General features: G+C 46.6%; 7 protein-coding genes across 9 annotated transcripts; 3 read left to right on the top strand and 4 right to left on the bottom strand.

Annotated features, from left to right (window-relative positions):
* Positions 1 to 1,437: 1,437 nt before the first annotated feature.
* On the bottom strand, positions 1,438 to 2,381 carry LOC142061125 (metallothionein-2). The gene is made up of 3 exons (XM_075101748.1): positions 2,250 to 2,381; positions 2,108 to 2,173; positions 1,438 to 1,670 (listed from the first exon to the last, which is right to left on the bottom strand). Exons 1-3 carry the CDS (start codon positions 2,278 to 2,280, stop codon positions 1,576 to 1,578), a joined length of 192 nt encoding a protein of 63 aa, XP_074957849.1. The 5' UTR covers positions 2,281 to 2,381; the 3' UTR covers positions 1,438 to 1,575.
* Positions 2,382 to 6,675: 4,294 nt separating this feature from the next.
* LOC142060747 (metallothionein-1) lies at positions 6,676 to 8,085 on the bottom strand. The gene is made up of 3 exons (XM_075100986.1): positions 7,948 to 8,085; positions 7,499 to 7,564; positions 6,676 to 6,924 (listed from the first exon to the last, which is right to left on the bottom strand). Exons 1-3 carry the CDS (start codon positions 7,976 to 7,978, stop codon positions 6,830 to 6,832), a joined length of 192 nt encoding a protein of 63 aa, XP_074957087.1. The 5' UTR covers positions 7,979 to 8,085; the 3' UTR covers positions 6,676 to 6,829.
* An 8,549-nt stretch (positions 8,086 to 16,634) lies between these two features.
* BBS2 (Bardet-Biedl syndrome 2) lies at positions 16,635 to 35,130 on the top strand. Its single transcript, XM_075101740.1, has 17 exons — positions 16,635 to 16,844; positions 18,154 to 18,381; positions 18,770 to 18,895; positions 19,170 to 19,232; positions 21,097 to 21,174; positions 23,445 to 23,549; positions 24,529 to 24,615; positions 25,900 to 26,035; positions 27,996 to 28,135; positions 28,923 to 29,067; positions 29,643 to 29,814; positions 30,855 to 30,984; positions 31,800 to 31,931; positions 32,442 to 32,579; positions 33,062 to 33,174; positions 33,902 to 34,050; positions 34,689 to 35,130. The coding sequence occupies exons 1-17, from the start codon at positions 16,728 to 16,730 to the stop codon at positions 34,793 to 34,795; spliced, it is 2,166 nt and encodes a 721-aa protein (XP_074957841.1). The 5' UTR covers positions 16,635 to 16,727; the 3' UTR covers positions 34,796 to 35,130.
* Positions 35,131 to 39,549: 4,419 nt separating this feature from the next.
* OGFOD1 (2-oxoglutarate and iron dependent oxygenase domain containing 1) lies at positions 39,550 to 50,808 on the bottom strand. Of its 2 annotated transcripts, XM_075101743.1 has the most exons (14): positions 50,596 to 50,808; positions 50,369 to 50,514; positions 49,378 to 49,424; positions 48,771 to 48,871; positions 47,792 to 47,908; positions 47,218 to 47,309; positions 44,906 to 45,034; positions 44,455 to 44,568; positions 43,661 to 43,740; positions 43,260 to 43,555; positions 41,812 to 41,934; positions 40,949 to 41,007; positions 40,257 to 40,425; positions 39,550 to 39,773 (listed from the first exon to the last, which is right to left on the bottom strand). In XM_075101743.1, exons 1-13 carry the CDS (start codon positions 50,753 to 50,755, stop codon positions 40,264 to 40,266), a joined length of 1,626 nt encoding a protein of 541 aa, XP_074957844.1. In that variant the 5' UTR covers positions 50,756 to 50,808; the 3' UTR covers positions 39,550 to 39,773; positions 40,257 to 40,263. The 2 variants fall into 2 exon arrangements, with proteins under 2 accessions (XP_074957844.1, XP_074957843.1); XM_075101742.1 differs by having other exon boundaries at positions 39,550 to 40,425; positions 50,596 to 50,807.
* Positions 50,809 to 50,907: 99 nt separating this feature from the next.
* Positions 50,908 to 59,113, top strand: NUDT21 (nudix hydrolase 21). Its single transcript, XM_075101745.1, has 7 exons — positions 50,908 to 51,133; positions 53,998 to 54,198; positions 55,430 to 55,493; positions 56,184 to 56,273; positions 56,952 to 57,027; positions 57,386 to 57,500; positions 58,816 to 59,113. The coding sequence occupies exons 1-7, from the start codon at positions 51,018 to 51,020 to the stop codon at positions 58,835 to 58,837; spliced, it is 684 nt and encodes a 227-aa protein (XP_074957846.1). The 5' UTR covers positions 50,908 to 51,017; the 3' UTR covers positions 58,838 to 59,113.
* Positions 59,114 to 60,631: 1,518 nt separating this feature from the next.
* On the top strand, positions 60,632 to 97,939 carry AMFR (autocrine motility factor receptor). Its single transcript, XM_075101741.1, has 14 exons — positions 60,632 to 60,967; positions 62,524 to 62,616; positions 64,561 to 64,725; positions 66,537 to 66,689; positions 76,717 to 76,757; positions 77,542 to 77,674; positions 78,227 to 78,360; positions 80,578 to 80,688; positions 84,736 to 84,926; positions 86,601 to 86,704; positions 88,674 to 88,808; positions 89,852 to 89,935; positions 94,652 to 94,836; positions 96,347 to 97,939. The coding sequence occupies exons 1-14, from the start codon at positions 60,746 to 60,748 to the stop codon at positions 96,495 to 96,497; spliced, it is 1,902 nt and encodes a 633-aa protein (XP_074957842.1). The 5' UTR covers positions 60,632 to 60,745; the 3' UTR covers positions 96,498 to 97,939.
* A 2,803-nt stretch (positions 97,940 to 100,742) lies between these two features.
* Positions 100,743 to 247,111, bottom strand: GNAO1 (G protein subunit alpha o1). Of its 2 annotated transcripts, none has more exons than XM_075101739.1 (8): positions 246,405 to 247,111; positions 246,267 to 246,309; positions 196,124 to 196,265; positions 151,096 to 151,256; positions 127,635 to 127,763; positions 126,819 to 126,948; positions 104,175 to 104,328; positions 100,743 to 102,311 (listed from the first exon to the last, which is right to left on the bottom strand). In XM_075101739.1, the coding sequence occupies exons 1-8, from the start codon at positions 246,520 to 246,522 to the stop codon at positions 102,124 to 102,126; spliced, it is 1,065 nt and encodes a 354-aa protein (XP_074957840.1). In that variant the 5' UTR covers positions 246,523 to 247,111; the 3' UTR covers positions 100,743 to 102,123. The 2 variants fall into 2 exon arrangements, with proteins under 2 accessions (XP_074957840.1, XP_074957839.1); XM_075101738.1 differs by lacking the exons at positions 100,743 to 102,311; positions 104,175 to 104,328 and adding exons at positions 113,809 to 114,687; positions 118,651 to 118,804.
* Between the last annotated feature and the right edge of the window lie 297 nt (positions 247,112 to 247,408).

Genomic DNA, 247,408 nt, shown 5'->3' with positions numbered 1-247,408 from the left:
CTAAGCCTGTGTGGTAACAGGCAGTGTTGAGAGACTGCTTAGGCAAAAGAGATGTGCCAAACCCATAAGGCAATGCATTTAAAAGGCAAATGGATGCTGAGCTGCGTATTGCTTTTCTCACCAGCGAGGCTGGGTGCTGAGCAGGCTGGGCACCCGCTGTAGAACCACGTGCTGAAGCTGGGCAAACCTTTGCTAACAGCTCCCCCGGGCTCCTGGAGCATCCTGGGAAGGGCCTGGGCATTAGGGACTGTCATTGCCAAACTCCCACCCTGCAGACATCCCCTTGTGCTACCCAGCCTGGCAGAAAGGACCACATGGATATCCAAGGTCCTCCATTTTAGGGTTGCCCCAGCATGTTGCTTTTTAAATTCGTCCTGTCCCTGGTGCCTAGCCACCAAGGGCTGCAGGTGACATCCCTGCTGGGTCAAACTGTGCCCCTGGCCAGAGAGGCAGGGATGGGGTGACAGCAGCAGGGCTGGGAACCTGCTTCCACAGCGGGTCACACCTCAGGGACACATACAGGCAGGCAAGGGCAGCCACCCCAGCCAGCGGCAGAGGCTCCTGTGTATAAAGAGTGACTCTTCCACTTGACAGAGACTTTTGGAAGCAAAACATGGTCCACACACATTCCCATCATTCCCCACCCCCCAATCTGCAGCCACCCACCATCAGAGCAGCCAAGTGCTGCATTTAACCCACACAGGGCTTATGCATGGCTTTGGTTGTCTGCCCTCCTGGACCTGGAAGTCATTGCAGCTCGAAGCACTGTGCTCCCAAAAAAGTGGGCTGGAATAAATAGCGCTCAGAGGTCATGCCCAGGGCAAGAGCAGGCAGGAGGTATTTGGCATGGGGAGGCTGCAGGGAAAGCATCCCTTTGGAGATGGATCTGCCTCTGCAAATGGATTAGGGTTTGTAAAGCATAGATTCTTGGGGGAGGTTTAGTCCCTGCCATGAGACAGCCATGACCCCACTGGGGGTTCAGCCTGGTGCCTTTCATCAGCAGCTCAGGGTGGCCAAACTACCAACCCATACCACCCTCCCACCCACCACGCTCCTTCCCACAAGCTTTCACCCACAGGAAATCCCAGCATGTGGGAGCCTCAGGATGGTGCAGAGACACTGGTCACAGATCCAGAAGGCAGGAGGGGGCTGGAGCCCAACCCACCACCACCTGCCCCATAGCAGGTCACCCTTGTCCTCAGCAGGAGACCAACACCTTCAAGATGCCCAGAGCCACCTCACACACAGCAGAAGGTCCATCCCCTGCCCCAGGAAGCCGCTTTTCTCCCCCGCGGGGGTGCAAAGCCCACTCAGGGAAGGCCACGGGGGTGTTAGTGAGCAGCCCCACCACCACCCCACAGCAATAATTCCCACACAGCAGTCATGAGCAGTGACAGGTCTCAGCCTCCAGCCCAGCCCAACAACGGCACTCATACCTCCAGCCAAACTCCTTTATTTCCATCCAGTTTCACCACTGGTACAGAAAATACAAAACATGAAAAAATAGGCTTTTTTTGTGCCCCCCACCCCCAATCCCCAAAGCATGCCAGCTATTTACAGGCAGAGGCAAGTGGCTCAGTGGCAGCAGCTGCACTTGCTGCTGGCCGGCTCCTTGCACACACAGCCCTTGGCGCAGTTGCTGCAGCTTGCGGGGCAACAGGAACAGCAGCCTGGGGGGGGACACACAAGAGTTAGTGGGTGGGAAGGGATGGGGGGGTGTGTGTGTCCTATGGGGTAGGGGCACCCTGTGGAGCACGGGACATCCCCCATCCACGGGCAGGGCTGTGATCCCAATAGGGCAGTGGCTAGGGGTATCCATGGGAGTCCCAAAGGGAGAGCAGGGAGCATCTCCAGGGGCCAGGGGAAGAGGGAGGTAGCATGTAAGTGCTACAGGGTGCATGCAGGGGTCCCACAGGGCAAGGACGCCCCTACAGGGGGAGCAAAGGGCTCTCCATAAGGAGTCCTACAGGGCAAGGGAAGGGGGGTATCTCTATGGGACGCGAGTCAGGAGATACCCATGGAGACCCTGCAAGGCAAGGAGGGGGTTCCTCTTGAGAAAGACAGTCCTCCTCCTCCTCCCCCGCCGGGGGCAGTGCCCCCCACTCACTCTTGCGGCAGCTCCGGCAGCGGCAGTTCTTGCACTTGCAGGACCCGGCACAGGAGCAGGAGTCACCTGGGGCGGGAGAGCAGCCGTCAGCCGGGACGGGACGGGACCGGACCGGCCGGGCACAGCGGGACGGGACACTTACCAGCGGCACACGTGCAGTCCTGGGGATCCATAGCTCGTCTCGGCGCGGCTTAGCTAGACCAACCTCGGCTACTCCCGGCTCGCAGCACTCCCAAGCAGCGCCGGCCGCCCGCTATTTATGGGTTGGAGGCGCGGGCGGTGCTCGGCGCTGCGCACGGCGGGGCGGGACCGTGGGGCCGTGCTCAGCGTGGGGCCGTGCTCAGCGTGGGGCCGTGCTCAGCGTGGGGCCGTGTTCACCCGGCGGCTGTGCTAACCCCGGGGCGGTGGGGCCGTGCTCACCTTGGGTCATGGCCTTGCCCGCCCCGCTCTCGGCACTCAGCCCGCTTTGGGGAGGCCGGGGGGCTCCCACCCGCACGCATTTCTGCCCCTCCCCCCCCGGCAGGATGCTGCATCCTTGGGGGGAGGCTGGAAGATGCCAAGGAGGGGTGACAGTGCTGGCATGGCATTGCCCCCATCTCCCGTGCGTTTGGGGCAGCCCTGCCATGCTTCCTGGCCCTTCCCAGCCCCACGTGCTCAGAACCGGGCTGCTGTTGTGCCCCCCCACATTTGAGGAGGCCATGGGATGCACGGGGATGTCCCTGGGGATGGGACAGTCTCAGCATCCAGCAGGAGAGGAGGGTGGCCCCAGGACAGCCACCATGGGGCTAGGGTGCCTGGCTGGCCCCCCAGGAGGGGGTGAGCATGGGGGTGTAGCACTGGGATGCAGTGCAGGAGCATGGCACAGCCAGCCAGGGAGTACTAGGAATCACAGCTTTGCGGCACCACCGGTGCCCATGGGTTTTCACCCCTGTCAGGGTGTTCACTTGCTGACTGGCTCCCACCACCCTGCTTGTGCCCGCAGCCAGCTTGGCACCCAGCACAGAAAACAGCGGCTGGGGCCAGGGACAGGCTGTCCCTGTGCCTACACCCAGTGCTCTTGGTGGTAGTGTTGTTTTTGTTGCAAATGGGGCAAGTCTGAGCTTGGAGCTGGTGCTGTGGATAGGGTCAGTCCCCACGGTGTCCAGGCCAGCTGGCACTGGGATAAGGAGCAAGTTAGTGGCCCCAGGAGGTTGTGCCAGGGAATTCTCGTGCTGTTTGCAAGAAAACACTGTGGTTTTTTTTTCCTGGCAGTGTTTTGCAAGCAGCAGCAAGGGAGTGTAAATATGAGGCTAAGCCAGCAGGCACTGCACTCGGCACTGGCTGAGCGGGAAAGGAGGAGAAATGAAATCAGTGCACGTGTGGTCTTACTGCACACAAACATGGGTTGGGAAATCCTTTCCCGGACAGCCCACCAGCATGGTGCTGCTTGTTGGTGCTGCACCCCGGTCATGCTTCCCCTCTCCCATCAGGGATGGACTGTTTAAAGAAAGGAGAGCCCCCCCGAAATGGGGATGGGCACCCCGACATGGGGCTGTACCAGAAAGTGGGGGGTGAGCATGCAGCAAGGCTGTGGAGGAGGCAGGATAATTCCCAGAATTCTGGAATCCTGCACGTCACTCACGGAGGAGCTGTCCTGGATCCCAGGGCATGTGCCTCAGACCCCCGTCACTGCGAGCGGGAAGGGGCAGCACAGCGCCTCCACTGGACTATGAATGGAGCTGGGAGGGGAACAGAGCCCGGAAAATGCCCTGTTTCCCAATCGGGGCATTTCCATTGAATAATGAAGTCACCCTGCAGTGAAACAGGCAAGGATGACTCATGTCTTCCCTGAGCCACAGGTTTGCCAAAATGGCAGGCATGTGCTGGATGCTAGTGGGGAGAGGGGACCTCACGGGGCTTCCTGTGTCATTGCTGGTACTCCAGTTTTCCAGGGCTGGTAGGGAGCTGTTAATCACAAGTCTGTGCCTGTGTAAGAGGAGTGACTGGTCCAATTCTGATTTTACAGCAGCTGTAAAACAAGCAGAGGAACCACAGCTGCCCAGCACAGGTCTCGGGGCTTGGAGCTGAGCTGCCAGGATCCCCATCTGTGCCCCGCTTCCCATGCAGGCAGGGGACAGCGTCTGATAGCTGCTCTCCATCACAGTGCTGTGGGGCACAGGGACAGGCAAGGGGCAGAGCCACAGAGCAGGGCCGATGGAAACACCCTCCCAGAGTCGGCAAGGGATCCAGTGGGATTCCCCACAACATCATTCTCTCTGGAGAGAAATGGATTTGGCAGATGGACTGTTCAGTGGATGAGGAAATGGCTGGATGGTCACATCCAGAGAGTAGTGGTCAACACCTCAATGTCCAGATGGAGACCAGTGATGAGTGGTGTCCCTCAAGTGTCCATAATAGGATCAGTACTGTTCCTTATGCTCATCAACCACTCAGATGGTGGGATCGAGGGCACTGTTGGCAAGTTTGCAGATGACACCAAGCTGAAGGGTATGGCTGACACTCCCAAGAGATGAGATGCTGTCCAGAGGGACCTGGACAAGCTGGAGAAGTGGGCCTGTGTGAACCTCATGGAGTTCAACAGGGCCAAGTGCAGGGTCCTGCACCTGGGTTGGGGCAAGCCCCAGTATCAATACAGGCTGGGTGATGAATGGACTGAGAGAGGAGGACTTGGCAGAGGAAAAGCTGGACATGAGCTGGCGATGTCCACTTGCAGCCCAGAAAGCTGACCGTATCCTGGGCTGCATCACCAGAAGCATGGCTAACAGGTCAAGGGAGGTGATTCTGCCCCTCTGCTCTGCTCTGGTAAGACCCCACCTGCCATACTGCTCTGGAGCCTGCAGTACAGGACAGACATGGACCTGTTGGAGTGGGTCCAGAGGAGGGCACAAAAATGATCAGACGGCTGGAGCACCTCTCCTATGAGGACAGGCTGAGAGTTGGGGTTGTTCAGCCTGGAGAAGATAAGACTGCAGGGAGACCTTATTGCAGCCTTTCAATACTTAAAGGGGGCTTATAAGAAAGATGGGGACACTTTTTATCAGGGCCTGTTGTGATAGGACAAAGGGTAATGGTTTTAAACTGAAAGAGGGGAGATTCAGACTAGATGAACAGAAGAAATTTGTTACGATGAGGGTGGTGAAACACTGGCACAGGCTTCCCAGATAGGTGGTGGATGCCAGGAAACATTCAAGGTCAGGCTGGACGGGGCTCTGAGCAACCTGATCTAGTTGAAGATGTCCCTGCTCATTGCGGGGGGGTTACACTGGATGTCCCTTTGAAGTCCCTTCTGATCCAAACCATTCTATGATTCCATGAAACCCATGAGGGACAGTGAGGCTGGAAGGATGCTCTCAGCCCCACTGATTAAGCCACATGTTTGGGGATAAATCCCATTAGCAATCCCATTAGATTGTTGTGGGCTCACCAATGATGTTTTGTATGGTTGGCACTTAAATCTCTCCAGATAGGAAGGAATAAATAAACACCTGCTATTTGCAGAATGGAGTTCAGTTTGACACTCCAGAGCTGATGCTGCACCCTGCCTGCAGCATGCCTGCCCTGCCCTACATTCAGCTTGTGTAGGGACGTGCTTCGCGCCTATTGGAAGCAGTGGGGTGACGGTGACATGTCAGGGAACACCCTGGGGAAAGAGCTCTCCTGGAGCAAAGGGGCCTTGGCCAGCAAGCAGCTGGTGGGCAGGGGTGGCCTTGGCTGTGCCGAAACCCTGGCTGAGCCCTGGCAGCAGTGACTGGATGGGTCAGGAAGGGTTTTGCACCTAAAAAGAGGCCACCAAATGCAGCATTTGGGGAGTGCGGGGACAGGCAGGACCCCTTGTGTGTCCTGGGAAACAGCGCAGTTCCACGTAGCTGCGCTTGTGCGGGGTAAGCATCATACCCCAGCATGGGCATGGCATCCCGTCACATCCCACTGTGGGCATTTGATCCTGGCATGGGCATCATGACTCATCCTGGGCATTGCAACCCATCACATCCTGTTGCAGGCATTGTACTCCATTGCAGACATCTCATTCCATTGTGGGCATTGCAACCCATCACCGGTATCACAACCCATCGCAGGTGTCCAGGTCACCTGGGGCTCCCCACAGAAGCACACTGCCAGGGTGGCAGAGGTGGCAGGGGGATAAGCAGGCTGGTTCTTCCAGCCAGCTCAACTAAACTGCCAGGAGGAAAACTAAACCTGTTTCCCAGCCACCCCACCTGCTGTGGAAACATCACCCCTGGAAATGGGCAGGGCTGCAGCAGTTATTATGCTGTCAGTGAAGGCTTGTAATAACAAGCTGCTCATTGGCCCCGAGGATTTCTGGTGGAGGGGAGAGCATGGGATTTGCCCTTGGCTAACAACAGGGCAGGGAAAAAAAACACCCTATAAGTTACCTTGTGCAGAGGAAGTGTTAAAACAAAGAGTCAGAGCAGTTGGTAGGGAGAGCAGAGCCAAGATTTGAAGAAAGGAGCAAAAATAAGATGCAGGCTTTTTGCCATTACCCCACAAATGCACCGCCCTCCCACTCCCCAGGGAAACCGCCCCATCCAACAGAAGTGCCAGGTTCCTTATAGACCTTTATATATACACATAACTTTATTTAGGTAGCTTATTACACATCACAAATGACAAACACTAAAGATATCTGAACATATATAAAAACCCCAACATACACAATAAGGTTATTCTTCTTCAGCCCCCCAGATGTGCAGCCAGGGGTCCCTATTTGCAGCAGCTGCACTTGGCAGAGGGGGGCCCCTTGCAGACGCAGCCCTGTGCACACTTGGCACATCCCGCCGGGCAGCAGGAGCAGCAGCCTGCAGTGGGTGAGAAAAATAAGTTGGGGACATTCCCAGGGGGTCTCAGGGTGGGGTTGGGGGGGCCTCACGGGGGATGACAGGTTTGGAGACCTCCCACCGACCCCTGTGTCCTCCCCTTTTAGCAGGATCCCCATCCCCAGCGGCATCTCCTGGGGTGTTTTTGCATCCAGGGCCAGCACTGGGGAGGCAGCAGGAGGGTGTGGGACCCTCGGGGCTCACTGGGGCCCTCCCAGCCCCTCTTTGTGCAAAACCTCCCACACACAGCTCTGCCTGGGGGTGACAGCATCAGGAGCAGCCAGAAGAAATCCCAGTGCCTGTTTCCACCCGGGGCATCCCCTTGCACTGAGCCTGAGGTGCCAGTGAGGGGTACACTGAGTTTTGGGTCATACTGGGTGCCTTGTACTGCCTGGTATGGTTGGGGGTGGAATTCACCCTGTGCTCCTTCAGGGGCAAAAGAATACAGAGGTATGGCAATGCTGAGCCTGATTTGATTCAGTGTGTCCAGGGATGCATAGTGAAAACCCCCACAAGTGTTTCTGCCACCCCATGCGGCTTGGGATCCCCCCCTTACCTTTTTTGCATGATGTGCATTTGCAATTTTTGCATTTGCAGTTGTCCCCACAGGTGCAGGTGCCACCTAAAACACAGAGAAAAGGGAAAAAAGGGTTGAAAGGAGCTGGTGGGAGGGGATCCCCACATCCCTGGGGATCAGCAGGGATGCTCCGGGATGAGGGCTGCAGGGAGAGCATTGCCGCCCCTTGGAGCATCCACCCTCCGGCAGCCTCAGTCGGGGCTGACGCCTTGGCCTCGCTCAGCAGGGAGGTCACGGTGTTCCCGTCTGTTTTCCGGTAAGATGCTCCGGGTTACACCACAACACTAAGAAAGGATTTCAGCAGTTGGCCTGGCCAGGATGAGAGCATCGGGGATGGCAGAGGAGGCTGGTGGGCAGGAGTGTCGGCGGTCCTGCTGGGATGCTCCGGCAGCCCCCCGGGGCACAGGTGGAGGGAAGCTCTGGCTTACCCGTGGCACAAGGGCAGTCCTGGGTGTCCATGTCTGCTTGGGCTGGGTGCCGGCTGTCAGACGCGTCAGGTGATGGAAAGAGCAGCTTTGGCAGGCCTAGCAGCTGCCTTCTATTTATCCTTGGCCAGGCGGGATCGAGTGCAAAACCTCCGCCCCTCGCAGCCTGCGCACGGCTCAGCCCAGCACCTGCCCCGGGGGCTGCTGATTCACTCCTTGTGTGGCCAGGCAGGACGTGGGGCTCCCACGTCCACCCTCCCCGGAGTGCTGGAGGCGGCGGGGGGGGCTGCCTGGGTGGCCACTGCTCTCCACTGAGATGTTGGGGGGTGTAGACAATGGCCAGCTCTCATCACACAGATGGCACCTGCCTTGGTAGTGCTGCTCCTCTCCCAGGGGTTGGGGGCTGATGGGGTGCACCCAGGGAGGCCCCCTACAGCCCAGCCCTTTCACAAAATCAAGCTGCTGAGCCCCAGGATGTCTCAGCAGGGTGCATTGATCTCGGGGCTGCCACTGCTGCCAGGAGCAGTCAGCCCACTCTTCCCAGAGCCAGCACAATGGGGTAATGGGGAGCTGGCACAGTGGGGTGATGGGGATGCAGTCCATGCCCCAGACCCCGTACAGCAGCTCCGACAGCCTTCCTGTGAGCAGAAGCAGCAACAAGCTGGACTGGCCCGGCCGGAGCCTGCTATGCCCTCCCAGCGCCCCAGGATGGCAGCACCCATGTCCCCTCGGTGCCCTACATGGCACCTTAGGGGACCTGTCTCCTTCCCGGCTGGGGTGCTCCGTCCCACTCATTTGAATTAATTTCCACATGCCATCATCCGGGTGTGCAGGGGAGGAGGGTGGTGGGCAAGCTGCCACCACCCTGGTCAACTCTTCCAGCGAGTTTTACCGACCCACTCGAAAGAGCAGTGAGGGCTTGGGATTTGGGATGGAAAGTGAAAAAAAATGATGCTTTCTGAGATTTTGGGTGTGGGGAGGGACTGCCCCACAGACAGGAGTCATTGCCAGGCATGGAGCATCCTTCCTCCTCACCCCTGGGGTTTTTGTGCGCTCCCCAGTATTGGTGGTACCCTATCCCATCTGCCCCACACTCTGAAACTCCTTTGCTTCAGGGTTTTATCCTGGCTGGCCTTTTGCCACACTGCCTGGCTGAGGCAGTTTGTTGGAGGCAATGCTAATCCAGCTGAAACAGCGGGCCAGGGAGTATTTTTACCACCCAGCTGTCTGGGCATGTTGGGAGCTTGTTGGGTGACCTGGTGGGAAGCAGTGCCAGCGCCCTGACTCGGCGTCTCCTCCAGCCTAGCCAGGCCAGGGTGGGAAATCAGTACATAAAAGTCTGAGGAAGGCAGAGCCAACGGGGCCCTTCCTCAACCCCGCTGCCCCGGCAGTGGCTTGTCAGTGCCCCAGCAATGCCAGCCCTGGGGCTATGTGAGCGTCATGCTGCTGCTGATGCACCAGGGCATGATGGTGGGGATGGTGCCAGGGATCAGGCACGTGCCAATGGCATCAGTCACTCCCATGGGAGCAGGGAAACACAAACGTGCTAGGGAAGACACGTGCAAGTGGCCACCCACTGGCCCCAGCTACGGCCCCCTGCACTGTGGGTGTCATGGCAGAGGGGAGACATTTCCTTGGGGTCCCGCATATGCTCCGCTCCTGAAATAACCAGCCGAGCACTCCCATGGTGAAGGAACATGCCCAGGGAAATGCTTCCGGCCGTGTTGTGATGGATGCATGGGGAACAGCAATGTCACTGCCACATCCGCTGTGTCCTCCCGCACCGCCTGGCATCCTTGGCCACCCAGTCAAAGCCATGGTGTTGTCAGATTGTCCCTGTCCCTGGCTGGTGGTGGCCCAGTGATGCAGGGACAGGTGGCCCCTCCAAAGTGGTCCCTCTCCTCCAGCCCAGGGGATGGAAGGTGAAGCCTATACTAGGGGAACAGAACAACATCGGCTGCACTGTGCAATCCCTGTCACGCAAGGATGGGGCAGAGGAAGAGCTCTCCAGCACCTGTTCTCAGCTTGGACCCCAGCCCTTTTTCCCTTCTTCCCTTCCTTTCTTTTCATGAAGCAAAAAAACATCTTCCAGGTGATGCAGGGCTTGGGGTCAGGGCTCTGGGTGGTCTTGTATTGCTCCTGGTCTGTTCCATAAGTAATTTGGTGTAGGGCTGGATCCGTGGTTTGGACATGCATCAGCCAGGACAAGTCCAGGAGCAGCCTGCAATTGGGTTGATGAGCTGCAGAGCCGGGGAGACCTTCCTGCTGCTTAAATACCCCCTGTTACAAGACCACACAAGCCCCAGATTGCCTTCTGGTCCCTGCCCTCTATTTGCTGGGAGAGCCTGGGGGTTCCCCATTATTTAAATAAGCCTGATACCACTCCTCAGGGCCAAGCAAAACAGGCTGGATCCCTGCATGGCAATTATTTGCCAGCCCTTGATATGGCAGAGCTATAACCCTTGGTGGCCGCATCCCCTGCATGGGATTCCTGGCTCTCTCCCCAAGCACATCCATGGCAATCACCCCCAGACTGCCGGGCAAATTAGCACAGGTGAGTCAGTGGGATGCTCTGGCACTCCAGGCAGCACCGGAGATGACACTTGCCAGTGTGAGGATGATGGCTGAGCTGGGGTAATGGCTCTTCAGGGCATGTCAGGGATGGGGCTCCCTGGGAAGGGAGTGAAGGAGGCTGACAACCTCCAGGAAGATGTGGTGGAGGCACCTGGCCCTGCGATAGGCACCTGCAACACCCAGGGTGCCTAGAGCTGATTGCCAAAAGCCACGGGCTGGTGCCAGGGCTGGTGCCAGCGGCTGGCAGTGACTCAGTGCTGGTGCCAGGCAGGTGAGGAGGAAGGGGCAGCAGACAGGTCCCGAGGAGGTGTCCTGGCGCAGGTCTGCCCTGACTCGCTGCTGAAGGACATGCAGCTCCAGTCACTCACAGTCATGCAGCAGCACGTGATGAACCTGCTTCCGTCTGCAGTTGCCCATGATTTTCTGCAGCCACCCCAGCGCATTACCTTCATGGGACCCTGCAGATAAACAAAGGCTCCCCTCTCCCCTCTCCAAGCGCATGTGTCTCCCCAAAGTACTTGCTCCTGGGCTTGTTGCCCCATCACAAACAGTGCTGGGTTCAGTGACCTGTCCTTTGCCCAGATACAATGTCCCACACAGCCATGGGGCTCCACTGGCAAAGCACCACAGCTCAGATCTGTACAGACCATGGGCAGGGATGCCAGGGAGCTACAAAACCAGTATGGGCACAGGACAGACACCCTGAGGGACAGTCCCTGGGGATACACTGCCCTTCACCGTTTCCTGGTGCTTGCTGGGCAGGGAGCTGATGCTGCAGGGCACCCCATCTATGCGGGGCATCCCATCTGTGCGGGGCACCCGGGGTGCCCCTGATACCCCTGATGCTGCAGTCCGTTTGCCTCAGGCCCTGGGCAGGAGAGCATGGATGGCTGGAACTGAGCTGCCAGGGGTGCAAGGAGCTGTAACCGACCTGGGACCAGCCTTTCAAACTGAAATAGAGAAAATAAGGGGGCTTATGCATCTCCCCTGGCACCCAGCGAACACACAGTGCGCTCACAACGCTGAAAGCCAGCAGGAAGCCATGGGAGCGATCGCTGCTTAGAAAGCAGGCTCGGCTTTTATTTGACAGGTATCTCAGGTTATTATTTGCTGATGATAAACAAGTGTTTAAAACATGGGAAATAGGTGCTGACGTTGTTTTGTTTTGTCAGTGCTTGCCAGCCCTTTGGCAGAGGAGGAAGAGGATGAATCACCCCTTGCCTGCCCCGGGAAGCCGTTCCCAACCACTCCCCATGTTCATGGGCAAAGCCTTGGAAAGCATTTGGGAGTGAAACTGGACCAGTGGGGTGACCTCATGCTGTGGAGGCTTCTTTTTCCACACCCCCACACCGCCCCCCCCCCCCCCCCGAAAACAGTGAGCAGAGACTTGTTCTGGTCTCAGTGGCAGACATGAGCTAAGCCCATTGTCTGCTTTCTCTCCTCTCTCCTTCCCTGGGAGCTGCTTATTTTCCTGCCAAATCCCTGCCTGCACCTTGATTGCAGCTTTGGGAAAATATATCCCAGCTGGTGCTCCTCTAGATGCTCAGCTATTGGCAAAGACATGGTGTGTCTCCATTTACCCGGGTAAATGCCCTCCTTGGTGGGCTTTGCTGGCTCATGATCATGTCTGTAGCAATGGAAACACACCTTCGGCGAGGCTCCGTTTGCAGCAGGAAGGGGATAAGCAGATTTTCATTAAGCAGGAATTGCACTGCATGCAATAATGCAACAGTTTCACAACCCTGCAGCATGCTTTGATGTGGGCTGTTTGGGAGCCACCTTGCAACCCAGCCAACTGTGCTAGGGCTGGGTCTCCCAAGTCCAGGTTTCTGAGCCCAGCTCAGCTGCCGGCTCATCCTATGGCTCTGGGCAAGGGCTTGAAATTTATTCCATATTTCTTATCTGGAAATGAGCTATCAATATTACCTTCCTCTTGGAAAAAACAGTGTGGAGAGGGAGGTGATTTGCTAATTATTTATTCTTAGGGGGAAGGAAAAAGAAGAAATATTGAACCAATGCCATGCAGTTGGGTCCAGGAGAGTGAGCCTGACCCTGCAAACTCCCCACTGGTTTTGGGGTGTGCATCCTGAGGGACCCTGACACAAGGTGGGAGCTCCCATCTGGTGGTACAGGGTTTTGGGGCCAGGCAATGTGTGTTCAGGCATGTCTGGAAGATGAAAGGGCTGATTCCTCTTTTGATCATGAAATTCTCATAAATGTTAATGGGAATTACTTCGAGGTCTATCGAGGGCAGAATTGCAGCCCCCAAGGGGAGGAAGGGGGTGACGACTGACCAAGCTTTGGCTGGGAAATAAAAAGGCTCAGATTTAGCTTGTCCCCTACCTGTGACAGTGGAGTACTGGTGGGTCAGGAGCTGCCCCACATCCCTGCAGAGCTCCCAGGAAAAGGGGGCCCCAGGTGTCTCCCACCTTGCCCAGTACTGCTGACACCTGCACAGAGAGGCTTTAACCATCACCTTAAATCTAGGCATCAGTTTAAGTCACAAATCTAATGCTTTCCCAGTGTATGATTTGGATTTTCTCCCCTCCCCCCTCCCATCTTCCTTTCCCTTTTGTGTCTTTCAGGTTCCCACATACTTCAAACTCACCTGCTCCAACTACTCACCACCTCCCCTGGCTGAAACGTGACCTGAAGTTTCCAAGTATCGTTACCTTGGGCATATTTAATTATTTTATTCCCCTTTAGTTGCTAATTAGAAGCCAAGAGTAGAGGGGATGAGTAATCCCCTGGATGTCGAGTAGACACTTGCCTGAGCTTGCAAAGAAAACACCAACTTCTTGGTATGAAGGTGTGAAAGAAAAGGATGTGATATTTTCCTTAATGTCTTCATAGCCCTGCTCCTGAGATCCAGAGGTCGTGGTTGTCTATCCCAGGTATGATTCATGCAACTGCTGCAGTGGATCCTGCCTACCCCGAGAGCAGTGGTAGCTGCTCTCAGGGGAGGCAGGATCTGACCCAGTGGCTCTTCCCATCCCCATCTGAAGGCATCTCCCATCCCATCCCAGGGATGTGCATGGGATAGGGGGAGAAACGCTGCTCTGGTTCAGGCAGCAAAGCTGGCATGGGGAAGGAGAAAAGTCCCTGCAGACAGCAAAGCCAGTTTGCTGCTTCTCAGACAGGCTCAGTCTTCATTTTAAGAAGTATTTAGGCGTGCAGATGCAATTGCTCATCCCTCCCTGCTCCCTCCAGCCATATTATCCCCTCCTTGAGGGCTGGGGATGGTTATTTTTACCAATGTTTTCCTAAGTTCAGTATCTAAGTGCTCCTCAGGGTTTAGCATCTCACCAGGGGAGACCAAGCAGGAGGATGCCCTGCCAGGCAGTTAAGGGGATTGTGAATTTTTTGTTAGATTTGAAGTCTTCATCAAGAAACAGCTCCTGGGTGGCTGACGATCCTTGTACCTGTTGTGCTGTAAGCGCCAGCTTCTCTGTGCAACCTGCCTAGAAAGCCGGCAACTGGGGCCAAGCTGTTTTGATTATATTGTAGTATATATAGGTAATATTATACTAAATTATGTTCATAGAATCATAAAATATCTCAAATTGGAAAGGACCCATAAGGATCATCAAGTGCAACTCCAACACCTTATATTATTATAAGATATGATATATATATATATTTTTATATTCCCCCAGGAGCTAGAAAAGAGCAAACACTGGTCATAGGCCACGGCCTTGCAGAGTAGCTCCAGGGACATGCAGGAAGGAGGATGGCGATGACCTCTTGCTGGATATCGAGACCCCTGATCCCGTGACACAGCCAAGTCACCGCTAGAGTACAGCTGCACCAACTCCAGCTGCACAGCAGCCCCAGCTGTGTAGCAGAGATACCCTGGGGCTCAGCAAAGCTTATATGGGATTTTCCCCCCTATAGAAGTGGTGAGAGGGGAGGAGCCCTGTCCCAAGTGCAGCTGGGTGGCTGCAACGTGAACAGGGCAGCCACCAAAATCAGGACTAGGTGCTGTAGGTGTAATATAGATGACAGGCCCTTCAAACGATGGGAAATGTGTAGTAAGAGTCAGGATTTTAATTTAAGAGTTTCAGAGCCAGCAAATTCAAACTGGCAGCTGTAACAGGCAGTGTAATTTAACTGTGTTGCAGACACACCAAACCCAATACCATAATTAAAGATGCAAAATAATATTTACAGCCCAGAACATACATATTTAGTGAGAAGTTGGAATTTTCATCTATTTACAATTTTACCAGCCTATAAAGGGCTCTGAGTGTAGTTTTCCCCCCCCTTTTACTCAGTTAGGTTTGAAGAGTGTGGCAGAGCAATGCTCTGCACTGCTGGGAGGGGAGGTGGGGATTTTCCCTGGGAGGGCAGCAGCATTCGCTGGGCTTGAGCAACACCCTGTTGCCTGTCTGAGTTCACACAGGTGCTTCTCCTTTGTGATCCAGTATCCAAACCAGTACCCAGGAGGGGATACCCACTGCAAGGCTGGCACTGAGACCCACGCTCACCCAAAATGGATCCACAAAGGGGAAAAAACACCCTCTTCTTTAATATGCTGCATGTGATTGCTGCCTCGTTATTCGCAAGTATAATGGAACATTGATAGAGCTGCCAGAAAAGCTTGGTAAAAACAACTACAAAAAGAGAAAAAGGTGGTTGTCACATTTGGAGTCGCATGATCTCCGCTTGAGCACTGCTTTTGAGAGCCCTCCTTTGCATGCAGGGCAGGGACATTGCTGCCGGCTAGGGCTTGGCTGATGCACAAGTAAATGCCAACTGGGACGTGCCTGCCAGCTTTCCTAGAAATAAATGGATCTTTGCCTCAATCTGGTGGCCTCTGCAGGGAAGGGCTGTTCTCCCAGTGCATCCTTTTCCAAACCTGCATCTTGCTGGGTTGGGGGTGATAATGTGCCAGTGGATGGCAGGTGGTGGATTCAGGCGCTGGCTGGGAAGTGTGGTGTATTTACAGCACCCATGAAGGTTATCATGTCAAAATTATTTCTTAAACCCAAAATAATTTAAGAATTTCTAAAGTAATGATCTTGAGCCAGGGTTTCCCTATGCAGCCTGTGGACGGGCAGGTTGCTGTGGGGAGAGGGAACCCTGGAGACCTGCAAGGGTCTGGGTATGAAATCCACGCTGGGATGGGGACCAGCATAGGTGTCTGTGCAGTGGCTTAGCGGGGATTTGCCCTCTGTCCCCCCACGTTTCCAACCTTCTCCCAGCACCCTGATGGCCAGATTCTGTACAAACTGGTGCATAAGCCCGTCAAACAGCAGCACAAACACTTTGTGGTTGCTCTTTCCCAGGCACACAGAGTGTTTCAACACTGGGTTTGGCTTTATTGGTTCGCTGCTTCTTGGTTCCAGATTGTCTCAGTTTACAACTGAGCACTGGGCTGCTGGTGGGGGCATGAGTGAGCGTGGCAGCTGGAAGGGCAGCAAGGGGTGAGGCAGAGGTTCTGGGGACAGAGGGGACACCCCTTGGCGCCAATTGGGTGCTGACCCCCTGGGGAAGCTGGGACTGGGACGGTGGTGCAGGTGTTGGGGGCTGCTGCTGCTGCCCGGGGGCAATGGTCTCTGCCCTCCTGCCCCCAGCTCCCCTCAGTGCCCTCCTGTACCTCCCACTCCCACTCTGCACCCCCAGCTGCCCTCCAGTACCTCCAGTTGCCCCCTCAGCTACCCTGACCTCTGCAACTGTTCCCATCTTCCCCCAATCCTATGCCCGAGCTGCTCCCCAGCTCCCCCAACTGCCCCTCCACACCTGCAACCGTCCTCCCAGATCCCCATCTGACACTCCTGTTGCCCCTCACTCCCCCAGTTGCCCCGCAGATCCCATGACCTCTCCACCTGCCCCCCCAGTCCTACACCTCCAACTGCTCCCGAGCTTCCACTACTCCTCTTACTCCCCCACGCTCCTCCAGCTGCCCCACTGACCTCTGCAGCTGCCCCCCCAGCCCCACACCACAGCTCCCCCGAGCCCCCCCGTCCCTCAGCCCAGCTCCCCCTAGGCGCCCCAGCTGCCCCCAGCCCAGCTCCCCCTAGGCGCCCTCCTGCCGCCACAGCCCTCCCAGCCGCCCCCCCCAACGCCCGCCCGCAGCCGCCCCGCGTGCCGCAGCAGGCCCCGCCCCGCCGCCCCGCCCCGTTAAGGAGCGGGCGGTGGCTGGGCCTGGGCGAACCCGCGTCTGGCGGAGGGGTCTGATCTGGCCCTTCTCCCTCCCCGCCGCCATCATGCTGGTGCCCGTGTTCACGCTGAAGCTCAATCACAAGCTCCTGCCCCGCATGGTGGCGCTGGGCCGGTACGACGGGACGCACCCCTGTCTGGCGGCGGCCACGCAGGCGGGAAAGGTAACGGGGCGGCGGGGCGCGGCCCGCCATCCCGCCCGCCTCCTCCCCTCCCTCCCCGGGCCGGGCCGGGGCTCCGTGCGCCTGCAGAGCTGAGGGGAAACCCCTCTGCGGGGCGGTGGTGAGCGCTCTCCGCCGGCAGGCCCCGCTCCCCGCGGCCGCACCTCCGGGGCTGTGCCTCTGCCGAGCGGCCTGGCAAAACACCGTGCGAAGGCCGCCAGCCTCCTGCCGAGCCTCGAGCGAGGCCCCGCCCGCTCCCCGAGCTGCGGCGGGGGCGCTGGAGCTGCCCGCAGCCCGGGAGACGCCGCCCTCGAGGCTGTGCGTTGTGGCCACAAGGAGTTTGCCAAAATTAATAGCCGGAAACCCGAGGCGCCAAGGAAACTTCCCCATTTTCTGGCAGACAATGGGATTTTTTCAAACCGTGGGTCTCGTGGCACCGGTCTGGGTTCCGGCGGCGAGCCCCGGCGCTGCTAGGGACTGAGCTCGGTGCTGATGAAGGACACGGCGCTGAGGGTTCGATAAGGGATGCAAAGGCCGGCTCGCGGGAGCAAAAAGTACCGTGCATGCTCTGTTTGACTTTGAAACACGAAAAAAGTGGATTAAATACAACTGAACTAATAAACAAAGGATAGGTTGAAGCCTAAACCCACTGAGGCATTTAGGTTGCTGTAAATACAACCGTAGTTTATCCATAATGTTTCCCAGCGTTATTAATTCTATTTTGGAACCTTTTGGACCAGCATAGAACAAGGGCTGGATCGAGAGGCAGGCTGTACAGCCATAGAGCAAAGGCTATTAAGTATAATATCTTGGAATCCCCTGGCTCTTCTTGTAACAACTACAGTGACTGAATATCGGTCACTGAGAATAAAAACCTGCTTATCACAAGCTCCTTTTTAAATTAGCCATGTTCACCTACAGATGGAGGTTACAGATAGGTACCGGGTAAATTCTGCACAATGTTTGGGGTTTTTTGGTAATGCTGTAATTGGTTTAATTTGTTGTTGCTCCCTTTGTTTTGCCTTTTTTTCCTCCTTGCTCTGAAGACTTGTCATTTTCAGAAACAGCCAAAACAACAGTGACACAACTCCGCTGGCCAGTGCAGGGCTTTTCCTGCCATTTCCCTTTTTTGCTATAGTTTAACACTAAAGAATAACTGTCAGAAATGGTATTGTCAGCAAAACCCTCACTCTTTTGTCCGCTCTTTGGCTGAGTGAGTGCCCTTCCCCATTGCAGTTACTATCTAAACAGTAGCCTTTAATGTTTGTATACAAAGTGTTTTGGGATAATACTTATATCTTTGTTTCTACAGGTCTTTATTCATAACCCTCATGCCCGAGGGCAGAGAACAAGCACAAACCGAATGGTGCAAAGTAACCAAGATTCAGACATTTCTCTTCTCAACATTAACCAAGGGATCACTTGTCTAGCTTCGGGAGTGCTGAACCCTCAGCTCGGTTATGATTGTCTCCTGGTTGGAACACAGACTAATTTATTGGCTTACGATGTACATAACAACTCAGATTTGTTTTACAGAGAGGCAAGTTAATTTAACTGTCTGCCTTTTTTAGTATCTTTGTTGTTTTCTTTTTCTTTCCAGTCGGAAGATGACAGTTTTTATGTTACTTTGTTGATTTATAAGGCTTCCGTTCTTTGCATTAGTTATTACTGTGTTGAGGACATTTTGCCTTTAGAATATCTGGCATGTTTCAAAAGAAAAATACAAATGTATGTCTGTGTATGCACACGCAAGAGCAAATTTTCATAGTATGTCATGCATTGCCTAGCAAGACAAAATTTAAAAATATTAATATGCATTCAGAGCTCAGCTAAACTGATGGTGATAGTGTTGGAAGCTCTCTTTTTGATTTGTGTACTCTGATGTCTCATTGTCTGCTGTTTCTTTTTCCTTTAATATTTCTCCGTAGGTTTCAGATGGAGCCAATGCAATAGTTCTTGGAAAGCTGGGTGATATTTCATCTCCACTTGCTATTGTTGGTGGAAACTGTGCCCTGCAAGGCTTTGATTATGAAGGAAATGACCTTTTTTGGACAGTAAGGCTACGTATAATGCTTTCGATGTTGTTAGAAGATTCTTTCAACAGCACTAATTCAGCTTGGGGTTTTTTTATGTGATAAATATTAATTTGGTTGTTTGTTATCCTTAATTTATCTCAGACCTTAAACTGTGTTTTGCCTGTGTATTCGGTGCGCTCAGATGTTGCTTGAATGTTGACTATGACAATTGTTCTGTTGCAGTTGAGATCATAAAAATAGTTTAGCTTCTGACAGCTGTCATCAGTAGTGAGGAGTGTCCTTCTTGTTTTAGGTTACTGGAGACAACGTTCGTTCACTAGCACTGTGTGACTTTGATGGCGATGGCAAAACTGAGGTTTGTAACAATTTACATGTGAATTCAGCAGTTTTCGTGGTCTTGTAGTGAAATTATAGCAAAAACCCAAGTGTTATCGAATATGACTGACTTATATTGCCAGTTAAAGTAATCTCTGTGTGGAAGTTGTGCCTTTTGGGCTCCAGTCCGGCAGAGACACGCACAAGTGCTTGGTCCACGTACAAGGGAGCAGCACTTGGAGCATGTAAAACTAGGCGTATCTGGGGTCTTTACAGCATTACTGCCTTGCTTTGGTGAATCAGCTGCCAGCTGTAATGGCAAACTTCTCTCATGTTTTTTTAACTACACCAGGAGGAATACAATGAAATGCCTGTGGTATCAGTTGCAAGGCATCTATTTCAGTGGTATTTTTTCAGATACGGTTATAAAAACTTTTTTAAAATTTCAGATAAACAACTTGCAAGCGTCTTACATGTAAAAGCGAGCTCTTAAAAAGCTTTGCTGTAAAGAGCTTCACTTACAATTGGCAAAATCATGAGATCTTTCTTCACATCTAGTCCTCCTGTTTCTTTGTAGTGGCATGGGGAAATGAAATATTTTTTGCTTTTCTGATTTAATGGGAAGGTGACTTCTAACAAGCATCTTGCTGATAAAATGTGAGACAACCAATAGGAAACAGCTGCTAATCTGGTCATGCAAGGGATGGATGAAGTCAGGAGTTTGTATGACATTCTCTGTTGTAAATATTCTTCCATCCTGAACGAATTGAAAGATTGTGCTTATAAATATGAATCTTTAAGAAAATTAATGGCTATGTCAGATGCAACTAAATATGATATTAAATCACCATGCTAAAAATACTTAACTTTTGTCACCTGTCTTTCAATTTTAACCACAGTTACTTAAGCTTTTCTGTTGAGTTCCCGAAATATCCTCGCTTGTAATGTTTACTTGGACTGTGTAATGTTTATAGTGACATGTAAAGGGCCTCTGTACCTTTTAGGTGTTCTTTATAAATACTGAACCAATACAGACCCTTTGCTTGATTGGTATCTTCAGGAAGTAAAAAAAAATTCCAATAAATTTCTGCACAGCTTTTCTTAGGGTGTGGGGTTTTCCTTTGTGTGTGCTGAGAGGTGGTTATAGAAAGCAGAGACAGTGTATAAAGACTCAGAAACCAGGAAACTGATCTATGGCACTAATTGTAAATGACCTGCACTTGTGCTTCTGAGTGGCTTTTTGTTGTTTTGCTATTTTTTTTCTGCTTGAGAAAAGTTCATTCTCAGCAGTTGGTGTAATGTGATGCTACTTTGAGCTAAGCAGAGTTGGATGCGTTATCCAGCTAACTTACCCTGCCAGTTAGCCCAGCATGCATTTGCTGAGGTTTTTTTTTTTTTTTTAAATGAGGATGTTCAGTGCTAAGCAATGATTCCCCCCTCCCAGCTGCTTGCTCACAAGCTAGTAATTGGGAGTTGCTGTTTCTCTGAACCCATGTAATACAAGTCAGAACTGAGCTGCAGGCCGCCTGCTCCAACACAGGCAACGTAGTATTTTTGTGTACAGTGGCAGTTATGAATTACAGCACTGAATCTTTTACAGTAAAGAGCGTGGCCCTGATGTTCCAAAGTTTCATTTCCCATTCCTACCCCAGATATTCCACTATGCTTTTGTAGAGTCTAGATCTACAGGACAATGTAGATTTTGACAAAAAGGTATAACTAATACTTGATTAATGGAGACTTCTGAAAACTTGTCTTGACTGAGGGAACCTTTTGTTCCACTGGCAACTATTCATACAGCTGTTAAAACCTCTTCGTTGCTGGACTTGGAATATTTATTTGCCCTCTGGGTCCTGGAGTATGTCCTTTTTTACTTTTAAGGTCGACTTTATTTTTTTTTCTAGCTTCTTGTTGGCTCTGAAGATTTTGACATCCGGGTGTTTAAAGAAGATGAGATTGTGGCAGAAATGTCAGAGACAGAGGTAGATTACTTCCAGCTATTGTTTAGTATAATTGCTGATGGAGCTTAAAGTATTGTGTACTGTAAATCTGCTCTGGTTACTCTGGTTCAAATTTCTTCTGTAGTTAAATCGTTACTTAACTGTTTGGCACAGTGTCTATTCTGCTAGAACTGCAAAAGTTAGGGTTTAATAATGTCTTTCATTATGCAAGGCGTTTTTATGGTTTGTTTACTTACAAACCTTTCACCAGGTGGCGAAAAGTAACTATTGCTTGACTGAAAGTCCTGGCCCTGTCCAAACGTGATTAAGGTTACTGGATTGTGATTGAAGCTCTTAGTGCTTTCCGAGCAAAACAATGACTTCTGCAGTTTTCGCCAAATGTGTTGACGCAATTGTGGTGAAGTAACTTGCCCCTGTGTGTATCCAGCCAGTGTGTGGCATTGTAGAAGGGGGTTGCCCAGGCAAAACAGGAGTCTTATATTGCAGTTGGAGTTACACACTGGCTGTATAAACAGAGCTGCACCTTTGCAGTGCCTGAAGTAAAATATGGGGCAGATAGGTTTTCAGAAGGGTAAGTAAAAGGTGTGGGAGTTGCTTTCTAGCTTAAGAACTGAGAGATACCCACTGTTAAGTTTTGGTTGCTTAGGAAAGAGAAAAATATCCTTACGATTGACTTTAGGGGTTTTCTTAGCTTTCTCATGACCCTTCTGGGCCCAGGGTAGAGTAAGGACACGTGACAGACCTTTGTCCTTGAAGGTCTGAGGTCTCCTGCTGCCCAAGTTGGAACTAAAAGGCTTAGTTAGCTATTAAACCACTTCAGAAGAGCTATAAAAGACAAATTCGGGCAGTGTTCTAGGAAAGGAAACTGTTGCTATCAATGGAATTAGAACTGGGCCTGTAATATGTTCTGCTGTCTGTACAGTGACCAGTCTAGAGTCATGTTTTGATTTCTAGTTAAAGGGTACTTAAAGGTCCATTGCTTTCTTGTATGATTTATTTCCAGATCCACAGTAGAATTGTTTTAAATTCACACTTGCAGAGTCTTTAGAGGCCTGTTACAATCCTACTGTTCTAATTTAAAATGGCACAGTGGCACCTAAACCTTTCCTTTTAGGTAGGTAAATTCAGGGAATAATGGCTTTATACTTTGTGCTTGTTTTGGAAGAATTGAATAGTTTTGCGTTTCCTGTGTTTAATCACTTAACTGTGGTGAAACTGAAACTGTAGACTCTTGTGATTCCTGAATTTATAAATTGACAGTTGGGTATTAAAGGGCGTATTGCTACTTCTGGGATTTTGACTGTTGCTGGGTCTTCTGTCCTTACTGGGTGCTCACAATTTAGTATTGTTGTTTAGTTTTGTGTTATCCAAGTATAATTTGGTATTGTTACTTGAGAAAGGCTTTGGAGAGGATCTGTGAGATGGGAGGGTAAAGGGATTGGAAACTATGTTTTATGGTAAAAAAAATCAAGGAGCAGCTTGCTGAGTTTAAGAAGTTAGGGATTTAATCTGAAGAAGTTTCTGGTGCTACATTGTACAGAAGACCAGACAGATGATTGCTGCTATTCCTCCTGACATTAACACACAGCCTTACTGTGTGGAAAAACCTGCATTTCTAAGCACTGAAAGTCTTAGCTCAAAGAAGAATTGTAATGTAATGGGTTTTAGAAGGAGTGAGAAGCAGGCTGAGTTATGACTCTTGGGTCTTTCCCTGGTGCAGTTACTTACTCAGGTGATACCTAGCCTGGTGTTCTAATTGTGTTCCAGAAAAAGTCCAACTGTGGGAGCTATTCATTTTTATCTCACTAATCTTGGGCAAAAATTTTCTACCAAAAATATCTCTAGTGCTTTCCAAACCCATGTAATGTTGAGCTCCTTAGCATCCGCAGCTCCTGAAGCTTTAAGGAATGTTATGCATTTGGAGTAGGTTCTCAGTGATAATGTGTTAGCACCGATGACCGCAGGAATCCTGTGAGCAGTTGTGTTGCTGCTTGTGGTAGGAAATATTTGGTCAAAGTACACAGTTTGAGGGCAGTTCTGCAATCTCTGCTGAAGTGTATCTTAGCGCTGGCAATGCAGTGCTTGTGAGGAAATCCTACAAGGCCTTCAGTGATTTCAAACTGATTTTTAAAAACAGTTACTTCAGTATTTAATGTTTCCTACAATAGACTTACCATTTAAGTAGCGTACGGTTTATATGACAGAGAGATTGTATAGTCTGTTCTCTGTTACCTGAAGATATGGAAGTTTTCACTCCTGTATCCTCTTTCTTCCTCCTTCCTCACCACAAGACTATTACTGCGCTTAGCCCCATGTACGGCAGTCGGTTTGGCTATGCTCTTGCTAATGGGACGGTCGGGGTTTATGACAAGACAGCCCGCTACTGGAGGATTAAGGTTAGTCCAATGTTAGAATATCAGTCATCACTGAAAGACTGAAGACTGCAAGGAGATTTGGTACCTAATCTCAGGTCGTTCTGATGTTATCCTGACTCCTTAGATGAATTTGAAATTTTCTGCTGAGCATAGCACTTAATGTTCCTTACATAGAAACTTAATAACACTTAATTTTTCTTTAAAAAGCTACCTATTTTTATAGGTATGTGTGAAATAAATACCATATCAGTTCCTTCAGTGCTTTTGGGACTGTTGGTTATGGCTTAAACAATATGATACAACAGTACAACTAGGGATGCTTCAGCTTCGCAGGGTCACTTAAGTGACAGATGCCACAGAGAAATACAAGTTCACTGTTAGAAAATGTCTCTGGCTGTATTGTTGAACCAATAAACTGTTTTTCAGAGACTGATTTAATCTTGTATTGCCTATGTTTGAAGCCAATTTTTTGCATTGAGCAGTTTGCTGCTGCAGCAAATAATATTGGTAAGGTCCTTTCCTGATGCTCATTTTAATATTCTTAATATAACATGGATTAGAACAGGCTATTTAATAGTAATAAGGGAAAAGACTGCTTGGGAGGCAGCAGGAAGAGGCCAATGGCTTTCCACAATGGTCTCAGTTTATGACAACATTGAAGCCCTGATGATTTTTTATTTTTTTTTTCCCCTCCCCTGGAGAATTTGGCTTTTTACACTTTGTTTCTGAGAGTTCTAATCATCTGCTTGGATGAAAATGTATTTAAAGGAAAGATTGGGCCCTTTGAGAGCACTGGACTAGATTTGTAATGCAAGGGCTAATATGTCAGAGATGTGCGTGACCTCACAGATGCTGAAGCTGAAACATCCTGTTAGGAGACAGTTTTCTATTCCTTTCTGTAATCTCTGTAGACTCATACTTCAGTGTCTTACATGTGTCAAGCAAGTGCAATGTCGAAAACGTACCCAAGCTTAATTTGTTCTTTGTTTTCTGTCCTCAGTCTAAAAACCATGCAATGAGCATACATGCATTTGACTTGAACTCTGATGGTGTGTGTGAGTTGATCACTGGCTGGTCCAATGGTAAGGTGAGTTTATACAGGGGGAAAATGAGGAGCTGTAAATCTGGAAGCTGTGTTTGAAGAAGGCTGTTAAATTGGCCGAAGGAGGATAGCAAAAAAAATTAAAAAGGTTATTGAAAACCAAGTGCTGAAAAACTATTGCAGTAAACCTAGTTTGGCTGGTGAATCCTGTGCCAAGTGCAAGATCAGAAAAAAGCTGCTTCCTCTGCTTAGCTCAGTCAATTGCTAAGGAGGGGTAAGTTGTTTCCATGGTAGCAGAGATCATATGCCACATCCTAGAGCTCTTGAGCGTCTCTTTTCAGCTGTGTCTTGAGCACATGCTAATAATCCTCTGCGATGTTTCCTGAATGTTCTCAGACTACAGGGAAGACAAGGCGGTTATGTAACAGGAGAGCAGCGTCGGTCTTGACTATGGCAGGATTAATCAAGCATTACATAATTTTATGTAAAGGCATTCCATACAGCTCATTCCTAGTCTCTTAAGCCTGTTGCTTGGTATTCCTCTTTGCCAGAAACGACTGTTACAGCTTCCAAATCTCTCCTGGACACAGCCTGCCAGCTTTTTTTTGTAAAGCTGTACTTTTTTCTTCACACCTCTCATTACTTGTATTAGCTTGGGGGAATTTAATTAACTTCATATCAAGCTGACAGTCTAGAGCCTAGGTATGTTGTAACCTATGTTGGATTAGGTGTGTAACACTGTTAGAGAAGCTCTCCTTACTCTACTCCTTTTCCTGTTCTTTTTCACTGGCAGTCTCTACCCTGCTTGTTGGTCTGAGACAGTCCCTGGCTCCTGGAAAGGGTAATGCTGGGTCCCGTGCTTTGGAAAAGAGACACTGCACGGAACTGAGCCCCCCGCCGCTCTTCTCCAATGAAAGATAATTAAAGGTTGTGGTATTTGCGTGTAAAAATAATATGCAGGACAAGGGCTGCAGCGAATAGGAGAGATTGTAAATACTGCATTAAGGTTATTTCTGGTTTAGTCCCATCATTGCTGCATTCGTGTATGCATAACCTTCCAGTGCAGACTTGCAGCTCCCTTCTTGCCTTCCTCTTGTTCATAACTTAGGGAAGTATCTCTGAAGAGTAGTTCCTTCTAAGTCTGTCTAGAGGTCATTTCTTGATTGTATTTTTTTCATGTGTGCTGTTCCGATCAGTAGAGCTGCAAGTTCACCTGCAGTTCCGCAAGTGGAGCTGGCTTTCAGTTAACAGCTCAGAGTACGGCGTGGCATATATTTTGGAGTTAGCTTTTCTGTTCATGCTGTGTCTTGGAACTTTTTGTTGTTCCAGGTTGATGCACGCAGTGACCGAACTGGGGAGGTCATCTTTAAGGACAACTTTGCTTCCTCAATTGCAGGAGTGGTAGAGGGGGATTACAGGATGGATGGGAGCACCCAGTTAATCTGCTGTTCAGTTGACGGTGAAGGTAAGAGCATTGTTCAGGATATTAATCTAATACACAATAATATTGGTCACATCAGATCATCTCAGATTAGCTAAATGTTTCGGTTCCATAGGTGTTTTTGTGTCCTTTATGTGAAGTTATGGGAATTTTGAGTCACCCTATCTGCAAACAGGATTTTGAATATTGCCTTCTCTGTAATAATCAGTGTGTGTTTCATTATGATCTAAGAAGCCATCAAAATTCATTTGCCTAATGGAAGAAGTCCCATCCTAGTAATGCAAAGATAACTACATTCAGTAGAGACTATGATTCTTCAGGCAACATTATAGTTATGTAGATATAGAGATATATATATGTATTTTCATTATAGATGAATGTATAGGAAACCTTTTTTCCTATGTGTGATAACTTTGGTTGCTTTATACTGGGTAAGAGGGGTTTAGAGAGCTAAGAGTGTGTGCATGTTTTCATTTTCTTCTAAAAATGAATAGTTTTTATATTGAAAATGTTAAATGTTAACAGCCCTTTGTTTCCTGGAGAATGCTATCTGGAGACTGGAGAACTGGTGGGTTTATCCCACCAGGCATTCAAGAAGTCATACCTGGTTACTGTGAGTGGAGGCAAATATGATCACAGATTATTTGAATAAGCTCAGGATGAATTTACAGGGATGGCTCCAGGAGAGGCACTGGTGTGATTATCCGACTGCTTGGCGTCAGTGGCCTGAGACAAGCAGGTCTGGCACAACCCATTTGGAACAAAAGCCTGTCCTTGTTAAATAACAGTGTTTTGCTGTCTGTCTTAATCACAGGCTGTGGGGATGTTCTGTGCTTGGGCTTCAGCATATAAACCTTTTTCCCAAGCTTAGAGAGGGGATGTTGTACACAGTTCTGAAGATACCTTTTCCTAGCCAAATTGTCTAGGTTAATGTCACTGAACGTGATTGTGCTCTTCTGTTGGGTACATCATAAACAAACCTTGGCACAATGGGGATCCCTTTAGGCTGAAGCCTTTAGGCATTATTAAATAGTAATTGTCCATATAACTCCAACAACAGGGCTATGTGCTCTCATAGTTCTTGTTATTAGAGTTCTGTTTAGGGCTGGCATCCTTTCACATGAGGTGTTATTCTGTGTTTCACTGTATTTTCTGTCTTGCTCTCATTTAAAATGAATGATTCACTCAGAAATAACAAAGCAGGTCCTGTCATCGGAGGACAGTGTGCATGCTAAATGCTTTTTAAGTTCCTTGCAACTTTTTACTGGGTTTACATAGTCAGGCAGCATATTCTTCTCAGGTATCAGATTTTTGTCCCTGACTTCTGTTGTCAGCTGCAACCAGAGCACACAGCCCTAGAGCGAAATGGAAGTTTATAGCAAGCACCTTTGTCTCATCTGTTCAGCTCTTATGTCACCACAGGCAGTTGGAGATATTTCCATAACTCTGTGCTCTACTGGGCTACTGGGAAACAGATCTTACCTCTTGTAGTGAAGTATCCCTTGATTTGGGGAAAAACTAATGTGGGTAAATCTTGTTTACTGGCTGATTGACAGTGATTTCCAGTCACCTCCAGACAGTAACAACTCCTCTGACCAGCTCTAGAAATCCAGGTACACGTTTTATTAATTTTGCATAATTGCAAGCTTGCCTAAGCACCTGAAAGAATGATTGCAGTGGGAATTCTTTCGCAAAAGGACTGGGTGCTGCACTTGTCTAGTCAGGTGTAGACAGCTTGAAGACAGGTTGGAAAATCACCTTTTTTTTTCTTAAATATGCAGTTCTTGTGCCCTGATCACCAGGAAAGTCAAAGCCTCTGTGGGTGTAAATCACTACTTAGGTTTTCAGCTGAATGGTACCAGCTGAAGACCGGAATCAGTGTCTGGTGCTGAGGTGGTACAAGGGGGTCTTGATACAGAAACTAAAGTTTTGGGGAAGCTGTGAAAGGCTTTGCTGAAATTGGCTGTGTTTTGCTTCTGTACAGTCCGAGGCTATCTGCCAGGTGGTGAGGAGATAAAAGGAAGCCTAATGGATACAAGTGCTGAGCAGGATCTGATCCGAGAACTTAGTCAAAAGAAACAAAATCTGCTGCTGGAATTAAGAAATTATGAGGAAAATGCAAAGGTACTACTTAAACAACACATAGGGCCAAAGCACACCTTTCTATTGCTATAAATCTGGAGCACTCTGGGAAGCAGTCGTGGGGCAGTCCAGACAAGTCAGAGGTGTAACCTGTCAGGATGCAGCAAGGTTGTCTACTGGGATGCCTGCTTCTGCATCTGCCTTGCTCCTTGTGCAAGTTCAGAACTTGCTTTTTGCATTTTAATAAGTAACCTTTTCCTTGCTCCTTCGTTTTGTCAGAGCAGTTGTGTTTGGAGCTGGATTCTGTTCAGCCCTGTGCTTTGGCTTATGACTGCAAATTGTAATTTTCAATGCATGAGCCAACTTGGGGGTCAGAGAGGATTGTTTGAAAGGATCAGGTGAATGGGAGCACTGCCAGGGTATAAGAAGCACCCTTGTGGCTTGATAGCGAATGTGTAGAAATAGAGCTTTGAAAAAAGCATCTGAGGAGAGAGTAGACTCGTGTTTGAACAGTAAATGATCACCATAGCAAAAGCATGGAATTATATAAGGCTGTGCTTAAAATTGAATATATGTTAAGCGCCTTTCTGAATAAAGGCTTTACAGAGCTGAGCTCCATTGACAATAAAGCACTTGAACAAATTGTTGCAGTGGTGTCCACAGCTCCATGCCTAGTCCAGCTGCTGTTCATAGCAATATGAAGTGTCTGGGAATTGCTGTAATACAACCTTCTCCTGCAAGAAGAATTAACTGACTTGTGTATGTTTTCTAGGTTGCTTGAATGAAAATCTTGAAATTCTGATACTGAAGTGTATGTGTTTTGCAACAGGCTGAACTGAACACACACCTGAAGGAAGCTGATGGACAGAGAGGTGTGATTCCAGCAAATACCCAACTCCAGACAGCCCTCTCAGTTAATCTGGGCTCTGACAGCCAGTCTGCCCATGTGGAGCTGTGCATTTCCACCACGAATGGTCAGTGGTAACGTGCAACCACTGACATTCATTTCATGTAAATTCATGCAAATGTTTAGGTATATTTAGCTGATGATTTGCCTGTCTCCCCTTTATTGTCTGTAATTTCCCCTTTGTGGTTGCATTCCTTTCATAGAGTTTTGAATCAAGCTGCGTTCCTTTGAGTCTCAGGGGAGAGGAGTTTGATGGAATTTGTTTCTCGTTATGTGTTATTTTCCAAGGCAATTAACATTTAACTGGATGAAATGAGTCTTGGTGATCCCTACAACAGTCCTTGCGTTGACTCTAAACATTAACCGACAGCAGTATGAGTGAGGGTGTTGCATGAATGCATCTGGACCTCAGCTGGCTTTATATGCAAAACTGGAACTCCCCCAAGATAGCAAACTCACCTAGCACCAGGCATGCTGGGGATGCAGTCAGGTCCGCATGTGGTAGTGCTGGTCATCTGGGGTATTTTAGCAATTCAGCGAGGGGTGTAAAGAATTGACTGTGCTTAATTCTGAAAACAGTGGTGGTTTGTTGCCAGAGGACAGCTGTTAATTTAGAAACTGCTTTTTCTTCCTGTTGCTAAGACACAATCATCCGTGCTGTGCTGATCTTTGCTGAAGGCATATTTGAAGGAGAGAGCCACGTGGTACACCCCAGTCCCCAGAACCTCTCTGGTTGTGTTCGGGTTCCCCTTGCTCCACCCAAAGATGTCCCTGTGGATTTGCACATCAAGGCCTTTGTGGGTTATAGGAATAGGTGAGTTTTGTGTTGTAATCTTTGCTGGTCTCCAGAGCTAACAGTGTGACCAGGAAACAGCAATGATGTGGCTTCATGCTTGTCCCATGGGAAGCACACCGTTAATTCCCTGGTGCTCCGCTTTTCTGTGTTACTGGAAGGAGAGCTGGAATGCTTTCTTAAAAAACACACCTGTGATGCTGAGCACTTCTCCAGATAAAGTCTAACTGGTCTGGATTTGCTGGGACCTACTGTGCTCAGGCTCTGCCTTGAGGGGAACCATGAGCATTTCCTGTCCAGGAGATGCCTTGTTGTGGGGCTCTGGGGGGAGCTGGGAGATGCAGAGGCTGTATCCAGGCTGCCTGCTCTAAGTGGCTGCCTCTCCAGGCCCTGAATGGTGGCTGCTCTGGACGAAGGAGTTGAGCTGGCCTGGAGGCACAGTGGTGTCTTTCAAGCAGTGAAGTAACCCTGAACCCATTTGTCTTCAGGGCAAGTAGAAAGTAGCACATGCCTGATGGCAAGAAAACACTTTTCCAGTTTCCCATAAAAATAAAATGTCTTTTCAGGTACACCTGACAACAATTTTTTCCCTGTTCACGTGCACCAGAACTGGCGGTGCCCCAGGAAGCAGCCCCCTTTCCCTGAAGAGGGAGGCAGATTTTGAGAGCTAGCTAACCACTGCAGAAAGAACATATGGGATTGAATTCCCTTCTTGTTTTCTCTATTTGCCTTTATTATTGCTTTTAATAAGACTTCACTGAACCTGTAAAGAAGATACTTAATCACATAGTGAGATCTTAAATGTGTTAGCCTAGAGAATATATTTCATTGGAAGGATTAAGGAAAATGTAAGAAGTAGGGAGGAATCATTCAACCTCATGATGGGACGAGCCTGGAAAGTCCAGTTCCAGTGTTTTTTCTGGGAAATGGTAAGCAGCTGATTACATAGCTGGAAGCTGCTGATGTTGTTAACCAGGTGAAAAATGACCAGGAACAGTTGCAATAGGTGAATCCCTGATATGTTAGTAACTGTCTCTGTTTTCCCTTTGGATTTCTTCTAGCACACAGTTCCATGTATTTGAGTTGACAAGACAGCTTCCCCGCTTTTCCATGTACGCCCTGAGCAGCCCAGACTCGGCCACGGAGCCACTGAGCTTTGTTAACTGTACAACGAATGAGAGGCCGCAAAGGGTGAGTTTCTTTTCTCCTTCCTATTTCCCAGTCCTTTGTACAGATACTGCAGGTGGAGAGTTTGCAATTAGCTTGAGATTTCTGAGAGCAGAGGAAAAATTATGCAGTGAATGGCACTGCTGGCCTTTGGAGTCTGTGTTACAACTTGCTGCTTTTTTTCCCTTCATTAAAAGATGTCTCAAGTGAGGCATTCCTTGCTTCAGGAATTCTTGCAGCTGCAGGAACTAATGGCCTGAGAACATGAGGCATTTCAGATATTACAGGTGAATTTTGTAAATGAGCAGAGAACGGGAAAAAGGCAGTACGGTGTCCAGATAAAGGCTCAGTTTCACACCAGATGAGCAGCAGTGCTGTAGCTTTGCTTCTAAAAGATCAGGATTGTGGGGTGGAAGTAATTAGAGCTGGTCATTTTCCCTCATAACTATAGGGCTCTGCCATATTTACATGACCTTTCCTGCATTAAATGGCCCAGGCCAAAAACAAGATGAAACTTTCCTTTAAATTTTTGCAGTAGAACCCAGCCTTGCTTCCCAGCTTTCTCCAGTCTCCGTGCCTGGGCTTTTGTTTTTACCTTGGGCTGTGGTCTCTGGTTGTTGGATTTGATTATCTTACAAATATTCAGCTTTGGGGCAGGGAGTCAACTGGCTCCATCCTAACAAGTTCGTGATGTAGGTTTAGGGGATGAAATTTAGTAAACAGAATTTCCAAGGTGCTCTGAACAGAGCCCTGGTGCACATCACATGCAGGGACATCTTGTTATTCTCCAGGCCTTCTACACAGGTGATAGCTGATACTCTTCACTTTATTTTTGCAAGGTTGTTATGTGGCTGAATCAGAGCTTCTTGCTACCAGAGGATGCAGAGTTTCAGACCGCTCCCTTTCAGGTTTGCTTCACTTCCCTTCGTAACGCAGGACAGCTCTGCATCAAAATCAAGCCCGGCGGTGAGGTGAGTGCCTTCATGGACAAGGGGAACGCCCGTTTAATTATACTGCAGTGAAACTTAAGGGTGGTGCCAGCATGAGGAACTGAAAATGAAGAAGTGAACAGGCAGAGGAAGTACTCGTGTTAGGGATGTTTTTGGAAACTTTTGGGTTTGTTTACTGTTAGTGGGTAAAATTCCATGGCCAGTTAATTAAGAAAACTGCTTATCCTACAGATCTGTAGGAAGGTATTTGCTCCCACACAGAGTGGTTTCAGGGAGCCATAATTTGAGGCACAAAGGCTGCCTGTAACTTTTGCACAGGTGCCTTCTTGCCTCAGGCCTGAATGAAAGCCCCTTTGAAATCAGTGTCTCCTTATCTACTTAAAGCCATAGAGCTTGCTCATTCAACAATTTTGCCTCTTGATAGAATGAACTGCTGTGAGCCTGGGTAAGTGTTGGAGAGGCAGTCCTGTTGGGCAATTCTGGGAGATGTTTTGGCATGGAAGGGCACTGGAGTGCTTTCTTGTCTGACAGATTTCTATCAACACGGATGATATTGATCTGGCCGGTGACATTATCCAGTCAATGACCTCATTTCTGGCCATCGAGGATTTGCAGGTAGAAGCAGATTTCCCCGCATACTTTGAGGAGCTGCGGAAAGTGTTGGTCAAGGTGAGGAGGCATCAGGCATTTCTAAATTATCAGCTAAGCAGTCACTGGGGGCGTTTGTACGACAGGATCTTCATACTGCTCTGTCTTCCTCGTGGAAATCAGCCTGTGGTAGTTTGCTGTATGTTCTTTGCAAAGACAATGGGACACCTTCAACTTTCTGTTTATTCTTTGTTCTGTGGAACAGGCCTTTGGTGTCCCTAGCAGTTGATTGTTCAGAATAATGTAAATATGTTGCCTGGCAGATTGAGCTGTGGATTTGGGTCAGGGAATAAGGTCTGTATCGTGGCCTGCTCACCCCTGTCTGGGTGACAGGGTACCACTCTGGCAGCCAGGAAATGAGGGGAGGAGAATGGTCCCAGGGATGCTGGTAGGTTAAGTTGGGGTGCTATTTCCTGTTACACTGGGCCAAGGTTTAGCTTAAACAATTACCTGTATGCCCAGAATGCTGGGGGCCCTTTCTCATGACTGTTTGCCTTGGCCAGGTGGACGAACACCACACAGTGAATCAGAGGCTCACTGCCGACATGGCTGAACACTCCAACCTCATCCGCAGCATGCTGGTTCAGGCAGAAGATGCACGACTCCTGGGAGACATGTGAGCAATTGCTGCTTAGCTTGTGTGTTTTGGGTTTAGAATGGCCAGTCTTTGCTTTTCAGGCAGAAGAGAGCACAAAAGACCATCTTTGTGATATAGGGGTTGCCTAGTTACAACTCTTGATGTAGAATTGGTACCTTTGCTGGTTCCGCCATAAGCTCTCCTTGAGCCTTGTCCTGTTCTTTAGGTGGAAAACCAGTCTGGGGAAGGTGAAAGGGCAAGGGTAGGAGCTTAGTGTAGAGCCAGTGGTGTGAATCAGCCTTGAGATGGTGAGATGCATGAGTTAGAAAAGGTACATTAAGGGACGAAGGCATTAAAAGCTGTCTGTGGTATGTGTGAACTTTTGAGAACACCAAGAAAGAAATTTTAGGTGTTGGTCTTTTCACTCTGATTTGCCGTGTTCTGCTAATGTCCTGTCTTCACTGTCAAGAGCAGCAATAAAAGAGGTCTGAGCTACTGCAGAGAGCAGTGTTACTTTTCACTGGGGAAACTGGCGCCTCCTCTTCAGGTTGCTGGATAAAGCAATTGCAGAAATAGACCATTTTTTTCTTTCTCAGTACAATAATGAGTATAACCAACATGTCTAGACAGGTCTGTTGTCTTGTAGCTGGTAGACAGGCAAGTAACTGCCATCACAACCACGTATCGCTACACTTTTATATTGACAAACGAGGAATGACTTTCTTCTCTCCAGAGATGCAAATAATAGGACTGATTGTTCCCCTAGGAAAACCATGAAGACACGGTACGTCGAGCTGTATGATCTTAACAGAGATTTAATAAATCAGTACAAAATTCGTTGCAACAATCACATGGAGCTGTTGAATAATCTGAAAGCTGTGAATCAGGCAATCCAGAGGGCTGGGCAGTTACGTGGTAAGTATGTGTGTTTGGAGGGAATGGGGAGTCTTGGACCCCCAGTGAGGCAGATACATGGCCTCCAAGACACATCTTGGGTTAGTGAAGTGACTTCAGGCTTTTTGGCCTGAAACTAAATTAGTAGAAGTAATCTTTCAGTCATGGTCATTACCTGTGCTAAGTCAGCTCTGACTGTCCAGTGTAATCTGGAATCACAAGTTCAGAAAGAACAGTTCAAAGCCATTTCCATCTTTCTGGATTGTATGGAAATGGCTAGTTTTGTTGAACACAATTTTAAAAACATTTTATAAGTAGTGTTTCAGTTCTTAACTTATAATTCTGCTTTAAAAAAATAAATTTAAGCAGGGCTGTTTATATTATTAATTAATTACTAAGGTATTTTTTTGTCAGTTTATAGCATTCCCCTTTCAACAAGTCCTTTAAGCTCCCCTATAATAGAGGAACAGACGATTCTTCTTTCAAGAAAGGATTTTATTTATGTGTTAGAGAAGAGGTGGCATTTCACTGTGTGTTTAAAAAAATATTTGAAAGAAGCCCGTGGATCCTGAGGCTGGATCAAATAAGTATTTTTACCAGTTTCTTACTCAATAACTGAAGTGTTTTTTCTTTCCATTCTTTTTTTTTTCTCTTTACAGTTGGCAAACCTAAAACACAAGTGATCACTGCTTGTCGGGATGCAATAAGAAGCAACAACTTTAACATGCTGTTCAGGATAATGCGTGTGGGAACAGCATCTTCTTAAAATGACTGGAGAAGCAGCAGTTGCACAGCGGCAGTGTTTCTATGCAGCAGGCAGATACGGACCAGTAATGACAAGCAGTTAATTCAGTCCCCATCTCCACTGTAGGGTGAAGTAGTTGCAAAGGTAGCATTTTAGTTAAGCCATCAGGTGGGAAATGTGTTATGCAGGCCAAAGCTTTGTGAAGAAAGCATCAGTTTTAAGTGCAGATGTGCTATTTATGCAAGATAGGCATGACCTTGGAACAGTTATTTTTCTTATGGTAAATTATTTATGTATTTTAATATATTTTGTAGTTAAGGCATCGGCCTTTTCCATTAAAATGTAGACTGGTTTGACTGCTTTTGTGCTGATCTGGCTGGGGAGATGCATACAGTTAAATTTACTCATTGGTAAAAAAAAACCCCAAACAAACATTGACAGACTTCTTTGATTTTGCTGTGTAGTCTCTGTGCACACTAAGCACTTAAACTTTCCGTGGTGGAGAATCCCAGGTTTCATTGCAGGGGTGCTGCTTTCTAGGTAAACTGCAATTCAGAATATGAGAAGCACCAAAGGGAGAACATTTCCTTGCTGTCTTTTAAGCCAGAATATCTTTGAAAACTGTCTAGTTCCACAGTCCACGCAGGTTGGAAGTGGTCTGTTTCATATCTGACACTCTCCCCACACCTGGATTGCAGGAAGTTTTAATTCCAGCTACTGGTTCTGTGCTGCTGCTGGAAAAAAACCTGCAGATACTGAGGTGGGTAAGGGTGCATTTCAGGAACAACAAAAACAAATTACACACCCAAGCTGGTGCTTACTTATGAACAGCTGGCAGTACTTAATGTGATCAAAGGAAGAAGGTATTGAAAAACCTCTTGGCTTCCGGCTCAAACCTGTTTATTAATTGTGGGATCTCTTAGAATTGGATTAAAATATCACAGAAAGGCTGTATATGAGATCTAAAGATATTTTAGAACCTTTGCCAAAGCAAATTTCTTGTAGAAGCTAAAAATATCCTGCACAGGATGGAGCTTAGGCCTCAGTGCTCCTAGCTCCCACGACATTCATTGCATCTACCACTGTATGGATCGGTATGTGCAACGTGGGTGGGGAGGAGGCAGTCCACCTCTGTGAGGTCAAGTCATTGAGTAGCACCTCAGGGCTGCCAGGAGTATTCATGTCTCTTACTTGCTACTACTGAATTAAAGCCAGCAGCCTGCCACTAGTTACAGAGCAACTGGTGAGCACGCAACCCGCTGAATGGGGAACATAATTCTTGTGATGTGTTTTAATCCCCAAAATGGACCCTTGCTGCTGCTTCGGTCCCTTCAGTACGGAGACCTGCACTGCCAAAAGCACAGATCTCTTGTCACTTCAAATCTGCAGCAGGAACTGATTTGAATCCTTTTAAGAACCTTGTTGTTAGTCAAATCCAGCTCCTTGGTAAAGGGTGGTGAGCCACCCATGCTGGTTTAAGCAAGTGAGCTTTAAGACTTGATTATGGAACAGTCTCCTGGCATAAATGCTGGGCTTTCTGCCACCTGCTGTACCTGTTCCCACTGTTTCAACCTTTTGTTCTTTATGTTCAAAATCCTAATGTTTGCTTACTTTTACGTAGTCCGTTCGGTGATAATAGAGTGGCTCTGATCAGAAAGTAGCTTCCCCATCAGCCTGCTTTTCAGGGCTACACAACAGGTACTTCCAGTTCCAGCTCTGTTTTGTTCTTGGCAGTGAGGTCAGGCCTTCGGTCACAGTCCAGGCCTCTGATAAAGCCGATTTCCTCTGTCTAAATTTCTGACAATAAATTTGTCATTCTCCCACAAAAACAACTGCTATCTTTGCCAAATGTAAAAAACATGTCCCTTAAGCTGAAGTGATACCAGGTTTGCAGTTGCCTGTTGAAATAAAGCAGGCCTTGGCTGGGGTGCAGCAGTGAGCTGATGTAGGCTGAACCTGTAGCAGGAGATCAGTGGTGAACAGTCCCCACTGGTATGGTTCAGCCCAGCACTAACACCTGGTGATCCCTTTCTCAGGTACAGGAAGGGAACTGGTCACAGCAGGTTAAGCTGCTGGTCCATTACAGAACAACCTCTGAATCCACACTAGTAGAGCTGCATGTCGCTAAAAATTCATGGGCGAGGATGCTTAGAGGGTTCCACACCTCAGTATGTGCACTGGGGATCAGGTCTATATGACTGTCCTGCCCTGCCTGGGCACTTCATTGCCTGCCTGAATTAAGTTTGGCCTGGAGCCTTCTTCATGTGGCCCCTTAGCTGCCTGGGAAATGTGCTGCAGAAGTGCCATGCTGGATCAGTGCTGCTGAAGGGGGGTTTGTGTGAGAGTGATTTTCAATGTCCTGATTCAAGTTCCAGTTTGGATTTTGGAAAACTAAAAGAATTGGAACTGACAGTTGACAACAGGTTATCTGATTTTGTCCCCTGTTCCTCCAAGGCCTTTGCATTGCTGTCATCTCAATTAAAACTAATTCACTGAACACCTCATGTCAGAACTTCTTTGCTGCATATTTCTGAATGCTGAAACCATTCCTTTAGTCTGGTCTACAGCTAAACTGTTTTATCTTGCTCCATATTCCTGTTTTCAGCTACCTGGCAAACTTAAAACCACCAAATCCCCAAAAATGTATTGTGAAGCACTGGTAACTTCAGTAACTGAAGGCTGCTGGTATGCCACATCATATGGCAGGCTTTGGAGGTGCAGGTAGCTGGTGGGAAGTGCGCGTGATACCGCTGAGCTGATTGATGTCTGCATGAGGCCATCTTGCCTGGTACGAGGTTTCTGTTCTCTATTGCTCAACCTCTGTAACTCTTCACTGATTGTTCTTGATCTTATTTTTCCATGTTGTCCTGCTTACTTCCTTTGTGGATGTGTATATATTTCATACTCCTTTCCATAATGATCAGGGTACTTTGCAAGCAGCTACACCTAATTGTAAATACAGACTTGTGTCCATCAAGAGCACCTGCAGAGAGGGCTCCCGTTATCAGCGCAGTCTAAATGAAGACCCCTCTCCCCAAGTAGCTCATGTCACTTGAAATTTCAGCAAGTGGAGTCTTTTCCCTGTACCTGCAGCACCAGCCTTGTGCGGGGCTGCCTTTGGCTTTTGGGACCAAACAGGAGGGTGGGAGAGCAGAGGCGTGTTGATTTTTAAATCTTTGAATGGTAAATGCAAATTTGGCTTCTTAAATTACTTCATCTCATTTACCGGAGGCAGAAGGGTGGTTCCTTGTGTGATCAGGTAGATGGGGGTTTGCTCAAGTAGGCGCTGGTGCGCCCTCTAGTGTATTATTTGTTATTAAAAAGCAGCAAGCTTCAGAGAACCCAGCTTTTTCCCAGTCTTCTTGGAGGCTGTTCCATGATTTACCAGGCACACTCCTAGGCTCACAATACAGTGGAATAAGTAACCTCATTTCATTAATTAATTTACTCCCAACTTTATCTAGCCGACTATGCTGTCAATAGCTGTGGGATCTGTCACTCTTGTTTGAAACTACCCGAATAAGTTTGCTCTTTTTTCTCCCCTTGAAACCTCCCTTACTTGTCTCTTTCTACTGGAGCAGCTCAGAATAAGAACGATTTTCTCCTCTAGAAGAGCTTCTGCCCTGACAGGCAGCAGAGTGCTTCAGAAAGCAATGATTCATAGAGTCCTGTCCTCGCTTCAGGATGTGTTTCTAGTTTCATCCCCTTGTCTTTGTAAGTAGCATAAAATGGTAGCAAAGAAAGATTAAAACTTAGCAAGAAAGCCTTTGCAGTGCATAGAGAAGCTAGCTTAAGGAGACAAGTCAGAATATGAACATAATGGTGTAGTTCTCACAATAGCAGCTTGGTGCAGCCACCTTCCAGCTGTCCTTCCTGCCCAACAGTGCAGGAGGGAAGAGCTAGAACTGAGCTCATAGTCCTCCATAGGACTGAGGCTATCCACCCCTGCACATCACTCTGAATGGCCTTGTCCCCTTGCTCTGGCATTGGTGGGGGCTGAGACATCTTTCACTCCAGAATCAACAGCAGCAGCTTCATACTTCAGTGGTTCCTTTCTTGAACGTTGTATGTTGGGATCACAGCCGAAGATTTGTTCCTGCTTTACCTTCATGAAGGCATGCCCAAAGGACGTCCTGCTCCACGAAGGGTGCGGAGTACACGTCTGCCAACACAGCCTTGCTTTGAGCATACTGCTCCTCTGCTGCCAGCCTGTGGTCTTACACTGCCAATGTGGTCTTCAGCCACAGGCTGGAACTGGAGCACAGCAGCAGGTTCTAACCCAAAGTTAACCTCTCCTAAATGAGAGAGGCTGGAGGAATGAGATGTGCACGCTTTACCCAGCTCACTGCAGGGCCATGGCCTGCACTGCCTGGCTTGGATGAACTGATGGTACACCTGTGTACCTTCACTGCCAAAAAATGTTTCGGGCAAGCACATGCAGGCCAGAGCTGTGCTTGTAGTGAATGTGGGGCAGGCAAGCAGGAAAGTGTACAAGGGGGAGGTGTTCCACCAAGACCCCCACCTTTCTTGTACCATTTACCACAGGAGCTGGGTAGCTGCTACCTGGGAAGATCTACAGTGAAAGAAGCCACATTGGAGCCTTGTAGACCCCAGGACAAAACCAATGTGACATAAGGCCCCACTGTTGGTGAACCTCCTGCTGCCTGTGGGTGACAAGCCAGCCCACCTCCCTGTTCTGAGTCTGGAGCCAGAGCCCTTCCATGGCTGATGCATAGACCCGTCCCCCTACCCACACCAGCAGAGAGGGACAAAGGAACAGGTCTCTCATCTATTTAGCTTGCAAGTCCGTTGGAGAAAGGGCTGCATCTGGGTCTGTCTGTGCAGCATTTAGCATAATGAAGTCCTGCTCCTTGTTGCAGTGCCAGGTCCTTCTCAGTGCCAGCAACTTTATAGCCTTGCTGTCTTCCTTCCCAGCTCCGTGGAGTTGTGCAGCTGGAAAAACCTCCTGTTTCCCATGGCAGCTCCTTTATTTCTGCCTCTGCAAACAGTGAACACAGTTAAGCCCCAGTAAAGGTCTTGGGCATTTTGTAACAAAACTTGCCCAACCGGACTTTGATGCATTTTGCTGACCTTTTTTTTTTTTTTAAAAAAAAGTCATCAGCCTGGGGCAACAGATGATTGTAGTTTTCACCCTGACAGGTCAGAGAGCCATTCCACCGTGTTATTTCCATGGGAGAACAGCTGGCAGGCTGACAGTTTGGTGACACTAACCCCCTCTATGTAGCATTAAGAGCAGTTGAGAGTGTACTACAAAGGACTTGGGAGGAAACTGAATTTCCATTTGTCTAGTTAATAAAAAAGTAACCTGGACCCCACTTGGCAGGGTACAGCTCACACACAGTGTGATCAAGTCAGCAGCAGCAAAGTTTGTCTGGACTTAGACAGGCCCCAGCTGAACACCAGGGGGTAAAAACCTGCTCCCCACCCACCACCACCATTTTCTGCATGATGATGGTCATACCACACTGTCACTCGTAATAGACAAAGGAAAAATCCCAAAATCCTGTTCTGTTTGGATGCTTTTTCAGGCGTGCCAAGTTACGGTGATTGATGTATTTCACAAACTTCATAGTTTCTTTGTCTCTATAAACTAAGGCCAAGCAGTTGTCCTCTGGATTCACTGTCAGCAGCTAGAAGACATGAAAATAAGGGAGGAAATTAGTTTAACAAAAATGGCTTTGATGTCATTCCTAGGAAGAAACAAAACAGTTTCAAAGGCTAGTCAGAACAAACGTCTGTTAGAAAATAAATTATGTCGCTATTTTCAGTTTAATACCCCTTAACCTGAAGCATTTATTAGACAGCAAGGTTCATTTGAAGGGATTCTGGACTTATTAGTATGCCTGTTCAGTACCCTCTCTAGCACTATACTGAATGTGACCCTAGTAAACAGCACTTCCCTGGGAAAGCACCCTCCAGGTGCGGGTGGTATTATGCACTGTCAGGGCCTGAGCCTTCAGCTTTAGGGTGGACACCAGCCTCTTGAAGCTGAAGCCAGAGCTAGACCCGTGAGCCATATGTAGCTCAGGCAGGAAGGCTCCAGTGCAATAGCGAGCACCCTCAGGATTATGTTAGCATTATGACAAAGTGTAATTACATCTCTCCACCCTAAACGATTTTATCTAATTTGCAGCTAGCAACAGAGGTTCTTACCTCTTCATCTTCACCTTTAGCAATGTAGGAAGTAAAGCCACCATATTCTGGATCCCAGTCTTAAAATAGAAAAGAAAGATTCTTAGAAAGTTCAACACTGGCCAGGCTCTATATGGCCTTCCTGGAGATGCCATTTTTCCACCCCACGCTGCACACCAGTTTACCTCCTGCTGACCTTTTTTTTTTTCAAATCAGAAACAACTTGAAGCAAATGTACTTTGCTACCAGATTTCCCTCTTACCACAGATGGGCCATTCAAGGTTGCTCCTCACATGTAGAGCCTTACCAGATACGCAAAATGTTTTCAGTATAATTACCAGCATGTGCCAGATGGTTTCAGGCCTGCATTCTGGGCTCAGCTGGTCCAAAATGTTTAGGTTTTTGTTTTCACCGCTGTCTAAGGAGCAATCAACCTAAAATGCCTAAACATGCCTAAAGTAACTTTTGAAAACCCTGGGCTTTATGAATTGGAGGCGCAGTGATAATTTTGACGAGAAAAGGAGAGAAATGTAACACTTTTAGCGGGTGTTTTGGCCACTTGACCCTCCACCACGCCCAGAGGCACTGCTTAGTGAGAGGGAGGGTCCGGGAGACGCAGCCTTTCCTTCTGCCCAAGCGCCACCTCCTGGCCCCAGCAGGAGAGGTCAAAGCTGATCCTCAGGAAACATTCCCAAATCTTTGGGTAAGGACTACTGAAACCAGGGCTTACGCAGAAGCGAGGGCTAGGAAAAAGTCTACAGAGCCCTTCTGTGTAGGAAAAAGCAGGGAAATTTTGGCTATTGTAGCACTGCTGAAGATTTAGGAGTCCTTCCTTTATGCAAAACTTGTAAGGGGAGTCCGATACCTCTCTTTTGTCCACTTACCCTCACAGCCACAGAAGAAGAGCAGGTCAAGAGCAAATTCTGTTGCTTGAGTGTCATGGACTAGAGTGTAGTGCCCGTGGCTCCACCGCCTCAGCTCCCCGGCACACACAGGGGTACCCGAGCCTAGAACAGGGCACAAACAAGCCAGGGAAAACAATGAAGCTGTACAATACCTGATGCCTGCGAAGCTCGAGGCATGTAGGGGACAAGCCCCTGCACTGCCATGCTGCTGTGGAGCTGTCTTTGCCATCCCCAGCGAAGTGTAAACGAAAGAAAAAGTAAAACCACAGATCTCACATAAACGTCTTTCCTAGTGGTGGCTCTAAGTTACATCCTTTGACCAATGTGGAGGAGAGCAGCCAAGACTTGCTCTTTGGCCAAGCTGCGATGTGTTTTGGTTCAACCAGTTCCTCCTTTCGTTTTGTTTTGTGTTTTTTTTTTTTCTCCCAAGATTTACAGTAGCGCTCCAAACTTCAAGAGCCAGCAACCTATCTGTTCGTGAAGTACTGAAACTACCAGATGCTTCAGCGAAGAAGGATATTGCTCTGAACTCACTCTTCACTCACCTCCCAGGAGGTACATCAGAATTTGGGGAAGCCTTGTTTTTTCTCATTGGTCTAGCTCAGTTTTTAATCTATACAGCCCCAAACTATGCCTTCCTCATATGTGAGTTTAAAATCACCTGGTGGGAACATCGCAGGTAGAAGAGGCAAAATGACTAGCAGTGGAAATCAGAAAAACAAAGCCTTTGTACTGGGTCACTGTTCTGGTGGGATTTTCAGTAGGACTTAAGTGTTTTCATTACCTTTTATTCCAGTGCCCACTAATTTGCCTGAGTCAGTGTAAGATGAGCATTTTCACAATTCTACCCTTAAATTTCAAAGCCACCGTTTTAAATAAACAACACTGATCCATGAATCCAAAAATAACATAATCTTTTATAGCAACAAGATCTCATTGCTGACAACTACGTGGTTGTTTAGGCTGACGGCATTTTCTGAAAGATTAAATTTAGGAATTGGTTTTCTAATTCTAATCATCTTCACTTCTGTTCACTTTCTTCCTTTTGATTTGGTCTCATACGAGAATCTACTTTATATGAAGCTGAAGCGTAACTACTGGCGAAAGATTATTGGGCAATTTATTACCATCCCCCCTCCACACCCATGCCCGAGCTCCTACAGAAGTCCCACCCTTAAGACATAAGTCTGTTCAAAACGGTATCTTCAAGTTAGTCGTTACTTTATACCAAATTCTTTTGCAATGGTTGCTTATTATGCATACCCAGTCCAACATGCTTCAAGTCCCATGTTAGTGCTGGTGCCTTGTGCTTGCTCCAGTACAAGGTGCAACACTAGTTTCATGCAAATCATTGGGAATTATGCTGCCAACATCCTTAACGTCAGGATTCTGCTCAAGTCCCTTCACGCTGCTGCTGCTGGACTTACCATTCTGTGTCTCACTCTCTTGTGCTTCAGGGATGTGGTCAGGCTGGTCTGGCTGATGGGGACTGCTATTGGCATGTAGTTCCGTCTCTTCCTGCTCACGTTTGGGACTGCTGTCCCCAGTGGTGTCTGCTGCTCTTCCTTCCCCAGCATCTTCATCCTCATCAGAGGGAGCCAGGAAGTGCAGCTTTAGGCCAGTGAAGTTGGAAAGCAGTAAAAACAAGGCCTCAGAGCGCAAGAACTGCAGGAATTTCTTCAGGATGTCAGGGAGGCTGTCTTCCTCTGCTGTCTCATAGAGTCTGAAAGACAGCAGAGCAGTGGGGAACCAACAACATCAACCAGTGCAGCCTCATGGCAGCTCCTCCTTGGCTGATCACTAGGTGCAGGATGTTGTCATTCCCCACCTTTTATTGGCAGGCCCCCGGCTACTCCACTGGATGTCTTTGTTCTCCAAACCTTCACATAGTAGTTGGTATTTCTCTTTCTAGGAGAGAAAGTGCAGAAGCTTTAACATTTAGCCCTCAGGTCTCCCTTGGTGTGCTAGACACAGTGATTGTCTACTTGTCAGAGGTGCCCAAGGACTCTGAGTTGAGGGGGAGAACCTGGGTGGGCATCGTGTCTTTTCAATGCCAGTGACCAACAGGTATCAAATGCTACTTGATCGTCTGCTGGGTGAAAATGTGGTTTCACTGAGATACGGATGCCCAATAAACCAGAGGTAAATCAGCCTTGAGAAGCAAAGCCTTTCAAATAAGACAAAACCATTACGGGTCATTTGTTTCACACACAGATCAAGTTCCCCAAGTGCTAAGCTGCCGAGAGCTGAGGGACTGGGAAGGGCACTCTGGTCACCACAAGGCTAGGAAGCAGCAAGGCCAACATGTGTTGCCATCCTTCTGAATTGCTTCTTGCAGGCAACAAGAATGCTGAAGCAAAGAGTTTGAATTTTGACGAGTTCCTGCACAGTGGCGTACAGGCAGGCAGGGGGGATCCATCCACAGAATCACAGAATGGCTGAGGTTGGAAGGGACCTCCAGAGGTCATCTGGTCCGCTCCCCTTTCATGAAATGTGAAACTAGAAGGTGTTTTAGTTGACAGCTGAACAAGCAAGGCCTTTCCCAGCTTGCATGACATGTGGTACCCACCAGCCCTGTGACCTCTTCTGGCAGACCACATCAGATTGAACCAGCGGGCTCACCTTAAGAAAATCTTTCAGGAGAATTTCTGATCGCTCCTCAAATTCCTCCTGGATTTGAGCTTGGGAGTCCATGTCCAAATAAACTTGATTGATCCACTCATACAAGATTTCATGCTGGAAGGGAAATGGATTTGAATGCTGAATTAGCAAAATTAGAAAGGATTCCCCAATTCCTTCTTACCCAGCTGGCCACAGGGCTGGATGTCTCCCCACATCCACTCTATTCCTTTTTTCCAATTGTACCACGAGTATTTGCTGTGTTCTCTGCACTATTGTAGGTATGCAAAATGGACAGCATCAAGAAAGATATACAACTTTATATGGCTTTATGGACAGGAAACAAAAAAATAGGGTAAGTTAAAGCATCCCCAAGCATCAATGTGTCCATCGGTATTCCAGGGCCATGAAAGAAATAGAAATGCAGATAAGCAGATGTAGCCTTGTTACTCACATCATAGGGGATGTGTGGGCTCCTGGGCAGGGGATTCTCCATGTGGCGTGCAGGTCTGTCTATTGATGGGCCATGAAACCAGCCACTCACTGACAAGCGGCACTTCTCCTCAGACAGAACTTCTGACACCTGGAACACCGTTGAGCAGCATGTTACTGTTTAGACTACAAAACATTTACGGACCAGCTGTAACAGGCACCGTGTAGACTCATCACAGAATCATAGAATCATTAAGGTTGGAAAAGACCTCTAAGACAGGAGACGGACCTGACTCCGGAGAGCCTACTGCATACACAGAGAAGTCAGACAAGGGCTAGACTAGGCTGGGTTATTCTTGGTTGACAGAAAGAGGGCTTAAAGCAAACTTTGATGCTCAGGTCCATTGCAGGTTTCCAGAATCCCAGTCCAAGCTTCTACTCCAAGCTCCTAGCAGAATCCCTCTCTCTGAGAGCTTTGAGTCATTCTGTTATTAAAAGTAATGGTGTTTCAGTTTCCTACCATTTGTTCTGTTGAAGAACCAGCTATCAAAGGCTACAAAAATTAGCTGCCACAGCTTAATCTGGAAACTCAGAAAACACTGAGCATCTGTGGGCCACAGTAGACTATATCAGTCTATTTTTTTATCTTCTAATTTTTAAGAAGTGCTGTACTACAAGCCATCATGAAGGGCATTTGCCTGATGCTTTTGGCTCTGGATTGAAGGTCTACCTATCTATCAAACTAGGAGGAGTTAACCCAGTCCATGGAAACCCTTGGTTTTTGCACAGTGATGGCCACTGTTAAATCACGATTCCATCCAATTGTGCACAGAGGTAAATTGGCTAAACTGAACAATTTCACATTCTAGGGTGCTGTACTGTAACGGCAGTGTGTTAGAATAGTCTGATGGAACAGGAAGCAGGAACACAGCCTGTTCCAAAAAGGTTTTGGCTCTTACTCAGAGCTGTAGTGGCCCTCTCCTTGCATGACTTAGAGGTGTTCTGGGTTATTTGGTATAGCTACTTGGGAAATGGAAATCAGAGAACTGCCTGCCACTGGAAGCTTGTGGACCCGCTCTGCTCAGCAAACACCCACAGCTTTGTTATCTCCCGAAGCAGCATACACCATGAAGGCCAAAACCTAAAGATCTATTAGGAAGTACTGACTGAACACTCTTCGCCCAACGTCTGAGAGGGCTTAAGGCTGGCATGTGCTGTGAAGGCTTCCTATCAGTCTGACCCTTACACAGTCCTCTAACGGGAATTCACAGGCTCTATGCTTTACTGATGAAAGGGTCAAAGAAATGATTCAGCGGTTCAGCAAATGCTCTGGGCACAACGAGTGAGGTCCAGATCCAGAAGGCTTTGACTCACTGCACTCCCAGTTAAGCTTAATGTTTATTTTAAAATGAAGTTTACTATTTAAGCTGAGTTTCTTGCCTGTGTTACCACTATCAGAGGCTGTATGCAGGACTCTGGATAGTGCTAATGCGTGGGATTAAGTTTAGGTCAGTCACAAGGTTAAGTGGAACATGGATTTTTATGACAAGATTAAATCACTACCTGAAAACAATTAGGGCAGTGATCAAATAGATATTTCTGTTAAACAATTGATTTTAAGACATAAACAACAGAAAAGTAAATCCCAAAGCAGCCTAGGTGAGGACATGCCAGACCTACATCACTGATCTTCTTTCTCTCCAACCTTCTGCTCTTTGGCCCTGTTTGTTAGTCCATGGTATTCTCAAGCACAGAGGAGTTTCAGATCTCATCCAGGTACTTGTGCCATGCAGTTCCACAGATTTATTCACCCTGTTTCCAGCCATCTTTCTGCTAAGTGCCACAAAGTGCTTCTTAACCATATTGGTATTTCTACTGCAGGGTACCATGCTACGTCTCTGCTACAAAGTGGGTAAAGCCATATCTGCATCGTGCCCTACTGGCAAGGTGATGTGCCAAGGAGCTCTTCTGGACCAAAGTCATGGCATCCACATGAAAAATGTGAGCTAGTTTAAAACAAGCAAACAAACAAAAATCTCTCCTCACTGCAGCCAAATCCACAGTGGTGGCTTGCCAGGAGAGCAACGCAATATAGAAATGGCAATTTTTTTTTCCCCAAAGTGATGAAGCTGGATGGACAGTTTAAAGTTGGCTTTGCCAGTTTTTGTCCTCCTTGAAGTCCCGCCTTTAACGGACAGCACTTAGCATGAGGATCCATTCTACCCACACTTGCTCCCCCTTTCCCTTCTCCCTCCCCATTGGAATTGTAATAACATGCAGAACAAATAACCACAACAATGAGAATCAAAAAATGAACAAAAGACAGCTCCTTGCCTGGTGGAAAGAGACTGGAGAGACTTCAAAGAAAACCAGCGTGTTCCACGAAGGCACTAATGACTTGATGATTTGCTGTGGCTGAAAGCGTTCTGAGGAGGAAGAAAACATACTCTGGTTAAGATATGAACTGGAACTCACTAGAAACTGCCACTTCTCTCTGACTTCATGACACTGTGACTGGCGAGACACCTGGGTATAAGGGATGTAGCTCAGAGCAATGGCTTGGTGGACTTCTGTTGCTGGAAAGAGAAGTTATCTCCATCACTTTGAAGTTCCAAGCACAGTTACTGGCATTGCTTCCATCCTGCTTCCGCTCTTGGCCCTTGATAAAAAATGGAAAAAAAGGATTCCCCTCTTCATTACCTTCCCGTTCCTCTGCTGTCACCCATTAGCATTGTCTGCAAAGCCTGCTACAGCCCATCTCTAAGGTGCAAATTTTACCCACACAGCAACTTCTCTGGACAAGGGAGGAACTCTTTATTTTCCTTGTACTACCTGAGGAGAGAGTTCCTGCAAAGGGCACAGAGGCTTCATCATTTTCAGCCACCGAGGCTGAGCTCTGAGCTCTTACCGTCTGTGCTATACAGGTCCAGTGTTCCCCCATCGTTTTTCTCCCAGGGTGGCACGAGGTACAGGATGAAAGCAATTCTCCGACCTTCCAGCTCATCATCATGGCACAGCAAGACATCTGAAATTACACACGTTTTGCAGCAGTAGTGCCTTTCCAGTACAAGCATGATTCATTCCAGTGACTGCTTCCCAACTTTGTCCCCGCAAGAATACAAGAAAAAACATGCCCGTTCCAAGAATTGCATTTTCACTCGTCAGCATCACCAGCCCAAGATCCGCAAGATTAACTTCTGTGGGATTGTATTACAAGCAGCGGATTAGCCTACTCTGAAGGCACAGGCAGTTATAACTCATCATCCACCCCTCTGTGGCCGTCAGTGGGCACTGTGAACAGATTCCCGACTTAAATAATGATTCAAGCCCTGACTCCTAAATACAGCACTTCCCTTTGAGCAGGTTTGTTGCTGGAATAGGGGGAGGAGGACCCCTGGGAACAGAAAAGCCGGACCAACAACTGGTTGTGCAAAAGACACTTTAAAAGTAGAGCTGACAGCAGTAAAAATTTTCCCCCTCCTACAGCGATTTTTCATGACTAAAAGGGTAGGCGTGGTTGTAACCTGGACTCAGCAAGGTTAGGTTTTAGCATCAGACTTTTCAAACTCAACTGCAGCATTTGGAAGCTGAACATATCACCCTTGTGCATGGAAGCAGGCGTGCAAACACGGGTTGAACATCTCTGAAAAGGCAGGGGCTTGCAACAGCACTGGTCCTAGTTAAAGCCATCAGCAATGGAACTAAAGCAACAGTCCTTCTGTAATTTGTACTTCATTTTCTGAGATGTTGATTTGTTGCTGATAACTTCTAGGACCCTCTAGAACTAGGAAGGGGTTGGGGTGGGTTATGTAGTTAGGTATTCTGCAGACATTTTGTTTCCTATACAGCCACAGAAGCTTTAGGGAAAGGATCACTTATAGACTGACCGGTATATTCATATTTAGCACAAGAAATATCGATAGTTGGCTCCAGCTCAATCTGTGTCACAGCAGAAAGCCACACTCGGAATTCTTCACACAGAGCATGCCTGAGAAGACAAGCACAAGGTGAGTGTCCTCTTGTGATATAAAGCATGTCACTGTAGACTAAACTAATTCAACTATTCAGCTTCCAACTATTTAAACAGTTAGAGGTACTGCTACTGCTGGTGGCAGTGTATTCCTGTAGAACCACACAGGAGCTGGCCAGGAAAACAGCCCAACACCCACAACATCGCCAACAATCACCAGCAGCGAGTGTGAAATTAGTTGCAAAGGGGACAGCTAAGCATTTTGGATGTGACAGAAATGCAGGGGCCAAATCAGATCGTACTGCTTGGAGGAAAAGAGTTAGCTGACTTCAGGGCCATGACATATGTAAGGTAGATTCAGCTCCTCAGGGCTGGTTTCTGGCCTGAGCATGGCGGCAGAAGGTGGCCGAGTGCTGCCTGGCTCACTCCAGAGCCCTCGGCCTTCCCAGGAGAGCCAGCCAGGGCTTTCCCCAAGCTGAAGCAGCTGCAGTCGGGGCTGGCAAAGCCTGGAGCTGGCACTTTACCTCAGGGCAGCGATGTGGGGCTCCGGCCTTCCCCCCAGCTCCTCCGACTGTGGCGGCCCATGGAAGAGAATCATGAAATCACTAAGGTTGGAAAAGACCTCTACAACCATCAAGTCCAACCCCCAACCCAACACCCCCAGGCCCCCTAAACCATGGCCCCAAGTGCCACATCTACATGTTTTTGAACCCCCCCAGGGATGGTGACTCCACCACCTCTCTGGGCAGCCTGTTCTAATGCTTGACCAATCTTTCAGTAAAGAAATCTTTCCTAATATCCAGTCTAAACCTCCCTTGACGCAGCTTGAGGCCATTTCCTCTCGTCCTACCACTAGTGACTTGGGAGAAGAGACCAACACCCACCTCGCTACAACCTCCTTTCAGGTAGCTGTAGAGAGCGATAAGGTCTCCCCTCAGCCTCCTCTTCCCCAGGCTAAACAGCCCCAGCTCCCTCAGACGCTCCTCATAAAACTTGTTCTCCAGACCCTTCACCAGCTTTGCTGCCCTTCGCTGGACACGCTCCAGCACCTCAGTGTCCTTGTACTGAGGGGTCCAAAACTGAGCCCAGTATTCAAGGTGCTGAACACAGTATTCAGTGCCGAGTACAGGGGCACGATCACTGCCCTGTTCCTGCTGGCCACGCTATTCCTGATACAAGCCAGGATGCCGTTGGCCACCTTGGCCACTCGGGCACACTGCTGGCTCGTGTTCAGCCGGCTGTCAACCAACACCCCCAGGTCCTTCTCCGCCAGGCAGCTCTCCAGCCACTCCTCCCCAAGCCTGTAGCGTTGCATGGGGTGGTGGTGACCCAAGTGCAGGACGCGGCACTTGGTCTTGGTAAACCGAGCTGACCTCGGCCCATCGATCCAGCGCCTGCCCAGTTCCTCTGCAGACCCTTCCTGCCCTAGAGCAGACCGACACTCCCACCCAGTTTGGTGCCAAAAGGAGGGGGGTTCGGGCAGCCCGGACAGGCCCAGCCCGGCGCGGGGCCCACCTGCCACAGCGAAAGTAGGTCGTTCCGCCGCCCGCGGAAGCAGAGGCCCAGCAGCTCGTCGCGCAGCGCCTCCGCGAAGGCCGGGCCCGCCAGAAAGCTGTGGATAACACCATGCCGGAACGGGGCCGGCTCCACCGCCGCCGCCTCTGCAAGGGAAACGCCGCCGGTGAGGGGAGGAGGCGGCCCGCCGGCCGCGCAGAGGGGGCCGGGACCGGACCAGGCCGTACCGTGGAGGAGCGGCTCCCTGCGGCCCCAGGCAGCCGCCGCCCGCTCCCGCAGCGCCGCGTCCCTGAGGGCGACGCAGAGCTCGGCGGTGGCCGCCCGCTTCCCGCGCCTCTTCCCCGATGCTGGCGGTAGCAGGGCAGACCCACGCCGCTTGGCGCCCATGGCGCGCCCCTGTGGCTCCCCGGCCGGACTACAGCTCCCAGCGGGCACCGCGACGCCCGCCGGGCCAATAGGATCACGCGGGGGGCGGTACCGCTCCTCTGACCAATGAGAGGGATATCAGCGAGAGGGCGGCTGGGTCGTCCCCCTACGGAGGCAGAGCGGCTCCTCTCTATGGTGGCGCCGGAAGCGTGGCGTTTGATGGCGGAGGCTGTTCCCGCCGCTGAGCACTGACCGCTCCATCGCAGCGTCCCGCTCCGCCGCCATGTCCGTCGTGCCGCCCAACCGTTCGCAGACCGGCTGGCCCCGCGGGGTGAACCAGTTCGGCAACAAGTACATCCAACAGACGAAGCCGCTCACGCTGGAGAGGACCATCAACTTGTGAGCGCCGGCGCGGGCCTCCCCGGGTTCCGTCCCGTCCCGTTATCGACCCCGTCCCCGCGCACCCTGGGGCCGCCCCTCGGGCGGGTTTTCCTTTGGCAGCCGCCGCGGAAGGGCGGTCTGGGGTCCCGGTTCGCCGCCAGGCGGGGGCTGAGAGGGAAGCGGCGGAGGAGCCCCGGCTGCAGGCGAGGGCTCTGGAGGACCCCTCCACCCCCCCCACCCCCTCCCCCCCAAGGCATGCTGTTAAACTGTGAAACACCCCACTGAGCGGTGTCGTGAGTACCGAAAGCTGGCCAGCCACCGGGGGATGTGGAGCGTTTAGTAGATATGCTTTAGCATATACCCTAAATAAAATGAGCCAGCAGTGTGCCCGAGTGGCCAAGGTGGCCAACGGCATCCTGGCTTGTATCAGGAATAGCGTGGCCAGCAGGAACAGGGCAGTGATCGTGCCCCTGTACTCGGCACTGAATACTGTGTTCAGCACCTTGAATACTGGGCTCAGTTTTGGACCCCTCAGTACAAGGACACTGAGGTGCTGGAGCGTGTCCAGCGAAGGGCAGCAAAGCTGGTGAAGGGTCTGGAGAACAAGTTTTATGAGGAGCGTCTGAGGGAGCTGGGGCTGTTTAGCCTGGGGAAGAGGAGGCTGAGGGGAGACCTTATCGCTCTCTACAGCTACCTGAAAGGAGGTTGTAGCGAGGTGGGTGTTGGTCTCTTCTCCCAAGTCACTAGTGGTAGGACGAGAGGAAATGGCCTCAAGCTGCATCAGGGGAGGTTTAGACTGGATATTAGGAAAGATTTCTTTACTGAAAGATTGGTCAAGCATTAGAACAGGCTGCCCAGAGAGGTGGTGGAGTCACCATCCCTGGGGGGGTTCAAAAAACATGTAGATGTGGCACTTGGGGCCATGGTTTAGGGGGCCTGGGGGTGTTGGGTTGGGGGTTGGACTTGATGATTGTAGAGTTCTTTTCCAACCTTAATGATTCTGTGGTAGAAACAGCACCTGACTTGGGAAGGGTGAACCCCAGGGCTGGGGAGTGTTTGGCATGGTGAAGATTGTATCTGTGTCTCTCCTGATATGCTCCTTCATGGGTGTCTGCCTTTGGTAGCAGGGAGAGACAGGCCACTGGCATGGATGGGCCGTAGGCTCGCCTTGTGTAGTGGCTGGGATATGGTTGGGTGTGCTGGGTGTTTGGGCTGGTGCAGGTACTGCAGTTTAAATTTAGAGTGGCTGCTACCAGAGAAAACTTCTGTCATAGACACTAGCTATTTGCTAATAAATATTTACTTACTTTATATGAGAAGCCATGTACTTCGTCTTCTTCCAGTGAACTCTGATGGTTGTATTCTTTGCTAAGTACCTCTGTCAAGTTGCAGAAACCGTACATGTTAACTATGACAGCTAAAATTGAATATTGGCTATTAATCACAGATTCATATGCATTTTTTTGGTATAACTGTGTTTATTCACAGTTAGTCTTGTGGAAGTTCATATGTGAGCTTCAGAGATTGTAATATTTTTATGGTGCTTCTGAAGAAAAGGCTCATCAGAAAGCTGTCTTATAACCATAATTTCTTTTTTAAAGTATAGGCTAAGGGTTTTGATGTACAGACTACACATTAGTATAGCGTGGATTGGTATAGTAGATTACTAATAAAGCTATCTGTGTATCTAAAAATGGAAATTATTCTAAGCTCTAAGTGAAAGGGAAGTGGGGAGCTTGCTAATAAATGTTTCTGCAGTTAGGGAACTAGTTGTTTTGTCTCACTTGTGTATGTGAGAAAAGGCTCTAACAACTGAAACTGGCTTGTGATTTCTTTGCTATTAAAAATGTGGAAAATCTGGGGGGAGGGGGAATTTGAGGGAGGGGAAGAGTGTATACAACTCAAGTTTGATACAATTAAGTATTGGAGAAGGAATAGATGAGTCTCAGGAAAAACATTTCCCTTTAAATCAGTCATTTATTCCATTAATTTAGCTACTTTATGCCAAAAGTCAGCAAAGCCATGGTGATAACTCGTTACTGCTCTGCCCAGAAGCCATTTTCCTCTCACTGTTTGACTTAGCCTGATGACCCTGTCTTCCCTCCAGGCCTCATGCTATCACAGCTCTGCATTACTTGGATTTTGTTGTTTTCCTGTTGCCCTCTGTGCTCTCTAGGACTGACTGATTTTTTTGCTTAAGCTTTGCTTTCTTTTCAGACTCTTCTCAGTCCTTCTTACCTGGAGAAATCTCTCAAGTTTCCACTGTACTGTCACTAGAGGAGGCAGAGGTCCAGCAGCAAAGCCCAACAGAGTGATCTTCTCAAACTCTTGATCTTACCCCAGGCTCCCAGCCCTGCACGTAGACACTCCTCACTTCTCCTCTTCTGTGATCCAGATGTCTGATTTCCCACTTCAAAACAAAATCACTTCTGACAGTTTAGTTCTCAGACTCTTCGTTACTTCCGCAGGAAAAACAGAACCCCCGCTGTCCTGTGCAGCTTCCTTCCTTCCCAGCAGAGCTTTTCTCTCCTGTCCCTTTCCTGGTTCCTCTCAGAGCCTCAGCTGCCTTTTCTCTGTGGTGTGGCGATCAAATAGGGTGGCTGTTGAATAACAGTTGCTGCCGGTTCTTCTGGGCTTCTTTCCTTCTTCTGAATCGGCACCACGCTAGTGTGTTGATCAGCAGGACTTTCTGCACTTGCGTAGCGCAGATCTTTGTGCAGTGTGGGCCCCATAAGTCACAACCAAGAACAACTAGACTAGTGCTATGAATGAATTACCCTTCCATCAGTCAGAGGAGGTTCTGCCTCAGGGTGGATGCTGTGTCATAGTGACTTAAATTTACGTTTCTTGTTGTATAGTAACATATTTTCTTTGCCTTACAGGTACCCTCTGACAAATTACACATTTGGTACAAAGGAGCCCCTGTATGAGAAGGACAGTTCCGTGGCAGCTCGGTTTCAGCGCATGAGGGAAGAATTTGACAAGATTGGCATGAGGCGGACAGTGGAAGGGGTTCTGATTGTACACGAGCACAGGCTGCCCCATGTGCTGTTACTGCAGCTGGGTACAACTTTTTTTAAGCTGTAAGTGTCTGTTTCTTGAATGTAACTTTTAGTTTATTGCCACAGACCACTAAACAGGTGGGCTGGAGGGTAAAGTGTGGCTAACTGATAGATGTTTTGAATGTGATTCGTGTCTTGCAAAGACACAGTGTGTGAAAACTTTTTAGAATGGTGGGGTTTTCATCTAAAATGTGTTTGTACAACTCTGCTCATGAGTAGGGAGACAGTTTTGAAGCAACTGGAAATCTTAGTTATGGTGCATTGCTATGGTAAAATCCTTTTCAAAACTCATCAGTAGTTAGTGCGTTGTTCTTATACTGTGAAAGGTGGTGTGCTTAAATATGCTTATGCTATGGCTGCAGAAATGGTGAAGTGGAGCTCAAGGAATAAACCCCAGTGAATGCAGAATGATATCTGTTTGCAAACTATGGGGTGAGGTGGGGACAGCAAGAATGGTAGGCATCTGAATTTGAGAAAATTGCTTCAGTTCATTCCATGGTTATCACTGCCGAGGGAAATTTTAGCATTTGGATCATGTAGTCATAGTGATGGTAATGGTGCTTGTTTTCTTTTTTTAAACTGGATGGGATTGACTTGTCTCAAGTTATCCTGCTTGTGTTCGTCCTCTTATGTTTTTAACATTTATATCGTTTGCTCTCGATTTTGTGCGTGTGTGAAATCTAACTTTATATCCAGATTCTTCTTTGATGTCTTGATTTGGGGGATGTTTGTGGACAAAACAGGCTAGAGTCTAAAAGTTTTGCAAGTCTCTGTAATGATGAAAATGTGTTTATAGTTTTTTTTCATTAACCTTGCATCAAATGCAGGATGGTTCCTCACAGGAGTTTTGTTTTCTGCTTCCTGTGTGCTTTAGTGAGTGCTGTTTTTGAGACAAGAACAAACATGGTCGGTATTTACAACTCTTTTTTTTCAACTTCTGGTGCTTTTATATTATTATTAGAAGTGTCCAAGTTATCATGTACATTGTTATACATTGTCCTGCTGAAGTTAAAGTATTTTATATAACAGGTGTTGTTTTTAAGGGCTGTACAGTAGCCAGTTTAGTTACGGTTTTGGTGAAAGCTATCCTACTGTCTTCACATTCAGCGAAGTTATGTTTGGAACTTCTGACTTAAGGGCCTTGAGTGAATTTGTAACTCCCTGCCTGGAAGCATATCGAAACTCACCTGTGAAAGTTGGTATATGTGATAAAAACCGTAACTTTAGCTTTCATCATTGGTTATTTCAACAGACCTGGTGGTGAACTCAATCCAGGAGAAGATGAGGTAGAAGGGCTCAAACGCTTAATGACAGAGGTCTGTTTTTCTTCGTTATGTTGCTATACTGGAATGTTGGATTATTTTAGAGTTCAAAGAATAAGCCCAAAGCATTACAGTAGCCTCCTTATCACTTCTGTTATTTTGATGCTGTGGTTGATGTTTTCAGGTAGTTAACAAATAAAGCAGTCATTTCATTTGTCTTCACCATGAGGGTGTGACAGAGTGGTCTAGTGGCTGACCCCCTGCTGCTGCTCAAGTCCTGTGTTCATTTGCAGCTTTGCTTTTTGGCTGGCTTCAGGCAAGTGAGCGTGCAGATGGGCAATAAAATATGTTGCGGAGCCCAACTGATGAGGACTTGTTTTGAGATGGTCTTCCCAATGCACCAGTTAACCTTCCGTGCTCGCCAAGTAACCCAAATTAATTCTGCCAGGTAGCGTAACAGTGCATTTCAATCTTCGCATTGGTCTGATGGGACTCGGTTCAACTGAATACAGCATGGAATTTGAAATGCTCTCAAAAGTGTCCTTGTCCTGTCAGGTGAGGCTTTTACTAAAAAATGCCACTTTATACAAAAATGCTCTAAAATTCTATTAAAAGCTGTCCCAGAGCATCTGTGAACTACATCAGGCCCTTATTACAGCAAGTCTTCATGCTCCCAGTATATGCTTTCTAAAAAAAATTTACTTGGGGTAGTTAGAGTTTTGACTGTAACTGGATTTTTGGTAGATACTGGGTCGTCAGGATGGTGTTCAGCAAGACTGGGTGATTGATGACTGCATTGGGAACTGGTGGAGACCCAACTTTGAACCTCCACAGGTGAGTACTTCTGCTGACTTTTGTCGTCTTCAGTCATGTATTGATTGTTCTTCCCAAAGCCTTCAACCTACTAGGTGGGCTTTGAGTACCTGCTGCATGAGCAGTTAGTTTTTCTAGCTTTTTACTTATTTAATCTCCTTTCTGTGGCTGAGGAGAAATGACCAACTTTTTAGAAAAAGTTTGTAACTCCCCTCTTCCTCCTCACCCCTGTCCTGATGGGTGACAAGCCACTGGATGTAATAGCTACCAGTCCTGTGCTGAGCCAGACACACCATTTAAATTCCTGTTTTAGCCACAATGGAAACTCTTGCATTGCTGCATATGGAACAGATGCCCTGTGAATAAAATAGTCTTGCTACCCTATTTCTAAGTGCTTTAACACTGAAAATTCTTGCTCAGTTTGCTGTTACGGACTTCTGTCTTGTTGGGTTGTTTTAACTGCCCAGGAGTACTGGCACCTCTTTAGATCCTGTCAACGGTTGTGACAGCAACAGCATTCCTTTCTGAGTACTTTCTTGTAAAAGTGGTTTTTATTATTTGATGCCATGAAAGAACAACATACAACACATTGAAGGCTTGCACAGTGCTTGTTAATTTATAAAGTGGCATTTAAGATTGCACAATATTCTCAAAGCTCTGTACAACCTATTTTTATTGTGTTTTTTTTTTTTCTTCCAGTATCCCTATATCCCAGCTCATATCACAAAACCAAAAGAGCACAAAAAGCTTTTCTTGGTCCAGCTTCAAGAAAAGGGTGAGTTTGCTTGCAAGATTGTATTTATAACCTTGTCTGAACGCTTGCATCTCATGCAAGGAAATGCGGTAGCAAGTTTGTGGTCATGTGCTTGCAGTAGTTTGTAGTTGATCAGTAAAAAAGTTAAATGCTGATACTGGTTTTGAAGGTAGCTGATCCTCTGAACATGAGTTCCTAGCAAATGCTCATTCCTGCTCCTGTGTCAGTATATGTACAGCGTAGGAACCCCATATTTAACTAGAGAAGGAATAAATCTACTCTCATACTATAGATATCTTGTTTTGAGGTGGGGGGGTGGTGATACCTTGGCTGAATGTGTGGTGGTTTTCCGTATTAATCCACTTGTATTTGGTTTTAGCTTTGTTTGCAGTCCCCAAAAATTACAAGCTGGTCGCTGCACCATTGTTTGAGCTCTATGACAATGCACCGGGGTACGGACCCATTATTTCCAGCCTTCCTCAACTTCTGAGCAGGTATATTGTGATTTATTTGTGTTATAGTTCTTGGGAACATGTTTGCTGTGGAACACAAGAGCAAGACTAGGCACTACAGAAATCAGCTGTGGAAAGATTGCAGCTGTCCCAAAGAGCTTAGAATCTGCCTCAGACAAGGTGTGATGGACAATTTAGAGGCACCGATTGCCACTTGCTAGCACCAAAGTCCTATGTAGCAGTTGTAGCAAAGGAAAACATGAAAGATAGTGAGGGTGAAGCTGTGTACAGGCTAAGAAACAGCTTCTTGCAAGTGTCAGGGACAGCGTGAGAGTAAAAGCCAAGATACGTGTTTGAAGCCGTGAATTAGATGTGTGTGTGAGCACAGCTTTGTGCTGATTAAATGTGGTGGGCTTTTTTTTTTTGACTCTTGTGTAGTAGGGTTTATAACGTGTAGCGTGTTGATAACATGAGTATCTGTAGGGACAGCTGTGTTTTTCCCTTCCTTTCCCCAATGTACGCACCCTTTGGCTTTCTTACCTGAAAACGACTTGCACCTCGGGTCTCCAGAGCTCACCAGTCTTACTGGTTTCTGTTACCTAGCAAATGTTCGTGAATTCCAGCCATCCCACAGCTGCTACTCGGGGAAGAGGTTCTGTCATCCACCTACTTGGATGAAAAAAGTCTGTTGGCAGAATGTCAGCACTGGTATTGCTCATGACAGGCTTGTATTGTGCTGTGTTTTTTCCTCTGTGTAGTCTCAATTTTGGCCATTGTAGCTATGGGGGCTTCCCCTTCCCCCTGCTCTAAGGGCAGCAGATACTTTCTCCCGAGTACCAGCAAAACAGTGGCTATCACACAGCCAAATGCCAGTTTGGTACCAGTGCAACAGACACATCCAAAGGAGGGATGCCTGGAGGATGAGGTGGATGTCTGCTTCCACTGTCTGAACGCTGATTGTGGTGAAACTTAGCTGAGGAGAATTAGTTGTTCTGTTAAGCATGTCCCTCTGTTGCCCAGGGAGCGTAGAAAGTTTGCCCCGATAGCTGAAATGCTGTGAAATAGTTGCTGGTGGGGTACAGAACCCTTACTGGTATTTTCATATCTTTGAAGCTCTCAAGACATGAAATGTTAATAATGAGTTCTTCTGCAAACTTAAAAGATTGCTGTGCAGTGCTAGCGTAGGGGTGGCTGTTAAAAGATGCTACACTATAAAGCTGAGTAAATAATCCACTGTTGTTCTGTTAGATGGAGGCTTATCAAGAGCAGAAACAAAACATTTACTTATCCATTCCAAAATGTCACTTCAATAAAAAGAAGGAAAATCCCTCACTTGGTATAATCCTTTTAATTTTAGGTTCAACTTTATTTACAACTGAATTCCCATATAGCCGAAGAGCCTGATAGAAGAAGCCGTCTCTGTGAGCACAGCTTTAAAATGTAGAGAAAAGAATACGTGTGATGCAAGGACTTTTTTTTTTTTTAATATCATTCTTTTCCTGAAGGCCACTAAACTTTCTATCATATGAATAGAGAAGTGAATCTCAACTGTTTAGGTAGCAGGATGGCAATGTGGTGTCAGTGTTTTAATCACTTTTCATTGTAATACTCACCAAATTTTTTTTGTACAACATTAAAGAAAATGCTTAAGATTGTGTTTGTCTTGGGTTTGTTTTTTTTTTCTTTAGTTGTCTCCTGCTTATAGGTGTGTATTTTAAACTTTATTACTTCGTTTCAGGAATACAGAAGATCTTGGAAACAAGAGGAGGGCCTAACCCATTCAGGGATCGTTTGGGTGCTCTGAGCAGGGAGTTAGTCTGAGGGAGGAATTAAACAGTGTATGTAGGTGCAATATAATTTTGAGTCCTCTTAACTTAGAGAACAGAGCTGCTGTTTGGAGGAAGTATGAGTACTTAAAGGTAAGCATAGCCTTTGTTCAAAGCTTATCAGAACTGAGCTGGAAGCATTACTGTTTGTACAGGGCTCGGAGGAGATACAAATTATATCTTCTCCCGCTGTGCCTCCTTAAGAAAATACCAGCCCAACAAATTCTGTTAAAATATGGAAGTAAAATTAATTTTCTGTACTTTCTAGAGCTATGGGACTGAATCTGGGTCATGTTTAAATGTTTTGCTAATGCCCTATGCAAGTGGTTCCATGTTACCCTGAGTGGTTGTAGATCAGTGTGCTGGTCATCTTGCAAGGGATACTCCTGCTTTCTCACCTCAATGTTTCATGCTCTTGCAGGTAGTAAATATCAACCTTTATAGTTTGGTGGTTTGGGGTTGGGTTTTTTTTTAACATGCTTGGCTACACATCAGTTCCAGTGGATATGTCTCTTCCTAATGCCTTTAGCCTTCCATACTTTTGCTTAACTCTTTTAAAGACTTGTTTCCAAATTCTGCCTCTGACCAGAAGGTGTACTGTTGCTTGTGCACGGTCCTTGTTTATGAAGGCATCGTCAGAGAGCGTGTGCTGCCGAGAACCGAAACTGGCCGAAGTGCTTGGCTCCATTGCCAGTTGTGCTGGTATGCTGTGTGCAGAACAACTGCGACAGCTTGATGCTTCGGTCAGATTGAAGCTGTGCATTATGGGATGGATACTGAAAGAATAGTGGAAAATTTAATGGTAGTGCTCTTCGCTTTGGTGAATTCTTCACTACGCTTCAATACACTTCACTACAGATGGAAGGAAGGCCTGGATGTATGGTTAGCAAAATGTATGTTCTTTAGGTAACTATTCTCTCCATCAGGTAAAGCTATCAGGGGTTTTGAGAACAGAATGGTTCTGGCGTGGGGAAGTGAGGGAAGGCAGAGGTTTGGAAGTCAGGGGCTACAAGAACAACAGAGCGCTGCTGTCGCGGCCTGGTGTTTAACAGCATCCCTCATCTTTCAAAGCAGCACGCAGCGACGGGAGTTAGACCCGTTGTTGTCCCGAGCTGCCTGTGGGAGTGCTGCGAGGGCGGCATCAGCTCCCCGCGCTCCTCTTTGACCGGCACGTTTTGGGGTGCCCGACGGCGAAGCCCTCCTTTCCCGCAGCCCGCAGTGGTGTGGCGGCAGCCCCGGTGCGGGCGGGGCTCGGGGCCCCGCTCCTCCCCGCACGGCCCCGGCTGTGACTCAGCGCCCGGGGGAGCGGGGCGGGGCGAGGGGTTTGGGTCCGTTCCCTTTCCTTCCCCCGGCCTCCGGCGGGGACGGCCCGGCCCCGGGGAGGAGGGGCGGCGGGGCGGGCGCTAGGCCGCAGGAGCGCGGGGAAGCGCGGCGGGCCGAGGCGGCGGCGAGGGCTTCGCGATGCCGCTGCTGTTCCTGGAGCGCTTCCCCTGGCCCAGCCTCCGTACCTACACGGCGCTCAGCGCCCTGGCCCTGCTGGGCACCGGCCTCAGCGCCTACCGCGCCCTCAGCCAGGCCCCCGGCGGGGCGGCAGGCAACGAGCCGGCCGAGCTCCCGCACCGCGGCGGGCCGCGGGCCCTGGACCTCGCCTACTACCTACTGTCCGACAGCCTCTGCGTCTGGGTGAGCCCCGGGCCGGGCGGAGCGGGGCGGTGCGGCGGGCCCCGCGGCCTGCGGCGGAGACGGAGCCCGGGGCGGCGGGGGAGCGGCCTCTGCTGGCACCTCACGGTGGCTGGGCGGCGGGGAGAGAACGGGCGGGCCCCTCTGCGGGCTCCGGAGGCGTCGTTTGGTGGTTGTTGTTGCTTGAGTAGTCGTTGTTGTTGGGGAGGGGGCGCCGGCCGCCGGCGGAGGCACCTCCTGCCCTCCCCGGGCCGCAGCCGCTCTTCTGCCTTCCCTCCTTCCTTCCCTCCCTCCCTCCCGGCCGGACTGGTTTCGGGGCTGCGATAAAGCCCAGCGCCCGAAAAGTTAAGCTTGGGTCAGAAGTCGTCCCTGAGCATCCCCCTCTCGCCGTGGCTGGGTTTTGGGGGAAGCTCTTGGTGGGGTTTTGCTGCTAAGCCTAGTGGGTGCTGTGCTCCCACTTCTCGAAGCACTGCCTGTTCTGATCAGCTAGAAATCTGTGTGAGAAGCCACCAGGCATTCAAAAGCCCAAGCTTCGCCTTTTTTTTTTTTTTTTTTAATAACATTTAAAGTCGTGCAGGTAAGAAGAAGCATTCTCACCATTTAAGAAAAAAAATGAAAAACAATTTTCTGTAGCTCTTGAAACTCAAACCTGGCAGTGGTATATGAACCTTGGCTCAGTAATTTCTGTAGCTGAAATATGGCTAAGAAGGGGATATCAAAACCTAGCAGAGCCATTGCTGTTGAATATTTATGCGTCTGTCAGTCAAAGGTGGTATTAATTGGACATCAGCTTTACAATGTGCTTGCCTGACTGAGGCGCTGAGTTTTGAATATACTGAGCACATTCAGCCTCTTGAAACTTGGTCTCAGGACCTTAAATTAAGGGCCTTGGAAAAGTTTATTCTATGTCCTTTAGAAATGACAGGGTGAGGCTGCTTCATCACACCCCCCCCTTTTTAGTGTTCTTTGTAGGTCAAAAGTTAATTACAAGTGTCTTGTTAGATGCGAGAAGCAGTTTTCCCAGGACCCTGTGTTCTGCTCCTTGCCGCTTTGTTTTAAAGCAGTTTTCCAAGAAGGATTTAAGCAGTGTTGTTACAGGAGGGGTGTGCATTATTCAGTATGTTTTGAGACAACGTCCGAGCCTTGTTCCTGTAACAACAGATTCAAACTGGAGTTTTCTCATCTGTCGTATGTTAAACAAAATGAGCATCTCATCTCGGTGATCTGTAGGTTTTGTCCCCATGTTTCTTGGTGCTCAGGTTAGCTAATCTATATGAAACGATTTGTCTTGGAGAGGTAGGTTTGTTTGTTGGATCTACGATGTATCAAACAGACTGTGTTAGTATTTCTAGAAAAAAGTTCAGTTACTTATTAGCTACTGTGCATGTCTTGGAAGAGGCCAGGCTTAAATTTCACCGAAAAAACCCCCAAACCCCACCCTAAAACTATTCTGTGAACAATGGTAGGTTTTGTTAGACTCGTTCTTTCCCTTTCTCTCCCTCTCTCTCTTTCTAAATAGGGCAAAAGTCTTTGTCGCTGACTGCTTTATTTCTTTCCAGGTGCTAGTGAACACTGCCTGCTGTTTTCTGATGTTGGTTGCTAAGCTAATCCAGTGTATGGTGTTCGGTCCTCTTCGTGTCAGTGAGAGGCAGGTACGGCAGACCTTTGTTGGTTTGGATTTCTGTGGTGTTTCATAATTTCTTTGTATATGACTGGTGTGGTTTTTGCTATGGAATTACTTGAAAGTACACAAGAAAAGTGAATTTTAGAAGAACTTTTTTTTAGAACCTTAGCATTATACTTCTCGCCTTTGAAAATGCTGTCCAATAAAACCAGGTAGAAAACAATGTGCCCAAGAAACCCTTCACGGTTAGCTAGGATACCCACAGTCACAAGATTCCAGTTTATTTCTGAAGGGAACTCTTCTTTTTTGTTGTTGCTATTGGATTTTATAAGCCTATGGTCAACTTGAAAATCCTGCTTCCTTAATGAACTTAGTAAGATTTCTTACAAGCGCACCCTCATTTCAGAATATTTATAAAGTGTTCTGCTCTATTCAGTTTGCGCTTAGCAGCAACCTCCAGCACGTTTCGTAGTTAGTTATCAGCGCTGGCAGTCTGAGTTCTTGCTTGTACCTTCTGTTGTGCCTTGGCTGCTGGAGAAGTGCGTTCCATCCTCAGACACTGAGTGGATGGTTTATCTGCCCTCAGGCGAAAGAGGGAGTAGGCAGGCATAAGCCCAGAGAAAGGAAGTAAGCAGGGCTGAAAGCTCAAGCTGTTTAGTCCTGCTCTTGGGCTAGGTGAGAATGTTTTTAAAAGTTCAGCAAGAGGACAATTAAAGCCCAGGCTTTTTAAAAACTTCCTTTAAAAAAGGTTCCTGCAGAAGATAAAAGCAGCAGCAGTGGTTTGAATAGTGTCTATATTTTTTTTTTAAAGAAGAAAGTCAGATGCATAAGTTGCTCTGTCTGTTTGCAGTAGCAATGGTTTGAAGCATGTTCATGTATTTTTAAAAAATGTGTAAATGCAGTTCTTTAGGAAAAAAGAGGATTTGTGACATGCAGAAGTGAGGCACAAAAAGCTTTGTTAATAGCTGTTAATCTCTCAAAGCCTATTGTATTTGTGATTCACACCCAGTAGAGCCTCTGAGTGAAGTGTATTAAAAACAAGGCACTCTCAGACTGCAGTGGGTCAGATTTTCTTTCCAGTCTGTGTTGACTATAAGGATGTGGAATTTTAACCACTGATAATTTCCAGGATGTTCTCTACCCTCTTAAAAACTGAAGTGGAAAGCAGTAACCGTGCGGATCCACATGCATTTGGACAGTGGGAGTATGCTTCAGTTCTCATGTAAAGGAAATCTGGTTATTAATATTGGCAAACCAAAAATGGCAGCATCATGAAGGAATTCTGGGCCTGTCTTAACTAAACTCCTGGTGATTTCATCGTGGTCTTCAACAAAGCATTTTATTTCATATATTTTTTTTACCCCCAACAAGCTGGCTTGCTATCTGCCGCTTGAGACCGTTATATTGTTTCTTTCATACTGCATGTGTGTGGGAATAATTTTTTTCTCATTGCTCATCCATCACATTCTCCACTGTTGATGATGTGCTTTTTAAGAGCGGACTTTGTAATCTTTTCTTAATCATTTGTACTTTTTGGCAGGTTTTTGGAAGCAAGGTGCTGGGCTATTTGGGTATCTTGTCTAACTAACCGTGGCAGTTCCTCTAGCAAAGAGAACACAGAAGCTGTCCTGCTTGGGCATGGAGAATCAAACTGAGATCAAACTTGCTTTGTGCTAAGCACTGTTCTAGAAGTGTGGCAGGAAACTACGTTGTGTGCTGTGTTGCACAGTTATGCCGTGGTGGTACAAAAGACTAGATAGATACTGAGGACTGCTAATACTTCTAGTAGGTTTTTCATTCAGTAAGGGTAACAAATACTGTTCAAGATGTGCACGCAGCAGGCTTTTGCTAAGGTATTGTCACATTTCTACTGCCATCTTGGTTTTTATCTTTCTCTTTTTTCCCTCCTTCTCACCCCTGCGTGTGGATTGTCAGTGCTTTCGCTACAGTAACCAAATGTCTTCCTTTACAGCATCTCAAAGATAAATTCTGGAATTTCATTTTCTACAAGTTCATCTTCATTTTTGGTGTGCTGAATGTTCAGACAGTGGAAGAAGTGGTGATGTGGTGCCTCTGGTTCTCTGGACTTGTGTTTCTTCATCTCATGGTTCAGCTCTGCAAGGATCGCTTTGAATATGTAAGTTTTGATTAAGGGCTGTCTTTTGGGACATGCAAATTCTGTTTCTGGTTTGGGCAGTGGTTCATGATAGGTTGCAAACACATCATTTAGACCATTTTCCCACCCTGCGGTGCTGTACACGTGCACCTCCCAGTAGCTTCAAATACTTGCTTTAAAGTGCAATGTCAATCTTACTCCTTCGGTTTTCCCATCAGACAAATGGAGCTGAAGATACTTATTTTCTTTGATAAATTGCACCTTATATGTGCCCTGTAATTACTGTTACATAACTCCGTGAGATGTCTTCATAGCTTGCCTTAGTGAAGAAATCTTGACAGCAGAACATCCCTTAGATTGGTGCCCTTTGGTATTGCTATTTGGTATCTGCAAAGCCTGTTTCTGTGGAATCTGTGCTCAGGTTTCAAGCTCGTTTACATCTACCAAATGTTGACTGCCAACGTCCTTACAATCCACAGTGCAACTTTCTCCATAAGCTAGATTCCAGTTTCTGTCAATACCAGGAATAAATTCAGCAGGGATACAGAAATTGAAGGCTAGGCAAGGAAGAAGGAACTGGAATTTGAACAGTAAATCTTGCCTTTTAAACATCTATAATACACATGCAGTTTCCTCAGCTCCTCTGTCCTGGAATAAAAGTTTGAACTGAACTGAATCCATGAAGGTTCTTTTGGTACCTCTGTGCTTTGCAGTGTTTTTTTTATTTATATCCAGTAAGGCCTGTTAATTCACAAGTAGCTAAGCACTGATCTCAAAAATAGATTGGTTGGGGTTAGGAAAATTGATACAGCAGTGAACAAGGCAGTCATCTGGTATTTTTAGCGTTGTTCAGAAAGCTGTAAAAGAACAAAGCTTGTGGGAAGAAATCCTTGTTATATTCCTTCTGCATTCAGAGCATGTATCGTAACTCTTTACTTGGACAAATGGTACTTGTGTGATCTGCTTTGCAAACTCGGGGATGTGGAACTGAACCAGATATAAACAAGCAAGAAAGAGCCAATTGAAAAACAAAACATGAGAGTCAAATTCATCAGTCGGACCAGAGTGAATCTTTGGGCAACTCCTTCTCTCCTTGTCCTGTTCTCCCCCTTCCTGCTCTGGAAATAAGGGTATAAACCACCTAAATACTTTGCCTCTTAGGTTGTCTTTGATTTAGATGGCCTAGGTGTAGCCTGCTGTTAAGGTAGTTTAGAGAATCAATATGCTGTATATGTTATGGAATGAGACAGCTATTTTCAGTAGACTCTGTCCAACAGTCTCTAGCTGCAACTTAAATTTTTGGGGGAGATAGGTCTTTCTTCCAAAGGAAAATTACACTGTAAGAACTAGAGGCTGGAAGATAAAGCTGGACAAATTCAGATCAACTGTAAGGTGAAAAATTGGCAGAACAATTATTCTCATTGCCCAACGACTGTATATTAAGGCTGGGTGTCTTTCTAAAATGTGTGTTCATCCTAAGGAGATGCTGTGGATTTGATCCAGAAACTACTGTATGAAAAAGTGTCCCTGGTTTTCTTGCAGAGGTGATCTAAACATTAGGTCAAATGATTATAATGATCCCTTCTGGCTTTAAAAGCCTGGTGAATGTAAATGACAGCGATATGAGCGAGACTTTGGGATGGTGTGTGGTTTTAGCTTTACTCTGCATCATTTATTACTACACTGCGTGGTTGAGGTTTTGAAATTGGTTTTATTCTAGAAAGCAAAAGATTTTTCCTGAATGAGGCCTTGTTTGACAAGGTGACTATGGAAGGCAGGGTGGTTGAAGTACTCCTTTAAACCTTTTACATATTTATGTATTTGTGTTGCAGCTTTCCTTTTCTCCTACCACACCCATGAGCAGCCACATCAGAGTCCTGACCCTGCTTATAGCCATGCTCCTGTCCTGCTGTGGATTAGCAGTTGTCTGTGGTATTATTGGCTACACCCATGGCATGCACACCTTGGCTTTCATGGCAGCAGAGGTGAGACTTCCTTCATATGTGTTGTGGTTTCTGCTTTGCTTTTTGCCCCTCAATGGGGGTATCTTGGCCCGTGGTGGGTTTCCTTTTTGTTTCCTACAAGGATGAAACTCTGAAGATGCAAACAAGCCCTCCCCTGTTTAGAGTAGTTGCCAGATCTGCATGCTTTCTCTCTTTAGAGCTTAAGCCTGCAAAAAAAATCTTTGAAGAAGAGAACGAGAGGATAAATTTGTAAGATGATGCTGAAATGAAACATCAGCCTATTAAAAATAATGCTTGTGCTTCATGAGCATTGCAAGAAGGGTTAGTTGTAATGGCTGCTAGAGAGAGGGAGGGAGTGTATATGAAAGTGTAATGTGAACCTCAGCCTGTTTCTCTGAGCTTGTATTTCCTATTTTATTCCTCCCAAAAAGGAACGAGACTAACATCCTTTCCTTAAGGCATACTCATGGGATTTGCTTATGTTTGTGCAAAGAGATGCATCTCAGCTGAGATGAGCAACTCATGTTCATGTGCTCCTGAACCCATTGCAGTGTGGTGTAAACACCAATATGTTTGTGGAGTGGACATCAGTATGTTTTTGATGTTACAGTGGGTTGTTGGGCTTTGCCTGAGGAAGTAATAATCTTAAACAAAGGGGAGGTAACCAGTATAATTGCAAGTAAGTAATGTTAGTACATCCTTAGTGCAGATAACAAGTAGCATGTACGGTCGATTTTTTTTATTTTTTTTTTTTTTCCCCCTCCTATCTTGAATTCATACTTGGAGTTAGCAAGGAAGAAACAAAACAGTTGGCTGATAGTTGGAGAATATGATGCTGGTCACACCACAGTTCGGTTATTTAATATGTTGGTTTACTTTCCCCTGAATATGAGAATATGCAAGGGCAAATTTGTAATTACACAGTGGAAGTGTATTGAAGATTTGTCAGTGTCTCTTAATAGGCGGAGTCCTGTTGGTGTTGTGTCTCGTCTCTTAGCTTGGCAGAAGGATGTATCAGACTTGTACCAGTGTGGTGTAGGTTTATCAGGGAGTGTTACTGTGCCAAAGCATGGCCTCGTTAGCGCTGTGCCATGTGCTGCTGTATGTGTTTTGGGTCGCAGGATGCGGCTCAGCTGTTCATTTCAGTGGGAGCTGTTCTGTCTGCTTATTAACAAAGGAGCAGCTTAGCCAGTGTAAGCCTATGGTCCTCAGTCAAGCCATGGATCCACACAGCCTGCTGTGCTGCTGGTGGACAGCAGAGGAGGTTTGTGGGGAACTGTGGTTTAACCCAGCACCTAAACACCACACAGCCATTCACTTACTCCCCCCCTGCAGTAGGGTGGGTGGGGGGGTGTGTGTGTGTGAAGTTAAGATTTGTGGGTTGAGATAAAGACAGTTTAATAGCACAGGAAGGAAAATAATAATAATAATAAACAGTTATACAAAATAAGTGATGCACAGTGCAATTGCTCACCACCTGCCAGCCGATGCCTAGCCAGTTCCCGAGCAGGGGCCCCTCTGTCCAGCTTTCTCTTAGTTTATATGATGAGCATGGTGTGCTATGGTATGGAATATCCCTTTGGACAGTTGGGGTCAACTGTCCCAGCCCATCTTCTTGTGCACATGGCAGAGCAGGGGAAGCTCAAGAGTCCTTGACTTAGTGTAAACACTACTTAGGAACAACTGAAACATCAGTGCGTTATTGCAATTATTCTCATCCTAAATCCAAAACACAGCACTGCACCAGCTACTAGGAAGAAAATTAACTCTATCCCAGCCAAAACCAGGACAGTATCCACCCCTTATTCTATACCATCTACCTCATGCCCAGGTCCCACACTTTCCAATACATTCCAGTTAATCATCCCTACTTTTCCTGTCTTTTGATATATACATGCAGATATCATTCCCTATAAAATGTTCATTGTGTTCACGTAGTCCATGTCCTTGGGCTCCATCTGTCATAAAGTCCTTCAGGGCAGGAGAGATGGCATGTGGTGGATTGTTGCATGGTGAAGCCAGTTCTGGTTCTATTATCACTGTGCTTTGCTCTGTTTTCATCAGAGTTCATTCTTTATTAGTCTGGGTCATTCTTACTGTAATACTGTTGATATGGCATATTGCAACCGTAGAAGTGATGACATACATACAGTATTATATAGCAATTAACATCATACAATTCAGTTCACTGCCTATTTTCACCCAAAATCAAGTCCCCTTGAGGTACGCATCCTCCCACATCACCCACCAAGTGCACCCAGGTCCTTGAGCAAAAGCAATCCCATGAATGGATTTGCCTTTGCCTGAGATGGGAGTAATCCAGACTGTCTTCTCCAGCATATTTTTTGTGTGCACTACAGGGACTTTATCCCCCTCTCCAGTATTTAAAGTCTTTGATTGGGCAGGATCAGCTTGATTTGCAGATCCTCTAGTGTTCACTAACCAGGTGGCTTTTGCTAAAAGTGTACCCCAGTGTTTGAACGTCCCACCCCCCATTGCTCTCAGTGTAGTCTTTAACAGCCCATTGTGTCATTTGACTGTCCCGGAGGCTGGTGCATGATAGGGGATGTGATACACCCACTCAATCTCGTGCTCTTTGGCCCAGGTGTCTATGAGGTTGTTTTGGAAATGAGTCCCGTTGTCTGACTCAATTCTCTCTGGGGTGTCATGTTGCCATGAGACTTGGTTTTCCAGGCCCAGGATAGTGTTCTGGGCGGTGGCATGGGGGACGGGATATGGTTCTGGCCATGCAGTATTTGCTTCCACCATGGTGAGCATGTGTTGCTTGCCTTGGCAGGTCTGTGGGAGTGTGATATGGTCAATTTGCCAGGCCTCCCCATATTTATATTTCAGCCACCGTCCCCCATACCACAGAGGCTTTACCCACTTCGCTTGCTTGATTGCAGCGCACATTTCACCTTCGTGGATAACCTGCGCAATAACGTCCATGGTCAAGTCCACCCCTCGGTCACAAGCCCACCTGTATGTTGCATGTCTTCCTTGATGGCCTGACGTGTCATGGGCCCACCAAGCTATATGTAATTCACCCTTATGCTGCCAGTCCAGATCCACCTGAGCCACTTCAATCTTGGCAGCCTGATCTACCTGCTGGTTGTTTTCGATGTTCTTCAGTGGCCCGATTCTTGGGGACGTGAGCATCCCCGTGACATACCTTTACAACCAGGTTCTCTACCCGGGCAGCAATATCTTGCCACAGTGTGACAGCCCAGATGGGTTTGCCTCTGCGCTGCCAGTTGCTTCGCTTCCACTGCTGTAGCCAGCCCCACAGGTCATTTGCCACCATCCAGGAATCAATATAGAGATAGAGCACTGGCCACTTTTCCCATTCAGCAATGTATAAGGCCAGCTGGACGGCCTTTACCTCTGCAAACTGGCTTGATTCACCTTCTCCTTCAGCAGTTTCTGCTACTTGTTGTATAGGACTCCATACAACAGCCTTCCACCTCTGGTGCTTTCCCACAAGATGACAGAACCCATCAGTGAACAGGGCGTACTGCTTTTCATCTTCTGGCAGTTTGTTACACAGTGGGGCTTCTTCAGCATGTGTTACTTCCTCCTCTGCTGATAATCCAAAATCTTTGCCTTCTGGCCAGTCCATAATCACTTCCAAGATTCCTGGGCACCTGGGGTTTCCTACTCGAGCCCACTGGGTGATCAGTGCAACCCATTTACTCCATGTAGCATCAGTTGCATGATGTGTAGAGGAGTCATGTCCCCCCCCTTTGAACATCCAGCCCAGCACTGGCAGTCGGGGTGCCAGGAGGAGCTGTGCTTCAGTACCAACCACTTCTGAAGCAGCTCAAACCCCTTCATATGCTGCCAGTACCTCTTTTTCAGTGGGATTATAGCAGGCTTCAGACCCTCTGTATCCACAGCTCCAAAACCCTAGGCGTTGACCTCGGGTCTCCCCATGTGCTTTCTGCCAGAGGCTCCAGGTAGGGCCATTCTCCCTGGCTGCGGTGTAGAGCACATTTTTTACATCTTGTCCTGCCTGGACTGGCCCAAGGGCTACGGCATGAAGTATCTCCTGTTTAATTTATTCAAAGGCTCGTTGTTGCTCATGGCCCCACTCGAAATCATTGTTCTTCCAAGTCACTTGAAATACCCTCTCCTGTGGTAGTCTATGCCAAGGATGCATGGAGCCAGGCGCAATGGGGTGCTTTTGCCACTCAGCCCAGTTAGGCTCACTTCAACCTCGAATACAGTTAGCTGTTGGGGTCCCCTGTCACTCCAGCAATACGGATGGGTTCTGCCCCTGTATAGCTTGACGGCATTAGGGTGCACTGTGCACCAGTGTCCACTAAAGCCTTATACTCCTGTGGGTCAGACGTGCCAGGCCATCGGATCCACATAGTCCAGTAAACCCAGTTGTCCCTTGCTTCCACCTGGCTGGAAGCAGGGCCCCTCTAGTCCTGATCATAGTATTCATTACTCACTTCTTGTAAACATGAGTCAGAAGTCCCTTCATTAAGATCACAAGTGAGATCGGCCCTTCTGTTCTGTCTGGGGAACTGCCCACTGGAAACTGGAGCAGCAATTTTCCTGGATGAACCCTCTTTTGTGGCTGTTTTTCCTTGCAATTCACGTACCGGTGCCTCTAGGGTCGAGGTAGATTTTTCCTTCCTGCTTCCTCATGTCCTCTCCGTGATCATGCAGGTAAAACCATAGAGCGTTCCGTGGTGTGTATTCTGTCTCCTCTTTCTTGAGCAGAGGAACACTTACTCCTACTAGCTGAGATACTGGTCCATACAGGTGAGGAGAAGGACCTGTTGTTTTTTAGCTGCTGGACATTCTGGGACAGTTTCCTCACAACTGAGACGAGGGAGGAAGAAACATTTTCTTTGTACTGCTGGAGCTGGCCAGCCAATTCATCCACTGTTGGTTCCTCTCCATATTTCCAGGCCAGCATTGCCAATGATTTGGCATGTAACAATGGTGTGCTCTGTACAAACTTCTGCCACGTGGGTTGTGTGCACCGGACTGCATCTAGATCTTTGGATAATCGCTTTTTGTCCAGGTCACTATAAATTACCTCCAGCACGGCTCATTTCCTCAGGTACTGGATATCTCTTTCCGTGATGGGCAATATATAACATATTCCTTGAAGGGATACCTTTCCTTCACACCAGACAGCAGTGGCCTCCAGAGGATGAGGGCTCATGCCCCTTTTCCAATCACTTTGTCAATGCCCCCTTCCCTAGAAAGGGATCCCAGCTGCTCGGCTTCCTTGCCCTCTAATTCCAGGCTACTGGCCCCGTTATCCCAGCATTGGAGCAGCCAGGTGACAAAGCGCTCACCTAGATGATGGCCAAAATATTTTTGCATATCTCACAGATCACTCAGGGACAGGGGTCAGGTGGCTACCACCTTGTTTAAGAATTCTGCCTCTTCCTCATGATGACCTTGCTTTTTCGTCATCCCTTACTAAATGAGCTGACTTTCACTTCCAAGATTTCTTCCTGTGTATAGGGGTGACTGATACCAGCGCAGGTTGATTCTCTGGTTCAGCTGCAGTGCCTGTTGCTGGGGTTGGAGTAGCTGCAGTGCCTGTTGCTTTGTTGTCAGATCCAGAGACCTTCTCTTCCTCTGGAGGGTACTGAATAGCGTTGAACAGGGCTTGGTAGGCATGGCCAGGTCCCAGCATGTTGCAGTGATTTGTGTCTCTCTGGAGTTGCCAGGGTGACAGCAGACTTCTTCCAAATACTTTACTAGTTTTTCAGGATTCTGCACCTGTTCAGGGATGAAGTTCCAAAACACTGGATGTGCCCACCATCCTAGGTACTTGTCCATACTATCCCACATACCCTGCTACTCATAACCATCCAGCCTCGGGGTAGATCTCTGGGTGGTATTCTTAAATAGTTGTTTAAACAAGACCTGAAACACATTCAGGAGTAGGAGCAACAGGAACATGCCAGTTTGAACATCCCAAGGATATTAAAAATTCTCAAGAGCTGTTGTAACTAGCCCAGAGGGGAAGGGGAAGATATTTCCCCTGTAAATTGCCTCTCTGAGGAGAAAAGGTAAAAAGTGTAATTATTAATAGTTTCCAAGAGATGGCTCCTGAAGGACGGAGATGACGGCAGTGCTGAGTACACATACCAGATTTGTCTTATGACCAGCCGTTTTATCATATCATAAGCCAGTGTTACACAGTGCAGCAAAACGATAACCTTGACACAGCTCCCAGTGGTGATAAACAGCACAACAGGGAATGTGTCGGCAAGTAAGATGTTGTATAATGCAACCCTGAGAACAAGCACAACAATTTTCAGAGCAAATTAATCAATGTTGTGACCAGTGACTATCAAACTAATGTAATGAATGTTCATAACAAATTTGTTCTAAACTGCTCTGGTCAGATTTGTCGTTATATCAACCCATGGAGCCCCATGTTGGGCCCTGAAAGGACTGTCATGGTTTAAGCCAGCAGGCAGCTAAACAGCACACGGCCATTCACTTACTCCCCCCCTGCAGTAGGGTGGGTGGGTGTGTGTGTGGGTGTGTGTGTGAAGTTAAGATTCATGGGTTGAGATAAAGACAGTTTAATAGCACAGGAAGGAAAATAATAATAATAATAAACAGTTATACAAAATAAGTGATGCACAGTGCAATTGCTCACCACCTGCCAGCCGATGCCTAGCCAGTTCCCGAGCAGGGGCCCCTCTGTCCAGCTTTCTCTTAGTTTATATGATGAGCATGGTGTGCTATGGTATGGAATATCCCTTTGGACAGTTGGGGTCAACTGTCCCAGCCCATCTTCTTGTGCACATGGCAGAGCAGGGGAAGCTCAAGAGTCCTTGACTTAGTGTAAACACTACTTAGGAACAACTGAAACATCAGTGCGTTATTGCAATTATTCTCATCCTAAATCCAAAACACAGCACTGCACCAGCTACTAGGAAGAAAATTAACTCTATCCCAGCCAAAACTAGGGCAGGAGCATATAGGAAAGGGTCTCCTACCCTTGCTTGCAGCAGGCTGGTGTTTGAGGACGTTCATGAGCTGAGGCTTGCATAAGCTTCAGATGGACTCTGGAAAGTTGTCTGATTGTTCATTGAACTCATTTATACTTTGGCCTCTGCAATATCCAAAGGCAACAAATTCCACATTTAACTCGACTTTGAGTACACAAAAGAGCTCTTTTAGTTGTTCTGAATCTTCTGTCTGATAACGTCCCTGGCTATCATTTAATATATTTATGGTGAAAACCCACAAAGAATCATTCTCTGTTTACTCTTGTTTGCACCATTTGTTATTTTATAGACCTTTCTCCTCTCCCCCTTCTGACTTTTCCTCCAAGCAGAAGAATTCTAGTCTTTTGACTTGATCTTTTGTCATATGAGATTGTCCAATATCTTGCCCTTTCCTAAACCATTTAAATCTGCTCTATATGTGTTGGGTGACTACAAGTAGTCTCCTTAATATCCAGCACTCATGGAAGTGGAATAAAACATTTAGGTTTCTTTCTGCAAAGGCACTAGCAGTGACACCTCGTGGCAGTCCTCAAGCTCTTGGCAAAAAGCAGTAAATCTTGCAGACTAAAATATTTCCCTGGTGGTGGCTTGTGTGATGCTCTTTGAGAGGGACACTGCCAAGTGTATTCCATTAGTGTGGTTTTAATTACTGTAAGTTACATTAAGCTATTAATCTCTCTCCTGGCTCTGCAAACATTGATTTAGCTTGATGCTTCAGGGTTTTCAGTAAAGCAATAGGGATGTTTTTCTCAGGTTTTAGTTAGGCTTCCCCTTGTTCTGTGTTGTTTGTCAGCATTTTCTTGCCTGCAAAGGATGGATGTGAAATGCACAAATTCCCAGAGAAAGTTGAATAAGGACAGTCTGGTTTTGAGGAAACATTAAGTTTTTTTGCCTTAATGTATGGTTTTTGAGAATTATAGTTTAGCAAATACTGCCCAGTCTATCTTTGCACCTTTTTTTTGTTGTGAGAAGGAATTACTCCATTCCTGTAGCAGCCACCCTGTGATCCTGTCTCATACATCTTAGCTGAGGCTTTATAATGATAGTGATATTCAAATCTTAGAATTGTACCTTATAGATAATAACATATTTTCCTGTATAGCTTCTTAAGCTGCATCCATTATCTTAGGGTTTGAGTGCCTTCCAGACGTCTGCTAATCTACATGACTAGTATCTGCCAGTATCACAGAGTCCCTGGGGGATGAGAATGTGTGTGTAGTGGAGCAGAGCAAGAGCTCTTGAGGTGTCAGTACTGAAAATGTCCTGCTGTACATATAGAACCTCCGGTTACAGAGTTGTGTAGCTTGTGATGCAATGTTGTACTTCTGGCGAAGTATTTCTGATGTCAGAATGTTGAAATGCATTTCTGGAAACAGTGGAGGAACTGGAGACCAGCACCTTGAACAAATCTACACTAGCTCATCCTTTCAGTTTTGATGCTCTTGCTGCCTCAGCAGTAACCAGTATAAATCACATCTTGACAATATGAACTTCTCAAAAGTTGCAAAGATTAGACTCTTCAGATTTCTACCTGACAGATGCCTTCCTTATCAGAGACTTTATGCCTCATGTACTGGTTTTGACACAAATTTGTGCCCAGTGGCATATCTATCCAGCAGCTCAGGTAATCATTCTGTTTTACCACTTGCATGGTTAGAATTTGGACATATTTACTTTTCCTCTGTGGTCTGCCCAAAGTTTCTCTGTAGCCAAAAGCCTCACGTGAAAAAAAGTGTAGTCTTTTCCTGGTACCCACATTGCAGGGTAACAGGAGACAGAAGAGGGTCTCATAGGGTGCCTCGCAGGAGCAGCTGGTGTGCTAATTTAAGTTTTTAAGAAAGTTGTTTGTGATGAGAACAGAACAGCGTGCTAGATGACGTGCTGTTACCTTCTTGATGTTTTTTGTGTCATTTGAATGATGTGTGCATCTTATCCTGAAGCCCTCATTTAGATAAAAGATTGCACTGGTGTTTAAATCATCACAGGAACACTTATTTTAAAGCCAACTAGTAAACAGTTGGCAGATATGTTGGACACTATTAAGGTTTAAATATGCATCGCAGCATTTTAAGAATGCTTTTTACAAATGGAAAAAATTATTCAGACCAACTGTTTTATTGCTATATTGGGAAGTTGGTGGTTTTGATAGTTCTTCTGTACTGTTTTTAATACTTTGTGCTGAAGGCATGCCATCAGACCAGTTTACAGAAATAGTTTCAGTTGCTCATATAAATCCCCTGCATCTTGGTGTCAGTTGGCCCCTGCTAACTACAGGGTAGTGTGGGCAGTCTCTGAAGGGGGTTCATCCTGTCCCATGTTCTTTCACTGGGAGAATACGACAAAGGGATGGGCACTGTGGGCCTGACAGGTTAGAGAGAGGTGGTGGGTCCATGTTTCTTAGATGATAAGAGCCCATGGAAATGTGGTTAGGTACTCTGGAAACAGACCTTTCTGGTGACTTGTCTTTACACTTCTGGTCTGCTTATGCTTTCTGATATACTCAGGGTTTTTTATTCTGTACTTAGCCTAGAGAGGTTAAGTATGATTAAAGAGAGAAGTTACTTTTGCAGTGTTCATAACTCAGCAAAGGGGGAAAATTATCTGAGAGTGCTTCCATGGTTCTTCCTCAAATTCCTGCTACTATTTGGTTCTTCAGATTTTTCTTGAGCAGTGGGATGAGGAGAGGTGTGCTCCCTTCATCTGAAGGTAGTTGCTGGGGTTGTGGTCTCAACACTCACTGAGTGATAAGAATCGGGAAAGATAACGTGCCCTGTGTAGTGAGGGAAAAAGTGAGACTTCACAACAGTGGCCACTCCATGAACATTGAGTGTTTGAGGACAATTTCTCCTGTATTTATGTATAAGCTTCATGTTTGTCACAGGTATATCATGCACATTGTCATCTGTAGTGACTGTTGGTTCACAAGAACCTGTTAAGCTGCAATAAATGCATTTTGTGTTACAGCCCTTTTGCTCCCACCTCAGTACCACTGTCCCTTCCAGAATGTTGTTAACGTACCTTTCCCCTCCCCCTCCCCCCTCTTTTTGCAGTCTCTGCTTGTGACAGTCAGAACTGCACATGTCATTTTACGGTGAGTACCTCATGTTTTGCAGGATGGTTGTTCAAAAAGGTAGTACATGTAACATGTTGATTTAAGAGGCTGAATTGCGAATGCATGTTTGGAGATGGGCAAAGGTGGTTAAGTTTAGCCTGTACTGTTTTTAAGCATGAATTCTGCAATGCATGGAGAGCTTTAGTGGGTCTAACAGCTTGAGGCATGGATTAAAATGGATTGGTGCTGCTGTATGAGGGTTGATATATGCTACTTAATGTTGTCCTACTGGGTTTCTGTTAAGATCTTAAATGTCTAGATCTTTTGCTTTGGTAAAGTAGCATGCATGTGTATCTGTAATGCACATGTGTATGCATGTGTAGGGCTCAACGTGTAGCACAGAACCTTTTTGTCCAGGTCACTGTTGGCATTCCAGGACTGTCACCAAGCTGTAATGCCTTACCTGAGAAACACCTCAGGTGCTGAAAAATGTGGGTCTGTAGTTACTATAATCCCAAGGTTTGCTCTTGATACATGCAGGAGTTTTTAGCAAGTGCTACATCTTCTCCATCAGCTGGTGGTATCTGTAATGTCAGTGATGTCTAAGCATTGATTGATTTTAGCTTTTTTAAAAGGTTGCTGTTTGAAACCAGTAACATTAAAAAGAAGTCCCCCAGGAAAGCACACAGTGTGGGCACTGGGCTTAGGAAGGGCAAAGAATCCATATCCAGAAGTTGTTTGAAAAATGGATAAAGTAGTTTGAATGCTAGAGATGGTATTTAACAAAAAAGATAGAATAATGTTAATTTCCCTGCTCTTGCAGATATGTAATTCATCTCTGGGATCTCAACCATGAAGGAACATGGGAGGGCAAAGGCACTTATGTCTACTACACAGATTTTGTCATGGAGCTAACCTTGCTTTCACTGGACTTGATGCATCATATTCATATGCTGGTACGAAATACTGGACATAATGTTGAGCAAATAGATGGGCCTTAAAATAAAGGGTACTGGGTATACATATTTTATATATTTTTTGCTTTGCTTATTTTAAGAACCAAATATTACAGAGAAGTTATTTAAATTAAGGGGAGACTAGTGTGCAGGGTTCTGGCATTCTTTCTTCCTGTGTAATGGGATTCTTCATGAATAACTTTGTTATGGAGTATTAACTGTGTCATTATCTGTTTAATAGGTGTTTAATTAGCTTTATTATTGAGTAATATCAGACTGTATCATTTTTATTGCAGCAGGAGACATGAAGCTGAACAGGACTGAATACAGTTTATCATTATTACAAATGCTGTGCTGCTTAAGTTGTGTCTGAAGATGTAACATGTAGTAATACCTGTGAACACGTGTGGTTAGTCTGAATGGTCTCAACAAAAGAAAAAATTCTTCACTCCTGGTTTCTTGATTTCTTTTAAGACCTGATGCAGTTTCTTGTGGCGGCCTCTGTTTCCTATGGTGTTAGTTTCTAATCACTGTTCTGGTTTTTTTCCAAAGCTGTTTGGCAATATCTGGTTGTCAATGGCGAGCCTGGTGATTTTTATGCAGCTGCGCTACCTGTTTCATGAGGTTCAACGAAGAATTCGGCGGCACAAGAACTACCTGCGTGTTGTTGGAAACATGGAAGCTAGGTGAGCCTCTTGCTTGCTCTGGTATCTTGATGAAGAAGTTGGGATTCTTTTATGTTCCTTTGAGACAACGATGGCATTGTGTAAGCTGGAGAGATGCGATCTTGCAAATTCGGCTCTTAAGTCTTTACGCTTAGAGTATGTTTTTACCCATTTTATTTGTTATTAGGGACAACCTTTCTGGTTTTAACAGATACGTAGGTTTGACTTTTGTAATAGCAGTATTACTGGTAATGGATTACTGGCAACATATGAAGTCCCCTGTCCAGTATTTCTCCTGTATTCTCTTGTATACTAGCCCAGCGGGGTGGCATAAGCTCTGCAGAGCTCTGCCTGTTTCAGTTGTCAAATAGTGGCTTCGGCTGTGATAGAAATAAATGCTCTTAATTTCATTAGGCTGTACGATTCAGTTACTGCCTGAAATGAAATCAAAATATTAATTAAAACCTGCTCAGCTTAAGTATATATTTATTAAACCTGAAGCCAACTCTAAATAGACTTTGTACTTGTAGTCGAGCTGAGAGCTCCTACGGACTACTTTATTCCATCCCCCTGTACTGAGGCAATATAGAGAAATCGAGAGGCCTGCTAATACCTAGTATTGCGCCAGATACTACTGTGTCTCTGATCCAATGTCGTCATAACTCAGCTATGTCCTTAATAATTTTAAGAGCAACAGGGAGTTTTTCTCTTCTTGTACATCACTCTACCATTTTTATTGTGGACTTCAGCGGGTTTGACTAGCCCTGATGTCTGCTGCTGGAATCCAGATGGAGAAGACTGACTTATCCAGAAATTCCTGAGGTTTTCTTTGTGAAAAGGCATTTAATGGCTGTAGTATCACGCTAAGAGCTGCGTAATAAAGTTCACCCACAGTACATTGTTTCTTTTCAGTAAGGTGCAGATGCTGAACCCCTTTAAGATGCTCTCAGACTTCTTGTCTGGGCGACTTGGTGTGGTTTTGCCATTCTGATTGTTCTAGAAGAACCACCTTCTAGCTCCCTCCTGAAGCTGCCAATGGCAGTGAGCTCGCTGCATTTGTGTAGTTGTTTTTTCAGGTATATTCCACATCAGCAGTACTGTGAAATGTTGTTACACTGCTCATCTCTATACTGTCTGTGTTTGGGTGCTCTGTAGTAGCTGCTCGCATGGCACGAGTTTAAAAAAAAAAAAAGACAAATGAGGGTTGGCAGAATTTGAGGCCAAAATTAGTCAGACCAGAAATGCTTGTGATCCGAACAAGACCTCTTAATGGGTACAGCTATTAAAACTCATTTAGAAAAATGACATAAGCCCAATCGATACAGATTATAACTTGAAGTTCTCAACCTAATGATCATACTTCTTGGAAGATATTAAGTCAAAGCTTTCTGCACTCAGGATGTATGCGGAGATGTGCAAAAATTGTGCCTGTAAGAAGGCATGGGAGGGTTGTGTGTGTGTGTGTCTTCCTTTGCAGTGTGAGTTTGAGTTATGGAAAAAAAATAGCAAACCTGCTGGCACACTGTTGTGGTTCAGCCCCAGTCGGCAACTAAACACCACGCAGCTGCTCGCTCACTCCCCTCACCCCTGTGGGATGGGGGAGAGAATCAGAAGGGCCAAAGTAAGAAAACTCATGGGTTGAGATAAGAACAGTTTAATAATTAATATAAAATAATAATAATGATTATGGTAATAATAACAATAATGATAATATAATAAAAAGGAAACGGGGAAAAAGGAAAAAAAAAAACGCAAACAATACAACCACTCACCACCCACTGACCGATGCTGCTGGTCCCTGAGCCGCGATTGCTGCCTGCCTCCCCTGGCCAGCTCCTCCCAGTTAACATCTGGGCATGATGTTACATGATCTGGAATATCCCTTTGGCCAGTTTGAATCCGCTTTCTTAGCTGTGCCCCCTCCCCTCTGGGCTTCTTGTGCACCTAGCAGAGCATGGGAAGCTAGAAAAGTCCTTGACTAGTACAAGCACTACCCAGCAACAACCAAAACATCTGTGTGTTTTCAACATTATTTTCATACCAAGTCCAAAGCACAGCACTGTGCCAGCCACAATGAAGAAAATTAACTCCATCCCAGCTAAAACCATGACACACCCCTTTCCCAAGGAAAATTTAAAGTGGAGCATGAGGTTTTCTCAATGTGGGATTCTCTGGATGGGAGGCCATGCTAGGCTGGCGCAGTCATTACTTCTGTCTCTTCCTTTTTCTTCTTTGTAGGTTTGCAGTTGCAACACCAGAGGAGCTAGCAGTCAATAATGACGACTGTGCCATTTGCTGGGACTCCATGCAATCCGCACGTAAACTCCCTTGCGGCCATCTCTTCCACAAGTATGTTTCTGGAGCTGGAGAGGGTGCACCTGACTATAGAAAGGAAGTGATATATGGGCATGTCTGAAAGTTACAGCAGGATGACAAGTAATGAACTACCAGCAAAGCTGTGATTGGTTCCTGCTTGGGTCATCTTGGCCTGCCTGTACGTGGTGGGCTGACCCTGGCTGAATGCCAGGTACCCGCCAAAGTCTCTATCACTCTCCCTCCTCAGCTGGACAGGGGAGAGAAAATATAATGAAATATAATGAAAGCTCATGGGTTGAGATAAGGACAGGGAGAGATCATTCACTAATTACCATCATGGGCAAAACAGACTCGACTTGGGAAAATTAGTTTAATTTATTACCAATCAATTCAGAGTAGGATAATGAGAAAAAAACCCAAACCTTAAAACCTTTCCTCCTACCTCTCCCTTCTTCCCAGGCTTGACTTCACTCCTGATTTTCTCTACCTCCTCCCCTCCAGCAGCACAATGGGACAGGGAATTGGGGATTTGTGGTCAGTTCATCACATGTTGTCTCTGCCACTTCTTTCTCCTCATGAGGAAGACTCCTTACACTCTTTCCCTGCTCCAGCATGGGCCCCTTCCCATGGGGTGCAGTCCTTCAGGAACAGCCTGCTCCAGTGTGGGTCCCCTGCGGGGTCACAAGTCCTGCCAGCAAACCTGCTCCAGTGTGGGCTCCTCTCTCCATGGGTCCACAGGTCCTGCCAGGACCCTGCTCCAGCACAGGCTCTCTGTGGGGTCACAGCCTCCTTTGGGCATCTACCTGCTTCAGCGTGGGGTCCTCCACGGACTGCAGGTGGATATCTGCTCCCCTGTTAACCTCCATAGGCTGCAAGGGAACAGCCTGCCTCACCAGGGTCTTCACCACAGGCTGCAGGGGAATCTTTGCTGCAGTGCCTGGAGCACCTCCTCCTTCTTCACTGACCTTGGTGTTTGCAGGGTTGTTCTGCTCACAGATTCTGACTCTTCAGCTGCAGTTGCTGTTGCACAGTTCTTCCCCCTCTTCTTAAATACGTTATCCCAGAGTCACTACGACTGTTGCTGATGGGCTCGGCCTTGGCCAGCAGCGGGTCTGTCTTGGAGCCGGCATAGGGGAATCTTCTGGCAGCTTCTCACAGAAGACACCCCTGTATCCCCCCCACTACCAAAACCTTGCCACGCAACCCCAATACACTGTAATAACAAAGAACAAGTCATGTTCAGTCATTTTCATGCTTGAGTTGTTTTACCTGGTGCATTCTTTTGTCCCCCAAGCTAAGGGTGTGCATCTTAACACTATCTACCCATTTGTTGACGAGTTATGGTATCTCAACTGCAGGTCTGTGCCTTGCCTTGCTGTGTAACTGTGTGGTAAAGCACACTCTTTTCCCCCTCACTTTATCCTATGAATTACCTCTTCCATGAGGGTATGTTGATTTTCAGGTGAGGAAGAAAAATTGGAGTTAGGTCCTTAAGTACCTTTCAGGTATCAGCTTTAAAGAGAAAACAGTCAATATTTTTATATAGTGCATCCCTGCATGGTGATGAGTCCCCGAGGACAGTTGTGAAGGCCAGGTCTGATTATATGATTTCATGGGGGATAAGTCCATCAGAGCTGTAAAAGAGGTTCACCAATTAGCTGAAGATGTCCCTAAGCAGCTGATAGTTGGAACTGGGAGGCTTTTGGTCAAAGGATTTCTCTATGTCCTGTTTCTTACTCTCGCTCCATAGTGAATAGTAGCAGGTGCTTGTGGAGATGGTGTGCTGATCTAGATGTGCCTTTTCTTAGATTTTTTGTAGCAGTGCTTACATTTTTCATGCTTGTGCTTAAAATCAAGAGGAGATAGGGGGATTGAATCTGGAGTTTCCAAAATACCAGGTGATTAACATATATGGTCAGTTAAATTCTCCCTGTGGTGTCATATCAGCAAGTTACTTTCTGCAAATAGCTTTTTACTTTTCTGGTAACTGTCAAACCAGAGGTTATAATCTGTGTGCTAATTTGTTGTCATTTATGACAAACCTTACCATAAATATTTATCTGTTCTAAGAAGTCTCTAATGAGATAATGTGCCTCCATAGCAGAAACTCCTCTTCCAATGCTACTGAATCAAATGAATATTTAATTACCTACTGAGCACTTGAGAAGCCCAGGGTCTTCTCTTCTGAAAGTTTTCTCTGTGTCTGAAAAGATCTTTTTGTATTTTTTTCTGAAGCTAAGTTACACTTACCTCTTCAGTGCATTTAGGGATGGAACATGTTAAAGTGGATGACTTAAGCTTGCATATAAAACCAGATGTAATTAATAATCCTATTTAAAAACTAAGAATGGTTTCTCTCATAAAAGCCTGGTGATTTTGTCAGCAGGCTAAATATTATGTCCTTTCTCAATTACATGGGATTTTTTTTTCCATAGCCATTTATTTGGAGTAGAAGAGAAGGTGGCAGGGAAGATTCACATTGCTGAGGTCAACTCTGTGCCTAAATATTAAGGAAGCTTAATGGGAGTGGGTGTCTGAATCTTTTAAGCTCTGTTGAAACTCTCTCCTTTAGCTTTTAGGAGGCAATCAATTGCAAGAGAGTTGTTGCTCTGAAATGTTTCTGACCTTGACCTGTTGTTAGTCATCCTTCTACTGAGGTGCTGTAGGTGACAGCCCTTCTGCCTGTGTGGTACAAAATGGGTATAACCATGGCTGGCATAGTGCAAGGCTTTAGGGCTTGGTGCTGATGCAGGCTGAAAGGGGTTTGTGTCTGTTACAGCACCTCAGTGGTTGAGGCGTTGAGGAGCAGCAGCCTGGAGGTAGCTTGTGTCACTCCGGGTGTTTCTCAAGTGACCTTCTTAGTACAACTGTAGCAGAGATTTGAGCTTGCTGTGTGCAGGGTGGTTTTCCTGTAGTAATGGAGATGAAGTTGGACAGCATCAGCAGTGCTAATGTGCTGGATGTGCTGATGACCAAGGTGGTAGATCTTTGCTATAGTGCTTTGGTTGTTTCTAGGAAATCCATCACTAATTTCTGAATGCTGTGTATCCCTCCATTTAAATATGATGGAAAATACTTTGGCAATATGTCTATACACTGCAGCTTCAGGAACTGTGCAGAATGCTTGTATCCTTGACTTCGCTATAGTCCTGCAGTTAGGACCTTTCCTTGCTCTGTCAGCCCAAACCTGTGATCTGTGCCTTGTTTGCAAACATGCAATTTGGAAAACAGGTTTATTTGACTTTTTTGTATGTCTCTACCTTTCTAAAGTGGTTTGAGAGCTTTTGCTGGAAAAAACCCACCCTAAAACATGAAGTACGTTTTGTAGTACTGAGATGTATTCAGTTCTGTGAAATTCAGTTCTTCCATACTGAAAATCAGGTGTAGCATGCCAACAAATACCTCAATTGGGTCCTACCAGTCTGAATCAAAAAGTAGAGACAGCTCTGGGTGTTTAAACCCACATTTCAAACACTTCCCACTTTCTTCAACATAGCAAAGGTTCAGAATTAGGTAAACATTGTAATAGCACAACACTGGTTAATATTAATAAATCTGTTTAGAGAGTTCCCAGAGTGGTGCTCACTTTGGGTATAGGTGATTTGGGTATTGATATTTTTGAAAAGATATTTGAAAAACTTTGGAGGTGCCATTGCCACATCACACTGGCAGAACTGTTGTAAAAATGTGTCAGCATATTTTAAATATTTGTCCAGGGTTTTTTTGCCCTTTTTCAGTTGGGAATGGTGAGAGAAATGTTTTGTTTGCCCTTTCAGGCAAAACTAGTTTGTGCTGAGCTAGAAGGACAACAAACTTGGAGAGTATTTTAAGTTTGTGATAAATCTGCATGCTTGTTTATAAAAACCAAACACTTGAGTATTTTCAGCTGAAAGAAATAAGAACCCTATGCCAGGGTCATCAGGAGCTCATCAAGCATACCTCACAAATTATCTCTGAGCAGTCCATGTGCACTTGTTGATGCTCTGTACAGAGTATGCTACAGCGGCTTGAGTTGCTCATGATACTGATGTCTTAGAAAAATGCTGCAAGCTCACCATAATATTGCTGTTTTCCTGTCAGCTCGTGCCTGCGGTCCTGGCTGGAACAAGATACATCTTGCCCCACCTGCAGAATGTCTCTTAATATCAGTGACAGCCATCATGTGAGGGAGGATCACCAAAGAGAAAATCTGGATGAGAACCTGGTCCCTGTGGCAGTAGCAGAAGGCAGACCACGCTTGAACCAGCACAATCACTTCTTCCACTTTGATGGTGAGCTAAGCAGATTTGATATCTGATGCTGTTGCCCAAATAAACGAAAGAAACAGCCTCTGTAGAAGGGAATTCTGTCCATGTTTCACCTGAAATTTAAACTGTGCCTCTGCTTGTGTTTGTCAAACACATGTATGTTTCTTACGGTTCTTTTGCAAGAGCTCAGTTAAATGTCTCTGAGGTTGTCCAGGGCTACAGAGATTTCTTGAAAGATTTTGTACAAGTGCTCCCTTTTCCTTGTTTTGTTATTGTGTTTAGCAGCTTTAATGCTGGCATTTATTCATTGCGTGCCATGTTGACCAACAGAATGGGAAATTCATGTGTCTTCTTTTGTTACCAGGTGGCTGGTTAATCCGTGACAGTCAAAGAGGAAAAAAACCTATGTGGTACAGTCTAAAAGTTGATCTGTCCCCTATCCCTTGCTAATGTGAGGTTGTCAAAAGTCCATTTGCCAGTCAAGTTGCCAGAAACTTGGAATGCTTGATTAGGTGCAGAAGTCCGCAGAAGCTTATTCTTGGAAGGAATTTTGTAACTGAAACAGTTTTACATAGTTCTTTTTTTTTTTTTCAGTAGCGTGTTGTAAGTACTTACAAAGCAGATGTGATTTCAGACCATGATGAGTTCTGTGTGTGCAGACAAACTTGTTCTGAAAGAGTTGATTTCTGTTGCTTATCTTACAGATTTTTTTTTAATATAGTTTTGGCATTGGTGTGTGCTTGTCTTCTACAGTTTCCCAGGTTTTTGGTGGCAGTCTTGTTGCTTCTCAGTAGGTTTCACTAGTGCAAATACTCAGCTTTGGGCTCTGTCCTCATGGAGCTTCCATGATATAGCTGAGGTACTGCAGACTTACAAAGTGACCCATTCTTTGTGCTGGTTTTGCAATATTTGGAGATTGTGGGAGGAGAATAATGGGCAGAGAAGGGTCAGACATTTCTAAGTACACTGAGACTGGCTGATAAATTCTTGCATGGCTCCCACTTTTGGGGTGATGTACGTCTCCAAATGACATCTATATTCAGAATACCAGTCTGTTCTTTGATAGCTGTCCTCCCCAGAGCTCTCCTGTGGCTTGGAGACCTGCAAAATTACTGTGGAGACAGGAGGAGAAGTGGCATAGAACAAACCCTGTGTTTATTTAAATGGAAATGCAGAAGGAGGAAGGAGCCAGCTGTGTGCCCTACTTTGCTGAGCCTAAGCACACAATTGCAGGAGTCACTTTGTTCAGTTATGCTGTGTCCCTTTGTAGTAATATTTTCTCAGTGGTGCCAGCCACGTATAGCTGACCCATTTTGGAACCAGAATCAGCCTGTTTTTAGTAAAATTGCTGGAGTTATTAATGTATTCCAGAACCGAATTTGGCTCTGGATCATTTTAATTTTTCCCTTTAATGGGAACATTAAAACAAGAAAACAATGATGTCTTGTTTTCTTGATCCTCTTCTGGCCCTTGGATTGTTAAGCCACTATGACAGTGTGTTTGAAGAGAGTATCAGCAGTTACTGATTTACTCCAGCCATGTCCATGTTTGGGAGACCGTAGGGTGGACTGCATTGCAGAACTCTTCACGTGTGCCTTGTGGAACTATGAAGACTTAGGTTAAATACATGTAGAAGTACTTCGCCTGCTGAGAACCTCCTAGTTTTGCTTGACTTTCTTGCTGATTTCTTACTCTTAGGTTCTCGAATTGCCAGCTGGCTGCCCAGTTTTTCAGTAGAAGTCATGCATACCACAAACATCCTCGGTATCACACAAGCCAGCAACTCCCAGCTTAATGCTATGGTAAGACTGCTTTAATAGTTTTGCACCTCAGCTTTCCTGTTTGTGTTGTCAGGGGGACGGAGGAACGTATAGATGGAGAACATAAGGGGGAAGGAATTCAAAACAGTGTTTAGAAGCTACATGAAAGCTATTGTTCTGAGTGAGAGAAGCTTTATTTTAGTGAAGTGATGGTTCAAATCTGCAAACATAAAAGAACAGCTCTGGAGGCAGGTAAATCAGAATTACATGTACTTTCTGTGTAGGTAGGCAGACTTTTTCTCAGCTTGTTAGTGCAACTTCTTTAGCTTTTTTTCAGTGTTTATCTTCACTCATGACTTGCAGTAGTAAAGTGTGTGACTCTGAAACCAGAGAATTTGGCTGTTGTTTAAGCAGTAACTGACCAAAGCCATTCTATAGCTTTTCATTTTTTTAGTATTTAATAGCACTAAGCTCCAGCATAGCTGTTTCTGAGTGTCTTGTCAGTGTGAGATGGGTCTCTCTGTAGCGCAGTCAACTCTTGCTGATTCATGATGATGATAGGAGCGTTGAGGGTGAAATCCCAGGTTTGTTGAATTCATACATGTACAAAAAGATAAGGATATGGCCTTACGAAACACACTTAATTCATTTAGCTTGAGAAGTGCTGTTTCTTTTGAGTTCTTAAAGCTACTGTGAGCTATAACATGTTAATAAATGTTCAGTGAGGTATCTCATGAAAGTGATGGTTCCCTGAATGTGATCTCTCTTCTTCACTACTGTTTAAGTCTCAACAGAATAAGGCCACTATTTTTAGTGGGTTTGAGGCAGGGTGGGCAGGGAGCGGTAAGGTGTTGGCAGATGATTTACTAGTTAAATATGCAGGAACTCTCCATCTAAGGTTCGTTTAGTTGTTCTTTTTCTGGACACAGTGATACAAATGGGCTTTTGTTAAGGATGAGTAATGATTTCTTAGCGTTCTGTATTATTAAACATAGAGTGGCAACTTATATTAAAATGCCTGCTTTAAGGGAAAGGCCCAGGTTAGCAAACTATTAAAATGTTATGTGTTATTAATAGAAGATACGTGAACTTCTCCTTTGTATTACTGAATAAAAACCTAGGGAAGTATTTTGAAGGAAAGGCCAGAGGCTGAAATGCTAAATCAGTTGCTTGGGTCACAAGCAGTAGAACAGAGAGTTAGGTTTGCTGTAGCTGCTAGTGTTTGAACTCACTGTCAGCTGGTGCAGTTTTTGCTTTGCTCTCAAAACTCCTTCCACCCTTCTTTTATTGTTGTTGTTCTCATTCCTCCCCCTGGCCCCTGTAACTTTCAGCATTAGTTAAAATATACATTCTAATATTTAATGAAGTCTAGCTGTTGGATTCTAAAAGCATATTATTTGTCTGCCCTCTTACTTTTATCTGTGTAATTTGGCTATTATTTAAGGAACTTGAAATTCAATAATGACAGTTCCCTGACAACTCAGCTTAATTTACTTGAGCTTCCAAACTCTATTAAACTGGTTTGTAGGCAGAGTGACTGGAGAAAGTAGGTTGTTAAAAACTTATTCCACTTGTCCTTACCAGTACCATTTTGGAAACTGCCTTGGGCAAAGAAAAATCTTTTTTTTCAGTGTTGATCTGACTTTCAGTCACATATGTGAATTTTGTATAGATCTTTATTAAAAAGGCTGTTATTAAAAAAAAGTGTTGGGAAGCTTTTGAAGCCTTTGTGCATCTACAAGCACTGTTCAGGAACTTATATTTTCAGGACCATGTAGTGTCTCCATAGGAGCTGGAGTTTTGCTGTGGCTTTAATGGAGTCAAAATATTGCCCTGTGAGTCAATGCCAGCATGGGTTTTCTTCCTCTTGCTTTTCTTCCTGCATGTGGGTTATCATATCATAAATGGCATCTTTGAGCTGCTAATTTTTTTTATCTCTTTCTGTTGAGATACTTACCAGCTAACTTTTATATACTGCTGTTACTGACTGTATAAACCTTGTTTTCTCCAGGCCCATCAGATTCAGGAGATGTTCCCTCAGGTTCCTTATCACTTAGTTCTACAGGATCTGCAGCTAACTCGCTCTGTAGAGATCACCACTGATAACATCCTAGAAGGGCGCATCCAGGTACCTTTCCCCACACAGGTAAGCCGTAAGACTGTGCACCTAAAATGCCTGACTTTTTCTTACCACAGAACTGAGCCTGTTAATAACAAATGAGAAGAATGAGGTAAAATAAAGCACTGGTGAATCCAGCTTAGCTTAATGCAACATTATTCTTCAGATTTTACCTGTATGAAGATGTTGCAGTCGGAAGCACCAAACCAGTTTTGGCAGTCTAGTGTATGTTACATCTCCATGTTGCAACATCTGACTCAATTGAAATGTCTCACAGTGGGGTGTGATTGAGATATACACATCTGTTCCTTGCTGTGGCCCTTAGAAGGAGGCCTTTTAATGCATTAGGATGGGTCTCAGGTGTGCTTTAACATTGTCCATTTGTATCTTTATGAAGGAAGGTTGGAGTCTATCACCCATGCCCTATAGCTTGCCCCTTACTGATGTGATTGGGCTGCAGGATGCATGAATTGCTTGCCTATACAGTCTCAAATCCATTATATAGTGCCAAATTCTAGTAAAAACCCTTGGCATTTTTTTCTTCGTTTAAATCTCTGTAAATGCAGTATATTCAGTCATGTACAAAAAAATATATTGAAAATGTCCTAGCTAGACTAGAGACAAATATTTGCTCAGTTAAAGCAGCTCTTCTCGGTCGCTCTTGTGCAGAGCCTTTAGAACATTTCCAGTTGATTTCTCTACTGACAGATAATTGAATTGTACTTAGGAAGGTTTTCTGCAAAGAAAGTAGTCGTTAAAATGATGCCTTGTTCTTAATTAGTGATAGCAGATTTCAGTAAAGCAGTCTGGGGACAATGTTTCTGTTAATAAGAATATTGAATTCTGGTTCTGTGCACATCAGATAGCTCTGTTATTTGGAGTCTTCGTGTGGGGAAGCAGAGAGAATTCTCTTTCAACGCAGTGCATTCTGTTTATTGCTAACTTTATCTGTTTCTAAATTGAACAGAACACATGACGTTGCAGAGGACAGAGTTTGAATGTGTTTAAAGAACTTGTTTTTGTTTCGCCATTTCACGCGCTGTATTAAACCTATGACGTTTGCATTTCAGCGTGCAGACAGCATTAGACCTGCATTGAACAGTTCTGTGGAACGACACAGTACTGATCAGGAGGATACTGAAACTGTCACCCAGGTAATTTGGCATAAAAATGGGCATAAAGCATAATTAGAAGCTGTGTGGACAGATGAGCACATTTGGTTCTTCCGTACCAGGTCTGGTTGGAGGCAGCCCTTCCTTGCATTTCATACCAGAACTAACACTGTTGGGCAAATGAAGTAAGGCGTCAGCATGGTGCTCCTGTAAAGAATTCTCCATGTGGTTTTCTTTTTCCTCCTTGAAGGAAAGTGCTCTCAAGTGATAGAACAGAAGATCACGTCTCTGTTCGTGGCTGGTCAGGCCCATACCCAGCTGTGGAATATGACGAGCAGGATGCTTTGCTCTTTCCCTTCCTCTTCTCATTCCCATTCTGTACGTCTCCAGACACTTCCCTTAAAATGAGTAGTATTTCTTTTCTGGGTATAAGAATTCTTTTGTGTTCTGGAGGAAGCACTTGGTGACATGGGGAGCTTTTGTGTGAATGGAATTGGGACCGAGAGAAAACAGCCCTTTTACATATAGAGCACAATATGGGTTTTGCTGTTCTTCACTAAAGGCTTTATTAAGCAGCATGTGCTAGCTAAAATGTGGCAGGAAGAAAATGAGCCTGTGAGTGGAATCAGGTCTCATTCCACTTTTGTTTTCCCTGACTGTAGTAGCAAAATTGTGAGGGTTTCTGTTTTATAAACCTCCCTTTATGCTGGCTTAGAAAGAGGGTGAATTTGTGAGGTGTGTGACTTTCTGCCTCTGCAGCCTTTAATAACCTAAACAGCCAACCTGTTACTCACCTGAAATTGAACTGTGGCAGTTCCCTCATTAGCAGGGTGCGAGACAGAAAGAACTTTGGTTTGGCTTGATACTGCAGTTGAGGCTGAAGAAGATGTGCTGGGGATTGGTGCAGGTGTTTGATAAGAGCCTGGGGTAGGAGATACAGAACTGCATGAATGAAAATCTTGATCTGGGTCTAGCAACTCTTTTGTAACTTTTTGGGTTAACTTGAAGGTTTTGGTGGCATTTGCCCCGTCTTTTATGAGTAAAACCTCTCTTTCTACAAATGGTATCTAACTAGTTTTCCTTAGCTTGGTACTGGCTTCAAATCCCACTTTGAATGATTGTGTTGCTGTTCACCCTTCTTCCGTCCTGCCCGGTGCTACCTGTGCCTCTGTCCTTCTTTCTACAGAACTTGAAAAACCTGGGAGTGGTGTTCATACATCATGTCATTGAGCACGTGCTCCCTAATAGTGACATCTTCTTGTGTTGAATAACAGCTAAGCACTTTGCTGAAATGATGTGTTTTAGTTGAAGTGAATGGTGGTTCGGATGGAGAATGTATTTTTTTGTTCACAGAATAGCATAGAGATACGTGAACAGTTGTGAATTTCCCACAGCTGAGTGGGGCTGCTGCTAGCTGTGTGTGTGGGGTGAACTGGTGGCCTCTGCGCAGGTTTTCCTGGATGGACATCTACTGTGCTAAATGGGATTCAGAGGGAAGGGCTGAAGTAGGAGGCTGCGACTGCTATGCACTTCCTGCTGGGTAGCATCGTGGAAGCTGCAGTTGCTGCTGTCACCTCCTGCCTCGTAAACACTTTGTGCATTTAGTGTTAACTTAGTCTGGCTTCAAACTAGCTGATCACCCTTGTTACATAGCCACAGAGATCTACCTAGGAGTCCAGCTTGCTTACCTCCTTGCTATTGATAGTATTTCTGTTGTGGAGAGAAGACTTGGGAGCCAAGGGGTGTCTGTTCTCTAGGAAACTCCCATCGCTTTTATGTCTCTCTGATTTTGAGTTCAGTTTTTAACTGAGTACCTGGCATATTGTAAATGTTCTCTATCTTCTTGCCAGAAGCATATGTTGATGTACTCAGTCAAACTCTTGTCTGTGTGGAAAGGTCTAGCTACTTCAGCAGATTGCACTTGATTTTTAAGAAGCTTTTTAAATGCAAGTGGGGAAGGACGTAAGAAGTCATCATCATCTCTGGGTGAGACTTGAATTTCCAAATAGTGGATAGATGTAACTTCACACATTATGACACAGTCCCTGAGAAAGACTGTGGCACCTCTAGGTGCTTTGTGCTGCAGTCTAAGGGTCAGTTTTGCAAGCTTTCCATCTCTTCTTGTTTCTTTTTTTTAAATCAACATGCTCACTGAGAGTCTTTACAGGTCTCCAACAGCGAGTGACAGACCCATTGGAGTTCTGCTTGTTGGAAAGAACATTTCTTAGGGGAGCTAACGTGCTCAAATAAAAGCACCCTTCTTCCTGAGTAGTGTAGGTTTTCCTCTGTGCCTTACATCATATTATGACTTAATTCTGTCTAGAATTAAAAGATCATAAGATAGAGATAATGACTGATTCCCCCTCCCTCCCCCCCGAAATGTAGCTTATGATTTTGGGGTGTCAGTGCTGACTTAACATAAGGATGCTTCAGAGGCACTTCTGAGCACCATAATGGTATAAATCATGTTAAAGGTTTGCGAGATAATGCTCTAAACATTGCCTGCTTCTAACAGCCCTGGCCTGTACGCTTAGCAAGATGCTGTGCACATACTTTCCTCCAGCTGTGCATTGAAATGCTAATGCTTCCAGCATTGTGCATAGTGCTCTACATGGTCGCTCTCCATCCCTATCAGGTTTGCTCTCCCTCCCCTCTTCTCTGACTCTGCTGTTACTCCCAGTAAGAACAGATCCCAGAGCAGCTATAGCTACTTTTTGCAAGCTTTTATTTTTATGTGCTAAAATGTATTTAAAGATTATCCTTTAATTTTTTGTGTGTGTTTATCTGTTTCTGTAATCCTGGGTGGAGCTTGGGTAGGATGGCTCAGACCTAACTAGTAAGCTATTACAAAGGCGAAGCTTGCCGGGTGCATCTGTTGCCCGAACCCTGCCTTGAGAATCTAGTTTTATTGTCATTGCTTAAGTACTGGGTGACTCTACTTAGAGACACTTCTGAGGCGTCCCATGGCTTTCATGAAACTAACTCTTTTTCTCTTGGAGCCTGAAGGAGTAGTTTCTGCAGTGTACACGTTTCTGCATTGGAGGCTGCTGTCATACTGAGGCTTGTCGTAACCTTTACTGCAATTAGTTTTGATATTTTTGTTCTGTAAAACCTCCTGAGTAACTGCTTTTGTGTTCAGATAGAAGAACAGGCTCTGGGTATTGATTTTTGCATCTTTGTACGAAAGAAAAAAGCTTAGGTGAGCTAGCTTGCATCTTCTGATACAGATGGCCCAGGGGAGAAAAAAAAAAGTGATCCTTTTTGTCTGAACATCAACCATAACGAGTGCCCTCCTCACTGCTTTAGTTGGCAGAGCTTCCTCTGTCGATCTGTGTGGTAATGGGAAGCAGCTGTCATGTTGCTCTATACCTGTTTTTCTGGGTCTGCCGAGGTTGTCTTGGCCCCGGGTAGAATCCATGAGACCGTTCTGTGGAGCTCCCTCTTCCTCCTCTCAGATGTGGCATCTCTTTGAGGCGGTCCAGCAGTATCCCATCGTGTTATCCCAATGCAGTAGTGTGTGTAATACGGGCAGCCCTTCCCCAGCACACTTGAATTTACGTGTGTTGCTGAAATAGGCTGCCGATGTACTTGTGTTTGAGGTTGCGGTGTTTGTACTGCTCTGGCTTGGGCCCTGGCATTCCTGCTTGGTTCACCTAGTAGATGGGAAGTGGCATTTGTATTGGTTTTCGCTCTCTGAAGGCATTGCGTCGGGGAGATGGCGTTACCGGCACATCTCTAGGGCTTTGGAATGACTCAGCTTGTTTTGCACATCAGCTGCTGAAATCTGTGCGTTGCATGCTGTAATGCTGCCGAGGCTGGGCTGTTGGGAGTGGGGCAGTGGTCCCCCGGTGGCACCCACGTCACCGGCTCCTGAGGCTCCTGCAGTGGATACGACAAAGGCACAAAACTAGGCGGTAGGAGCTGACTTGACTAATACCTCTCTGATGCATCCTACTTGTTTGAGTAATCCTCTGGGATACCAAAGGATGGCTAAACCCTTAAGCCTTTCATTGAGGTGATTTGTTTCTTGATGCTACCATGCTTAGTAACATCTTGCTTTTCCATCACAGAGCTGATCTGATCGTATATGACAGGATGTGATCAGGATATGCTGTTTCACCTATGCTGGCTCACCAGCGTCATCATTCATCAGCTCAATTTTCACGTTAGTGTTGTTGGCCAGCTGTCAAGGGTGAAGAGGTGCTATGTGCGGGGCTGCCAGCTTCTTTTATTGACACACTGTGCTTGGGACAGGTGCCAGCCCTGCTCTGGCAGCCCGAATGCATGATAATTTGGGTGCTGCAGAACGCGGTGAACCAAAGCCTCATAAATTCCCTTCTCAAGCACGCATCCTTTTTGCAAATAGATTTGCTGCTCTTTCCTCGGTATATGGATTTCAGCTTTTTAAACTCTTTGCTGTTGCATTGCTTGTCAAGTCAGCTGCAAAATCTGTTTCAAATGGCCCATTTTCATAGAGCATTAATTATGAGTAATTAATGTTTGAGATGACTTTCAAACATGGCATAAAAGATACAACGTTACAGAATACAGGCTTTTTGAACATGTTTTGAAATAGCTTTGTTCTGTATTTTGGCTGGGCTTTTCAAAGGAACCCAAGGGAATTGGGTACAAGCATGTGAGAGGCTAGTTTCTTCCAATGCCTCAGAAAATGGCGGTTGTTTGTAGCTTGTTGGTTTGATGCAAAGAAGCCCTGTTAGCAAATTTCACAAGGACTTATGACTTTTCCTTTTCTCTTAGACTGAGAGAGTGCCACTTGAACTCAACTCAAGACTGGAAGAAATGGTGGAATTCAGCGAAATCGAAGCCGAGCCTAGTGAAGCAGAAGATTTTGAGGCCAGGGGAAGTCGCTTTTCAAAGTCAGCTGATGAAAGGCAGCGTATGTTGGTTCAGCGGAAGGAGGACTTGTTGCAGCAAGCTCGGAAGTACGTTCCTTCCTAAAACTCCAACCTGGCCACTTGGTTATAGTCCCCCAGAATGGATTTCAAATGGATTATAAACACTTAGAGCCTGGGTTGATGCAAAAAGTGGTAAGAGGAATGACTACATCTGCTACAGCAGGCTCGGGATGCTGTTTAAGACAACCTGATAATCCACCTCTGAAATGGCATCACGTGTCCCAACATGTACACAGCTTCCTAAGTGGTTGTTCCAAAGCTCTTTGAAATCAGAGGGTGATTTCTCCAGCTTCAGTGGGCTTTAGTTTGAGCCTATAATAAGTGAGGACGTATGGTATTGAGTCCTCTAGGCATATTTAGCTTGTCTCCTGGCAGAGGCGTCAGCCCACGCTGCGTGTGCAGTTAAAGCTGAAATCACTGTCGGGCACCACTCTTCCCAAATGCAGGGCGAGTGTGTTAAGCACGAAGCAGCAGAGTGTTAACAGATGACCCCTTGCTAAAGCACACCAGAGGAGCTCATGACCAGCAAGTCAACACTGCTGAGGAGTGTGACAAACTTTGTTGCTTTTAGCCCAACTAGTAATTGGTGTCATAGGTAGGATTTATCTTCTTTCACATATTCCAGTCCTGTTGGTGAACTTTACTAGCATCCAGTTGCTGATTAAAAAGAGAAGGAAAAGTACCTTAGTGGTGTAGAGAAAACTCTTCCGCATTTGTAAGAAATGTTTTCCCTTCCTTTGTATTGCAGGGAGACTAATGAAGGGGTCTACAAAAGCTACTGAGTTATGCGTCCTTTGGTGTTATCAGGCTGCCTACGTTCTTTTTGACATGGCTTCATATAAATAACCGAGGATATGACACCTTTTAAGAGTTTGTCTATAGAGAGGTTAGATGACAGATGAGATAGATCAGACATATATAGGCAGAAAAAGATGTCTATAAAGAGGCTTGCTCCTAGAATAATTTTTCCTTTATGTTTGAGAAATCTTATTGAGGGAGGCAAAGTATTTTTGACTTGCTGATTCCCTTCCTGTGTTGAAGAGCCGTGGAATTCCAAACTACTGTATTTTGTCACTACATGTAAAAATCCATTGGGATGTTAACTCTGGCAGCTGCTTCCTTGTATTTTTTGCTTTATCTTATTTGCAGCCCTAGTGCCCCTTCTGTCAAAGGCTTCCTCATCCTCAGGGAGTGACTTCTTGCAGTCAACACTGCCAGCATCTTGCAAGTGGTGGAATAACGGGGACAGAAAGGGTCAGTGGCTGACCTGCAGTCTCAGTGAATTGCTCTGAGTTAAGAGTAGAGCCCCTGCCTTTAAGACTGGCTCCATCCCATGGACACAAGCATCTTGCACAAAAACTAAGAGCTTCTGCCAACTCTGCAAAGTCTTATTGTAGGTTATGCAGGCTTTGCTTTTTGAGTACGTAGCTTGTGTGTGCTTTTATCAAGGTATTTTCCTGCTTTACTGGTGAAGTGTTTTCCAGAGCTGATATGAGGTGGGTTCTGCTCACCCATTTTTTGCTTTTTCCTCTTGCAGGCGATACTTAAACAAAACCTCCGATGAGGAGTTGACCACAGAGAAACCCTCTCCTCTGCCTGAGGGAGCATCTGCCGATCCTGTCACCCTGCGTCGCAGGACGCTCGCTGCCGCCGCCGAACGGAGACTTCAGATGCAGCAGAACTCTTAGCACTTGTTGCCCCTCCTTCCTCCTCGTGAGCAATGTCAAATAAATAAATTAAATACAAAAAAAATCCCTGCGCTTTCTATACCAGCAGGAAAGTGTCTCTTCAGAGTTCAGCTAGCTGTGCTGCCGAGTGAGCTGGCTGCCTCTCTGCTGTATAAAGCATGTGGTCTAATAATGTTTGGACAGCTGACAAATTAACCTTTTTTGTAATATTTTCTATGTTGATCCCCTCCACAAACAAAAGGCAATTTCTAAACCACGGGCATGTTTTCTGCAGCTAGCATGAGGGATTAGGCTGACTGCACAGCAGAGGCTGGGGCAAGTGTGTTCTGAATTAGCAGCTGTGGGTGCAGGTCACAGAGGGCACTGGCATATTCCGCTCAAGATCAGGGAGAGTTACTCCAACAGTGGAGAAAGCTTAGAAATTTGCAGCAAACCCTGTGTTCGATGAGCAGGCGCCCACTCTTCAGCCCCTCTTCGTGTTGGCAGTGAAGGGTGTTACGTAGGCTGGCTTGAAGGGCTGGGGTAGCATCACTGGAAAGTCAATTCTTAGGCTGGATGGAAGTTGTCTAGCTACATAATGCAGAAAAAAATGATACTGTGAGTTGTGCAGCGAAGCGCTGATTCACATCAATTCCAGCAGCATAAAATTGTTTACCGTCGCTGGGCTCTTCTGCACTGGCAGAGGTCTGGCTCTGCTCGCTCCCCAGGGCTGCGTTATTTTCCTTTGCCTTTTATGGCCAGAAACAAGTGAGAGACTGAGGGGAATCAAGTGAAGAAGAGGGGGTGTAAGGCGAGGTTACAGCCCCTGCAATTCAGTTTTACCATAAGCCAAGGGAATAGAGTAGAAAAACCTGCCTGTTCTGGACTCCAGAGCAACACAGGTGGGACTTGATGGAGACAGCTCCGATATCTTGCTTTTTATTTCACCTTTTAACCCCACAACTTCACCGTGAGTTTATTCAGAAGACTGGAGGAATTGGGACAGCTGGACCTTAGGCTGGCTGCAGCCCAACCTGCCAACCTCTGATTTTTCTAAAGAACTTTTGACACGAGATCCGCTTGGAGCCGCCAGTGCTAGCTTGCATAGTTGAATTTTACACAGCAACAACTTAATTTTTAAACTTCTAAAGAGTGAGTTCTGGTATCGCTGTCCTTTAGAAGGAGCCCGGTATTATCTAGAATTGTTGGTAACTTTTTTTAGTGTTGGTTTTTAGGACATTTGAAGGTGAATTTGATGAGAGGACTTGCATCGATGTTTAGGTGGAAATAATTTATTTCAGTAAAACTCTTTGGGAAGCCTTACCTTACAATGCTATTAGTAAACTTCAAAGAATTTTTATTTGAGATCTTTGGTTTTGCTCAGAGCACAGCTGTTTTGTTTTTATTGTTAAAAAAAAAAAAAAACAACAAACCAAAAATAAAATCTTGGTCAGTGTTGGAAATCGTTTGGAAATTTCTGTAGTGTGACTTCTCGTGTTCCTGGCGTGCGTTCGGTTTGTAAATGTGGCGCCCACACTATTGTCCCGCTTTGGTTCCCCGTTTCTGTCACGGTGAAAGGGAGCACAGCCGCCAAACACACCAGGCTTAGGAACATTTTTCCAAGCCTCGGGTTGCAGAGCAGCGATGGCTACTGGGCATCAGTCGTGCTGCAAACAAGGAAATGGAAGAGAAATAGTGTCTTGAGGGACTGTAAAACTGAAGTGGGGTTTTGAACTGTCTGCCAGTGTACGGAAGGGATGAGCGCTGTTGTATGTGTGAATGGCACAGAATTTGGGTCTTTATTCAAGCAGCGGAGTCGACGTACCTCTGGGAGCGCAGATGGGAGAGGAGGAAGCAGCACAGAAATCCTTCTCGGGGCTCTGGGTTTCGTTGAGTTCCTCCTTGCTGCATTTCTGGGAGATATTGTACCTGATGACGTGTTTTGTACATGATGATGCAAAGCGACACCAGCTTCATCTCTATCAGAGGGGGTGCCTGCAGCCAGGACGGGATTTGGCCTGGCTTCGGGTCCAACTTAGCTTTGGGCTTGCAAGATCTCCAGCACCTTGGCATGTCCTCTCCCAGCCTGCCCGCCTCCCCGGGGAGGGAGAGCTGTGCCCTGGAGACGTTTATTCCCCCTCTTCAAATGCAGAAGGTGAAGAGCCCCTGGTTCCCCAGGGCTAGCTGGGCAGGGGTGCTGCACAAACCACCTCCACCTACTTCTGGTGCTCTGTGAGCTGTTGCATCTTGGCTGCCCCAAATTCCGCCACTACAAAAAAAAAAAACCATAATTAAAAATCAATCCCTGATTTCTTACGTTTGTGCTGGCCTGGAAAGGTACCGGTAAAGCAGCTCTTGGCCACCAGCCCTCTCTCTGCATGCTGAGGGTCCAGTCCTTCATGCAGGAGCAGATCAGTGGGGAAGGGGAAGACGCTGTGAGCTTCCCCTGCATAAACCAAGGTCCTGCAATTGCCCAGGCTGCAACTGAGATGAGTAAAGGGGCTGCCTGGCTTGCGTGGGTGGAGGGAGGCTCCTGGAACTAAACCTAGGAGGGGTGGGGATGTTCCAGAGATCCTTGGACTATTCTTTCTGGACTTCTCTTGTTGGATTCCTGACCTTTTCCCGGTGGCTCTTCCCTTTGCTCCCATGGGGGCAGGCCCCAGCCAGCCGCTGGATGGCATCCTTGCCTGCGGCACCGCTGCGGAAGGACCTGCTTTGGCGCTGAAAGGCTGGTTTGTGCAGAGGAGCACATGGACCAGTGGTGGCCTCTTGGTGGGCTGCTCTTCCCTAGAAAGGGAGGTCATCCGAGGAGAAGCCTGACTGACTTCCCCAGGGCCAGTATGAGCTACATCTGGATGGCTGTAAACAGCAGGAACCTTGAAGAAGCCACGTCAGTCAGGAGATGCTGCTGTGTGAAGGAGCAGCTTTTCTAACCAGCCTTCCCTCGTGTGGGCTGATCGTGGGTGTCATTCGACGGGTGGCCCTGTGTAAACCTAAGGTGGGGGGTCCTGGCTGTTTGGGTAATCTTCCCTGCAGCTCCGTCACTGGGTTTGCTGATGGGCTGTGTGGTCCTGCAGGGTTTGGAAGTGTTCCTGTGGCTTGGGAGGGGATGGTGAGCGCTGCGCCACGAACCGGCCGCGTCCCAGGCTGTGCCGGAGCTGTGCCAAGGGGCGACTGGCTCTTGAGTGTCCCACCTGCGAGCATGGTGCCGGACGCTGGTGTGCGCAGCAGCTGGGGGACCTGGGATGAAGGAGAATGCGAACACCACCCCCCAGTCCAAATTTCAGAAGAAATGCCAAACTCTAAGAAAAACCTGAATTGTGGGAAAGAAAAAAATCCCAGAGAAACCCCAAAGCGCTCCTGCAGCAGGGAGAAAACCTCAACTTTCTTGGAGATCCTTCCTCTGTATCTTAGGGGGAAAAAACTCACATGTTGTGGGTTTTCTGATGTTGCCACAAAACGAAGGACTCACCCTGGCAGCTGTCTTTGCATTCCCAAAAGAAATGCAAATATTTTCTTGCTTGGGGCGTTTGGGGCGGGTGGGGGCATTTTTGCTCCCGGTGATGTTCTGAAGCAACCTGAGCCACCTGGCAGGTCTTCCATGTGCCACCTTCCGAAGATTTACACCCAATTCTTAGCTCAACGCCTCCTGCCTGTGCTACCAGCAGCACATCCCCCCAGAATGTAATGTTCTTTTTTTAGTATTTTTCCTTCCTTCCTTAGGAAGGAGGCAGGCATGTGTGGGGAGAAAGAAGCAGGCAGAGGCACGGGAGGGGAGAGCCCAGGGTACAGACAAACATTCTCTTTATTGAGCTACACATGAATTTTTCCATTAGTCAGAGAAAGAGATTGGCAGTGTGTAATATATCACAGAAACCTCACTGATTGGTAATAGAAAGGCTTAGAAAGACCTGGCGCTTTATATATATATATATATAATATTTTAATTTTTTTCTAGTTTCCTCTTTATTTATTCATTTTCTTTTAAACAGGTGTGACTGCTCTTCTTCAGCAAAGGTAACTCGTAAAAGTGAAACCGTGAAGACGTCTGATTACTAATCAAAGTAGAAATGACAAAGGATTGGTCATGAAAATGGTGGCTTCAATGTAAACACTACATTCGATTTCTTAAAATTTTTTCTTAAATTCTTTTTCGTGGTTTTGTGTGTGTTTTTTAAAATTTTTAAATTATTTTCATTCTTGCTTTTTTTTACAGTTTGTTTTTTAAATTTTTTTTCTTTTTTTTCCTTTTTTTTTTTTCAGCACAAACATCCCCACATGAGAGAGAAAAAACACCATTCACTAAAAGGGAGAGCGGACTGGGGCGGGAAAGGGGAGAAAAAAGCAGCACAAAAAAGCATTCACTGGAAAGAGTTAAAAATTAATAAAAACCACCCCCCAAAAAAAACCTAAACAAACAAAAAAGATAAAATAAAAAAAAAAATATATCTGTATAGCCCTCCCCAACGCCCCGATTGGCCCCGCAGGAGGGGCGAGGGGGAAGCCTGTCTGGCGTGGCCGAGCTGTGCTTTTGGATACGAGCCTGGGGAGTGAGCGGCGACTCAGAGCAGGGAGTTGTTAAACCAGGAGGGAGTGAAAACAGTGGGGACAAACCCGCCGGCTCCTGGCTAGTGAGGGCTTTGACCTAAAGCGGGGTGGGAACTCCAAACAAGCTAACCCAAAAAACCCCAGACCCTGGAGAGGGAGCGGCAGGAGGATGCTCCCACTGCAGCCTTCTTCCCAACACAGCCAGGATGGGAAATGGGAAAAGATCTCGTTGCTGCTGTTCTTGTTTCCCTTTTTAGCTATGAGACATGGTCCGGGGGTGTCTTCATTTTTTTCCCTTCTTTTTTAAAAAAAAAAACAACCAAAAAGTATCTTTTAGTTTCTCGAGGCAGCGGCTCGCCTGGGCTGGGGGTGGCGATGGGGCCGGGGTCAGGTGGGGTCAGCCTGGCCTTCCCCACGCTGGAAATAAAATTAATTAATAATAATTTTAAAAAGCCAACCCAGAATAATTGTTAATAATAATTAACAGATAAAACCCATGGTCAAGTAACTCATGGGAGGAGAAGCCCCCCCCCGCACAGGAGCACCAGCATGGCCACGGCGGGGGCGCGGGCAGGATCCGGCCCTGCTTTCGCCATGGGACGACCCCGGGAGACGCCCCTTTGCCCCCTGCGCCCCTGGCTGGGTACCAGCGCCCTGCAGGGGGGATGCCTGGGAGTGGCTGGGGTGGTGGGGCCGGGCATAGCCCCCCCAGCCCCAGGGTGCCCCCCCAGGCTGTGACACCAGGGATGGTGCAAGAGAGGGCTGGAGCCTGCCAGGGGAATGGGGGCGGCCCACAGCTCCTTCAGACAAACTAAAAAGGTGGGTGTGGATTATTTTTATATATATATACGTATATATATACTTTTTCCTTATGCCTTTTTATTTACCAACTTGCATGATTATGATTACGATTTTTTTTCTCTCATTCAATCTGTTTTTTTCATTTTGTTTCACCATTTTTTTCTTTTTTCCGCGCGCGCATGTGTTTGTGTGTGTCTGTGTGTGGTTGCGTTGGGTTTTTTGTATTTTTTATATTTTTGTTTCCTTTCTCTCCTGGCGCTGGATCCGCCACCAAAGAAGTCGCTTTGCGCCGTGGGGGTCAGTACAAGCCGCAGCCCCGCAGGTTGTTGGCAATGATGATGTCGGTGACGGCGTCAAATACCACCTGGATGTTGTTCGTGTCTGTGGCACACGTCATGTGGCAGTAAATCTCCTTGTTGGGGGAGCGATTTTTGCTTTCGAATTGTGCTTGAATGTAGGCAGCCGCATCCTCGTAGGTGTTGGGACCTGCAGGCAGAGGCGGGGGGACAGAGTAGGGGGTGTCAGGGCCGCGGACCTCTACCCTCCTGCCCCATGCCTGGCTCCTTACTGCTTGCAAACTGCTTTTTTTCTTAAAAAAACCAGGAAAAACATATTTATTTTCCATTTTTCCCCCACTTCACCCCTCAGCAAGGTCCATTTACCCGTTTTCCCACCCTTCTCCGTCCGTATTCCACCCCATTACACGCATTTCCCTCCCTATTTTCCCCCAAATTGCAGAGCACCTGGCCTCTGTTGGAGACGTCTCCCTCCCCAGGTGTTGCTGCTTTGCCAACCCCACCCCACTCCCCTTTTTCTCCCGCTGGGGAAAGGCAGTGGGCCCCAGCTGGGCTGTGCCGTGCCAGAGGGATGCTCCTCCCAGCATCGCTGCTGCCTTGGCATTACTGGTGAGTCACCTGGTGCATCCCACAGCGCCTGTCCCAGGGGAGCAGGGTGGGAGGAGAAAGGCCGGGGGGCTCGGTGGCCCCCTGGCCTGGCAGGCAGGGAGAGGAATGGCTGGGAGGGTTGGTGGCCGCTCCAGTGTCACCCATGGGTGCTGGCTGTGTCCCCTTAGTGGGGCTGAGCCTCTCTGTGTGCTATTGGACTGGGTGGGGGTCTCACCCCGGGCTCTGGGACGTGTGAGAGGGATGCAGTGGGGTGTGATGTACCATTGCGGGCTTGCTCCTTGGACCAGGGGAGCTTTGCTTTTGTAAGGCGGGCTGGAGAGGGGCCATATGTTTGAGCTAAAAAAGTGCATTATTGTATTAAGCTGCTTATGGCAGTGAGCGTGGCTGTGCCTGGCCCCTCGCGGGAAGCCACAAAGCCTGAATTATGCCCCTGAAATCGCCTCTGCAAGAGCTGCTATTATCTGGAGATTTATTTTCCTTTTCCAGCTTGCCAGTTCCCTTCCAGATGTGGCGGATGGCTGAGAGAGAGGGGAGGTGGCCTGGTGCCACTGGGCTGTCCCTCTCCCTGGGGTAGCTGGGATGAGCTGTACAACTCCATGTGGGCTAGTTTGGGATGTCCCACCAGGTTGCTGGGAAAAAAAGAGTACTGCTGCTTTCATGGAGAAGCCTAAAAACCTCTGGTGGAAATGCTGGTGTGCTTGTGCTGGAATGGGCGCTGTCTTGATGGGGTCCGTCTGGTGTCCAGGGTCTGGTGTCCAGGGTGGGTGTGCTCTGGGTAGAATAATTCAGAGACATTGACGTATCTGTAGGAGATGCTGGAGCCTCTGAATCAGAACTGATTTTTTTCTTTCCCTCTCTTCTTATGCCATTTTCTTGGTTTTTGTTATTTTCCTCAAGCCACACTAGTTTCACTTAAAAATGTGATTCTCTTGTGGTTTCACAGATTTCTGCTGTAAAGGGTTTTTTTCCTTGTGCATCATGCAGTTGGGGAAAGGCACTCCTGGGAGGGTGCAAATGGGAGATGCAGCTTGGAGCACTCTGTGTCTTGGCTCCTCTAGCAGGACCTTCTCAGGATCCATCAGCAAAGAGGATGGCTCAAGTGGCAGGCAGTTGCCTTTCACCAAGACTTCTTTCCATAGCTCTGTGTGGCCAGACTCACCAAAGCTTGTGACCATTCCTCTTGACCACCTCTGTCCCATCAGCCCATCGTGCACCGTTGCCACAAGAACTGACTGCATGCAGGACATGACACACACACACACACACCCACCCCCCAACAGCTGCACTGCAGCTTTTGAAGGTGGGCAGTGTTTTTGCACCTCCCCCCCTCCCATAAAGGTGCCCTGTCCCCCACCCACCTCTGGGGTGAGACGCAGCCTCCCAGCCCTGCTGGCGCGGTGGTGGGCATCACGGCGGGCTGTGCCGCATCAGCCCTGGCACGTACCTGTGTATTCAGGGAAGCAGATGGTCAGAGGTGATTTCTTGATCTTCTCGGCAAATAGGTCTTTCTTGTTGAGGAAGAGAATGATGGAGGTATCAATGAAGAATTTGTTGTTACAGATGGAGTCGAAGAGCATGAGAGATTCGTGCATGCGGTTCTGTAACAGAGAGCATGGAGGGAGGAGAGGGGAGAGAGAAAGGCAAAGAGAAAGAGAGTTAGAGGAGAGAACATTTTTCTGAACTGAAATGCTGAGAAAGCAAAAAGTCTCTAAAATAAGACAGTGGTAAACATAAGATCATTACAAAGGTGGAGGAAACAGGTTGTTGCTCTCATCCCACGCTGGAGGATGCAGCTGATCCTCCACTGCCTCCCTGCAGAGCCTCTCTGCTGGCTGCTCTAGCAGGGCTGACACCTGAAGCTTTAAGGAAGAGCAGAAAAAAAACCCCCTCATTTTACTGTCACCTGCATACACTGAGCAGTTTGGAAAGGGGGTTGCAGGTTTTGGTCTCGCCTGCATCTCTTCAGGGGCTTGGCACCCCTGAAGCATCACTTGCAGAGCCTAAATAGAGGATGGACACACAGTGCCAGCCAGGAGCTGGGATGTACTGGGCACGGGGACTGGGATGGAGGGAGTTTTGGTCATCTCAGGGTGGTCCTATGGACCCATCTGGAAGTGTACTTGTACTGAGTGGAGCTGCTGTGGCAAGACTGGTGCCAGGGATTGCCCAGAGGCTGGGGCAGGTCCTGGCACAGTGGGGCACTTGTGCCCCTGGGAAAGGTCTTCAACCCATCTTTGAAAATGCCACGGTGGTGGCTGGGTTGCTGCTAAGAAACCTCAGTGCTGCTGCATGGAGAAAAGCAATGCAGGTGCCTCTGCCAGCCCATCTCACAGCTCTCCGGAGTGTGCCGGGCTTGCAGGCTGCTCCAGGGAGATTTTAAGCATGGAAGAGTTTTAGTAGGAGCATAAGTAAAGGCAAATATCTAAAAGCTGTAGTTTTTAAAAATTGTCTTTTCACATATGGACAAAAGCCATTTTTCCCCATGCTACAGAAGCTGTTATCAGAAAGAAGTAGAGAGTGGACAGAAGGACAGACGGAGGAGGAGGTGAGGTTTTCCTGTCCTGAACCAGCTGTCACAGGGCATCATCGAGCAGAGTATTTTAGTGCTTCACTCGAGTGGCTGCGGGGTGCCTGTGCAGGCGGGCGCATGCACTCGCCATTAGTGTGAAGGTGCTGCTGGGCAGGACAGATATGGCTCTCTAGGAGCTCTCAAAAATTTTCTCCATCATTAACTTGCTCTTAAAATAAACAGAAAGCCATTTCCTGCTGCTCTGCTGACAACTTTGGGAGACGCTTTAGGCAGGCCACGCACCTTTTTCATTGCTGATACCCACCCAGTTGACTACTTGAACTTGCAAAGCTTCTGGTTCAAAACCAGGGCTTAGTGAAATCCAAAGCTGCTGCCCCTGCCATGCCCCTCTCTGCAACCCCCTCCTGGGGCCGAGCCCCCCAGGTCCCAGCTTGGCTGCCTTCCGCTCACATGGGGACACCCAGCTGTATAGAAAAGACTTGCATGGTGCTGAGAGCAGCAGAAACATGCTCCGGGCAGCAAGGGTGCTTGGCAGCCTGTGAGAACGCTCCCCCTGCCCACCCCGCAGCAAACATTCCCCTCCCCCCATCCCGCCAAAATCCCTCCCTGAACCACCCCCACCCTCACCCCTTTTTTTTTTTTTTATTTTTGGAAGCATAGCAAGGTGGGGGCTCTGAACTTGTGGAAGATTCATGAGAACACACGTGTTTCCTAATGAAATGATAACCCAATTACACATTTTGGAGTTTTCCATGAATGTTTTATTAGTGAGTCATTTTATTAGCTACACTTCAACTGTAGCTTTTGCATGCAAAATTTAGCAGATGTCTGATTTCATCTTGAAAGGCTTTGAGATTACACTGTTGCTTCCTTGACAAAGAGTAGCTAGGGACGCCAAGCAGTCGCTTTCCAAAGCTTTGAGACCCCATTGGGTCCTTATCTTAAAAAACAAAACAAAAAAAACCAACAACAACAAAAAAAGCCGTATTCAGAGGGAAAACAAACCGCCACAAAAGGATGTGGCTGCTCTTGACTTGTGGCTGTTGCAAAAATGCTGGGTCTTGAGATTTTCATGGAAAGTATGAGGGTGGTTTTTTTTTTTCCTTGTTGTCCCATATATGTATTACATTTATACAAAGGACTGGTGGTGGTGGAGGAGCAGCTGAAAAGCACGTACCTGGGGGAAGGAAAATCCCACGCGTGAGGAAAAAACCCTGGTGACTTTTGAGCTCTGGGCACCCACGCAGGCATCCTGGAGGAAACTTTTTAAAATCCCCACTAAAAATTTGCAAAGAAAAATCCTTTCCCCCTCAGCCGTCAGTTTTTCTTAGAGCTGGCCTGTAATTCTGTCTGATCTGCCGACAGGACACAGGGGGATACGTGTCTGAGGATGGGTCCAGCTGAAGTTACATCACTGGAAATTGGTGAAGTCAATAGGAATAATGGTTAATTTTCCCTTGCTGAGGTTTACGGAAAATTTTCTCTTGGTTTCTTCAAGTCCTTTGCTTCTTCTATTATCTGGGCATGAAACAGATCTTTGGCTTAAACATAAAAGAACAAACTGGCGCATGTGTTATTTTAAAGGGAGGAAGAGGTGCTCCAAGTACTGTGGAATAGCGAGGATGAAAAAGCACCATTTATTGAATCAAACCAGAAATGGCTTTTTTGCCTCTGTGCTCGCAAGGCTCACGTGAAGAGGTGGCAGAAAAGAAACGCAAAGCTTGCTCCTTATAATAGATTTGCAACCAAAGAATCGGAGGAAGCAATGGGGCCGCAGGGATGCTCTACCCCAACAATGCCTGCGCTGAGCATCGCCACTGATGGCTGTTGAAAAGGCAGCCGGATGCGGGCAGCTGGACGCCAGCAAGGGGTCTGGCAGTGCCGGAGGAAAAGTGTGGACGGTCTGACATAGATACATACATGGGGGTAAGGAGACTTCAGGAGGGGAAGAGTAACTTCAAGAAGCCAAGGAACAAATAGAAACCATGGTAAAGTTGTTCTAGTTACAAACAAAGGAAAAAATTTCCTACCAAATACTTACATAAAGTTAAATTCCATTTGGTTATATCCTTTTCAAATTCCTTATTTCCAGGCGAATGAGGCTGTGGCAGATGACTGACACTCCAGGTGCATGTTGTAGACATGTGTGCACGGAGCAGATGGATGGTAAATAATGGGCTTGAGAAGCTGGACGCGCTCAAGGGAGACACAATAAAAACCCTCTCACACTAGAAAAGAGCTGGCACTTTATTAACATTTTGTAACTAATAAATACATTACCGACAGCCAATAAATTATTACAATAACTAATGCTCTATTAAACCAATGGACAGTCACTCTTCGTACAAAATTACAGTTAATATAGTTTGGGCCATCAAACATGCAGGAGAAACAATTCAGCGGGAAACCAGCAAAAGGAAAATCGTGGTGGCCTCTGGCAATCCTTCCGGAAGAAATGTGGTGGGGGCCCAGAGGCAGGGTGATGGTCACTGTTCCCATGTCGAGCAGAAGGGGGGAAAGGGAGGTAGGGGCGAATAGGGGTGAGGATATTAAATTAGGGACTGGGCTATTTGACAGGGCAATAGATGATCTTTAAAGAACCCTGGTTGCTTGCCCAGTGCCACTGGGTTACTCCAGCAGTGAAAAAGCTGGTGAGACTTGAACAATGCTGAAAACTGTGTTGTTATCCCTTGTGATCTCCTCTCCCCACCTGGAGCAGGTGATCTAGAGCTGGAGCCGCTTGCCTGTGCTACAGGACAGGATTTGATCTTGATGTTAATTTCTAAGACACTGGGTGGGAGAGGGGCCAGGGCAGTGAGCGCTGGGCCGGCTCCCAGCCGTCCGCCTCTACCCTGGGTCTGCACACAGTGCCTGCAGAGAACTGAGCTGCCCTCTCTGGGAGGTGAAGATGTTTTTGCCCTGTCCCCAACTGAGCTCCCTCCACTTTCCTTCCACTGTGGGATAGCAGCTAGGAGGCCTTGGTCCTCCTGCTCTTATTAACATATCAGTGTTTAAGGGTGGTACTTGCTCATGTTCACCAGCTAGCCTTTGCAGCATGAATAAGGAGCTCACAGACTGCTGGTTTGGACACAAGTGGTCCTGTGAGAAGTCCCTTTCCATGCCATGTTCTCAATGTAACATCTTACATAGGTCACGTACCTATATCTGTCAGCACCAATTATCTCGTGTCATTGCAGGAGCTGAGAAATGATAATATACACAAGTCTTGGGGTGCTGTAGGAGAGTGTTTCTGTCTGCTCTTTCCTCTGGGGCGGTAGAGACAAGACTGTGGTCTGCTCCTTTGTGCCACCTGGACCACATCTCTGCTTTCTCATGCATGCGTTGGAGATGCAAGTGTGTGATGGGTTTGGGTGTCTCAGGGTGATGCTCAGTAGCACCACCCCTGTTGACCTTGGCACTTCCAGCATCAGATTGTTAATGAGTGTTTTAGTCTCCTTGGAAAAGGTTGTGGAGTTTTTGGTTGTAAGCCTGAAGACAAACCTGGCCCGTGACAAAGACAGAAACACACTAGTACTAAGCTTCTCTAATCGATTTGACACATGGTCAGCTGCGTTCCCGGGAACTCAACAACAAATGTCTCCTTGGCTCCAGGAGATTTTTTGGCCACTAAATACTTGGACATGTTGCACAGGCTACGGTACAGGGTTGGTCCCTTTTACAGCATCAACTGCACAAACCCCTGTGGGGCTGTCTGCCACCCCCAGCTGAACCCCACGCCTTGTTGGGCTGCACAGTGAGGGGCTGCCCGATGCTTTATACAGCAGCGACTGGGCACACCGGGATGTTTTGGCAAAAGGACATAGCCTGTGTCCCATCCTGAGCTCTTGGACATTGCATTCCTGGCCTGAGAACAAAGTCTGTTCCCTTGCAGGCAAGCACTGGGCTCATGCCACAATTGATTAAAATAATCAGATACTTTTTAATGTACATTACAGTATAGACTACTCTCATTAATACTTTTAGTGTCCTGTAAAACAAAAATCACATGTACTGAGCAGGCACGGCAGCCTCCTCCTGAGGATGCTCTCCCCTCTGTGGAAGGACAGGCTGGCTGGCCATCCAGGAAAGCTGGCTGAAGGTAAGAAGCTAATTCTCATAAAAAACTCCTGAGAGAAATTTAGTTGGAAGAATTTCTGGGAGGGTAGTGGTGGGAAGCCGACTGACCCCTCAGTGGACCCAGCTGGGGCCCCATGGGAGGGTAGGGGCAGCAGGGACAGTCCGGTGCTGGCAGACAGAGGGGCCAGATGGCCTCACCAAGTGATCCTGCTGCCCTGCCGCTTGGCTGGGCTCCTCTAGCCGTATGTAAAAATGAGAGTGTGAACTCTATTTGCTAAAGAAAAAACTGGCCTTTGAAGCATGTGGCTGTATTTTAGTGTGTGCTTTCCCAGCACGTGTTTATTGCTAGTTCTCCTAATAAGCCCAGCTACTGCGTCCTCCCAAGGAGCATGGCGCTCTGCAGCTTATCCCTGCAGTCCCATCTACAGGCTCATTTCAAGGCCTGCCTTCTACAGGTTTCTCTATTTCACTGAAATTGTTGTTTAAATAAAGGAACTATTTGCACTTTTTTTGCTCTCACAGCTCCACACACCCAACCCTGTCATTGCCAATAAGCAAGCAGGGGGGGCTTCCATCTTTCTTTTTGCTGCTGTTTGAAGCTCATTGCAAGCTGCTAGCGCTTTCAATGCGATGCCCCTTGGATGCTGCTGCTGGATAAGTGACTTGAGTCATTAAAAACCTCCTGCATCCCAAAAAGGGCACCTTTTGCTAATTCCCACATTAACTTTGAAGTGCAGCAGGGTGTATATGTAGCTGTTTTAATTCTGTGAATCACTGTGCTTTTAAAATATGTCCCCCACACCCCAGTATGATTCCTGTTGCATCTCTACCAGTTGCAACATCCTTGCTATGTGGTGACTGCAAATTCAACCTAACTGGGGCTCTCTGAGGGTCTGGATTTGGAGCAATGCAATTGCAAAGCACAAGGGGCAATTAAGAAGAAGGCTTTTGAAAGCAGGGAATGCATTTCAAGGTCTTTTTTCTAGGCAATCACTGCAAGGACTGCCAGTGTTTAGGAAAAAGCATGGGGCAAAAAATTGCCTGCAGAAGGCACATCTGTCAGAAAAGGCTTGGGAGGATGCTAAAAGCCAGTGGTGATTAATGCTTTGGCAGGCATTCTGGAGACAAAAATCTATACAAGGCCATCAAGCAGGAGAAATAGTAGTGTTTAACACTGGAAGCATTTCATCTTCCAAATGCTGTTTCCAGCCGTTGCCACTGAATCCTCACGACACTTGTGTGAGGGAGGGAATGTCAGCAGCAGCTGCTGAAATGAAGCTTTAGAAATACAGTATGCCAAAGAAATTGAAAGAAAAGGCTCTGTCTGTCAACATTTCTTCTTCTTTTTCTCCCTTTTCTCCCCGTTGAGCACCAGCCGTTGATCATCACCAATGTCCTGGGGAAACAGCTGGAGCTGGGGCAGGAGGTGGTTTGGACCTCCCTGCCAGCACGGCCAGGTGTGAGTTACCTGAATCCAGCCTGGAGTGTGGCACAAGTGCACTAAGCTAGGACCGGTGACTCAGCTGTATCTGATAGAGTTTGGGACTGGGTTAATTTAAACGGTCTTTACCAAAATATTCCTGTGTGCTTTATGCTGGGAACTCCTGAAGCCTTGGCTTGGTGCTGCCCTCACTGGGAACAGCTTCTGTTACTTATTCACTCAGATAAAATGTCTCCCACAGCAAGGGGTGGGAACAGAAAACCTCCAAACTTCTAGCGCTGCTGATCAAATCCTTCTGAAACAGCTTAATAAAGACCTGCCTCGCTGCCAGCACAAGTCATGAGTGCACCACTGCACACAGCTCTGGTGCTTCACTGTAGGTCTAATTGTTACATACCAAATGCAACCAACACGCAGCTTTTCAGCCCTTACTTTGACCTCAACACACATTTGAACTCTAGGTGTTACTGGTGGGACTTGGTCACCTACACAAGACAAGCTCCAGGAGCATCCCTCTGCATCCCGCCAGCTAACTCCCTGCCCCCTCTGCAGTAGAAGCACCATCCCATCACCATCATGCACTGTGCTGAAAAGCAAAGTGAGGGACTGTGCTAACTCAATGACCTCAGACAGCAGCCTAAATTTCACCTGGGGTAAAATGACCTCTGTGATCAGCTGGGGGTATGCCAGCAGAAAGCTTGTCTTGGGCTCAAGGGGAAGCTTGGGAGGGGTGGATCTCAGTCCTGCATATTTCTTTTTCACATTGCCTATTTATGCACTCAACTCCTCTTCCTGCAAAAACAAACAGGTTAGTTGCTTTTTACTGTCATTCCCTTGACTTTAGTCTTCAGGGACTAGAGCTCAACATGCACATAACTCTTTTCAGGGTGGGGCATCTGGCTGGTCCCTTCCAAGCAACCAGAGAACTGGGCAGGTGCTTCCCACTGTAAATCCTTTCTTTGAAAATCCTTCCCATTGACTCTGAAAATCATAAGCTAAACCAAATACAGTTAAATGCACAGGCCTTGTGGTCAGTGTTCCTTTGGTTTATGGTTGTACAGCAGAGTGTGTTGACATTAAATGGAGCTGGGAGAGGGGCTGGGACCTGGGAAAACAAGACATGTGGGTGGGATGTGGCATGAGGAGCAGAGAGGGTCTCCTGGCTTTGCTGGCTGGCTAGCTCTCTGTGGGAGCTGATGCTGCCAGAGGTATTTTAAGGCTGAGATGGTGAAGAGAAAGGTGGGTACTCCCTTGGGCCAGAGCAGGGGAGGCAGAGACCTGGTGTTATTGCTGTTAGTGTGCAGCAGAGCAGCAGTGGGTCCTCACTGTACAATACTAAATACAGTTTTATAATTTTACACTATTTAGGTGGTTACTGGCACAGCTGCCAATCAAGCTGGGTTGTGAGCTGGTTACATGGGTGAGAGCCACCTTGTTCTCCTCCACAGGCATCCCCTGTTTGCCCCACAGTGCTCCTGCTCACACCCCTGGCTGGGGTTTTGTCATGGATGTCCCACAAATGCTGCCCAGCAGAGTGCAACATCTGATGGGGATTCTCCTCTGCCTCCCAGGTGCCCTTCTCTTCCCATCCTCCCTGCTGCCTCGACCTGCCTCATCTCCCTTCTGCAACTTCTGTCCCAAACTGCCCTCCCCAAGCCTCTCCCACCAGTCCTTTCTATACCATGCCACTGGACCTGCTCCTCTCCCTGCCTCCCTTTGCCTTTGGCCTGTGCTGCTTTGGGCTGCTCTCACACCATCTCTCCTAGATGGGCACAGCGAGAAAAGAGATATTGGCCCTCTCCGGCATGGCACTGGAGAAAACTCAGACCTCCTGAGACCTGAAAGACACCCCTAGCCCGGGCTCCCAAGAGAGGACAGCTGAACTTGTGGCTGGCCTGGAAAGACTCACATTTTCCAGAACTATGGACTTCTCAGAGAGGCAGAGAAGAGGCAGGGATCACTGTTGGCTACCTGCCCCCAGGTGCCATGCTGAGTGGGACCTTGGAGGTGGCTGTCTCACCCAGCTACCAAACAAGCTTTCAGGGTGGACTTCTAAGGGTCCCTCCATTCTCCCAGAGGTGACACCCCAACTCTCATACTCCCCTCTACCTTCACCCCAACAGCACCCAGAGCTCCTGGTGATGGGAGACAGGTGGCCACACATACCCCAGCCCAGCTGCATTTGTCCTCTCCTTTGTGCCCCCACATTTTGATCTGCTGAGTGCTACCCTTGCCCTTTCCACACCTCTCCCCCTGCCCTTCCTTCCTCCCTCCCTCCTCTCTCTTCCTTGCACTTTTCCTTCCTACTCCATCACTTGGCTCTAATCAGCTCCCTGAGCCTTCCCTTGCAACTACATGGCTAATATAAACCATCTCTCTCGCTTTAGGTACTGGTGAAGAGATGCCCTGACTTGAGACACTGAAACAGGAGCTGCCTCTCCTGTACGTCCAGGCAGAAGATGACACAGGCAAGCTACTTGCTTCCACTTGGCCAAGGAGGCTCAGAGTGCAAGGCTGGGCTTCTCAAGGGTATTTCGATGCCCAAGGTGTGATAAAGAGCCACGAGGCTCCTGCAGACCCTGCTATCACCCAAGCATGGTTATGTCTCCCAAAGCACCTCTCTCCATTTCAGGTACTTGAAGGTCAAACCCTGGCTACGAGAAGCCAGGGCTAAATATTTTTGCTGCACTGCCAGTGTTTTAGGGCCAAGGTTTGGAAAGAGATGCCGCATGTTTGCAGGAGCATCAGTTGTGCTGAAATCACAAGGCTGGGAGGTGCTTTGGGAAAGGTTTCTAGGTACCCAGGCTGGCATCCTCGCCAGGACGCTCCCATGCACAGGGTCCCCCTCAGCACATCATCCATCCCCGGGGCATCCTTGCTGCCTATGCTCCAGGGGTCCATGCCCAGCTGCCACCAGCGCCGCTCAGCCCAGCAGCTCTGTGGCATCCAGCGAAGCGCCTCAGAAACGGGTTACTGAAACCACTAGACATATTTTAACATTAATTTTGAAAAACTTGAGGTAAAGCTGTTACCGGTAACAAATGCATTTAGACAAGGCTTAGTAGGCTTTGTTACTGTGTCCGTCTTACTCGGACACCAGCAGAACTCGATATGGCTGTTTACTTGTTCAAATAGCTGTCTGGAAAAAAGGAGAATATACAAATCCAAGCTGCAGCAGCTGTGTTCGACACTGACCAACTTTGGGGTAGGAACTGGAGCTGTACGGTACCCTCAAAACGATCCCATTGTATCTAGCACTTTCCAAAGAAATAGTATTTTAAAAAAAAAAGATAAATAACCAGGAGAATTAAAAATATCCCTTAATTTCAAGGGAAAAAAGTTTCGGTTCCAAACTACACTGTTGCTGATCAGTATTTTAAGGCTTTGATTTTTCCTTTTTTTAAAACTGAAGTATTTTTGTCTTTTGGCATTTGAAATGCACTTTGTGGGAAACACGCTGGCTCCCTCTACAGCACTGTGAATTGGAACGGAGGAGTAGAACAAGGCAGCAAGGGAATGAACCAAAAATAAACCAAAATAAAATAAAATAGGGCTGGGGAAAGCAGACCTTGCTGCAAAGTTTTCTGGGATGGGCGGAAGGATTTATGTATTTCTTCCTCATCATCTTCTGAGGAGGAGGAAAAAAGAAAGAGAGAGGACCTGCCCGCGGGACTGGAGGATGCTCCCGGTGGGCGTGATGAGAGGAGGAGAGGAGAGGGCTTTAGTAGAGTCCGCATCCCCGCAGGTTGTTGGCGATGATGACATCTGTGACGGCATCGAAGACAAACTGGATGTTGTTGGTGTCGGTGGCGCAGGTGATGTGCGTGTAGATCTCCTTGTTGGGGGACTTGTTCTTGCTCTCATACTGAGCCTGGATGTAAGCCACCGCCTCCGTGAAAGAGTTGGGGCCTATAAGAGAGCCGAGACGAAAGGAAAAAGAGTGGGTTAAAGAAATCCTGTAACCTTAAATCTGTAGGGTGTCTGCAAGCACCCCATTGCATGTACATAGGGAGCTTGTACAGGGCTGCTGCAACCCAGCCACCTCATTTCCATCTCAGGGACTGGCACTATTACTAGCCAGGGTTGCTGCAAGGGAGGAGATGCTCTCTGACTGTCAGCTCAGCTGTATTTTTATTCTGAGTTGCTGTTTATAGTCTACAGAGATGAAATGGATGAGGGAACGGAGTGTTAAACAGGCTATGATGGGAAAACCAGAAGAAATTCCACATAATGCTGACAAAAAAGAGAAAAAAACTGCCAGGAATGCAGTAAATGCTTGACCTAGCGCAAAGGCTTAGCTTTTTTCCTTTTTTAGATTTTTTGATTAAAGTTTCAGCTTTTGATGGAAAAGAGGAGCTAAGATGTTCATGCATTGAGGGCAGTATTGGTAATCATGCCCTCCTTTCCCTGAATGAGAAAAGGACATGAAAAGATCCAGCCTCTGTTACAGGGCAAAGTGGGGTTTTCTCAAACCAAATACAAAAAAGTGAACACAAAATGTCCCTCTTTTTGAGAAATTAGGATCACAGTACCCTCTGCTAGAGCTGTGGCTAAAACTGCACCATGAGGAGTTTCTTGTTTTGATGTGTAGAGATGTCTGTGCCAAACCTTATTAACCATCAGGCTTTGTGTTAAAAAAGCTTAAGTGAACTCATGCAAAAGAGCAGCTCCTTTCTCACCTGGTTGGCCTTGACATGGCTCACACACACAGGCCCACTCCGGCACCTGCTTAGGTCTGATAAGCTCGGTTCCTCTGGCTGGTCTGGAGTGCAGCCCTCCAGCACTGCTCGGTACTGCCGGGTGCCAGTGTCCCGTGAGCCCTGGAGGGCTCTACATGGGTAACACTGTTAATGCTCTCAGATTCCTCTGCCTCCATGATGCTTTACTGATGGGAAATGTTATCTGCTAGAGAGAAGCTTACTTGGGCTTGAGATTTGCTGTGGTTGAGGGCAGCTGATCTGGGAAACAGCTTGCATTTACATGTACCTGCATTGCTAGTTGAAGACACAAGTTCATAAATACCATGAGACTTGAGGATGTGCTTAAAGTAAGACAAGCAGAATGTTGCTAGGAGCAGGTTCTTGCATGAAGACTTGTGTAAAGAATTTGAGAACAGTTCCACTTGCTGTGTACCACCAGAAGGGTATTTTATAAAAAGGAAGTTGATTGTTCAAAGGCATGAGGATTTAGATGCTGGATTCCTTCTGGGAGAGCAGGGAATGCCTATTTGGTTTAAAACATGCCCTGGATTCTGCTGCTGCTTTGCTAAGTATTGTGGATTAGTTAAAAGCATGAGTGAATTAAGGGGATGGAAACAGTCAGTGCTCCAGCATACTGCAAGCAAATTTGTGGATGCAGTCTTCTAATAATTCTCTGTCAGCAGGACTAATGGACATTAGAAACTTCATTTTATTAAAAGCATTCTGTGGAACCTACTTGTGATGTTGAAAGTCTGCCTGTTTGATTTATAGGCTTTCATCAAATAATTTTTTTTAACTCCAGGGCAACTTTCTAATAATGCTGCTTTTTTCACAGGGCCACAAGGGCTTCATCCTCTGTGCTGCGGTCAGCAAAGCAGGGGTGAGTAAGTTTAAGTGTGTCCTTAGGTCTAAAGTCTGGCCTTAACATTAGCATGAACTAACTTCCAACTTCTAATGGTGTTGCTGAACGTCTGGGGTGAGATATTCTTCACCTCTGATTCAGATCCCTGTTGGATCAGTGGAAGGACTTTCAGCCTTCAGACTTCCAGTCCTCTCTGATGACATGAGCGAGGCAAAAGGTCTGTGGAGGGTCCCTTGCATTTTGATAATTCCCAGCTTCCAGAACAGCACCTCGACAGAATTGAGAGTATGTTTGGCGTACTCTGAGACTTGGGGATGACTGGTTTGGTTCACTTGGGGTTGAAGTGCTCCAGAAACAAGCTATATTTGTTTTCCTCTGCGTAGTCAGATGAGAGCTTAGCTACATGTGTACAAGGCTCTGCCTCCCCACTGAACTCCTCTCTTGGGCTGGGATAGGTTGGGAAGGAAAAGTGATAACTAAACTGACATTTCTTCTTGTTCTAGTCTCTCTGCCGTCAGAGATATGTAAGAATATTATTTCAGAGTGGGTTTACTGGGAGACTTCGGTGAAGATCCACAAAACCAGGTCCACAAAATGTGATCAGGAATGAGCGAAAGGTGCAGGTTTGCTTCACATAGGAAAGGGAAAATGGAGGAGGGGATGATATAAGTCTTCTGGTATAGAGAAGCACTGCTATAAAGAGGATGGTGATTAACAGCTTTACAAGCCATCCAAAAGACAGAAAGCAGCAATCTAATTTGCAACCAGAAAAATTTGGGGTTGGCATTATTGTGAGATTTCAACTGTAAAGACTGTGGAATTTCCACTATTAGATCTTTTCAGACAAACATTTCATGCTTATGTTGGTTCTGTTTGGACCAAGTGGACGAGTAGATGGCTGAAATGTGTTGGTAGTAACAAATATCCAAATCTTCCCTGGAGAGGAAGCTTGCAGGTGTTCTTCTAAATTCAGATGGAGTCATTCAGCTCTGTGGTCATAGACCATTCAGCCCAAAGCAGCAACGATGGCTCACTTTTGCATATTCACAGTGAAAAATCAAGTGCTCAGAGATAGGAAGCTCTGGTTAATAATTTGTTGGCCTGCCCAGAGATGTGACACTCTTGGTACTGCTGGTTCACAACTATGTTTTCTGACAAAGAGATCTGCTTCTCTGTCTGTCGGCTAGATTCATCTGGATGTCTCTGGTGAGCTTAAATAATTCATGACGATAAAAGTTTATTTTTATGCTGTCTCGGAATGGTAATGAGGGTTTGTGGAAGCTGGCAAGATACAGCGGGAAGCAGTGGGCTGCAGCTGCAGCCTTTGCACGGGTGATGTATTCTCATCATTAGCAGGTCAGATGCCAGGCAGCCAGCAGAAGCGAGGGCTTCTTGCACACTGCCCCGTTGCAGAGCCTCTGCTCTGATGTCCAAGTATCACTAAGGCCTCCTTGTCCCCTGCCAAGCTCAGAGCACAGCTTGCCATGGCTCTTCCCTGACTGCAGTATGGGTTAAGAGGTGTGGGTGGCCAGTGCCCGAGAAAATCAAGTGCCTTGTTTTCTATCTGCATTTAACTGGAAGCGTTTCCATGTCCAGGTTTGATGTCAGCAAGCCTGAGAGCGAAACTGGGGACCTCCTAAAATAACATGATAAAAATTTACAGCTTGAGCTAAAGCAGCCAAGCTGCGGGACCTGCTGTCTGCACGCTGGAGGGCTGATTCTGCAGCTCCTTGGTGCCTGGCAGTGGGGCAGTGGTCAGGAACCATAGAGAGATCCTGGTTGTGGTCAGCCAGGACCCACAGGGGAACGTGATGGGTTATGGAACAGCAAAGCTGGACTCCAGCTGAGGACAGCCTAACAAACCCCATGTGCTGATCTCCCAGAGACCAGATACCCATTTGTAATAGTTAAGCTCACTGCATCTTTCTGAGAGCCCTGCAAGAGGGTTCATGTTCCTGAGCAATGCTGGGAACCAGGGTGTGGGTTTAGGGAGAGTGCTGCCAGACCCACACCTGCAGGTGTTGGCTTGGCATTGAAACTGCCCATGGGGCAGAAATCAAACACCTTGCTCAGTGGTGGCGGCCCTTTGCTGGCAAAGAACTTGGGTTTAAGTCATCCTCATGCTTTAAGTGGACCACTAAACATGGTGGGCATGATCCTATGGCATTTATTGAAATCAAACTTGCAGGGAAGTAAATGGGAGCTCTAGTTATGCATTTTTAGCCTTGATACACCACAGTATCAGCCTGCATGGGAAATGCTCCCTGATCCCTTTGCTATGCATTCCTGTACAGCCAGCTTTCTCATTACCTGTATACTCAGGAAAGCAGATAGTCAGTGGAGATTTCTTAATTTTCTCCTCAAATATGTCCTTCTTGTTTAGAAAGAGGATGATAGATGTATCTGTGAACCATTTGTTGTTGCAGATGCTGTCAAAAAGCTTCAGTGATTCGTGCATGCGGTTCTGCAACAGAAAGGAGAGACGACATCAGGCCAAAGATGGCAACTTGGGGATGTTCAACATGTAGGGAAATCTAAAACAACTAAATTAAGAAGGAAAATAAAAAAAGAGAAAAGCTACGATATACATGATAAATTTATGTATACCTACAGCTGAACGTATATATACACAGATGCAATCCCTATAACATTTGACATACAGTTAGTAACTTAAGGGCATTTAACTATACAGAGCTGTTTTGATTTTGCATAGCATATAATTTACAGGATCCCAGCTCATAGAAATCGTCATGCACCATGCATGGATGGGGAGTTACTTTTGCCCTTTGATCAGATTTATGTGTTGGTGTAGCTCATGCAGATTTTCTAAAATGTTTTATTAATGTTTAAATTTTTCTTTTTAACTTTCTCGAGTTTGTGTGGCACACAACTGGCTGGATACATTAACCAAGGACTGGTAAATCCTTGAATTAATCTAGAGTTGGAAGCAGACATCGAGGTGACATAATTTTGGAAATGACCTTGCCGTGACCTTTGCCTGGTTTTGTTATTTTGTTTAGTGTTGTTGTCTGTTGTTGGGCTTTTAATTTTTGTAATTTTTTTTTTAGTTGTCTTGGAAGATGGCTCAACAGAAAGTGTCTGGCAGAGAGGAAAAAAAACCAGAAAAAGGAAGAGGAAATAGTATAAAAAGGAAAAATGTAACAAAGGGCATCTAAGACAAACCAGACTAGAAGTCAGGCAGCTACCATGGATGTTAGCTCATGCCTCTAGAAGATTAGCTACTTGCCAGCAGAAGAGCCATACATTCAAATGCACGCACAGCGAGAAGTCAGCATTTTGGTTATAGGTCATGCAAAAAAAACAACACAGGAAAGGAGAGAGATAAGAGGAATATAAAAATAGACCAGTTAGAGAGTTGAAAAGTCCGCCACATGGTTTTATGGTGGTGGAAAGAGCTCACGGCAAAGTCAACCAAGTGTCATGTTCCCTGCTGCTTTCAACTCTCAACTCAGTTTTTCTTTTTTTTTTCTCGGTTCAAGAGAAGCTTCATACCTGCCAAATTTGGTTGGTCTCTCAAATGCTCATTTTTTGGCCTTTGTTTGGCTAGATAAGGTCAGACGGCCGAGGAAAAGCTGTGAAGGTGCCGAGGCTGGCGATGGTTGGCGCGCGAGGCCGACGCCGGAGTGCGCACGCCGATCGCGTGGCCATCTCTCAGCCGGGAGCCGGGTAGCGGAGAGAGCAGGCACGGTGAGGACGAAGCACACCCAAGAGTCAGGGGATTATCAAAGGCAAAGCATGGTACAGACCGGACCGGCTCCTCGGCTTTTCCCAGTGGCATCTCCTTGGGACAGCACTCCCCAAACCCACTAGTGCACATACGAGACTTGTTACAGCAACCGCAGGAGATATGCTAGAGAGAACAGGGCTGCATGGTCTTGTTGCCGGAGGGCTTTTTGGGGAGGGTGCAGCATGTCTGTTCCTCCCTGCCCCGGATTTGGAAATTCGGAGTGGTGCAGGAGACAGTCGGGGGCTTTCACCCCTCTCCTGCTCTGTTTCATGCCCGCGCTGGCAGCATAATTGAGCCCAGCACTTTACAGATTAACGCTTTCCTTTTCATTGATATACTTTAGCTGCTGCTGCTGAATGTTATATTTAGATAAAAGTGGCTCTGTGGATGAAGGAAACATCCGCTCTGACCCAGAGTGAAACAGGATGCACCCGATTTGCTTTACTGTATACCACACGCTTTGTTACCAGCCTTGAAATGACCAAGCATCTCCCCACCGTGCAGTACCAACACATGGGGAAGATGCAATCATGTACAAATAAGTGCAAAAATGCATTTACTTATTGGGTCTCAGTTGCAAGATGTTCGCTTATCTGGATCATCCCGTGTCTGTATGCTGTTTTTTGCTAACCCAGTTTGTACTGGCTGGTGTGGGAGCCCCAGAGCAAAGCTCCTCTTTGCTACTTGTGGTGTCAAAATTGTAACCACGTAGAAACCTGCAAAGGTTTTGTAGAAGAGATCCTTGACTACCCAGAGCCTTTGGGAGGAGAGAAGAAAGTGGAGGGTGATCAGGGGAACAGAAAGCAAATATAATTAACTGTTTTATAAGCAGGGTCCCTCACAGAACATTTTTAATGACATTGTTATCACCCTTGCTGATTTAAAACAAAAGCATGGAGAAACATATGAACGCTGCTCGTGGGTTAAACCAGTACCTCATCTGCAGTAGCCATAGCCTGGAGGTCACCGTACTTACCGTGCTGCACCTCGCCAGCCCCATACCACGCTGCGCAGTCCCGGTGGGGAGCAGCGGTGTGCAATTGTGCCTTGTGGCATGGGAAGCGGGATGGGTGACATTGGTTTTGGTTAAGAAATAGAAGCTGAGGACCTCTCCTGAGCTGGGCTTTGCAGTTAGGTGAAGCTGACTTTCCTACAGTAGCAAGACTACATAAGGATCCTACAGAAATCTTTCTGCTTCACTTACATGGTTTGATTAATTTGTGTTAATACCTGTTAGGAAATGAGAGTGTTCCCAAGAAACAGTGACTCTTAGCGTCCAGTTGTAACCAGAATATACACACAGCACAAACCAATACATCCCTGTAGAAAATAAGAGTTACAATAAAAATCCTCTATTCCTTTCCAATTCCAGAAACAAGTTTCGAAGCTTCCTAAGGCTGCCTAATCTGGATTTCTGGTCTAGAGACCATGTTGCTTTTCCCCCCAGCTCTGCTGGTTAGGTGAGTAAATATAACCTCTGCTCTGCCTACTCCTCCTTATTTATCTGGGAAAGGTTCTAGTTTTAAAATCCACCTTCTCCTTCCCCATCACTAAAGATAAGAAAGACATTATTCAAAAGCAAGGAAATGCTTTCCATGAGTGGCAACGGTGCAGAGCAATAGCCTGGTGAGCAGGTACAGATGCTCCTGTTGCCGTACATTGGTGCCATGTGGGAAATGCTGTCACATCCCAGGAGGGCTCCCGGGAGCCCATGCATGGACGCAAGCTATTCTGGTGCTGGCTAACATCGGGAATGCCTTGCTGCCTCCCTCTCCCTTCCCTTCCCCACTGTTATTAGTTTAATAGACGTCTGTAGAAGACCTCCAATAGCTCAGGCAGGCCTTGGCTGAGATGTGAGGAAGGGGAGGCGGTCTCCGGGTACCACGTGTAAAAGGAGGATTGAGAAGTTGAGGCCTCCTCCTACCAGTAAATCCACAGTGAAAGACCTTTTTAGTCCCTTAAAGCTTCCCCAAGTCCCCTCTCAGAAGCACCCATGCTGCTGTGATGGGGCAGACGTGTCCACTCCGCTTGGAGGCATTAAAGATCACATTTCTCATACTTTTATATGAAGTGATATAAATTACTTCACCTGCTTTTGGACGCATTCTGCTGCCTTTTCCTAATTTATGTTGGGTCTATCGATAAGGGAATGGCTCTTGAAAAATTGGCTTCTTAATGTCACTTCCTATTTCAAAATCAGTATTTTAAATCCTTACGCCTGCAAATGCTTTACACCCCAACACAGAAAGCAGCCTCACCAGCCACATTACACAGGAATAACCACTTGCCCATACAAATTAAAAGTCCGTTTAACTTTTCCTGTGCAGGACAAGAGACAGGATTGCTTGTAGCCGAGTTCAGAAGTCATTGCAGAACCATGTTCCCATTGCTGATGTGAAGGGCAAGCAGTTTTCTACTGAGCATGAGGGAGAAAAGACACTATGGTCAAGACTCTACCCAGGCAGAAACACACTCATAAACCCCATTTTCCACCAAAGCATGGGAGGAGACCTGGTTATTTCTGCAACCCATGGTTGATGCAATCTTTTTTGTTTTCCCTGATGATTAAGTGCTAACTGTCATGAGAACTATAAGGACACTGATGGTTACCTAAGCACAGAAACTACATATTCCCCTCCTGCTTATATTTCCTAAGATGCCCAAGCCACTTCCAGTTGCTTTGTCACTCCTAAGGTAATTTCTGAGTGCTACAGTTCAATTTTCCTTGCCCAATGACAGCAGAGAGGGCATGCTAACCAGGTCATGCAATGAAATATGAACCAAAAGGCCAACACTAATGCACACCAAGGGTCACCAGCACAGCGCCTTAAACCCATCCCATGCTCAGCAACAGGGACATGAAAAATACTTGCATGTCTTGGCTAGATGGGATGACCTAAATATCTTAGATTCAGAGGCAGCAACATGAAGTATGAACATCTCCCTCTCTTGCTGTGACTCCTTTGAATTTGTGAGGAAAAAAACCAAAAAGAATAGCCTCGGTTCCCACAACGGGTTTCATGCCATTGCTGCCTTTTTAAAAATTCTACTAGCAATTCCATTTAGAAGGAACAACACAAATCTACCTTTGCTAATCGTCTTCTCTGGTTTTACCAATTAATATGACTGCTGTCCCTCTCTCCTCCCAGATTACAGATCTGAGGCTTTTCCTCCTGTAACTTCTGCTTATGAAACATAAAGATAAGTCACAAATGAGACAAAATAGCCTCATTATGCAAAGACATAATCCATGGAGTTGTTCAGTCAGTTAAAGCAGGATGGTTCCACTGTGTACAAATACAGCAGAGAGCCCTGCAACTCCTTGTGATGGACTTGGTAAAGGCAGGCGCAGAGGCACATGTAACATCTTGAAGACAGTGTCTTGTGAGTTGGCAGAGGGTGTAATTTTGCCTTGTGAGCTCTAGCTGTGGGTTGTTGGGCAGCAATGGGACTGGTGAGAGCACTGCTTGAATTCCCCTGTAGGTTTGCTCCTCTACCCTGGGAGCCAGGCATGCAGGGAAGCAGTTTAGATCTGCCAACAGCAGTGTAAGAAAGTGTCTGGGGCAATGGGAGAGGCTGGATTCAAGAGCGCTGGGGGTTTCTATGCAAATCGTGGTCTTTATGGGTGTATATAGGCTGAGAAATCACAGATGCAGAAAGTTTATTTTATTTATGTCTTTCTGATCCAGACATAGAGAAGCACTTGCCTTCCTTGACTCCTGCAGTGTTGCTCTTTGTGGCAGGGAACTGGAGAAAGAATATATTCCTTAGAAAAGACTGTCTGGTCTTAAATAGTGGTGGCTTTGCACACAAGAGCCCTTTTTCAGCTGCTGCAGGAGGATGGCTGCTTAGTCTTTTAAAACAAAGAGCGCAATACTCCACAAAAAAAAATTCATGAGCATAGAGCTGTGCTTTACTTCTACGGGCAGGGACAGGTCAGTGGGCACTTCACCCAGCCTTGTTTACCCAGCTCTTTGCTCAGGCTCATTTGAAAGGATTCACAGTAAACCTGTTGTTCATGAGCTGCTTTCAGTGAAACAAGCTGACCCTACAACTACACTGATCCCAACGCCCCCGTGCAAACTGACCTTAGCAAGGTGAGCCCCTGTGCCATGTTAGGCTGACTTTATCTGAACTGCAGTTTCATCTGCCTGAAGTGAGGTTTGGCTTAGAGAAGTGCAAAAAGCCCTTGTGAAAGTCTGTAACTGTTGTCAACAGGGCGTTGAGTGCAGCAGGAAAAGCAGTTCTCCCTATGCACTAGCTTTGCAAGCATTTTTTGGGGCACCTGAGATTCAGCAGGACTTTTCCCCTCTCATGGCTCCATGCCAGCAATGAAAGCTCTACAGGTCTTTTCATATTCACAGAAACATCTGTACAGCACCCAAACCTTCAGTGGCTTAATGCAGCTGGAAGTGCCTGAACTGTAGTAAGCATCTCCATAGAAAATAAAGATGTAGGAGCAGCATCCAATTTGCTCTCTCAGCTGCCTCCTCTTTGTGTTTTCTAAGTGAGAAGCAATAAAAGCTGATTTACGTCATTAAAGCCAGCAGATGTGACAGATGCAGTCAGACAGCAAATCAGCTGACTGGAAAGATGCTGGTTTTACTGCTGGGTTTTTGGAGAGGAAACATGTTAGCACGGAAGAGATAGAGCGCTTGGGGGTTCAGCTGGGAGAGAATCAAGGCTGGGGGCGCAGTGTTTTCTACCTGCCATTTGTGCTGGGGGTATAATAGGGCAGACAAGATCCAACATCGTCATTTTTCTCCTATTTTCACTGACCTCACTCAGAGTTGTTTATTTGGAGGCAGGGGCATCCTGCAGGCACGGCAGAGGCAATGCCGAATCCTTTCCCTGTTTATGCCGAATGTGTAAACGAACAGCAGCTGCTTCTGCCGTCCTGTTGCTCAGCATCCCCAGAAATGCTTTGTGAAGAGGGATTGAAATAGCAAGAAAATGTCAGTGTTGCACCAGAGTGCAGCTCCAACTTTGCTCTTGTGTCCAGAAAGCAGGCGTGCCTACTTTCCAGATGCAAGAGCAAAGTTGAAGCTGCACAAATCCTGGTTTCCGCAGCTGGGCACTTCAGGGCGGTAGGCTGAGCTGGCACCCTGCTTATCCTTGGCATGGTACTGGGTGTTGGACAGTCACTGGCAGAGCTCAGCATCCGCAGGAGAGATGCTGTAACCTCCACCTCAGAGGAGCTGTGTTAAGGCTGACATTTAAAAAATGGCATTGGCATTCAAGCCCTTCCATTTTGTGCTCTGTGGCTTTGAATCACAGGCTCTGCCTTGTATAGACTGGTGCCCAAAGGCGACTTGTATTAAAGGCTGCCTTTGGCTTCACAGTTTGGGTGTCACAGCCCAAGTTATACCTACAGAGCACCTTGCTCTCTGCTCAGATCACGGCTTTGCTCCCTGCCCCCAGGTCTGCCCTCTCCCTGCATATTCTGTATCTCCCGGCTATATTTCCCCTGCCCAGCTGCAGGACTCCATGGCATTGAGCTAATGGCTGGGTTTTTCAAATCACATAACGAGATTTTGATTCCTTCCCAGTAAATCCTAGAGGACTGAGCATTCTTGAGCATATCAGGGCCAGGATCAGAGGGAGGTGACAACTGAGGATTATAAATAAGTGGACATGAGAGTGTGTAGGGTGTCTCAGTCAGTCTGGAGGGACATAGTTGTGATGTCAACACCGCCCTGAATTCTGGCATCAATACAACCCAAACAACCAGGTGATTTTGCAAAACAGTTTGCCAAGCTCATAAACCTGGCTCAGAAGAGGCTAGAAATCACAGCCCCACCCTTTTTGGGAAGCGACAAATGATACCTAACAGCAATCTTTCCCTCAATTCCTTCCTCATCATCAGCTTTCTGCAAGCCTGACATCTGTACTGGCAGGAGAATAAAGACCCTCAGAGAGACAGAGCTGGCAGGATTGAGGCCTCCATGCTGCTGCAGACTGGGCACAGACAAAATCATTACCAAAGTCTGAGTATGACCTCCAATTCCTTTTCGTTAGACTGGGTGCTTGCCGCAGTCATCATTAGTCCCAAAAGCATGCATCCCCAACACACTGAATGAACATCCAGAAGACAGTAATGAGTCTTCTTGTATCTTTCTGTGTATTTAATTCACTTGTATTAATTGCACTCTAATACCAGGGAGCACACAGCTCCTCACTAGCTTTATTTCCAGATGGTATTTTGAGCTTAATGTCACAGTGGGAAGTCATAAAAGCTCTCCTAGAGCAAATTACCTGAGGAATCAAACAGTTACAATCTCACTCAGGAAAATGAATTTCTGTAGCCTGAAGAAACAGGTTATACTCTTAGCCCAAGCCTGCCTCTGGTGTGCATGGCCACCCTGCACCTCTGCACCACAGCATGACTGCTTTGTTACATTTGTTTTAGAAGCCCACCTAGCTAGATCTCCTCTTTCTGGGTATAGAGTCCCATTAACAGGTTTTGAAAACACACAGGTCAGCTAGAAAAGACAAATAAAACACACTGACTTTACCGGTGCAAGGCAGCATTACCTGGGTATGAAGGACTTCATTTTGAAGAGTGCAGAGGAGGATAAATCTCCCCAGAATTTGAGAGTCCAGGGGGAGTGACTGACAAAAGCACATTATTGTAGAACCTCAGTGAGCATTCAGCGATCTCTGAGCTGTTTTCAGCTATGCAGTATCCCGTAAAGAAGTGCCGGCGCCTCCAAGACCCAGTTAGACTCACCGTGGTTTCATCTTCATGGAGCACCTGATCGTAGCCACTCAGTGCGACGCAAAAAATGATTGCTGTGACATCCTCAAAGCAGTGAATCCACTTCTTGCGTTCTGACCGCTGGCCCCCGACGTCAAAGAGCCTACAGCACAGGAGAGGACCATCAGCACTCCCTCTTTCTTCATTATGACGAAACTTTAGCATTCTTGGCATTTTCTGACCATATGGCCCCTGGAAGGCTCCAAACACAAAGCAACAGGTCCTCCAGAGCCTGGAGCCAAGGAGGACCAGGAGGAGCAGTTACAGCTATGAATGTGGGGATTTGTGGGAGAGCCTCAGCAGCATGCTGGGTCCTAAAGAGTCTGCAGAGGTGAAGACCACATGCTCTTGAGTTTTATATGCTCTAAATACTGTTTGTGTGTGGTTTTCTGTCTTCATGCCACCTTCTCTCTATAGGATGGCATCATGAGGGTCAATATATAGCGTTAAACACATGCGACTGACCCACTTTAGAGAAAAGATTTGGCCAAATATTTTTACATTCATGAGCTTGATCAGACTTGGGGCCAATCTCATATTGTACCTCCCAACAAAGCAGTGTTGTTTCAGTTAGAAGAAGGTACCGTGAGCTCCCATCTTAAAGGCAGTGATTTTCAAGACAAGATTGCCAAATACTGCATATTGTTGACACCCCAAAATGGTGTGTCCTCTGCTGTGGGAGTCATGCATGTGTTAAACAGCAGTTTAACAATTTCTCCTTTGGGAACTATGGGGAAACACTGTGATAAATAGATGCCCTAAAAATCTACTGTGCAGTTTTAGACTAACCTGAAGTGGAGGTTTTTGAATGTGAAGTGGGTTTCTACAATGCCAGTTGTTTTCACCCTGGTTCGGAGGATATCCTGCTCCGTAGGCTGGTAGTCTGCAGCTCCAATTCGATCTAAGCTGTCTAGGTAGCTAAGAGAAGAATGGAAAAGGAAAAGAAAACAGATAAGAATAAGACATACATTAATCTTTGTCAATCTCAGATGATCCTTCAGCTTCCTATTAATCTTTTTCAAACTCATTTTTCATAGCTGAATGTATTGTAGTTAAAGAAAAAAATATCCTATTCTGGGGAAAAAGAAATGTTAACAAACCCCACTAACCTAGGCATAAAATCTGATAGTGAACTGAAAGCAGGAAATTAAGTGTGCATGTGTTGCAAGCCCTGATTGCAATCCATGAGAGTACGCAGTTTCAATATTACTTGCTATTTTTATTCCCTGAGGGACGAAGGTCCCAATCGGTCCATTGTACTGGATGCTGTCTTTTCTGTAAGGGTTTATTCAGATAAGAGGTTGGAGCATATAGGTTTTGTTCCTGGAACAGACAGGTCGAGTCACCTTTGGGAGATGCCTCTGTCTCCTCTGGGAAAGGAGGGAGATAGGGCAGCTTGCTCCAATGAGACGCCTTGCTTCTAGTCAGCTCAAATGAAGGGAGATGAATCTGCCCAAGTGAGTCACCGCTTCATTTTGAAATCCAGCATAGGGCTGGGACTGTGGGAGATGCAGCGCTGGGACAAAATACAGGGGCCCGCTTAGATGGTGATAGTATGGGAGAATAAATTGGGGTTTCTGGGGGGTAGAGGGGAGATTTATATTTCTAAAACACTTGGACAGTTTTAAAACATTTACCCTTATTCTGCTCTAGGCTTAAAATCTATGAACATAGGCAATGCCTCCACAGGCTGAAACTTTGGGTAGCAAGTCCTGTCTTTCAGGGTGAAATATTTTTGTAAAGGAACCCAACAGCTGCACTTATATGACCACAATCCATATTTTTCATCCACATTCAAGATAATTCTTTAAAACAACTCAGCCCAACTAAATATAATTTATAAAGAAAAGAGGAATTTGGATTACATTTTAATATGAATTATAAACACGGAGCTGCATCACACAGTAAAGTCTTTCTCACTGCCATTGAGCTGCACGCAGACATTCCTGTTCCTCTTAAAGGGGGTTTGATGTGCATTACAGGGCCTAAATGACTACCTCTAGCCTCAGGAGCATCAATCTAATGCACATGAGATGCATTCCATACACTGTGACTATAATAACACAGGACTGTGCATGAGCAGTGTCTTGTCCTTCCATCTCTGTGCTTCTGGCAGCCTCGATGTCACCCAAAGAGGCAGCGGGCCAGGAGGTGACATGCCCGGGGCAGGATGGGAGGGTACCTGTTCAGGTGTTAGCCAGAGGATGGCAGCTTTGCCCAAAGCAGCTTGCAGAGAATAAAGAGTAGTAAGAGGAGCTGTGCAGTTGTAGGGAAGGAAAAGACATTGTTGTCTCTGGTGAGTATGAGTTTACAGGTGAGTGCAAGAAGGTGTGAGCTGCAACCATTCACGTAAGATAGCCATGACGTCTAAGCTTGACCTTCTCTTTCAGTTTAGGTAAATGCAATTTTTTTTTTAAACATAGAGTGTAGATTTAGTCCTGATGAGTAACCCGATTGCACTGATTTGGTAGTGAGCATGCTTCCCACTGTGCCTGGCCAAAACAGATCCTGCTTGGCCTGTATGTGCTGCCCTGTCCTTCTGCTGGAGCTGCTTTCCCTGCTGGATCAGAAAGCAGGAAAAGGCTTTCCATTTGCATCTTGGAGGGAGTGGTCTGAGCCAGGTCTCTGAAGCAGGATGCCTAGTGCACTCTGCTACCTGAGAAAACTCATTACCACCGGCTTTCAGGCTTACCCTGCTAGCCTGGCAAAACCAACAGGCAACCAAACTCTATGCCAAAGTGAAAAACAAACCTCACCCCACTCACTATTTTGGCTACCCATCATTTTTTATCATTAATTTTTGCTGAAGAATTGCAGGAATCGCCTCACTCAGAGAAAAATATATAAACTAAGCAGGCTTATTTTTATTGTGCCCTTTTCCAAGCATTTAAAGCCATTGTGGTTTTGTAACACATGCTCCCTTAATAGCCTTATGATGGGCCCTGGATGGATGAATGGGGCTTCATTTGAAATCAGATCCTCCGCTGTGACGGCTGAAGCCACGATCACTCATCTATTCACAACTGGTGTCAACTCCTGTTACTTAAGACGCAGCTGCATTTCTTCACATGTCCCTGCAGACCAAGGCAGCTCTGCAGTGCTGTTGTTCAGAGACCCAGGCTCTCCTCTGTCCTCAGGAACAAAATATTTCAAGGTGATGGTAAAAAGTGGAGGTGTAAGAGAGGGAAGGATTTTCTTTCCTTCTTGCAGCTCTTAGCAGTACCCTGAAGACCTTTATCACTTCCTCCAGCTTCATTTTCTGTATTTTCCTAATATTCAACTCTCTTCAATTTAACATTTCCTATTAATTATTCTTGCCTTTGAGATCCTCCTTTAATGCTGGGAGTGCAGCAATGAAGAAATCTACTGCAAACTGGCCAAAGGACTCGGCATCACAGCAGCACCGTGACAGTGGAGTTCATTATTATAATCACTGCCTTCAACCTGTGATGATTTGCTTGTGAACAGCACCGTCCTTAAAACCCCAGGCTCTGTGCTGGGACTTCAGGGGGTTCTCACTCTTGCCACTGGTGTGCGCAGCCTACGGCTCTTCCACACAGCGTTCCCCTTGGCTGCCTGACAGCAAATTAGCTCCAGATTTGATTTGATCCTGCATACAACCTGGCTCTGAGGCTTGGAAAGCCTCACCTCCCTTCACATCCTTCTCCATGGTGGTGATGCAGCCTCATCTGCCCAGCCTCTTCCAAGTTACTCTGGGGGATCAGAGGTGTGGGGGAGCTGATGCAGCCTGCCAGCCTCTTGAGGGGGCAGGATGATAGCAACAGAGGGAGGAGAGCCAAGCAGGATCCATCCCATCCACGCTCACCTCCTTGACAGCATCCAGCTTCCAATCCTAGCTGGGTTATCTCCACAGGAACCTTGGCTGGGTGGTCTCTAGCATCTGTCTGGGTGAGGGCACTGCTTCCCAGTGCTTAACTGGTACTGTGACAGAGTAATACTCAGTATCCCCAACACCCAGCCTGTCCTGGCTTCAGGTGAGCTGAGCCCCATGAGGCCGGTGCCTCAGTGTCACTCCTATGCTAATGCATCCAGCCTGGCTGTTGGGCACCCCAGCTCTGATACTTGCTTGCCAACAGACCCTTTGCCTTTTTTATTAACTCCCCTCTTCATCTCTTTCCTCATTTCTAGTCTTTTCCATCATTCTCCACATGTTTCTCAATGCCCTAAATTCCTTCAGTTGCCTGGATCTGCTTTTCGTCTGTTCCCAGTAGTCTCAATGAGGGGCAGCCATCCATTTATACAAAGGTATACAACATTTTCAGTGCTCGTTTTGAGGCTGCATTCCATAACTGTGTACTCCTCTGGCTGCTCTCTCCTGGGATTTCTCCTATCTCAGGCTGCAGCAGGTATTTTTTTCCCGTGGTCTTGGCCACAGCTGAGTTGGACTCCGTTGGCACGTGCGCCTCACGAAGCTCAGCTGGAGGAGCATACCATGACACAGGCACCATGCTAACATAGAGCTGCAGGAATGGGAAGCTCAGGCAGGTTGCTCTTTGGATGTTGAGCTGATTTGAGCTGCTGCTTATTCTCCTCAGTTCCTGCTGAAGGTATCTCTGAGGCTTCACAGGTGTGCTGGTGCTCCCCGGCCATGCTGCTTGGAAGGACCTGCTGGTCCACTGGGTGCAAGACTGACCTTGGCAGAGGGTGGCATGTGTTGGGGGTGTCACCTTTTTGGGAACAGGGAAACCCCAGTAGGGACAAATTGCTACACATGGCACTGGATGACAGCACTCCTGGTATGCCCTTTGAACTGCAAATCTCAAGGCCAAACTGTTGATGGAGATAATTAGTTGTCGTAGCCAACAGGCTCAATGAAACATAATCCCCTCAGAAGCTGGCATCTGTTTAAATAGCAGAAATAAGAGCACTTTGGAGGCCACAGAGCGATTGCTTGGTTCTCCTCCTTCCACACCATCGTCATTGCACAGTGCTGGCATCAGAACTCTTTCCACTTCCCTGCTCCAGGGTTTTCACACTGGAGTGGAAGCATATCTGAAATGACACATCAGCTCTCATTTGCAGCCTCCCTTGCCCAGGGCTTTCAGGGGTTAAAAAAAGCTGAAGAAAGGTTAGAAGGATTTTGAGTACATAAATAACCCTCTAGCATTTATAATACTGAGCCAAGCAGCTCCATTACTGCTTATATCTTTTATCTTAAATGCATTGTTTTGAAGCAGATTTCATGTTTCTGAGTCACTCAGTTTACTGGGCTCAGGGAGGTAAAGCCCAACTATGCTACGCTGCTAAAAGCAAAATGCACAAGAAATGGCATTTCCCAAATACAGGGAGAGAAGCTTGTCAAACTGAGGCTAAAAAGGCAGACACTCTATAAGGACTAGCTGATATTAAATATCTCTACATAGTAATATTGAAAATAGGGAGTAAATATAGTTTCTTGCGCCTTTATTTGCTGTTTCCAACAGCATGTGGTCCCAGCATTGTTCATGCCGGAGACACTGCATGCAGAAAGGACTGTTGTCTGAGTTATCCCATGGGAACAGACTGGTGGTAGCAGCCTACATGCAGCACGTGGATGGGGACCCTTCCCCAGGCACTCTGCCACCACAGGAACCTTCTCCCAGGGTTGTACTGCCTATGCCAAAGGCTCCACTGGCTGCCATGTTGGATGAAGAAGTGTAGGTGAGGTCGCTGCTGTGGTCAGAGCTGAATAACTGTGGGAAGGCTTACAGAGATGCACATTCACATCTGTTGAGGTTAATGGCAATAAAATGGTTAACCGTCTGTTGGGTTTTTCTTGCCTCAAAGGTGACATCTTGGTAGTCTTTCTGCAGGCAGTGTCCTGTTTGCACTGCGTACACCCAAGGTGCTCACACTACACCAAGGCCAAACTCACATGGCAGACACAGCTTGGGTCTTGGTCTGGGGTGGGTTTGCAGACAGGGGAGTGGGAACTGCAGGAGAGTAAGCCTGGAGACAGCAGCATCTTCCCAGCTGCTCCTCTGTCCTGCCGGTCCTAACCTCTGTCCGTGTCTCCTCCACGAAGGAAAGGCTGTGTGTGGGATACCCCAGCCTCATTTTGTTGGCTTGCATGATATTTGACTGAAAAAGCAGATCCCCATTTGTCAACAGATGCAGCTGACTCACCGCTGGCTTTTTTTTTTTTTCCTCTCTGTGTACAGAGGCACTCAAGGGTCAGCTCCAACATTGTGTCCTGGCAAATGCCAAGTTTCTAATCAAGTTTGTCATGAGCAGGAGTCATCTCATCTAACTCTAGATGCTTATGTTAAGATCTCTCCACCCAAGTGCTCCTTCCTAGCTCATGGATGGAAATGGGCATTTCTAACATCTGCTATCTATATCTGACTTTAGCTTGTACCCAAATTTATTCCTTTCTTTCACTGATGAACAAATAGCTCGATGTATATTTAGCATTAAACACATTTAATATTTAGTGACTGTAGAGTAAGGATTCAGAGGATAAGCACTGGGCTTAGGGAGTATCGGTAGTGACTCTACAACAGTGTAGTAAACTCTCATAGTATCTTCCACCAGAAGAGAAAAACCGTGTGCGTGCTGCTTCCTGAAAGCGTGATACAGTGATACAGCTCGGTATGGCTACCCAGGGCAGCCAGAGCTGGGCAAACACCCAGAGGCTGTGGCACTGCAGTGTTTTTCCTGCAGATGCCATGCCCAGCCATATCTGCTGTATTATTTTAGAGGAAGGGGGAAAAAAACCCCAGCCCACTCTCAGAGCCCAGCACTCATCCAGCACACACACAGCAGTGATGCAACACATCTTAAATAATCATCAGTTATGACAGACTTGAAATGTAGTCAAGCAGTGGCATCATGTTCCTTCAGAAATCAATCCCATCTAAGGCTAGGGACCACAACAAGCACACGCATGTGCAGAGCCCTCCTGTCCTCCTAATGAAAGCCAGAAGGCGTTATGTGCTGCTCCTTGGGTGCTTCCAGGTGGGTTATGCCAGGCAGCAGGAAGAGACCTTAGGAGATAAGGAATTCAGCTAAGAGGGCAAGAGCATCATCTGGCATTTTCTGAGCCCAGCCCAGAGAAGGAAGGTCTTGGGAATTTGCTCCTGGACTTTAGGTAAAGCGTTTTGTGTTTCTGGCTGTGTTCCATGCTCAGCCAGTCCTGCCTCGATGGGAATCACGTGAGCTACACGGCAGGCTCTCCTGTCCTGCTGCTGCTCCCGATGATAAGTCTCATCTCACGTCCAACCAGATGAGATAGGGGCATGGACACTCCCCAGCTTCCCTCCCCCAAATCCAACCAGTGACAAGCCACTTCTGGTGCCTGCTTCTTGCAGGCTGGTAACAGCAGGAGTGATGGTCACCAGGCCCAGAGATTACTGGAGTTATTTTCCTGAATGAACTCTGCTGGGTGCTCTGAGTTTTCATTACTCTCCCCTGGGAAATGAGGATGATGGTCCCTGCTATTAAAGGATGGTGCCAAACCTTGATAAGAGGGATGCTACATCGTGATGCATATTTTTTGCCCGCACTGAAGCAGGACCCTGCTGCTGGCCAGGGTCACAGGCTGTTGTTCAGACCTTCCTTGATGAGTGCAAGTGGGAGATGTGTCCATGGCAAAGGAAAAGGAGTTGTGCAGCAGGCTGTACGGGCTTGTACATCAAGATCAACTTGACAAGTTGATATTAATACTAATGATAGGCAGGAGGAATGAACAAAAGCAGGCTGGAGTTTAGCTGTCCTAGTTAGACTTGCAGTTTTCCAAGGCATGACTGGATCCAGAATAATTTTTAGCATTGCGTGTGGATGAGCAGAATCACTAAATAGCAACTGTATAACAAAGGTACCTCAGGACATAAAGGGTCTCCAGGCGTAAGCTGCTGGCTGGCTTTGCTCACAGGTGGCGGTTTGGTCAGCAATATATCACGGTCTTGTTACTGCTGGAATAAAAGGACACTGTGGTACAGTTTGAGTTTGTGATCAGAGAGCTCTGGCTGAGGGAGAGGTGGGCTTTGGAGGAAAAGCCAATACTAACAACATACTCCGAAATGGTTTCGGAGCCACCCTGGGAAAGCAGACATGGGCTCATCTTTCTGCAATGAAATTTGAAAATTGGATGGTAGGTAAGAGGGGATGATAAAGATTTTTTTTTTTACATATTGGAGCCCTAACAAAAGAGAAAAACAATGTGTCTGGATCAGATCAATGACCCACCTACTGTAACTAGTGTCTACAAGCAGATGTTGAGAAGAGTACAAATACAGGGCAAGTACACAATACTCACACAGTCTTCCCAGCCTCCAATGTTTAATACGGATAACAGAGTTTCAAAGAGAAGGGTGATATCTTTATATTTATTAACCCTCAGTGATTATTCTTCCAGAAATTTGTTTAGATGCTTTTTGAAGCAATGTAAACTTGCAACAGTCACATCTGCAGCAAGGAATTTCCCGGTTCAGCTACCCTGTCTGTGAAAATTGCCTGTTTCTGGTTTTTAAACTGCCATGTCAGAGTTTAACTTTGTTAATTATTGTATGGGAACAGCTGTCCTCTCTCCCCTCCCTATTCCCTACTTGTTTCTCTGTAGACATCTCTGTAGACATCTGCACAACCCCTGCAGAACATCTCTGCTCTGCTCCCAAGACATTCCTGCACAGAAGCTCTTCGGAGTCTTTCATCACACCAGGAAGGGGTTTTCCTCACCTCCTGGGTCCTATATGAGATGTGTAAAGGAGGGAGCCATACTGCCTTGTTCTATATGTAACTGTCTGCTTTACTGTCACTTAATACAATGCTACTTGGAGAAACAGACAGTTTAATGCCAGCCCCCTCGGAGCTGTTGCTTGGACAGATCTGGTGAACACGGTTTGCTAGCAGTGGTGCGATCCCTTTTAGAAGTGTCCTTAGCTGGGCAATACTGCTGTTTATATAAAGCTTCTGTGATTTAAATCATTTTTCAGCACAGAGCTGCTGACCACAGGGAACCCTTGCCTTTGTTTCTGTAAGCGAAAGATTTTTATGGGGGCTGGATGGCTCATTCCAGCAGTGCTACGTAAGTCCAAGCCTGCCGGGATGACGCATGGCTCAGGCTGTGCAAGGTCTTCCCTCCCGGTGGCCCTGCACGCAGGTGTCCTCTGCACGCCAGGGCAGATGCAGGCACTAATCGCACTTCAGCTGAAGCAGAGGAAGGCTCAACAGCTCCAGTCTAGCTCTTGCTTTATTGCGTTATGTAAGCCTCTGCTTCTTTCTCATGACCAGCTCTGAAGGATAGTAGCTGAGCTGGAGCAGGCATGAGGCATGGTGGGACTCAGGACCCTGGATGCAAGCAGGATCTATGCCTAAACCTTTACGAAACAGAGTACGTGGGTTTGATGTGTTTTTTTTTTTTTCTCCAGGACTGCTGTTATAAACCTGCTGACAGTGGAGCTGATGGGTTTCTATATTGTAAAAAAATAAAGAAAGAAAGGAAAGAAAGAAAAGCAGGGGCTAAAAATAAACCATGGGGAGTTTGGGTAACAAAGGGCTTGTTCTGTGAAGGAGCCCTGATTAGAGAATGCAGCCCCCATGCTGCAGCGGGGTTCCCAGCGTGTCCACGCAAGGTGGCTGGCTCACCTGCATGCCACTCGGTGGCTCAGCCCAAACAAGGGAGAGACACCAACAAATCCAGCCCGCCACAGCCAAGTCCCCCAGCGAGCGTACTGATAAGGGCTCAAAGGCTCGCTCACCCCAGCCCTCCTTACATCCCATGGTGGCTGATTCAATTCTGCCTCAAGGTGATCTTGTCAGCTAATTACTCCAACCCTTGAAAGCAGACAGCTGTGACTGCAGATGAAACCAGTCCTGTGGCCTTTAACCTTTTGATCAGCCACTGACCGGGGAGATTCATCAGGGTGTGCACAAAGGCCCAGGACATCTATTTACACACTTGTGGCAGTAGGGGAAGTAGCACTAACATCACCATTTGTAAGCTGGAAGGAAAAAACCAGATATAGCCACAGTATTTTTGCAGTGCTAGGTGTCTGTCTGCAGCAAGGATAGCACTGGTGAGGGATTTAGATCTAATGCTATGAAGGAAAGCATTAGTTAATGAGATCTGCACTCTTGTATCAAGTAGATAGAGGATGCCCATAGTTGGATGACGGTGCAATTACGAAGAGTGGGCTGGGTCTGTCGGGAGCTGACTTCAATTAGAGGCCTCATTTATACACTCACTGTGCTGAGGAAGATGGGTTGCTGGTGATGGAGTGGGAATCATGTTTCTGGATCTTCTGATCTGTCCATTTTCCTGACCTATTAGCAACCTATAGGGATTTCTGCTTTGAAATTCCATTTAAGGATCCCTGCCAGAAACCGTGGGTACCAAAACCAGCCAATGCTCTGCCGTGGACAGATATGACCCACAGCTAGCAAAAGCAAAACCTGGAAATTTTACCCTTGGCTGCATGCTAAAAACATCTTAGTTATCCCAGACATAGGTGGATCTCTTGGGTGTGTAAAATCTCTGCTATGCAAATGGACTTTCTGGTCCCTCTCAGAGGCTGTCAGGCTGAGGCTCCTCTGAGAACAGCGTTGCTTGTGGTATTGTAGCATTTTGGTTTCAGTCCAGGCTGGATCCAGAAGCAGACACATAGGGAAGATTCATGGGGTGTCTCATCCCTTTAGAAAATGTTAGCCAAATCATTGTTAGAAGGAGATTTGTTTGCTGTGTGCCCAAATAGCTTGATGGTTTCCACCAGGAAAGGTTGTCACCTGGGCCAGGCTGGTCTGGCGAGACATCCTGCTGACCATCCACTTTTCCTTTCTCCCTCTCTTATGGGTACGTGCAACCTCAGAGAGGTCTGTAATCGTAGCCACCTATCTCCAGACAGGCACCCCTGGAGGTCAGGCTCCTGCAGCCCACCTAATAGAGCTTTGGGTTGCTCCCAGGTCTCTGCAGGAGGGGGCCGATCCCTGTGTTCAGCCAAAGATGCATCAGGGATTTGTGTGTGATAAAATCAGCTTGAGATACTCCAATCTGGACAGCCTGGGCACAGAGCTGGTGTGGCTTTGTGGGAGATAAGCTGAGGACGCCAACTCCAAGGCATGTTCCTCTGTGAGATCTGGGGATAGCTACTGTGTCTGCACTTGAGGTTGTGCAAAGACTTTCCCATGTGCCCTGGGGACAGATCCCTGCCAGAAGCAGCCTGTGCTATCTGCCCATGGACCTGCCAGTGACCATGTCTCCTGGGAGCGAGCCATGGGCTGCAGTAAGCCAGGTGGGGGGACCAGGAGTCCCTGCCTGCTTGGTGGAAGAAGTTTGAACCCACCCAGGAGCCCTTCACTTCCAGTGGGAGGATGGAGCTCTTCCAGGCAGTGCAGACTTTATTGCCAATAAATGCTTTTGCTGAGCTTCCTCTAGGCCGCAGAAGGGGAGGAGAGCATCTCGAGCAGATGGCTGGTTAGCACAAGCACTGCCCTTGCCCAGCCCGAGTTTCTGTGCTCTCTGCTGCTGGAGCACCTCAACTCTTGCTAAGCGTGATTGATGTGTCTTCCCGCCTCCCACTGGAGCAGGGAAATGTTATTAATCACACTTGCTTTAGGAGGAATATAAGAATTAAGGAGATAGATGACTCGCCAGAGGACGTGACAGGAAGTCCGTGGTGGTCTTGGAACTCACTTTGGGGTCCCTAAATTGCAGTCAGGAGCTTTAACCACAAGACCTTTCCGTACTGAGTTTTATAACCCTTACGCATGCTTTTAAGAGGGATTTTGCTCATGTAGGGCACACACTATAAGGCTGGTAGAAATTTGCTGGCCTATTATAAGAAAGAAATATATTCCCTCCATAAAGAGCAGCCTATAAAATGGTGTTGCAATTGATGATTAAATTGGAAGTTAACCCAAGAATTTGTATATATGCTTGATTTTTTTTGGGGGTGGTGGTGGTGGTGGTGAACAAAGAAGGCTGAAAATGGATGTTGAAATGTACTTTTCTGCTCCATCCAATATAAATTCCTGCATTCCTATATGGATTTTGATGAGTTCTGCAGATCAACGACACTGCATTTAAACACAAGCTAAGCAGTAATTACAGATGCATGCAAGATTTATTCATCTGGTGGCACTGCACCAGCTGATGGAAGGATCAGCCATATTCAATCAATGTTTGAAGCCTCTCAAAATAAAGAGCTTTTTGGCTCCCACTACAAAATGAAAATAAAACTAACCCCCTGAATCCCTGGAGTGCCCTTTTATGTCTGTAAAGGGAAGGCTGCAGGATGGCTCTAGGTCATATCTGCACGATTGCTCACACTAAGCCTTGCCTTTGCACACCTATATATGTTGTTCACTTTGGGTCTTCTTCACACACTTGCTGCATGACCCACTTGTCCCCAGGGCTGAGGACTGGACTGATGAGATTCAAGGCATAAGCGAGAAAAAAGGAGGGAGGATGAGCAGTGTGGAGTAAGGATCCAGGGATCAGGCAGCCAGTGTTACCTGGGATCATCTCCCGCATGCCAGAGGTTGTCCAGGCACGGCATAGATGGGCTGGGAGCCAGCGTGACATGCCACACTGCGGTGCAAAGGGAGCAGCTGGGGGACTGCAGTCAAAACTACAGAGGTGCGTAATGAGGCTCTGTCGTTATGGGAACTTGTGGCAGGGGATGCAAGGTAGCATGTTTCAAGGCAGATACTGGATTTTGTCCCATTTTTGTTCAGGTTTTCCCTGTTGATGTGGACTATATGTCTATATAGCAGCTCTTCCCTCCTGTGGACCAAAGCTGTTTGCTCCCCACTGTTACCGTGAGATGCCCTGACAAGCATCCCGCTCTGCGATGCTCTTTGCTGGGACTTCGGACGGGGTGCCAGTCCTAATCCTACACCCAGATTTCTCATCAAGCCGGTGGAAAGCAACAACACATCAAGTGGAATCAGCAGGGTCAAAGTAAAACCTACTCCCATGGTACTTCTGTTCTGGAGCAAGGGAAGATAAACAGTGGGATGAATGGACCAAACCAGGCAGACCAGGGGTTTGGGCAGCTCTTCCAGACATGGGTGCCTGCACAGAAGTCAGAGAAACCCTTGGTAAGATAAACAGGTCGCGTGGGTGACCTCTGTGCATTTAACACATTTTCTATTTACTACCAACTATTTTAAGCAGATGCTCTTAAGTCTCCCATAGTGATTGCAGATGTCTGAATGACCACAGCTGCAAAGCCTCGCTGCTCTGCCTGTGTGCTCCCCTTCAAAGGAAGCTCCACTGGTGCTGGGAAGAACAGCAAGAGGGAAACTTATTCAGCCCTGCCCAGAGAGCAGCTGTACGTGGGAAGAGGTTATCCATAGGTATGCCTGGGGTGTCCTGTGCTGAAAGCTCCTCTCTGTCACCTTAAGGACAGGCACTGCCACCACTGTGTGCAGGTGGGACCCGGCTGAGATGCAGCTCTTTGTTGTAGGTGGGAAAGAGGCACTTAGGTCCTTAAGGGTGGTCCCCTGCGCAGGATACAGGTAGTTGAGCTCCGGGGTAGAAATTTGTAGTCTTTTTTCCTGAGTTTATTTGTAACGTCTATATTTGTGTCATTTCTTTGTTTACATATTTTTGTTCAATGAGGTACTCCTCTGGGGTTCTCTTAATGCAAAGTTGCTGCTTCCAATGTTAGTTTAATTTCAGCAAAGATTTTTGCCTAAACTCAGTTAACAATTCCCAGCTCTCAGCAGCTGCTAGCTAGTGTCAGCCACCTCATTTTCCTTCTTTCTCCTATTCCTGCCCATTGCAGAGTTGGCCTTACTGTTCAGCACACTCCTTGGTGCAGTATTTCTCATGCTGGGGATTGCAAGACTGAGGCTGTTTAACTGAAAATGTTTAAACTGACATTAATGCTGCTCGGTAGGATGCACTGGCTGGTATTTTCCTGAACAAGGATTTGGAAATGGTTCTTATGCTATCGTCAAACCTTACGTACCAAGAGCAATACTGAGGGACTGGGACATGCTGATTTATGCCATTAAAAGTGCTGTCAGAGCCTCAGAGCTACAGTGACTGCTCATGGGGTCTTTCATGGCTTAGGCTTACAATTTTGAAGCACTGAATTTCTTTTCAATCCTGGTGCAAGCAGCAAATCTGCTGCTCAATGCACCCCAGCAGGGAAGGGGTTACAGTGAGGCAAAGAGCATCACAAATCCCCAGCAAGGCTTGGACTAACTGCCAAAACCCAAGCTGACACTTCTTTGGCTTGGCTCCATGGTGCAGTTTGTGCCTGGTTTCTTTCTTCCCTCCCAGCATCACGGAGAAGGTGCTGCCTAAAATCCAGGCTCAGCACCATTCCTCCTCTTTTTTTCCTAACAAATTCAGCCCCAGAAGAGACACCCAGGGACCTCGGAGGAGGTGCCTCCTCCAGGTACTCAAGCACTTAAATGCTGTAGATATACAGGAGATGGGGAAGGTGTAAGCATGAGGATTTTGGCACAAGGACGGGTGTTTGCTCTGCTGTACTCCAGCTTCCTTCTGCTCTGAACTGCGCTGCTGCCACCAAACAAAGCAGTCCTGCCTGGAGCCTGTGCCTGCAGCGCAGAGTGAGTGCATGCCCATCCACAACAGCCCATGCAGAATTACCCCAAGAGCCTGAGCATGGGCTGCCAGTGGGGTCAGGGGCATGTGGGAAATTAGAGGGTTTTCTGATGGGGGCTGGCAAAATAGGAGGAGTTGTGGGTTTGGATCTGTGTGTTACAACAGTGGTCTGAAGGCAAGGAACAGATCTGGAGACGGTGAAATAATAATTTATAGACAGTCTCAGTGTTGTTTTTACTCTAGTAGATAGTCAGTGTAAAAGGTATGGATGAATGAACTGATACGGACCTAGCATTAGCTCTGTGTGCTGCAGGGAAAAAAAAAGAAAAAGAAAAAAAGCTAATAGTATGAAAAGGTCAAAAGTCTGCCTAATGTGTATCCAGCTCACTGTGCTGGCTGGGCTCATGCCTGGCTTGTACGGGAGAGCAGCACGTGAGGCAGTAACGCGGCAGCATCATGTTGAGCTACCTTCAGTTCCCCTGCCCAAATCAATGATCGTCTTATCAGCACGTACATTGGGAAAAAACAGGTGTGAACCCCTTGTAAGGTCTCCAAGAGAGGGAGGAGGCAGGAAGGCCATCCCTGGCACTGACCCAGCCCTGGAGTGGGCCACAGCCAGGTGACAGGTGTCCACCCTGGCCCAAGTCCTGCTGTCTTTGTGGAGCCAGAGGCATTGGGCTGGGGAGCAGTCGTGCCTGCTGCCCTCTGCAGGGCTGCTAATGACACCCCATGGGAAAGCACATCCCTTCCCACCTGCCTGGCCACGCTACCTGTGGTCAAGCAACCCTGGTGCCAGGTCTCCTCCAAGATGCCCCACGTACGCACAGCACCAGACATGCCCAAACACATGCCCATGTTCCCGAGCCCCATATTTTCCCCTTACCACCTAAAAAGCAGTAGGAAATCAATGGCTGGGGGTTGAATAATGGTTCAGCACTCAGCCTGGATAAACAAGAAACAAAGTGGTGTTTGCTACAGAGCTAATTAGAGCTATTATATCAATTAGTCTGTGAAATGATCAGTGCCTGGGCTCCACCAGGCAAATCCTGATTTCAAATCCTGATTTCGGCAGGACTGTCTTGACTGAGCACTGGGACTCTGCTCCGGAGGGCTCACCCGGACACCCCCCACCATGCCAACCCAACGGGCTCCTGCCTTGCTCTGCTGCTGCCTTTGCCGCCCTCACCACTGCGGATGTCGGCGCCCCATATAGGAGTGTGTTTATTGTCCCCATCGGGGAACTGAGACAATGAGCTTCACCCTGCTGAATGGTGGGCACCACAGGCTCTCAGGGGGCCCTGGGGAGCTCTGCCTTCCTACTGAGGGCCATGCAACCAACCCTTCATGGGCACAGCTCCAGGTGCTTCATCCCCATCACTGCTGAGCCCTGTGATTTTATGGCAAGTGTCACAACGTTTGCTACATTTCTTTGGTTTTTTCCTTCATTTTTATTCTCTTAAAGCCTCAGCCCCTCAAGGCTGGATATTAGATGGTCTATTTGCTTAAGGAAATAAAAAAGGACTTTCCAGCTCTCTTGTTCACGGACAAAAAGCTTTAAAGTATAAGCCAGAGGGCTTAGGGAGCAGCAGATAAAAGCAATTTTCCAATGGTTGTCTTAATATATGTTGAAAAACGGAGTCTTTTTAGCTAAGCTCATGATTGGTTTTGGATTTAACTCCTAACCTTAAACACCTGAGCACGGGGATGCTGCACTGCTCCCCCTCTTCTAGTGGGATGCGTGTGTGCATGGGCTGGACCCAGAACGAAGGCAGGGGTAATGGTAGTGGCTGCACACCTCTAGCAGTCACTCAAGTGCTTTTTGGGCTCTCTTCTGCCGTGGGGCCTGATGAATCATGTCGCCCCGGCACAGTGCATCCCCTGAGCAGGGAAAGGATGGGGGGACAGGGTGACCAATGGAGGAGTCTCACCTCCTGTGGTCAGGGGAGGGGAGTGTCGTGCTGAGAAACCCAGGGCAGGGAAAGACTGGTGGCTGTGAAAATGTGAAGGAGGGGAAAACGGAGGTAACTGCATCCTGAGTGCACGGAGCCGCCCTGCCCTGCCCAGCAGTGCTTGTCCTGGGCTGGAGTGGCTCCTCCTGAGCTGTTCATCCTACGGCCAGTGGCAGGCAGCTCTGCCCAAGAGCTCCTGATGCATTGCTGTGTGCTCCCCTGACTGCAGCAAAATCCCTTTGCAACTTTTCCTTCCAAACTGGGATGATTTCTGGGATAGGACCCGTGGGGAGGGGGGCAGCATTTCCCTGTCACACCATCGCCACTGGTGCCTGCAGACCCTTGTGGAAGATGGCTTGGTCCATCCTGGAGCCTGGCCACAAAGAAATTCCCACATTCCTGCCATTCTTTGCCATTTAAGGATTTCAGACGGACAGCAAATACATAGGGAAACCATGCATCGCTGCTGTGCTTGCCTCCCAGTGTTGCAGATCGTGCCAGACCTGACGCCAGTCATGTGGAGAAGAACAACAGCACAGTGGTCTCCTGACAGCTTTGCCTGCAGACACACTGCAGAACCACAAGGCTCAGAGCAGCCGGCCAGTCCCCACCTGGCCACATGTGCTGTGGGGGGACAGGGCTCACAGCCGCTGGTGACTGATGAGCTGGATGCCAACTAGCTGGCATTAAGCAGGAATTACCCACGCAGAGGGACATCTGCCTTGCTAAAGCTACCCGATTCCCTAAGGAGCTTCAAACAGCAACAGGATGCCCCAAAAGCCTTGCTGTTAGGAGACACTTCATCTCCTGCCCTTAATCCTTACGAATGATGCTGTTTGTCTTGCAGGGCAGGCTGTGGCGGTGGAGCTGGGGCTGCACAGTACATCAAACTGCAAGGTGCAGAACCTGGACTCCCCAGGTGTGGAGCTGCATCCTGGCACTGCCATCTCCCGGTGCGGGAAGGAGGTTGGGGTGAAAGGTGGGAGACAGCAGTGGTGGGCGAGCTGCAGGGCATGAGCACTGTCTGCTGAAAGGCAGAGCTGGTGGGTGAGGGGGGCTGCGGAGAGCAGTAGGGGTAGCAGTGAAAAACCAAACTGAACGGAACAAAAAAAAAACCAAAACCCAACCCCAACCCTTGGTGGCAGCCTGCCAGCTCCAGCTGGTTTCATAAGGACATTTCAGCCTAAAAATACACAAATACTCAGCCAAAAGAAGTCAGATCTTCCTGCACTGAATCTGTCACCCACAGCCCTTTGCAAGGCAGGAAGAAATGCCTGTTGGGTCTGTCAGTCAGCAATAAGATCAGGTTATCCAGGGTTCAAGACTGTGGTTCAGCAGGTTTCCTTGGGGGTGAATGCCCTGTGCTATGTTTATCGATGGTGCTGGCTGCTCCTCCTCCTCTAACTAAAATGTCAAAAGAGAAGAGATTGTTCCCAAATTCTGGCAGTGTCCCCTCCTCCAGGCAGCGTGAACTACTGCCTGGCTCCCACCCTTTCAGGTAGGAGCTTTGCGAAAAGTGGGACAGCCCGGATAGGTATTGTGGGTGATTAAATAGCAATTTATTTAGTCAGGATGTCAAGATTTTACTAATCCCCAGGCCAAAGACAATACTGTTACAATGTGACATAGCAATGAAAAATGACAGGGAGGTAGCAGGAATGAACTATCATGTAACTTCTCTGCTCCTCCCTGCAGTGCAGTCTGTGTTATCTCCAGGGCCTCTTCAGACAGATTTCAGAGAGATTATTTTGAGGTAAAAGAGGATTAGGAGGGGAGAAGTGACATGACCATACCACCAGTTTTTGCCTGCAAGATCCATACCTAAAGAGGTGCTGAGTTTTTAGTGGAGCTGGCTGCAGAATTTGCTGTTTCAGATGGAAAGGCAGCAAGCAAAGCACTGGAGCTCTGGTTCAGCTGCTGAATGCCTTACTAGATGTTCCCACATCGCTGGGTGCTGCCACAAGCTCCACTTTAAAGCCCAGCTCTGTAGCTTCTCCTCTTCATGGAAGAAGTTAAGTGAGGTGGTGATGGCATCTCAGATACTTTCACACAGACCGAGAGGGGATATAGTTCTTCAGAAAACAGGTGTTCACAAGGGACAGGACCTCCTGCTTTTCTTTCATCTTCATTTTCTTTAGAGTATTCATGAGCTCCATCCAGGAAATGCCTTTTGAGTCAGATCCCCCTTTCCCTGATGACTTGCATGTGTGGCTTGTAAAGGGTAAAGGGAAGAGCCCAGCTCTGGGACTAAGCTTCTGAGTGGCTTCTCCTCTACGGAGAGGCTGTGCCCCAGGAGACAGTGGGTCTGGTAGAGATCTCTGTGCCAGTGTCTGAGAGGGGCCGAGTGGGGTGGACATTATAACAAGGGGCAATGCCTTATGATGGAACACTGTTATGCAGATTCCTGCAGACCTCTGCTCCCCCTGCTCCCAAGTGAGTTTTCTGGTGAGGAAGCTTGGTCCTCATGCTGTCCCGGCAGTGTCTGGTGGATGGGAAGGTTAACATTGCTTAACACCCACCCTCAAGATACCGTGACGGGATGTCCACCCTGCTTTGGGCCAACAGAGGCAGCCCCTGGAGAGATTGCACCCAGTTTTGGTGAAGGTGGGTCTCCAGGTGGATGAAGACTGAGGGTGAGTTTCTGGAAAACATCCAGCTGATTTCAAAGATGGCTTTACTGTTGTGCCCTTCCTCCAGCTCACACTGAGGCCTAGGTGTAGCCATATAAAGACAGTGATTCCTTAATTTATGAGGAAAATAAGGAAGCCTGAGACCTCTGCCAAGCCCAAGCCCTGCTAGACTCTAACAGGCTGATGATCAGCCTGCCCCCATCTCTCCCACCTTGCACTTACTAATCCAAACCTGGCACCAGCAGACATCGCAGAGCTGCTCCTCTGTGGAAATCTATTAGCATCTCATCTGTGGGAACTGAGCAAGGCTGCTGATTCCAGTCAACCAGATCTGGCCTCTATGAGTTGTTTTGTTTTGCTTATTGTAGGGGGAACTTAATTACTCAAAGCTGGTGGATATATTTACTTACGGGGGTAAATTAAACCATAAATCCAGACAAATGTATCTACAACTCTGCTTGTGATATATTTTCGCTTTCTGCTTTATCGGTGCTTGGGCTCCAAGACACAAAGGTAGGTTGTTCAATAAACAACACAACACAAGTCATCCCAATAAATTGGATTGTTCCATTTATGCTGTCACTCCCTCCAATTAAATGCAAGGGAACGCAAGTGACAAGCACGAGTAAGATGGGCACGTAGAAAACCATATTCTAATGCAAAAGCTGTGAGGAGAAAATGGAATCTATGCACCTGATGGGAATATTAATGCAAAACCTTGACCTGTACTTTTTCTTTCTTCAGTGTGAAAGAGCCAGCAACAACTGCAGCTCATTAAAACAGACGATGTCCTGACAGTCGTACATAATGCCCACGTCCCGCAAATCTCATGGTCTAAATGTTTGTCTTGCTGGTGAAGTATGTGTTGGCATATTGGATGCAATAAGTATCAGTGGTGAAGGTGATACCATCATGCAAAGGCAATTCTTTTGCAAGGAAAAGCAATCAGAAAACAGTCCCACATGAGACAGGGTGAGAAGGAAGGCACTGCGGTATTTTATTCTGAGTTTGGTGCAGCTTTTCTCTAAGGCACTGCCAGAGGAGTTCTTGAAGACAGAGTGACCAAAAAGTGTGGTCCAGTTTGGGCTTGGAATTTGGCACAGACTTGAGATGTCAGGGCTGCAGTTAGCTATGGTAGAGCTGCAGATGCAATTGCATCTCTCTTTCTCCATGAGCAGTGAGGTCTGTATCCCTCTCTGGAGGCCTCTCTCCCTCCCTTCACTCCCTACGGAGAGAGCCAAAGGCAACAAGCTTCCTAGCCCTGACACCTCTGATATGTGTGAAGATGGATGGGTTGAATGCAGGCCTAAAATATTTTACATTTTCACAGTAGTTTCACAGCCCTGGCACTATCAAATGATCTTTCAAGGTACTTGGAAGCAGGAGGAGAATAACTTGAGTGGATTCTGGCTTTTTTGTGTCTGTGTACTTGCAAACTGTCTCTGCCTACACATCTTGTGGGGCCTGTGCCTGTTTAGATATGCGCACGGAAAACGGGTGCTCATGTGGATGCTCTGTCTGCTCCATTCCCCCCCGAAGTTTGGAGGCTGTTCAAAGCAGGTCCCCATCCCTGGGTGGTTAAGATCAAACTTGCCCTATGCACTGTACTCCACTGACCAGGCGAGTTAGGAAATCGAGGCTAGGAAACACAAGACGATTTTTAAATCTGAACAAAAGTAGATTAAGGAAACCAGCTGGAAAACTCTATTTTGCTGAATTTGAAAGCAAAATGTGGGTCACGGATGTGCTTCCAGAGACAGAGACTGGCTAGAAAAGAAAAAGACATCATCAGTGCCAAGACTTTTTGATGATCAGAGGTAGATTTAGCTCTTAGGCGTGGAGATAAGAAAGGAAGAGGAGACGAAGTAGGAATAAAAACATAATCAAGAGATTAGGAATGTGGAACTCAACCCACCCGTAAATTTGCCTTAGGGAATGATGAAAAAATGCAGTAACAAAAAGATGAAAGCAACTGCTACATCTTATTCTCTTCCCTTCTTTTGCTGTCCTTATGGTTTTATTTTTTGCTGCCCAAGACACAGGAGGCCTATTACAGAACCTCCCCTCTTCCTCGGTCATGTTTTTTCTTTGCAAAAGTGCTGTTTTCTACTGTTCCTTCACAGTAGCTGTGAAATCCTTGCTAAGGACAGGCTGACTTTAGAGCCAAAAAGAAGCAAAGTTTTGCAGGGGAGGCCACACCATTAGGCAGGCATGCATGGCAGAGTACAAAGCAATATGCTCCTACCCATCTTTGATAGGAGAGAAGAGCTATTACTCCTTGTTTAGGCTAATACAAAATATTAAATCTATTTTCAGTGAAATTAACGATACACTAATAAAAGCCATGCTGCTAGCTCTTGCAGGCTGTTGATTAGCCTGTGACTTGGTCTCCCAGGGGCTGTAACAGAAGGCCTGTTGTTTGAACCATTTAAAAAAAAAATCAAAGTAAAGCACTGGAAGAGCAATGTAGGGCAATGGCAGCACTGACTCAGAGAAGCCCAAGTCGTGGTTCCTTAGAAATAGCCAGGCAGAGGAGGGGGGTTTCTAGAAAGCATTCAGGGCATTCAGCAGGTGGTTTCTCAGGCAAAGGGAAGTGCCTGGGCCACTCCCAAAGGTCCCACCTGTGCTGGCCATGACAGGACGTGGTCGCTTGGTGCCTTCAGGCTTTGCGACATGTGCTGAGCTGCTGTGGAGCGTGATTTCTGACTGCTGCAGCAAACTCCCCTCCTGCCAGCAAAGCACTAGTCCCTGTGGCTTAACACCAAGAGAAGCCTGAAATAAGAGCAGTGCTAGTCCAGTTCACTGCCTGTCACTGTTTTTCAAACTTTGGGGAGCTTCAGATTCAGTTCTTGCCTGGAATTTATTTTTCTCAGCCATAATGAAAACACATTTTGTAATTGCTAGTGCTTTAAATCCAGTATCAGCGTCAATAAAGATAAGCCCTTTCCCAGGGGGGGAAAAAGTAGAAAAATGTCTCAAATCTTTCACTCATGCAGAAGAAAACAACCCCAAAGCACTGAAGGATTAAATGAAAAATATGCCTCTTTTCGCTGGGTGTCCACTGGGCGTAAGTGCCAACTGAGCTCTCACTTGCATCACCATCTGGTGTGATGGCACCAGGGCCTAGAGGTGCAGCAGGCTAGGTTACAGTGCCCTGCCCTGTGACAGCATCTCTGCTCCTGGTGACAGAACCACCAGAGGTTCCTAAACGGCAGCAGGTCTGTAAATGTGAAGGACTTTTTTATCTTCAGCTTCACCATCTGACCTAGCCCAGAGAAAACAAGTGTCCCGCCACAGCACGATACACAGTATGGTGAAGGAAAGAGGCAGCACAGCCCTCCCCTGGCATGGAGGATCATGCATCCCCCTCCAGATGCAAGAGATTTGTTGAAGACATCGACATTCATTTTGCTGGGCTGCAACCACACGTTGATATTGCTGTGAATACCACAGCACAGAGCCTCTTCAGTTGATGTCCAGAAACTGCTTGTGATTTCAGAGCTCTTGCTGATGAATTGCCCAGCAGCTGGTCACATTGGGAGGGCTATGCTTATTATATTCAACTGCTATCTTGCACAGAAGGAAAATGAAAATACTTTCCTCAAGGTAATTGGCTCTAAAACAATTGAAGAATTTTCCACAAGGTTGTAATGCAATTAGGACTGGCATTTTATATAATTTATATCTCTAAAGGTACTTTTATGCCATCAAACTCTTCTTTTGTAGAAAAAAATGCTGGCAAGAGAAGGCAGATTTTGCTGTTACAGGCAATGAAATATAGATTAAACATGGATGTCCACCATTAAAAGGCAGCATAATGTCAGGATCATCACTGAGATGTAGTTGTTCATGGTGAGAAATGGTTGGGTAGGATGCTGTGACACCAACCACACATCTGCAGGTTTCCCATTTGGTTTTTGGTCAATGCCAAGTGATGTGTCATCATTCGCCTTCTGCTGCAGCACTCCAAGAGCAGAAATAATCCTGCGCTCCCTAACTGCCCTTCCAGCTTGGATGGGAGGAGCTGGTGCAGACTGGGGATGATCAGGCCTACCACACAGAACAAAACCAGCAGCCACGCTGGTGCTTGGGGTCATGTTTTGATAGATATCCAGGAAAACCCTAATCAGAGATGCCAGATAATCCAAACATGCAATAACAAGTCCAGAAGTGCATGAGTCAGCTGGTGAACTTGTTGACACAGGATACTGTGAAAGCCAAAAGCATAGATGTAGCATTCCCCTATCACCATTTGGGGAAGCCTCTATTTCCCCTACTACCAAAAGATCCAAGGGTATAACCAGGGTAGTGATCACTCCATGCTTGCTTGTTTCTTATGCTTGTACTTAACCACGTTTTACTTGCTGCTGCCCAGGACACAGAACAGGGCCAGGGAACTTTTTGCCTGACTGCAACAGCTGCTGTGATTGAAATTATGAGATGAAAAGCTTTAGTTTCCTTGCCCAGGTGGAGGCAAAGAGATTGGATGAATTATCATCAGAAATGGGTCTGAACTGAAACTGGGGAGGCACTCAAGGTTTCCTCAGAGCCAGAGCAACTGTTTAATGGGTAGATGTCCAGTCCTTATGACGGGATGAACCAAAGACACGGATTCAGACAATCACCATTTAAAAAAATCTGCATGTGGTCCCTAGCAGCAGAGATGCCACCAACTATTATGAGAATAATGCAGTGCCACTGTAAAAGCAAAGATATCCCTTACCCTTGGTTGTAATCCAGCTGCCTATCAGTACAGTGTGTGACTATCAGAAAAGCTCTACTGCTATACAAAGCAGGTGATCACACCCTTCTGTTATCTTTCAGCCAAATGAAGAAGCCATCAGCTACATCCATGTGTTGGTCTGCCTCTGCGCGCTAGATCAGTGCTTGTAGAAACCTACCTTGAGCTGTCTGGGAACAGTTTGGCAACCTGGCCTTGGGGTCACAGACCTGACCCCAGACTGGCCAGAGGGGACATGAATGTCCTGCCTGATCCTTTCTGCCTTGCAGCAGCCTATGACATAACATGCGTCCCAGTCTGTAAGCAGAACTGTGTTCAGGTCCACTGCTATGAGGTCATCAACTTTAGTTAAAACTTTAACAAGCCCAAATGCAGCTTCTTAACACGAAAGACTATGGACAGGGACACTCACTATTGGGCCGAGTCATTAAGCTGATATTCCCGGGACCGGTTGAAGCATTCTTGGATCCCAGAGTCTGCCCACAGCCTCATCATAGCCGACAGCAGCTCTGGAGAGAAGGGCTCTGTGTCTTCCATCCGACTTACGACATCGCAGACCATCTTGGCATCAGCCTGCAGAGGAAAGAAACAAGAGGTCACATAGATGCTCAAGGCAGAATTGGGAGCCAGAGATTTCAGAAACAGTTTGCCAAATCGTCAGGAGTAAAAAGGCTGCATTTCTTGGGTGGGGCTTTAGGATCCACTCTGTATGATCCATCAGAAAGGGCAAAAGGAGGATGGAGCAAGTAAGCCACAAGGAAAGAGGTCATTTGTGCAATCCACCTCACGTCAACAAATATTTCCATTCAGCAGACAAACCAGTCGGCACTGTGTATGTGTGGAGCTTCTTGGGAACAGAAAGAAATTCGTGTATGTACAAGTATATTTTAAATAGTTAGCAAAGCGACGCATACCCTGTTTTAAGCGAGTGTGTAACCTTGCTGAAGTAGGGGCCGTTTGTGTCAGAAAGGACAGCAGAAAGGCTCCAGAAACAATGTTTTTCAGATGCTGGCTTATTGCTTTTCCTGAATTCTTGTTCTTTGCTATGAGCTCCTGCTAGAGGGACTAATTCATGTTAACACAGACCACCTTGGCTAGTTGTTGTGCTTTATGACTCAGGAGAGGAATCTCCTGTGGCTAAGGAGTATGGCAGTGAGGGCAGGGCCAGCTGGCCGTTTTCAGATGGAATCTTTTTTGGTGAGAAAAATGTGATTCTCTGGAACAGCAACTTTTCCTGAAGGATAGTGTTCTGACACAACTCAGGTCTGGAAGATGTCTCAGGTTTAGGATGGGAATGTCTAGACAGCCTTGAATAGCTGGGTTCAGCCGTACTGTAATAGTCCACAGTGGCTCATTTGCGAAGCAGGACACCCAAACTCATGAACCCCTCTGCTTTCTTTGCAGTAACAGGCTCTGTCCCATTCCTCTGCCCTGCCAGGTGCTGCTGATGCTCCTGTCTGACACTCAGGTTTAGCAGCTGTGATGGGAACAGCCCAACTGCTGATTGGGTTGCTCTCCCTGGGTACTGCCTGACCACTGGGGACAAGATGTTACAGGTTTTGTGGCAAAGCAAGCAGATTATTTCTTAGGTCATGGGTACAATTAAAAGTGGAGGGAGTGCCAATGTTAAAGAGCACCACAATAACCTAACTGCATGGGTGTGAACAACAAGGTGTATGACATGGCCTGCATGTCCAGGATCAAAACTTCTCTACAGTTTCTCTTTATTGAACACTGAAATTGTTGAAAAATTGCAGGGCACCAAACTGCTAGCACTGGAGGCTGAAGCTGCTGGAGATTTCAATGCTCAGAGAAAGAGCTTCAAGTCCCCTGAACATCCAGTCTTTACAGGCTGAAGAAGTCTCAGTACTGTATGGAGACACCATCCCATAAAACTTAATGGGGTAGAGTCTTCATGCTTTGAAGACTTTATGAACATGAAGTCTTGCAGAATATTTAATTTCATATTTTAGTGCCCAGGAAATCCTCCCAGCCCTCTGTACAGACTCTGCTCGTTTTGGAGAAACAGTACTGGTGACTCACACCTCAAAGCCAAGACAAATGAAGAACCTTGAAGGGTTCAGCTAATTTCAAAAACTTGTTTTCTGCCCCAGAGTGCTTCATGAGCTCAGTGAATATCCACAAATCATCAGTATGGTTTGCCTGCCCTTCTGGAGCTGTAATTCTGCTCTTTTCATGGACTCTACGTAACACAAAACCTGCTAATGGCTGGTCTGCTCAGGGCTTCCCGGCCATTTGTGGATGGGTGGTGCAAAAAAAACATCCATCCTTTCATTCAGGTAGGCAGGAGGCCTTTCATATGTTATCTTGACTATTGAGAGGGAGATTATAGGTGTAAGTTACAGATATGTCCATCTGTCTGTGATGGCAAAGCACATTTGAAGCTCTCCAGCTGTTACGGGCAAGGTCTGGGCTTCTTCCGAGCTTTGTGGGTTTAACTGCAGGTTACTTTCTGCAAAGCATCAGAGGGAACAGCACGGTCAACACATTTTCTGTGCTGGGAAATAGCTGCCTCATTCTTTCCACTACTGAGATTTGTGGCACTCCCGTGATTTAAGATCCAACACAAGAGGGTTTGAGCAGAAGACATAGATGAACAGTGGTGACAGGGCAGAACGGGGGTGACCAGGGACAAGCATCTCTGGCTGTTGTTATCAGGTCTGCTTGGGCCAGAAGTGGGGCTGAGCTTGTAGGGCAGGGGATTATTTTGGCACATGCTGCAGTCACCAGAGGTCCCTTTTGGGGATGGGAGAGGTTGCCGTCCCGCAGTGCAGGCAGCTGCCTGCAGGGCAGACTGAGAGTCAATAGGCTGGTGCAGGGCAATGGCTGGTAGGAAAGTTTATTGCTCCTGCTGAATGATAATAACAATATGCCAGACTTAGTTTTATTTTACAGAGTGAACCATCGAACTCTCAATTTTATAGCCCCAGAAAAAGCAGGTAAAATGAGTATTTTTAAAAAATACTCCTCCTCCCTGCCAAGGATGAAGCCCCTCTTTCAAGGAGCATGGGGCCTTCCAGGAGTTCAGGCATTTGTTAGATGATTTAACGAGCAATTAAGGATCCAGGAAGAAAAGATACCCCTTTCTTTTCTCACTCTCCAGGCTGCATCTCAAGCTGGGAATGACATTAAAATCTCCAGCCCCCACCCTGGGCACAGCAGGTAGATTTTTAAATACTGCCTGATTGACTTTTCCCTTCCCGCCTCCCCCGGGTCTGGCACTCCCGCTTTTCCCGAGGTGAGAGGAGCTGAGCCTCCTGCCATGCTCTGCCTCTGTACTGAAGCCAGCAATTAAATAAAGCAAAACAAACCAGACCAACCAGCCCCCACCACACCCCTGCCTTGCAGTTCCCATCCGATGGGGTTTTTGTTAATGAATATCACAGTGGTATTTCAGCTACCTTGGGAGCTAAAAATAGGCAGCACTCTGCCCCTGGGATTGCTGGAAGGAGCCACAAAATGGTGCAGGGCTTTTTCCTCCATTGCTGCCTCTGCATTTCCCCAGCCGCTCTGTCTCCCATCCCCTCCGTACAAGCTGGCTGGGAGGAGGACAAGGGGTTGGGCTGGTTTCCTTCAGGCTGGTTCTTGTCCAGTAGGATCATCCCAGACCATCCCCACAGCTTTCCCATGCATCCCACTGCCACTTCCCAGCGGCTTGCATTTTCCACAGCGGGTCAAACCCTAATCCCTGAGCTGATTGCCTTTGCATTGTTTGTTACCAAGAGTGGGATTTGTTCAGCTCTGTGTCACTCTGGAATGTGTCCACCTGCAGCGGGAGAATTGGAGCTGGCTGGCTGGGCTTGGCTTGGGGAAACAGCTGAAAAACCCTGGGATGGGAAATTATACAACCAGGCCTTGGCCATCAAGCTAAAAGACCAAATAACCCCTTGCTAAAGAACAAACCTCCACACCAGTCAGGAAATGGAGAGGGTTTTATACAACAGTGAAATCCATAGGCAGATGTGAACAAGAAGCTTGTAAACTTGGCAGGAAGTCAGTGTGCCTCCTTTCTAACCCTGGGTTTTGTGTCTACCTTTGTACCAGACACATGGTATAAATCCAGTTCATAAGGGGATCTGTTTTCTCACTAACCTGGACATAACCACAGTTATTTAATTGTCTCCCATATGTCACTGTCACCAAGCACACAGGCTGTGCTCAGCAAGCAAACTTGTGACTTTGCTTGCAACAGCCACACAGCCTGATTAATTTGTTACCTTGCTGGAAGAGAGAGGGGTACTTCCTAGCAGCCTGACATTACTGGCCGTTATGTTTGTCTCTGCAAGCTAGTTATTTTTCATCACACAGATATAGATCACCCCTAATTACTTGTTCCTCACCACCAGCCATGATCTGTGCCTGCAAAGGTACCAGCAGAACTGCTCCTTCCCTGCCTGTCATAGAGTTGCACTGGAGTGGGACTTGGGTCCCCATCTCTCAGACCACCCAGGATAAATCCTGGCTCTGATCCTTTGAAGTTTCCTGGACATTAACTAAGGGACCTTTTTTTCTTTCTTTTTCAAAAAGGAGTAGTTTTCTGGAAGGGCAGAATTTAAGGGAAAGGCAAAGCCTTATGTGAAGCTATGTGGTACAAATCTGCCAACACCTACAGGGCTGCACTGACTTACGTGCACGGGAGAGCGGACCCAGTGTGTCATATTGTACCATGCTTTCCTTTCGGTGGACTAAATCGCAGTAAATATAATTTTTGCTGTTATTTGCTCTGATTAATCATACTTGTCACTCAGCCTATCTCAAAGGTTAACACTGGGGCATTTTCCTTTGGTGGCTGGTTGTACTCAGAGCTGCATCTCAGAACGTTTCAGAAAATCCATGCAGTGGGGGGAAGAGACAAGCATTGCATTTTTCTGGCAGTGCAAGACAAATCAGAGGCACAGTACTAGTTATCAGCAAGACAATCCTGTATGACCTAGTGCACGGTTGAAAAGAGTAGTGGCCATCACCAGCCAGGAACCTGAAGGGAAACTGATGTCTTGAAAGAATCCAGCATCCACAAAGGATGTCCCTGGAGAGAGGCTTCCTTGGGGGACCCAGATCCTGACCTCAGGGCACAGAGATACGTGCCTCTGCTACTTCAGTGAGAAACAAGGTCCCATAACTTGGGGGCAGAACATGGCTCATAAACTGAAAACCTCCTGCTAAGATAGCATCTCAGAAATCTGGACCCTGCTTCACAGCTGAAGTACGGCTGCATCACAGCAAAAGCCAGTTATTTTTACAGCATTTGCAGCCTGAATGAATTCTGGAAACAAAGCAGAGCTGGTGAATATGGCTCTTCCAGAGACATCCAGGGCTCAGCTCCAAGTCCATAGGAGTTTTTGTAGATGCTGAATAAGAAGTTACATGTATGACTCTCCCCCTCACTCACCCCCTCTTTCTCACACATCTGTGTTTCAGAGCTGACCTCTGAATCTGTGGAAATCTCTCTGGCCTGAAGCAGCTGCTGTGCATTGCAGCAGAGACAACCTTCTCCCTTCCTCCTCCACCTTTAGAACACTTAACCGAGGCTTCCCACCTCTGCTTGGCATTTGGTTTGCTGGGCATGCAATCTGAGAGAGACCCTGGAAGGCACCAAGCTAGTAAAAAATTATCCAGTGGCTTATTCAAAACTATCCCTTTAGAGAACACCACAAGGTGGTCACCTAAACTGCATCCCCTCTGTCCGCACTCATTTGTCAGTGGTGGATCTGGAAAGCTCCTGACACAGATCCCAGTTGTCTGGGAAAAAGTGGTTTATGCCAATGCAAAGCTCAGCATGGTGCTCTCTAGCAATTTGCATCACAGCAAAGATAAGCCTAACAAATTAAGTTAGAGATGGTTGGCAGTCCACAGCATCATGCTAGCCATCTTCTACCCTGTTCATGTAAAACAGCTCACAAAAAGGTTGGTTGGCTTGGGTACAATGCCAAAGGGCTGCTGTCTGTCTGTGGGCAGACAGACAATTTTTTACAAAAAACATAACCTGACAGCCATGGTGACATGCAGGTCTTTCCTCCCAAGGTTGTGGTGTCTGGCTAGCAATTATTAAAGCCCTGGTTTTCATAGCCTTCTGGAGCCAAGATGGTCCCATCACCTCCGACTGTCTTGGCCAAACAACTTCTCTGTGTCTGGTACTTGGTCTAGGATCTCTATCCTGAAACCTTGTTACTGCTGTGTTTTCTGTCTGCAGCTTTGTATCTGGGGAGATGTTGAGCAGGACTGATATTATAGATTATTATGACTCTAAAGCAGGCCAGTTTCTTTGTATTTGGTACAACTTTTGTTCCTACCCATTCTGTATCATACTGCAGCTGAACAAATAAAATTTGCTAGCTCTTATGTGCATATAAACTTATTTCCCCCTCCTACAACACGTATACAATAATATTGCCTGTTTGCTTGGACCACTGACTATCTGGCAATCCAGGGACTGGGTAATGCACGGACTAGGCTAAGACCATGGATTGCCAGTTGGCCACCACAATTGTAAGGGTTCCTACAGCCCTATGTCCTGCCAGAAATAGTGCTTCACTCCCCAGAGAGGTGGAAAAACCCTACCACCCAGCAACACAGAACTCAACCTGCAAGAGGGATGCCACTGAAGGGCAAGTAATTTCCTAAATTTCCTTTGTACTAGGATATCATAGGGTTCTTCCCTGTTCTTGAGATGCCAAGAAGCGCTCCTGAGCTGGGCGAGACAAACACGGTGGATAGCTGACCTGATTTTTCCAAGCAAGGATGGGGAAGCCAGAAAGCATGTGTTAAATGGTCTCAAAATAGGTCCTGACCCACTAGCTGCAATAGAAGCTGAGAAAATGGCACTCTGTCTGTCCCAGTCATTTCTAATTCAAGAAGATGGCATCCCTGAGAGACCGAGAGCCACTGCAAACTCCACCAGTGTCCCTCCGAGGGAGGATGCTTCGATGGGTTCTCTGTCCTACAAGCACTGAGCAAAAGGGCTGGGTATGGGATCTGCAAGCCCAAACATCATCCCTTGCTGATGACTTTCAGGCCATGTGGCACAGACAGCGCTTCCCACTAGGGAGGGGATGAGAGAGTCACAGATGGGGGACATTAGCCGCATGGCTTCATGCTCTGCAGGGAAGAGCTTTGCCGCGGTGCTGAGGAGGAGGCTGGAAACACATAAAGATGAGAGAACAAAATCCTTGCAGCCTACTGCCCTTCTCTTCCCTGTAAAAAGCTCTCTGCTGGGTAAAAGTCCATAAAATGTAACGGCACTGGAGTGTTGCAGTAGATGGCAGGGAAATGCCTGATATCCCACAGTGGGAGAGCAAATGGGGAAGCTGTGTCGGCTCCGGGCACTTGTAAAATAAATGGCTATTTTACATTCATTGCAAAGTGGATGGCTGAGGATGAGCTGAGTGGGAGTGATGGAGATTCTCTGAGAACTCGCTCCGGGTTTGGGAATTACTGACAGCTTTAGCCTGCATGTCTTCCACTCTTCAAATGTCTTTAAGATTTTCCACACCAACATCCCTTTGGGAGACTGTATAATGGTGGCAGGGCAGAGGGGACACGGTTTCCTTCCAAGCTTTCCCACCACAATGGGGGAAACAGGCTTTGTCTTTGGAACAGAAAGGGAGAGCAGTCCCTATGGTGGGAGTATTCCCAGGACAAAGCTTGATTTTTTTTAACATCTCTGGCTAAATGCCACTTGCGTATGATGATTTATAGGGCAGTGACTTCCTGCTGGGAAGCCATGCAGTGCTGGAACCTAGTAATTAGTTTAATGCTCAGAGCTTGATGCTGAACGGTGGGTGCTAATCTCCACTCTACAATTAATCCAGCAGATTTATCAGTGCCTCGTATGATGAAGGACTAAGTCACTGGGTTACAGTCATCTGTCCCTGAAGAAAGCAATAGTGTTTCAACCAGAAAGAGCCTTGTTTCATTTTATGGTCCTATTTTACTTGGTGATCTGTGTTGAAGATACACACTTAAGAACAAGGTGGAGAGGAAAAATCCCCCCACCCTGCCTCAGTCACGCTAAATTTCAGCTCCCTGTTGCCTCTTCTTCATAACCCAAAATTGGGATATGTGGGTAGGGATTTCTTAGTGCTCTCCACTGAAACAGCTACAGCAGTTGGTGGGCTTGGTGTCCATACCCAAGCGTTCTGCCTGACACGGTGTCTCAAAACTATTTCTTACATTGCTGGTGTGAGAGCAGGTATCACAGCAGCCAAATAATACTGCATTTTCCACTTGGCAGCAGAACCGAAAAATTAGGTGGTGTGAAAAATCATCTTGGATCAAACATGTTGCCCTGCATTCTTCTGTGGACCCAAAAGCCTCTGAAAAATTTCATTTCACATCCAGCCAAAGCACTTGCCTTGAGGTCTACCAAAACATTTTGGTTTGTTTCTAATTATTTCAGGGCTCAGTATTGTTATTTTAAATGTAGGTCAACTTTCAAGCAGAAATTTTGTTTCCAAATGAAAAGTTGGAAAAATGAATGAAAACAAAACACTTTGGCCTTTCAGGAATGCAAAATCCTTTTAAAAAATTATCCAAATTTTCACATAATTTCCTCTTGGCCATGAATACCTGTAGATTTTGACAAATGTTTTTGTTTTCTTTTAGTGTGTTTTTTAGAAAATTCATCAAACATTTCTGTCCAGGTCTAGTGATAAGTACGAGAACTTTCTTATCCAAAGTTCTTCATTCACTGCTTATTTGCTGTTTTAATTTGGGTTCTCGCCACCTCAAATTTTCTGGTTTTCAGTCCTGTACTCTTTCACCAAATGTCTTACAAGATGACCACTGCTGGGAGCAGATGAAGGGATTTTCCTTAGGTTTGACCTGGACATTACAGGAGCAAAATAAGGCATGTAAAGTCTGACACTTACACGGCCAGGATACAGGTACTCAGGGCAAGAGGACACACTGGGACTGTTGTTTAAGAGCTGTCCCAGCAATTGGCTCAATATTAACTAAAGGGATATCGTGTCAGACAGCGAGGGCACTTTGGGAACTGAGTTTCTTCTGCAAACTTAAGCAAGTTTTCCTTATTTGCTTAAAGAAGTACTCTGTGAAGAGGGACCTCAGAAAAGACAGAAGTGCTTTGCCTCACCCAGCTTTCTCTATCGCACATTGATATTTTCCGGGGAACCTCTGTAAAAAGAGGTGATGGAAGTATGCAAATGGAAGTGTGCAAACCTGCAGTCATTTTAGGGCTGTCACTGGCACCAGTACCCAATGCAGATACTCAAGAAAGCTGCCTGAGCAACGCATATGCTTACTGCCTTCGCCTGCACTGGTTTGATAATGTTTTGCTTTTTGGTCTGTGGCTGCGCACAGCCAGTGATGGAGCCACAGGGTGACCCCAGAGCCCTCTGTGGTCTCAAGAAGCATCATATTAATGCCACGAGGGGATGGGTTGAAATGAGACATGATTCATTGAGAGGCTGGTTAGCAAAGTTTTGCCTGTGACTTATTACTACAGCCTTCGTTTATCTTCCCTCCCTCTTAGCTTCCAGCTGCCTGTGAACCCTCCTCTGCAGGGAGGACCAGGATTTCTAAGACCAGGTATGGAGGAGCATTTGGCTGAGGCCCTGCTGGGTGTGGAAGCTGCATCTGATGAGGCTGAGGGTAAGAAGTGGCTCTTTGAGGTGTCTGTGTCTGCCTAGAAGGAGGCCCAGAGTTCAGAGTGGATGCAAAACAAATTTGTTGCTAAATCTCTCCTGTGCTGCTGTACCTCCAGCAAAATCAAGACTTAGGTGCTTATAACAGGCTCAGAGGAGCTCTGCCTTTGATCAGCGGAGATTACAGAGACTAACCTCCAGCAAGTTCCTCCTTACCAGAGCTGAGGCACTTCACACACTAACAGATTTGCTTATATATTGTTTCAGGTTGCTGCAAAGAAAAATTGTCCTATATTTTCCTTACAACAGCATCAAGAAAGCTCCCCAACCCTTTGGTGAGGTGAGGACGGGAGGAGGAAGGAGAAGAGGAGAAGTGAGAGAGGAGGGAGGGGAAGGAAGGGGGGAATCTGGTGGGTTGGATGTGAGCACTGCCATTCCAGGGGAAGCTGTTCTCGGGGCTATTAACAGGAACTTTTATTTATTAACTGCTCTTTTCACAGAAGGTGGAAAAATGGGACCTCAGGCGCAGCATTAGATGACAGGATATGCCATAAAATAAGAGGCTGGCAGAGAAATACCTTTAGAATGGCTTAACAAGGATAGGCACAAATAGGCTGTGGGCCCGGAAGAAATCTTTGATACTGTTGTGTGTATTTATTATTTATTCTTCTGGCACAAATATAGCTTCAAAGAATGTCAAAAACAAAAAGCCCATAACCTGCTATAGGTGGATTAGTACTACATCTCTGTAACCAGGGCATCATGTAATATTGACAAGGAAAATCAGCAAAAATGGGGAAAAAAGCTCCCGGCATTTATGACACTTGTGAGGATAAGGCAGAATTCCTTGCTCTGGTGACGGTGCACCAGAAGGGATAAGAAAATCTGTGAGCATCCTACTAGCCTGGGCATCTGTGAATCTCAGCTATGACCGAAAATGCCACCAAAGAGCAAAGTCACTCCCTTGCATGTAATCCTATGTGATACATATGGGGAGTATGTGGATTCCACCCTAAAATATTTGGCTGCCATTGCAGAGCACCTGGAACCCCACAAGATGGTGGGGATGGCACAGCACCTGTCAGTAGTTGGGAAGGGAAATAGCTGCAACATCTCAAGCACCATGGTTGAACCTCCCCATAGCTGTGACCTGGTGGAGTTCACCTCTGTGGGTGTGATGCTGCCAGTCCTTGCCTGCCATCTCTCAGGCCCATCCTATTTCAGTGCTTTCCTTCCTTCATTCCTTCCCCTCTGCTGCTCCCCTCTTTGTGCCAGCCTCCCTGGCTCAGCAAGTCATGCAGCCGCTGCAGCTGGAAGCCCTCCCTCATGGTTGTACAGAGCAAAGGACTGTGTTGACATGAGAAACAAGACATAGGCTTAATACTGCATTTATTATTTTTTTGAGAATAATGTATATTCCCTTTTTTCTGGAATGCTTTTGCTGGCTTGGAAATATTTCAAGTGCCAGCAGGGGATTAGGGAGCTTCTTTTAATCGGCTTTTGTTGTGTTTCTTTTTTTACCTCTTTGCAGAAGAAGGAATAAAAGCCTACTCCGAAATGTTCTCCATGGAGGAATTGGAATTTGGCAGTCTCATGTAGTGATGCCTCTGGATAAGGGGAAATGGGAACAGTGCAGCCTCTCACCGCCTCCCAAAGCCCCCTTGCACAGGGGTCAGACCTCTCCTGCAGACAGATTTGGGGTAGGTGGAGCTGGCATGCTCCAGCTACCCGGCCAGGAGCAAAGCTCAGGCTGGGGGTCTGCTTATGCTGCCCCGACTCGACCTGCAGCACAGAGCAGAATTGACAAGAAAACCTCAGAGCAGAGATTTTCATGGTTGTCTAAAGGGTCTGGAAATCCAATTTCCTCTAATATAAGTAGACAGGGCCTATAGCTACCATGTACAACTCAGCAGCAGCATGTGTGGTAGTCCCTCCATTGCATGGTTGGTCAGTCAGAAAGTGAGAAACCCCGACAAACCCAAATGTCTGCCATTCTTAGTTCCTCTTTTCTTTCCCTTCTCTGTTACTTTTGCTTTTCCTCTCCCGGCGATCCTCTCTCTTCCTGCCTGCAGCCATCCCCAACCGCAGGATCAGCCCTGCGTGCGCAGCACTCTCTGGAGATGCCATTTCTCTCACAGGCGTTCAGCCTGTGGTGCATTGCAAAAAAATATCCCCGGCGGAGTGAGCGATGCCAGTAAGACGCTTGCCTTCCCTCCACCTCCCAGGGCTACTTTCTGCCTTGGCTATGAGCCTGCTGCATCTTTGTGTGGTTAATAAAAATAACCCAAAAGTACTCGGGAGCAGACAGAGCAATCCCAGAGACTCCAAACATCTAAGGGGCTTTGTTTCCAAGGCAACATCTTGTCTCCTAGCTGCAAAAGGCCACGGGAATGAAGGCAGCCTATGGAAAATGAATAGCTCAATGACAACAACAACAAAAAAATCTGCTGGGGAGCGTACCAGGGAGGGAGGGGTGTTTGTAGCGGGGGCCAGGAAAGAGCAAAGCTGAGCAAGCCAGGACTAGCTGCACAGAGCATGCAAAGGGACAGGGTGCAATTTATCTCATGAGAAGCACAGTCCTGCCCCCATTGAAATGCACAGCACCACTTCCACCGACTTAATGGGAGCAGGGGAGCTTGCACGAATCAGCTATTCTTTTCTTTTCCCCTTTTTTTAACCTACAGTGTTTGAAGATTCGAACTGGTTAAAAATAATCCGTTGTCCGAGGCAGAGCCTTCCTGGGTCCCAGGAGCTTTTCAGCCAGGGCTGCAGCATGCTATTGATTTGAACCACCCAGGTTCCCACCCCAGGAGGTGCCTCCTCCCCTCCACACCCCAGGGCAGCGAGACGGGAGGTGCCAGAGTACAGGAGCATCACTCTGGCTCTTCCCATTAAGAAAGAAACATGTTTTCACCCGTTTTTAAGGCTTCCAGGGCTGTGCAGTATGTGAATAACTGTGTGCAAGCCAAGCTGCAGAATCAGATTTTTCACTATGGCTGCAATGATGGCTTTGCTCCTACGGCTTTTCAAGCTAGCTGCCCAGATAGCAGAATAGCAGACTTGAGGTTTCAGGCACAGGGGAAACAAAGTCCCCTCTGCCCACCACATCCCACCGGTGACACCCATGGCCCCTGTCTGACAGCACCCTTCCTCGAAGAGGGCAGGTGGGCAGGTCTGTGGCTCCACCGTGTTGCTATTTAACATGCACATTGCCCTTACTTAAGTGACTGCCACAGTAGAATGCCTGAGATAATTGATGGGGATCATATCAGACTGGGAGGGGAGAGGCTCCCCAGCGCCAGCCGAGACGCTTGCCTGCAGACGCCCTGCTCTTGGTTTTCCTTTCCTTTGTGTCTGACAGGAACGCCTAAAAGCTTGGGATCGTGATGCCAAGGGAGCTGATGGAGCTTCTCCTCCATGTCCCAGGAGATGGCACAGATGCCCTGGGAATGTGACAGGCATTGGGTCAGGAGCTCCCCTGGAGCTGGCTCCCAGCTCCTTGGCAGCACAACCAACACAGAGCTCCCAACAGGGAGAGAGGGGGAGGAGGAGGGAGCCTGGGCATTTCCCTGGGGTGGCCAGGAGGGACAGGGGACATTGGTGTGTGTTGGTGCTGGTCTCTGCCCTGGGCTGGAGCCAGCCTCGGGCTCATGCCTCTCCCTCTCCTTTTCCTCAGAGGCCCTTTGGGATGATGATCAACTCAGCCATTGATGTCCACCTGACGTTAAAACATTTTATTTAACTAATGTCTTTCCTTTGTACCTTCTCTCAATCAATACCATGTGAGCAAGAGGTAGAGCAGAGGGAAAGCTGCTGGGAAATGCTCCCCTCGCACTTTTTTTTTTTATTTTGCACCCTCTGTTGTGGGCAGAGCAAATCCATCCACAGGGATGGACGACTGCTATTTGTTATTCATCTTGCTATGCTACTCAGAGCTGTATCTGAGCAAGCTTTGAGATGATGTTTGCTTCTCACTCCCTCTCCTTGAAATGGTTTTAATTTAGCTTAGCTCCAGGGAATACCTCCCAAATTATTACAGCGGAGCAAGGCTGGAATTTGGCCCTTATTGCCATGCCCTGGCCACTGAGATGGAGGGATGGCTCTGCCTCCAGCCATGTGAAATCTGCCTGTGAGGAAGCACAGCAGGCCTGGCTGCTGTCACCACATCTGCCCCACCTGGAAACCAAGCCAGACTGGGCATGCGACAGGCCCCCTGCCTGCAGTCACCAGCTGCAGGGTGGAGGGCAGCGTGGGAAAAGCTGAGGAACAACCAAGCTGATGTGTCACTCTGCTTCCCGTCTTCCTAGGGGACACTCAGTGGGGGCAACCCTGGATGACTGTGAGGTCCTGGGGCTTGGGGATGTACTGGCAGGGACGAGACTTGATTTTAAGAATTAGGAAAGCATGGTACTTGGACATCTGCATCAAAACCAGTACAGCAATTTTACCCTCTTGCTCCCAATTCTTCCTTCTTACTACAAGTGCGCACCAAGTAAATTGCACGCTTGATAGTTTTGTGCCCTAAACTCCTTTGCAGTGTTCCTGGATCACCTTTCACTGCCATAACTTTCATCCTTACATGGCTGAACTTCACTTCTATGTGAAATGATTCCCACAGACCACATCAAGTTGTCATCTGCAAATACTCTTTCAAAGTGCTCAACCCTACTTCAACATGACATATAGTGTGTGGTTTGTGCCACGCTCTACAACTAGCTCTCAAAATAGTTCATAATATTGATACAGGGGTTCGGATTTTCCAAAGCACTTGGTATAGACCTACCCTGATTCACACCAGGCTCGGCTGTAGATTGTTATCAATGTGGAGCAATTAATGTTCCTGAAAATCCCATCGCTTGGATTTAACAATAGAGAAAATAGACTTTGCAGGATACATTATTATTGGCTTGTTAAAAATTTCTCACCTAGACGTCTTTAAAAATGCATCTGCTCAGGTAACTAATGGCATCTGCATGGACAGTCTTGTCATGATGTCTGAATAAATAAATAGTATTGATTTATATTGTAATAAATTTATAGAATAAATTAGAGCTAAAATATAGCCAGCTGGGTGACCAGCTACCTCTTCAGAGTATTTGCTGGCTGATTCCTCGTGTTGTTTTAGTTTTTCAAGAGTCATGATCAGGAGACAATACAGCTATTACCTTTGGTCCTAACAGGATCATGCGCTGAGCACCCATTGAGGAGCACCTACTGAGGAGCCCGGGGCACTCCAACCCCTACCTGAAAACCCAACTGCCCCTTAATTTTCTGTACCACCCTTCTGCTTCAGTTGGCTTAGCTCACTTGCTTGCTCTTGGCAGACACACATAGACAGGCTGGCTTCCAGACCCACAGCCCAGGGATAGACAATACATGCTCACATCTCCTCCACAGATGAAAACTGTCAAGCTTTCAACTTCCCTTTGAGCTGCTATCTTCAGAGCAATAGGTCAAGCTGGAAATGCATTTCCAATCTGTGTTTGCCTACCAGAAGAAAGCTCTTCATCGCTCTTTGCTGCTCCTTGCGATCTACAGCGTTCAGTAATGAGGCCATTCATGGAGCAGTGGTATGTTCTTTTGTCCCTGCCAAAACTCTGCTCCCTCCTATTCAGCTCAACAAGATGTGAAGCCCCTGGTGCTGCCAAGCGTCCTTTCAGCTGCCAAAGGAGCTCATCAAACGAATAAAAAAGCCTGGTGCCAGGCTCCATTCCCAGCTCAAAGCCCACGGATACAATACCTGCCGGCTGGACTGGTCAGCTCTGAGTGGCTCCTGCTCTGCCCATCCCAGGGCAAAAGCCGCGGGCTCCACCATTCCCCATCTGCATTACTGCTGCCTCAGTTAGCTCACGTCGGAAAGCTGCTGCATTGATCCTTCTCAAGGCACACCACAGCCTGTACTTGTTAGTCATTTATTTTTTAAAAATTCCTTTCCACAATGCCAGTTTCCTATCTCTCCCCTCATTTCCCACACCGAGGAGAAAAGCCTCACACTGTGCCTTTCACATCCCCATGGCCTGTCAGTGGGCAGCAGGTTTGAAAGCATCTTTTTTGCCTCTGTTTCAAACTCTACTTGGTCAGAAACAACAGAAAACTGTTGGTTTTCAGTATAAATACGTCAAGCATCGTATGGTTCACTCTCCTGTAATGCTGTTTGGTCAGCGATGCTTGTTACTGGCTGGGCAGCAGGTGTAAACCAACATTGCTGTGCTGGCTCTGCTGCTGCTCTGCACTGATTTACACCAGATGAGGATGGGGTTTGGTTTTGGCAGCACCCTGATCTTCTTCTCTAGGACATTCTCCCATGTCTTCATTTTCAGCATTGACATTAAGTATTTAGAGCATAAAGTGACTAATTTGCCTCTCTGCTGCCGCTGTTTTGAGGCCATTTGGGAATTGCTGAAGTTATTTGCCACCTACAGCCCAGTGAGTTTAATAAAGCAATCATACGTTTCTGTACTTCTCTGGATCCCAGATAACTTCGTGCAAACTACTTATTTACCTTGGAGCCACCACCATGCAAATGGCTGGGAGGCAGTCACCACTGGGGTTAAATACAGGGGCTATTGAACAGCCCAGTTACCATGCGTAAGAGTTTAGGATGGGAGGTCAAAAGGTTGCTTTGCCAAATGAATAACACCAAGATATCTGTTTCAGCTGGAGCTGCTCCAGTGCTTTTGGCAATTCTAGAGCTCACGACACTGTGAAGAATATTTAAGGAGACACGCTTTGGAGGTTGGCCACTGTGCCACTGTAAATGCCTCTCTGCTCTCATAAAAAAATGCCAGAGACCCTTCAAAGGTTGCAGGCAGTCAGCTGCTTGGGGTTGCATCTCTCTAGCCGGTGCTGGGCACCTCTCGCTGAAGTGAAAAGTAGACCAGCCCTGAGGTGGGGAAGGACGCTCTGTGCTTGGCAGTCCTGTATCCCTCCTCTCTGTCCTTGCTGGAAAAGCCTGCTTGTGTGATCTGTCCTTGTGCACACTGATCCTGGCTTGGTCTGAGTTGCTGGAGGAGAGGGCAGCCCTTGGCACCACTGTTTCAAATGACACCAGGCTGGTGGTGTAGCTGATGCACTGGCTTGCCAGTGCTCACAAGCCAGGGAATGGTGCCACAGAGCAGGAGAACATGGCCTAGCTCAAGGGCAGCACAGTGCTCCCCTGGCCCCAGACACCGCAAATACACACAGGGCTGGTCATTGTCAGTGACCGTGTTGGTGCCATATTGCAGAAGAGTCAGCACAGCTACTCCTGTTGGACCTTTTGCTCATGCCGAACCCACTCTCATGGTTACCTGTCATTGAACCTGCAGTGCCAAGGTGCCACGTCTTCGGCAATCATGCCCCACTGAGATGGGGAGGTGGTACAAGAGCTTTCCAGCAGCTCTGCTCCCAGTCCTGACATGGGAGGTAAAGTGGGGACATGCCACTTGTGGGCCCACGTTCCCCTCCATCAGAGCCCATCCTTGTGCTGCAGCAGGGCCCCACACTGTCTGTGTTTTGGCTCATTCTTTAGCTCCATGCAAGGTTCTTCTGCTCTCTGGCTGGACTAAGAATCATATGGCTGCATCTGTAGCTAATGCTCTGCTGAAGCTCCGAGAAATGAGTCTGTCTCCTTCCTCTAGACTCCTCAGCTGAAGGGTTCATGGTCTACAACCAGCAATGTTGTGTCAACCCGATTTCAGTTTATTGTCATGGTTCTGGTGAGTCTTGTCTTCAAAATCCATCTGCAAGCTGTGCACGTTGCTGGGCTAGGGATAGCAAACTCCTAAGGCACCATGCTCTGCAGCGAGCATCCTTCTGGTGCTGTGGTGTCAGGTGCTGGTCCCCTTCTCTGCCTGACTTCCGTGCACAACTCTGAGCTTTGCTTCCTCCATGGGAGTGCTAATTCCCCTCACCTCACCCTTAGTCATGCTACTTTCACCTGCCCATCCATCCCCAAAACAGAGTTTGTGTGATGTGATATCTCCACCCACCCTCACTGCACCTCAGTAAGTTTTTTTTCCTCTTCTTCCTTCTTCGTTTCTGTGAGAAGCCACACAAGACCCCCTCCAACATTAGGGGCTTGTGAAACAAGTGAAAAAAGCCTGTGCATGACCTACACCATGAAACTCTCCATCCCACCCCACCACGCCAGCCTGATGGACTCGTAATCTAGTAAGTTTTTCCATTTTAATGTTAACTGTCCTTATCCCCCAGCTGGGGTAACAAACACTGGCAGGAATTTTTGTGTTCGTAAATATTTCCCTGCTGCTGTGAAGAGGCTGTTTTTCCCTCTCTGTATCAGATGAAGATGGCTGGTCTGCCAGCTCGCCATGTAAATTTAATAGCATTCCAAAACCTCTGTCCTACATAAATATGAATGTATTTCATCCAAGAGGAACCTGTTATTGAAGGAGCTGCGTTGCTAAATCATTCAGAAGGTTATTGTTTGAAGTACTCACAGTCAACGGTGTCTTGGCTATTACTGCTCAAAAAGGGAGGGAAGGTGGAGGAAAAATGAGTGGGGATCATGGAAACCTCTTTAAATGAAGGAGCTTACGTGCCAAGATCAACAAGGTATAAACGGGGCACTGACAACCAGCAGGTCTGGCCCAGGAGGATGGGCCAGCTGCAAGCAGCTCTACAAATTATTCACTGGCAATTGCTTTCTTGCTGCTGCCCTGACTTATTTACACTCCAAAAGATTTCTGAAGTGTGTTTATTTAAGAGACATGAATCCAGAGGCTCTGGAAGGGGAGAGGAGCTTTCTAAAGGAATCTGGCCCCGCCACGACACAATTCATTTCACCGATTAACCCCTCCACACGAGGAAGAGGTGGGAGCACCCTAAGTGCATATGCATTATGCATTAGTGTGCCATGTCAGGAAGTCCTGATTTGATGGAGGCTGAAGCTTAAAAGACAGTTCTGTGCTTTTCCTTACTCCTCAATGCCATGCTGGAAGATGAGGTGATGCTGTGGGGGTGGGGGAAAATTGGGGGAATGATAGCTCCTGTGCCCAGACACTGATTGCCACAGTGCAAATAGAAAGAGCTTCACAGTTTGTGAAGGATGTGTGTTTCCCTGATGTTAACGTCTCTTACCAAATTCATATGTTTCAACTCCCCTTTAGTAAATTCCCTACTTTCTCTAAACAGCTTTGTGTCATCAGTACATGGAAAGCACCCAAATCCTCATCTTCAGCCCTGTTAAGAAACACAGTTCTGGGTACTGCAAGGACTGAGAAGGCACAAGGTCTGAAGAGAGACCTTGCACAGACACTGTACCTTCTTACTAAGCTTGTAAAGAAGCAGCTGACAGAGCTCTGTGTTTCTAAGTTGTTTTCAGTCATTTAACTGATGATGCAACTGTACATATATCTGCATCTGTCTTCTACTCTTTACTGATTCATTGGTTCCCTGAGCAAATGCTTAAAATTAATTTGCTTTTTTTACACCTACAGATTGCAGAAGCGAATGAACTGCCTGTGCAAGTGTTGTGTTTTAAGATGTTAGTCCAATCTGTGGGAGGGCAAAATTAGGCAGATGTTTACCTGCCTATAATAAGTTGGGTTCATACTACATTTAGCTATAAGGGAGAAAACTTTACACCCTGTAAAAGTGTCTTTTAGGTGCATGTGCCTCACAATCAGTAACCCTTATGTGCATTTTGGAGACGCCCACAATGGACATCGTTCTCCTAGTTCTGGTGCAAGGCATCTAAGACTGGTGCCTGGAGCACCCTGGGTCTCTGGGGTTACCAAGGGATGACAATGCCGTATCATTCTGCTGTTGATCCAGCTCCAGATAAGAAGTGGTTGTTTTCCTGTTGTCTTGCTCCTCCATGTGATGCTGTTCAGCACCTTGTAACACCAAAGGGTTAGGACCCCATCTTCTTTCCACTTTATTTCAGCTGCATGTATAATTAATGAGAAGCACCCACTCTGATGCTGCCACTGGAAAGGCACCTTTGACACCACCTAGTCTGGCCACACTCAGGCACTAGAGCAGCATCTATTCATTTTTACGATGACTGAAATACGTCCTTCATTTCTCAGTGTTCAGAATTTTGATTTTTGGCAACAGGTTTTCACACTCAAGATACTCCTCATGCATTGCAACATGGCAAAGCTATTAAAAACACAATTTAATTTTGGTCTCGTTGCTGATCAGTCCAGTGGGAATTCTCACTTAATCAAACTTTAATGTAAATTTCAGAAAAATCAGTAATTGCTCCTATAATTGAATTTTCAGATTATGTATCAAAGGAATAATGCCATGCATGGGATAAGCAGCAGGCTGCCTCTGGAAGCCCGAACATCTGAAATGGAAAATTCTGCAGAACTTAAAGATTTGAATATACTGTTGGAGAGCTAAGAATAGACCTTATTATTTATATCGTCAAAGGAAGCGGCTGAAATCACAGAGATCTTCAAAGAGTAAAGATGCTCAGACAGTTATGCCCAGGAATCGCGTTCATGGAGCTGAAGTGGAAAGCTACTGACGTCTCAGCATAGGCACGCTGCTCCCAGCGGGCCCCACGGACCAGACGGCATTTCATGCAGAAGAGAAATGCCAGGCTTTTCCCTCCTGGAAGACACACTCAGGGTTATCTTCCAAGTACTCAAGTAGGGAGTGCGGAGTAACTCGCCCATTGCAGAGATGTCTTGTGCCCCACCAGGTGCATCTCCACTGTGCTGAAGTCCCTGTGTGCTCTATTTGTCCTGCATCTCCAATAGAGAGCTTTATTTCAGAGATTCATTAGTGTTTTTCCATTGAGTTATTCTCCAGGTCCAGTCCTTCTTAGAAGTTGATTTCTGACTGGATGAGAGAATAAAATAAAACAGCTAGTGGGAAAAATTCAAAACATCCTTTTAATTAAAATTAAAATAAAATAGAGGCCTCATAGCCATAACAGATGATTGCACTTCTTTAAAGTTCACATACTTTGAAAACTGCCACTCTCTCCTGGGACCATGACAGCAACACTCAGCTTCTCCCGTACTTCAGACGCTTTCAGGCTCAGAAGTGGTTCCAGAAGTACAATGAATGCCTGCTTTCAGTCCTTGTTTAATTTTTCTCTCTTTCCTCCCAAGTATGTTTCTTGTCTCTCCACTGTCACTTTCCACTTTCCCCTCTTGTTCCCCATCTCTCTAACTGAAGGTGAACATCTCCAACCCCAAAAAGTACATAGATGGACGGGTCCTGTTTCCTCTCCCTCATGGCTTGCAGCTCCAGTGGCTTTGGTGAAATTGCTCCTCTTTATGCTAACATACAAAAGAGGAGAGTCAGAGGCCATGAGCCTGCTCCTCTGCTCCTCCTGTGCCTGTGTGATACCTCCTTCCATCAACAGGTGTGAGATGAAGGTTGGAGCGTGCCCATCAGCAGGACTAAGAAACAGATGCTTGGTAGGAAGCATGCCTGCAGCCCACTTCGAGAGGCTCAGGTGCCAGATGAAGGATCTGCTTTCTTGGGAGAAACAAGCAGCGCCAAACACAAACTGCATCCAGGACTCCCCTCTGCAGAGGAAGGGAACAGGGGCTGTTTTCACACTACCTACCGTGGGTGCCTGGCTAACGTGCCACCAGCCTTTTTGAGGAATGGTAGTCAGCACTTGCAAAGAAGGTGATCACTCAGCACTCTCATCAGTTCGGGTGTGGAGGGAGAGAGGATATTCATGCTAATTCAGGCTTCTTTTTTTCTTTTTTGACACTAAATGTCTATTTGGCTTTGCCAATCCCATGTCCGTCAGAGCCAGCTGGATGCTGGGGTTTCTCCTCTGTGCCATGACAAGAAGTTACAGTGATTTTGTAAAAGAAATGTGCCAACAGATTTTGGCAGGTGGTTCTCTCCATGCTACATTTAGAGAGTATTAAGTTCTCTCACTTAAGCAGTATCAAATGTTTAAATTAATGACAAAATATCCTCTTTTAATTTTTCCCTTTAATTTTAATTTTCCTCTCACTTCCACTTATCAGCCAAGCATTGCTATTGCTATGTAGCAAAGATTAAGACATTCAAACTGTTCTGTTCAGCTTTTCACTGTGAAGAATTCCAGCAGAACCATTTTCCCTGAAAATCATGGGATTTTGAGAAGGCTACATTTTGAGACAGAAAATTACTTCCAGGGAAATAAATAAAATTGGATAGAGTGCATGTGCTGGCATTAGCTCAGCTCCTTCCATCTAGGGGAAGGGGAGGTATTTTTAAATTCATTCACTTGGATGTGCAGGAAAAAAAAGGGCTTTGATTTGTTCCGATTATTAAAATGTCAAAAAATATCAGTTTCCTGTCCATCATTCAGAGTGTGTTTGTGTCAGACAGCAAGAAGAAGTAAAGTTTATCCTTGAACAGTAAGAGAAGACCATGAAACTAGCTATCTCTAGCTGCAAGTGCCACTTGCTGCTGCTGGGCTTGGTGGTCATTCCCATCCCATGCACAACCACTATGCCAAGGGTAAAAGCTTACAGAGATTGTGGACACATTCATCTGCAGATCCATTAACCTTCTGCTAAGAAGACCAGAAATTCTCTGCTAAATGATCCATCAGGCAGCTTTTGCTGATAGCATGCATTTAAGTAGCAACAGTACCTCAGGTACTCTTGCCCTGATGGGGAAGAACCAAGCGCAGCACCTGTGTGGTTTTGTGGTGGAGATAGGAAGCAATCCCTGGCTTCACCCTTTGGTATTGCAATGGTGATGCCAACCTAGCATGGAAAGAAAACATGTTCCCCCTTCCCCATGCTTTCCCCATCTACTGCATTTCAAGTGTGAGATGGGTAAACTGAAAAGGGTCTATAGGGGTTTAACAGTCCACAGCATCCTCAAAGGGTAAGAGGGAAGGTGTAGGGCCAGGAGAGCTCTTCTGCTGCTCAGGTTCCCTGGCTGCTGTTGGTACCAGGAATTATGGGAGGGAAGGGGTAGCTGTGTAGCTCTGAGACATACGTGTTGTGACAGTGAGGTTGGCAGCCCCTTCTTCTTGAAAGCACTGATGGAAATCTAGCCCGAAAGGAAGTTTCAAAAGGTAGGTGAGAAGGAGGTGGTTTGGAGGCGATGATGAAGTATTGGTGGAGGGAAAGGATGCTCCCAACAGCACATTACTTTCCAGAGTGATATGTGTAACATCGCACCCCAGGCAGCACCAGGGATGTATCTGTACCCAAAGCCAACTCTTCCCCCATGCAGTTCACACAGCAACCATGCTTTTCCAAGAAAATGTCAGGGGAACATACCGCTGTGATGGCCTAAGTTGCATTCATTCCTCATACATTCTGGGGGAGCATGATAAAGATAAACTCTCCTAAGTTACCAGGTAGCACATGCACAGGGGAGCACTACTGGGTACATCTCCACAGGGCACACGCACCCAGGAACAAAGGCTGTCTGAGCCTCTTGCAAATACATGTCTCATAAAAACAAAGCACCGAATCCACTTTATAGCAACCTGCAGGTTTATTGGAAGGAATAGCAATAGGAAAGGCAGGTGAACAAGGGTTAATAAAACCAACAGATATTTCCTGTACCAGCACAAGCAGGTTGGACAGAAAGGGTGGGATTTACGAATCGCATCTGTGGGCAAGCACACATCAGTCAGGCAGGCTGAGGAGCAGCCCCTGTGCTAAAGATGCTCTTTCAAACATTTTGGGCCCCGCCTTATCAGGGAACACTCCTTCAGGTGATTACACAGCCAGTACTACTCATCTCCTAATGATGGTTAGCAAAGCCACATGAATGGAGAGACTGGTGCACCAGAAGGGCTTTTATTCTGGGGGATTGAGGAGTGCAGGCTGTTGGAGAGAGGAGTAGATGCAGGGGAAAGCTCACAGTACATGTCTCTCATGCTGACTCTGATAACTCAAGGGCTTTATGTACTCGAGAGGGTAAGTCATGTTCAAATGGCGCAATTAGGGCTTCTGTTAGAAAATCCATACTCTGCTTTAAGGGGCTTCTGATAAGCAATAATAGGATATTGCCAGAGTATGGAGGGGCTCTGAAGCTCCTGACAGTAGTTATTTTCTTTAAGATGGAGCTGTTGATAGGCAACCAAGTTACAAGTTGGAAGGATACAGGTGATGTCTTCTCTCTTTCCTTTCACCATCTTCCTTCTCTTCTAATCCTTTTAGACTATCTACATGCTCCTTCAAAACAGTCACCTCTCTAAATCCAGAGAGGAAAAAATGCCCATTTTGTAAGGATTACCCAAGCTATCTGCCCCCAGTCAATTCTGCCTGCAATCTGCCTGCTCTTTTGTCCAGCCAGCTGTTTGTCTGGAGGCAGCTTTCTGCCCTCTCCCAAAGCAGAGCAGGACCCAGGTCATGGCTTTGAGACTAAGAAACTAAGTCTTAGACACTTTTCTTTGGGAGAGGAATAATCTCTGTCACCTTTACAATAAAGGCTTTTCTGGGCTCTGGCTCAACTGGTTGGGCATTGCAGCAATGTAGGAGCTACTTCTGATTTTAGGGTTCCTTTAACTGAGAGCAGTCAGGAGCTCAGACAAGGAGGAGAGGGAAATCTGAGAAGTGTGAAATCTAAGCCCTAGTATTGCTTTTTTAAAAGTTCCTAAAGAAGAGGAAAATGGCAAACTGTACCATAAACTAGAGGCTGGTCCCTTGGGAACTCCTCGGACTTTGACTTCGGAACACAGAGCTTCCCTTTGCAGCTCATTTTTGCTGTTAGTAACACTATTCAGATCTTGCTTTGTGTATGTGCACTTTCCCTGCTCACCTTCTGGAAACATGAGGCTGTCTTGCCAGCCTAAGGCTGTTCAGCAACCCATTGGCCAGGCTGAGCCAAAATCCCCTCCGTCAGACAACCCCATGACAGTGCCCAAGAGTGACAATGATAAGTGCTACAGGGAGCATGCAAACTTTACCATGCCCTAACTTAAGGCGTTGTTACAGGCTGAAAGTCCTTTTTATCTCACTTAAGCTTAATTGCACAAAACAATAAAAGCTTCCACCCTCGCTCAGTGGCAGCTCTTGTACTGATTGATTCAAACCCTAAGTGCTTCCCATCCCCTCCAGTGGTACAGAGGATGGTGGATTTGGATCCAGGTATCAGGATCTCTGAGATGGCAAACCATAAAGGCATGTAACCTTTCAAGCCTGCTAGGCTGCTCTTTTTCTAATGCCTGTGTATCTTCGGTGCAAGGCTTGAAGACTTGCTGGTACTGAGTCACTGGGAGGCAGAACTTGGTCTGAAACATACTGGAAAACAAACTGACCTGACCATATGACTCAGTGTGCGTGTATATGTAAGCACTATATAAAATTTCATCTTAAGGTCAAGTTCAAAAACCAGAAGATTCCAGCATTGTGAAAAATTATTTGAAAGAGTTAGAGGAATAACGGGAACTTAGCTGAAAGACACCTGGCCTTTTCAAAGGCAGGAGAATCTCAGGATGTGGCCGCTGAGTGGGCAAATATTGCAACAGCCTCAGATGCTCAGATTCTTTCCCATACAGTATCAGGCAGGTGAGTGTGAAAATGTTAGCAGTGACCCTGTAGACCACCAGCATGGAGCACTCCAGGAGAGACCACCTACATGGACAGAAAGTCCCAAGGTCTTTTAAACCTTGCTTCAAGTTCCCAAGTTAGTATAGCAAAGACAAAAGGGGAAGGGTAAAAGTTGTGATGTGTGGAGGACAAAAGGCAGAAAGAAGGATACAAACACAAGACAAATCAGAGTTGAGTACTCTTGCTTAAGGAACGTACTCTGTTGGAGTTTTTCTCTCCCTGCCAGCCAGGCATAAGCCTAAATTAAAACTAGAGGATGTTTTTCACAATGCAGTTTTTTTTCACCTGATCCCATCCCATTACTGGTATCAACGATGGGTAACTAATATAGTCAAGAGACTAAGTACTAGAATGAAGCTTGAAATAAGGATCAGGCAAGCAAAACTTATGGGAGATGGGAATGGCCCCTGAATACTTGGACAGCTTGACATGATTTACCTCATTGGGAAGAAGAAGGCTGAGAAACCTAGAAGAGAAGCTATAGGGCAGCAAGGAAAATGAAACAGCAAAAGAGGTTTATTGTCTGCTTGTACACATGCACAGCATCAGGTGAAACCACAAAATTTCAGGTTACATACCTCATTATTGGTTACGGGTCAGGCTGTCACCTCATGTTAGATCATCTTACTCAACATACAAAATCTGAGACTGGGTAACTTTTCCCAAAATGCTCAATTTCTCTCTCTGTCAATTTTTGCTAAAACAGTAGCTTTCTGCATGAGCAAAAAGTTGATGTTTATGATTACACTTGCAAATGCTAAAGTTTCCCACGAATCAAATTTGAAAAAAACACATTTACCTGACAAGTATACTATTTTAAAATCTTTTGCAGGGAAAAAATATCCATGGTTAGGCAAAAATATAAATAGCAGTCAGCTTGGCGTCATTATCACAGATACAAAAAACATTTGGGGACCTCTTTTATGTGCTGAATATTTCATTCAGTCCTGCAGTGCAGTGACTCCCTAAACCTTTAGTGAGCTGAGCTCTGCTTTTGAGGCTCTAATTTGCTGTTGCCATGACATTGTTAATGTCTGAATTGCTTTTTTTAACCACCCCTCTCCTTTTTTCAGTGTCTTGCAGAGGCATTCTGAAATAGTGGGCAGGAGCTGATCTTGTAAAAACAGCCTGTGTGTCCTCAAAAATAACAGAATAGTGTTCGTTTTTACAAGCTGGATGGCTGATACAGTCCTGATGGATGGATAATTACAATCCTGATGGATGATAGCTTTTTAACTGGAGAAACCACAACGAACATATCTGGCCTAGTAAAGCTAATTTTGGCTTTGGGTGGGGAGGGGAGGGGGGGTAGGGTGGGCCTATTTCATTTGCTGGGTTTTTAAAATAGTGACATTCTGAAAAAAAATGTTAATAAAGAAGCAAAAATTCATTGTTCTCTTATGCTTAATTGGGCTTCCAGAGTGAGTAGAGTGTACAGAATAACATTATTTGCTCGGCAGCGAGTTTATTAACATCCTTGCTGCCCAGATCCAACCGAGAATGGAGAAATCTCTGTCAAGGTCAACCTTAGCAGAACAGCATTGCTTCCTTAGGAAACACTTTTTGCAGGAGATGTACTTCCTTTAATGGGATAATACCTTCCAACTGTCTGATTTCTTAATAACACAGCAGCCTTTACTTGTCAGGGGTTTAAAGAGGACTTTTTCAGTCGTTCTGAAGAATAGACCATCTCGGCACACCTTCCCTGGGCTTGGACTCCTCCCTCTTATCAGCCTACCTGGATGTGCACATTCTGCAGCACATCTCCTTTGATACATGCACCGCAGCAAACTCTCCCAATCTGTAACTGCAGCTGGCAAATACCCCTTTGCTGGCATGGGTGAGGAGACGGAGCACAGTCTGTCTCTGCTGCTTTCTTGAAGGGCAGATCTCAAGAGTCTTCTGAGCCCAGACATGAAGTGATTCACCTAAAGTCACCTGCTGTCAGCTCCTTCCAGCAAATGCATCCAATACTAGTCCTAGTCCCTGCCTCAGCATGAGCCTGAGCCAGACTCCAAAGGTATTTTGATATTGGTATGTCTTCTGGTTACCAAGGCTAGAGAAGTGGAAGATGTTTAACAAGCCTCGAAACTTTAAAAAAAGCAGCAAGCATGACAGAATGAACAACATGTTCTCTAAAGTCACTGTCAGGATTGTAGGTGAGACTTCAGCAGCTGTCACGACGCAGAAGTAATGCTGTCTTTTCTGCAGGCGAGCAGGTGATTACAGCACTCAGAGAGCTGGCCTTGGCTGTCACACTTGGACCCTGCCGGCACCCAGGAAGGGGCTGACACTGGCAGATCCCACGCTCGTGAGCTGTCTTGTATTGTAATGGGATGTGCATGGCTGTAGTGATCTAGTCTGATGATCTAATGATCTAGACTGATGTAGTCTCTTCATGGCACTGGTCTTAATTCTGATGTATGAAGCAGAGACCGAGATCAACTGCTCCCAAATGCCCACTCTTACAGGATAGACAGGGTTCCCTTAATGTCCTGGCCAGATGTATTTGGAGCCTTTTCAATTCGACCTCTGCTGCGATGCTGCTGGCTTCCACCCTGGGCGATTTAGTGGGTAAAGAATCCTCTTACTAGGGCTTTCTTAAGTCAATGATATAATTCCCATTCAATGGGAAGAAGAATGGGTCCACAAGTGTTAGGTCTTTTGGGGACATACAGAGTGCAAAGCACTACTTAAAGCTTAATAAACCCATAATGGCTTTGAATATTTCCTTGCTTTGGTTTCAATTTTTATGGGTATATCTGAAAATAAATAGTGCTCTTGGAATGCACTAACAGTGACATCTGAATATTTCCAGGAACATACACTATAAAAATGTCTGCCCACCACTGAAAGGAACAGAGATCGACATTTCAGATAACAAATAAATGCCTTTGATTTTCTCTCTGTGCCAAGGAACACTGATATTGTTTCCGTCTCCTGGGTGTTCTTCAATGTGCCTCATTAGGACATTATGAAACGTTGCTCTATTTGTTCTGTTGTAAAATAGCAAAACAAGCCTTGGGGCCAGACTGACTTCAACTGAGCTGGATGTGCACAGGCTGCGGATGTGCCCTCTGTGTGGGGATGCTTGTGCCTGGCGTGGCTGGAGCAGGGAGGGCTGGGAGAAAAGGGAGGAGAGGGAGAGACAAATCCCTGGCAACTTCTCACTGTTTTCTTCTCTTCCAACAGCTCAGCTAAGGAAGGCCCTAACCTAAGGCTGCTACTCTCTTTAATGTAGAGGCTTGGCAAGACTGGTTCTGCTGTGTTAACATGCATCTGCAGGATTTCAAAGGATTTGGCCTTTAATATAGAGGTGGAGGCAAAGCCAGATATAGAGCACATTTAGAAACTGTTGTTTTTCCCAAATTTGAGCTCTTAAGCTAAGCAGATAGCTGAGAAGAGCTCCTTGATAATACCACAGGGACTGTACAGTCTTACTGTGGTTTTTTCACTCTATGAATACCAGGGAAATGTGTTTGGGTTTTTTGTTGTTGGCTTTTTTTAAAATTTTTTTTTTATTCTTAATAAACACCTGCAAAGAGCATACCAGAGCACCAAAGTTAAAAAAAAACACGCACGGGAAAACTTTCTACAGCTAATTTTGCCACTGCATTTAGCAAATCTTTGGTGTTCACACCTAACTAAGGAGTCTCTTAATGAGTCAAAGTGGGTATCTGATCGGCACAAACAAGGTGAGTGGCTGTATGCACATACTGACTTATAATAACATACAGAATCAGCCCACACCTCTTCTGTGCTTGCACATGCCATTGTGTTAATGGGTAATGTCTAAAACTGCCCTTTGCTAATCCAGTCATGTTTACTTAACCACATTAGCCCAGTTACTCCCAAGATCTTTCCCTCTAAAATGAATAATCTTCAAGTTCAAGTGGCGAAGGCCCATTTCCATTTTTAGAGATTTGAATGTCCGCCACAAACTCAGATGTAGATTGCCCTGGAGATCTACCAAATAAGGACTCTTGAAAATTCAGTCCTTTTGGAAAGGTCAGAAGTGACTACGACTGCAAAATCTTTTCTAGCCTGGCAAGCTTGCTCTGAGTTGCCATGCTTTGGATTAAGTGACCTCTGACTTTGGACAAAGCTTTAACAGTGTCTTTTAATCCTAGGTTTTCAGATGTCATGACGGGATGTTGCCATGTGAGCTCACATCAGCTTTATGTACAAATCGAAGTGGCACATAATTGCTGGTTTCAAACCCTTGAAGAGTTTGCCCTGCATGGTATAGTTAATACAGAACTTTAAAATACTGTAATGGAGCAAATTAGAGTGGCGTGAAATAGGATTGTAGTTACAAACATCTAATTAGAAAGCACTGTGAATTACACACTTTTTATAATATATAAGCTGGTTACAAATAGGACAGCTGGATAGACTAACAAAAAGTTGCTTCCTGAAATCTGGTGATGCAAAAGAGTATTACAGGATTGGCTCTCTCACCAGAAACCATAGCATTTTAAGGTCTTCCTGCCTCAAACCCTGGACAGCTGTTTCCCAGGATAGCAAAGATTAGTTTCCCTACTTCCTCAAGCAAGAATTAAGTCTCTCAGCTTATGTTTTCTTCTGGCCATAGGCTAAGGGGTCATTGACAACCTTTTAAAAGTTTTTGTTTGAAGATGAGCTGCTTTCACTAAGAAATAATCTCCCACCCTACTTCACCTGTATCAGCCTAGCAGACTGGGTTGCTGATACAGAGGGTTCCTGGACCTGATCCTCTGTTCATAACGGGCATGGCTCCACCACCTGTGTGAGGACTTTCCTTCTGGGGCACATGGAGATGGTGGTAGCAGCAGGACCTCATTGCGTAGGCTGCAGAGGTTTATCATCGCCTGCAAAGGTATCTGCCTTCCTCCACCTACATGTGGACGTAGGAATGACTTTGCTGAGATAGGTATCTCAGGGCCTGGCCTGATGTGTGAAGAAGGCAGGACGGCTCCTTTAGAGACATTATGGCAACATGCAAACCCAGAGGAACTGTCCCTTTCTTCTCTGGCACTGCTTGCTTTTTGCTGGAGGAGTCCAGCTCCCAAATGAATGCCCTGAGAATCACTGTGCGCCTGGGGGCATTTCTGGTGAGGCACACCGACTTGGTTTGACATTTAATAAACTGCTTTGTTTTTAGTTTTGTTTCTTACTCACCAATTAAAGTGCCTTGTTACCACAGCAGCAGAAGGACATCAATAAAAGCATGGGAAGAGCAGGGTTGTGTTACCCTCAAGAACTCAGGCGGCAAAAGCATCGAAGCCTCATCTGCCCTCTCTGCACAGAGTGGCTCTGTCAGTCTGTCCGCCTGTGCCATCAGGGCTGCAGGGCCCTTCTGTTTTGACTTGGTACGAGAGAGAGAAAATGTACAGGCAGGATTTCCAGGGTTTCTTTCCTGACATCTCACCTTAGGGGGTAGAAAAGGAAGCCTAACTCCATACAAATAGTCTTGAGCAGTGTATATGGCGCAAAAGGCTTCTGGCTTCTGGCCACGCTTTCAGAGGGGTGTTGAGCGGGAGGTGTGTGCTCAGGGTGTGTTGGAAGTGAGCACAACAGCATTGCTGTCTCTCCGCAGAGGGGCACTGCGGCATTTTGAAGCCCAGGGATGAAGGCCTGGTGGTGAGGATGGTCCGCATGAGCCATCTGCCCTTTTGGGTCGCTCTCTGCCACACTGTGTCATATCTGCAGAGGCAGAGCCTGCTCTTGGAGACAAGCCATTCCCAGTGATAATGCATGGGACAGCTTTAGCCCTGTTTATTTCATCCTGTCCTAGTCAAAAGCTCAACTTGTGGGTGAAAGGAATAGCTATTCACAGAGCTAGGAAGGTACATGCAGATCTGACATTTAGAACAACCTTTTACAGTTACGGAGATGCTACTTTTACCACTCCACTACTTGATATCCTTTTTAGCATTCAGCTAGAACCTACTACCCCTTTCTTTCCTGTAAGAACAGGAGGCAACCACCTGAGAAGTTTGCTGGTGGTCCTACATGTGAAATTGGATCTCATTTCCTTCTGGACGTCAAGTGCTTTATTTGTGACTGCTTCTAGAATATGTCTATCCAGATTTAGGTGCTAGGCACTGCTTCAGATGCCCTGGATTTATAGCTTTAATTTTGTGTGTGTGCACCAAGGTGCTGACAGTTCAGCTAATTGTTTCACACAACGTCCTGATGTCTGGTTCAAACCCACTATTACAGTAACCCACAACAGAGGCCAAGGGCTGGGTCTCTGTGGCTTTGGAAGAATTTAATCTCTCAGAGCTAACACCTTTACTGCAAGCATTAACGGGCACTTTTCATTAGCAACCTCCTCTTCCAGGACAACTGAGCGGAAACAGAAATTAAGTCGGTGTCTCCCTGTGGTGTGCCTGGAATTGGGTTGCTGTTTGCAGAGGATACTTGAGAGAAGCTCACCTGAATCCTGACACTCACTATGGAAGGAAGCACCGACGCTTCCCCCAGCTCCTGCCCCAGAGGAGAGGAGCTGTCTGGTTCAGTGAGGAAGAAATAGAGCAAAGTCAGCCTCATCCCTGCCCACCTGAGAAGATCCCAGTCTTTAGCCTGTGGATGATCACTCCTCTGCTAGAACAGCCAAGAGAAGAATCCAGTTCAGTGCTGGTGAGTGGGATAGGGACAAATGGTTCACTGGAAACTGTCCTGGCACTATTAAACCTCCTTCCTTGTGTTGAGTGTAGCAATCTGATCAGTAACTCCTCGTCTGAACAAGGAACTGCATAATCAGTATGAAGGGAAATCTGATTTTTCTGGCTCAGGGAACTTGCTGGACTAATTCTCCTGATCCCAGGCAACACTCTACAGCTTCTTATGGAAAAGGGCTTATAACTGCATGGTGTGGTGGTGCTGCCTGATGCGTATAATAGGGTTTGTAAGGGCTGCTGGAGATGAACATCTGTTTACGTCTGGAATTTAACTCGCAAAAAGCTGGTGCTTTGCGGTGGACTCAGCCCCTGACCTCGGTTCTCTTCCTAAAGGGTCACTGAAGACTCACTTAGCACTGGAACTAATTCCTGGCGATCTCTTGGAGGATTTCACGGCAAGTCAGATAATGATAGTGTGGAGATAGGCTTCCCCTCCCCATCAGCCCCTGCTGTTTATTCGCTGCCCACTCTTTCTTTGCAAAGTTTATGGCAAAGGAAAAAGAGACATTGACTGTCCACTCACTCCATCCTTTGTGCTCTTGGATCGGCCCAGAGAAATGAAGCTGAAAATGCATGCTGACAAGCAGAATGGCCCCAAAACTGGGGTCTTGTCTGCCCAGGATTTTACGGGACAGATGATTAGCGGTAGAAAGGCAGGTAGAAAAGCAGGTAGATGCTGCCTGTGTGGATTACTATTAGCAGCTCTGTCCTCATAATCTTTCTTCTTCCAAATAAATCTATGAGCTGATCATGCTTTCTGGTTTGAAATGTGCTGGACACGGCTCACTCCTTGGCTTTACCATGCAGTGGTGCCCAGGGAAGGAACACTGGAGACATCTGCATGCGGTGGCGTGGCTGGCTTGTGGTTGCAGGCTGCTGGGGGACCTCGAGTGTGGCAACTGCCTGAACAGGGCCAGGCTTTGCACCCTATGGCTCCTTCAAGTATGGGAAGAAGGGAGCCAGAAAAGGGGTGTCTGCCCAAGAGGTGGCTTTTAAGGCGATTCAATACAGTAAAATGTCTGTGTATACAGCCCATGACTGTGAAATAGGTAGAGGTATAGTTTGGGTCCCGCTCCTCTTAGTTTCTGAAACCTCACAGCCTGAGAGCCTTAATGCTGAAATTGTTCAGAGTCCTCATGCTGAGGAATAGGCTGCCTCCTCCTGGTACATAATTCAGGGCCTTAGGGTTGAGGTTGTTTTCTGTGTTTACTTTTTTTTTTGCTTGGATCACCAACAAGAGATAGCAGATGCTTGTCTCTTAGTCCACAATGACATAAAAAGCAGCTCAGCTAAAAGCTCAGCCCTGCGGAGCCTTGTGTGCTGCTACAAATCATCCTATAGCCTTCCCTGAGGTTTTGTTCTTAGAGAGAAAGTTGAGAAAAATAAGGATTTTTGCCTACTTACTCGTCACAAGACCAGTCTGAACTTGGCTCATGATCCACTGTAATGCTGAATATGGTCTTTTCAGCCTTGCCGTGTCTTTTGCCTCTGGAGTAAATTAAATACAGAAGCCTGCAACAGCAGCATGCATACACCAACTGCGGACAGCAGATTTAACCCCATGCCATTTCCCAGGTGAAGGATCTCACCAGTGGAAGTGAGCAAGGGAAGACATGTGCGTGCCACAGCAGCTAAGATAAGCAGAAGTTGAACTTGCTAGCAAAAAGCTGTGTGCCTTGGGAGGGGTCGCCTGCAATGCACGTCAAGGGAAGCTGTAGTAAAATAAAAGTCCGTTTAAAACTAAGGGACTCAAACAAGGACAGCACAAATATCACCCACCAGTTAGAAACCTTTGCATGCCTCATAAATATGACAGTGGAACTTGGCAACAGAAAAGGCTTCCTAAGCTTACAGTACCAATAAAAGCAATTAAGGAGAATAAAAGCTGGAAGAAAAATGGATTCGAGACCGTTGGCTAAGGTGCTGGTAAGGTGGTGAGGAAAAACTAGCCTACAATTCCCCCATCTTTGGCATCCACAGAAATTTCTCACTGCGCCTCCAGATAGGTTGTGTTGCCAAAACCTGCCCTGCATAAAAAAAAAAAAGTACACAAATGCAATAACGTGTAGAAGGGAGGAATGGAGATGAGACCTGGTTATCACTTACTCCGAAGAAACTAATTCATAATTTTACAGAACTAACTCAGCCTTACTGGATGGTGACTACTGAGATCTCTTTCTTCTCAGAAAAATTTTCCTTTGTTGCCTGGAATATCATTTACCAGCACTAAAAGGTCTCATAATTTTAAATGAAAACTCAACAAAATTAGCAAGCCAAATATTCTCCTAGCCTCAGAAAATGCTCTCTACTTCTCTGCCGCTGCCTCCTGTTGCTCAGCTTTGATCACACAGAGGGACAGGCATGGGTGGGAACTGGGTTGTGCGGCACTCCCAGGGGAGGGAGCACAGCTGTGTCCCGCTGTGCCCCTCCCAGGGAAGGCTTGGCAAGGAGGCATCCTCCTGTGGAGTGCAGCAGCTGCTGGGAGGTAGGAGGGAATAGGATGGGACCCTTTTTGCTTCCCAAACTATTACCTGTGAAGGCTGTTTTGGAACTGTAAGTCTGCTTGCATCTTCTCTGTTTAATGGATGCTTGTTTCCTCTGTGCAATGTATTCCCCTCCCATCCCTACTTGTAAAACCTCCTAAAATTGGAAGCAATTTCTCTGGAGAACAGTGTCTCACTCCTGTTTTGCTGTGAGCCTAACTAAAAAGTTGTATGAAACGCGTGACCCAACCAGATATCTGTAATGTATATCCAGCAAGTAAAATTGGATTAGTTAACCCCTTCCCACAAAGGAGAAAATGGATCTGAGGGATAGTTTCAAACTGCAGAGGTGAGATCACAAGCAGACAACAACCATACAGCTAACTGGGACATGTTAAGTCTACTCTGGGACTGTTCTTATGTGTCACTTGATTCTCCATTCCCATGATTTCAGTGTAAATCAAGAGTAATTCCCCTCTAATCAATGGAGTTAATCTAGTCTTAAACCAGTCTGTAGTAAAATGAAGAGTTAATTATAAATACCTGACCTAGGGGAATAATTTCTTATCGGGGAAAAGTATCTAGCAACACTCATGCCATCAACACAGACGTAATATGCTGCAAACCAGAAACTCCTACAGCCCTGGAAGATGAAGAGCACAGCAGAAAGGAGGAAATTTGTTCAAAGCCTGTGGGTAAGATTTTGTTTGGCTCCTGAGGGGGTTTTGACACTCAGGAGGGATGTGCTACGCTGCCTGAAGCGATTCCGGGGAGACATGCAGCAGATGTGGGTCTCTCCCAGGGAAGGATGAGGCATCCTGGGGCCCCCAGTGGCTACCTATCAAAACCCCTAAATCAGACACAGGCTGACACATGTGTCCTGCACTTTCTCTTTCTTTGACCACAAGACTAAATATTGCCATGGTGCAAAATGATACTGTTTTACAGCAGCTCTTGAGGCTTTGTTGTTTCTCGTCTTCATTTGAAGCTGGATTTTTTCTTTCCTTTGAATGAAACTCTGGGAACTCCTGCCTGGCTTCCTGCCGCAGGAGTCCTGACGTGGGTGAATGGCATCTTTGGGCTCCTGCTGCCCTGGGTGAGGCTGGTCCCTGCTGCACCCATTGACATCCTCATGCCCCAGTCATTAGGTGAGGCTGATGTCAAAGCAGTAATCACAGCTGTTAACTGAGTTCCCATGCAGTATCTTTAATCAATTACCAATGTACACAATACTGATTAAAAGCTTTAGTAAAACCTGTATTCCGGTAATAAAATCCTCACGTGTGGCAGACCTTCTGCCATCCCCATGACTGATGCAGTACAAGGGAAATGGTCAAGGTACTGCTGTCTCACTATGCCTCTGCTCGAGGGAAGGCAGCTGTCCCCACAGGGGCTGCAAGAGCCCCCTCCCTGTCTGGCTTACCCAGGCTATGAGGAGCAGCCACTCACTTGTGAGGGACAGGTTGCCCCTCAGGAGGAGCAGGGTGGCGTGGGGCTTGGGTGCAGCGTTGGCAGGTTTTACTTTCCTCAAGGGCAGTGTATCAGCTGGGAGCTTCTGCTTCCTTACCTCACCAGCTCAGCAGAATTCCCCTTTTGGAAGGATGCCCTTGGACCCGGTGCTCTTGCAAGAGCACCTGATGTTGTGTCTCCTGGGGGGCTGAATTGCTTTCAGGTCTGTGGCCAGAGCAGACCACAGCAGGAGAATATTGTGTTTTAAGTTTATTAGCACCCAGTGTAAACAAGGACCATGTTCCCCATCCCTCCTCTCCCACATGCCCAGGCACAGCAAGGCAGCTGTCCCAGCTCTCCTTCCTCCCTCCCAAGCTGTCCCAAGCCCAGCCTGCCTGCAGTAGTCTTGCTGTTTTGGAGAAAAGCCTGCACAATCCCTCACTGCAATCCCTGAATAAACATCAAATGACAGAACCAACGGAGAGGTCCCCTCCCAAGACATTTGTTTTATACCTTTTTGTGAGTTACACACCAGAGATCTGTTTAAGGCCAGGGATGCCCTTTATAAATATTTTCATTTTATATCGGGAGACATTAAAATAATAGGAACATCATAGAAGGCATTCAGAAAACAAATATTTTAAATGGCACTCCTAAAACCGGTGAGTAAGCAGCATGACTCAGCAGTGCTTCCCAACCCTTCCCAGAAGAGATGGAAATAAATCCACTTAATAACTGACATGTATTTGAAATGTGCTGAGTAGTTTGTAGTTATCTGCAATTGCTGCTGGGGAGAGCTGACTTGCAGTCATACCTGAAGACAGCACCCTGCTGGCACCAGGCAGCAGGCAGATGCAACCTGAACTTCAGTCTCAAACATGGTTGTGACTTTCTGGAAGGATTTTAGCGAGTGCCTGATCACCCATATAGTCAGAAACACGTATAATCATCTTTGAAGACTCTGCCATGGTGTGTGCTTAGTGCCTCAGCTGCAAAGTACATCAAGTAACTAGACGTATTTTATTTTCTGGCTTACAGGTTTTTCAATCCCTTTATGGACAGAAAGGATCTAGAGAAGGACAAACAGTATCTGACTGTGTTCACCAACACCAGATGCTGCTCAGGGCAAGGCCACTGCTGCCTGCTCTACGGGGAGTCGCTGTGTTGAGCCCCATCGGATAGGCTGAAATCTGCCTTGGCCGGGCCGCACTGCCCTCCAGGAAGGAGCGGATGGTTGTGTGGAGCTGGCCTGCACCTGACCTGCATCCCACCCTGGGAGCAGGAGCTGCCAGGAGGCCCCTTTGTGGGCAGCGGGGAGGTTTTCACCTTCCCGGGGATCTGCTCCAGCTGTCCTCTTCTGCAAAATACTTTTGAACACCTCATCTTTTGTGTTGTCCCACTCTATCACTTTCCAGGGGCTCCCAGAGAGCCATCTTCCACTAGTATCTTGTGGGAATGGAAGGCAGCGCCCTGCCTCTTATTAATTCACGGCTAATATCACACTCCCGTGGCTGCTTTGCTCTCCCCTATGTGCCAACTGCTTCCCTGTCACACCACCTCCCTGGCAGCCCTAACTGCGGCTGCATTTGAATAACAAATCTCAGAGGGGAAGGCAGGCAGCCCTTCTTCCAAGGGAACAGAGTTGTTGGGTTTTTTTCTTCTTTTCAAACTAAAAATACTCCCTGCATCATCAAAAAAAAAAAAAAACAGTAGCAAAACCATAAAGCTTGTGGAGGAAAAACACATCCCCCTCTCAGTGAAAAGAGAGAGCTTGCAAGCTAGGACTAACCTCCCGACAGCACAGGGTCTGCATTTTCACAGATGAACAGGGATGTTGGACAGTTCTGGGGGAGGTGGGGATCCTTTTCAAGGATCCTTTGGAGTACTAGCATTCATTACTCAGAAATCAAGCCTGAAATGGCAGCTGAAAGCAGAGGCACCAGAAAAAAAAAGCAGCTCTAAAGATGGATTTGCACCTGACGAGGTTATGCTTTCCACCAGCCAGGGAGCAAACATGCCAGGAGATTCATCTGACAAGCTTTTTGCCTTGGTGGCTAGCTGAAGAGAAAGGCAATACTCGTAATTTAAAAATCACCTTTCGGTATTTCCTGTTTTCACTGATCCTCCCATACACTGATGTCCTCAGGCCTCCCTTATCCCTCCAGAGTTCTAATGCCCAAAGGGCTGGTTGGCCCTTCAAGAGCAGATTGTCCTGATGGCATGGAGAGAAGAGGGAAAGTGCTACAAGCTTAAGCCCATGTCCAGCTGGAATTTCCTTTCCTGGCACCAGTGATTGCTGCCTTGTCCTCTCACTGTGTCTCTCTGGGGAGACTCGGGCACCATCTTCTTTAAAGCCCTCTTCAGGTGGTGAAAGATGTGATTAGATTCAATCTGGAGCTTGGAGTTGGGGCTAGATGACTGCTCTCTCTCTTATCAACGATCCCCTGAGACATCTCTTTCTGTCCTCTGTTTTTCTTCAAAAGAAAATTAAAAGGCTAATTTTAATTGATGGCATCTGTTCTGGTCAGTGGTTTTATAGGACAGTTAGCTATAACACTAATCTCAGAACTGGGAAGGCATGGATGGCAAGTGTCACCAATCTACAGTGCCTGCCTGAGGCCAAGCGCTCACCAGAGAAACAGATCTGAGTGGCATTTTGAGCTGTGACTCTCCTCTGGCTCACTTAGATATGATGCTGAAGTATATTTTTTTTCCCCAGAAATGTGTTTCTTAGGAACAGGTTTCTGCCATGCAGAGGGACTGGGAGACCAGGTGAACTTCTATCCCACCCCATCCCGACTGCTGCCCATTCCCCACCAGCCCACAGTGTCTGGGAGAACCCAAAAAGCAGACCCAGTGTTTACATTTGAGTGAGGATTAAAGCATTGCCGTGCCAACACCATTGATATCATCCTGAAGCAGGACCAATGTGAAAAACATCATGTTGGCACATCAACTGCTCAGTAAGGTGGCAACTTCCAGAGAGCAGCCTTCCACATGACATGTGTTTCCAACTTGTTATGCGACTGCCACCCACTCTCCCCTGCCTCTTTTTGGCTCCATTTCACATGCCCTTTTTTCACTCCTTAGAATTTTAACTAAAAATGGGTACACTGGGCCACCCTGGGGAAGTTTTGGATTTTAGAGCTATCACTGACTGATAGTCTTCTGCTGGAAGAAAGGTTAGCTGATACTGCCTTTGGGTACAGCGGTGCCTGTGCAATTCAGTTGCTTGCTTAGAGCACCTAGCTGTTTCCACTGCTATTATATTTTCTAGGCTATTTCTATTTGAGTCCCCATTCCTTCCCTTCTCCTCAGGGCTGGTATCATCTCTCTCCTTCATAAACTCAGGATTTCTTCCTGTCCACAAGCACTGTTACATGTTTGCAGAAGACTGGGATTCTGACTGTTGCTCATCACCACTACTGCTGCCCTATAAATAGCTGTAATCGGTGCAGTGCCAGAGCTAAGATCACATTTTAGCCCTAAATGAATGGCCAGTTTCCTACTGTAATTACCCAGGTTGGAAAGGAGGACAGACTGACAAACTTAGCCTAAGTAAAACTCTACATGAAGACTTGGCAACCTCCAACCCTACAGCCTAGTTATTTAATTGGATGGCTCTACTAGGCCAAATTCTGTCTGCAAGAGCAAGCCATGATGTGTTTATAGCCATGACACAAGCTTATTTTGTCTCCCTTCTAAATGCTCTCTTTATTAGTAGCATGACTACAGCAAACCAGACACTGGTTCTGGGGCGATCTTTTTTGCTATATGAAGATCATCGAATGTCATCGACTTGATTTGATGAACATGACTTCAGCTTTGCAGAAGCGCAGAGTCAAGCTGGGCTGTTGCTGCTGCAGCAAAGCAAGGTCTCCCGGGTCTGGCTGAGGGTCTCAGCCAACCTGGCTGGGACATCTTTGAGTTTGACTCTCCCTAAGAGGTAGAGCGAAGTCACGGAAGTAGACTGTTTCAGGCTCTTTTAGTTGATGCAAAGGGCTGTCATAAACTGTCTTCACACTCTGTTGTTACTTTACTGTGATCATTTATTAGGGAAAGATTTTTATATTTTCAGGGACTCAAGAGATTGGAAGGTGGCAAAGGAGGAAGATACATTAGTGGGATGTGGAAGATGGAGCTTTTGCTTAGAGAGACTCCAGAATAAACGCAGCGAGGCTGGTGGGTCACACACCATGCACCATGCACAGAGAGTTCACTCTGGGATTTCCCTTGTTCTTTGCTCTCTCCCTCTTTCTCCTCCTGCCTCATTTTGCAGCAACGATTCGCAATACACGGGCCATCTCAGCCAGCAACAACAAGCCTTTCTTAAACGAGCCAACCATCTCCCCGGCAACAAGGCAGGCTGTGAAAATAAGTGCTTTCCTTTCTGTTTCATGTTTCCCACCTCTCAAGAAATGCCCTGCCTTTCATTTGTCTCCACTACTCAAAAACATGAATGATGGTAACTGAAATGCACCTCATGGAAGGACAAAGAGGGAGATGAACAAGAAAGATGTTTTTGGTCTTAATGGAAGAGTGACAAAACTTTACACCTTAGTGAAGGGCAGGCTGAAATATTTGTCCAGCACTGTTACAGTGATGAACCCAGCTTACCTAGTATAGCAGGAATGGTTATATGTATGCTGTGGCTATTCCATGCAGAGAGCAAGCAGACTTCAGCTGCAGCTGGACATCCAGACAAATGTTGACACCAGGCAAAAATGGGGTAGCTAATGTCCCCCATATGCCACTTTCCCTTTTCTCCCACTCCATCGTGTTCCTCTACAAAGCAGCCCTAAGTTACTGTTCACCGCGGTGAAGTTCCCATTGTTTATAACAGCAGAACAGCAAGGGTTGGCCATATCCCCACTGCAGCATCAGAAACCCAGGAATCCTGCATCCATCCCCCAGATCACCCCATTAGCTACCAGTCAGCAAACAGAGGCCTCCTACCAGCATGGTGGGGCCTGATTAACCTTGCCTGCCCTCCCCAAAGTTATTAGCAGCTTTTTGCCATTTCTCAGAGAGCTTGGGTTAGGGACATGCAGTAGAAGCCAGCTGGTCTAAACAGATACCTGCCTGAAATGAAGTAAAATCCACAAATATCTTGAGCTGACAAGTAGAAAAAGCCAGTTACACAGCAGCAGGTCTTACAAGAGAGCTCTTCCCACATGCTTCTCCCTTCCAGCGACTGGAAGGCAGCAGGGGACAGCAGCTGCACCCCTGGTCCTGCCACTGCCTTCAGTCATGCTACCGTCTTTGGCACATGTGGAGGGGATGAGCTGGAGGCACCAGGTTTCTGTATGCACCCTGCTGTTCAGAAGCAGGTTAGACGCAGCTCCAGTGCATGTGGCCCCCTTTGCCAGCTGCCTCAGGTGGGCTGTTCAATTACACTAAACAGATTTTTTTCTTAATATTTCTAGCCAGTAGTTTAAAATGTCCCAGGAACATCTTTGGTTAGCTCACATTTCAGGAGTTACACACTGTATGCAGCATAAGGTCATCACAGACACATTTTTCTACAAAGCCTGAAAGAAAAAGGTTCCCTATCAAAAATTTTTAACACTTTACTGCTTTATAATTTTCCTTTTCACAGCTGAAGCAGAGAAATTTCCAGACTCCCGCTGGGAAAAAATGTTCAATTTGAAAGTCACCACCTGCCACCTCTGGACCCCAAGCACTGGACCTGTGACCCTGCCACTTCAGACACTTGTATCTGAGCCACGCAACTGATATTGGGATTCTCTGTTGAGTAATTTCTGAACAATTTCTGCCTGTTTCTGTCTGGTTTATGCTAATATGAACACGCTCTACAGCTGTTTTCATACCAGCGTGCATAGGGCGGAGTGCTTGCCTAGGCCGGCTCATTGCTGCCCAGGACCACTCCAAGCTGAGGGCACCCCCAGACCCCCCAGTCTTGCTGTGCCTCTGGCATTTCGCCTGAGTGGGATTGTAGGCGCTGCATTTCCAAGCAGCTTCTGAAGTCAGCATTGACCCACTGAGGAAGAGATTTTACGCTCCTTCTGGTTGGGATTTCTGAAGCCAGACTTCAGAACTGGCTCTTCAAATGAAGAGATGAAATTCCATCACTTCCCTGCCCTTCCTGCTTGATCAGATCCAAACACTTGTACTGACTTCTAGATTCCTGGCTTTAAATCTCTATTTCCCGTTTGCTCTGCCTGGGTACACTGAAAGGGAATCCGTGAGGAGCTTCGTTTATTAATATATTTGCACTTCAGCGAACTGTTTAATCCAGAGGGTACGAGTTACGGCCTGACTCTTTCCTGCCTGTTAATCTGATAATAAGGGTAAGGACTGAGTAGTGCCTTAGTAGTGCCTCTCCAGTGCCAGCTGGAGAGTTGTGAGTACCCTGGTGACACCAAGCCTCTGCCCCTCTTCCTTCATGTAACCCCTTGCTCTTGGCTACTCAGGGATACAGACCTAGCGCAGTGGTGGCCCTGGAGATGAGGAACACCCATGGATGCTGCTCCTCCTGCAGCTGGCTCCTGTCTCCTCCCTGACAACTCCTTTTTCACCTGCCCCCTTGCAACACATAAAGGCTTTATGACTTTGCACTTGCACAGCTTTTCTGGAGTTTCAGACTGACCTTCCAGGCTGTGCACAGTGATAACGTGCCAGAGCTGGCAGGATATGCTCCTGCCTCCTTGCGCTGAAGGACAGGAAACAAGGACCTAGGTGCTGCCCGCAGCCCATAAACCTTTCGTGAGCCAGGCACGCCTGCAAGAAAACCCACTCCCCTGAACAAGAAGCATGTAAAAAAGTGAAATCCTACACGCAGACTGTTTTGTTCTCAACCTGGGGACAGGTCCTTGTCAGCAGAGAGGGTCACCGAGACCTGGAGCATCTGCTTTTTGTGATTTATTTTGCTTTTTTAGTTCATATTTCCTACATTAATCTCACTTTGACTGAAAAAAGCTAAGGGATTTAGTCTGGACTCTTCCCTCAGTCTTTCGCTTCTATTAGACTAACTACTGGAGATATAATTTTGGGCAGGAGAAAAATGAGAACAGTGAGAGAAGGTTTGCTTATTTTACCTAAATAACAAAAGCACAAATCATCTCATTCACTTTTATTAAGTAGGGAAGGATTTTTTTTTCTCCAAACATTGTCAGGGTGCCATTTGGAGGGGCAGATGCATCTCCAGTGAAGTCAGGGTAGGGAAGCTGTAAGCAGCCCCTGGGAAAAACCTGTCCTGGGCCTGTGCCCTCTCCTTTTCTGCTGCTGGATCAGGCTTAAGCAGCCCCAGCCCCAGCTCCCCTTCCTGAGTTCTCTTCTCTTGAGGGCTTAAGTGATGAGTAGGGGAAAATCCCCCACTAAAAGATTTACATTGGAAACCCTTGATTGAGGAATGAATTTTGAAATACAAAAGCTTTGCCTGAAAAGGGATGAACCATGTAGCATAATACTGAACAAATCGCCTGTTTAATGGCCTCTTTATAGTAGCTGTGCATTAATAACAAAAGCGGGGTAGCAGAAGCCATGTGCTTCTTTGTAAGATTAAAATAAATACTAATTCATACTAATGCCAGCAACTTTCTGTGGAGGTTGTCTAAAAGAAAGGAGCAAATGGAAGACCATGGCCTGAGAGACTTGGTTTCTTTCCCCTCCACCTACTGCTGGATGAAGGAATATTATTCCCATCTATGAAGGGAGAAGATACTCTGAATCAGCCCTCCCAGACTGTTGTTTGGTTTATAGTGGTTTATTGCAGGCTTGTCTCTAAACAGTCAGCATGACAGCATTGCAAGACAGGAGAAATTCCTCTAGGACTAAATACCTTAGGGGAAACTAGGTAGGGGAGAACTTAATCTAACTTGCTTTTTACTTTGCAAGGCGTAACTCAGGATCCCTACTGCCATAAAACATAAATTGATGCAAGAGTGGTTCACACTAGACATAGGGAGAAACCTTTTAATCATGCGGACAGTAAAGCAGTGGACCAGGTTGCCCAAAGATGCTGCACACTCTCTGCCCTTGGAGGATTTCGGACCCAACTGGATAAAGCCCTAAGCAACCTGGTTTGACCTCAGAGCTGACCTCGCTTGAGCAGGAGGTTGGGCTAGATGCTTCCTGAGCTCCTTTCCAGCCCACGTTATCGTATGATCCTAGGAACATTTGGCATCTTTTCCACAGGAATATGAACAGATGCAACATTTTGTGCAGCCCAGTACTCCATCTCTCCTTCCTGGCAATCCTGATAACAGCTCTTGCCCTCTACACCCCATACTTTGCCAGGCCTGGCACTAAAGCAGTACTGAGTTTCCCTCCTTGAAAGGACTTCAGGCATTAAAGAAAGAAAATAAATTTTACATTTTAAAGCTGTCTGCCACAGACAGGCTATCAGACATGGAGAATGATTTGTTTCTGTTTGCTTGGGCATAGGTTTTTAGCTGAGACAAGATACGTTGCCTTGCTGAGAGCTGAGTCACCGAGTAATCAACAGATTAATGTATTCAGTTTGAAAGCCATCAGCATTAGTTCTCGGCAAGCTCACAAGAACTCCATTATGGTATCACCTCTACATTTAGGATGGAAATGTCTTCAGGATTTAGAGTTCCTGTGGGAAAAAATCCCTAGATGCAAAGAAATCAAAATATCCCTTTGCAATTGGGAGACATAAGGTACCTCTTCATACAGTGACACCACTGCAGGATTTTGGCACCCTTTCTAGTGAATGCTTTTATTATCAACACTCAGATAAGGAGTTTGGAGTATGTTGTACATCTGTCATTCAATAGTTACCTAAAAATAGTCATGATAAACTCAGTGGCATACAAGACTTGCCTTTACCAGGTCTTTAATCTGAAATTATTTTATTTCCAGTGAAACCAAGTAGTTTTACTTTCTCCAGGATGGAAGCATGCAAAAAGGGTGGTCTTGACTCCTCTAGGGCTCAGAGTTTCTCTGTGTGGGCTTGGACTGAGTTAGAAATGCAAAAAGGAGACACACAGGCTGGCAGGGCACCTCACAGAGGAGCCACTGTTTAAAAATAGGGAGCCGGTTAAAGTAACAACAGAGTAGCAACTGTAAAAGGACAGGCTGGCTGAGGTGTGTGGCATGAGAAGGCTGCCAGACACCACATAGTTATTCTGATAAGACACATGCTAACACTGCAGCCTAAGACCCTCTCCATATAAACCTCAGTGAAGTAAAACCTCCTCTTGTTTGCAAGCGAAATTGCTGTTTGGGTACACTTGAACGGGGCATGTGTGAGTAAAAGCCAGTCAAGCCCCTGCAAAAGTCAAGTTACTTCAAAAAGCTTTCCTATATTAGCAGGGTGGTAGAAGAGATCTGAACAGCAGCAAGACTCCTCCCTGAGACATTTCTCCTTGCAGTCTGTAGACAGGACATGTTCTCACTGTTTCCCCAAGACTGTCAGTATCTCCATCTAGGCTGTTCCTAGATAACAGAATTTTTTTTTACTGGCCTGGCTAGTGCCAGGGCATGCAAGGTTGTGGCTGTTGTAACACAGAGGCCCCCAGGACTACACTTCCTAGCATAGGTGTACAAATGGCACGCCATTTGCAATTGTGCCTATGCCTACGTTGCACAAACTGCATGTGCCATAGGCATACAACAGTGATATAAGTCTTCCCCACTCCCTCCTTTATCCTCCACGGTATTCAGACTGTGCGAACCCTCCTGTCTGTGCTCTGGAGTCTCCAGGTGCTTAGTTCTCTGTACCCAAGCATGGTGATTTTAACTTACCCGTCGCTCCTTATCACCATATTCAATGCCCAAGGTATCCATGGCACGTACAATAGCTGCCAGTGACTGTATAGTGTTGCTGTAGACCACTGGCTTGTACTGCTTCACATCTTCTCCAGAGAAGCCATCCTCGTGGATGATCCTGAAAAAAATGCAAAGGACAAAAACCTCTTGAGAATGTAATTTCAGTGGGGGAGATGTTTAGAAGAGAGCTGTGATCTATTGAAGAGCACATCTGCTAGCTTGATTCACTTAATTTAGTCAGCATTTCTTTTTAAGCCTTTCTGGTTGTTCACCAGTAGTGTGTCTGAGCCCAGTGCCTGGAATTAGCATCCCTTCTGCTCTCTCTCAAGCAGGTTTTGTGCAGGGTTGGCGCACACAGTACCTCCCTACCAACTGAATGGTGAACGCTGGAGGCTGGAGCCTGGACAGCCTCGTGTTCACGTGCTAATTGGTCACAGCGAAGAGGTTTCTAAGTCCTACATTATCTTTCCTGTCAAGGTCTATGAAAGTATGTTCAATGATTCCAATGACCAGATCAAATCTTAAGCACTGAAACAAGTGGTAGAAAACCCTAGTCCTTGCCTAGTCCTTTTCATAGTAACTCCTGGGGTGCCTTACAAAAGAGACCAGAGTTTAAATAGTCGTGCATGCATGGGGACAAAGGCATGGATAAGGGAATTGACTTAGTTGTGTAGCACTTCAAGTATTTACAACCCTTCACACCTCCTCCTTCCTTCCCTCTCCTTTAAAAACAGTACTGGAAGTTTTTCTGCCTAAAGGCATGCTATGTTATCCCTTCCCGAAGCAACATGGGAAGGAGACCCACAGTCCTATCAGCTCTGCACACTAGATACTCTGTGCTTTAGTCCCTTTTAAACTCTGCAAAAGGAACTATTTGATGGAGCAAGTTCTTGTAGTCCCTTGCTCAGGTCAGAATACTGACCCCTGTAACTTCATCTCTAAGTAACTCAAGAACTAAGCCTCGGTGTGTCTAGAAAACAGACAGGATTTGCAGAGCTACCTGTGTTTTACAATAATTCCTGCCAGTGAAGACATAAGTTACGATCCTGTCTCTTAAATATTGTCAGAGAGGATGATCTACTCAGCCAAAATGAAGTCCTTGCTTGCTCATCCTCAGATCACACTGGACAACAGAGAGTCCTTCAGTAACAGATCTGGTCACTGATAAAACCTAGCATCCTGTCTATAACAGGATTTTTGTTTCCTTTTTTGCTAGATCAGATGCATGCAAACCATGGTCCTGACCATTGCTGGCACCCCCCTGGGAAGAGGGAGTGCTAGTGGGGATCATAGTGAGCTTGCAGTAGATACACTGCTGGGATGGTGGTGGAGAACAGGGCTGGATGCCAGCCCCGTGTTATTAACAAATGACTACATGAAGAACAAGGCTGATAGAAACATGCTGACAAAGACACAGATCTACTACCCATGACATGAAGCTCATGGAAAGGTTTTCTAACACAAGCGACGGACTTTCTGCTCTCCCCACCACAACCTTTGCTCACTCATCACTGAACACTGAGGCTCCTGGGAGGAGCTGCTCAAACACCCTCTGAGTCCTGGAAAAATATGACTACAAGCAAAGACAGCCCAAGACAGGCAGTAGTTCAAATTAATTGGTGTCCAGGAAATTTTTAAGCGACTGATCCAAGGAACTGGGCAGACTGCCCTGTTCAGGTACCCCAGCTCCAGGAAGGGGGAATGGTGCCGGCATGCTGGAAACAGTACGAGGGGCTGCTGGCTTATCTCGCCTCGGCTGAGAAGAGCAGGAGCGAATGAAAACCCTTCTGACTTAGCAAATTCAAACTTGCCAATTTGTCAAAATTTTCTCTATAGCTTGTTTTAAATTTGATTAAGAGTTACAGGCAATAGCAGAACCTGTACTTTGTAGCCTTTATTTTGTGTGAATCCAGTGCTTGTGCTGAGGTTTGGAACAGCAGCATTTGAGTAATGGGGAAGGAGGGGGGCTAGCAGAGCCTTGTGTCAGCACCGGATCTCATGGATCATTTACTGTTACTCAGAGAAGTTGCTGAACTGGGAAATGTGTTCTTTGTCAACAGTTGCAGTCAAACCTGGAGTTACGGCTTGCACAAAGCACAAGGATCTGCATCAATCCCCTCTGAAATCAGGCAAGACTGTACATCACCAGTTCCCCCCAGCTATGAGCACAACAGCAAGAAGCTTGGCAGAGCAGGGGTCCTGTGGGTGGCGGGCGGTTAGCAAAGGCATCACCAGAAATAATTGATTCTTTCTGGTTGGTTGGCTCACAGGGTTGGATTTTGAGGCAAAGGGGACTAAATTTTGGTTCTGGGGCAACTAAGAGAAGGAAATGTAAGAGGGGAATATGAAAGGGGTGAGAAGAGGAACAGGCACAACAGGCAGTGTAAGGGACAGAAGAGGATGCAGGTGAAATTTGTTTGGTTCAGCCGTCGACTGTGCTGGTGGAGATCTGAGTGGTGCCCGCACCTTGGGTTGGCTTTTTTTCTGCTTTTCACTGACAGGCATCAGCTAGGCAAAAAAGAGGGCTGAACAGCTGTGGGAGGAAAGAGGTAAGCTTTTGTCTTCTTCAGAGTTTAAACCATCTCTGGCCTTGCACCATTAAGCTGTTGCTTAACATTTTCACTTCTGAATACTCCATGTTTCTAAATATTCCAAGCCAGTAAGCTCTGTATCAAGTAACAGGGCTCCTTGTGCTGAAGGGGCAGAATTAAGTGATGGAGAGTGGTTCTGGTGTCCCTCAGTGAACATACTGCTGACTGGGCAACACACTGACATTGTTCAAAGTGCAGACATAAAAGCATTACTTTTAAAGGGGACAGAAAAGACCATGGAGAAAAAAACAACCCCATTGTTCTTCTGTGCAATCTCTCCAGGAAGGTAGCCACGGCGACTGAAAGCAGCGCTGCGGCTGCCAGTATTGAAGTTTTGCTGTAGGAAGTACCTCTAGATTAATCAACCCTGCGGTTACCACATTACCTAATATCTGAATGAGCAAATCCCCACTGACTAGTGCCATTCCAAAGCCTTCTAGGACACCATGAACTGGTTTATTGCCCTATATGCTTTTAGCAAATGTTTTCCCTCTTGCTTGCCTTGGTGATCTGATGGTTCAACTCTTGTGGCAGCTTCTTCCATAGTCCTTTGGAAATGTTCACACCACTGCTCAGCCATTTGGGGTATACTTTTCTTCTTGCCTACTACTGTGCTTTACCACCTAGAGGACATCTAAAGCTCCAACACTCTTGGGAGGTATATTGTTACAGGGATGGCTTGAGCCAGCTTGTGTGCCGCAGGACCCAAGAAGCAGTGGGATTTGGATACTGTAGTGAGCTGTGACCATTAAAAATGCACAGAGTGTAGGAACTAATAGAACTGAGCAGTATGTCAAGACTGGGAAGTCTTTAAAGGTTCAGGCAGGGTGGGCTAGTCCTTAACCAACCTGCAAATTAATGGGAACAGAGGGGGTTTTAGCACTAAAGATGTGAATCCTCTGTTTTCTAAATGGCTTGTATTCTTTCCTGTGTCTGAAATACAAAGGAAACAGCTGCAGGCAGGTTCCTCTTTGCCACACTGAGCCAATTCTCTCTGGGGCAAATGAAGAAAAGGGATTTAAGAGGATCCCTGGTGCTGTGGAGGGGGGAGACAATGCTGTAATTTTTAAAAGAGATTCTGAGCAACTAAAAAGCCATTTCATTCACCAAGTGGCTAATGAAACACCATGCTCTGAACGGAATGGTGAGAGACAACTGAATCAACCTGTTTGTCTAATGTACCTATAAATGCCTGCTCTATATCTCTCAGCTGTAACAGCAAACCCCATATGTTTGCATGTTATGTTGTCATACTTATTTTAGAATGGCATTAATAGACAGGTATTTGCTGGGGGAAATGGCTCCACTGCAGATCAGATCTTCTGCCATCCCCCAGCAAGTCATTAATCCTGAAGAAGCGCCCAGTGCCTCAGTGATTACTGCTTAATTACAAAATAAATGAAATACTTGGGAAACAGGGGGTGCATTCTGCGTAGCAGCTCACTTTGGCTTCCATTCAACAAAGCACTTACATGCCTTCAGCCTGTCACTACAAAATGAATGTATTAAAAAGGCAAAGCCAAAGATAATTTTGCCGTATGTCGCTGCTGACACACGCTGCCCCAGCAGTTGTGAAACGGCAGCTTTGAACAAAGCACACAACAGCTCCAGCATGGCAGGGCTGGATCTCAGCCTGGGCTGATCCAAGCAAGAAGCCAGTTTCCCTAGGTCACTCCTTGCGGGAGAATACTTGTCCATCTATCCTGAAAACGTCCTGAGGCAGAGACTACAATTCCCTCCCCTCCCTGCTCCAGTTCCAGACAAACTATTCTGGTGCTTTGCTTCCAGCCCTTCCAACGTAAGCCAGGTTTAGTAACTGCAATGACTCTTCCCCACACCTTCTCCAACTGGGTCCTCCTCCTTGAGGCAGAGTGCCCCACACTAGACTCAGTCATCACTTCTCTAAACTGCCAAGATCATCCTCTGGTGTGCTGAAGTACCTCTCCCAGCTCCATGTCACTGCCAGGGATAATTATGCATTTTAATCCAGGCCATTGATGAAAATTTTGAAGAAAATCAACCCTGCCAGACCCTGCAGAGTCCTGGTTGACAGAGTCCTCTGCTCTGACCATGAGTCACTGGTAACTGTATTCTTTAGGAATGAGTTGGGCTACTCACCCATTTTTGTGTAAGATCTGAAGTAGTTTTATCTAGACTGTTTTCCCAGGTCACTTTATGACAGTCAAGTGGGACCGTGTCAAGCCCTTCCCAAAACCTATATATGGCACCAACTATTCCTCTCCTACTTCTGCTGAGAAATCAAATGAGATTAGTTTAATGTGCCTCATTTTTGTATAGTCCGGGCTGGATGCCACTCATCTCCTTTTTTGTCTCCTAGGTGCTTGCAAATTGTTTGATTGATAGGTAATTCTTTTGAAAGCTTGTAGAAGTTGACTGATCTATAATTCTTACTCCTCTCTTCTCCCTCTATATTTAGAGATAGACTCCATGTTTACATTTTTTTCCTGTCTTCTGGTACCTCACCTGCCCTCCAAGGGCTCTCATGGAGAAGTGTTTGTATTTCTGAGATGGCGCCAGCTAAGCCTGTAAGTATGTAGTAAGAAGTTCCTTGAACACGGCTGGTCTAAAGATGTTTAATGTTACAAAACTTGCCCTTCTCCTGCCAGAGGGAGAGAGATGGCAGCACTCAGCAGTGGAGCCTGTTGTGGACAGCCCTGCTCCCCCTCTTCCTTCCACTGCTCAATATCCTCCATCTCTTTCACAGCTTTGCATGCAGGTTCTCTTTTCCTGACTGACACAGCCCTGCCTCATTTCCTGCACTTTGTCATCACTCCAAAACATCACGCCAATGCCTCTGAAATGTTTAATGCTAAACACAGGGAACTTTGCGTGGCTTTAAACTGTCTGCATCACTGTAAAAGACATACATGGAGACTTCCAGTTGCCTACCAGAGAAAATAAATCCCATACTGTTTCTGTTTTACCTAAGGTGATTTACTTTCAGTCAGCAAGATGTTTCCAGCTGAATGAAGTTTTCCCATATCAGTGCACACCCTTAAAATTACAATGATTTGCTTGAATAAAACCAGGCAAGAAATCACCAGCAGATTATTACACTCAAAGTGTACTGCAAGCAAATACCTTGCAAATGAACAGTCCAGTTCCTGTAAGAGCAGTCCTCGCTCCTCACCTTCATCTGGACAAATTAATGTACCTAAAGGCCATTGCACAGCTTTTGTACAGAGCCTTGTGCCACAGCGATGAGTTTCACCTCTCAGGACCCTAGGGAGCTGACCTGGCTTTGGCTAGCAGTGGTACCCTGTGTAGCACCCACAGCTCCGCTTCAGCCTGGGTGGTTGTGTTCTCCTCTGCAGTATTTCTGTCCGTGTCAGGAAAGCTCAGGTCTCCTGAGTGCTCTGTCTGTATGGGGAGCTGCTGAAGTCCACGTGGACAATGTGTGCAGGGAAAACCTTCCAGGTGATGCAAACAGCACAAGATGCTATAGGGTGTAAAGTGCTAATCGCAGCTGCAGGAGATCACTTGGGCCACGGCAGAAGGGAGGTGGCATGAGAGGGACAACTGGCATTTGCCCACTGATGCATTTGTGCTCAGGCTGCTGACACTCCCATTCATCCATATATGTTTAGAGTATAGACTGATCCAAGGTGGAATTTACATGAAGTATTTTGGAATGAACACGCATACAAATCTATTCTTGCTCAGCAAACTTTTCTGATCTTTTTTCTTCCTTCTTCCCCTCTTTTTCTTTCAAAACTAATCCATTACGTTTAATACCAGAATCAAGGTTATTCTGGTGAGACTGGGCAGAGCTTGAGTCAAAAGAAAAAAAAACCCTAATATTGAAGAAAACTCTGTAAGCTTTTTTTGCAAAGGGGGAAAAATAATAATGCAAAAATCTGACTTTAATATGTAGGGAAGGTGTTGATCAAATGTTGATGGAAAATCTTTTGCTAAAGGTAATCAACTACTTTTAAATTTATTTTTATCTTGATATGAGGTTAAAAAGTTTGTTTACAGGGGAGTTATGAAGTTAAATTCCAGTGATTCTATTCTCACTCATTTAATGGCCTGAAATGCGATTAAAAACTCCTGGATTATGTTAAACTAAATCAACGCAGATGCCTATGACCTTGTGTTTCAAATACTGCAAAGGTACAGTTCAGACCTCCGTGACAGGGTGAAAATCTCTCAAAACTCTCCTTCTTCCACTCTGGCTGTGCTTGAATGACATGTTGTACATCCTATTCCCACAAGAAATTCTCCAGGATGGAGATTAAGATGACTGTTAGCCTACATGCCCACTTTTATAAAAAGAAAAACAGCTTCCTTAGCCAGGGTGATCTAAAAACTGCAAACGGAGCTCATTTTTAAAAGTATAATTTTTTCAACCTGGATTTTTAACACCAGTCCAAGAAATACTGATGGAGCCCTGTGATAGATTCCCAGCTGGGGAAAATCTCCTTTCTGGAGGAAATACCTTTTGGTCACTCAAAACTGAATTCTTAACACCAAAGTATTTCTTGCATGCAGAGATGTTATTCTAACTAACCAGCTGGTTCATGTTAAAAAGTAGGCAAATCCATCAAGCGATTGAAATGCTGCCAAATTCTACAGCTCTGGAAATGGTCAAGCTTATTCAAATCAACTGCAGAAGTTTCATGGACCTGTACAGGGCAGAAACATTCTTGCTCCTCTAAGGCAGATAAATCTGTGCATAATACCAACTCTGGTAAGTAAGTGATGCCTTCATGAGGTCTAGTTAAAGCTAGGCATATGCTTCTGCACCCTAACTGCTGGCCAAAAAGGTAGAAAATGATGTTATAAGAAACTCTCATGTATACTCAGAATGGATGTCGCTACCATGTTATTTTTTTTGCCTGTAGATGAGGAGCTATTGAGCTAACAATGATGAGCTTCTAGACATGTAGGGGCCAGATACTGCATCTCCCTGAAAACCTTTGATTCGGCTTGTTTTCAGGTATATAAAATGTATGCAGAATTCTCTTCCTTTCCAGTTAAATACAGCTCAAAACCAGAAACAAGCTCACTAAAGAAAACTCCCAATGTAGTGCTGTGTCCTTGCAGCCCTGTAGCTTTTTGGAAGCAGCTCTTAGTCTATTATTTTTAAATTGGGTTCTACATCAATGCTTCATTTTTGGCTTTGGGCTGTCATGAGGGGTGGTCCTCACTTTGGTTGCACGCTGTAGCTGGAGAGGAAAGGAGAGATGATTTCCTGGACTCCATGCTCAGTACCCTGCCACTTGTCCTTCATTACTGTGGAGTCTGGGTTCGTTTTTGTCCCCTGCATTTGGGAGGCACCAATGACCCTTCACATCTTTGCTCTGAGTACCGTTTCAGCATTACATTTTCTAACAGGAAGCTGTGGAGTGAAATACTCTGTTTTTTTAGCGCGTGTATAAAACAGGTTTAAGAGCATAAACAGCCTACTGCACCCTGAAGGTAATTAATTACTGTTGATAAATGAAAGACACCACTACTGATATTTCAAAAGAAGGCAAGGCTGAGCAGGCAGAGCAAATCCAGCTCCTATGCTCGTATTCCATCCAAACTTGATAGGGATGTCATCCTTTGAAATTTAACAACACGAAGTCAGGAGGATTAAGCATCCTGTGGCTTACACATGAGGATAAGCCTTATCCACACCAAGCCTAACTGTGCACAGAGTCAACCATAAAGTGGTTTTACCCACCCAAGTCACCCTAATGATAGCTGTATTCCTACAGAAACCACTGGCCACTGGTCCCCAGAGGAGTCAGAGTACCCAGATGCACTATTCTACTCCCAGCTGCTAATGACAGTATAAATGAGCACCCTGTTTACAGGGAGCTATTGGTTCCCGTGAAGGTTAGGCTGCATGCTGGCCAGTGGAGGTACACTGATATAGGCATGCTGAGGAGCTGACCACCAGTGCCGCTCAGTACCAAAACCAAACCTCAGACCCTTCCTCTACAGCATGGGAATAGGGGATGATGGCATAGGGGTGCGGTCAGGGGGAAAAAAAAAATCCATCAGACTTGCTGATACGGAAGCAATACAACAGACCCTCTTTCTTGCTGCTCCATATCAGTTTCTTATGCTCCCCAAAGCCAAATCTGCCCAGATGAGAAGCAGAAGGTGCAGGCAGAGACGAAGGCAGAGGCTGCCCCAGACCCCCACATCCCACACCAAGCAGGGCTGGGTTTTATGCAATGTCAGGCCGCTGGCATAGTTTGGTTTTACTAAAATTTGCAGTTGTCCAACTTTGATAATGTGTCCTCTCCTGGGGCCTTTAATATTAAGATCAGATATTGAATACCCCACAAGCACCTAATTAGCTTTAATATGCATCCTGCTCAGCTCAGTAAGAACAGCAAAGAAACACAGTCAAAAACAATTATATCAGGATTTTTTTCGATTAAAAAAAGACAGCTGGACTACACAGATTCCTGCAGCAGCATTTGCATTAGATGAGATTGCATTTTTCTGTGGAAAAAGCCTCGGAGCCAAAAGGGTTTCAAATAGCACCAGCGGAGGCTGACAGCTGCATTCTTCTTTGCGCGTTCCCAAATAATAATTCAGCAAAGGAAAAAGGGTTCCTGCTCCAAGTGACCTATCTGCTGATCCCATGAAGTGTACTTCTTAGTCAATCTACTTTGTCCACACTCTGCCTGAGACCATTGAGTTCCCCTGGGGGAAAAAAAAAAAAAATCCACTAGCCCGGTGATACCCCATATGAGAGAATTCTCATTAATTCCTCAGTAATGTTACATAAAGTCATTTTGTTGAATTAAAATTATTGGGATTAATCTTCTTAAATGTTCTCTTAGATGCAAGGGGGATCCAGCTGCAGCTGGATCATCCCACAGCTGGTTCTAGAAAGTCAAAACAGTGTTTTAAAGCCCTGTAATGGTTTTGTTAAATTCATCCCCTGAACAAGGACACAAAGCAGCTTTTTATGGGTTTTTTAGAACACTTACAACTTTTGTAAGCCATCATTAACTATCATCAAAGCCTGAAAAATGAGGCAAATGGGTTCAATGTCAGTTTTACTGCCCAAACCTAAATAATATTTTTGGTTTCCCATCTGCCTCATCTGAAGTGTTTTGATAGCTGGAAGGTGACTTTGCCTTTCAAAACCTTTTCAGATGTTGCCCTCCATAACCAAATATTCTGTGGACAATAGAGGAAACAAGGGACAATACACAGCCTCTTCATCACCCCTGCATTTCATCCTCACAACCAAGTACCACCACCAAATCTCAAAATAAGAATAGAGCAACCTTGTGTATTTTACCCAGCTATTAAGGGTCAGTGCATGACACTCTGCGTATCAAAGCAAGGCTTTGGTAGGATGTACCCCGTTCCTAGCCCTCATGTGACAAACCCAGCTTACAAAGCCCCCCAGTTCTACTGAAATCCATTGGGATTCAGAGTTCTGTCCCCTGTGCCTAGAGCTGATCTTTGCACAGTTGATGTATTTTTCTGTGTGTCCTAGCTGTACTAGTGCTCATTAGGAATCGTGTGCTGTCATGAAAACACTCAGCTAAAATAAAAAGATGCTTTAAAGCAGCTTTTCTTTTTTGGGATATCAAATCCAGAAGCAACTGTCTTTCTGAAGCAATAATTGATGTGTTTGATTAGCTCTGGTAGCAGATGGGGTTGTTTTTTTCAGTACTTCTGATGTTTTAACATGTTACGCTGAGAAGGAATCAATTCTGGAAAGAGCAATTATGCCATTCCTTGTATCCTGTCCGTCTTCCCTGGCATGATTACGGCTCAGGGTCTCCAGCTCTGAGCAGTGTGCTTGCCACAAGCCCCTGGGTATGCTGCCAAGCTGACATTAACCTCCACTAATCTCAGCTTGGAGATCTTTGAGTCATGGTGTTCCCAGTTCTGCAATGTGCTGCCTTTCCATTAGAGGATATAATCAAGCACCACACCCCCCAGATCACAGTCCAAGGGAGAGTAGCTGGCTGCTGGGAAAAAAAACCCCAAAGACTGCAATGGATCCTCCACTGATGGAAAATTTTGCAATCAAAATGGGGAGGTCTGGTGTAGATGTGATAAAAGTCCTGGAACAGCGGTTCAACCTGTTGCTCCTGCTGCTACAGGCAGCATAAAAACAAACCTTGCCTTGCCTTCCTAACTGTGGTATTTCTTGCAGTGAGGCTGCAAAGTTTCTGCTGCCTGTACTTAATGGAGCCTCATAGAAATATCTGCCTACAGCTGAAACCCGGCTCAGATGGAGCAGAGGTAGACACATCTCCAGACAGGAGGTGATGAAAGCTTGCTTTGGGCCTCTGTGCTCAGTAACACCGGGTGATGGGTCTGAACCTAAGCCTGGCTGCTCAGGTCTGCTGGCTTTGTTAAGGCTTTCCAAACTGAAGAGTCTGAGCTGAAATGTGGCAGATATGGTATTTTAAGATTCCACCCACACTGTCAATAAGGTTTCACAACAGGAAGGAGGTATGTTGCACTTGTGATTAATTACATGCATTTGGATATATTTAAATCATAACTTCTACACTTATACTCAGAGAACAGGTTATCTGAAGGGAAGACAAATGCATGGCTTTTCCCTGACACCTGCCACAAGGATTCAGTCAAATAATGTTAACCCTTTGGGGGTTCTCAAATGCAGTTGATATTTAGAAAATACCAGTGGGGACAAGACCTTGACTGCTCTAACTCAGCACATGCATCCAGAGAGAGGTACCTTATACATGGCACTGGGGAAGGCCCTGCCTCAACTCCAAGTTGCCCACCTAAAACTGCCCTGAGAAGGACGAAGGAACAATTTTTGCCCGGTGTTTCCCCAAGCTTTTCAGCCAAGCTATTCCAATGCAACACTGTTTGAAAGAGGATTTGAAGACTTCAGGCATCCTCAGTGTCTTGTGGCATTTCTTGGCACAGAGGACACCAAGGGCTCTGCTCTGAATCCTTCTGTGTGTTTCTCTGTGCCCCCATCTCTCTGAGCCAGGACAGCCAGTCAGTGCCTCCCTGTGAGGCTGCTGGTTTACTGGGTGGAACTGGGAGGCAGTGTGCTGCCAAATATTCCTATGCCCGTACTGAGTAGTGGAAGAATACAAACATATGCCACAGTGAACACACCCACTGCCAAGAGACCACAAATAATTATTTGTCCTTGCTCTGCAGAGTGAGCTGGGGCTTTGTAACCGTGACCTCTCAGTGGCAGCAGCGGAGAAGGACATGGCTCTAACAGGGAGAGTTACTATAAAATCAGTGGACCAAGGACTGGGCACTGGCAGAAAGCAGAGGAGCTCCCTTGCATCCCTGGGTGACCCAGCCAGCCTGACAGGATCCTTAGGGTACTCTTGTCCCCCAGGCTAGGGATAGAGGCAGCCTTTCCCATGCTCGCTGGGTGAGGCACGGGTCCCTGCACTTTCCTAGAGCTTCATGTCAGCTTTTGGCATGGCAGCTCCTGCCACCAGAGAAGGAAGCAATCAAGAATCAAGTGTCTGGGGTACCCTGGCCAGACATTGTCTTGCATCTCAAAGCCTGGCTTAGAGCCAGGCTGGCACTTAGGTTCTCCTTGCCAGGCCAGCACTTAAGTTCTCCTTGCCAAACCCATATTCTGTTAATGGGGGCCCCAGGAGCGCTGCATTACCAAGAAACAGCGCAGAGACTGCTGGGAAGGGAGCCTCTCAGGAGACCCATGAGAGCATGCCTGGCACCTCTTCCTCATCATCTTTTGCTATTGCACTGCCTGGTGGCCACCAGACACTGGCAGAAGCAGCAGGAGCCATGGTGCAAGCAGTGTCGCTGGGTGTATGGACTAGTTCTGGTTCAGCAAGCTACCACCAGCTTTCTAAGTAGACACAATAACTGAGAGCAGAATTGCATTTAACATGCTTAAATGTGTTTGCCCATTATAATGGGAAGCGACCGCTGTGACAAACATCTCAGAAAATGAGTATGTTCCTCCTACTGCTTTCATTAGTCCTTGTCATCCCCCATGTCCTCATCTTCAATTGAGAAATTCCTTATTGATTTAATTTGCAAATGCCTATAAGTCTTTCCCAAGGGTATCTGAGAAGACGCATCACAGTTCAAAGCGACTCTGAACCGCATTATAAAGCATCCAGCAATATTTGGTAAATCTGCATTGTAAAAAATTTACTCCACATCTGATCGTCAGAGTTTAAGCTTATCTCTAGTATTATTTAACTGTCCCTGGTGTAAAGCATTCCTCCCTTCTGGAGAGGTTTGATTGGATTCATAGAGGCTGAGGTTTAATTAATGTAGACTACTTTGACTCTCTCTTTCCACCCACATAGTGTGGATGCACTACTGGCATTTGGACATCTCATTAGCTTCTCAAAGCTTTTTTGTTTTCCAGACAGCACAGGCCTTCCCTCTCCTCTCTGGCCTGGCTTCCCTCCCTTCACCTGGAGTCCTAGGAACAGCCTCCAGCTTTGCTACTGTGAGGTCTGGGGAGGCAAGCTGCTAGAAGCACCTCTGCCCTTTGGGAGATGTTGGTGGGAAAAAAACAAATACAAAGATTATCTGGACTTGGGAAATATAGGTAAGGGAGTGCTGATTTAGCATTTAATAGCACTACCAGTGTCCCCTTTAAAAAGTGATGACTGTAGCTTACTAATATCTATATAATAGATTTACAACCCATGGGATATGGGGAAACGAGTGATAAAAAGCAGCACTTAATCTATAAGCAGAGGCAATAGTGCTGAGTAACCTAAGGCAAACAAGTGGCTCATTAACCAATCAATTGACAAAGTTAAATGGAATAACTCATGCTAAATGGTGCTCAGCTGCCCTGGCAGGGTGCAGGCAGGGCTGGGGAGGGCAGGCCTGGTGGATGAGTTGTCGCTGCTTGGGCAGGACTGCCTCTGGGTACCGGAGTGGAGAGCTGGAATTCACATTTATCCCAACTAATACCAAAAAAGGAGCTTGAGAAAGGGGCAAGGGAATGGGGAAAATGGGAGGGACACTGATGAACTGAGCAGGGATCCCCTGGGTGAAATGTTCTGTGAGCATCTCCAAGGACCAGGTAAGGTTGGGGCACAGCGGTTCTCTTTCTTCTGTGTCCTGGCCTCTTAGGGACTTCTACAAGGTGGCACATGCTGAAACCGCTCCAACATGCCCTCCTGGGACCAAACCACAGTGTGAGGGAAGTCTCAGAGGTGCACACTGTGACATCCTGAGGAGTTCCTGTCCCACACCTCACACCCTGAAGCCTGAGCCACATGGAGGTGCCATCCCTTTTGGAGGACAGCGGCAGACCTATCTGTCCAGACACCAGGCCAGCAGGAGTGTATCTCACGAGCAGGACAAGTTATCTGGTTGGTCTCTGCAGCAGCTCATGTGACGCCACCACAGCCCAACCAAGCTGTTGGTCTGGGGGTGCTGTGGCCTCAGCAGCTCCTGCCAGGAAACATGTGGCAGCAGGCAGCCCACGTGCATCCAAGGATTTGGCCCTCTGAAGGGGGGACCTGGCCCTGGAGCCCCAGTCTGCCGCTGCTAACCCTGGGAACAAGACCCAGCCATGGGGCTGCTTTATCTGGCTGAGGGGAGTGAGGTTTCTAGGGTCGTTCTTCACTGATACCTCTCAGGGACACCAAAACACTCAGAATATCAGGACATGATGCAAGATTGTTCCCTCCTCTTCATTCCTAAATCCTCCCTTTAAAAGCTCCCAGGCAATGAGGCTTTCACCTCTTCTCCAGGAATAATAATCCATAGTGTAACACATTTCATCATTAGAAATATTTCCTGCTGTCCAGTCAAATTTTATCTATTGACAAACTCAAATACAACTTCCATAATGTCATCCATGTAGTTATTTTTAGTACCAGTGTTGCCAGCAGAAATAACAGGTCTGATGTATTTCCTCCCCTCCTTAGAATGAGGCTTCTGAAATTAGAGATGTGAACACTAATTGAGAGCCAAGAATGCTACAAACCACTTGCACTGCTATGGAATCTGGTAGCAAACCAAGGCACTTCCACCCCACTTGCGCGTGCAGTTATGCTGCTGTCCACTCAAAGCAGGCACATCCACCAGCAGGATTATTTGTGACCACAGCTGATATTTCTTGCTAGAAACTATCCCTGGCAAGGAAGCATTTCACACTTTTTACCCAAAAAGAACGTTAATCTTAAAGAACTTCCCCTCCCCTTGTTTTTTATTTGTGGTTCTTCAGACACAATAGGACCGAAAGGAGTCCTTCAATTCTTTTGGTTTCTGTGGTGGGGCAATGGACTCATGCCCATAGCTCCTGGACTGTCCAGACCACCTCCCAGTCCCACACTTGGCCAGGCCAGGATGGCCTCCTTGCCAAAGTCATGCAAGCTACTGTGCACAGCTAAGGCTAAACCATAACACAAGCTACAGAGCAACAAAGGGAAAGAAAAGCTTTCTTTCTCCAGGCATTTAAAGAAATAAGATAAACAGCATTTGCCAGGAAGATTATGTGTGGCTTTTGTCTCCCCTGTTTTGGTTTCCTGTGCTAAGCACTCACTCACCCATTCATAGTCACTAATGCCCAAGGCTCAGAGTTGCACTCCCTTGTGTTGATTTCCGTGTGTACTTTCGGGTTTCTTTACATACCCAAATCCTCATTATCACTCTAAACCATGGTAAATTACAGGAACAGTGGGCTGATAAAAGTTCTAATTCAAAGCAATAGTGACTCTATTACCACTGAAAGCAGGGCCCCCCAGCTGTAGAAGAATGTAAGAATTGAGTGGGAGAAATAAAAAGAAACTAGCTGTTTAAACAGCTAGGATGGAAAGTTGTACCAGTAGTAGCAGAAGTGGCGAAGATAAATGGGTGCGTGAGCAGGAGGTAGGCAGGAGGCAGGTAGACCCTCCAGCCCGTGCTGGGGGTGGGGCAGGAACAGCCTCCTCTCAGAAGATTATTTCTACCTCAAAACCAACACGGTGTCCTGATCGTTCAATTCAGATCTCCCTTCTCCCCTCACTAGTAGCTTCCTATCTTAACATACAAATTTCTGGCTTATTTGTCTTTCAATTGCCCCATATTTCATCATTTTACTCACTCACCTTTTCTTGGAGCGTGAATATTAATGTCAGTCTTGGCTCAGTGTCACCCCTCACTAACCTGTTCCCTTCAGCCACTGTCTTTGGCAGTTTGGGTTCTTCCTCTGATCTGTTTGCCCAACCAGGAACTCACAGTTTCATAAAACCTTGCAAACCTGTGGCAGCAGAAGGAATCACATCACGTGGAAAGCAAAAGTGCCCAAGTTCAAATGAAGCCGGTTGGTAGTGTGGCTACTGGGGGGAACCATGGGCTCAAGCTCCCTGACCTGCCTGCTCAGTGGTAGAAACACACAACGTACTTGAAGCCCAAGTCCTTACAACCCAAATTTCCTGGGCCCTGTGAAATTAGCTATCAGCGAAGGGACTGTTAAGGGCTGGATAGAAACGCTACTGAAATCCATGAGGGTTTCTATTTTCTTCCTGAAGAGTTTGATTGGGCCCTGGGAATGCATTTGTTTGGTTTTCCCTTGTTGTCAGCCTGCCTTTGGCTGAGAGCTATAAGCCATTCAGGGGGGACCTGTTTATCTGTGAGAATAGCAGTATCACTGTGAAGAGGTAAGAGTGGGAGTGTGCTTCAGGCAAAAGAGTGCAGATTATAGCCCCGCTAGTAATGAATCCAGCACAGAAAGAAAGAAATGCAGATTGTTCTAATTTTCTGAATAGATTTAATTCCATTTTGTTCCCTACAAGTCCCTTCACTGACAATTGTCTGAGTGGAGGGAGGAAAAAAGGTTTCCAAGCAAAACACTTGTCCACGAAGGATGTTATTAAAATGTCCTACTTGAACACTGGCACTCTGCAGACCAGGGTTGCAGAATATAAGCATTCTCTCCCCCTTAGACAAGCTTTGTCTAAATGCAGAATGTTTGTCAATTATTTTCCAAAAGCGCAATTGCTATCATCGGAATTAGAGCTGGCTTGACTTGTCCTGCCTGATTTAGCACCCACTTGAACAGGGTGGGTTCAGAAGTTCAACAAGAACTTGAGGGCTGTTGGATTTGCAGCAGGCTTAGAAAATGCTCAGGAAAACAACAGGGGGAGGAAACAGATGGGGAATATATAGAAAATGGGGATGAAAACCAGAGAGTGGTCAGCGAAATTAAAAAAATAAACAAACCTGTGACTCACACCTGCATACAGACCTGCTTCCATGTATTTGCTGAACACGGCAGCCCTTCAGCAAAGAATCTGGCTGCAGGTCTGCAGCATGGATGTCAGTCAAGCTTTAGCAGAGAACTTGGCCCTACCATCCTCCTATATAACATCCTTTTCTTTAATGGTCTGGGCAGCGCATCCTGTCCTCATGCAAGTGCTGCAAACAAGACGGGTGTCCTGTGAGACAGAGAAACGTGGATTCTGGTGGGTAGCTTTGGTGTTTGGGGTTTTGTTCCTCCCAAGATTCAAGAGCAATGGGGCTTCCCAAGGCAATGCCTATAGTGCAATCAATTACATCACATAGTGAACAGATCACACCTGTGAAGCTTGAATGCATCTCACCCTGTCCTCCAAGAGCTTTTTTTCCCTTCAACCTCATTTTGATTTGGGGGAGGGCATCTTAATTCTGCAGAGCTGGCTTCCAACTAGACCTGCTTGTCTATTACCATGGGCTAGAGATGGCTGTTCCCTCACCCCACCACTCTCCTGAAGGTTGAAGAAACTTGTTCTGACCTTTCCTCTTAAACTAGAGGAAGCTTTTGCATATGAATTCTGACCTGCCTTTCACATTTACATTCCCATATCACAAGTACCAGGGGCACCAAAGCTTTATGCCAAGAGCAAAGGCAACTAGAGAAACTTGCTGAGGACCATCACTTTCTGTTCATTATGTGAGTAGCAGCATTGTCCCCAGAGTGCTAGAGCCTCACCCCTTGTGAAGAAGACACAGTCCCTTCCCCTAAACTCTGACTATGTGACTGTTCTATTATTGGTATATTCAATGCTGAATGGTCAATGGAAAACACTGCACTGGCTCTTGCTTCTTCCAGATACAGAAAGGACAGCAGGCACAAAGGCAAACATAGACTCTCCTGTGCACATGTGACAGTCACAGCATAAGCGACTCACCACCAAAATGCCTCATTCCTCCTGACAGGTCTTGTACTAGAACAATATCTTAAAGTCTGCAGCTGGGCTGGATTTTCCATATCCAGCTGGAACCGCCAAAGGAACAGATAAAGCCCTCCTAGCAGAAAAGATACCCCTTAGTCTGGAAAGAAAAGCCCTTCCCAGCAGTCTGCCTATAACCAGTAGACATCATTTGCCATCCTTGCCCTGAATACATGTCCAGTGGATAATGGGTATTTCACAGGGAGGGAGTGCTACAGCTCCTGTAGCCAGGAAGGGCAGGTTTCCTTTGCTGCATTCGCTTACATCTGGACTCTTGCTCCAAAGCACTGAGTCGAGCCTGTTTCCTGCAGTGCACCTGGTTGGTACCAAGTGTACCTACATAAGAGCGTGGGGTAACGTGGATGAAGCACATACAGGACAGTTGCAGCTCTGGAACAATCTACTTTCTCCCTCTCAAATGCAGCATCTCTATATTTGTTACTGAGCTTTACCTCACTGTTTTTTCCAGGCTGTTTCAGCAGCACTGTTTCTGATGCTATCTTCCTCAGCCCTTGCAGCTCCTCCCTCATATTTTTGAGTTGTACTCTTCTTGAGTTGTACTATTCTAATACTACTACCCCAAATATGAATGAGAATACTGAATAGCACTGGGAGCAGGACCAGATCATGTTAGGAAAAACATCTCAGTTTGAAAGCCAATAAAAACAATGTGGGCACTTAGCAGCCCACTGCACGCTCACTCTGTGCTCAACACCATGTCTTATATGGTGCTTTTATGAGGCTCCTTGTTAATTTTTGATGGCATCCCTCATTACTAAATCCAGGTGCAGCCACATTCAGTTTTGTAATCTATCTTTGTTTTCCTAAACTAGTGGTCTTCCCCCCTCCCCCATACTGAGCTTCAGAGGTAATCCATGAAAGAAGAAAGTGTACCTCTCCATTTGCATCCCTATAATTGCTTCAGAGCTGTTTTTTCCAATAGACAAGCCATCCCTTACAAATGCATGAGAGCACTTCAAACACAGCAGCCTCTAATGCTGCCACTGCATAAGTCTTTTTGGTTTGTGTGGATAGTGAGGGAGCAGGGAAAAAAATCCCAAACAGACCAGCAACAAACCAGCCCCCCCAACCCTGATGATCCCTGGCTTCTTTCCAGCCTAAAAGAGCAGCCAGCATAAAGTCCTTGCTGAGCATGCTGCCTCTGATCCTGCACTGCTCAAGCAAAGGAAATGTTGACACAAAGTGCTGTAAGAAGACAGACTACAGCAAAGCTGAAATGCTGTCATTTTGGCTGGGTGACAAAGTGCTGCTTGCCACAAGGGCAGGTAGTGTGGGGTGCCTGGCTGAAGGGACACTGCTGAGCTTTCACAGATGGGCTAGAACTACAGAGGCTGAGCCCCTGTGCCTCCTCCCAGGGGAAGGTCCCCCTCCTTGTCCCCACTAACATCTCATGGGGACCCAGCTTTCTGAAGGCTATGGTGGCCTTGGTGAGCAATAGGGGACCTAAGCTACCGGGCTGGAAGAGGAACTGCACGGAGAACTGGGAGACAAGCACCGCACAATGAATTAGCCCTGTGAACTAGCACACATTCCTTAGAGGCACGTCACAGGGAAATCCCCCCAGCATTTCTAAGCTTTATCCATCTTGCAGTGGTTTCTACCCTTGCTGTTGTTTACAAGCTTAACAAACTGAAGACTGAAGACTGCTTGGAAGAGATCACTCCTTAATCTGGCTTGTCCTAAGACCAAGAGGAGAGGAAGGCAAGGTCATGCACATCCAAGGCCAGAACAGAAACATCCTTATTTATCTTTCCTAAGCTGTTCTAAATTTTAACTCCTTCAAGTTGTATTGAAATAATCAGGATTTTAATTTGGTGGTGACTGCGACTGGTGGGAAAACCCTGGCACTTTGTGACCAATTAATTATTTTTGGTGGGGTTCAAATTTCACCCCATTTGGTCCCTTTGTTCAGGTCCAAGTCATGGGACCAAACATGCAGCAAAACCCCAGATGAGCATCTTCTGCCTCCTACCTCCTACTCAGCCATAAGCTGAGGTCAGCTGCAGGGGCCCACCTATGCAACATCACGAGGTGGTTGAAGAAAAGTAACTTCTAAGAGTCTAATTACGCATCCCTACCAGGTCAAAATGAAAAGCAGTCCTCTAAATATCTGCTTGGGGAACATGAATCCAGGGAGTGAGACAGACAGCTGAGCATAAAGCTATGTTTTAGAAGCTGAGTTTAAGGTTGGCTAAAAATAAGGCCTATCCCTTTCAAGGGTTATTTTGCCTACTGTGTTGACAAGAATAAAGCTATTAGTAACATAGCACTCAGAGTATTTGGGGCTGGTGTTTGTCTGTCAGTCACTCATTCTCGAAAAGAGTCTTGTCAACATTTGGAAGGCAAGTGGGACGCATGCTCCAGCCCACTCCCTGGAAGGCTGGGAGAGGATAGCGGAGGTGTAAAAGCTGCAAGAACCTGTGGCTAAAGAAGACAGGAAGGGAGAAAGAAGGGGAAAAAAAGCTGTTAATGAGGAAAAATATTAGAAACCCCCAAATACCTAGAAAAATGAAAGGTAGGTTTTAGAGGAAGAAAATAGTCAAGTGCATGGTGAAAATTGTTTACAGAAAACATAAAGTTTGAGAAAGTGACATAAGAAGAGACAATGCATGAAGATTACACAGGGGAAGAGGAAGAGAAGTGACCATAGGAAATGACAACCATTTTCCCCAGTGTAGAGCAAAAGCTGTGTTTGAACAGCAAGAACTTGCAGGATATCGGCTGGCCCTGCACAGTGAATCACACCTGGCACAAGCTGGGCCTGAGTGTCCAAGAGTCAGAAACCAAAATCTCCTTTGTGGCTGGGGGTTCCAGGGATTAGCTTGCATTTGTCATACCTAAAAAAGGAAAGGCCCTCAGTTGTGGAAGCTGTGCTGCACAGAGGACTCCCCTTAAAGACAGAAGTGTGTCTACACATAAAGCACTTTGGTTTGAAAAAAGAGCTCTGTGTCTTAGGCACCCTAGAAATGCAGGCTGGGTGGGTACCTCTAACACCAGCCTTTGCAGTCTGCTCTCTAGCCCAGCTTGCTCCTCTGCCAGGTAGAAGGGCTGGTCACAAGGAAATCGGTTTCCTGGTTATGCTTCTCCTTATCTCCCCCTGCCAGTACAGGTACCTCTGCAGTCTGCGCTACCTAAACCAGCCTTTTGTGTCCCTCCTCTGCACCTACAATGGATCCTGTAGCAAGAGCATCTTGTCTCCTCTCCCTCAGCTCTTCAGGACTAAGCTTTTAGTATCACCATTCCTTTTCCAGACATCCTTTGCGCTTCCCCTTGGTGCTCCCTATACATGGGAAGTATTCTGCTGTTTAACAGCATGTTAAACATGACTGTATTTTACTGTACTTGCTTGGAAAGGGGAGCAGGAACCTGGTAAGGGTTGCTCCCTGCAGCCATTTTCCAGGGGAAATTGCCTGCTGGCTTGACCCCTGGTCACAATACCAGCTCCAGCCTCTCCTCTACATCTCCACCATCAAGTTAAAGATCTGCAGAGCCAAGTGATACTCAGTGCTTAGCACAGCAATTTCAGATGTGACTAATCCTGCAGATAGACACCTTTTCCCAGGGATCCCATTGCTGACACACACTTAGCTCCCTGTCTGCTTGAACCCATGGAACAGGGAGGAGGAGAAGGTGAAATGAGCTCTGCTTCAGCTGTCGCCTGTGCCTATGTAACGAACAGCTAAACCAACGAGCTGCCTCTCCCGCGGCTGAAGGCACAGACAGTCCCAGTGCAGTAGATCCTCTCACGTGGGCTATGTTGGGAGGAATCAGCTCAGCTAAGGACACCACGCAGTAACTGTGGTCTGCAGAATAACCTGGTAAGTATACCAGGAATAACCAGGAAAACCCTGAAGTGCACAGCCTTGCCTTCAGATGATGGAAATTATTAACTGTGCAGTTTTGAGCAAGGGAGTTTTGCCATTAAGGTACCACTCGTGACAAAGAAATGTGCACAAGCAAAGTGTTGCTTTCCAAGCATAACCTGGAGGATGAGGAGTAACTTTACTTCAGCTCAATTTCCAGCTCAGTCCATGAAGTTGGTCTAAATAGATTGAGAGCTGAGTCACTTAGAGCTATCTTCACAAGGAGCTCATCAATTTGAGTAAACCATCAGCCCCAGGCTATAGAGCATGGCTATCCCTGGTTTCACCCTCCAAATCAGCGCAGCTGAGGTCTGTGGAGCTCTATGGATTTACATTAGTAATAGCAAGAGAAGAAATAGTCTCAGTGCGCAAAAACAGTTCTGGTCCTGCTCCTGTTGAAGTTCATCTCAAAGCTCTCAGATGTAGGCAGGGATGTGGCTGACCTGGCCAGCTGTGCCCCACGAGCAAGCACACAGCTCAGGAGAAAACAGCAGGTGTCATAGAGAAAGAAGCCCTGAGATGGGGCACAGTTCCTCTCTTCCCACCTGTCCCCTCTGCTTTAGCGAGTCCCTGGAATCTTGCGCTTGCTTATTGCTAAGCCTCCAAATTACTTATCGCTAGGCCTGAGCCGAGCCTGGAAAGGGCAGCCATGATCAAGAGAGCACAACCAAACACACAGTGAGAAGCTTTCCCTGCGCAGATGAGCTTGCTCTCCAGCAAGACACAGCACATGCTGTGGTAGGAGGGGAAACGGTGAGAAAACGCAGCAGAGTGTTAGTGGAAAAGGTGTGAGCCGAATCCAGACCTCCATGCTCTGCCCTAGTTTACATGAGACCACCAGCAGCATTTGGAAGAGAACTGGGGAATGAAGTTGTTTTGAGCACAGAGACCCTGAAAACCCTCATGGCTTTGTCGTTATGCTTCTAAAGAGAAGCTTCTATGATGAAAAATGCAACCCATCCAACTAGCTCTCCAGAAAGAGAAGGGCCAGGGCTGCAAACTCACCAGGGGGAAGCCCTGTTTGCTTCATTTGTGGACCTTAAACGCACATCAGCCAACAGACTGTAAATACTGTTTGCAGCAGGTTTACAAGGTGGAAACTCTTTTGAGACCTTTTACTCCAGGGAAAGTAGGGTAAATATGCCAATGATTTGAACAAATTCTAAATACTCAGGTGTTTAAATAAATAAAGGTTTTACAGATTTCCATAATCTATAATTTATGGTGTGCTGGGGGTTGACCAGACTGTGCAACAAGGTATATAATGATCTTAAGAGGGTGGAAAATTACTTTCAGGCTCAGAAAGTCGAATCAGTTTGTGCTGAGTGCTGGTCCAGGCCTTCACATCACCGGGCAGATGAAGTTCCATTACTTCCCTACCACAGGAGCCACAATTTGCTAGGCATTGCAGCCAGATGACAAGTAACAAGGCCAGAATGAGATTATTTTCTTTTGCAGACATGTTGCACAAGAAGGGGATCTCTGTCAGCCATTAACATCCCCAGACGTACAACATGTCCCTGGGAAGTGGCTCAGCCAAAGGTGGAAATATGTAGCCACACTAATTCATTCACTGCAAGTCTAGAAACCACCTGATTTTCAGCTTCATAAAAACACAGAACATTTTAAGTCCTTTGTTGAAACTGATTGTTTGAAGCAGTTGAAGAACTAGAAAAAATGTCACTATAATCCTTTTGGGATGCGGCTTTCCAGTTAACAGTATGCCAACCCTGTGCCACCATCAGAGCTTCAAAACAGACTTTCTGACTTGATAAAAGCACCACCATCTTCCTCCATGACATTAAAATGCCGTTCAGAATTCAGCATTTTCCCTGTGCCCATGTCTGTAATTACACGGTATGATCTCAGAGTGAGCACAGCTAACTGAAGATGGGCTGCTGTGACCTGAGCAGATTGTCTCCTTATATTTGTGCTTTTGTCTTGGCATTTTCAGCAGGGTTACAATTAATTAAAATTCCTGATTAATTAAATGTTTTGCAACAACAACAACAGCAGCAGAAATTGCTTGGAGAAAAGCCTGTGTGCAGTGAAACTGGATCCTGGTTTCCATGAATACGCATGGAGCCCAAAGTACGCTGTATTGGCCTGTGTGCAGCCTGTCCCCAAAGTAAATGATATAGTGAAGGAAGGAGAAAGTGGAGGTTTGGCAGATACTGAAAGAGAGGTATAAAATTTTGCAGTACTCTCTGTATTTCCCCTCTGCCTGTAACTCACAGATCAAGTGCATGGAAATAGAGTGGCTTTCACTACCGCTGGATGAATGCATGGGTTTGCCAGGGAATTAGGACTTGGCCAGTGCTCCTGCTCCTTGTTCTGACAGTCATCAGCAGAAAAAGTTTGTACAAGCCACTTTCCCCTTCCAGGCCTTGGTTTCCCCTCTGTAAAATGCAGACAACACCACTTTTCTATCTTGTATGAAGTGCAATGAGAAGTACGAAGAAAGAAATACACTACAGAAAGAGAAATGCGTGTTAGCAAGTGACTCTGTTTCCTCTTGCCTTTGTCAAATCTGTACGATAGCGGAGGCCAGCTCAGCTGTGAAGAAACCTTTGTTGTACTTTAAAAGCCGCGCAGTGGACTGTCGTTGCCAAACCCACTGATGAATAGTTCCACTGGGGAACCAGACCCTGCTCATGCAGGAAAGCACCAAGCCTCAATAAATAGCTATTGCTGTTACTGAATCTGGATAATTAACACTTCTGCAATTTTATAAGGAAAATACTGTGTTGTTACAAAGAAAGTGGGAGGCAGTTGGCCCTGTTCTGTCAGTGTAAGCAGCCCTGGCCCTGGCTCTGCCTCTGAGAGGGCATGCCCTCTATGAAATGTCAGCAAAGGGGATGATGTTTCTTCCACTTCCTCTCCGTTCTTTTTCAAAACAATTTTGTTTGGCAGGCACCACTCCCACTTTAGTGATTTAAGGGCTACAGGGAAGAAATCATATTCTGACAGAGCAATTTCAAAACGTGTCTGGCTGCAAATGGTGCATGTTTACGCAACAGCTCTGTTCGTGGGGGGTGTGCAGGCTCTGGTCTGCTGATTTTTAGGGCCAAAAATTAAATTTTGCAACCTCCAGGCCAAGAGAGCAAAATGCCAGAAAGAGGGATCTTTTGCCTTGAGTAGGATTACCAGAGCCCTTTTTCCCCAGATATATGCCAGTTCAAGGTAAAAGATTTTCTGGGATGGATGAGACACATAATGACCATGCAGCCATGGTCACTGGCAATGGTACATACACAAGTTGGAAAAAAAACCCCTCTTGATTATTAGATATTTTGCAGATTTTCAGATGTTTAAAGACATGACAGATATGAAATTGCTGCTCCAAAGAATGTAAGAACTGCACTTGTGGGATCTCTTATTTTGCAGTATAATGAACACACATACTTCTTTCTAGTTATATTTGGATTTTTAAGGTTTATGGGTCCACCTTCAAATTGTATGCTGCTACAGAGGATGAGAATTTTTTTCCCCAGAAAAACCTCCTGGAACCATCTCTCTAATTCACGTGCCTTCAGGGCTTTTAAGGAAAATACAGGAGGTATTATGAGACTTGCAAGAAGAGCAGGAGCGGGAACCCTGCAGTGGCTTCTGGCATAGTGAGCCCTGAAATTATGCGCGTAGAGTCACAGAATCTTTACAATATTTTTTTTTTTTTAAGAAAAAATTACCAAGCTTGAATTTATTATTATACACAATTATTTACTGACGTAAAGGTCCAGTTATGTTCATTGACTGCTCCAAAATTTTGGCTGTCAAACTGAAAGGCATAATCCCTTATGCCTGCTTTAAAAATTACCAACCCCACTTCTTCTTCATTTCAAATAATATTTGCTTAGGTTATGCTTCGAAGAGCAATTGGGGGTTTTTTGTTACTTAAAATCCAGCAGGTAATCAGCTAAGAGGCTCTCAAGCCAGCCACAGCTCAGCAGTAGTACGCAATGTGAAAGCTCAGTGAATCAGATTCATTTCCTCCAAAACCCAAAGGTAGCAAAGAGTCATGCTGAATATTTTCTGAGAACATAAGTGGCCATGACAAACAGTCCTTCCAACCCAGAGAGGCACCAACCTGTTCCTCCAAATGCTGCTGGGATCACTGGCATTTTATTGCTTCCAATCCTTCACGCTTTGTTTAAAAAATGGTGTGCTGGGCACCCTACTCTCTCTCTTCCTTAGGCTCAGCTTTGCAAACAGCTCTGCTTTTCTGTGGGACAAAAGGGCCAGTTGCTGAGAGCCTCAACGCTGCTCTCCAAGAGGCACTGAGTGTGAAGACATGAGTGGGTACCTCGAGCTTGCTGAAAGGGGACATCTTTTGGGAAGTGAGGATGTGGAGGAGAGAGGGGATGGAAGACCCTCTGGGTTTGACCCCTGGCTTGGCCACCACGCTGCCAGATGTGCAGGCCAGTCCCTCAACCTCTTCCCACCTCAGTTTCCCCACCTGTAAAACGGAGCAATGATATTGGTCTCACCTTGTGAAGTGCTTTGAGATTCACTAGTAAGAATGCTCTGGACAGGTATTATTGTCATCTATGCATCTAGTCTTGCCATATCAAAGCAAGTCACTCATTAAACAAAAGATCCTACTGTTGGGTAGTGGGGTAATCCCACTGGACTGCGGAAAATTGCACTGCTGGATGTAAGTGAGGACAGAATCCGGCTCCAATTTGGCTCAGCAAATGTCTCTGCCTCACCTTCCAGAACGCAGGGCTCTCCCAGAGAGGGACTATATATTGCTTTTACAAACATAAGCAATGATTTGCCTGCATTCAAGCACCTTCATTTTAGTCCCCAAGCAGTCCTGTTGGCTTAAATGGGCCCATAAATGTGCGTAAAAGTATGCAAAAATTATATAATATTTACATAACATTAGGGCATATTTAGGGCTAACAACTGGCTACAGAAGAAAGAAACTGTCTACCACAAGGAAATGCTGATTAAAATTACTCTTTATTCACTCATAGGTTTTCTTTCCCATTCTGTTCCCCTGCCTTTTGATTAGAAAATAATCATCACATTAAACAATAATTTCCTCATTAAACTACAAAAGGAACAAATATCCCTTGCTTCTTTGGCCAATTAGTGCCCATGTACAATCACCAGGAATACAAATCAAAATGTGTTCCAGCTCTGACCTAATAAGCCATCTATGCAAAATCTAAGGTCCACATTTTTCTGTTACTACAGCAATTTCTTTTCTTTACCCCCAAAGCAATCAGCACTGAACATTATTCCCTCTCTCAAGAAACTAAAAAATGAAGTTGCATGGGCTGGGGCTGCCAGTCACCTCCACCTTTGGCAGTGCTCTTCCATGGCTTTGTTTTAATCAACAAACCCTAAGTGAATACCTCTGCTTGGGTGTGGAGCTGGCAGGGAGGGTGGCTCACAGGATACAAGTAGAAAGAGGGAGCTCTGGGAGACTGGAACACATCTGCATTTTCCTCAGGGCACACCTTGCAAACAGGGCCCTTTGTTCCTGGGGAGCTGGTACCCGCTTCTCACCACAAACAGATCCCTTCCCAGCCTCTCCTTTTCTTCTCTCCCAAGAAAAAGGCCATTTTCAGAGTTTGTACTTCTACATCCACCCCCGCCTTAAATCCATGTAAGTTGTTCTCACTTAAACCAATTTGGCTCTCCCACTGAGTGCCAAAGTGTTGTGAGTTACACTGTGCCGGCTTCACGCCCACCTGACATCCATTTTCTGACCAATTTCCTTCTGACATGCATCTTAACCATCTTCAGATTCCCTTCTGAATTTGGCCTAAATTGGAGAATAATATACTGAAACTCTGCTAAAAAGCGGTACGTAATTGACCTCTGCCAGAAGGTGGATCTGATCTTTTTTGTTGCTTTTCAGGGAAAACGGAGGGGGAGGCGCTAATAAGGGGGCTGAGAGCCTGGAGTTTCAGCTCCTGTTTTCTAATTCCCCAGCTCTGTTATAGAAGGCAATTAAGCACTGCCTGTTCATCAGTGTGATTCTATTTACTGAAACTGGTTAATAAGCCCAGAACTAGTTTTTCAAAAAAATGTTTCAGTGGAGAATGTTTTCAGAGTGGCTTTATTATGTCTACTTGCCTACAAGTAATTAGGTTTAATATTTGTCCAGTGGTTTTGGAAACCCATGTGATAGGTTCCCCTGATGTGTCTCTCAGTCTGCTCTTCAAGGTCCCCAGGTTAGTGCATCACCTGCTGCATGTCCACTGGTGTGCTCCTGAGGTATCCTCCTGCCCCTCTTTAGGTAATGTTTCCATTTCTTGGCCAATTTTGCCAAATCTGGTGGAGGCCTCAAAGGCACTGAGCTCCTAGAAGTGTTACGAAAATGCAAGGCAGGGTGGAGGAGAGAAATCCTCCCCGTTCCCTCACTCAGGGACAGTCACATACCCCTGAGGAACCAGACCAATGCTCACTCGTGAAACGAAACTCGCTGAAGCTGGACCTCACTGTTTCCACTGCTCAAGGTATGATTTGATTAATCTGGAGTTTTAAAGGCACAGGGAAGCATCAGCCAGGACATATGGCTCTCTGCAGCAGGGACCACCTCCCGTGCTGGATGTCCAGTTCCTAGCATGATGGAAACTTGCTCAGGTTACAGCTTGCATGTGCTCTGGCAAAACCCTGAGGTAATCACAGAAATAGAGCTGTCCTGCTCCCTCACTTACTTCCACAGGATGGTCCTCCATGGAGGAGAGACTTCCTCCATCACTATGAACTTCCCTAATCTAATTACTGTTAATCAGAAGGGCGAAGAAAAACATTTTCTCTGGGTCTCAGGTGCGCAGCAGGTGGGGCAGCCAATTTGTCAAGTACAGACATGCGTTTGTTTAAGCGAGCAGGGAGAGTAATGCACACTGCAAATCCTGCAGCATGTCAAACCAGCTGAAACCCCCATTAAATGCCAGGATTCAGCCTGGAAGCTGTGTATTTCCTTTGAATTTTCTAGGAAGGGCTACGGGAAATTTAGTGATGGTGAAGGGGAGGAATTTGCCTGTTTCTGCTGTGAGTCGCCTCACTGCAAAGCATGCGGCACCTGCAGCTCAGGGCTGACCCAATGTGTTTATCTACTGAACCCATCAAACCACCTCTTGCCCTGTGCTCTGATCCTCCAGCCCAAATTAGTGGTGGCTCCACTGCCCCAAGTGGAACAAACGTCACTGTCATGTTTCGCTTGGCCTCCTGCTGCTGCTTTGTTTTATTTTGGGTCCTGCTGCCTGTCAGGGAAGAAACACGATCCTGATTTTGTGAGGTTCAGATGAGTAATTTCACTTTTAAGCTGAACAGCCCATCACCAGATGGTTAATGACCTTTTTTATAGGTATTCTGGAAACTGAATCTTTCTCTCACAGACACATCTTCAGGGCTTTCTCTGGCCTGCTTAAGCCAGCACATGTCAACTGATGTCCTTAAGTTGGCTAGGCAGTGCAGGCACCGAGGGTGTGATGTCCCCTCTATGCCCTGTGCTGGCAAATCACAGTTCCCTCTAAGCAAATCCACCACTCCAAGGCACCACAGCGGCAAATCATTCCACTGATAGAAACCTTGGCCTCTAAAAGCAAACCCATCAAAAGCACACACCGCTTTGCATTAATGGGATGCATTTCCAGGGGTATTTGCCGTGCTGATCAATGCCTAAAAAAATACAGCCTTGGCTAGGTGTGCAGAAACGCACATCATCTGGGAAATGCGAGAGTGACAGAACAAGTATATCTGATGTGGAGGAAATTCTGTTAGCCTGACCCAATCTCAGAATAGCTAAACAGGGCAAAACAACGTGTATTTGTGCTCAAATCCTGATGATGTTTATTTACTAGGACAAATATAGCTGAGGGTAGCAACTTATCAACGCTTGTTTTATTTCAAGAGCAAATTGCTACCATGGAACCAGACATTTGATGTTTCCCCGCTACCACCCAACAAAGAAAGCTCACTTTACTAACACAGCTAATGACCAGCAAAGTTGCTTCACGTGGATTATAAAAAGAACAAAAGGTTCAGGATGAAAAATAACAATTTCCCTTGCTTGCTTTTGTGATCAAACAGTGGGGAATTCACAGCAGAAAACTCTGCTGTGAAATAGAAAAATAACAGTAACAGTGAAAATAAATGACAAGGTCTTGGTCCTATTGAGCTTTACTGAGCCTGAAAACCCACAAGTTTTGCTGCTGGAGAGTGTGTGAGGATTCATTCAAAAGCTGATAATCAGCAGAGAGGGATTAATGCCTTCTAACAACTGTTCTAACTACAAAGACAGTAAAAAGCTCAAGCGACATCCATTATCTTATCCCTTTATACTGGCTCATGGCCCTGAGTTTCACATGTACCATGTTTACTATTATGGCAACAAAGCAAATTTGATCAGAGCAACACTAACAAATAATCCAACAGCACCTTTGGATAAAATATTCCTTGATACTTCGTGAGTTTGCTAAACTGCTGGACCCCAACCTGGCTTTCGCAGAGTGTGGAATATGCTGTCTTGTACAGCCTGACTGCATCTCCACATCTGACTCCTGCATATGGGGCGGCACACTGGCACGCTGCTGGTCTTTGGGAGAGACTCCCCTTCCCATTCCTGGACTGACCAAAGGAGCCTTCCACACCTCAGATAGGCTGGAGGGGCCTAGAATGCCTTCAGTTTGTTCTGTGCAGGCATTAAAAAAACAGGTTATTCCCCTCCCCCAGCTGTGATAAGAGATTTGTTTCCCAATGTTTTGCAGTACCCACAGACAGATTTACTTACAGGATTCATAATGTAAGAAATCAACCGGAAATGGAAGTTCAATATCAGATGAAACTGGTTTGGGTATCTGTGAGATGGCATATTTATCTACTAGGTTCCCAGGGATGTCAGGCACTGAATCAGTTATCTTAGTACAAATCTACAGATCATAAGTTCTCTCATTTTGGGTTTGAAGTTACACTTCTGTCCTGGTCAGCAAAAGGCATTTTACTGCTATTCCTTATGGCCACATAACAAAATACTCTGCCCCTTCTGCTTTACTGTTGACATGGTTCTAGGATAAAAAAAGATAAGCAAAAACAATCTGCATGCCTATGTATTCTCCCCTCCCTGCAAAAATGTATTTATAGCAGAACCTCTTCGCTGAAGAACTCAGAACACTTGGCGAACTGGTTGGTGAGTCACCTGGCCCCCTGAATCTTTACCTTATCAGCCACCCTAACAAGACAGTGACACGAATTTAGTCTTGAGCATGAACAAAGCACATGCCAAACCCTACTCTGAAGCACGGTACAGGCTTGCAGAGCACATTTGGTCCTGAGGGCTGATCTGCAGACTGGCTGCGCCTGCAGCCTTGCTGCAATGAGATGAGATGGCAGGAGGCTGTATGTGTAGGGTCACTGGATGACTCTTGTAGCCAGGTTTCCCTTTATTTGGCAGGGAAAAGCAGTTGTTCTTCCCTTTTGGGTTTGTATATTGGAGGAACTGCCCTGTAAGCCACTGGTCCAGAGCAGAGTTTGAGACTGGTATCTCTTGATTCACCTCTGGGTTTGTACTTCCAAACTGAAGACTTTTCTGGGATGATCAAGCCCCTGAAAAAATGCTCCCCTTGGGCCAAGTTGGGATGATGTATGATGAATCTGTCACACAAGGCTAGGTTAATGCCTCCCTGATACCAGAGAGAAAAACTCTTCCTGGTTTCTGCACTACACTGCCACTGGTTCAGTGCTTAACGCCAAAACTGAAAGCCTGATTCTTCTCAACCTTTAAGTGAATGCAGCATAGACTGGTCTCTGCTCCACAGCTCGTCCTATGTTCATATGGTGTCTCTTGGGGCAGGGAGGCCATGTGTGCAGTGACTAGGCTCTAAGACGTGAGGCTACTACACTAGCTGTCTTCCACTTTAACACATATGTGTCACGGGGGTTATGTGATGAGGAAGAGGCCTCAGCGTTTTGCTGCAGCTTTGGTGTAAATCAGCAAGCCACAGCCCTTTTTGCGTGGGTGTAGTGCAATCTTGAAACCAGCTTACACTGCCTACCAGAGCAGTATGGGCCATTCACAGTCTGCAAATTGACTGGTGAAATCCACTGAACTAAGGCAACCCACGGTAGGACAGATGGTATCCCTAAATGAAAAGTTTGTTATGTATCTCAGAGAATGGGCCTTATGGAGAACCCTAAGCTTGAAAAACATGAGTCCCTCTGTTTCTAACCCTGTGTTTTTATGTTAGAAAAGGCAGAAGGGTTGGGAAAGACAGGGAGAGCCTAGATCCACCTTAAACTCCACTAAAAGAAAACATAAGCCCCACAAAGACGCTTGCTGAAAAGCCGACTATATCAACAAACCCCAGCTACTGCAGCTCGGTGACTACGCTGCCGAGTGACTCCTGTTCAATAAAGGGCCAATTCTCCTCCCTTTCAGAAAACAATGTGTTCCACACACTGAAATAAATAACAGCCCCTCGCCAAGCCCCTGGCAGTGTCAGGAGATGTCAGGCTCTGCTCGGCAGATAACAAAGGCATCAGCATGCAGCCAATGTCCTCCTGCCATCTCAGGCTGCCCTTGCTGTGCTGAATGAAATTTTTTCTCCAAATGGAAATGAAGAAAACCTCCAGTGCAGATAATCCCCTGTTATAATGGCAGTACATTTGGGACAGGGGCCAAGCAGTGTAAAGAACAAGCCAAATCTCTTTTACTTAAAGCCTGGCCTGAATGTGATAATGTAATGACTTTGGTCTGGATGTTTCAAATGCCATTCATTGGGATTGACTTAGCATATAGATGATATCAGCTAAAATAATTAAGAACATTGAATAGATAGCATCAACTGACCTCTCCTTCCCAACAAAGCTGGTATCCTTTTGCAAGTGGTCTAGAAGACCACTTGCTCTAAACATGGGTTGGTCCAACCCAGCCAGCACCCTTTCACTTCTGTTCCCCTTTGCTTTCTGTAGAGGGATCAACAACATCCCTCTTAAACACAGGCTGAAGACCCAGGCACCCTCTTTGCAAAGGAAAAGGCCCTGATTATATTGTGCCTAACTTCTTTCTGGCCACTGCTGATCACACTTTGCATTCAGAACATGACTGAAAGCCCACTGAAGTCCTTGGGAAGATTCACATTAATTTAACCGGGTTCTGGATCAAGCCTATATACTGTGAATTTCTTCTAGCAGCATAGGTTTCCAAAAGTGCGGTAGCCCTGGCTGTTGTTTAAGTTCCTAGTATCTGTCATAGCCATTATTTCTGCTTTACAGAAACAAAACACAGCTCAAACCCTGACACTACATGTAAGCTTAAAATGGCTTTCAGTAACTATTAGCAGGCTTTTAAATGGGACTGTGGTGACACCCCAAAAGAAGCAAAATACTTATGGGAGAAATTAAGCTATTGGAATGACTGGTTATGCTGAACATTCTTCTCACATGCTGGCAAAGAGCAAAATAAAGCTGAAATAAATTCATGACAACCACTTTCTGGAGGAACGACCGTTTATCATAAGAGAGAAAAGACCATTCAGCTTCTCTGATACAACAGCTGATGACACCAAGCATTTGCACACCTCTCCTGCACAACAGGAAGCCAGTAGCAACTAGAACAAGCACAATAGATCACTTTCTATATCCCATACCAGCGTAACTGAGGGCAGAAGGTAGAATCAGTGCAAAGTGCCACCATTCTGGTTTTAATGTATCCAGTTAGCATCATTCTGATGGCTACATAGGGTGGAAAGCAACAGGGAATTATGGTCATTGTCCATTTCACGTCTTCCAGTTGGCAAAGAAACTCAGTCCTTTAGGAAAAAAAATTCTCATACAGTGGACAAGCTTTGGAATGGTTACAAGCCCAAGATGTATTGTTCTGGTTGAATTTGTTACAAGCCCTAAGCATATCATAAAAGATCCTTATTTGAATGTTTTTACCTTCCTGGTCTTCTAATTTAGCTCCTTCCAGGATGGTCATTTATCTTTGCTGCTGCCTTCTTCATTTGCTAGGTTTTGAGATGAAATCAAGACTCATCAGCAGCCTTGAGCAGGGCATCAATGCTAGTTTGAATTTTCCTTGTCTTCTGTTTAATTGAATTTTCATCTGTATCTCCTCAGATGTTTCCCCTCCAAGGCCTTTCCCCCTCCCGCCCTGCTTTTCTCCACTCATCCATACAGATCATACAAGCGTTTCTGGCAAGCACCAGCTGCAGATACAGTGAGTTCTTGGGCATCTTCTACTTTTAGAAAATCACCAAGAGGCCAAATAACACCCGTGCTTGCTCTGTGAAGCTTGAAGCCTGCTTTTCAGAAAGACCAGTCTCTTTATTAACACTACTGCTCCCTCTGAAACACGTGTAAGACACCGAGGACTGCAGAGCTCCGCATTTGTCAATGCAGAGGACAAAAAGCCATGTGTGGATTTGCAGTCTCTGTTTTGATGGGTTAGCCTAGCCAGCCAGGGCTTTGAAAGAGCATTAAAAAAGAATCACTTCTAGATTTCTCCTTCATGTTCCCCAAAAGCTGCCTTAGGGCTCCTGGCAGGCCAGCACTCAAAACACAGTCTAGCCATGACCTCTCTACTTAAGATTAATTTGCCATCAGTGTAATCTTTCTTTCAGCTTTGAGTTTGCTTGCTTTGACACAGCCTATTACAAATTCACTATGAGGGATCTGAGATATAACTACTGAAACAGTCCACCTTGAACTGCTATTGCTTCCTCCAACCACTTCCTTCCATTGTGGGGGCTGAACAAATCCTGACTGTGGTTGAGGACAGCCTCTTTTGCACTGGACATCTTCAGTATGGGAAAAGGAAAGCCCCACCAACCTCTCCTTCCAAACTTTGGTAAAAAGGCTAGGAAAGATACAGTTTAGCCCAGAGATTCACCAGTTCATATTGCTAGTCCAGCAGCTGATACTGTTAAGAGCTCTTCTGTGCTGAGAAGCGATTAGGAAAAGCAAGAGGAAATTTCAGACTATTGGAGAAAGTTCTTTAATGCGAAATCTGTCTGCAGTGAGGAGTGATGTACAATTGTGAAAATGTTGGTGTCTTCAGGTCATTTACAAGCAAATCACACAGAACACTGAGGAACATGTGATCAAGAAGAGTTCTGCATTAGGACAGAGCTGGACAAAATGACCTTTCCATGACCTACTCCATCACTGACTAGTACAATTTCTGCTTGTAATTCATTATTCTGAAGCTGTTTACCATTTTGTCCATGACAAGGGCAACTTCCATCAATCAGTTCTTGAACCTGGAATTCCTGGCTCTTTATCAGAGGAAACAAAGATTCTCATTTGAATATTCACTTTTCTTGCTCTTATACACGGCACTTGATCCATCACTGAGAAGTTGACATTGTCTTTGACAGTGATGCTCTCTCAATCTGACATAACCTGAGAGACATTCAGGGTAAGTTTTGCTACTAAGTGAAAGACCACAGCACTTCAGTCATTAATAATTAAGTGTGACTTTGCTGTTGGATATAAGATCTGCTTCTGTTTCTATGTACGTTTGCATTTTTTTTACACTGATCACACTGCTGTTGGACATATACTGCATGAACCTTGGGCAAATGGTCCAGTGCCTCTCCACTTAGTCAGGACCACCACTCATAACTTACATTCAGGAGGTTTTCTGGGAGAGAATAAATCAGAGATTAGAGAAGGCTTGCTTGTAACTGAAGCTGAATTGAAACATTTTTTCTCTCTTTCCTCTGTGCTTTAGTGTTGGTTATGGAAGGATATATTTTAAGAAAGGAAAAGCACACGGTATCATTTTGTCTTTACCTTGCAGAGTTTTGGGTCCTGCTTCTGCAGCCTCATTCAGGAAATTAATCTTCAGGACTTACCATGAAAACGGGGCTTGCTAGGATCTCTCTTGTTGTTGGCATTCTCATTGTCACATCCCACTGCCTGCATCTAACACTGTGAATGGGGGGTTGCCATTCTCTCCAGCCACTGCCCTTCTTAACAGCTCTGACAGCTCTGATCCACTTATTCCTGGCACTTGAGCAAGGTTCACATAAAGGTGTCCGGGTCCAGTCCCTGCACTGTTGTATCAAGCTGTTGTCAGTCTTCTGGACGACTGCTTAGGAAACACCTTGTTTTGTTACCCAGAGCCTGAACTTGATCATGATTCCTCATTTGACTCCTGCTTTTAAAGATCAAGCTCTGTCTCTTTCTGCCTCTTGTCTGCATTTCAGTGTCTGTACTAAGTTCTTGTCTTGACTGGTGGTGCCAAACCTGGCCATTTCTGTCCTGCTTGTTTATAAGTGATGTTACAAATCAACAAAGTAAGTATTCAGGGCCCTAATTTCCATTCCCCCAGGGGACAATACAGGAACCTAGTTGAAGCTGGAAGATCACTGGTACAAAAGGCAATGGGAGAGATGGTTGTTCAAATTCAGAAGCAAGTGGGGCTCCAGAAAACACTAAACTGCCTGGCGCATTTTCTTGTTATTTCCTAAGTTACTTAACACATAGCATCTTCTTCTTGGGAAAAGGGCTTCTCATGTAAAAGCTTCTTTCAAGAAAAAAAGGAAACACGAGACTTATAGAGGTAAGGGAGATGGGGCAGGCTACTTCTGGAGCTGTTGTGAGGCTATGAATGTGACAAGTATCTTTCACAAGAAGGACTTTCTAGCCTGGGTTACCTACAGTAAGAGCACAAAAGGTGTCCTACTGAAGCTGTGAACTGGTGAGCCCTTGTGAGGCAAGGAGAGCACTGGGATAGCTCACTGTCTGAATGGGATACTGGGTGAAGATGCTGATCCTGTATGCAGTGCTTTTCCCTTTAAAGGACATTAGAGACCTTTGCAAACTACCTTGGGTGGCACTGTCAGGCTAACCACAGCAATACCAGGCTTTTAATGCAGGCTTCACAATTTGCTCCCAATAAAATGGAATTTGAAAATGTTGTTCACCACTTGCGTAATCAGGGTTCTGCAGCATTTTGGCAACCCAGTGGGGGAAAGTTACCTTATAAATTACAAAGGGTCTAAGGGTGAGGGGGAATAAAAGAGAGAAGTCTTTAAAGCCCAGAAAAACTAAAGCTTGTTATAAAACCAAAGAGATCGTTCTAGTGTGAGGCAAACCTGAGCTTTGCATCAAAAATGTAAATGTGATTGAAATAGCATAACCAGATTAAATGGATTTGACCTCCACAAGCATAAAAGATGGTCTAAATACACTGAAACACCATCAAACTGCTGCACCTTCCTTTTCACTGTGTTCTGGATCACAGGAAATCTATTTAAAACAACGCAGAAATTTCAAGTCAGTGAAAGATTTGCATTTTTTTTACAGGACCCAATGGGAGAAAATACGGCTGGTTTGGAAAAAAAAGCCAGTCATTTAAATGCCTAAAAGTACAGAAAGACTTCTGAAAACTACTTTTCAGAGTCTTCGAATGTGACTGATTTACCCTCAAAAATTAAGCCCTAACACACAGAACTAGCCAGGAGTAACGGAACCTTTCAATACAATCTCACATTTCAACCTTCAGTACACTGCTGCCTTAGGGCAGCATTTGATGGACATTTCTTTCTGGGGTTTTGTTGGGTTTTTTTTCTTTTTGAGTTATGTTAACCCCAATCAGTGCCAAAGTCTGGTTCACTGCACTGCCATACCTCACCATACAAGCATCACCACACTACCACAGCTGAGCAGGGACAGATAGAGATGAGTTAAACCCGCACCACCAAGAAAAAGAGATGTTAAGCAAACCCCAGCTTAGGATTTCAGAAAGCTGCCTGTGAAATGCTGCATGGAATAAGTCCAAGAAACAATGCCTAGAAGCAAAGGAACAAACCCAAGTGCTGTGACGGGGAATCAAAAACAGTAACCAAATATTCCCAGCTAAGCCTCGCTTTTTATGCATTCTAAGGGAAAACTCTGGTAACGCTGTGCAACATTGTCCCTCAACTGGTTTCCAAATAGAGGGCTAGTTCTTTAGTTAAACCAGAAGTTAGGAGCATTGAATAAGGTGACTGATTTGGATTTTCTTGTCATAGAACCATTGAGTAACTTGGGCTGGAGGTCCCTGCCCAGAGCAGAGCTACTGTCTCAGGTAGCTCAAGTTGTGCAGGTCCTTGTCCTGTTGAGTTCTGAAAATCCCCAGGGTGAATGATTCTCTCCTTCCCTGGGCCCAGTTCGACTTTTGCATCAACCTCCCTGCGAAGCATTTTTTACTTACATTCTATGTTAATTTCCATGAAATGCATGCCTGCTCTCTCGTCCTTTCACTGAGGATCTCTAAGAAGAGCCTGGCTTCATCTTATGTCAAGCCCTCTTCGGGTGGCAGAAGAGAACAGTGAGATCTCCCTCAGCTTCCTCTTCTTCAGCTCCCTCAGCCTCCCTTCACTCAAACTCTGCACCAGCCCCAAAGACCTTGGTGGTCCCAGTTTACCAGTGGTTTATCCCTTGGTGTAGGAGACACAAAACTGAGTGCAGCATTTCAGATGCAGTTTTGTGAGTACCAAGTAGGGAGGAATAGGCAAGATTTAGTCCCAAATGATTTCACACAACCTCATTTCTTGAAGTCATTGAATACATACATAAAATGCTACAGTTAAACCTGCACTTCCTAAAACCAGGCAGTATTTTTTCTTCTCCTGATACAAGTAACATAGCAGATAACTGTAACTGAAATAAATTTGAGAGCTGGTACCTGAGAGCACCTGAGGCAAAAAAGAAACGAGAGTGGCATGAAATAGGCCACAACACAAGAATCTTCTTTCTTCCTCCTGATCTCTATTTTCCAAGAGGTGTAAGAAACAGAATGAGCGCTTGGACAAAGGTTGGATACACAAAGTGGCACTAAAATTGGGTGGCAATCAGCACAAGCAGAGATGATGTAGTCTTCAACAGAGCTTAGGTGCACGCAAACCTACTTGTGTGCAGTAACCCAGTTCTGTTCAAGCCCACTGATATTGGTGGGCACGTTATTAAAAGACTCAATTGTTCTCGGGTTTGGGATCTGATTGTGAATGAAACATGAACTATGTCTAACGCTGGGACTTAACTACATACAGATTAGTAGCATCTCTAATTTGGCAGCACCACAAGTCCTGTGGCCTTGCTGTCAGCAGTACTGAGAAGTTGTTACTGTCTTGAAATCAGCCAGCTGTGGGGCTCAGCACTTCTGAAAACTGACAGCGGAGAGTTAAGCACTGAGCAAGTCTTCTGGAGGATCAAGACAATCATTCTGCTGAATGAGGAGGATTCTCCCAGAGAAGAGACAGAGCAGGGTGTGTTAGAGAGCTTCAGACAGGCTCTGTGCTGCATGGGTTTGTGCCCAAGTTAATGAGGGAGCCAATAAAAATGTTATGACCTTGGTTATTTTAAAAATCTTGGTATATTTATCCAGTTACTGTGGAATTTAAATACACCACTTTGGCTGGGATTGTATCACTGTTATGGACACTTTGTAAAAAATTTTCTACTTTTTACTGGAAATTTCAGAAACCTATTTCAAAGTCCTATGCAGGAGTACTTCAAAAAATCAGAAAGTACATTTAAACCTGAATATGTGTTTATGCCAGAAGGCCTCACCTATTTGTTTGATCACAGATGGGAAAAAATAGTACAGTCTGATGTCTCTGATCAGAACTAAAAGTACCAATGTAATAATACACTTTCCATGTTCTGTCATGCAGAAAAAACATTACAATTTGTCTATCCAAATATGAATTAAAAATAAACTTATTTCTTGAAAGGATCAGTAAACAGAGGAAGTAGATCAATAAAAAGGTAGCTAAATAAAGCCTAAATTCTTTGAGTTATTTACTGAACCACATGAAAATTACTGATTTCTAATTCTTTATTATTTATGGGCTCTCTCTTGGTATTTCTATCCTCTTCATATGTTTTGTTGTTTTCTTTTGTTGTTGTTTTCTTTTAATAATTAGCTACAGTGAAAGACACTGAACAGACATCAATATCACCGAGGAACATGCCCAGATTTTGATTCACTGTCAGCACCTGGATCCCCCAGTGCCAACACCAGCTTTCGTCTCTCCTGCACATCCCACCTCACTGCAGAGGTAAGACCTGGCTGGTCCCAGCAATGCAGCAATGTGCTTGCAGGTCAATTCCCATCAAGCACAAGGCTGCTGGCAGGATGCGGGTCTTGGGGGCCTTTCCCGTTTTCTAACGTGACCCTGACGCCATCAGGAAATGTTGGAGAAATGCCGACACTCCAGCTGGGATTTGGCAAAGCACTCTCCTGTTCCTCCTTACCAGTGTTTCACAAGGGCTCAGCACACGCAGAGTGATACAGATAACAAACCTAGGACCATCAGCTGTAAGTCTACAGTTCAGTTTAAACATCTTAAATGCATACATTGAGCAGCATCAGGTTTCCTCGTGGAGAACTGGCCAGGTAGCAACCACCTTGCAAGTCACAAGCTGATACAGCACTTTGGGTTTTTTGCTGAGCTGTAAATCAGGAGAATATGAATTTATCATACAGATGAATTGAGGAAAACAAGGGCATGCTACTAGGAGCTTCCTGATTTATTAAGTAAATATCTTCTCATTCATGTGGAAAAATTTGTCCAATTTGGCTAAATAATTAATCACCGAAGGGTGTCTGGTGATTAAGAACAGTATGATGACATTCTGAGGTGTTATGTTCATCACAGCAATTTTCTTTCATCCCAGTGATTTGTGCTGGTGTTACTGATAAAGTGTAATGATAAAGGCTCTGAAACATTTGCAGTGGGGTTGCGTATATTATGGTGATAAATATCTGACTATTTCAGAATTAGTATGCAATGAGATGGGGCCCTGCAAACCTTGGAAAGGAGCATCTACCCCATGGGCATCAGCGCACCTTACCAACCTGCCAAAAAGTGACTCATTTCTCATTCTCACAAGGGTCATGTGAAAAGAGCTCTGTCTGGCTAGCGGAAAGAGTTGTTTTAGCTGCAGCAAGCTCTAAACGCCCCTCCTGCAATACCCTTTTGCAATGCTTATAGGTGTAAAGAGGCTGTGAGTAAATAAGAACAGGTTGCCAAAATATACTGAATCAACGACTCAGTTCTGCACTGCTGAAGTAGCCAACCTGATTTTATTACATTCAAAACTAATTACGAGGATGGTATGTCCCTCCTGTAGAGGAAGCTAAGCAGAAACCTCCATGTTGTGGAGGAGCACATGCCCTGCCATGCGAGCTGCGGAGAAGCACAAGAGAGGATGACGAATTCATGCAGGCTTAGCTATTGCGATCTCAAATTAGGACACGCGGATCCATGTTAAGGTGTCCCAGAAAATCTCACCACGAGCTTTGGGAAGACGCAGAGGTGGCCAATATCAGTTCCACACAGAATTCCTCCGGAAATACAGACACGGTACTATTTCATTGAGAGCCGTCAAAATGAAATAACTCCACCACCTCTGCTGTAAAGGCAGGAGCTGGATTACAGCAAGGCCCACGCTACTGAGGCAGCAAAGAACAGAGCTGTAATGAATAAGGAGCAGTGTACTGGCAGTGAGGAAACATCACTACATCACTGCAAGCTACTCCATACCACAGCTCCAGAAACCTAGCAATAAAACCTCTCATTTGTTATCCAGATTATTCTGCCTAACATCCATTTTGTGCGCTCAGCCTTTCTTACGCACTATTGCTTAATGCTTTAAAATTGGAGCTACTAACTCCAATCAGCTCTAACAGGGAGACGATAAATCACCAAATTCTGCTAGGAGGTAGTATACATTTTTATCATTTAAGTGATATTTTCCTTAATACAGGCTCGTTCTTATCTCACCCCCTTCTGTAACAATTCCCAGCTGATGCAGAAACGTTCTATGTCTTGTACCAGACTGTTACAGTGTGTACAAGTTGTTGTTGATGATGCTTTTGTAGACAAGGGCATTTAATACAAGTCTGAAGTTGCTGGAGAGCCTCAAAGCAATGTTGAGTCACTGCTCTGGTTTTAAGCACTGCTCTGGTTTTAAGCACTGGGGGGGTGATGTTTCAGAGAAGGGACGTGCACAGTTGTGAAACGTCCATTCCCAGCCTCCCTGCCAAAGTGCCATGGCTGGGGTGATGAATTCTCTGAATAGGGTACTTCTGGAGTAGGGTGTTGTTCTGGACCTGTGAAAGCTGCTGAGCCCCTCTCTGCTCACTAAAGCAGCTCCTGGAGACACCCCCTCATGGCCTCCCCATGCAAAACACATACCCCTGCATTTCTAGGCAAAGTAGCCTGCACCTTGCCAAAGAGAAGAAAATAATTTTCCTTCTTATTAAACCCTGTATTTCCTACCAGCATTGGATCCTGCTTCTGCCGAAACCCACTCCCAGTTTTCCCTGAACCCCATAATCCTAAACAGAGTCAAGCCAATGCCTTTAGGCTTTCTCAGAGGATGGCAGCTAGCACCTCAATGCACTTACTAGGATGGGTGTCTCCCAGCCTTTCCCCAAAAGCAACTCCTGCAACGTTAACCAAACAGACTTTCTGTTGACAGATTGCACAAGTTCTCCTGTATCAAATAGAACACACAATAAATCGGTTTTGGCTCCTGAGGACACAAAATCTCACAGGATGGCCTGATGAGGCAGAGGGGGCTCACTAATAGCCATGGCCCAAACTCATTAAGGCATGGGAGGACCCTGTGTTACCCACACCTCTCTCCTCTCTCTCAAGCTGGTGTCCTTCAGCTCCTTTTTTTAAGCTTACAGGTTTTATACTGGGATGAAAGGTCTGCTGATGAACCGATACAATTTTTGGTGACCAAGCAGAGCAGGACATGCCCAAGAATAAAGAAAAACAAAGCTCTTTCAGTTCTGCCAATCCCTCTGTTTCAGTGTCAAAAATGTTATTGATTAGCAATCAGAAGACAGGCGTGATGTCAGCTTACTACACAGTTCCCTGAGCTCCCTTCTGAGAGAGCACTCCTCAGTTCTTTCTCAATTAACTTCAAAGTTGGGGAGGGTAAGCATTTTTACTGGTAAGCTAAGAAACACCTCCATCAAGAGTTTTATTCTATGATCGCAATAAGAACACAATGATTGAGCTTTCAATTAAAGGACTTTTTTTTCCTTTTGCTCAGCACTAGAAAACAATCAGTTCCTTTGCTTTGTGTTAACCAGGAGTATTTTCCAGGCTTTCACATTTTCTGATTTACACAGAATCCTAACAACATCTTATAATCAGGATTGTAATCCTCCAACCTCCCCACATCTGCCATTTGCATGAATGACCTTAAAAATAAAATTTAAATTATTCAATTAACAGTTATGGGGGATTTTTACATTAGGCAGAGCATTTCTTCAGCATTAGGAAATTCATGGCAAAAATCATTAGTATTTCTCTCTAAGAAGGAACTAAAAGGATTTTTAAGGCAAGAAAGATGGCCTTGGGTTTAATGTGCCAATACTTTTTATAATGTGATTTCCAGAGCTTTTTGTTTCCTGGTTTTGTTTTCATGAACGAAACGTAGCCATTTCCAGTATCCCACCAAGTGCCCTGCAAACATTTGAAATTCATCAGATCTCATCAAAATTCTGCACTGAATAGATATCATCTTCAGTGTAGGAAGAATTTGGTCCAAAGTCCAGTGAGGTCAAAGAGAGGATTTAGGGTCAGCAGCATTCAAACTGACATGAAATAAGTGAGGTTGCTGGTTTCAATCTTGCTAATGCAAAATAAAAAATAGGAATCAGGCTTCAAAAATAACAAAGCAATTGAGATGGCTTCCATGTCTTCACTTGGGCCATGTTTTATTTTGCTCCCAATTCTTAGGCTAGAATAAAGACATTCACTTCTTAACTTTTCCCTAAAGGAGGAGAGCTGGAAGTTTTATTTCAAAAACAAGACGGAGAACTAAGCAAAGAAACCCTAAAACCAGAGCTTGCCCAGTCAGCCTGTGAGTCCAGGCTCCACAGAGCAATTTCAGGCTCTACAGAAGAATTGCAAATCTCATGAGATATGCAACTGCACCAGGAAGAGTAACAAGACTCTTAAGTACCCTGGCCAATTTGAGAAGGTTTTGCCTATTTTGTTCTGCCAGAGCTTCTCTTCATCATCTCATAATGAATAAAGGACCAGATCCTATCTTCTGCACCCAGTTGCACTCAGGGTTTAACCATGGACTTCAGAGTATATAGGATAGGTCCTCTGCGCACTGTGAACTGCTGGATCATAAGAAAAGCTTTTTACCTTCCTCACAGCTTGAGCAGGAGGTGAATGAACTCAGAAGTTTGCAAAATCGAGCTCTTAGACCCTGCACTTGCATCAGGCTTTGTGGCTGCAAATCCACCAGCTTCAGTACTCATTTGTGGTTTTGTACCCTGCAAATCCAGGAGAAACCAGGGGGGCTTGATACTTACAGGGGTAGGCTGTGACTCTGCAAAGAGGAGGAAGAAAACTAGCTCTACCACAGGTAGCTAATTATGAGTCTGTAAGACATTACTGACTGTCTGGCTTTTATTCACCAGGTGACCAGCAACCTCTCCTGCCTCGGCCAGCAGTGAAACATTTCTTCATTTCGTGCTTTCTCTTGACCAGACCAAGCAGAAGAGCCAACAAAGTGCCTCTAACTCCATTTTTCATCTCTTTCTCATTCCTCCCCTATTTTGATTATCTTCCCCATACTCCCCAGGTAAGCATACTGGATAATTCATATCAGATGCGAAGTTGTATCCCAGACAGATGGAAAAGAACAGACTGAAGGGGAGAACCACAACCTTTTTTCATTTGTCATGACTCAGTCTAACGTCTCATACAACTTCCGGGTTAGCCAGGCCATAAAACAGAACAGATCCCTGGTTACATTTGTGCAGCAGATTTGTCTCTTCAGAGCTCATTAAAAGAACCGCTTTGATCTCATTAGATTGCTAAAACATTTCCAACAGGACTAGATGTGTCATGTCAGAATATGACAGGCAAATTTCTTTTAAGGTTTTAAAACTAGGTTGAGAGAGAAGCTATGCAGTTCACTGTTGTCACTAAAAGATATTTTTACTTTTGAGTCCCTCAAACAAGAAACAAATTAAGAACTGTCAAGGAAAAAGAAAAAACCCAAGATGTATTCCATTGTGCCTGCTAATATTGTTACCGCTTCTCTCCAAAACCTCTCTCACTCTAATAACAAGAACCTTAAATATAAAAGAATGAACTATGGTTGTTAGTGTTTTGGCTTATAAGCACAATTAATAATCCAGAAGGAGGGAAATAAGTGCTGAAAACATGATTATCCTTTGCAACCACAAGCCAAAATGAACAGCCTCACTTTCCTCTGTTCCCAGGTCTTACCGCTGTTTGGTTCAGAGGCAATCTCCCTGCACTGTGCACTGGCAGGGCATGGAACATGGTACCCACGGCATCCAGGGATGCAAGAAAGCATCTGGGAAGGAGTTGGGGAAACACCTGCAGCAAGGGAGAGCCCCTTCCTGCAGCAGACTCCACTGGGATGATCGCTCATGCCCTGGCAGGAGACCCTGCCTTCCTCAAGGCAGGCAATGCACTGATTAGCTGCCACCCCTACACTCCAGAACTGCCACAGCAGGTGGTTTACTACCAGATACAGGTTTCACTGCCCAAACAGCCCCACCAGAGTTGCGTCTCTGCTGGGGTCTGAAGAGCAAGAGCATGCTGTGCATACTGTGCCAAGTCCACGCCCAGGGCAGAGTGCACCGGGGCAGGTCTTGGGAGATGACACAACTTCATCAGAAAGGCTGCAGCTCTTCCCCCTGCTTATTGAAACCCAGTTCAAATACTGCCCAGGCGCAGCCTGTCACTGCCCTACTGTAGGCCTTAAGTCACAGAAATCCTGTAAAACAGAGCAGGATGAGGATGAGTAAGGATGAGTATGGCTCTGCCTAACCTGATGCTCTAGCGAGGTGCATACCTCTGGGCTGCCATCTCACACTGTGATCAAAGAGTTCCCAGCTGGGAGCAAGGCAGTGGGGCCGAGTGGGGGTCTGCACCCAGTGCTGCAGGGCAGAAAAGCTGCGCTGAGGAGTGGGACAGACCACAAAGATGCATTTTGCATTCCTCTCCCCGGGAACACACTGCAGAGGTGAAGCAGCCCTACGCTATAAGCCCCTGTGGGGATAGGTATTCCCAGGGGAAGGGGCTGCAAGTGTGAAATCACTCCAGCTTTGAGACACAGACATGTGGCAAAGAGCACTCAAGTGGGTGTTCACAACACATCATTTCATTTCAATGGCATTTACCATCAAATTGCTGAGATGGGCTCTAAAACCAGTGGGCGGGGACTGCTTCTCACTCTGAAGTTCATTAGATTATAAGTAATTCAGTTACACAGAGAGCAAGTAGAGCCTGGGGCTGTTTTGAGGGGCTTTTTGAAAAAGGTCAAAGCAATATATCAGACGGCTATTGGGTCTGATGGCTATTGGGGAGAAGATAGTAGATATTTAGAGATAAGCTTTAAACATGTATGCTAGTGTATTTTTCTCCTGATTGCATATTCCCATCCTTCTCATACAGAACATAAAAATATTTTGCAAAAAAAATGGCACAGCAAAGAAGCCTATCAACTGAGGTACTGACAGCATTGCTCAAGTAAGACATGTTGTTTTGGAGGACATGGAGGGCTGGAAGCTCCAGCATCTTGTGAAAAGGAGCCAGACCCAACTCTCTGCTCAGCAGGGGACAGAAGCCACTGCTTCTGCAGAGGCAAAATCCGAAACCAAACCCCAAAACCCAAGGTTTTTCCTGTGGGCCGGTGATGCCATCTCTCCTCCTGAATGCCACAGCCATCGCTAACCCCTCATTTGGGAAGGTGAAGTATTGCCCCAGCTCACCATCCAGAACAGCTTCTGGCAGGATCTTGTTTTTGGCTAACTCAGCCTTTCTTCGTTAACACTGCGTTAACACTGAATTCCCTAGAAGCTTCATGCTGATGGCAGCGGATGGTGTCCCCACCTGAGTAGTTCATCCCTACTCACCACCAGACCATTGCACTTATTTAAGTATTCTGCTGAGCAGTAACAGACGGAGATATGCTTGGTGTCTTCCTAGGCTGGGACTTTTGATGAACAAACACATTCACTAGAGTTGTAAGTCCTCACAAAAATATCTTAGAATAACAGCAGTCTCGATTCCATTCTACAATCTGGGTATTCCAGAAAAGAAGATCCCATATTCCAAATTCTGCATGTGCACAACATTTATTTCAGGATATAAGTTCTAAAAAATGTTGACATACATTGCAGTCCCATATCAAAGTAAATTTGCTAAGATGGGGTAGTGGGAGTGGAAGATTTATTTCTCTTGTCTGGTAACTCACCCTCCGACTTGGATCTTCAAAGGAGGCCTCAGATTTGCTTGGTTAAAGCTGGTTTTTAGTTTAAGCTGAGTGAAAATAGAACCTGGTCACAGCCTGATCCTGAACACTGTAGCACACTCTGGAGTCTCATTGGCTTGTGCAGTACAACCATGCCTTTCAGGACTGTTCCCCTGACTAGCTTGGCCCTGACCCTGCATTTTGAGGCATGGGTGAAAGTATCTGGGCTGCAGGACTGGTTGTGAAAAAATAACAAGCAAACCTAACTGGCCACAATGGGTGTAGTCAAAGCGCACAGGTTAAGGGTATCAAAGTGACCTTGGGTGGTACCATTCTTAGCCTGTGTTGCCACTGTTTGAGATGTACACACTAGCCTCCAGTTCTACCTCTGCCATTCACCAGCACCTCTTTCTTTGCTGGATAACTCCCTGCTCACCAGCTGAAAGGTATCTCCAAATAAATCACTAAATATCCTTAAATCACTAAAATATCCTTAATTTTACAAATCCTAATCCCCATGCTGGCTACACTCTCAAATTACTACCTGCCACTTCCTCTCCCGCTACCTAATATTTCAAGGATTAACCGAACAGCGCTTAACCTCCTCTTAGTCCTCTGTAACAGTGTCTGCTCGCTGTTTCTTTGTCTTAGTGTTTTCTCATCTGTCTACAGATTCCTGTGCTTCTTTTCAAGGCAATATCCAAGTGTGAAGCTGTTTTAGCCATTTATGATGATAAGATTTCTAGAAGCACACCAATAACACAGTATTAAAAAAATAAAATAGAAGTCTCTTTCATCAAAATCTAATAAACATGTGATTTAATCTTTATTAAGAATTCATTAGGTTCTCAGCAAGCAAGTCAATGGTACTTGACCAGGTGAAACACTAATGCCTACATTATATTTAAGTTAATTTTCAGGAATGTTAATTTCCCCGAGTTGTTCCCTGCACACCACTCTCCCCGGTGCCCACAGCTGCCTGTCTCTCTCCAGATGCCTGCTGCCGTGCTCATAGCAACACTGCTGTCCCCACCGCAGCCTCCGCACAGTTCACTGGAGTTTCCACACTGACGGACGCCTCCCTGTTTCCGACACTATAAGCCCTTTCACCACAGCAGCCTTCTTGGAATTTTCAAGCCAGGTACTATCATGTGCTACTTTAAGACTGTTTCATGGAAAAAAATATATACGCATATATATATATATATATAAAAAAATAAAACACACATATATATATGCATATGATGGGGTATATTTCAGTCCTTAATATACTGATCTAGTCCAGCAAATAGGTTATTATCTTGATGCAATTTCGTTCAAAAAAACAAGAGCTCTCCTCTTTGGAAAACAAGAATCACTGTACACTAATTGTGTAAGCCAGCATGGTCATCGCCTGCCCTCCCGCCTATGGACTCTGTGTGTATGCACCACTGCGCTGTTATTGTGGCACCTACAGCCCCTCCCTTCAACCAAAACCCATCACCCACCATTCCACCATGTTTCCACAAAAGCAATTCCTAGAGATTAAATAATTTATTGGTGTTCATCTGCAGCAACATCTTCCGTGATCCACCTTCTGCACACAAACAAGTGCAAACCAAACCCACCCCACTCCAGTCCCAAATCAGTCTGTTGGGGTGGAAATCCCCCCTTTCCAGCCATGGAAGGGGAAGCTCAGAGCCTTTACAGAAGTAGGGTATGCTGATGTTGGTGGGAAAAGCCGTGGAGACCGCTGTGCGCTGGAGGCGAGCCTCCTCACAGCGAGACCTCCCAGACCCGCAGTGCCTTGGGAAAAGCATTGCCTGAGGCGGGGATGATGGTTTAGTCCCCTGTGAAGCCCCGAGGGCTGGACACAGCGGCCAGAGTTGATACAGAAATATCCGGGTCACCCGCTAAGCCACTCTGGCTGGAGAAGAGCTGGGCTGAAGGCCCCCCTGCCGCACGAACACGCACACTCACACACGCACGCACACGCATAAGCACACTCACAGGAGAGCGGGGCAACAGATTGCCGAGCTGCGAGCCCCTTCGGCTATTTCCGCGCCCGCTCGGCTTCTCCTCGACCGCCTCCGAGCGCTCTCCGAAGGGAGCCGAGCGCTGCCGGGGGGAGCCGAGCGGAGCCGAAGCGGCCGCGCTACCGCCGGTTCGAGTCCCTGCTGGGCGCTGTCCACCACGCGAACCGCCTGAAAGCCGCGGCCGCGCCGCGCCCTGCCCGCCGCCCTCACAGCCTGCGCCCCCCGCAAAAACACCCGCTCCCGGGGCTGCGGGGCGCAGCCGGCACCCCTCCCCTCCCCGCACGCCATCCACACCCAGCTCTGTTGCCTCGCCCCTTCGCTAAGCAACCCCCCGGTCCCCGGGGGGCCCCTCCCTCTGCAGCCACCGGCATCGCAAAGCAGGAACCGCTCCCGTGCTTCTTCTCAACCTAAATCCCGACCCTGAACCAGCGCCCGGGCTTGTTCCGTGATGGCGCCCGCCTCGAACCAGCCCGTCATGTCTGTTTCGGTGGGAGGCTGGCGTATTTCACTGTATTTTAATCAAAAAGGAAAAAAAAAAATAACCCTGCCACGGGAGCACCTCCACCCCTTCATTAGCCTTTCCCTGCACCTGCTTTCCTATGGGATGCAATTACTCCAGCCACGGTGACGCGTTGGAAGAAATCGTGTGGTGGGGTTGGGTTTTTTTTTCACTGCTGTTTGTTGCACAATAACGTTTAATTAGCACAGAGAGAGCGTGCGGAGGGGAGCCCCACCGAGGGGCAACCCCGGGTTCTGGAAGCCAGGAAGCCTCGGAGACCCGGCCCCTAGGGCAAGGGTCGTTTAAATCTAATAGGTGATGAGCTGCCAAGCCCGTCTTTCATTAAGAGAAGCTAAAAACTCAATAACAGGGGGCTTTGAGTGGTAGGGAGACTTGATTTAAAGCCGGCAGATAACCCCCCGACATTAAGCTTAACTGGCAGCGGTCCGCTTTCACAGGGACATCTGCGCGGCCTCGCCCCGCCGCGGCGGCGGGCGGGGGGAAGGTGGGCCGCTCGCAGGCCACCTTCCTCCTTCCTCCGCCGCCGATCGAGGCTGCCGGGAGCCGCTTCAGCACCACACCGGCCCTGAACAGCAGCGGGAGCGGCGGTGGCGGGGCCTTTCCCCCCGCCTTTCCCCTTCCCGCCCTCGCGGTCCCTTCAGGTAAACATGGCGGCTGCGGCCCTCACTCACCTCAGCGAGCCCCCGCCCCGTTCTCCCTCCCATTAACGCCGCTTACTCGCCCCCGTCCTCCCCGCTTCCCCCGCGGGACTTACTTCATTTGCTTCACGATGGTGCTTTTCCCCGATTCTCCGGCCCCTGTTGAAAGAGAGACATGGGGGGATAAGCGCGGGGGAGGAGGCGGGTAAGGGGGGACGCGGGGCAGGGGCGGGGGGCGACCAGCGGGTTCTCACCGAGCAGGAGGAGTTTCACGTCTTTGGCGGCGCTGATCCCGTCCTCCTTCAGGTTCTTCTCGATGGCCTTGCTCCGCTCCAGGGCGGCTCTTTCCTCGGCGCTCAGGGTACATCCCATGGCGGCGACGAAAATTTAAAAAAAAAAAAATTAAAAAAAAAAAAAGGGGGGGAAGAGAAAAAAAAGCAGCCCCCGCCGCCGCCGCCGCCGCCGCCGCCTGGGCTGGCTCCCGCGGGCAGAGAGGAGGAGGCAGGGGCAAAGCCAGCCACCGGCGGGCGGGGGGGGACACACGGAATAAAAGAATTCAAGCAGATGGCCGTGAGCCTCCGGGCAGCGCAGCGCCTCCGCGGCGGGGCTCCCGGCTCCCTCCTGCCCCGCTCCCCGAGCGCTCAGTGCATCCAGCGGGGCTGCTGCGGGGACAGCGAGCTCTTCCCGGCCGGGAGGAGGAGGCGGGGGAGGAGGAGGAAGAAGAAGAGGAGGAGGAGGCGGAGGAGGAGGAAGAGGGTTCGCGGCGGGGGGAGGGTCCTTCCCTCTCCCGTGCTGCCAGCTGTCGCGCTCTCCCCTCTGCGGCGGGTCTCTAACGGGCGGCGGGGAGCGCTGGCGGCGCTCGGTGGAGGCGAAAGGAGGCGCGGGAGCGACAGCAGCGGTGCCGGAGGGAGGGAGGGAGGCAGGGGGCGCGCCGGGCTCCGCGCTCCCGCCGGCCTCGCCCGCTCCCGTGACGCGCGCGGGTCGCGCATGCTCGCGGCGGCCCCAGGGGCCCCACCGCGGCCCACGGCCCCCTCCGCGCCTCTCCGCGCCTCACGGGCCTGCTGAGGGGAGGCACCGCGCCGGGGCCGGGTCCCGGCCGCACGCCCTCCCCGCCGCCCGGCGGAGAGGGCTGGGCCGTGACCTAGGTTCCTGCGCCTTCCCCCGGACCGCGGCCGTCAGCCGGACGGGAGAGGCCGTGACCCGGGATCCTGCCTCCCCTGTCGCGGTCACTCGGGGCTGGGATCTGCCTTGGCACCTC

Source organism: Phalacrocorax aristotelis, chromosome 8, assembly GCF_949628215.1.
Source record: "Phalacrocorax aristotelis chromosome 8, bGulAri2.1, whole genome shotgun sequence".
In the NCBI taxonomy this organism is placed as follows: Eukaryota; Metazoa; Chordata; class Aves; order Suliformes; family Phalacrocoracidae; genus Phalacrocorax; species Phalacrocorax aristotelis.
The sequence above is the reverse complement of the archived record's forward strand: the minus strand, read 5'-3'. Positions and strand labels throughout refer to the sequence as shown.

Excerpts from the sequence above, each read along its gene's own strand:
- LOC142061125 (XM_075101748.1), bottom strand. The coding sequence starts at position 2,280 with ATGGATCCCCAGGACTGCACGTGTGCCGCTG. Across the intron at positions 2,174-2,249 it reads GGACTGCACGTGTGCCGCTG|GTGACTCCTGCTCCTGTGCC; the intron begins GTAAGTGTCCCG and ends CTCCCGCCCCAG. Across the intron at positions 1,671-2,107 it reads CTGCCGGAGCTGCCGCAAGA|GCTGCTGTTCCTGTTGCCCC; the intron begins GTGAGTGGGGGG and ends GTCCCCCCCCAG.
- LOC142060747 (XM_075100986.1), bottom strand. The coding sequence starts at position 7,978 with ATGGACACCCAGGACTGCCCTTGTGCCACGG. Across the intron at positions 7,565-7,947 it reads GGACTGCCCTTGTGCCACGG|GTGGCACCTGCACCTGTGGG; the intron begins GTAAGCCAGAGC and ends TCTGTGTTTTAG. Across the intron at positions 6,925-7,498 it reads ATGCACATCATGCAAAAAAG|GCTGCTGCTCCTGCTGCCCG; the intron begins GTAAGGGGGGGA and ends CACCCACTGCAG.
- BBS2 (XM_075101740.1), top strand. The coding sequence starts at position 16,728 with ATGCTGGTGCCCGTGTTCACGCTGAAGCTCAATCACAAGCTCCTGCCC. Across the intron at positions 23,550-24,528 it reads CCCGCTACTGGAGGATTAAG|TCTAAAAACCATGCAATGAG; the intron begins GTTAGTCCAATG and ends TTCTGTCCTCAG. Across the intron at positions 29,815-30,854 it reads TTTGTGGGTTATAGGAATAG|CACACAGTTCCATGTATTTG; the intron begins GTGAGTTTTGTG and ends GATTTCTTCTAG.
- OGFOD1 (XM_075101743.1), bottom strand. The coding sequence starts at position 50,755 with ATGGGCGCCAAGCGGCGTGGGTCTGCCCTGCTACCGCCAGCATCGGGG. Across the intron at positions 44,569-44,905 it reads GCCCACACATCCCCTATGAT|CATGAAATCTTGTATGAGTG; the intron begins GTGAGTAACAAG and ends TTTCCCTTCCAG. Across the intron at positions 43,741-44,454 it reads TCCTGAAAGATTTTCTTAAG|AAAGAGAAATACCAACTACT; the intron begins GTGAGCCCGCTG and ends TTTCTCTCCTAG.
- NUDT21 (XM_075101745.1), top strand. The coding sequence starts at position 51,018 with ATGTCCGTCGTGCCGCCCAACCGTTCGCAGACCGGCTGGCCCCGCGGG. Across the intron at positions 56,274-56,951 it reads CCAACTTTGAACCTCCACAG|TATCCCTATATCCCAGCTCA; the intron begins GTGAGTACTTCT and ends TTTTTCTTCCAG. Across the intron at positions 57,028-57,385 it reads GGTCCAGCTTCAAGAAAAGG|CTTTGTTTGCAGTCCCCAAA; the intron begins GTGAGTTTGCTT and ends ATTTGGTTTTAG.
- AMFR (XM_075101741.1), top strand. The coding sequence starts at position 60,746 with ATGCCGCTGCTGTTCCTGGAGCGCTTCCCCTGGCCCAGCCTCCGTACC. Across the intron at positions 60,968-62,523 it reads CCGACAGCCTCTGCGTCTGG|GTGCTAGTGAACACTGCCTG; the intron begins GTGAGCCCCGGG and ends ATTTCTTTCCAG. Across the intron at positions 64,726-66,536 it reads GCAAGGATCGCTTTGAATAT|CTTTCCTTTTCTCCTACCAC; the intron begins GTAAGTTTTGAT and ends TTTGTGTTGCAG.
- GNAO1 (XM_075101739.1), bottom strand. The coding sequence starts at position 246,522 with ATGGGATGTACCCTGAGCGCCGAGGAAAGAGCCGCCCTGGAGCGGAGC. Across the intron at positions 126,949-127,634 it reads TTCAAAAACCTCCACTTCAG|GCTCTTTGACGTCGGGGGCC; the intron begins GTTAGTCTAAAA and ends CCTGTGCTGTAG. Across the intron at positions 104,329-126,818 it reads TCCATGAAGATGAAACCACG|AACCGCATGCACGAATCTCT; the intron begins GTGAGTCTAACT and ends TCTCTGTTACAG.